This window comes from Neodiprion fabricii, chromosome 1, assembly GCF_021155785.1.
Source record: "Neodiprion fabricii isolate iyNeoFabr1 chromosome 1, iyNeoFabr1.1, whole genome shotgun sequence".
Classification (NCBI taxonomy): domain Eukaryota; kingdom Metazoa; phylum Arthropoda; class Insecta; order Hymenoptera; family Diprionidae; genus Neodiprion; species Neodiprion fabricii.
Genome location: NC_060239.1, coordinates 4393457 through 4674234, shown reverse-complemented (window position 1 = coordinate 4674234; position 280778 = coordinate 4393457). Strand labels below are relative to the sequence as shown.

The window sequence follows — 280778 nt, the reverse complement described above, 5'->3', positions numbered from 1 at the left end:
AAAAGGTCAAGGTCAACAGAAGACGCGTAGTAGGTATATATGTGTTTGTATAACTTTTTCACGCTGGTATAGTCAGAGAAAAGGAATTATTACCACCGATAAAAAGGCTTTGGCTGTATCCTCGACGCCCGGCCATTACAGCCCAATACTGTATTGCAACTGAATTCCGATCACGATTCTGAACCTTGTCTGCCGTATATTTCTTCGTATTTCCATTTCTCACGCTTTCGAGAGAACAATCTCGAGCTTTCCAAACGGTAGTTGTAAATATTTGCGGTTCAAGCTTTGCCTGGCTAACATAATGCGCGTGATGCACGTTAAGAATGAGCAAGAAAAATTGTGCCAAACTTTTTCCTCGAAAATTACGTCAATATCATTCATCATTCGTTACCATTTTTTTCACTCCACAAAATACGAGAACTGTACGTATGTAAATAAGAAACAGCATAAGTCAATATTTCACATACCTTATAATATGTATGAAAATGAATGAATCCATTAAAGAAGTGACCCTCCAGCAAGAATGCACGTGAGAAGATAATAATTATATGTGTACCTAAACTGTGATTTACAACGGTCGTAAAAATGATGACGAGAATTTGATAACTTCAACGAATCTCTATAACACACCGTACACTTGATTATGCGATGTAATTACTCACGATCGCTTATAAAATTTCACTCATTATTCAATCCATATCACTTAAAATTTTTTCATCACACGTGCCTGTAAAGGTATATAATCCTGTACTGCAGTAGATTACGAAGTAAAACGGCTATTCGAAACAATAAATCAATAAAAACAAAAAAAAATCGATATGCAACAAACGGTATATCCCTACAAATACATCAACATGGTACGTATAACACAAGCGATGAAACGAGTTATAAAAGATGGAAGAAGAAAAATAAAAGAAGAAGAATCAAAATAATAATAAAGAATGAGGGGAAAAAAGGAAGAGCCTATCAACGGAGCGTGTTTCGAGTTATAACCGTAACGGTGGCGAGGGTCGCGATTCGACGCCCGAAAGCTCAAGACGCAGCTATAGATATGTATCATACCCGCGGTACCTACCTATTCATACAGAGTAGGTATAGAGCAGCAGACCGTGCCGTCACGTGTATATTGGCAAACGATGACGACGACGATGATGGTGGTGTGTCGGTGATATACGATTGCATACGTACGCACGTACATAGCCGAGTGTGGGGGCGGGTGGGGGTCAAAGTTTGGTCACTGGTCGAGAGAACATAGGTTAGGCTAGTAACGGTATATATCTATACATGACGGGATATGCATTGCTATCGAGGGCACTATGTCGCGGCGTCGGTGGCGTAGAGGGTGTCGAAGTGGTGGTGGCGGTGGTGGGGGTTGAAAAACGGAGAGCACAGAGGGTACGGCAGATATCTACCTAGGCTGCGGAGGAGAACGTCTTGTCGGGGAGTCGCTGATCAATACGCTGCGTGGTTCCCTCCGGTAAACCGACGGCGGGAGAGGCGGCGCGTCCTCTGGAGAGCGACACCACCCCTTCTCCCTTCCATTTCCTCCCCCCTTCGCCCCTCGCGCCACCCTCAACCCCTCACTCGACGCGTCCATGTGCCCGGGAGTTTGTGTCTGCGGTATTATAGCGGGGTTGAAGAGGATGTGGCGCGTGGGGGGGATAGGGGGAGAAGGTGCTCGCGCACACCATTAGATACGGACGATGATAGGAACTCGCGGCCAACGTCCAGCACCCTTTCATCAAGCGTTTACAGGTATTTGTGAGCGTATTGTTATAATATATATATATATATATATATATATATATATATATATATATATATATATATATATATATATATTGTGACAAAGTGTGTGTTTCGTTTGCGGATGTGCGCATGCACGTATCGCTTGCGTATGTGTAATGTATTTAAAATACAGGTGGGTGAAAAACTACAGGCGTGTATTGACCCTGCGATGCAATTTGCACGAGACCCTTTCGAGTATACATATAAAGTTAATTAAAATTTCTCAACAACTGCGGCAGCTCTTCATCGTCGGAGTCAATTATTATCACACATAGATAATGGATTTAAGGGTAACATGATAAGTGTATGCACTACGTGTACGTGAGTTGTTATATATACACACATTATATGTATATACGTATACATATATGCGGAATTGGTCCCGTTCAGACTACTGCAACAATGCATTAGGATTTTATTATTTATCACCTCATCGCCTCGTGCAGTCCTGATCATTTATAGAACCTGTGCAGTACACCTAATTTTTTTTTTTTTTTCTTTTACTCGTTCTCTGATTCCTGTTGCACGATACAGTTATATATACGTATACGGTATAACGGTAGGTTGAAAATGATCGTTTTCATCGAGTGGCCGTCAGACCGCCGATCATTGCAAAAGGTGCAATAAGCCACCTCACCTAGATAGATCCTCGTCGTCAGATCGAAAAGTTTCAGCGCGAGAACCAGATTGCGAGAAGCCTTTCTCGGAGAGAGCGAAATTCTCGCGATGGGGGGAGGAAAAGGGAAGAGAGGAGGAGATCGGGGGAGGCGGAGGGAGAGATCGAATCAAGATAAAGAGAGAGTAAGAGGGAAGAGTGGATTGTGATTAGTCAACAGCTACTATATCGCCGATCGACTCACCTCGATAAAACCGACCGACATAAAATCATCTCAAATGTCCGCGTGTCACAGTTATTAATACACGTATATACATATACATATATTATATATATATATATACACGCGTGTAGGTATATAGGAATGGTATGACAATATTAATACATTTATACCCTGATTGCGTACGAAGCGCAATTTCTTTTTTACATAGGTATACCATAGGTACACGTGCGCGTGCATACAATATACCGTATTTACACACGAGTATGTATTTTTTACGGATCTCGATAAAAGACCTTGCGTCTTATGATCGGAAATTCTACGATACAAAGTATCGTACAGATGGGGTTATATATTGTATGATAACAGGGTATAATAATTGATACTACAATCAACAGTCGTAAATTCCGAATGATCAATGAACCGGAGTAAGTATACATGTACAACTGTTGTGCGTAAAGCCTGTAAAAATATTGCTAACATTACCGATTTTATAATAATACGTATACAATCTGTTGAATTTCTCGAACAATTAACACGCGAGTGAAATATCGCAGCAGAGTAATTACGGTGCCCTACGTCCGTAATTGAACTATTAGAAAAAAAAGCGTTGCGTTATATCCGATAACACAATCGACTGCACCTTTAATTTCTACCAAAAATGTGCCAAACGAAAAAGAGACAAACGTTGTCAAAAAACGATTCGTACTCTGTAAGCGCACCCCACGAGATATCCATATATAGGTGTATATATATAGGTATGTACAGACTGTGCAGTATCCATAGTCGACTTTCATCGCGACTGAATTTATTAAAGATATTATATAAAACAGCTGACGTATGCGGCGATACGAAGGAAGACCGGTGCGCAGGATAATAATTTCGTTTAAATATGTCTCGAATAACAAGAATAAAGAATATCGTACCGCGGACGTGCACGGAGTGGAGTGAAGTGGAGTGGAGTGGAGTGGAGACGGGACATGCACGGGGTGAGGAAAGAGGAGGAAAGAGGAGGAAAGAGGGAGGTAGAGGTGGGTAGGGGAGAAGAGATAAAGAATTTGGAAACAGGTGTACACGCGTACCTGAACGCCGGAGGGCTTCTCGCCCGTTCATCCTCCGGTTCTTCTCCTAGTAAAGGTGAACTCCGATCGCGCATAACGAAGTGCGCACGCTCCCCGGCTTCTTTGACTCCTTAGCTCGTGGCTCGCTCGCGCCACCGCGACAGGTGCAGCAGCTGAATCGGCGCGCATAGGAAGAGAGAGTACAACCGGAGGACGGAGTTTGCCGAAACTCGGCGAAACTCGGCGAAACTCGACGAAAGTTACCGAGGCTCCTCACGAGTCGCGTGGCTCGGATTGTTTTTACGAATAGTACAAGGTAGCGAGCCACGGCTGCTTTTCTCGACAGGAGTACAGGACGCGCGAAGAGCGACGCTCGGGCGAAACAGGTGGCCCCTAAAAATCACCATGTCACGCCACGCGACTCCGGCCATTCGAGCGCGGGTGCGTAAGGGTTATTTTACGATCTCAAAAACATATCTAAACGAGGCTGGGATGGGCGGACTCGACTCCGCGAATACGCCCTCCTCCCTTAACTCGGATCCTCTTACAACCCCTTGCCGCTGCTGCAGACTTGACGAGGGTCCGCGGAGCGCCCTGCACAAGACGAGGGCGAGGCTTACGATCGATTTACTCCGGGTGAACACGGGGTTTGAGAAAAAGTGAATTATCGTTGTCGCGAGAAGTATCGAGTGACGACGAGAAATCTTGCTGGGAGAATATCTTTCAACGTCCCCGCGTATCGGGGAGACCGACTGATTGTCATTTTTTTTTTACAATCATTCGCAACAGGAGTTATTCTTGACCGAAAGAAGAAAAAATAACGACCTCTTAACAATACGCCGAAAAAGATGAGCTGTATTGTTCGAAACTCAGCGGCACGTGATTGCAGATGTTATTAATTGTAAAAGTAAACTTATACCGCGAAATAGGCTAGCTTTACATGCAATATCTTACGTTTTATACAACAAGGCCACCGCTCGGCGGCACACGCGTCTCAAAGTAAACGAATGAGGTAAGCGATGACGCAAATTGGTGTTTAGATAAAACACGTACTCGGAGGAATCGGTCCACTGTTTAGAGATCTTTGATCTCTAGATGGCGCGGATATTACAACGCGGCATAATACAAGCCGATATACGTATCCGTACTTGGTTTGAAGGAAAAAACGTAAAGAAAACAAGGAACCAGAATACACGCACCCGGTAAAAAAATGATTTAAAAAAAGAAAAAAAAAACAGAGAACAAGTAAAAAACCGTATTATGTACCAGTCGAGTAAGTTTACCCGATCCTTCTGCCTGACTCTGTTATACATGTTTATGCACGACACAGACGCGCTTGTGACACTGACACAAACACCTGTAAGATACGTCTAACTATAAACGGTGATACAAGCTACTCGCGTACGCATTTATATACACCCATGTATATACATGTTGGCTATATGTCGCGGCGTCTGTAATGCAAACTAAAAACTTGCGCACGTTGAGGCGCGTTCATCCGACGTTAATGTGTGAATAGCGTACTTGTGTAACAACCTGATCGACCGACCGACCGACCATTGGCCAAGGACGAGAAATGTCGCGCACCTTCAATACCGATACGTACACCATGTATACATGTTTGCATACCTGTATTACTTTTATTTGTACTTTTATACTCTATATCACGTGTGTACAGAGTGATGACACATGGAAATATTATACATTACGTATGCGATAAATTTCGAACCTGCTGGAGTGGCATTATTCAAAATCAAAATGCCGAGGAAGCGAAACTAAGAAGACAAATAACGGAAAAAACCTGTCTTTTGAAATCCTCTTTTTTCCAAAACATGATTCCATCATCGGGTGGACATTTTTTTCCATCTACACTCAGGCTACAACATTCTCTGAATTTGAAAAATAGGAAACCGGGAGCTCGACAAATTTTCTTTTAGAATATTATTTAGAATAAATGATCAAACCGACGAATTCCTTCAAGTCCAAGACACGTGCTATTCCCCAAGATATCATCTACTGTAATTTTTAGGAAAATAATAAAGCGAAGCAAGTTTCGGCACTAGAAATTTTTAATTAAATACCGTCAAGTTACAGGAGTCGAATAGATTTCCTCCTTTTTTTTTCTTTCTTTTCTATTCAACCGTAAGATATTCCGATCGAAATCGCCGATCGCCACCGTGCCGACACCTTTCCGCATCGTAATTAATTTGGAGACACCTTGTAAGTGTGCGCCGCTACGCACCTTGTATACACCTCGAAGACAGTTACACCTGTCCGTCTGTCCGGCTGTCTGTCTCTCAGCCACTCGTTATTTCGTTCGTTACCAATGTGTGAGTAAATATAGTCGAGTAGACAAGCCGTGTGTTAAACGTAGATGGTTCGGAGGTGGGCTCGTCGTGCCGGCTGTTAAATGACGAAATAATCGTTCGCCGTCTCGTCGTCAAGCCGCAGCGAAACGACAGGAGGAGAGAAGACAAGGCGATCTATAATCGGCCATGGCAATCCGCGATATACGATACTATACTATACTATACTATAGAATTATTATTACCAATTTATTTTAATATTAGAATTAACAATTACCAAACGTACCTCGTTTTTCGTAATTCCAGCAATATTCGAACAGTTTTTTTAACGACACCTGTTTTACCCAATTTTTCTAGTTACCGTAATGAACAAATGAAATTTTTCTCAGTGTACCACGTCCGGAATTATAATTTATGCGGAATTCGGCGTTTGGTATACACATACAGATATTCGTGTTATATACGTACGAACACGCGTATAAATTGCAAGGACATTATTCTAGGATAGAAAATAAGAACTGAGCAAATGAAGTGGAAAAAAGAATAAAAATAAATGAAATAAAAAAATAAAAAAGAAATCGATAAAGAAATGGAATCAAGGATTTTTACCTCTACTCCTCCCCTTCCTTCGCTTAGCTCGTCCGCACATCGCGCCGTCACAGATCTCGTTACGTCAGTCGGCTTATACGAGACAAAATGTACCGTCTATATATGCAAAGCAAAGAATTTGTCGGATCTACAGCCGCGACGGTAATTTATATTACATTATAGGTATACGGACATCATGTTTTTCGCATTAAAATTTATACGTCAAATTTTGCTATTTGACAATTTGAAATTAGAATATATATCATTCGCGAATGTAACTTCCGACAATATACAGTGAAGAGAGTAATTCTCACCGTAATCACTGTCATTTTGACTGTAAAAAAAAAATGCAATTCATGTAGGTACACAATTAACACCGTCGCGTATGTAAATCCAAGATATTATTTTTCTTCCGGGTGTACGATAATTAAACGATAGAGGTTAGATTATAGCCAAAGCGGCATACACGCAACATTTTTAGTCCGATCTGTATATCATGAGCTATTAGGTGAAGAATTTTTTGTTTTTCCTTAGATTAAAGAAATAAAAATACAAGCGCAAAACCAAGATAGTAACTGTATAATCGTCGAAATTACGGGAGTAAGGAAGTTTTGAGATAAAAACCACCGTATAATATAAAAAAATGTGCGACACGCGTATATCGCGTGCGATTGTTACATCGATATTCGTAAACTGCTGATGAATTTAGTCGACAGTACATTTATACATACGGATTGAACCTTAACGTATAATTACAAGAATGAAAATGAGAATCATCCGCTTCTTGCATGTCTCAGAGTTTCCTGCATTATCGCACAAGTATATGTGTGCACAGGTAGGCTATCATCACACCGTGACGTCACTGTGCGCACGTACCTTGTATGTACCGACAATACATATACGTATACCTGCCCACAGATACACATCGGCATGTTTCGCGCATGGCAAACGTCGCGATGTCTTCGTTGTTTTTCCGCCCGTTCGTTCGTAAAGGAGGGAATCCGAGGGGTTTCGCGGGAAAAGTGGAGGAAACAGTTTTCATCAATCCGCAGAAATCCGCACACAAGCTACCCTTTTTCAATTTTGAAACAAAGCGAGCCATCTTACATACAAACATAAAGACCGTATAACCGAAATTAAGGAAACTAAAATTTCTGCAAAACGTCTCAAATAACTTTTACACTTGCCTTGTCTTATTTTATACGTACTGTTGAGGGTTGGATAATAAAATTTAGAAATTTGAAAAATTATTCGAACATTAACGTTGCGCGTTACATACGCAGAAAGCACACGTTTGACGAGAAAAAGAGAAAAGCGGCCAGGCGTACGTATGCATGTATGTATGGCCTAGATATTCGAAGATATACAACCCTTGCAACTCTACCCATGCAAGGTGTACGGAAAAGATCTCGGTAGCTCACCGCATAATCTCCTCCTCCTCCTCCTCCTCCGTCCCCCACCGTCCCCCTTTTTCGCGGCTTTATCGGTAAAATCCTGCGAAATGTCTGGAACACAAAACCTCGGCATCCAGCCACCTTTGTCCTCCGGCTCTACCGACGCCGGGGGTTGGTTCGCAAGTTGGTGCCATGGCAGGCAGGCAGGCAAGAGGAGAAGTAAGGGAGGATCTCTATCGATCCTTCAAGCTTTCCAGTCAGTCTTTCCACCGTCGACGCCGCGGAGAAGTTGCTCGCTCTAGCCTGTGCATCTATATGACTATACACGTATCGTAGGTAGATGTATACGGACGGCATGTACAGGTACATAAGCCTGTGTCCAACTGTGCCGCACTGCATGTGTATACCTACAGACCATATATGTGCACATAGGTACATTCGTCTGCGGAGGTATACACACCACCCGATGTAAAGAGGAGAAACTTCGGGCCCGCGTTACGCCGTATGCGCAAAATCCCGTTGCTCCATGCGCCAAAGGTATCTAAGAAGGTTGGTTGGTTCGTGGACGGATAGGTAGGTGGGTAGGTACGTACATACGCGTTTCCGTCCCTTGCCCTCTTCCCTATACTCGGGGCGCATCATTAATGCATTTCGCATTGCCAGCCAGGGTGCTATTCGGTTGTAATTTACGCAAGAACCCTGGAAAGACGTATTCTGCATAGAGTATACACGGATACATCACGTATGTCTGTGTTCTGGGACAAACTTGGGACTGCAATGTAATTATTGCTTGCACATACGCGGCACAATTCTAACGTGCGTCCGGAAACTATAGCGAGTGGATTTTATCGTCTTTGAATGTAGATGAAGGGGGCGGTGTTGAAGTTCCGAATTTGAAAAGTTTCGAAAGCGGTTAATTCCGAATTATTTGGTGGGGAAACTCGAAGTAAAACATCAAAGTTTCGAATGATCGGAAACACGACGGCTCAAAGTTCCGAAAATTCAAGTTACGATAGGGCAAAGTTCCGAAAAGTAAAGTTCCGAGAGAGCGGAATACCGAAAAATAAACTTTCGATAGAGTAAAATTTCGAAAGCTAAAATATACTCACTCAGCGAACTTTACTCGACGAGGGGGTGTAAAAAATCAGAATTACCAAGAATCGGAACGGAAAAATATCGAAGATCCAAAACTGAGAAGGATCGAAGTGGTGAAATTTCAGCAAGCGAGAAATTCACAGAAATGAAAATCTTCGATCACTTGGAATTTCGATGTTTCAGAGTTTTAAATTTTCTCATTATCGTACTTTCAGAACTTATAATTTTGTTCTTTCGGAACTTTGCACTTTCGAAACATTGAGCGTCGGGTTTCGGACCATTCGAAACTTTGATGTTTCGTCAAAATTTGATTTCTTTACTTCAAGTTTCGCCACCAAAAAAGTCGAACTTTTTAAATTCGTAATTTTAACCCCGCCCCAAACAAAGCTACGTATTCGGGAATCATTGCACGCAATTTTTATTACTTCTACAAAAAATATCGAAGGGCAGTTTTAGCATTGTTTCATTGCACCCGTTAATGTACAACGGAATCACTTGGGATTTATTTTCACCGAAATGAAAACACTACCATTCGCGATCATATCATAACCGACAGTCAAAGCGAATGAATAAACTCCGGGAACTCGAGGAAATCCTGAACCACCCTCCTTCGCTCGATACGGTATAACTGACTAATTTCACCGTCATTTAAATAAATGAGGCTAATTCATCGGACGACGATTATGGCATTATTATTTATTGCTTGATTGAATCCAACCAGCCGCGCTCTTTCCCACGTATCCGTAAAAATTGACCAACAACGTGATTCTCCTTAAAACGAGCGAAACATCCCCCCCTCAGCAGTGTTGAACGGTGTCGGTGGCTTTTATTAGCCACGCTTCGTCAGTGGGAGACGGTTCTGTGCAGCACGGGCGGCGTGTGCGGCTAACTGGCATAAAACTAGGACAACACTGGCCCAGATAACGACGTTTAAACCCGTCTGCAGCGGTTCGCACGTTAAAACGGTGCAGTCGCTGTCCGTCGTCATCGTCGTCAGAATCGCGATGATCGTCGAACTGACGGCGCAGCTCGGTCCGATCCGTGACACCGTGAAGGAAACCACGGGTATTACATCCGCATGCGGTAAAATAATACATATATGTATACCCTGCAACGCGTCGCTCTTCGGCGACCATGGCACAGATTTGTTTATGTTATTGCGTTGTGCTTAGACACTGTGCAGGAATATTTTGCATAGGTAATTGAGTAAGTAAGAAAGTGCGTTACAAGCTAACAGCTTAAATCTCTTGGCCGTGATACTCTTATGCATCGCATGCCGATTTCACAAGTCTTCGATGTCCCGACAATTTTTCTCTCACTCTCTCTGCGTCTATTTTTTCTTCGTCCCTTCCTCATCTTCCGTTATTTTTTTCTTCCTATGGATCCGCGATCGGGGATGACAAGGCGCTAATACCAGCCGCGCTCCAGTTTACAGAGATTGGAATCGCATCGCATGCACGCGCCGTGAACGTTGAAGAGTGAACCTGTCGGGTTGCGCCTGGAGGCTTGGCAACCCAACAGACATCCGTGCGGCGAGAAAGGAAGTTTGAAGGAAGGAATAAACGGGGCGAGACGCTAATGGGGAACGCTGAGGAGCAGGAGGGGAGGGCTCAGCCGTAGAAGAGACTTGGAATAACCAACTCGGGGCTGTTTGTCCTTAGGCTATAAACGGCTTGAGTAAAAACTAGCAAGCTTCGTAGGGTGGGATACATAACCCGGGGGTTGGCGATGCCGGCGTCCCGTTAACGAGGAGAGAGTCTGAAATCTGGAGCTTTTTCACCGCTCCAGGAGTGACTGGGAGGAGGAGAAGGAAGAAGAAGAAGAAGAAGAAAAATAAGAAGAAGAAAATAAAGCTGTGAGAAAAAACAGAGTTGAAACAATCGAGGGAAAACCCTTCAGCGGGCAATAAATTATATCCTGCAGAATTCACCAAAATGGCGCATTTAAAGCCGAGTCATTTTTTCAGCTTTTGTCCGCGAAAATATAACATTTCATCCTACGCAAATCTCTTATTTTTACTACCAGCTGTTATCTGTGCGATAAATATTGCAAATTCGATGATAATTTTACGCAACACGCTGAAGCAATAAACGCTTGACGATTACTTGCTGTAGATATTTTTTACACAATATTGTGGATTTGTAATTGTACCTTTTAGCCTCTGTGATTCACGTCCAGAGAATTTTTTTTTTTGTATCGCCGCTAGGGTGAAAAATTGTTAGGTATTTTCGATTGAACTGCCAGAAACTTGATCGATTCTCCTGCATTGAAAATCGTTTTAATTTATTCGCGAATTAACGGTACATCGCGTGTTTGCACATATTTGTATATTACTCACGTATTAAACGGTATGGTATGCTGTAAATGATTACGAAAAAATTTTTGCAATGCGGCACAAGCGATGGTTAAATTATCAGGATGTTAATAAGATAATCAGTAATCTCTACGCAATCTATACCTATACAACACGTTTTCACACAAGTATGAATCTGATGAGGGATGAAAATAATGGGTGGAAGATATCATGCCACTACGGAAAAACCCAGATAGATAAGGTTACACTTGTAATTTCGAGTTATCGATTATTTCAAACTAGTTTCCAAAGATTAAAATGCAGCTATGGAAAATCCCTTGCAGTGATTGAAAAACGATTCGTAAAAAATCGAGAACAACGAATGACATCGTCAATAAAAACTACCATTAAAAAAAATCGTTTATGCAATTGCAGCAGACTGCTGAAGCGGCGATCGAATCGAGCGGAATGAATTCAATTTGGCGAGCAAGCAAGCAACGAGCTGCAGCGCTGTGAGCATCTAAATATAGTCATTTTTTGGGAATTTATTTTAAGAAGGTCTGGGTGTGTTTCCCATTTGAAGGGTGTCCTAAATTATCTAGTCTTAACGGCCACGGACCAAAATTAGCAATCCTGTTATAGTCTTGGCTCATTTTTTTTCACTTTCTCCTCTCTTTCTTTCTTCCACCCCGGCGCTTCTAACAAACGCTTATAGGTATACATTCAAGAAGACAAGACCGCAGTCACCAAACCTTCTGTCTGTACGGAACATCCCCAAACGTTTCAAACAAAATTTCGGTATTTTTCGATAATTTTTTCCTATTTGTTAATGTGTATAATAATAACTTCCGGATGTTTATACATGATCATATAACGCAGGTCAAAAAAAAATTTGTTTCTTTTCAGGTTTATATTTAAATGAATAAATTTTGAGTCTATACATCGAATAATAACCCAAAACTTCATTTACTACTTATAAAGTTTTCTTTTATCTGTTTTAGGTTGCTTGAAGTTTTCGGTGAATATAAGTATAAGCAGCAGCTAGCAACACGTTGAAACTAAAAAATAAACTAAATCTAATAAAACGATTTTTTCTTTCATTGCAGTAACGTGTAAGAAATAAAAATTTGACATCTAGAACCCAGATTCAAAAATTCGCGTTGACCGGTGTAACAATTAAATCCTTGAATCGGTAAGCATTTTACTTTTTCCACTTCCTCGTTATTCTTGTTCAATACTAAATCGAACTTTTTCTACATTGCGGCAATGTTGCGTATGTATTGGTATAATTGTATTAATTTCCTAACCTACCCAAAAACACAAAAAAGGGGGAGGGGAGAAAGGAAAAGCATAATAATGTGGTAAAAAAATTTGAGTCAAAGCGTAATTTAACCGACTAAATAATCGGTTCCGCATGTCGGTTTCGATCTCCCCGAGCGAAGAAGCGTGTTTTATTTTCTCCCCCATACAGTTTCCGCGTGGGTAAAAGGACGACGAGCCTAGCGCCGCACGATTCCAATTCAAGAAACAATTGAAGTTTGCGTATGTATGGTATGTATGTATATAAAATATGTACATAAGCGTATGTAAATAGGTATGTGTGTGTATGTGTGTGTGTGTAAAAGCTGGCGGTTATAACGTGTTTCGTGCGAACGCGCGGGATCGAGAAGGCACGCTTGTCACGGCAGAACAAACACGTTATCCTGTAAGAGGCCATTGACTGTATCGTTTCGAGACTGTATAGCGTATACAATACTACAAAAGTACCTGCGTGATAATACAAGTATGAACACCGAAGGCGTACCTACCTAACCACCAAGCCACCTTACTTACAGCTTCAAAAGTTGAATAATTCGTCTGGCTTCCGGACGCGGTTGATTCTTTTTATTATCACTGCTTGATTTTTCAATGCGGTTAAATATGCATAAATATATATTCGGCCGAGACATCGTCACGATGCGTAATCGATCATCGTCGCAGCTTCGTTAGCATTATTATTATTATGATTTTGTTTTTCTCCTCATTCTACTTCTTCTTCTTCTTCTTCTTTGCTCGTTTCCTCTTCAATCGAAAATGGCAATCGCGGACGATGAGTTGGAAGAATATCCGTGAAAGTGAGCATTTATAATAATACACGAGGGCAACAGGTGCTCGAATCGGGCACCTGAAGGCACATGGATAAGCGACACCATGATTTTAGACAAAAGCTAGGAAGCTATGTTATTCCGACCTTGATTCTCACAAGAAAGGGAGGATCTTTATACCTACTTTCGGCAAAGTGGATCTACTCCTACTTTCCCCCCTCAGCCCTTATTACGGTGTATTTAACCGAGGACCGTCGAGGTTTCGGAACGACACCGACACCCTGGCCATTGTCGAGTGACTCTAAGTCGCTAAAAGTCCTCCGGAAAAAGTCGGTAAAATCTGACGACGAAATACAGGAAAATGAAGAGGCGAGAGAGAGCGAGAGAGAAAGAGAGAAAGAGAGAGAGAAAAGCTCGTCCTACCATTCCACTCCACTCCGCTCCGCTCCGTGCACTCGTACCCATCCGGGCATCTGGTCATCGCACTCGTCTCAGTTATTCGCAGTCGTTTGTTCTCCACACCAGCTACCCTAAGAGGAATAGGTTCGAACCTCCGCCTTACACGAGCAAGAAATCTGAGAGTACAAGGAGACGAAATGATTTGTCTAAATAATCGTTGTTTCTATGCTCGAACTGGTGCAGAGAACTTTGGAGAATGAATGGTAGTTATCTGTTTTTCGGAAGCGTGTGAGTTGACTTTTTTTTTTTAGTGAACAACTAATTCATTGCAATTTCGTTAATTTTGTGGCTTTTGAAGTTAACGATCAAGGCTACAGAAATAGCGATAACGGGATTTTGGTAAGACCGCGACTCGCTGATTTCAAGAGATGTTTTATTGTTTGGTACGAAGTCAGCTTCCAGCCGTCGCTACTGTCTGCTGACACTAACGCGGTCTATACATCGAAATCGAATATGGATGCCCATTATGCCCTCGAGCGAATCAATATCACTCCGCACGCACAAAGACCCCGGCGACCTGACGCAACGCCAAGAATCGATGCAAAACTTATTGCGTACACAGAGTGTGCGTATACCTATATAATACGAAAGTATTATACTTATGTTCCATGATATACGTAATGTGTATGATAAATGCGATAACAGGTAGACCAAAGTTGAATCCATACTGTGTTACACCGTGATATAGTTTGACGCTTAGCCACAATTCAGAAAAAAAAACGACAACCGATAATTGGCAAAAGAAAAAAATCAAGTTTGCTTTTTCAGATATTGGATGAAAAAAAAATTATACATACATGTTCAACTGGCGTCAAATCGTGATCTTCAACGGGATTTTTCTTGATCATCTGCGGCACCCTCTGCAAGAATGAAATTAAAAAAGAAATGTATTAGGTATATACACGAGGTTATATCTATATAATCGCACAGTTTAAACATTGAGTGTTACACACGATTCGTATAATAATCCTGCGGGACGTGATTTTTAAAACATGTCGTATTTTACACACACAAAGGCCGTGCGCAATCTAATCGGTAACCTAGAGCCATGGTACGTGAGATAACAGGGAAGAAAGATAATCGTGCGATAGGCCCGCGACTATTGCCCTGCACACGTAATTGGTCCTAATAATTTGTCGGGTTGAAAAAAGACTCTCCCGCTTCTCACGCCAGGTCTGCGATACGTACAGTATTCACTTACACACGCTCCATTGAATTGAAACAAGATCCGGGAGTACATCCCGTCCATTGGATTGTCGTCTAATAACGTCGGTATAAAATTGGCTTACACATACTATAGCCGACCGAGGGGAATCTTATAGAATGCTATTTTTCTTCTTTGCCAAAAGTGAGGTGATTTTTCAAGGAAACATCGCTGTTATACGTGTATATCAGAATCTACGGATAATGGTAGACGTGTGTATCTATGTGCATACATACGTAATGTATCGAAAATAAAAAGAAGAAGATGAAGCAGTTTCGGCCGTCCGACCTATCGATAATCAAACTAACCAACGCCCGTACGGAGTGACAAGATTACTCCCCGCATTCACACAACAGGTATAAGAGAGTGGCAATTCGACGGCGAGCTCGTTTACACGGTTATTCGGAGGCGAAGCGGAGTCTTTGTGAAGCTATTAGCACGGGTGTAGATCACGGGCTGTCGACGCACCGTCGTCGAAACTTTATTCATACATGCATACGTGCTTGCATTCACAGGTATAATATTTCGCCAACTGGATACAGACGACGCATTGATATTTGTGGTACACAGGTTGCAATGCGGAAATTCTATTGTAGGTACCCCACCGTACTGCACGTCGCAACCTCAAACCGATCCTGGTATACACGCACCATTGCAATTACGGATGAACAAGCGTAGGACGCAAGACTATAGATCGATAGACGATAGATGGGAATAATCTAATTTGCAGTTCACGCAAGGATCACGTTTCGTTATACGCAGACAGGTGCCTCTCTCTTTGGCATCCGCGTTAAACATATCGTAAGACGTGAAAATTCCTCGCCAAAATCGCATGAACTACACAAATTCGTGCATATATGTAGGTATACGTATATTTATAAGCACAAATATGTATACCATACAGACAGACATCGAGGATATTTAATCCACACGATTTACATGTACAAATATACGGTAATATTTACGTGGGTGGTTATACTATGTATATACGTGCCTGCCCCAACGAACGATGTCATTTACTATAGATTCGCGGGGGAAGAATCCTACACGTTATATGCATATATCTACGTACATGTACACTGTGTATGTGTTGAATATTAAACCAATAAACAGGAGGACGAGTTATCAGTTACAGATGGTCATCGAAGCCGAGAGGGAGGGAGAGAGCGAGTGACAGAGAGAGAGAGAGAGAGAGAGAGAGAGAGAGAAGAAGAGGGGGAGACAGAGAGAACTTGGCAACGCCGCGGCAGCCAGCCTTGCACTCTGATCGATGGGGGATAAAGGGGGAAGAGGGGGGAAGGAGAGGCAGAAAGGGGAGGGGGGGGAGGGCACACGACAGACATACGCGTACGAGAGAGAGAGAGAGAGAGAGAACGGTGTATGTATGTGTTCACGTATATTCATGGGGTGTCCCGAAGGTCCGCGTCCAGCACTCGAGGAGCTGTTGTGTAGTACCGCGCTACTGGCGGAGACGACGAGGACGAGGACGAGAACGAGGACGAGGACGAGGACGGGGAGGACGAGATGGGATGGGATCGCCGGGATCGATATAGAGTACCGTGGCGTTAAGGCGCGGGGGCGTCGCGACGCCACCCCGTCACTCCGACCAGAGGGAGGAGGAAGCTCGCATGTGGACTTGAACCGAGGCGAAGAGGACGAGGACGAGGAGGAGGAGGAGGAGGAGGAAATAAAAGGGGGGCACGGTGGAATCGACGCGGGCGATTAATCGGCGTCGTCCTTCCTCGGGACGCCGCCACCCCGTGTGTGTGCAGGAGTAAGTAGACGGAGAAACCGGAGGTTGAACTTGCTGCTCCCGCTTCTGCGGACATGGCTGCGGGTTCGAGGGCCAGTCGAGACTGTACGCCGTGCGAGACGCGGAGTCGAAGGAGTAGCAGAAGAAGAAGAAGAAGAAGAAGAAGAAGAAGGCGAAGGGGAGGTCGAAGAGGACGAAGACTACGCCTGACGAGACGCGCTGCGAATTCGCGCCGAGGTGGGAAGGACGAGGAGAGGAGAGGAGAGGGCGTCGGGTGGAGGAGGATCCGGAGGAGTGGGGTTAAGGAGTTGAAACCGAAGCAGCACCAGCAGCTATGTCGATGCGAAGGTCACGCACCACACAGTCGCTCGCTCGCGCCACGCTATTTAAATAATGTATTATTTCTATTTCGCGCGATATTCACATACCTACACCTATACCTACATCACCTATGTATAAACGATACGCCGCGAATAATCTATACACTCGCAACTCCGCGTGCGGAGAGCTATCGTTAATAACGATCGGGAATTCGCCCATTGAAGTGGGAGTCGAAAAGTAGAATACGACTGTACGATTGAAGGGTCATCAGACGTTATTGAATTTTTTCAAAAGCGCGATTTTATAAAACTAATTGGAATGGAATGTCAAAGTGTGAAACGTCAAAATATAGTACCGTCGAAACTTTGACAAAATTGATATCATACGACTCTTAACATTTTGTAGCCATCGTATGGCAAAATTTTATACTAATTTAAAAAAAAACACCATTTTATTACCATCGTGTTACAGAGTTCGAATGATTGCAGTGGGTGAATGCAGTTTGTTTTTTTATTTTTTTATCGAACAATGTGTACCTGCGTTTCAATTACATATTACATGTTGAAATACTCTCTCCTTCGTACTTGACAAATTTGTCATATATACCTTTATTATATTATATCTGTTGAAACATTCGCTTCAAATGACCGTGTGAAAAATTCCTCGAAACGGGTTTTGTGAATCCTATACATATATTAAGACCTGATTTGAGGCGAATGATGCATTGTTTCGTGGAGTCTGTTTTCGGCACGGGTGTAATTTGTTTGATCCGCGACATCGAACAGTCTGTAATTAAGCCTCGGCAAAACAACTTGTAATTTTTTCTTCAAGGTTCTTCTCGGTTGTTTCAATTTTGCAATTTTTTTTAAGTATATTTCTCGTCGCTCTTCCGAACGATCAAAGTTTCTTTGGTTTGTACGGTAGCGTTTTACAACGTTATGGGAACCACTTAATACACCTATCTGAAACAACAAACCAAATTTTGTACGAACGCAATCAAGATAAACGGCCGTACAACGAATCCCACCAAAAAACACACATATACCTATATTGCAGTTATCGCGAGGTTCAGATTTTGATAAACACCGTTTTACCTTACTCTTCGCCCAGAAATTCATTCCAACGGGATCCGAGTGAAAAGTATTACAAAGATAAAAATTCTCTCATCCTTTTCACCATTTCCCATTGACGATTACCTAATTTGTGCAACAAGGACAAAACGCCCCAATATCATACCGGTAAATGTACGGTGGGTGAAAATTGGATAGAAAAATTTGCGAAATAAATTCGGAGATAAAACGAGAAGATTCATGTGTCGAAATATGTAAATGTATATAACGCGTATGCGAAATCGATCGCAACCGCGTAATTTTCCGACCGTTTGAAATTACAGCTAGATACATTGCGACACGGTTTTAGACAGGCGGTAAATAGCTAAATCTAGGCGGACATCGAGCTCTCAAGACTCATTACACAACACGGATGTACGAGCATACCTATACCCGGGTGTATCGAGTCTCGCGTATACGCGCGTGAATACCCTGAGATCACAGACACACCGATATAGATATAGGTGTGTAGAGGAGCGCAAGAAAGAGTCGCGGGAGTTGCGCGTGGCCAGAGTCACGGTTCGCCGGAGGTCGCAGTCGATTTACGAACGAGTTCGACGAGCGAGTGAGCGACTAGCGAAGAGGCGAGTGAGCGTGCGCGAGCGCGCGCGCGAATCCGTTATCCCTGTAGATACGAGGCGACTCAGCCGTCCGTCCGTCCGTCCATCCGTAGGAGAGAATCTTCTGAATTCCGTTCCGGACAACGCCGCCGAGCTCGGAGGCGTAAAGCGGAGAGACAAGAGGATCGGAGAAGCTGAAACGGAGCCAGGATCACGTGGCTATCGTTGCACGACGCCTTATTATCGTGTGTTTGCTCGACGGAGTGAAAACACCGATGCGCATGGCCATAAGTGGGACGGGGAAGCCGCTGTATTTCCTCGTCTTTATTTCTCCATTAAGGGGTGTGGTACGCAGCTCGATAAAGAAAATAGAAAGACAATTGGAGCGATCTGAGTTTTAGAGCTTTGTTAATTATGGTTTCGAGAACGTTTTATAACAAAATGGCCGCATGACGCGTATAAGTGGCGAACGACTCGTACAGATGGACAAAATTTTTCGAATTAAAAAGACCTTTACGGGTTCTAGCTTGTAGCACAAATGATAAAAAAAAAAAAATTTCGATTATATAGGATAACAGAAAAAAAGTTGTAAATAAATTTTGGAAATGAAGTTGAAAAATCTAAACTCGATCTCGAATCGATAGACAAGTCTTAAAGCCTGTGACAAAATTTCAAATCAATCGGATAAAAGTTAACTGAGGAATCTGCGCCACCGGATTGAAACGTGGTCGTAGGCGACTTATATATGCCATGCCGCCATTTTGTTATTAATTTCAATAGAAAAATTCTAAAATGTTCTTGAAAGTATGAATAATAAAGCCCTGAAACTCAAATTGCCGTGGCATTTTCTTAAAAAAAAAAAGAACTCTTAAAATTAGGTATGATTTTAGACCGCCTAATTGTAAGGTGTATCCCCCCTTAAGAGAGGGCTGAAAACACCCTCCATTATCGAATATATACACATCTGAATTTCAAAATATTGTAGCAGAAAATGCACTGTTTTCACAATAAAGGCAAATCTTTCGATCATGGCGTTTACTCTTTATGGAATTATGTATTTTCGAATTTCTTATCGATCTGAGATTGGATCATGCCGGTAAAAGATGTTTACGAAAAACCTCCGAACTGATGTAAATTTCGCTGCAGCGCTCGTCGTGCGTAAAGAACAAAAGTTGCCACGCAGGTTGTGCAGGTCTGGGCATCGACTTCTTTATTAGTATCGCTTGTTTTCAATCAACGGATTTTTAATCCACCACTAAAGATAAAGAGCATTTAAACGTTAATTGCATACGAGTAATCCTGCTAATAAAAGAGAGCCTCTAATTGCCGGATAACAGTTTGTTTTGGAACTTTTGTTTACTGGTTTATTCCTACCATTGAGAAATGGAAACATCGAAACTTACGGAAACAACTCGATTTCCATAAAAACGACGATCGTTATTCGTACATATCTCAAGTACTCTTCGTCAAATGAACAAAAAGTCTTTTATTAGTCATACAGACTTTGCAGTGTCCGACGTGTTCCCTGTGAAGCTGATACGTGGGACGAAAAAGGGAACTAAAGAGTTTTTCTTCCCCCTCTACACAGTGTCGCCTCTTGATAATGGTCTCCTCCGAAATAGGAACGCGTTTCGCCGTACGGCAGCAGCAGACTCTGGATTATTCTTTGTTTCAAATAACCCACCGCGGTACCAGCACGGCGGGACCGGTTGCGACGTTTGGCCTCCTTCGTCACGGTTAAACACCCACGCTCAAAGTGTTATTCATCATAACATGCGTACGCGAGCCGCGGCCCTTGATCGTAGCCGCGAATCAAGATTAGATTAGATTATGGCGCCTCGGTGCAGGTACGGTGTGCGTATACCTATCTTACAGTATACATGCCCCGAAACATTTCGTAACCCGATAAGCGTGCGAGCAACTCGTTGCAGCGACTCCCTGTAACATCCTGCGCAAGCGGACCCGCGAGCAATAATCCGGTCTTGCCTACTCTTGTCAACCAACAAAGGTGACAAAGACATTCGCAGGCAAATATTTTCACGATAATGCGTATATACATGTGTGCAGTTATCTGTCCTCGTACGCTCTTGTAGATTAGACCATTTCCTCTGTTTAATACCTATTATCTGTACAGATAAGCCTACATTGTACGCGCGATGTATGTGTATTATAATCCGATCAGTTGCCACGATCTTCCCGATCATATTATCGTAGCGTCACGATGAGTTTTATAAGTCCGTGGAGAAAAATATGTAGCTATTATACGTATAGGTATCAGGTACCATTGTACGAACGAAACTTCGTGATTTTTAATTGTTTCCTCTTTGCTTAGCTATGACTCCGAGGAGTAGAAATAAAATTTACCTACGAGACCGCAGCAGCGCAAAAAATCGATACGCAGATTCGAATTCAGTTCCAGAATAGAACTGCGATCAATGATTGATCATCGACGACCAATGATAATGAGGTTGCAAATTCCGTTCAAGTGATCTCATTATTTTTTATAATCACCGTCTGCACAAAAGTGCACCGAATCAACTTCAAAGTGTCGCGGCAGCAGGTCACTCCGATCAATTTTAACTTGTAAATCTCACCATACATATACTTTCTTACGATCCTGATAGCAAAGCGTGCTTCGATCGATTCAATCAGTGCTTTTGAGACCCCATAAAATGGGGCAACATCGCGAAAGGGTTGAAAGATAAAGCAATTTAACTAGAAAGGTTAGACCCCATCAATTTTCGTGAATGACCGTCTGAGGCGCTGCGAACGTGACGTCATACACCACGAGCGAATCGCAGCGACGTGATCGGGAGCGCGGGAAATACGAAAAAAAAATATAAAAAATTCAAATACCTACTACAGGATACTGCAGGCGGAAGTTTCCTGTCCAAATTTCGGCCCTGAACTGTGAGAAGACTGTTGAAGAAAAATAAATAAGAAGAGAAATCCAGTTCGTATGTGTGTGTCATATTCGATATTTTGTAAAAAAAAAAGAAAAAAGAAAAACGCGCCACACAACGCGGGGCCAAAACGATCATCGTCGGCCCCGATGTCAACCGCCCGAGGACTCGTCTCGACCCGGACGGCCGAGTATAATGACGTAGTGAAGGTGTGCGCGCGGCGTAAACGTGTTCACCTGTAACGCACACAGACCGAGAATTAATCCGCGGAAATGACGGCTGCCGCATTGAACGGTGAACTTTTGGTCGAAGTGACCTGCTCCGGGCGATCGGCCCAATTTCACAAATACGTTGGTAGACACGTAGGTGCGGCATAATTAGTACAATAAGACGATGCCGCGGTTGCGACGTTGACTTTGTCGACTTTGAGTATTGCAGGGCTTGAAGCGACTCGGAAACGGGCAATTTTCGCCTCTGTTTCGTCGCGATAATTTCCGGGCACCGGGTACATTGTGGATTATTATTTACCAGGGCGGGTGAGATTGCTGCCGTTCATTTCAGAGGCCCAGCCATGCTCGAATCTCGCCGGGCCATAAGGGCGCCATCCGCGGCGTAGCCGTATATTTTCCCGAGGGTCAACGGCGTCCTCCCCGTAGGCTAACCCTTGACACACGCGGCGACGGCCGCGGCGGCGGCGGTGGTGAGAGGGATGCCAACAACGAACAATAAAATTACTTGAGCGAATATCGCTCCTCGTATTGATCCGGGCTTACGCCCGACAACAATGGGCACTCCGCTAGTTACCGTCCAGGTTACGCTAATGAACACTTCACCTCCTGTTACACGTACGAAATTAGACAAGCATCCACGCACAACAGAGAATCGTCGCTTTTCGCCAGAGGTTAAAAAAAAAAAACCTCCAACAACAATATTATTATAGATTAAAATGTTTGAGACCGAAATTCGGGAACTTATACATCTTCGTCGTGTAGCTTGTACGCTTTGAGTTCGTTTTTTTTCTCTGCGATACAGTAATGTTTCGGCCGCCCCGGTACCGTATGTCGTCGCACGTAATGTATGTATACAGTACATGCTATTCTTTCATTTTTATTTTATCATTGCATATATATGTGTATATGTTTTTTATATTTTTTTTATTCCTTTGTCTTTCCAACGTCATACGAGAAGTACCGTTTGGTACTGTCCTATGTATACGTATATTTGCATTACCGTATTTTTCAAACGCGAGTCATCCGCGGTGTCCCTCTGCCTGGAGTATATCCATCTCCCGTTAAAGGCGAATGAACGGCGGAGTCGGAGACGCACGGGCGAACAAAGTCACGATCGCGTCTTATGCCAGTGAGAAGGAAAGATGATACAGACGAGCAGAGAGATGCAGAAACGAGAGAAGAGAAAAAAAATTGTTCTGCGTTTGTCGATATAATGCGATTCGGACTCCGATAGATCAAGAATACGATACATTCGCAACGTCACTGTTCCGAAAAACAACAAACAGATTGGTAATCATCGAATAGCAATTCTGACAGTCCCTGACTGAAGAAATAAAAAGAGATACGCAAGACTGGTGAAATAGCTCTAATTCCAGCAAGTTGACGTATAGAAAGTTTTGAGCCTATCGCGATAAGAAAGTATAAAAAGAAAAGAGGACCGTGCGTCCGTACACCAGACGGTGTGTGGAATCTATCCCGTTCTAATATTATCAAACTGTCATCGTTGTTTCCGTGAAAATGATGTTACGTTGGGAACTGGAACGAGAAGAGGAAACGTCATTATACGTAATATAGAGTTGGCTGGTAAACGGTGAGATGGAGAGATTGATGCACAGTTTGGTTCCTCGGTGTGTACCACATCCACGTACAACGAGTACACGAGGTACGGATAGGATCATACGGCAGCAGGCGCGGTGAGAACCCGGTCGAAAGCAAGGAGCGACAAAGAGCAACGTAATATCCAAATTAGCACGCGACCTCTTGCCCCTACCAATTCAAATACCCTGCAGAGTGTGGCCGGTGAGCCCGCTGCCTCTCGCGGTAACTGGATTCCAACGGACCTTTCTATTACCAGTACCTTATACCAGCCAGCCAGGCATTCAGGCATTCAGGCATTCAGGCACACGGGCGAACGAACCGCCGATACACATCCGCGGGTGTCCTGCCTCCGCGATCACAGTCTCTAAGTGTGACGACAGCGGTCTTCGAGTTGGCTTGGCTTGGCTTGACTTGACTTGGCCCCCGCCTATGAGCTCTGTGCAAGATGTAACGCGGCGTCGACCCGCCGCCATCCGGCACATATAACATTATTCGGTACCTACTACCAACCATTCGATGGAATAGAAAGTGGACCATTGCCTCGACTGCAATCATGGCTGTACGAATACGCTCTGTACACACCGTCTTTTGTTGCCTGTATACGTACGTAGGTATAATATAACACGGACACCGATCGTAGCTGCAAGTAGGTACGTACGTACATCCATACGTGTGTATATGCCCAGTTTACATACCCTCGGTCACAGTATTGTGTGCTTGTTCCGATTTTAAACGCCGTTATACTGCGCGCCATTATCTCGCCCGCAGATATAATGCGATAAGTCAGTGTGACTAAAAACAAGGATCACTTTTCTACCGGATACATACGTATATCTATGTAGGTACGAAGAAGCTGGGACCATAGTCCGAAATCGTTCCCATTTTCTCGCGAATGGGTATCCAGGACGTTATTCGTATAATACGGACGCATTGCAGACGCGCAGATCTTATGACGACTCGTCAAGATTGTTCGGATAGTTTGCAGCGTGCGTTACATGCGCGAGTTTGAGTCGTAAATTTACTACTGCGGTAGTATCGACCAGAGAGCTTATCGTATCAGCTAGCATTTGACGTCCGAGAACTGGTTCAACTTGACCTGACGAGATTGTTTCAATTTCCGAAGACTCTTCGTACGTTTATCGAGGACCAAAAACACGAAGGACTTGGTCCTTGAAAAACTAGAAACATCTCGTGCGTCTAACCAAAACACTCAAGTATTTGGTTGTCCTTTATTTCCGTCGCGAACGTGTCGCGTGAAAAATTCATTCGCTTACCAGCGTCTGCAGCTGTCGTTAAAATATATTTATCCGAAGCTAGTCGAAACAGCATAAAGGTGGACATAAAGTTGACACTTGTTGGTTTTTCAGTACAATGTGTCCACCTACGCGTTTCCATCTTCACAACTGGGCGCAAGCTAAAGGGTGTTCCAGCCTGCCCATGCAAACTCAAGTCACTTTATGAGGATAATGTTCGTCTTACGGTCAGGATCAATTTCGACGATAAATCGTGTCTCCCAAAATCCCCGTGCCAATGACTTACTTGTCGATGTTGTAATTGCAAACACCCATCTCGTATAAAGCCTTGAATAGAGTGGAAAAGGGCCTCGCATAAAATTAGTTTAATATGTAGAATTGTTGGTCAAAAGAACCGTTATGGTAAAACGAACACGCTTGAATACCGGTAATAATAATCTCTGCATACTTCTAATTTTTACCAGCAACACGTGTAAAACGAAACCAGGAGAGGGGAAACTACAGCAGATATAACGTGTCACAGGGTAGACGTATGTGGATATACGTATGTACGTATACATTATACACCAAGTTACAAAGTATCGCTTCAATTTTTATTCCCTCGCAGTATAATAATCTGTACGCGATAATTATCACCCGCGTCAATCACGACGACGTTTGACGTCGGCTTCGATACGAGATTCTTAAATGGTAGCGGTGAGAAATTAGCATAAAACCGATTAATACCGGTTATTCGGAGTTATTAAATCGTTCGCGGCGCAGGTTTTCAGCGGGGCAGGACTTCGCCCTGAGTCGAAAATAATCATGTTACAGGCTAGCACACCGGACTTCCCGCTCGATCTCTATGGCACGCGGACGACGTAAATTGGTGAAAAGCATCAAAACGTCGGTTCGCAATCAAGCTAATTATTCAATTAACACACCCGACCGCACGAAGCTTATCGCTTTCGTTCTATAATATCATACACGCCGCTAGCCATCAACTGGCCATGGCCATTTCTTGAACCGCCGTAAAATTTTTACGAGCTTAGGCTTACGTTGCAAGCGTCGAATGAAAATTGTTTGAAAAAAAGGAAAAAAAAAAAGGTAACGCTGTGTACAGTTTCTCAAGGCATGTGATATTCCACATTCGATTACAGCTACGTCACTAGGTAGATGCTGTGAGCGAACTAACCTAACTTAAACAAAGATCCCGTTCTTTCAGGCAACAAACTCTGTGCGTGGATGACCCTGCCGCACTCGACAGATGTAACTCGTCGTCAGTCATTCGGATGGCGATCGATCCTCCTTTTTTCGCGTCTCCTAAAAGAGCCGCGTACCGTAAAACCGAACCGTCTGACTGAAGGATCCTCTACCGGAGTCAACAGGCAACACAATCGAAATAGAAGCCGTTTAGAATATGTATTGTACTTCCCCTCAAGTTCAAGGATGGAAAATGTTACCCGAGAATAGGTATATCATGGAGTTTGTAAGCCCCTCAGCAAATAGAAATACATGCCACACTTTACTTTTTTTACCCTCATTTTTAGACGAGATCTTTTAAAGAAATTGTGGTTTTTGAGTTCAATTGATTCCGATAGAAGAAAATTATTTTGCCTCTAACTCGCCACTTCCAAAATTTGATAACTTTTCTAGGAAGTAAGTCTTACAGTCAGTTACACTTACAAAATAGTTTCTGATTCGAGGATCTTTGGCTCAATGTCAGAAAAAAAAACTCTCAGATTCCCTTCCATTGCAAGTTTAAAATATTTCTCTCAAAATTCGACTCAATTTTGATGAAGTGCAGTTGACTTCCATCGAATTCTTATGATACCGTAAAATTCCTGACCTGCTACTTAATATAATACCATGACTAAAAATGTTGCCACTACGTTCAGTTCCAACGTGTAACTAAAAGATGCGATTCTGGGATAAGAGCGAATTACTCAAGATCTAACCGCAAAGCCATTGGGTATGTGGAAGACTGTAACATCTTCGGTATTCCGAATGCGACGATGATCGTGGATGACCTTGAAGTTGAAAAGTGGTAAATCCTAGGTCAAAACGGTTGGCGCGACCGTGGCGCATAAAACGACTGCGGTCAGCGCAGAAGCCGGTATTGTGTGTATATACGATAGTTTGGGCGGCATGAAGAAACGGAGAAAAAAAAAGGCCGTTGAGCGGCAGGTGGTGGGTTCTAACCTCTGGCCGCAGAGGCGCATTGGGAACTCCGCGGAACACCGCCACACACCGGCACACCACACGGTGTGTAAGACATCGCGGCAGGCCACGTAAAGACGGGCCGCCGACCACGGGGAACGGCCACGGGGCAAAAGGAGGCCTGAGAACGTCAGGACCTGCCGTGGTGCAAAAAGAAGGAGAGAAACGGAGAAACATAGGAAGATGTACGGAGAGGGAAGAAGGGAGAAGAAGCTGGAGAGAGAGAAAGAGAGAGAGCAGCGAGATCCTGCGTCTCGCGTCTCATTCCCGACTACCTCTCCTCCTCCTCCTCGTCTTCTTCTTCTTCTTCTTCTTCTTCCCGCGCATCTCGATCCCTCGAGAACGGGAAATTCTCGCCGATGATGAGACAGAGCGTCGATGAGTTTTCGGTTGAATCTTCGGCATCGTCGCATTGCGGCTGCAGAGCTGAAGGATCGTGGGTAGAAAACCTTGCCCGATGCCTCAAGCCTCGTGTGTATAAGGTCATACTGTACATTGTACATTGCACACATATCATACCTGCGCATTGTTGGGTGGACATAGAAATGACGAATTGTACATGGAGAAGAAGTCGGTCCAGCCGTACTGGCTCGACTGCGATCACGGAGTTGGAATATTAATAAAGAAAGCGTTGGCTGGACAATTTTTTTTCTTCGTCGTAATTTCTTCATCGTCATTTCTTCATTACGCAAGTAACACTATACCTATATGTATACAAAAGTTTGAGGCTGTAGATGTACACATTATGAGACTGAAAGCTTGCGCAAATGCGGCGAATTAGTCGGACGGACGACTCGATGAGGCTCGTACTAGATTCTATTCGAATGATTGTGGTGTGAGAGAGAGGGAGAGACACGGACCCGCGGTTGCATCAGGTGTGGATAGAACTGATATACCTTATACCTACCAACAAACCAGCCAACCATCAACCCACAACGCAACAACGATATCCGACGACTATTTCTATCTTTCATTCTTTGCTTCGAGCCAGTCACGATATGATTTCTCTCTAGGTGCCGTGGATCATCTCGACATGCCTGAGCACGTTGAGATGAGACATGACAGCGCGGCGAATAGTGTATAGAGGCACGCGTCCTCCATGTGTATACGTGGGACCAAAGGCTACTCAACAGTCCGATACACCGAGCATCGACACGTGGTCGTCGTATTGTGTGCGAAGAAGGATGAAGGTCCCAAAGGAGATGGGAGTCTGGTCCTCGACGAGGAGGAGGCAGATATTTGAAGGGAGAAGGATTTGTGGCGGGAGGATCTCGTCGGGGGTTGAGGACGCGACGATGAAGACAGTGAAAATGAAGATCGACAAAAATTATAATAACATTCGTGGCAAACGAGTACAACACGATGCAGCGCAGAGGCGTATATGGATAGGGTACCTGATAGTCGGTCCTGCAAACGGTCATGACTAATCCTGGCTTAACCGCGTGTCCCACGGGCTTAACAAAGCCGAACCGAGTCTGCATAGGGAGAGCAAAGGGGCGGCGGTAGCGGTGGCGGCGATGCCGACGTCGGGGAACCGGGATAGGACGAGGACGAGGGAGAGGGAGAGGAGCAGAGCGAGTTAACAGTGGGCGACCCTGCTGCCGACTGCCGACTGCCGACAGCATTCCTACAACAACGGTGGTGCGCCGTGCGCCGTACCTACCATCGCAGTCGGTTGCCACGCCACGCCACGCCACACGACGCAAGAAGATGGGAACGTGGCGCGGAACAACGCCGACGCCGACGACCCCGGTGGACCAACCGTGTCGACCCGACCCGAAATCAGGAGAACGAGGAGGACCGTTTTCGAATCAGGCGGAAGGAAGACGGTGCCCCACGTACACGCCGGGGTTAAGAGGATCGTTCCAGTTGCCATGGCAACTCCCGTTCCACGCTAGCCTCGTTTCCGGTTGAACCACCGGAAACACCGGGAAGTCTTGAAGGAGGCGAAGAGGAGGACGCGGCAGCATCGTGCGACCGACGACCGTCGCGCAAACTCGAGTAACCGAATTGACGCGTACTTACAACAGAGGGGAACGATGTTGTACGAGGCTACACATGCGTTATTATAGGTATACGGTATACAGATTCGCAAACAATGAACGTACGTATGTACGTACCTACGTACCGCGTGTATTTGGTATTATGCAGAGAAAGAGAAGAGGGGAACGACGATGAGGGGAGAGGGAGCAAGTCGATATGCACATGTCCGTGTAGGCAGTACACATGCCTGTAAACCTACCTATGCCTGTGTACCTTCGCTGCACATGCCCAGAGCTGCAGCAGATTCTCGTGAACTTCGCCTGGCCGTGCGGCAAACTTTTATGCTGGGTAGCTGGGCATGCATACACGGACAGGCACACAAAGACGGTTCTACACGGGGTATATAAGGTTATAGGCGCGGCGACAAACGACGATTGTCCGCAAAGGCGCAGCAGCCCCTCCAGCGAACCAAGGAGTTAAGGGTCGAAATCACATTGTCCCAAAAGGAACTACCGCACTGGAGCAGCTGCTAATCAAATCGGTCCGAAAAAGGTAACGGACGACGTGGTCTGAGGAACAAGGATCCCTGCGTAACAACGTCCCGGGTTCGAGCCGAACGCAAAGGAACCCCAAGTTCCTTTGCTGCCGAGGATGTCGTCGCTCAAAACCTCGATGAAACCTCGATGACCAGCCGACTTCTCGATCGTCGAGGTGCTGTTCGAGTGGACGAGGAACCATCAGGTAATTACTGGTTCACATTTACGGTGTACTGTTATCCGCGTGCGGTTTAACCTGCAGCAACGTTGGTGTTTGATTTATTCTGCATTCTTCTTAGGCGACCAAAGCAACGGCGGCGACGACGACGACTATCGAGTTACCACCGTCTTCGTACGTGTGTGTGAGGAATATAAGTTGGTGTACATGCACGTATAACAGAGCTAGACGTACACTCTGTGAACGGTTCCGTTCCACCTCGGTACGGCGCTCCGCTTTTATCGCGATAAATGGAGCTTGTAGAGCTAACCGTACACACTAACGACGACGACGACGCAGTCGTATGTACTTTCTATATACGGACGCAATTGGGTGGAGATTCAACAACGTGTATATAAGCAGTGGACGATTAAACGTAGGACGGAATTCACTTCCGCGAAGGTATTACAATATCATACATTGGTACGTATATAATACACAAACACCGCGAGTGGCCACCCGGATTTCGCGGTAGTTGGTTTGAACCACTGCTATCTTCACGTACGTGCAGTACTTGGATGTACATACCTATAATGCTTAATGCCGATAAGACAGCGACCAAGAATTTCAATCAAGTGTCCTGCAGCGAGGGTCGTCGACACGAAACCAATGCCAGCTAACTGGAACGAGAGTCTCGATCGAAGCGACGATGGAAATTCCCATAACGAACCTCCAACAGACTTGCGTACGAACGTAAATGATCGAAAACTAAAAAAAAAAGAAAAAAAAATAAACGAACCAAGGATGCAACACCTCCAGCAACCGGAGGAAGAAAATATTCACTCGGTCAATTGGACGTTACGCAAGCTTCGAAATAATTCTTTCTCTTTTGCCTTCCGACGATTTTAGCTGCGGTTAGGAAAACAAATGTATAATGTACGAAATAATTTATGTAATATATAATAACAATAATCATTGATTGTTTAATTCTTTCTTTACGATAGAGAATGTTACGAAAAAGTTCGGTATACGTTATAAATATTCATGATCTGTTTCTGAACTTATTTATCCGTAAACTGTAATGTGAAATTCATCAATTACTTATGTAATATATAATAACATCTGTTTCTACAGTGTTTCTGTTTCACTGACTTTTGAACTGAAAACTTTTTCATCTTTCCCGCGCATTTCCAAGAACCACAAGCAAGTAACTTGGCGTTGGTAAAGTCGCATTGTCAGCGCCACTGACGGGTAGCCGATGTATTAAGAGAAAATAAATGAGCGATTCCAGAGTGTTCATTTTAAGCTAGATTATACGCCAGATATTTTCCATCTATTCTGTAAAATTTTGTCTCTCGAAATTACGATCAATCCATTCCCTCCCCAAAAGATAAAACAAACTGGATGATATTCCATCTCAATTTACAGCGTCTAGCCACAGAGTCACCGGAATATCGTTTTTTCCCGAAATCACATCTCCCTACGCTGTATTGAAACTTGTCGTTGCTTTTTTAATCAAGAGACTCTTATCGTGTCAAGAGCGATAATTCATGGCCCTGATGAATTCTGTGTCTACACGGTACATATCTTTCATTCTATGATAAATAAGGAATTGTCGTAGCAATGAAAGAAAAATAACGACGAAGGATACCGCAGCCATCGCGAATCGTTTCACGTCCGCAACCGTGTTCAGCATCATTCACCGGACACGGTATAATACCTGCATGGCTGAGAGTGCAGGGTGCAGCAGCATCACGGATCTAATATGCATCTAGGTGGTGCGATGCATCAAGAGCGGAGAAGCAGAAGCAGGAGCAGGAGCGACGACTGCGACATTCCCACAGTGTCTCCAGAACGACCCTGAGCTTCGAATGCTCGGTTGAAAGATAAGAACCGAGTCGCCGTCCAAGAGGGAAGCGAGCCTGCCCAGCCTGCAAACTCTCGCCGAGAGAGGAAACTGTTGTTGTTAAGCCTCTGGCCTCCGTTGGTGCCGCTGCCGGTGGTTCTCCTACAGCACCACCATCACCCGATCCAAATGTCTTCCTTTTGCCGCCCATCTTCCAACTCCTTCGCTCCTTCTCAGCTCGTTCGTGAGTTCAGCTGATGCTGCAGCCGCGGCAGTGCAGCGGCCCCGATGATGGCGTCTTCTCGGTACCCGAGACTGCTGCTGGTGCTGGTGCCGGTGGTGCCGCAGCGTTCGAGGAGTATTAAAACACTCCGAAGGTACAGTAACGAAGACCAAGACCAAGACCAAGACCAAGACCGAGGCCGAGACACCGAGAGTCCACAAACGCTTTTGTAGACACAGACAGCCGCGTCCGCGCCCACACAAACCGGGATGTGCGAGCCCGTGTGTTGGCCGTGCCGCACGTACATGCGGAGTACCCGGCCCTCGACTCTCTGGTTCTTCGAGTCGTCCTCGCTCACCCTCGCCGGTAAGGTCTGGTCGCACCACGGCGCTGGATAGCGTCGGCTTAAATGCCTGGCATACCTAACAGCGGCGGCGAACACGAACACGAACGCGAGGGTGACGCGGGCGTCTGTGTGCACCTTAAGGAAAGGCCGAGGAGGAAGGAGGAAGGAGGAAGATGAAGACGAGGAGGAGGAGAGGGCAAGGCAGCGCCGAGTGGCGTTGTATCCACTGTTACTGCACAGTACGAGCTGGCTGTCTTTTCCTCGAGGATTGTGACTTGCTACCGCATATATAGTGAAATCAAAGAGAACGTATAGTCCGTAACGACAAAATATGTAGGTAGACGAGGTGGGGAGAGAGGCGCGAGGAAGCATCGTGGGATACTTTTTCAACGAGCAATATCCATGACTCTCGAAGAGCAAATAGCCCATCGTCTCAACGATCCTCCAGCAATTACACACGACCGCTGCTCCAGCGATTCGATAAACGCGCTGCGCGCACCGTAAGCACCTGGCCGATTCTGCTGCGCCACCCTCGCAAACGATCATCGAGGCTGACCGAAGACTCTGTTGCATCACTTGAAACTCCCGCGGACAGCGAGGATCGATTGCGATGACGATCGTGTTGCGCAATTATTAGAAATTTATAACGATACTCGAGTAAGGGGGGACAGGAGAAAAATAAAATATTTCAAATCGAGACGCGTGTCGCTTGATTAATCGATGCGTTATAAACCGCTACGCCGGACGGATCAAGGCTCACTCGTACAACGTATAATACGAAAAGGACGACGTAATAGGCGAATTGTCCGTGAATAATAATTTCCGGAGAATCTCGTTACCGAACGAGATTGCGTAATCGGGTATGATACGTGAAAAAAGGCCTAGACAAAAATCAAGCAAATCGAGAGCGGGAGACAGAGAGAGAGAGATAGGAAATGAAAATATAAAATTTGAAACAAGTCGTTGCAGTCTACGCCTGTAGAACATGCGGCATGCAGGAATGATAGCCTATTTGTTCCTGGAATAGAAAATATTTACTTACGCGATACGTTATTTGTTTATTTTTTTACCATATCTTATACCGACAAACCTGCTACGGTCAGACACGGGGGGTGGCCAAGCCGAGTAAACCGGCTTGTTCCTTTACGGTCGGGTCGTTTACGTCGGGTCTCCTAGCGTTCCATTTGTCGTGGAACGATCAAATCTCCCACCGTCCTACTTTCGAGATTACTCCACTACATTATTTACCGCGGGCACGCATCCATCCTTCTCTCTTTCACTTGCTTTTTATAACCAACATCGCGGTTACAGTGACTGCAAATCTCTGTACATTCGACTATAGCTTTGTGTCGTATACGTCACAGGCCTCGATCACTAGAAAGTCCAAAGAGAAAAAAAAAGAATCAAGACTGCAAAAGAACGAGACCTACACTGACAACCATTACTATACAGAGCCGGGTATAACAAGTAGAAGAGACAAACATTCGAGAATAGGACCATTCTGCGGGAAGTAAGAAAAAAGACGAAATCACTCCGCGGGAGAAGAACGTGTGGTATTGGGAACAAGGTAGGTATGTTACACACCATCGCATTCGTAGTCCAATGCTCTTGGCGCATGGACCCTCCACGGAACAGTCGACGCTTCACGACTATGGAACAGATAGTTTCTCGCGTAGGGCGCCACCCTCGCTGCACGGCTCTACGTTCGACGGTCACCGATCACCGGACGCGGTTCGGACCTCTCTTTCCTAGGAGGCGTCGCAAGGGGGATAACCTGAAGGGATAAGAACCCGGGACCATCTCTCTAAGCGTGTAAGAGAGAAGGGACTCCCCGTGGGGAGCTGCTGCACCGGCGTCTCTGTGAAGGAACCAGAGAGCAGAGAGCAGAGAGCAGAGAGCAGAGAGCAGAGAGCACGCAGAGCGGCGTCACCGACTCCTCTCGCCTTCGCCCCGACGGACAGCCACCTACACTTCGCTCTCCTTCTCTCCTCGTCTCTCTCCTACCAACGCAGGCGCGCGTGTGCGAGACGTACCACCACCCACACCAGATCGGCCAGCGCCGTTCGGGTCGGGCCGGGCAGCACCATTTAAATCCATACTCCGAGCCCTGGACTACTCTCCGCGAGAGGAGATCCAAGATCCAACGTATTATTACCATCTATAGAAATCGTTCGCGAGCCGTGGGAGGGTATCGTCGATTTACGAGCTTAAAATCTTCTCGCGAGAGAGCGCGCCTACCTACCGCGCCTCGGCCTTTCTGTATGCGTGCATGCGCCACGTATAGACGGTGAAGTACCCTGTGCTTGGGTTGCTTCCCATGCCCGGCATACCTCTGTCGGTGCACCACCGTCAACGACCGATCGAGCTACCATACCTCATCGGTTAGCTGAGAACCGTATTGAACCCCACGTTATTTCATCACGCGGGCGTTCATCAGGGTTCCTTGCTAGTGAATACTCCCGACTACGTACGGTGTGGCGACGAGGATGAAGAAAAATATAATCTACAAAAAAGTCAGACCAAGTCAATTTGTATTCTTGACGGAAAAAAGTAAACTCGTTCCTGCAAAAAATCATTTCTGAATTCCCATGATAGAAAACTGATATTTTCAGGTTTTTTTCGAGACCAAAAAAATCCCCTGACAAGTCCAGAACTTGCAGGGTTTTAGGGTGTGTGGCCACCCTGGACAAACAAATCCGCATGATACAGTAACGATAACTCGTAACGTAACATAACGTTACGTGTCGGTACGAAACTTTGATATCGTCATACTTTAAAATTCTGTAATTCGATAATCCAGCTATATTCTAAGATATATTATCCGTAACATTCCAAAAACGGATACGTCGGACTTGGTATGTGACCCTAGCAAGGTCAGTCCGTGCCGCGTTGTCCGGCTGCTGGAACCAGGTAGACGACTGGCAAGAAAATATATTCACTCGGGACTTTCCAACTAAACAATAAGTACACTTTTCGACAACGAATCAGTACCGAACAATTTCGTACCTGATTCCCAAGGCGAGTTTTTTTCGTTTTACAAAATTCGACTGGTCGGCAGACGTGGACGGTGACGAGACCGGACAGCGTAACCGCGGAAGGGTCGCGTGTTGTTCATCTTTTAAAATTTATTTAAAACTTTTTCCACTTTCTTGCAACGAACAACATTCACTCAATCAATCAGGTAAGATCATTTATGCCACACTTTTCCCCCTTCCATCAATCTCAGGCATTTCCAACATTCTTACCAATCAGAAATAGCACGGTCATGTATTTTACTCAGTTCCATCTCCTACCACTGTACCATGTGCTTTTCTATTTCCTAACATCTTTAAAAACTACCACGTTAGCGTAAACCAATCAGTCGTCATCGAACATTCAACAACCAATATAGTTTACGTCAGTCCTTCAAACAGTCAAGAACTATCTAACTAGCCAACATTTCTGAATCATATAATCGTCAACTGCCTAGTAATCTTATACCAGATAACAAATCTACTCAAATCTCTGTCAACAGACAGTTCAATAAACAACATTATATATTTTACAAACTAAGTTTCTAATCTAATCGATTAAATTAAATCTCTAATTATACCTTATACTTTTGCAAACTCGACAAATTAACTAATTTCAAGAAGAAATCACCTTCGCTACATCTCAAGTGTAGTGGAGGACGTTACACACACGCGTATAACGCTTTCAATCCTCATTCCGTATCGATTGGCATGAAAAATAAATTCATCTATCAATATAGAATAAAAGAATAACGAATAGAGCGAAGACAGAAAAAATATACATACACCCAAAAGTTCCACAGCGTTGAAATAATCTTCATTGACTATTTTTCTCTGATCGTGAGTTGTCGAACGAATACAAATAACCGATGGGACGACAGAATAATTTGTTCTCACATTTTTCATCACCTGCGCTTTCTTCGGGCTCGGGTGAAAATTAGTTTCGGGGTACGACAGTGTTATAAATAAAGTCGAAAATTCTTGACTCGATAAAGTATTTAACCTGCGCACGGTATGAGACAGTGTGAAGGATCTTTCACGGTTCACCACAGCAGGCGTACAACTATTAGCCGTGTATGCAGTCCGGTTGAAAACACTTACGCACACTCAGGCATCCGCGTGCTTTGTACCAATGTTTACACACGTACACCTTATACTATATTTGTGTATAGTGCAGGAATACGGCACAGTATATGTATATATACATATATATACAAATGCACATGCACGAGCGACTCGAGCGGGGTGAAGTGAAGTGAACCTGGCGTCACTTCGCCGCGACCCTTCAAACGACTCGAAACCAGTCGAAAATCATAAATCATTGGGTGAGACCCTCGAGGTATACCTTGCGCCGTGTATAAACGTGCCTCCATCGTGTACACGCATACCTATTCGCGGTCCAGGTATACAGACGCGTCCATACAGACATCGTCCTCTTGTACGACGAGGAGGTACGATTCACACAAACGTGCAAGCAAGCATCCGCAGACAGGGCGATGTAATCCACACTGTGCAGCGGAGACTACGAGTCGTGGTGGAGGCCACCGAGGCGTAAGAAACCCGGGAAATAAAGGCCCCTGGAAACGGCCACGGAGTATTAAGGATCGCGAGTGAAGAAGCTCATTCGCCGAAGTGCCCGGGTCACTGTACCTACCTACTATTATTTGGGTGCCCGCAGGTAATGGGCCCATGAGTCAGGACACCACCGAAGGGCGGAAAATTTTAAACTCTATTAGGGGCAAACAGATGTGATCCGTGTTTTCGGTCTATGGAAGTCCCGAAGGACGGACCGATGCGAGAATTGAGGTACGGGATAGTGTAAATACCTACCCATAGAAAATAAAGGCAGGTACACGTGGTTCACGGCAGCTACGCGCATAGAAGGAAGGAAAATAAGGGGGCAGGCGGCTGTCTGACTACCTGTGAAATTCCTATGAATGAACCGTACGCAGCGAGGGCTTATACTAGACGTATACATTATAAGTGTATAGGTGTATATTCAGGGTTTTCTATCCGCAGAGGCGGTGTGGTTCTTTCGGAACTCACAGGTATTTAAGCGTTATTGCAGTGTAACTTCTTCCATTCCATTCTGCGTACCCACTCTCGTTATACATATATATATATACACACACACAGACGCACACAGATACGCATGCGTTGTACGTGTTTTCGTATAACGCGCGTAGTGTATATCATCACTTGGCTATTTGTCATTCGGGAATGGTGCTATTTGTTCGCTTCGAGGAGAGTAAAGAATAATTGAAAATGAGAGAAAAACAGATTTTTTACAAATGACCCCTGCCTGTTATGCACACAATCTCCTTTCCGTCCCTCTCCGTGTGTTTTGTAAAGTACGGAGGATAGTATCGAGGCACAGATTATACGGTTAATTAATTGGAATCGACGGTCAAAATTCCCCGTCTCTAATTTGTTTATTATTACAATACGCATGTATATCCTAGAGAGAAAACAACGACTGACGTGACAACGCCGACACACGGATGCTAATTTGAATTTCAAATAAATGATTAGACTTGACCTGAACGTACGTTCAATCCGTTATTACACGTACTTTTATATGCTCAACATTTACTAGCTTGCATGATCCAACAGATTTCGAATCTAGCATTGAGAGTCACGATGAACACCGTGAAAAATGCATCATTTCAAAAAAGTTACGACCGAGAAGTAGGAAAACAGGAAATCGGAGAAATGAGAAAGGAGGAAGGAGCAGGACTACGTGGTTATGTTACAGGTATAGACGAGTCGCTTTGTCGTGAAATTAACAATAAGTGGCATTTGACGGTCTCTGGAGGAGAGACAGATTAATTCCGGTAAGGGGTATACACGTACATATACATATACAGAGCGCTCTTATTGGATGTAGAAAGTAAGTTTAAACGGGGAAAGTTTTTAGACATTTAGACACAGGCCTCAATCTCTCTCTCGCTCTCCGTACAGGCAAGATAGGTAGACAGGTAAGTATTGTGCATTAGGAATTTCGGAAGAGAGCTGAAGCTGACGTTCACGTATTACAATATCCGGGGTATGTATAGTCAGCGCAGCGATTGGTTGGTCGGTTGCCTGCCTTCGTGCAGAGTTCTACAACCTAGGCGTGTAAGTATTAATAAGCCGAGAGAAAAGATTAGATCGCTTAATCAATTTCACCCGACACTGTTATAATATGTACACGTACGCACGCCTGATATAACGATACGGCGAACGCGGCGTTAAGAAATCGCGCGATCTTCCTAATACCAACACCTATTTCCATTACAGGTGCGCCTGCGAGTCGGTAATTTCTGTACGTATACGTGTATAAATTTTATTCATCGCATGTATAACCCGTACGAGTGAGCGAGTCCACGTTGTGAACGTTGTTTGTCATCGGAGCTACTTTTCGATCACCTTTCGTAGAGCGATAAATTTAAGCCAAGTTCCGTACATCTGAAATAAATAATTTTACTCCTCTCGGCCCTTCGAGACACCGGAGTCTTCGCTTCTCTTACGGCCATCGGACGTTTCCCGGTCGAAATAGAAGACTGAAGACAGTTACGTTAAGGTAACGAAACGTCGTGGAAAAAAACGGTTGTTGTACAATCTCAGAACGACTTTCAAATAGTTGACTTTACATGATTTGATTACGTTTACTTTGTTTTTTTTCCTTTCTTATTATTTACGAACTGAATTTTCGAAAATCCTAACGATCCAAGTAACGATGGTTTTTGAACATGCATCGTTAAAGTATAACAACGTTACCAACTTCGACCTCATGCCAAGATAACGATAAATTGCGCCGCGAGCAGAATGAATAAACATACAAGCCCCTCCCTGACGATGCATGAATCGAGATCACTTTTACTAGTTACCCATAACCGAACAATTTTCATAACTTTATAATACAACGGAAAATCGCAAGGCAGTGACTTCGCTTGTTCTACCTGCGACAAGTATGCAAATATGATATGCATACACAGCTCGTCTATTTGCTTGCGTATATGAGCACAAAACGTGGTTCCCACAGCAGTTGAACGGACGGAACGGCGGCACAGGGAAATATTTCCGGTACGGTACGACGACGCGAGTGGCGCGGCGAAGAAATGATAATAGTAATAAGAAAAATCGAAACAAACAAGCAGCTGTCTCTCGGCAATACTGCCTCTTGTTACATGTTTAGCGTTTTGAGAAATCGATCCGGGCGTGTCGGTAATAAATTTGCTTGATAAATTGTTTATAAAACCCCGTAGTTTTTACGGCCTTCGACGTTCAATTGACCGTGAATTAATTATGCGCTGATAATTTTCAATTGAAAAATTGACGAAAATGTGTCGAAATCGAAATATCTGATATCGTTGTGACATTTTTTTTCACTTATAATTTTCCTAATAAGAGTGAGGGCTGCAGCTATTCTTGGACCTAAGTTTTTATGGGTATGCTAAAATACCATTTTTTACCAATCAATTTACGGTAAGAAAAAAACGAAAGGGAACCGGCAGCACGTGTTGAATATCAATGGATGAAATTTATGGCCTCGTATAAAGAATCGCAAATTAATTGTAACAAATAAATAATTTCAAATTGACTCGCGATTAGCGTTGAGGTAGGTTGTAACAGGCTATTAATATTTATCTCTCACAGTGTTTCATGCCGCTGCAGATCCCAGATTGATGAATGGAGGAATCACGATAAATATTAACTATCGATTTGACGATATGCTTCATATACGTCTTTGTATTTTTTTTCTTTTCTTTTCTTTTCTTTTTTGTCTATATTTCTCTTCACATTTACACTATCAATTCGAAAAGCTTGAATGAACTAATGACAAATAAATAATGCCCAACTAGAGGTGATAAATATTATTACTTGTAACATATATACTGCTGTATAACGCATATATTACGCGTTACATAAATCAGACAAAGTTTATAAATTTAAACGACCAATAAAATTCACCGTAAACACACAGAATATTCCGCGTGAACAATATATGTATTAGCTTACACTCCCGTTGAGTATACATTGTTGATTACAAAATTTTTTCCTGCCACACTTGTGCCTGGCAGGATATAGAACGATTCTGATGAAAACTGGGGCTAATCACACGTGTTGCGAAAATGTGTATAAAATTTATTTCTTCTTAATTTTCCCAAGCAATTTATTTTTGTATTTATAAAAAATAGAAAGAACGAAACTTGTTGGTTTTTCGAATACTTATACAGTAGCTCAGAGTCTCGAATCAAGATACAATATAATTTGCGATTCCGAAACAGAGGGCAAAAAAAAATAAAAAAGAACCGCAGAAACGAATGAAGAACAAATTTACAACATCTCATGATAATAACTATTCCGGAGTATCTCTAACACCTAGTCACGCGAAGGGTAGAAAAAAAAATGTAGGGCGAAGACGGGGGTTAGATTAATTGATTAAAACTGCGGATCGTGAACCGAGGCTGCAGGAGTGCAGGTTTACACTTGCAGAGAGAGAAGAAAATGTATATGTATATCCTTTGGTACAAGGTAGGTATAAGAAGATTTACCGGCAAGCGGAGCAACGCGATCGTTGACTCGGCCTGGCCAGATCTCAAGAGAATGGTGGCTGCAGGGTAGAGCGTCGTCTCTCCTCTCTCCTCTTCATTCCTCCCCTCTCTCCACTCCTCTCCTCTCCGCGCGTCGCATCGTTCTGCCGTAGCACGCGGTCGATTAGCTCAAAGTTGAATTCCCTCCCACAAACAAAGGAATCTCAGGAACTCTCTCGCCTATAGTTTAGACTTTGGACTACCAAGTTGGCGAGTCGAGCAGAGTATAGCTGTACAGTCGAGACGCGCAGCGCAGCGCAGCTCAAGCTCGGCTCAGCTCAGCTCTCAGCTCTCAGCTCTCGCCGCTTCGCTTCTTCCTTCTTCCCCCGGTTCTTAGTCGACGACTCGTACACGCCGAGGGCACCGAAGCGCGTGCCACGGGACAGCGAAACCCACCGCGCCTCCGACGATCCGGGCCCACAAGGCCCCACGTGACGGGCGACAGAAGAAGAACCGTAGACGCCGCTCGGCGTTATTCACGATTATTACGATCGCCCCGCGGCACGGAGGCCCAAAAATCGAGTCAGCTATGTCGCGCGTTTCACCGACGATTAACGATAATCCGGACCCAATTTGTACCATTCATTTTACTCCGAAATTCCGCGTTTCGTTAGAAAATGAAATAGCACGGCCTTAGATGTCAATACTTGCATTGTCATGTCGATCGAACGCCGAATAATGAGGTTTTAACAAATGCGATGCAAACGTAACATCATGCAGTAGCGGACCATGTACTTGATTATCATGAGGACAAATTAACGTCACTTCCGTGAACCAAACGCAAACTACTCAATGTACACATTTAAGGTGTGTATGTAAAGACGTAAATATTGTTTCAATGCTGCATTGAATGCAGGCATTTGAACGTCAAGCTGTACGCCGTGTGTTGGTACACCGATGCTCAAAGTTATTCTGATTATAGTTATACGCCAGGACGAATAAATCGTGGATATAAATAATTAGCTGTCCCATTCATTTCGTCTATATCTGTCGTAGAGAATGTACTTCAAACAACCCTTAAATTTTATTCGTTTATATAAAATATAGAGGAGCCAGAGACACAACGAATCAATTATACATTTCGAAAATCAAAAGGCAATTCAACGGATGTTATTAAGCGACCACGAACAAGAAAAAAACGCGAGGATATTCCAAGATAACGAATGTCCTGTATATCGTCCTGTTTTACCATCGACAATATCGATCGGTAACGCGTCGATAATAATCGGTATAAAAATCATGCTTTCTCGAATTGTACAGTTTATCCCAAAACCTGTGACGTTTCGATCGAAATTCTATACATCTATAAATTTGTGAGTAAAAAAGAAAAAACAAATCTGCGCATAACGAGCGATAGATTTCGCGTTATTTTCTTGCGTCAAGATCGGTAAAACAGAGGATCGATCATTGAACGGAGAAGAACACCCTGTAGGTAGTCGGTAACGTGTGACACGCATATATACGCATCTCGTCCTCATGTGCATTTCGTGTGTAATACCTGCAAACGCATTTTGCGCATGGTGGATGACCTTCTTTTACCCCATTCTCGCCCCCCCCCTCCCCCTTCTTCCACCGTCCAGTTTCTTCTTTTCTCCACTCTGATTCCGCTCTCTTTCTCTCTTCCTCTCTCCGTTTCCCCATCAACGTTAGTTCGTCCCTCCTCGCCGTATCATCGGGCTGCTCTTCTACTCGCGATGCGGTAGAACGGTGCTACGGCGAGAAAGATCGACGGAACAATATCCGATGGAGGACCTTTACTTCGGCGTTAGTTCAGTTCAGTTCACATTACTTTACTTACTATACGGGGTCAATGCCACCGCGTCCCCACCGCCCCTCCGACTTCACTTGGCTTCACTTAGGCGGTTCCGTCCGACTACTCGCCCCCACCACCCTCGCCTCATCGCCTTCGTCCTCGTCCGCTTTCCGCCGCCGCCGCCGCCTCCGTCTCTCTCTACCAAGGCGTTCGCGTCTTCTTTTCCTTTCCTCTTCTCATTTTTTCTTCCACTCCTCCTCTCCCGCCGACTTGTTCCTTCGTTCGTTCATTCGTTCATTCGTTCGTTCGTTTGCCCCCTTTTCCCCCTCCCGAAGCCCCCCCCCCCCCCCACCCGCCGTCGCTCTCCCGCTCCTCCCGCCCCCGCCGTACCGACTTTATAAAGTATTCCAAAAATTCATACTGTTGTTATTATCACTTATCCATTCCCAGACCCGGCCACAATGCACGACTTTGTTCGAGGATGACGGTGGTTGGCCTGCCCCGCGACCCTGCCCCCTTTGCCCCCCCTGCCCCTTCACCTCGTGCCTCCGCACGTTCCCATCCCGATCCCGTGATGCTGATGCGGCCGAGCAGCAGCTACTTGCTGCAACTCGGTTATACACACGTAGGTATATCGTACAAAATCCGGCCTCTCCCTATACTCAAACATGGACGAAACAAATAACCCGCACCCCTGTGCTTCTCTTCTTTAACCCCGCGACGCTTTGAAAGCAATCCGAGATCAACTTCTACGCGTCGTGCGACAAATTGAATCGCGATGCAAGGAACGAACCGCAAAAGGGAAAAAAAACCTACCGCACGATTGCGGAATTTCCGAATTGATAAATGAACGAAATATCGAATGCACGACCACTGTCTACTCCACTAAATTTTGTTCTCAAAACGTAGTTGTAACTACGTTGATATAATTTTGCGGAAGCGTAAAGTGAAAGATCGTTCTGGTCTCGATTGAGTGATCGAGCGTTGTGACCGGGAGTATACCTATCTATAGATGTAGAGACAGACAGGTACTAGGCAAACCTCTCAGAGCACGTCGACGAGCGCGTGACACACCGCGACACTTTCGCGCAGGTAGGTGTTGTCGGGTAGGAAGGTAAGCAGACAGACAGGGTTAAGAGAAGGAAGAGGAAAACAAGGACGAGGAGAAGGAGGTGGAGGAGGAGATGGAGATGGAGACGGAGGCTGCGGTGTGCGGCTTACGAAGGTACAAGAGCGGAGGCGATTCTCGATGTGAAATCGGTGAAATGTACTTCCAGGAAGTGGCTGGCACACGGGATCATCGGCCTTTACGGTTATTTCAGTTATTTTGCAGCATGCAGCTATTTTCAATATATGTACGGTATGGTGGCTTGTTACATATAGTATACATGTATAAATACACACATAACGCGAGTACGTTCAAGTTCCATACGGAACACTCCGCTCGCTCTTGTGTGGTACATGCACGTGTGTGTGTGCGCGCGTGTGTGTGTGTGCATAAACGTACGTATACATATATATATATACACGCATATCCGTCTGTATACAAGTATTTATATTGTGGGGTAAATACGAGAGACCGGGAGAGATGCCGGAGTGCGTATATAGAGGAGAAAATGGGGTTGATATTTATAGCGCTGCGCCCTGTCGACAGCGGCGAACAAGCTGTAGGTAACCAGCGGCAGCTACAGCAGCTACAGCAGCTACAGCAGCAGCAGCAGCAGCAACAGCAGCAGCAGCGAGCCTTTCGACTCCTGGTGAAATTCTGGGGGAGAGGGATGGATGGATGGATGGATGGATGGATGGATGGATGGACGGATGGATGCTGCGGCAACAGCAGAAGCAGCGCAGTGCAGTGCCGCAGCAACGCCCAGCATCGGCATCAGCGGCTGCAGAAGCCTCCTTTTCTTCGCCCCTCTCTGTTAAAGGAATTTCCTATGATTAGAATGAGTATTTCTATACGTCGGGTCGATCTCTGCACCAATACCATCTCACAAGCCAAGAATAATCTACCAAGTCTGGTCTGGTCTGGTCTGGACGAACGCACGCACGGCGTCCTCGTCCTCCCTCCCCCGCCTTCTCATCTTCCGCTCCTCTTTCTATCCTCATTTTGTATTTGTTTTTTAATTTAAAAAATATTTTTTTTTGGTTTTCATTTTTTACCGGAGATAACTCCGTTTGAACCGCGGACGGTGATCTTTTGCCGTTTTAGAGACAAGCGGGTGAAAAATTTCTAACAGTATCTACTATCACGCGTTTGCGATTCGCTTACAAATAATTAACCACGATCGTTTTGCACGGCTGTTACTCTACGCAACTCTGCACAAAATCGGTTGTATACCAACACTAGGATGGTTCATTGTATAACTGTTTCTTTTTTTTTTTTTTTTTTTTTTAAGGTACTTCTCGAAAAGTTTGTGATAAATGCTGAAAAAAAAAGTTGTAAGACGTGGAGGAGGTAGGAAAGTATTTAGAGGAAGCTACCAATTACTGTAATATTCTTTACTTATTTTCATGTTTACACCTTACCGACTTGTATATACATTAATTTATTTTTTTCGTATCGTGCTCCAATTAATCGTTCACCATCAACGGCAAACTACGCCTAACAATTCCGCATTTGGCTGTTCTCGACTTTTACCCGAAAGATCAATCGTCTCGAAGAAATCTGGATAACAGTTTTTGCTACCGAAAGAGGACTAGCGCATCACCTTAATGTCCCTATTTCATTTTCAGTGCTGATTTTGATGAACAATGAGCAATTTCACCGCGATACGAAAAACATAAACTAATATTATATACATGTAAATCCGTAAGATGTACACATAAAAATAAATAAAAAATATTACAATAATTGGTAGCGACATCTGAATATTTTCCTCTACTTCCTCCAGGTTTTACAACAATTTTTTTTTCAGAATTTGTCCCAAATTTTACTAGTGGTAAGTTGAAAAGAAAACAATTATAAAACGAACGACCCTAACCAACACATTATTGCATACCTACTTATGTACAATACAGCAAAGGCTCAGGGTCGACGACACGAGTGACTCTTCGATTCTGTCGTAATCGATCGATGACAAGAGTCGCGGTTTCGGTGCCCTTTTCGTTTTCAGCCGATCGATCGCTATCTTCTTTTTTATATCGCTAGTTATATATCGCGTTGGGTGAGTTTCGATCAACTACGGTAGTATTCCGTCATCATTATCAGTGTCATTGTAGCTCATACTGCGATAAACAATGTTGTTTATCGTTTTCTCTTTCTCCTTATACCTGCTGCTGCAGTTTTCATGCAGTTATAACGTACGTGTGTAGGTACATCGATACGCTTGTTTACGGTGTAATCGGTTCAACGCGCTGGACAGTCGTTACAGTGCATACGAACAATTTCACCTGTCTTATTATTCACCGCGAGAAGAATGCCTTTCTCATACGAAGAGGGGGAGAAAAGCTGCTGTATAGAAGAATCGACGTTACGCTAAAAAAAAAAAAAAAAATTCTATAGACAGTAAATTAACGACAGAACGGGCAAACTTGACCTATACCTCTGTTAAACTACTTTGAAAGAACCGCAAAATCGTTCGAGCATTGTATTAAAGTATAAGTTATAGGAGGAAATTACACCGATTCCGCAGCGTCGATGGTATTGAATGAAATTTTTCAGTCTACCCGCCGAACCGAGAACGTGTGGTTCCAGTCGTTGAAAGTGCTGCTATTTCATTGCAGTATCGTTAACGGTATGCAACTACGTGACCGCCAACCATTGGAACAATGCGAATAGTTCAATCATCGGAGGAGATTCGCAATTCCCTGGCAGCAGGCGTATCGTCGCGTCGGCGGCCTCGAAGCTTCGTTCTGTCCTCCTCGATAATAATCCCTTTGTCGCCGATCCGAAACCGGTGCAAGCAAAGTCTGGCGAGGTGCAGTGCAGTGTTTCTCCTTTCTCCGCGCGTATTCTCGTATAAATTATTTTCGTATAATATCTGCACGTGTCCTCGTTTAGGTATGCATATAAAAGCGCGATGCAATGCGCGGGTATTTGACACGGATGCTGTGGATGACTTAGCTCCTTGGAAATGCAGTCTAGTTGACGTCATTAAAGTGCAGAAGGAGAGAAAGAAAAAAAAAGAAAAAAAACGAAAATAACAAACAGCGAGAACGCAAAATCGTTGCATTTTTCTTTTCTTTCTCTCTTTTGTTGCTTGTTTGGCCGTTTGAAGCCGGCCGGTTTTATGGGTCAAGGCAACGCTTCCTATGTACGAGGAATAAATTTACCTGAAAAATTTTTAATCCGGGAATTGAAGAATCTACGTCGCGGACCGATCTCTTTATCATTAAAACCCGCTGCTGCTTCTGCTGTGTCACTCGAGATGTTGACCACGAATTGTGTCTGGCCTATAACCAGTTTCTGAAATATCAAAACACGAGAATCAGATTCCACGACAAGCGTTTATCCAAATTTCGGTATAAATAAATGCATCGTTAAACGCTTTTATATAGATATCTTACGCCGCGAACCAGTAACGATCACCAACTTACGGTAGAACCTGTATAATTTTCACCGTCCATGGCGTCGAGTATGGCTCGATTCGAAAGACATAGCGGCGCCGCTGTGGGTAAAGAAGCTGTCGGGTATCGGGGATATAAAATTACCCGCAATTCACCGGGAGCATGAAAAGAAACCAAGTAAGTATAGAGGTCGCGAACTTCCGGGGTGGTTGAAAGGACTCAGGTTCTACTGTAAGTAATTCGTTATCCCATAACTATTATTATTATCGTTATTATTATTACTGTTATTTTGCAGCTTCTTTTATTAAATCCATAAAATATTTAACAAACATTGGATTAATTTCGATATGATCGAGAGATACGATCATCAACCTGTAATCCGGCCGCGTATTATACGGGAGAACAGCTGTATACGTATACATGTGCAAGCACGTATAATGCGGCGGTGGTTCTCTTTGACGGGGAATTCCCCCGATTGAGAATGGGAATTTAGAACCATAATAATACGTGTAACACACAGAGCATGGAGTTGGTATAGAATGTCTCAGTTCCCAAGGCTCAACACTTTGTGTCTGCAGAGACGAGTTAGCGGTTAAGTATATATGGGTGGCTTTCAAAAGAACTTAAAGTCCCGGGACAGAGATCGTTCCCACCGCCAGCGACCACGTCGATGGTGCCTTGGTGGCATCGCCTTTTCTTATCCACCATTTTCTCCCTTTCGTTGTGAGCGACTGACGTAACGTAACGTAACGTAACGTAACGTAACGTAACGTAACGTGAGACGAAGTCGATAGTCGGTGCCTGTGCAAACTGACAGACAGACAGACAGATTTTACGATTACGTTAAACCTCTTCGCTCGACGTAGATTCGTTAAACGTCACATCAATTAACGCCTCGTAGAGAGAACAATGCAAAGATTTTGCAAACGTGCAAAATCGATCGTCACATCCAATGATAGAAGCTGCGCGCGTGGATCAAGTTTAGAAAAAATGTGTAGTACGAGAGGATGGAAGATTTTGTATTGGTTTGTTGGTACGATATCGATGGGAGTCTCACAGTCCAGTTTGGGGCTCGAAGGTTCTTCTTTTTCTTTTTCTCTTTTCTTCTATTCTCCATTTATCCTTTTTCTTTTTTTTTTTCTTTTTCCCATTCCTCTTCCAAGGCGCGGGCTAAATTCCATCTGTTTTCCATCCCTGGAGGTTCTCCGGGCAATGGGTTTCGGTTGAGAAACTGTCGTGGGTATAGAGCGTGGAGGTAGGTGCACGGATCTATAAGGCAGTCTGTGCAGGATCGGTGTGTACCTTCAACGTAGTGTACATTATACGTACACAGAGATATACAGGTAGTCAACGTGGAATGTGAAACAGAACGGCCACAGGCGCTGTGCAGGTAGGTAGGTAGGTACACGCGTTTGTACTGGAGAATATAACCGTGTACCTACTTTTCGTCAAACACGTTTCAGGCGCCTGTCACTGGTCAAAGTGAGAGCGAGTTAGGGAGGGGGAAGGTAGAAAGAGCGAGAAAGAGAAAGAGAGAGAGAGAGAGAGAGAGAGAGAGAGAGAGAAAGGTAAACAGAGACGAGGGAAGGGGGAAAAAAAATTAAGAAGAGATAAAGAGAGAGGGACAAAGAGATAGCCAGAGACAAAACCATCGTTTCCCTTGGTGAGGTGCAGGTCGAAGGACGCACCTACATTACAAAGAGTTTAACGCGCCTCGAGCTATCGACGGTATTTTAATAATACCGTATATTTGTCCCCTGTACAAATTCCCACAACCAAGTTTTTCAGTCGATACATATATTCAATTCTAAAATTAAAATTCTACGCGACGAATACAGAGAATTCGGTTTTCATTTCGTGCACGATTTGGATCATCTTTGATGGCCGTTGCGGGTTTAGGAAGTAAGAAGTGATATACATAGACCCATATCCGTACAAGGAATCGAGCTGGCCTGCGAGGCAGGGCGAGTGTAGAATATTCCCAGGAAATCGCGGAGGGAAATCGAAAAGAGAAATAAAGGAAAAATAAAAAAACTTCCAACTTGCTTGCACCCCGGAACGCCATTCACGACGGGGGAAAAAGGCAGGGAAAAAATAGAGGGCGGCTGGCTCACGAGAAAGCGAGAGTGAAAGGGGGGAGTTTGGTGGTGGAGGAGAGGGGGATGAAAAATCAAAAGAATGCCGCAGAAGATACCTAAAGAGAAGGAGAGAGAAACCGAATCGCAAGAACTATTGGCAACCCTGCGCGCGCCCCTATCCGCAACCTCCGACCTTTCCGCCCCTTGCGGATCACTCCGCAATCCTAACCCCAATCCAAACCCGAAAACCCCGCCAGCAGCGCTGCGCCGAATGAAAGAAGAAGAAGAAGCAGAAGCAGAAGCAGAAGCAGAAGCTGGTGTTGGTGAAGAAGGCACACGAACGAGTCGATGAACTGCGCGAGAAGAGTAGGTGGAGCTCCTCGTCCGCTGCCACGCTCTAACAACTTGCCACTTTGCTCCCCGGCTGCACTGACACACCCTTATCCACTCACTTCCCTTCGTTCCGCAACCTTATCGTTGCAGGGCTTCTTCTTTTTCTTTTTCTTCTCCCTCTTCCTCCTTTGCGCCACTTTTCTCCGTCTCGTCGACCGTTCGTTATCCTGCAGGTATAGCTAGGACGACGACTATTGTCTACCAGGATCTGCTGGCATGGAATGTTCAGCTTGAGATAATTTTATTGGTTTAATTGATTTAGATCTTGATGAGATGTGGTTTGAACTTGATTTCGAATAGCCATATCGTCAGGATTGACTAATTGTCGGCAATTTTCATTTATCAATGTACGACGAAGATTTACAATGAATCGGATCCGCTTGACGGTTAGTTTTAAAACTATCATTTTTTTTTTACTAACTACGTACGACAGTGATCATCGATTGTAGACGATTAACGAACCGCAATGAGCTTGCGATAAATCCTGAACTTTCGTTGAAATAGTCGATCGTTCCCCATGCTCGTCAATCCAATGAACTTTAACGTTCCGACGCCGCGAAAGCAAACCAAAACGCATGAAAAAAAAAGAAAATCTCAACGTAACCGAATCTCTATTATTCCCCCAAAACATGTCTCAGATTTCGTCCGAAATTCCCCTCAAAGAAGAAGAGAAAAAAGAAACGACCTGCTGGAACGTACAAGTGAATCGAGCTTATCCCTGCTCAACCGGCAATTCAATGTCCGCGGATTACACATCCTTACCGACCGAGAGGTACCAATATAGGCACGATGAAGTCGGTGAAGTCGACGGAATAAAAGTGCAAGCCTATGCTTATACGTGCATTCGCTACATTCGTAACGCACGCGTGTTTATGTATATACTAATTTTTTCAATCCGCCATCATCTTTAACTCGATGCCACGTGCCTACGAAATACACGTGTAAATATATACATGACATCGTATACGTACTCTACCTGTCGCTCTCGAGGATCGTTCGAGTGCGCAGTTTCATTATACATGTACGACGTATGGAAGTTTGATTACGTATACCGTATATACGAGTATGCATACGTATCGGCAGGCGATGCGATACGATACGTTGACGATGGGCGAGTCTATTACTGGCTAATCTAATCGTCAGCCTAAAACGGACCTGTGCTTCGCGCGTTTATACGAGTCGTATGTGCGCCTCGTACGTGGAGTATCACGAATCAAATGATGAGTTTTGATTTCTTGCAAAGTAGATTTCGTTTCTCGCGCGGAGAGTACGAATTTAAAAAAAAAAACGTTCTGCAAGGATGTTTGTATTCTTCGTTTTATCGCCTTGCCAACTTTTTCCTCTTTCTCACTTTGGAAGCTGCAATCGCGCTTTGTTTTCAGCATGTCGTTACATCGGTGCCCTTCCCCCACTCTGACGCATTATATGACTCAGAAATATATGTGCGCACAATCTCGAACCGTCTCGATAAAATAATCGCTCCAGGAAAAATTTCATTTAACACGTACGATTGGACGACCTTACATCAGTTTTCTCCTTTTTTCTTCATTTCTGGATTCGTAACCAACGAAAATTATACCTTACAGGCTACGAAGGGAGCTTGAAGTTGAGAATATTTGACGACAGTGAATCGCAATCATTTTCTCCCGAAAAATTATCGTCAATCGATTTTAGCGATTTTTAAAATCAGTCGAAACTGTGACAAAAAATAAACAGCCGTTTTGGAGGCCGTAAACATTTTTCCGTAAAATCAATTCTCCAAAATCTTTTCCCGCTAATTTGAGCACCAATACGTCAAAAAACGAAACTATTGCGTTTATCTCCGGTAGGTATTCGCCTAACTAATATCAAATAATTTCGCATCAATTCTTCAGATCAATGTTAAAAAATAACTCTATACAAAGCAAATCGCATTAACGAATCGTAAAAACATTTCACTTCTTGTCTTTACGACGTTGGTCCGAAATCGTGTTACAGACTAGGTTATACAATATACGCATATACGTATAATACAGTTGCACGAAGCGAATTACAGCCTGCGGAAGCAAATCCTAATCCCAATCACGTATCCACGTGGTTCTCCCCTTCTCTGTCTACCCCCCACTCAGATGATGCAAGAGTGAATTCAAACTGCACTCGAAGGCGATAACACTTGCCGCACAAGTTACTTCGACAAGCGTCTAAGGGGTGTCGGATTAAAAATCATCTGATAAACGTTTACAACGCGTTTTCAATTACGGGAATAATAACGAAATCCGAGAGTACGCGAAACCGATTTCTAACGATAAGACGCTTCTCTAATTTCGCTTCGAGTCTCGGTGAAAAATATTCGTCTTTCATCTACGGATTCTTAAGAGGTTATACCCAGTCGTGATTTTTCAAAAATGATTTTGCTACGAAAATGAATTCGCTGTTTTCGGCCTCCTGACTAGGTATAACTCCTTGATTCGGTTGAAAGATTTCTTGCCAACAATATTACGACAAATTGGCTCTTATTACCGCCTCTATCCTATTTGAATGTAATGCTTATTAGCTCGGTTTAGTGACCGGTGAGAAAACCGGATGCCTCTTAAACGCCGTTTCTGATACACCTGCAGAGTATGCACGAGTGCAAGAACGAGCGTTAGTCGGTGGAGATTGGGAATTAATTGATAGATCCTTGAGCGAAACTGAATCAAGGCAGGTTGGTGAAATGTCCAAACCTGCACAAGTGGTAACGCCGCTTGAAGGATCTTAAACGTTAGAGCGAAGCAAATGCAAGGAGTTCTCAAGTATAATTCTAACCGAAGCACCTGTGCTAGAATCAAATCGTAAATCAATAATCATTCAAGAGTTGCCATTTTCCAAATCCCTTCAGCTACGATTTAGAAAAAAAACACCCTGTTATTTTACGCTATAATTTTAACCGCGCAGCCTGTATTAGCAAGTACTCGGTTATCAAATCCGACGACCTTGAAGATTATACCGACCTCTTATTTACGACGAGATGCGAAATATAGACGACGGAGGTTATCGATTATAATGTGTTCAAATTCACTATCTCTGTATCGTGATTGCACGAAATCTCGACGACTTTCCACGTATGCGGGATTATTGAAATTTGGATTTTCTCGTGAAGAAAAAAAGCTTCGCTCTACGGATGTTCGAGTCATAAGTAAGCCGGGTAGAGAGAAACACTGGGATATGTAATAAATTAAAATTGTACGAAGATAAGAAATTCTTTCGATTTAGGTAGCAAGTACATCTTGATAAGTCGATATAAAGATGTGTCATATACATGTGTATACATATAGATACATACATATGTATTGTTACATATACTCTTCGACGTCACAATCTATTTCCTAGTATAGATAACATATGTATAATATAAAATTATAATAAACAAGAGGAAAATTTCTGCCGCTTAATTCGTGAACGCATTTTAAAATCTTTTACATATTTTATCTGAAACAAGGGGAAAAAAAACCAACATTCTCCACTTATCTGCGATACAAGAATTCAATTTTGTTCCCCCTCGACTCGAATATCATTTGAGCTAAAAATAGGTTGACAAATCGTGAAATATGTATGTTTCAACTGTTTTGTACAAGCTCAACCGTGAATACATCATCCGTGAATAAACAAACAACACTAATTGTATGAGAAAAAATTTTCACCGATCCGAGACAAATTCCCAACATTTTAGACGTAATTGCAATATTTTTCTCCTCAACCGTATTTTCAGTTTTTCCAAAATATTTCCCGCGCACGCGTTTATGACATTACTGTAGTAGGGCCTGGATTAATACGTAAATAAATATTGTTTATTCAAATCATTTTCATTCCTTATTTGGTTTTCTACGTAAAGTGTGATGTTTGGAGGCAGAAAATCCAGTTTCCATTTTCCACCTTCTTTTCCGTACTTTAATTCTTCAAGTCTATATTATATGTACATATTTCGTAATTTTTAATCCATATTTATCCGGGCCCTAGACATTAGCTACCCTTGGTACTTATCAACAGACAGAATCGTATAGAAGATGTAATGTAAAAATTAATGACCATTGCCAAAGACCTGGAGCACGTGGACACATCGCATGACAAAAATTTTCTTATCCTTTTGAAAATAGCGAAGATCAGAAAGGATTTTCACTTAATACTTCATAAATTCCATGCTATTATGCACAGCGAATCGAAGGCCTGTCGGTGCTACGACGATGCTGCTGCTGCTGCCGCTGCTGTTACAGTACCAAGTCACATGGTACATGCATGTACCACGTATACCCACACATAGAGACATGGTATTTTATATGGGCCAACTGTGCGTAAGGCTGTAATAGCAATATAAAAGTATCCGAGTGGTACTGCGCGTAGAAGAAACGATCTAGAATGGTGATCTAGAATGGTCATTATTGCGGATAAATTCGAAAGCTGTGATGCAGTTATGCACCCGCATGCAGCGTTATGTGCATTAGCTGTATCTCGTACCTACGTCGACACTGCATGTGCGATGCACGTGACAAGCTACGCAAGGAGGTGGCGAAGAAGAAGAAGAAGAAGGTGGAGGAGGAGGAGGAAGAGGAGGTGCGTCAGCGGGTGACGTACCGAACGTCAACTGGTCGAGCTATAATAAACGACGACTGTATCAAACAGCCAACCTTTTATATCAACCTCGGTGCATGCCTGCCTGCACGGTAAATACATGAAGCATGGCTGCTGCGTGTTCGAGTTCCGCAAACGAAAAGTACCTTGCTAATTGTAAACCAATTTTCAATCGTAATCCATGGGTCCAAATTGAGCTATCAATTATTAAGCGAGGCTGAAGTTGGTGACGTTATCGTTAGGAAACATTGGTGCAAGATCATTATTTTCTTAATTTTACAATTATTTTTAAGGAACTAAGATTTCGAAATACGTGAGCGTGTTTTTTTTTTTTGTTTTATTACAGTTTACTGAATTTCAGATATAATTATACCCTGATTGTTGTTATTATTATACATACGGATTATTCAATATAATAACGTTCACGGTGGCGACAATTTTGCTCGAATAAAATTCGCCGACTTTTCCCTCACTTTTCCCGTGACAAAATTCAGAATTCCCAAACATTTTCCCACGAAACTTAGGCAATGTTGGACAGCTTTTATAACCAAGAGCTGCAGAAGTTGTGCATCTTGAATATACAAATTTGCAAGTAAAAAAACACCATTTCCGAAAGTTAACTTAACCGAATATACGAAGCATAGCTGAAATTTCGAAACGATTTGTATAAAAATTACGTTTTTCATCGTAATTCCCACAATTTTCCCGATAGACAAAATTCCTTGACCATTCCCGATTTTCCCAGTAGATTCTAGAAAAATGCTAATTATCGAGCGTAACACACACCGATGCACGTTTGAAAATCCTGCATCGAGAAGCTACAACGAAAATTAGTCGTGCCTGAGGAACCCGAGTGACTGCTGCTGTCTGGGTATACAAAGTCAACGTAAGCCCGTGACGAAATAACGAAAATATGTTATCGATACAACAAAAAGGAACGAAACGAAGAAACGGTGTGTGGGTATACAGTGGTTACAGGTACATAGGTACGTACAATGTACATACATACTGCAGGAGGCACAATACAACGTACAGCCGAGGAGTTGTCCGTTGACATGGGCCTGCGGTACGACTAATATAACGGTAAGTCGAATATTGCCTTTTTTCTACCTGCCGTGTCCATCCATTCCTGCAAAGTGCAGAGAGAAAAGGTCGAACGAATTGACGGAAGAACGAGCCTGTGACGCCCAGGCAAATAGCTTTATCTGGGGAACGTTGAAGCTTTCGACACTTCCGATAAAGACACGTTTCGAGTCTAGAAACGTTGGGTAAAACGCAAGGCGGGCCTTGTTTTCGGATCATTCCAAAATTTACAACCTAGGAATTCCAAACGGGAGTAAAATAAGATGCAAATACAAAATTGTGTTGCTCTGTTCGCGTGAAAATTGAAGGAATTCGTATCTTTTCAGTTTTCGCAACCATTCGATTCTGGACAATTGGGAAGAATCTGCAACTCGCAAAGATGTTAGAAACGTCGAGATTTGTAAAGTGAATGTGTAATACATCGTATCGTATTACATGAACGGATTTCACCGTCTCTGTTTTAAACTTACTCAAATGTATATACTGCGGTTTCCTGGTGGGCGGAGAAGGAAGGAAAAAAATGAAGAAGGAGGAAAAAAAAAATTAGTTCAAGCATTATTATACCATTGTTTTAATCAACATCTGGCACAACGCGAGCGCGATTGTGCAGAAAGTTTTTTTACCGGTACATTCGTGTTGTTATATAATTTATACTCGAAGATTTTTAACGGTACGACATAAATATTTTCTTACAAGCTACGGATCGAATTTATGGAGTCCGATTTATTTCTTCTTCTACTTTTCTCCAAGCTTTTGAATAAGAAATACGCCCGTCAATCGCGTACCACGTACGTTGCCCTCAAAAATACGTTCCCAATCCAAATCGTTGCCGATACAGATATACGGTATAAGCATATTATAACAGTGTTTAGACGAGCTAGCAGGTAGCGCGCAGACTTCTTATCTCTCCTTATCCTTGCCGCATGCGCGCGACGTTGCTGATGTACGTTATTACGTAGGGACGTATGCCATATACGTATGAATTGTAATCAATGAATTCGGCAACAGTGGAGGAAAGCCAACGAGAACGAAATGAACGTCGAACTACACAGTGAGAGCGATAAGCCTCCGCAAACCCGTCGTCATACATATATGTATATATAAGGCTATACCTTATACGTGTATTTACACAACAACCATGGATAGTTAGCTGCAGGGACGGCTGAAACTTTAACGATCCCCTTGCCGGTGGAAAAAATCACGAGGAAATTCTCGTTTTCCTTGAATAATAAAAGCGTTAACATCGTTTTTATGCCTCGTATACTCTGAAAATGAGTATGAGAACGACCTTGTAAACAGTTTCGCAGCTTATTATAATATGTCTGAAATATATATATATATGTATATGTATATCTTTGCGATTTTCTTTTTTCATGGCTCGATTTAATACACCGCACAGCCTCTCGTTTTCAAACTATAAAAATCATAGTATTATAGAAAATAGGGGGGTTAATTCAAGGAACTGATAACAACTAAAAATTGCGAGAACACCGAAGAGTGTTTTTGACATTTTTTATCTACCATGGCCCTACACTACAATCAATCGTCATGTAAAAATACTCCGGTTGGTATACACACTTGTCTTGTACGTACATACCTCAGTATCGGGACTTCGATTTACTATCTGCAGAAAATAATCATTAGTAATGTAAATTCTCTTTTATTTCTCAATCGACACGTTACACGCGTACTTGATCACGTTCATTCAGTGTTGCGAAATTGGATTCTCGTATTATTTCTTTTTCCCCCCAATGCCCGCAAGATGACATTGTAACTCACCGGTAAGAAGCGTGACCGTTATTTTCACAAGTCGAGATATGAACGTTGAAATTAAAACGTAGATCTTTAAATGCTGCTATGTACACATACGTCAATTAATTGGAAATATATCTGATTATACCCAAATCCTCGACGTTCTCACAATTTATAGAGACATTGAGCAAAGTTTCTTGTACATACGCATAGGTGTAACAGTACGGTCTACTGATCGAGCAATTTGCCGAAAAGTGGTTCAGTTTCCGTTACATCAGATAAGGTAAAAATATGGCAAAAACACGTTTTGTTCCAGTAAATTCCAGACGGAATTACTGCGAGATACACTGGGGGACATATAAGGTGAAAGACCGGTAAAATAAAATGAGAGGAATAAATAAAAAGAAATAAAAAAAAAAAAAACAATTAACGTTGAAGAAGTGTACGAAACGATTTCGGACCACCCCTAATGCAGATGGATTCTGATTGTGTAGAGCACACAAGTAAATACAGTGCTGTATAATAGGTGTATATTATATGTATACATAAAGGAACAAATACACATGTATATTCAGATTCCAGTTAGGATCGACCGACACCCAGTATAACCTCGTAACGGAGGGGAATTAGGGGCGGGGGAGGGGAGGGGGCGGAAAGACGGGGCAGGGGGGAGGTTATGGGGGAGTCGGAGGTTGATAGGGTGGGGTGTCGCCTCGTCCGGGAATTCTCTGTGCGTTCGTATCGCGTAGACCACCTCGAAACTCGAATCGAGTAAAAGTGGGCAGATCATGAGACGGCATGCTGCACCAGCGCCGGCAGGAGTGATAGAAAGCTAAAGAGCTGTTCCGCCGAGAGAGAGCGAGAGAGAGAGAGAGAGCGAGAGAGAGCGAGAGAGAGAGAGAGAGAGAGAGAGAAAGAGAGAGAGGATTTCGCTTAACGAATCGGTAGTTCGCGCTCGAGAATGAAAGAAGGCCGTAGCGCGACGCGGGTCAAGAACGCTGCCGCCGTTGAGACGATAGGTGTGTAGGTAGGCAGGCAGGCGGACCGTAGGTATAATAATAAGTACGTCGTACATGCGAGGAGGGGGAGGGAAGTAGAGGGAGAGGGTGGTGGGTGGACGGGTGAATCGAGGGGAAGAGGGCGAGAGGTAATACGCGGCACAAGCCGAAGAGGAGCGAGAAGGCCGCGCGGTTCAACGCGAAAGCAGAAGAAACAAAACGATGAAAAATAAAACAATAAAAGAGGAATAATAAGAATAAGAAAGAAGGAAAGAAAGAAGGAAGAAAGAAAGAAAGAAAGAAGTAGGAAAAGAAGGCATTCCGAATAATAAGCAGAGCTGCTGCTGCTGCTGCTGCTGCTGCTGTTGGTGGTGGTGGTGATGGTGGTGGTGCTCGCATGACGTGAAAAATAAATAAAAGGACGTGGCAACCGTGGTCGATGCTCGGTGATTCGTCGCGTCGCGCAAGCCACAACCGTGGATATAGGTATACGTAGGCGCACGATACCGATATATATATATATACAATACATGTATGTCTTATACTTGCAGAGAGAGAGAGAGAGAGATTGGTGTTGTGCGATGGTATAGCGTATCGTAGTACTGTAGTACCGTCGTGCCCAAGTTATCGGTAGTGGTGGTCGAACTAACAAGTAAGCTGCTCGCGCAATCTTGGGGATATGTACTACCACTACACCTACCTATCCACCGTCAAGCCGTACAGGCGGTAGCGTTCCGCACCACTCGGGTGCCGAAGTTGGGCTGAAACGAATGAGCGGAAGAAAGACGGGACGAGGTCGAATGCGCGCGCGACGCTGCGCGTCTTCGTCGCTGGCCTCGTGTGTGAAGCTAAAGCTCTGTCGGGCGAAGAGAGAGAGAGTCGGTAAAAGAGCGTAGATAGAGAGGGTTGGATGAAGAGGGTGTTGGAAGAAGGAGAGAGAGAGACGGAGAAAAATGAAGAGTGGAGAAAATCGCGTCGGCGTCCCTGTCTAGCCGCCCGGCGGCTAGCGTCGGCAACGGTGAAGAAGAGCGTCTCGCCGAGCGGCGGGTGTCGGGGGAGTACGAAGGGCGCGGCGAGGGTGAACGAGGGGAGAATAAGGTGCGGGGGTTGGCGCTCCACCACACCGGTCGACGAGGACAGGGCTTCGTCTCTCCGGTGGTTGTTGTCGCTGAAAGGACGAAAGAGAGGGAGGAAGGGAGAGGTAGAGAGTAAGCGAGAGACACTCTCGAGACCGAGAACCCTTTCCTCAGTCGGGAGGCTCCACCCACACGACGGAGAGACTACTACGAGGGCTAGACGGACGGGGCTGCGAGCCCCCGAGAGTCGGTCCGACGTCCGTCCGGCGTCGCCGCCCGGTTTCGTCGGTGGAACGAGAAGGGGATGGAGGAAAGGGAACGGAAGGGAAGAGAAGGGAAAGGAAGGGAAGGTGCGGGCGCTGAGCGCGCGCACAACGGGCGCAATCTGGCAACAGTGGGATCGCTATAACCGATATTGTGGCCGTGGATTGAATGGAGGGGAACTAGAACTCGGGTCAAACTCCCCACCCCCGAGGACCGACGACCCCTCAAACCCTCCGCGTCGACGTCCCCCGCCCTGCGCTGCTGGCTGGCAGCTTGCGTCGTCGCGTCGTCCCTCCTCCCTTGCTCCGCTCGATCCTCCATCATTCTGTTTCTCGCTCTCTCGCTCTCTCTCTCTCTCTCTCTCTCTCTCTCTCTCTCTCTCTCTCTCTCTCTCTCTCTCTCTCTCTCTCTCTCTCTCTCTCTCTCTCTCTTTCATTCTCTCGCTCGCCTCCTCCAGTCGCCGCGTGTACGTGCGAGAGCGGAGTGAAGTGAAGTAGAGTGGAGTGTGGAACGGAGTGGAGCGTGCGTGCGAGAGAGCGCCAAGTTGGTATGCACGTACATACGTACGTATATGTAGAACCCAGCCGTGGGCCGACGCTCCTGTCGAAACTCCCACCACGGCGCACAATCGCACCTATACCAATGCGCCTGGAGGAGCGCAGCTGCGTGTGAGAAGTAGCGACGACAACGACGCCGACACGACGCGACGCGACGACGATGACGACGACGATGAGAGACTAGAGGAGTTGTGTGGGTTGGGAGAGGAGACGTGTAGCCAGGGAACGGAGGTGTACCACCACCACTACCGCCACCATCGCCATCACCATCACCACGCGACGCTACGAGAGGACGACCACCACCACCACACGGGCACTACCACCACCACCCCGCCAGCACCACCACATCACCACCACCACCACCACCACCACGAAACGACCAGGACGCACAACGTAGTAGTCACCGGGCGCACACAGCGTCGTTGTTGGCTTCAACAACCTCTCACTAGACAGTATTACTTTCAACCGTTTAGCGTTCGGCCAATGCTACCCGGAGCGGAGGACGGTACCAGTACCTATTCGTAAACACAAGAGGCAAATGTCGTGGTCGTCGTCTTCTTCGCCGTTTTCTTCGTCCTCATCGTCGGTAGTACGCGTGCTTCTCGGTTCGAACCATGACAAACTCGGCGACGAATGTCCCGAGTCAGCGATCCACCAGATATAAATAAATGAGTTTTTTACGTTCGTTACAGTTCTGACATTTCTGTGACATCTGGTGTATCTCGTGGTGCGGTTTGATTCTTGCACGTTATTCACCTTCTTATACTTCGTACCTCCTCCGTTTCCAACGTTCTTCGTCCTCGTCGTCCAAGTTCCCCTCTTGTGTTCCTCTTATTATTGTTGTTGTTTTCGACCGTGTCGTCGTTGTTCAACCCTACGCAACTCGTGGTGTTTTTCCCCCCATAAAGTAAAATAAACTCGAGGACGAATCGACGATCGAATTCGTCAAGATAACAGAGAAGAGAAGGTTGTTCGAATCTTATATGATAAGGGAACTTTTCACAGTGCACGGATTACAGTTCCAGTTCTTTTGACATATATTCATTCCGTTCGTTGGTTGGTCGTTCGTTCGTACGTTCGATCGGATGCATCGTAGCATCTACGTTAAGAGTTACAATAGTGTATATTCTAACATTGTTCGAATCGTTAATTTATAGCGTTATATATACTCGGCTGACGGGCAAGCATCCGATGTTGATAAAAATGACAAGGTGATGCGTAAACGCAACGGAGGCAAGTGGAAAATTGATCGTTTTTACTATCGTGATGGATGATGACAATTGACACATTTATATGAAAGTTGTGTTGTGCTGTGTGACAAGTGTTTGTTCTACCCAATTTGGATTATAACGATACTTGTGGCTGCGTACCGGTCGCCCTAAACTCGGTGTGGAGGATAATGTTCTACTTGCAGATCGTGATCGGCCATTAGGTAAGTTTTGACAAGCGGCGATCGGTTTTTGACTCAACAACGACCGATATAATATCTCCCGGCCACTGTGACGTTTCGAAAAACAACTAAATCCCTTCTTATATTATCAACAGATTTAATCGTAGGGGAGAAAAATAAACGAATGAGAGGAAGTGAAAGAGAGGAGGCGGCCAGAAGTGAACCAGACGTAATACGCGCGTTTCCTTGAAACTTCCGTAACCTAAAAAAGGGAAGGGAATCGCGGTCGCGCCAAACTGCCATCTTGAAACAAAAACATTATCTGCACAGACTCCTTGGCCTGGCATAAGTAATGTACGTATACATACATGTATAGTCAAAGATTATCCTCGTGTATTATAACCAGGGTTAGATTGGTAGTGAATGTCCGATATAATATTACGAGTCCCGTCTAATATTATTGTACGCGAGATAAAGCCTTTATCAATTGAATTGGATAATCGACGAACAAGCGCGTACGCGGTCAACGCGTTGATTACTCTAATCGATTCGGCTCAGGTACGAATTCAAACGAGTGAGTGAAGATTTTGAGTGGAATTTGTCGGTCGACGTCAGCTGCGAACAAGAAACCGCGTCTCGCGTCCCGACTCATTCAATTTCATTTGTTTAATCACGCCGCGTTTGACGAAACACGGAATGTGCGTAACGCGAGTTCGCAATCAAACGACGACGACGACAGCGTCAGAAACTGTTTCTTCTTCCCCTTCTTATTCTTATTCTTCTTCTTCATCTTCTTCTTATTCTCTTTCATCTTCGAGAAGGAGAGACAGAGAGAGAGAGAGAGAGATGGAGAAAGAGGGAGCGAGACTCGGAGAACGCAAATATTCCTCTCGGGCAAGTTATTTCGGAGCTAAATATATTTCGTCACGATCTCAGGCTCGATCCTTTTACGTTTAAATAAAGCGGGGAGGGGAAAATCAAGTATACCCGAAGAATTTAATTTTAAACTCGAACAACAAACAGCGTGTAAGTATAAAAAGTTCGGCGGAACTTTTTAACCTGCATCGCTGGGATATTCCCCTGCTCGGTTTATTCATTCTCGACACGCGATAGAAATCCACTTCCTTTAAGGATATATCGATAACTAATCGCAGGCCGAGGTACATACAACAGTTTTCTAGTTCTGGTTGCGAGCAGCAGAAAAGCCTCACAACAGTTGTCCGTACCTATAGTCGGAATTATACCTATAAGTAGATATGCACCTTAGAATGGGCCGGATTGCCTGTCGAGCGAACGTCAAGCTTTCACTTAGCACTCTAAAAAGATAGATAGATAGCCACTGTTACGATCGCTTTTATTACAAGGCGCACCGGGCATACGCAAGCATAATACCCGATACTTCACCGGGCCTAAAATCATTATTCCGCATTATCAATGTATTCCTCTTCTCCGCCTCATTTTCCCGTCAGCGTTATCGAAGCAATTCCAGTCTTCGGTATATTAACGGTCGGTTGGTTAGCCACTAGTTTTTCAGCAATCGTAGGTATAGTTGCCTAGGGTAGGTGGTTAGGTACGTATGTGTGTATGTATACATGGGCAGCAAAGCTAGGTAGACTCGGTTATACGGACAAGGATTAGGGTAACGCTGGGTAAGCCGAGTCAGTCAGGCAGCGTAGGATAGGATACACATGCCTCGGATCAGAGAGTGTGTTTCTTAAACGTTTGTAATCTTAATATAAGCTGCTGGGTGGCGCAATATCAGAAATAGGTTTGTTAAAATAAGCTTGTGTAACGGACTGGCTCTGCTCGCTAGACCGCAGCTAGAAGAGCCCAGAGAAGGAAGGAACGCTGCCGCAATCTCTCGCATACCACCGCATAATATCGTCCACTTTTCCGAAATTCAAATCATCGTAAAACCGACCACCCTGTACAGCTCGTCCTTCGTCCTTTCCACCCGACCTTTAGGGGCTCTGAGCTTTCTCCGGCTAAGAATTCCAGTCTCTGTCCATAGATCGGCCGACCCTCGTTGATTTTATTTCGCCGTTATACTTAACGATATAAATATTACCCAACTGTAGGTCCAACGTCGCCAACTTTTGACTCCCGAATAACCCCTTGTACCTAAATGGTTTTACAATACGTCGAATAAACTAACAGTGAAAACGATCTTTGGTACGTAATGTACGTAATATTCGTTATTATCCGACGAAAATTCTCCTCCAACTTTTACACTCTCAAATTGCGTATAATATGTGGAAAATCGAATCCGTATCGTCCAGCGCGTAGCAAACAGATCAAAATCGTCACGCACTCTTGAATTATAACAAATGATTCAGAAATTGCGTAATTAAAGCTGCTGACGCTGCACCAATGCGAATTAAATCGAATCCAAAGTTATGAAACTGTTTTGCAGCAGCGCGACGAGCGACAATCAGACGCGTATTAACGTGCATACACGCAAGCAAGCACGCACGCACGCACGCACGCACGCACGCACGAGCAAACGGACAAATGCATGGATGGACTAATAGTTCCTAAGTAAATACACCGTGTATATATTATCGGATATACACACGCCCGACGAACAATCGTCGCATGTATTGGAAGAGTTGAATGTGTGCATTATAACGTACAAATGCACGCACACACAACCAATACGCTGACAATGGTACGACCTTCGTATATTATTCTCGTACTTTGCTCAAGGTGAAGCGCAATTAAATTTTCATAATTAATTGTTACACAATAGTATAAGAGCTAGGCGCGCGAGAGTTACCGACTATACCCAAGATGGCACATACTTATCAGTAATCCAAACTGTAATAATGCTAGGCGAGTCTAGTCGAGTTGAGTACTTGTAACATAGTTTGCACACGGTATAACATAAGGTATAAGGTAGGCAGGTATGGAAAACCCGTCCCCGTTTATTGCGATCGTTGGTCGACTTGGCAACGCTGCACTCGGTGATCCTTCTCAAAAACCAAACTAACCGTCGTATGACAGATGTCATTTATGCCATGACTAGGTATGCGGACACGCCAGCGCTGCACCGATGTGTATATACACATACACACACTGTATGTATACGTATAAATATACATAGCAAAAGTCTGACCGCGCCACTTTGTGAGAAACACCTGACCCAAGTGTTACACGCTGACATACCCAATTCTGCCCGTTAATATCCAGACCCTTACATCTATATTTCCGAGTTCCGTTGCATTGTTTATTTGCCGATATTACCAGGCGATCTTCGATGAGATTGAAACATCGTCAACGTTGGAAATTACTTAAGGTGAAAATGTCCGCCCCCGATTTATCGAGACTTATTCGCGAAGAATAAGAACCCGGGTAATTGTACAATATAAAGCTAGAAACCAACAGCCGGTGACATTTGATGCGAAGTATGCATGTAGGTACCTAACCAGAGATACTCGAGCGAGCAAAGAGACTTGCGCAGGCAAAAGGAGGCTCTCGGTGTTTGTAATAATCATTCCATAAATGGAAATCTAAGGCAGGTATCCATCCCCCCGTCAATCTTTGCGTCATGATTTCGCGTCGTTGCAATAAGGCGTATGTGTATATACGTATATACGCGGTGTACACACCTACACGCACACATACCGAGTGCTCAACGCTCGCTTGAACGTTTCGTAATTTCGCTGGTCGCAGCAACGTTGCACAATTCGCAAGTGGCATTATAGGTACATACACTCCTTACAGCGCGAATGAGAAGTTTCAGAATAAGAAGGAGCGGCGGGGGAGGGACGAGGACACCAAGGCGACGCGACGCGACGCGACGCAACGTTCGAAATTTACATCGTCAAACGAAAAATATCATCACTGTATTATTATAAACATAAAAATCGCACGCGGACCGCGAACCTGTCATTGGAAGAAAAGCGAACAGGAGGGTAAGGAAGAAACAGCTAGGGCAAAACTTGTGTTGGGAGTCGTGGAAGCATCCACGGAAATGTAGAACAACTCGCTCTCGGTCGCATGCGAGAAGACAGGTAAATCCGGAAATAATAATTATACGAGTTTGCAGATTGACGTTGACTATTAGTAGACTGTGACCCTTGTATAATAAAAATATCACGTGATCAGGTTTGTTGTATAATCTGTTTACGATTCCATTCCACATTGGTTTAAAAATATGACGGCACTGCAGGTTTTATTGCTGCAGCAGCAGCAACAGCCAACGCTTTTGTAGAGAGGAGAGTGACTGACGACAAGGTGGCGGCTGTTCGACAGCAGCGAATAACCACTCGTCGTGAAACGGCATAATTATCGATCGATCACTATACATGTCATTGTCTAGCTTTCAGCGTAAAAAATATTTTCGAAAATTCACATTCTCGCCTAACACAACCGCGGACCGGCAACGATTTCTTTCAAATAACTCCTGCGACGTAAGGCTAGGATCATTGGATGAACCCGATAAAGCGGCGTGTAATAAAAATCATGAAATAATAATAGTAGTGATTATTCAAATATGTTCAAGTATAATGACTTTGATACGCACGATGCGTTCAGGCTCGCTCGAGCATGCTTTTAATAATGTGTATACGTGTATATACCTGTACATGTATAATACGCACAGCATATGTATGGGCACGTAGGTATATACGTATAAATATGTCCATTGTACGCGAACGCCGATCGGTTATAGAGGCAAGAACGTAAGAACGATTCATTTTATTTCCTTTGCATTTTCTTTTTTTCTTCTTATTCCACTTATTTTTCTTCCCTCATGCAGTTGTAATGAAAGGCGTAACGGTATTACGACTATATTGTACGCATATTTCGCGTATGGCCGTGTATGTGTGTGTAGTATAACGCGTACGCAAACAAATATATCGTACGTCTATCCCCACGTGCAGAGATACATACACGTGCACGAATCGCTATAACCAATACCACACGTCTTTGCCCCCGTCCGCCTTTGTTCCGCTCGCATCATCGACAATGATTTTTAAACGCAAGCTGTGTAAGAGGGTCTTTGTTACGAGCCCCGTTTCGTAGGCACTAGTTGACGAAATATTGACATACGAGAATAGAAATCCAAGAGGGGATAGAATAATGGGAGGGGGGAGAGGGAGCGAGCGAGGTGGAGAGAAAGAGGGATGCGAAATGGGGGGAGGAGAAATCCAACCGGGGTGAGAAAGAGGTTGGGTTAGTGTATCGGCAACGTGTAGTGGTGATACTATTCGAGCCGGTAGCAGCAGCGGCAGTATAGTAGTAGTATAGGTTGTGTTTAGGGTGGTGGTGGTGGTAAAACCATGAGAATTGAGCCGAGTTCGAATTTGCCGAAGGGTGAGGCGGTAGCTGTGTGGCAGGAGACGGGGATGATGACGTCATCTGGGAATATTCTCTCCGCCATCGCGGTATCGAAATTATTGTTTCGTGGAATCGATCGAAGCTTATGTAATTTCTCTGCATAGGCTACTACCAGAGTTTTGTATTATGTATAAACGTACATTGTATCCTTCTTATCGAACATATACAACGTATCGATGATTCGTTGATGGGAAGACTTGAGCGTCGATGCCAAATCCTGAATAAACTCCAGGTTTTACTTCGAAGCACAATTAGATTCATTCTTTCTGCTCAGCGCGAAATTGCATCGTCGAACAAGAACTCCTTGGATCTTGGGATCCTTACGTTTATCCTCATCCCTCGGCGAAGAAAGAAGAAAGAAATAAAAATTAGGCCGCTATGTTCAACGTACTCCCTAAAAGTCTCTCCGCAGTATAGCAACAATGCTTTTCAGTAGTTTTGAACTGCAGCAGCTATTCTCCAACAGGCATTATGTGTAGAATGATGTTTGTGAGAAAAGGGCTTTCCGAGCAGAGCTGCATGCATCGGTGAGAAAGAAGAAAACAAAAAAATAAAAAAGAAATAAACGAAAGATTCTCTCACTCTCCAGAAGCTCCTACCTACCTACCTACCTTCCTTATTTCCTTCCATCCTTCCCTCCCTCTTCGTTGCACATTCGATGGATAGCACAGTGCCGTGCCGTCGCTGCAACAGGGAATCATCCTCTGAAGCAACGACAAGCACCAAACAGCATATTACGTGGCGTGGTATGGAATCGGTGGTGTAGTAGTATTACTAATAGCAGTAGTAGCCCCATAGTTGTGGTGGTGATGGTGGTGGTAGAGGAGAGAAGTACGGTCGGTTGGTCGCTCTGTGTGAATAGGGAACACGTGCATTTCCCACAGAAAAGCGACAGCGGCAGCGAATAGCGAGCGACAGGGGCTTCTCGCAAGTGAGAAGGAAGGAAGGCAGGCAGGCAGGCAGGCAGGCAGCGTGCAGGGCAGCCAGCTGGGCTGTTCGTAGTTTTGTTGCGAAGGGGATGCCCCGAAGTCGTTGGAACCTGGGCGAGGGTTGCTTGCGTCTGGGCTCCGATACTTGGTCGACGTTCAAAATCGTTTCTGACAAGTTCAAAGGACTTCCGGCCCCGATGTTTCCTTCTCTTTATCTTTACATTTTTCCTCTTCGTGTTCCATTCCTTAAGGAAGGAAGGAACAAAAAATTCTCCCACCCTTGGTCATTTCCGCGAATCGTCCTGATTTTACTCCAACCTTCGATAATGCTGTAACGCTGCTGTAATGTATATGGATGCAGCAGGATGATCGATGCGCGCACGTGCTCTTCGGGCGTGACGCGCCAAGTGTCAAACGCGATTTCATCGTTGAACGTCATCTTTACGATCCCCCGTGACTTTGCATCTTCTTACGCACACCTTCTTCGAGATGCACCGAGCCTTGAACTATTGAACGTGTTGAGAAGTACCTTGTACGTTCGTGAGCAGACGCGACAGTCGCGATACTGGTTGGAAATATTTTCTTTGCTTTGTTATTATTATTATTGTTGTTGATGTTGGTACTGTTTTGTATTTTTTCCGTCCCCGTATACGACTCTCCGCAGTACAAAGTTCTGCAGGATTGTATTATGCGTTACGTGATGTACTCGTGTTATTGAAGCGCACTTATTTACACAAAACCTTCGCGAACGCGTTGAATTAGTTATTTTATCACGTAGCGCAGTGTGTAGAACCTTGGCTCAAGGCAACACGTGATTTCATAACTTTATTCTTCCGGTTTCGTTGACGAAGTCAGTAATATTATTACCACTGCAATTTGATAGGCAAAAACTATAGCCGCGAATAACGATAACGATTTAGTGTCGTCAAGGTTGTTGGAGGATTATCAATTGTCGATTCGTTGAATAAAATTGCCCGATATAATTATTGAATCCAACCTTCGCTGATCAACTAAATAAATAAAAAAAAATCGTTTCAAACCGATGACACAATAATTTTTTGTTTGTTACGCATACTTGTGACGTGGAAATAAAAAAATTACTCGCAGTTTATGTAATTGTTACTAGTCTAACTAGTCTGCCAGTATAATGAGTATTACTTCACGAGCACTGTACAGACTACCAATTGTGTATACATCTCGCTAATTATTTCTTTAGAATTACAAATCCTTCGAATAATTAAAATTTTCTCTTCAACGCGATCGATCTTCACCTTCATCAGTATCGATAGTACAATATTTTTTCTAGACAGAGTTACGTACCTACGCCATTTCTAATAAACATCGTCAAATGACACAACAAATGCTTATCAACCGCGTAGCGCAACTGTAATTTATAACCGTTAGTTGATAATACAAACTATGAAAGTCGAAGACTTGTGACTACTAGCTGTGGACTTTAAAACTCAATTGATTTCAGTAACAATTCAACCAATGCTTCCTGGTTGCTCGGTAACCCAGTCGGAAGATTGTTTTTCTATTGTTAATTACCCTCGCGTTCGCAGTGTGTGTTGTGTACACTCATGCGTTAGAAGTAGGGATAGAACATCAAGGATGTGTGAATTAAGTCACGGAAATATGTAAGATGGACGTTGAACTTTTCGACCAGTATTATTCCGGTATCAATTTTCAATAGAGCGATTAACCACCGTTTGTATTAACTTAATACGACGATTCTGAAGTTTTATCAAAACTTATCACTAGAGACTAGTTACACGCTACATTCGTTCATAGGTACGTCGATCTAAACGTAACTCCGCGAATAATCAATACTTACAATACGCGAAGGGAAACATCCTCGAGCTAATCGCTCAAGCGGTTCATTCGCAATATAAAACAGTCTACAGGCTACAAGCTAGGCTGATTCTCCGGCTCGGCCGGAAGTCACGTCTGACGATAGAGTTCTCGTAATTACGCGTCTGTTCGTTCATCATTTACTGTACGTAGGTACTAGAGTAAGGATTTATTACAGTAATATTGTGGTATATTTTATTCAGATCCGTATAATTCATTTTCAAGTATATAACGCAGGTTTAACATGGTGTCCAGTGGTCCTGGAAACTATACTTGAATTTTTCCTACCTCCCGGAAGTATTCTATTTTTAAGGTTAGCTGCGAATGATATACAGTTTATCAGTGCTCACTGAGTAACTGTTTTTAAAAAAGTGGATTCCCGCCTCGAATCGCGTTTTTTGTTTTCCCCTACTAGCAGATTGTGGTAGAAATAACGTATATCTCGTACATCGAGCCGATTCTGTACAGCACCCTCTGCATTCGTGTATTTTTATATTTCCTAAATGTCCTTGAATAGCCTGAAAATATCCTTGAATATGTTACGGATTTATTACCGAACGCCATCTTTAACATTGCCGATAAATCACCCTACACGAATCAATGTACGTACGTACCAACGTACAATTTTACGGTATACGCACAACTATAATCTGGTTTTGTTTTTATATTGATTTTAGGGCGGCCCACGTTGAGGGGAACTTGGTCTCATTTTACACGGTATTCTCTTAACGTTAAAAACGGCGGCGATCGGGGTGGGAGTGCAGTCCGTGTTATCATCTGGCTATCATAACACGGCGCCATCCCACAACGGGGGTGGTGGTTCGACGCTAAGCGCCGCGGCGATGGTGGCAGCGGCTACCGCCACGGCCACCGCCACTGCCAGCGTGGTGGCCATGCAGGACCGCCAAGACATCCCCGCACAGTATAACCAGGTAGGGAATCGGCAAAGTAATTCTTGCGACATCGCAGCATCGAAGCGCAACTGCAGTAGTTTAACAAACCAAAGCCCGAATGCAATATTATTGTATGAATTTCAATAACGTGAATCGTGTAACAGATGCAGAGCCAACATGGAATGGCTCACCAGGCGTACAATACGGGGTACGCGCAGAGAGGAGCGATGGCTGGACTCGGACCGGTCGGTATGAATAACTTCAACAGCATGGGTTCCATGGGACCGATGCATACGATGAATTCTATGAATTCGATGAACGCGATGAGTGGTATGAATACGATGAACCCGATGACTATGGGGGGCATGAACGGGATGAACGGGATGAACGGAATGAACGGAATAAGTCCGATGAACTCGATAGCGAACATGGGCAACATGGGGATGAACAACATGATGGGACCCAACAATATGCAGATGAACAAGATGAACATGCAGGTGAGTTCGTAATTGACGCAAAGAGGATTGGTAACCAGTCCGATGTGTGCATGATTATTGAACGATCGAGCGTCGAACGTTTTCCAAAATACACTCTGTACCTAACGTTCGAAAACTCGACAGGCGCAGACTCAACAAGCTTACCCGAGGAGGTTAGCGCCGTATCCTAATCCAGCAATGCACATGGCGCAAAAGAGGCAGCAAAATCCTTACCCGGGACCGAATCCAGGGGCAATGCAGCCGGGCTTCAACGGGATGCCCAATAATCAGTATGCGAACGCGTACGCCGGTAGTCGGCCAAGCTTTCAATCTCAGTATCAACCGATGCAGGGAATGAATCCTGGCAACGCTGGCTTCGGACCGAATTCCATGATGCGAGGCACCACGATGAGACAAGCTAACCCGTCTTACAACCCGGCGGCACAAGCCAATCAGTATTACGCGAATAGCGGAGTCCCGACTAACATGGGACCCACCTCGGTGAACAACCAATTTGTCGGCCACCAGCAGACACCTGGTTATGCTGGTACGTCGCCGTACGCAGCTACCAGCCAGTATCAACAGGATGTCGCGACAATGAGGACGAACGGTGCCGGAAACATGAGCTACCAGCATAGTCCTATACCTGGGAACCCGACTCCTCCTTTAACTCCTGCTACCAGTATGACACCTTATATCAGCCCCAATCCTGATATAAAGCCGAATTTTAACGAGATCAAGTCACCGGTTAATATTCAGAGTAAGTGTATCGTGCATGTACGGAATATTACTTCGGGGATAAAGGGAACTTGCCACTCGGAAGCGGAGTGTTGAGTTCCATTCGTCCCGGGTTATCGGTTATTTTTTTCTTCCAAGTACCAACCCTTCAAGTTTCTTTTTGTTTTTACAGAGGACGACGAGCTGAGATTAACATTCCCTGTGAGGGATGGTATCATACTTCCACCCTTCCGGCTAGAACATAATTTGGCCGTCAGTAACCACGTATTCCAGTTGAAAACCACCGTTCATCAGACGCTAATGTGGCGATCCGATCTTGAGCTACAGTTAAAATGCTTTCATCATGAAGACAGGCAGATGAATACCAATTGGCCGGCGAGCGTTCAAGTATCAGTCAATGCGACCCCGCTGGTTATCGATAGAGGGGAAAACAAAACATCCCACAAACCACTTTACCTTAAAGATGTGTGTCAGCCGGGGCGAAACACAATACAAATCACGGTTTCTGCATGCTGCTGTGTGAGTAAAAATATTATTGCAGATCTTGAGACTGTTGGTCAACACCGCGAACAAGAGTTGCTTAATTGGCTTATAATTAGACAATCCTGGAAATTAAAACCACTTCTTTTTTTTTTTATCCATAGTCACATCTATTCGTCCTACAATTAGTTCATCGGCCAAGCGTACGGAGCGTTCTGCAAGGGCTTTTACACAAGAGGTTACAAGCTGCGGAAATCTGCATAGCTAAGATAAAGCGAAACTTCAACAACACGTTATCGAATAACGGTATGCAATCTGAGAGAGAGCGAGACGTTGTGGAGCAAACAGCACTGAAGGTAAGAAACGGATGAATCCACATCGGTTTGGATCGTAATATGAAATGTATGTGTACGACGAATAAAAATATGTTTCAATTTTTTATTTTTTTTATTCTCTAGGTATCATTGAAATGTCCTATTACTTTCAAACGGATTACACTACCTGCACGGGGCAATGATTGTAAACATATACAATGCTTCGATTTGGAATCCTATCTACAACTGAACTGCGAAAGAGGATCGTGGCGATGTCCTGTTTGCAAGTGAGTTTGTTTAGAATTTGACGACTGACCTGGTTTCTTTGCCAACATATACATGTCGATATGGGAAAGTTCTCCGCATTATTTAAGATAATGTATAATTTGTCACTTGTAGCAAACCTGCACAACTCGAAGGATTGGAAGTAGATCAGTACATGTGGGGAATTTTAAATACTACTCTAAATACGTCAGAGGTTGAAGAGGTAACGATAGATTCGGCAGCAAGCTGGAAACCTGCTAAGAGTGTGACAGGTATAAAATCTGAGGAGGACAACGACTGCAAGAGAATGAGCAAAGCTATGTCGCCCGGTAGTATGAATATGCCAACAATGAACAACTGGGACATGAATCAGGCAATGAGTCCCTACATCGCACCCGACATGAACAGCATTGCCAGCGGGTCTATGATGAATAATACTCCCCCTGCGTATACCAACAATAATATGAATCATAGGAATTCGTCCAGAGGATCTTACGACATGAATCCAGGAACGAATAACAGTAGTAATAACGATTACTCCAGTGGCGCAGGTCCGCTGTCGCATCTAAGTGACTCCGTCAATTCTCTTGATCCTCTGAACGCAATGGAGAAGACTCTTAACGATCAGGTAAGAGAATAAAATTCTTACAAACAATTTTTCTAATGCTCTCTACAAGTATCTTGGTAGTATACTCGAAAGATATCAATGCTAATTTGGTACCATGGTACCGTGAACAATTTCCAACTTTGTAATTGAATTTGTCTGATGGTTAATCGATTCGTTTCAGATGCCGCACACACCTCACACGCCACACACACCCCACACACCTCATACGCCTGGCGGTGGAAACAGCGGACCACCGAGCGTACCTCCATCATCTCAAGAGTCGACTGGAAACCACAATCCTTCCGGAAATACAAGTACAAATATCAACAACGACTCGGCAGACATACCTTCGGACCTCAACTTTGACCCTGCAGCTGTTATAGATGGAGAGGGAACTGGGCAAGAGGCATTGAATGTGAGTAAAACAAAAATTGATGTGAAAATAATTGCAAGGCAACGAGGCAAGAAAGACGAGACCTTTGCACCTGGTTTTACTGCTCGACGGTGTGTGGAAATAAGAGAAAAACGTCACGCTGCAAACTGTAAATGACTTTTTATCAATTCGTCATTATCCTTTCAGCTATTGCCTGACAACGTCGTAGACCCAATGGAATTACTCTCATACTTGGATCCGCCCGATCTTAATACACCACCGAGTAGCGGAGCAAGCAGTGGAAATCCTTCGTCTAGCGACGATATACTTGCACTGTTTGAATAAGATGCCAGTGTAATGAATTAATCACACATTACGAGAGGGAATAATCAAATTAAAGCCCAAAAATTTTGGGGAAAGTGACCACCGAGTCCGTATCTTACTGCAGTATGTTCTTACTGTACGTGGCAAGAATTTATGTAGTGAGAATACAAATAAATGGGGTCACTGTGGGTGCTTTCACCTAAACAATGGTACAAACAATCTTAGCTCTAATTGTAATATTCCTATTGATGAAGTTAGGGCATATTAGACGTAGGATATTGGACCTCTATCGATGGTACCACGCAACATTAGCGCTCGTGTGTCCGAAGAGCACGGTACATGGATTAGAATTGACGCAATGATCAAGTTTCTTCAGGCTGCAAGGAGAACGAGTGTACAATATTCTTTCACGTGCAAAAGATTGAAAATTCGCGCAAATTAACCCCTGTACTATGTTCTTCAAACGAAACGGTCTACTCGCGATCAAAGGCTATGACGGACCTATATCAGAAATTAAAGATATAAAAGTGAAACAAGAAAAAAAAAAAAAAACTACTGTACAGTATCTTTTGTATATAGGTTTCAATTCAAATTAAATAAGATAAGAGATATGCATCTGTTGTAAAACCACCTTGCTTATTGATGGATATAGCGCATATAGTGTTCCTTTCCTTTAGATGATAATAGTAACATGTGGAGACAAGTAATCTAGGGGCTGACGAGCTGTACACTGTCAACTCTTTCAAGTATCAGTAAAACAAATTATCACGATGTATCTTTAGAGATGTAATGTTGGAAGTCGAATGACATATAATAATTCTTATTGTCGGTTATAAACAGTTTTTAAAAGACTTGCAGTTTTTGTCTGCTTCAAATATAAATTCTAACAATGATCGCATATTTTCAGGGTGTCAAGCGACAATGATTCAACAAATTTTCTGACAATCCCCAATTTGACAGACGAAAATAGACATTTTTCTTTTTATGATACGCCATTCTTTCCAAACATGCAGAAAGAAACATCAATCTCAGACTATGAACGGTTTATAGTAGTTTTTCATATTTTTCATTAATTTCAAGTAAAAAAATTATATTTTTCTTCACTAATACCCTTTTTACACTAAACTCAATTGTCTTACGAAGAGTAAAGAGAAAAACCAGCAAGGAAGGAAATCCAAAAATTCCAGGACACATGCCCAAATCACTCAACATTTTCCAACCTTAACGGATGCATGCAAATTCTCTGACAGCTTGATACCCTGATTTTTATCATCAATCATAGACGTAATTTATTCTCGTTTCAGAATAGTCTGTCACACTTACGTAATTAGTTTGTGAAGTAATTGAAAATCAAACAAGATCGTTCGGAACTACCTTTCAGGTACAATTTATCTTTCTGATCCCAATCAGACTTGAAAAATTTGCGATAAATAGAGGCAGTTGCTCAAGCAAATAAACGACCAGTATTACGGTTTTCTACTCGATGTCTTTTTCGCTAGATAAACCGAGGTAATCTGATTTTATCATCACCCTCGAGCTATCAACTAAAATCTCCAAGGATACATCGGAAATAAGAGATTATATTTGGGTACGACAAAATTATTTTCACAAGCTTGCATCACTGAAAAAAATACTGTAATGTCTCGAAACGATTCTTGCATGTATTGTATCATCTAATTGTTGGCACTTTTTCAGTACAGAGATTATACAGTTTAAACTATACGAACGATTTTGAGTTAAATGAATATGATGGTTACAGAAAAAATGAATCTAATTAGTTGAGTTTGATCAGCTTGTGAAAATAAAGGCTTTGAAAGTTGTAATTACTATTCGCACAAACATTAATGATAATTCGATTTGAATTTGAAAGTGAAAAATTGGTCATATCCCAAAGCTATGCCTAAATATAAAATATTGTCAGAGAGTGGCTCGCAATCCCCTGCTTGCATAGTAATTATTATATTTATATTTTTTTGTGATTAAAGAGAGGAGATATACTTAAAGTGATTCATGTAGATTATACAAATTTTATAAAAAAAAAAAAAAAAATAATAAGAAATGTATTTATATTATTACGCGTAACATGGACGCCCCGATAAAGAATTAGATGCGGTCAAGTTTCTATTCATATAATAATAACTATACATATATATAATAATAACATTATGGAGGTTAGTTTTTAATATTACTTGTATTAAGTGCGACTATTGTATATTATTTGTATATATGACAAATAGATTAATAATATAAGCAAAGTGGCAGATACTTATTGGCCAGTTATAACAGTAAAAAATGGTTATCTTAATTATTTCTCAGAACCAAAACATACGAGAAACAACGTATGGTATTACCTACCTACAACATACCCCTAGAAATGAAAGGAAAAGGAGAAAACAAGTAAAAGTAAATGAACATGAAAAAAAGTAATGTGTACAAGACTACAAATTTTAATAAGTACAGTTTTAAAAACTGTACACACCTATTATTACTGATAGTAATAACGGTACTATTACCTACCCAATAAAGATCTATCTACCTTAATTAAAGAAAACAGTTTATTCAAACCGTATTAATTAGCTCTACATTAGCTGAATATATCATTGCCAACTTCAGTAGGTTGTCAAAATTTTGTGGCCAGTACCGTAGCAAAGAGTTAGCTAATACCTCCGAAGTTACTCTATTCAATAAAATACAAAATTTCAGCTAGTTGATCATACAAGCTGCTCGGCCTTCTTGTTAGCTGGAGTAATGATCACCCAATGAAAGCTTCCCGTAGCAATTATCCATGCGTAATTATATATTATACGAATAGAAACACGCGTTATGTAATGCGAATTAATTACCGATCAGTTTTATAGATAAAACTTTGCATAATGCAGGAGAATTTGAAGCTATTAATACTGATTTTTATTAGTCCGATCGTTTCGATTTGTTGCAGTTTTTTTTTTTTTTTTTTTTGTATCTGTCATAAAAAAAAAATTTGATATCCATGTTACTCCAGATTTCGATGATGGGTCAATGCAGCGTTATCTATAATTATATGGATGAATGGCCTATGATTTGATCCTGTTGTGTATTAGGTGATAATTGATACTTTGAGACAACAGAATATGGAGTGAAATGACACATGCATCCTTAGGAAGCTACTGCATCGACACCATAATCAATAATGATAATATATTTATTATTCCAATTGTCTTCGAAACAACTCGCAATTTTCTCCTAACTGACTAACAAGTGAATCTCGGAGAAACGATAATATAACATATTAAACGATATGTCATATTACTGGTGGAGCATGTTCGAGTGACGATATAAACTTTTAATACACGGAGATCAGTTCATTACAATATAAATATATATATAAAAAATATATACGTATATTTATGGTAGACATGCAATGTTTCCTCCTGATAACAATTAGAAACGCATTAAATAAAAAAACATCTCACACATATAATTTGCCTACATTTTTCGTATATGTACCTCATTTCGCAAGCACTTGTCAAGCCGCAACATGTTGCTGCAATAATTAACGCCACAGCACGTGTCGATCATCGCGAGATTCCTGTTAATTAAAATCGAGTACTTATACCTACGAAAAACGTGACTCACCCTCGTCGCTCATGGAACTTGGAAGCAACCACATGCTGTTGGCGTTGTGGCGTTGGTTGGCGTTGTTGACTTACGACTTTCGATGCTTCTGGTCCATTTCGCCACAAAACAATACCATCGGCGTCAATTCGCTTTTAAACGTACATCTACACGCGCCACGTACACTTTGCAACGGATTCCAGTAACGGCAAATACGGATAATACAATCGGCATTATCGTCGAACAAATTCAAGTACTGAACATTCGAGATTCCAACGAACATTTCAAACGAACGTGACAAAACACAATCGCACCCGTGACAAAATGCGATCGTAACTGTAACAAAACACGATCGCAGCCGCGACGCCGCGGCGTATCAAAATATTAAAACGCGTAGTAAACCTGACCCGGTTATGTTTACCAACAAACAACCACCCCAATCGTTCGATTGATAGAAAATATAGAAACTTATTCTCACAAATGAACACGACTTTATCCATGACTTAAAACGTCGGCCCATTCGATTCTGCACGATGCATTTTACTAACAAATAATTAAAGCACGACGTACGTACGTATGTCGCATAACTGCCGATCAATCTACACACCTCGGAGCGTCGCGTCCGATCGCCGATTGTTTTCAATACTCAGCGTACTTCACTTCGTCGCCTGTTATATTATGACGAATCAAAGACACGACAGGGCATGGCCAATTAGTTTTTTCCACCTCATTATGTTGTCGAAAATGTATGCTGACAAACTTTATAGAAATTATCAGAGGCATTCAGTAAACCGCGTACGCACTATTCTTGAGACGTCGCGTGTTTGATTGCCTCTTATTTTTGTCGTACTGCAGAAAAATAATAAACGCACGAGTGTTTGGGCATAAATAAATAAATAGTTCTGAAGTCACATTTTTACCGGCAAATATATCATTGATGATAGTCAAACTATTATTTTGTTTCACTTGTCATAGCCGAACCAACGAACGGATTTCCCGTCGATTGAAATTATACGGCCAGATGCGCGCAGCGTACGTACAGCTACACCGGCCAATTCTGTCGGTCAAATTTTGGCTTAGGATAATAAATAACTCCTAAAAATGTAGTCTGTACATCGATATTCCATTCCAACTTTCTACTTTCAGTTATTTGCATTTCGAAAAAAACTGGCAAGTCGTTATACCTACTTACGAAATACGTGTGCGACAGTTTCATATGATATTGTTTTGTTCCTTGTCGATTTACTCGCTCATTATGCTATCCTGCCATCTAGTGCTGTAAGAAAAAAACTGTTTCGCGCTATCCATAAACAATGAACGTAGTTCGCTTACGCCATCTCTTTAAGATTTAGACAAACTAAATCAGCAAATCAGCTGTTTCGTGAAAAACAGAAATAACCAAGAGGTTGTAATTGTTCTGTTTTGATTATTACGTTTCTAAAACAAGTTTTAGAAAATTTGCAATGTTTTAAAACCATATATTGCACATCTGCTTATAAATAAAAATAATAATAAGAAAAATTTCAAAACAATTCGCATTGCCCCACAAATCTATCGCACAAATCGTTTGCGATGGATATTTTGAAGGCAGAAATAATGAAAAAAAGGAAACAGCTGGAGGAGAGTAATATTTTGGTAGGTGAGAAGTAAGTCCTTAGATTTGCAGTCATTATATGAACCGTATTCTTCGTATCTTCTGTAAATCGATTACATGCAGTTTTCAGGTGAATGTAGAATAACCTAAAATTTTAACGATTGTCATATGATCCCGATACAGCATAACAATAAGAAATACTTTCGCCGCGGAGAACTAGCAGCAAAGGAACAAGAAGAATACTTGGAAAAGTATGGACACAAAAAGGACACGGTCAAATCCGACGTCAGCGATCACTCAGCGGATTCTGTAGCGAACAATGGTCAGGAGCATTTAGCCTTGTCAAGGCCTGAAGTCATACGACGATTACGTGAACGGGGAGAACCGGTATTATTATTTGGTGAATCGGAGCTAGAAGCATTCAGAAGACTAAGAAAACGGGAAATACTTGAACCAGAAGTGAACAAGGTATGAGAAAGTTAATCGTTAAAAGTAAAAATCAACGATACAGTTAAAATTGCCATGTAAATGATTCGGGGGTTGATGTAAAATTCTCTGAGGGAATGCTTGATGTTGGTTTTTCTATTGTTGTTTTAACACTGCTCTTCGTTTGTCTCCCAGGGATTCCGTAATGATTTCCAAGAAGCTATGGAACAGGTTGACCAGGCATACCTTGATGAAATATTTGAATCGTCGAAACCGCAAGACGGAGAAGGTAAAGGCGATGTACACGTACCTGACGAAGGTGTGACCTATGACGATATACAGAAGATGTCTGCCAAGCTGAATTGTGGGGACAGGGAATACGACATGAATGTTATCACTCAGTTTTTACAATTCCTTGTAAAAATGTGGGGCAATCAGTTGAACAGTAGAGCTGCTATGGAAAAGAATAGCACTAGAGGAAAAATGGCTAGTGCTACATATGCTCAAACCCGAGAATACCTCAAACCCCTACTCAGAAAGTTGAAAAACAAGTCTCTACCTGAAGATATTACTGACAGTTTAACTGAAATAGTTAAACACCTTCTTGAGCGCAATTACATACTGGTAAATATGTCATGCTAGTTTAGAAAAGTGAATTAATGACGTATATTTTTCCTAATTTATCATCGAATCAACTTGACTCTCCATGATTAATGATAATGTGAATATAGCTGAAAATATGGATAATTTCAAATTGTGTCTATTCATTTCAGGCAAGCGATGCATATCTTCAAATGGCTATCGGAAACTCTCCTTGGCCAATTGGTGTGACCATGGTTGGTATTCATGCTCGTACCGGTCGTGAAAAAATTTTCTCCAAAAATGTTGCTCATGTGATGAACGACGAGACGCAGCGTAAGTATATACAGGCACTCAAGAGATTAATGACTAAATGCCAGGAATATTATCCTACGGATCCATCTCGATGCGTAGAATATGCAAAAACAAACTGAACTGTGTATGTACGTATGAAAATATATCTCAACTTTTGTATTACCTTGTATGTCATTGTAAATATATTTAATTTCAATAGATTAATAAATATTATATTACTTTAACTGTAAAGGATCTGGACTTGACTTCATGTGAATCAAATACACCTATAAATCGACGTAGTTTGGCATGTTTAGAAAAGTATATTGCAGATCAATCTGTGTACTAGATTGGTCCTTATTTTGGACTTTTTCGAATCTTCACCAAACTACCCCCAAATTCGTTCCCAATAAATAAACGAATAAATAAAATTCTCTTTAAAAGGTTTCAGTTTGCGAGACTAAATATTTGCCAAAAACTCTATAAATGTGAGAAATTTCTAATTTGGGGTGAAAAATCGAAAAAGTATAAAATAAGGAGGATCCTAATATGTATGTATAAACAGATTTGATCTGGTCCATAAATTATTACTTCCCGGTTAGCTTTGTCAATAAAGAAGTCAAGACAAAACGTGATACACGAAATCTTATAAATCATCTTTGAATTTCGATCAATTTATTTTCTACACATCTATCATTTATATTATTTTTCTTGTTATTCGGCAAAAGGATTTGATATAAATTATTGCATAGAAAGTTTATAACTTCCCATAACGAATCATATATCTATTTTTTGTCTAATTCCGATGATCGTTGTACAGCTGCTACAACAGCATTCATCAGTGCTGCTCTATAATAGACAAAAAAGCAAATATACGGTATATTTGAACTGAAGTTGAATGAAATTTTAATTTCTCCATTTCTCCAGTTAAACTTACCTAACACCGCCGTTTTCAATAGCATGTACTCCACAAATTGTTATACCACCTGGTGAACAGACTTCATCCTTGAGTTGTCCAGGATGTTTTTTAGTTTGCAGTAGCATTTTAGAAGCACCATAAAAACTTTGCCCAGCAAATTTTATGGCCAAATTTCTTGGGACTCCCATTCTAACAGCTCCGTCAGCTAACGCCTCAATCATTACATATACCTGCGAATAAATAAAACAAGTTTATTCATAATATGATATGAGCTGATGCATTTCAAAATCACTTCTAAAGTATCGACTTACGTAAGCTGGGCCAGCACCAGAGAGTCCTGTTATAGGATTTATTAGGTCTTCCGGTACTTGCTCACAGATTCCAATACTTGACATTATTGTTGTGACAAGATCTGCATCTTGCTTTGTTGCTCCATGACCACAAGCGAACACTAAAAAAGGAACTTTATGATTAACTGTCCATTGACCCGTATCAACTACAGAATAGTTATTTACTTTATTTTACAGTTTCTATGAAAATCAATCAGATTGGGCAGATAGAGTTTAAATGCTCTGAAATTGAAATATAACTATAAGGTCTCGAGGGATGGCGACACCTATCCCCTCGAATATTGTACTTGCCCAAAAAAAAATGTAAGAATTATTGTTCAACCTGCAGTGTATGTGTATGTCCATCAGCACTGCCTAACTTGGGTAGCTGGCGAGTTTAGGTAGCAAATTAAGTATACAAAAGTTCTACACTCTTGTTAGTAAAGGTATTTACCTGGGCGTGGTGTGGGTCTTTTTTTCCTGTGTCTAATTTGTCTGACCTTTTGTGTTTATGCTACATTAGTGGGTAACCAGCAGAGAGTAGTTGATAAGTCGAGTGTCATACCAAAAGTTCACTGCAACGTTTAGGTAAAGGTCAAATACTGAGTTGATTTTCAGTTTCTTATTTTTCCTCTGTATAATCTATGCTTTGATTTTTATTTTACAGTGGATTATATTCAGTCGAGGTGCATGTCGACAGTTCAATAGCGTCGCATAGTTGAAAGTAAAATACTGGGAATTGATTTTCAAGTTCTGTTTTTTTCCTCTGTATAATTGATCTGTGCTTTCGTTTTTATTCAACAATGTTTGATCAGTCAAGTTGGAAGGAAAGTATAGAAAAAATTTTGCTCGAAGGGATAGTATCGAAAGAAAAAAGCATGGCCAGAATAACGAAAATATTGAGCACCAACACTCCTAATAACAGAATCCAATCTGAGATTAATCAAGATACGTTGGAGCTGGAAGTATTGGAGGTGGAGGTAAGATACTGATTGAACAACATGACTTCGTGGTGTAGTGAAATGTATGCCAGGTGCATAATAAGTAACAACTCGATCTCTCAGCTACCACTAAAATGCCCTCTCAGTTTGACTCGGATCACGGTACCTGCACGGGGCTGTAATTGTGAACATATACAATGCTTCGATTTGCAATCTTATGTAATGCTGAACTACAAAGTTAAGTCATGGAAGTGTCCTATATGCAAGTAAGTTTATTCAGAATTTGGAAACGGTTTTACCTATTCGTAGAATTGTTTTACAAACAGCTACTTATTACAGTAAGAAAATTTTGTTTTTCGTTAGTGTTTGAAATCGTGTATTTCCCGTTTTTAGTAAAAATGTTGGACTTAAAGACTTGAGCGTGGACGAGTACATATTTGAAATTTTGAAGATTACTACGAGCATGTCGGATGTTGAAAGGGTAGTAATAGATTTAACAGCTCGCTGGAAAATAAAGATTTCAAAACCGAATGTTATAGATTTAACATCTGAGGGAGACAAGGACTGCCAAATTATACACTCAATAGTCAATTTAAGTTTAGAATGAAATGCTTTCAACGGCTTCGAAACAATTTCCAATCGAAACGGTGTAATATGTAAATGTTGGCATATTTCGATTAGAACGATTTTTGTGGCATTATGTATGTACCTGCCCAATCTAAAATTGATTTCATTTCTTTACCAGTAGCACCGGCTCCAACCATTAATGCCATATTTGGCATAGTTCTGATTATTTTTGCCTTTGGTATAATCGGTAAGATTACCTAGAAAAAAATTTATAATAAATAATATGTTTTACAAATTATACAAGTATATAAGATGAAACAAATGTATGATAAAACCACATAGTGTAATATTGGTTTTATAAATTATGTATTCAATAAAACATGCTTGAAATTGCACGTACCTCCTCAAGTTTTGCCAACGATACTCCAGCTAACACCGAAACAAATAATTTTTCACCAATATTTAAAGATCCCAAATTTTGTTTAAGAGATTCCATTGCCTCTTTCAAAGATCCAGGTTTCACAAGGAGAAATATGGTGTCTGTTTTTTGCACTACCTCAGCATTATTGGCGGATATATTTACACCCATTTCACGCCAATTTTCTTGCAACAATGTAACTGGCTCTGATACATGAAGTTTCGAAGCTTCCACTAAGCCTAGTAATCATATGAAATTGATTATTGAATTAAATCTACAGTCAGTGACTTGAGAAGTAATCTCACCATTGTTAATGATGCCATGGCCAATAGCTCTCGCAATGTTACCGCCTCCAATGAAGCCAATATCCTTCTTTAGAGTGGCTACACAGAATAAAACTATACTGTATATATCACAGTAGAATATAAGTAACACAAATACCATTATAGTTATTATAAAAAGACTGAACAGTTTACCAGAAATGCATTCGACGGTAGATTCCATGACACAATCTAGTTTTGTGGTACAACTGTGAGGACAGAAAACTTTGAAACGACTGTGACCGTTTGATGTGGGAATAGTTAGCAATGACCATGACAGCTATTCGCAACCAAACTGTCCATTTGCCAAGATGTTCAGCCAAAAGAAAACAAGCTTAATATAGACTTACATTATTTTGCATAAGCTAGAAAATTTTACCTATCACTATGTTCTAAATTATTCTCACTTTCCTCAGTAGTAAATGGTAATGTATGAACTCATACGTGAACACTCAATATGGAATTGTGCTTTTTATTAATAAACATTTAAAAAAGCAGGTACAAACATTTTTTAGTTAAGCGCATCCAATTTATATAAGAACAGAGCTATTACAAGGTGTCTTACATTAATACGTAGAAAAATGAGTTGGCAGAGTACGTAGAAAAATATTTTGCCAATAAAACTCTGACCAAATGGGTAAAGAGAAAAATACTACCCCTAGTTCATTTTTTTTCAATAGAGTTAATTTTAGTTGAACACGCACTTACTCTGCCCTTTTGCATTATCTTGTGACTCACGCAGCATTAAGATGATAACCCATTCGCATTTCACACAAAATTCACATACTTTATCAGGTCACATATTATGCACAAATTAAACAAATTTCTCAGTACATGACTCACAAATAGGTTCATCTTGATATGTACATCCTTACTTTCCAGGAGTACTTTATTTATTAGTAATTTCTTCCGACCTCTTAACTGCTTCTTCAATTGCATCCATAAGCGCGGCTCTGAAAATTGAAAATAATCGTTATAAAACGGCATTGAATAAAATGCAAAAAATCAAAAAAGTTAGGCTCACCTAACGCCTGACTTTTCCATGGCATGCAGGCCACGAATAGATGTACCACCAGGAGAACAGACTTGATCTTTTAATTCACCTGGATGCTTCCCAGTTTCAAGTACCATTTTTGCAGATCCGTACATAGTCTGTGCGGCAAATTTAATCGCTAAATCTCGTGGCACACCCATTTTTACTGCACCATCAGCTAATGCCTCGATCATAATGTACATCTGAGAAATGGGAGAATACTTTTATTAAGTAGTCATGGTAATAAATCTGGACACAATTTCAATTTGTTATTTTCCGAATTGAAAGCACAATGTGAAAATAAGCGTATATTTAGATAAGATACTAACATAGGCAGGACCGCATCCCACGAGGCCGCTAGCTGCATTGAGCTGCAATTCAGGTATGAAGTTACACATTCCAAGCCCGGACATTATGGTCTTTACAGAGGCTATATCTTCCTCCGTCACGCTACTGTCTCCACTGAATACTGTAAACAAGAAATGAAAATTATTTTCTCAATTCTTAGGTAAGTACAAAAATACATTTGCTTTCTTGCTCAACAGAATTTGTTCCGTTAACAATATGAAGCTGTTACTTACCTGCGCAACCCTCTCCAATTAACAAAGGCATATTCAAAGTCGACCGTATTATTCTGGCCTCAGGTACGACAGGCAGGATCACCTGAAATTAACAAATATTTTTTAGAATGATTGTTCTCATGTATATATCATTACAAAACGCACTTTACCTTTTTTAAAACTGACAAAGGTATCCCAGCCAGAACGGAAATGAATAATTTGTCTCGCACTGGTACTGACAAAGTATTCTTTATGCCAGTGGCTGCTGCATTTAAAGCGGTTGTTTTTACGGACAGAAATATGATATCACAATTTTCCACAACTTTTCCATTTTCGTTAGTTACTTTTGTCCCCAAATCCAGCCATGGTTTTTGCATCGGTTCGTAAGGTTCTGCTACATATATGCTGGGTGGTTCGACAAGCTCTATTTTCAGAAAATAAAGTCTATGATCAATAAAGTTCTTAGAGCAAATGACATAATATTAATTAGTATAATTTATTTGTATACTTACTACTTTTTAATATCCCATTGCCGATAGCTCTAGCAATATTTCCCCCGCCTATAAATCCGATACACCCTACTGTGCTCTTTGATGAGAATTTGCGCGATAGATTAATGAAATTTGCTAAAAAAAAAAAAAAAAAATAAATGTTAATGATAATTCAACAAATTAGCAAGTACTGAACTTAAACATAGATGCAAATTTTTCGTTAAATAGGCCAAGTTTACGAGTGAATGTATGCTGATGACACAGGCATACGAAATTGCATGCGAAATAGAATAATCCCATAAGTATATAATGTCGTAATTTACCGTTTTCATATCTCAGGGCATAACTGCAACAAGAACAACACACCTTCCTCAAAATTAAACTTGATGACATCATGTCGAAATAGCGTTTGACAAATTCAACCAATCAAAAATACAAAACTATATCCTATATATCAAACAAGAAAGGCAACAGTTTAATTGATGCAGAGCGAAATATATTCGGTACAAAATCGCGTTCCTATTCTGAAATCATACTCGGCCGTGTGCCATTAATTACGTAATAAATAAAAGACTATTACGACTGCACAGTGCTCCGTATTTATACCGGCCGCGTTTACAAATTAGACGCACGTGGCTGCTCTACTTGTCAGTTCAACGTAACTGGAAGGACTAAGTTTATGAAATCGAATTCTGTGCTGCGCAATGGGTCTTTATTATCTTCCGAATATGTTTGTTGACTCGAAAAGCTTAGGAATTTCGCCGGCAATGAATCAGCTGACGCGATGATGCATCGATGCGCCGATGCGCAAATAGCAACGTGAGTTCGGCCAACAATGTATGTCATGTACAATGTATGCACATGACACATACATAAATACCTCCGCTGAATTTGAATTCGTTACAATTTCCAACTAGACCTTCCGCGGACTTTGTCACCAAATTTTACAGTGCTAAATAGACTATTTACATTATATTTAACAGGAATCTCACAATTTATGCATACTCATGCCTAGTCATACATAATCTGCAGCTGGTAATAATATTTGACTTATGGGAAGTAAAAACACTTTTACACGCAACACAAATTTAGTACTGGTTTGAAAATGTAAGGAATCCTGTGAATTAAGTGATGTCTACATCAAATACATCTCAACTTCCGATTCAATCTCAACATTTTTTTCAACCATCGGAAGTTTGATAATGTTCATAGTCTACGATACTTACATGTAATTATATCATATGACATCAAGTTATAATAATCAACATGAAATTATGCACTAGAAATTTGCTAGCGATTTTCATTTATTCTCTTCCCAACAATGTACATTCTACAAAGTCGTTACTTAGGCACGGAAGACAACTCATCTGATCTAGTTACTGCTGCTTCAATCGCGTTCATTAACGATCCCCTTAAATGACAGAACGAAATATGCAAGGCTGAATTACATTTTACATCATTGTTATGTAATTTATAAATGGTGTTGAAGGAAATTTAAACCAGTATGAAATAGGAAGAAAATGATACATTCTTCAAAGCGAGACAGTCAGACAAATAGTCAAAAAAGATTTAGTGTTCATACCTGATGCCACCTTGTTCTAGAGCATGAATTCCTCTAATTGTTGTGCCAGCTGGAGAGCAAACTTCATCTTTCAACTGGCCTGGATGCCGTCCTGTTTCTAATATCATTTTACCGGCTCCTACTAAAACTTGAGCAGCAAATTTTGTGGCCATCGGACGTGGGACACCCATTCTTACAGCGCCATCGGAAAGAGCTTCGGTTATCAAATACGCCTTTATGGAAAGATAGCCAAGAGTTATATTAGAACTACAATCTAGTCTAAGATAAATTTGTCAACTTATATTGAAAAACATGTTTTCCCAGTTATAAAATAGTCATATGATAAGTCTGATGTAAGTTTCTAGTACAAAAAAATAATAAACACTGTTACATTACATACATAGGCAGGACCAGAACCTGACAGTCCACCAACAGCATTCATTAGAGTTTCTGGTATGCTCTCGCTGATTCCCACATGTGAAAATAATGCATTTACCAAAATTTCGTCGTTAGCAGTTGTTCCTTTAGAACAGTAGACTGAAAATAAAATGAATGACATTGTGGTAATGAACATTTCAATACTACAATCCTAGACCAAATTTCGTATCAAAACACAATAACAAAAATTTGTTAACATGATTCATAATTGTTGTAACAATGATACATGGGGGTGTAGCAAGCTAGATGATGGCTATTTTATTCAAATTCAACTGGGTAATACATACCAGTGATACCCTCGCCGACCATCATAGGTGTATTCGGCATTGATCTAATAACTCTCGGTTGCTGCACAATGCGTTCTAATTTCTGGAATACATACCTGATTATGTTAATAGTAAATAAAAATAAAATCAACATAAAAACTAAACATAGACATTGGTTCATAGGTTTAAAGAAAAAGTTCAAAGTCTCAACTGCTTGTAAAACTGATAAATTTGACGATTGCTGTTATTTGTTTTAAAGTGAAAATCTATTTCACTAAGATTTTACTATTTCACAGTCTTACTTTTCCTACTTACTGTCTGAAGAACCTCAAGAGTCACGCCAACAAGTACGGACACATACAATTTGCTTGGAGGGCATTTAGTTATAGTTTTAGCAATACCAGCTAAAGCATCATCCAGCATTTGTGGTTTCATTGCAAGAAATATGACATCAGTATTTTCCACAACCTCTCCATTTTTCAGTGTTGCATGAGCCCCTAGATCGCTCCAGAAACCAAGCGTTCTGGTCGTTCTCCCAGATACCCAGACGTTATCAGCTTTCAATACGCCTATGCATGTGGGTATCAAAATATTTGACTCAAGACTTGTACTATTGTACGCTTGCCTAATATTTATGAATACTACACAATCAACATTGATGTTTATTGGTACTAAAGCGTAATCATGTATGAACACCATTGTCTATTTGCTGCATAATCTGATGGCTGTGTGAAACGGTAAACTGGTATAGAATTATTCATTTTTAATTCAAAACTTGTACTGTACCTCTTCTTATGAGACCAGCACCAATGGCACTAGCCATATTTCCACCACCGATAAACCCAACTCTAAGGGACGTCAAATCTTGAGATACTTCTGCCATGATGCTTGTAAATCAGTTTATGAATAGTTCAGTGACGGGCTGAAATAATTTCAAATCAAATTGAGACATAGTAGGTTTTCCAATAAGTGTCAATGAACCACATAACCCTAATGTAAACTGACTCAGGAAAATAAAATCCTGGGCTGGTGTTAGCTCCTATTACTTCACTGCAACAATTCAACGAATCAAATGAGCAAGTAGGTATTCTCCTTTGTTACAAAAGACGAATTTCCGTTGCCGAAAAATCGCGATTAAATGTACTCGCTAACAACAGTGGTGCTTCAAAGTGCTTATGCCCTAGCATTGACAAAAACTAAACGAGCTACAATTTTTTGTTCTCTTTTTTCTGTTATTATTCTAATCCTCCCTCGCTTCAAAACTTTTAGCATATTCGATAAACGTGATGAGCTACATATGAATCGTTGATATGGAATTCGCAAAGAATAATCTCGGCGTCACGTCACATCGCAATGCTTTCGAGAAGTCGTTACCACTGCTAGTCTGTGCAATGGTGATATTCCTAGGATCGAAGCGAAAACTGTCCGTAACATAACCTAAAATGTTGTGTAGACGACTAATATTTTCAGTGTTAGAAAAAAGGTATTTATACTCGGGGGTGCAGGCGACCTATGTAACTTTTCGATATACAGATAAATGTTGTAATTTAAAACAATCAATCATTTGCAATGACATTGCCAGCCGAGAACGTAACCTAAAAATTATAAAAAGATTCAAACACGCAGGAAAAAAATCGAATGCAAAGGTACAGTCGATTTCTATAACATCTGCTATACTACTGAATTAATTAACTCGGTAATTATACTGTGCATTTGTGACGGCAATTATTGTAATTGTCAAAGCTGCGATCTCTTACAAAATTGAAATATGTTCCATTTTCTAATGTAGAATAAAATGCTTTCTTGTATGTATTCACGTGGATATAGCAATCTGAAGAAGACGACGATGAAGATGATGATGATGTTGCTACGCAGCAAGATAAAACTTTACCTACAATATCTGTGCGCGTAACATCTCTTCGTGCAGATCTTCTACTCAAAGCTGGATTAAATATTGCTAGGAAGTAAGCAGTAATTGGAGTTTGTTCTTTGCTTATGCTCAGTGACAAATTTATATACAGCGATTCAATACAGCTTGCACTTCCTATGGAAATAATTTTTTAACAGTGTATAAATTTCATTCAGTTACTGATCTTATTACAAAGTTTGCTAATGTTTTTCAACAGTAAAGTGGAAACGGCATTCTACGAAAGCAAGATACGAGTTAATGGGAAGAAACTATTGAAGAAAAGCAGTCAGGTTGGACCAATTTTATTCTCCAAGTGTGATATCGTTCCTAAATATTAATAATTTGCTCGTTTCTTTTACACTATTGTAGGTGTACATTGGGGATGAAATCGATTTGATACGTGGCCCTAGTCCTACGAACCCAAATTTTTTATTGGTTTCACGAGTTCAGTTGTTAGATGCGAAAGGAGATAATGAAAATGAAAATATACGTGTTAAGTTAACGAGACATAAATCTTTAGTTATTGAAAATTACGATGAACCTTGGAAACCAACAGCATCTACCGACAGCTAAGCTGACTTCACCAATAATTTGAACCTTAAATTTCTCAATTAAATATCTTATAGAGTAATAGATCCAATATTCAGAAAAAAAATTATGATTCATCTTTAGGTAGCATCTAGGAATTAGTCTAATTGTACTAATTCTAATAATGTTTATGGAATAAAATTTCATCTACCGGAAATTGCACGATAATAAAATCTACTACTACAATCTACACTACTATCTACATATTCGTAACTCTCCAAAATTATTATTAGGTATTTTCAACTTTTTTTATGTACAATTTATTCAAGTTACATAAAAAAATATAATTATAATTTTCTGATCTATGTCACATTACATTCATATTCACATGTTATTAACATTGTATGTTCACTCATTTTTCGTCACGTCTGATTGTACCAATTTTTCCAATATACGCACCGACTGGAAATCCCGAACATTAAAATTAAAAAAGTCTATACGCTAGATTCAAAATTTTAATCCTTCAGAAATATACTTTAGTCTCATAACTAAATGATATATTTCAGGGACAAATAAAAAGATTTATCGTTACAAAATAATTTTATGTTAGAGGTAGGGTCACTTACATGTGAAACCGTGAGAATTCCCTTTTCTAGAAGAGCACGGAGGTTGTCTATAACTTTAAACACATCATAGGATGAGCTTATTGTCTGAAAAGTGAAATATGACAGTTAGCCATAACAATTTCACAATCAAACTGCACCTTTCAGAGTAAAATTAAAATAACATAATGGTGGTTATTTTACAAGAATACAGCTTAGTAAATATGCACCGGAATATTAAGAATTTTTACCAAATTTTCCCTGCAATTCATATACTTATCATATTTCATATACTAATATCAAATTCTAACAATTGAATATGAAGCCATTCAACAAATACGTTCGCTATTTGGGGGGGGGGGGGGGGGGGGGGGGGCTGAAAAGTGTGTCGTTTGGTTTTTGTCTATAGAATTCGTGTTTTGGCACCAGAGATCCCTAGAGAAAGAAATCAAGGGGTGCCTATCTTTTCACTGCCAAGCAACAAAATCCTTTCCATGATTCAAAATTTACATTTTTAATATCTCGAATACGTTTTATTATAAACAATCTTACCAACAGATCGAATTATGAATCAATAGACCCAAAAGACAGAGGGGAGTCGAGATCTGTGACTTATTTTCGGGGCTATTGTTACATGAGAGGGAAGGATCTAAAATCGTTTAGAAAATAACGAAAATATTTGTTGAATGGCCCCTACTGTCATTCTCTTACCTTTACAACGAAATCCACATCATTCTTATTCAGAAATGGTAAAATTGCAGCAGCAAGTTCAGGATGATTTGTCTCAAAACAGACTTTTATGATCGGCTCAAGATTTAATTTGTTTGCTACAGGACACGAGTGCAAGAGACAAATTGATGTCACACATTCGTCGAACTGCTTTGAAGAAAGAACAGTATCTGTTTTCCTGAATGGTTCCCAAATTATTACTTCCCAAGCCTTAGTATAGCCCTTACAGCCTATCGTGTAGCTTACAGTTGATAGTTTTGGCAAAATTTTTTCTAGTTCTCTGATCTGCAAAGAAAAATACGATAATTTAGCAGATTTGTAGATGAAATTTAACAGAGTTGCGAAGAAGTAATTTGCATGAGGAAACAAACAGATGATAACGAGTAGGTATAATTAGATGAATATGTTATACATACCATACACATTTTTGCCATAGCACTTAATGCCCCATCCCACAAAGTATAATCTTTTATTCCAAAATCCAAGCACATTTGCAAAATGAGAACGAGTGCCTCTGGCAAATGTGCATGACTTCTAAACAACATTTGCACCAGTTCCAGTTTTGGAGAACTTTCAAATCCATGCATACTGAATGTAAGTCCTAGTCTTTCCAATTTACTTATATATTGCAGTGATTTCATGTACAGTCTGAAAATTAGTACAAATATTGTGTGATCAGCATGTATAATGGAATGGATTTGTGACAATGTATATTTAGAAAGGCAACACTGATATATTAGATATATTAAATAATTGAATTACTTGATACTTTGCAAGTCTCGTTTAGTGAGGTCTTGTACTGTTGCCGAATCAGTAATGGACAAGAGTACACTTAGAGCTCGGAATTGAATTCCGGGTCTAAAGGAAGCATCGTTTGTCATATCAAACCCAATGTTGATCAAGTAATTTGCAGACATCACTTTATCTCCCCATTCAAGCAGATAGCATGCCCTGTGCAACAAATATTATGTCAGCAAAAATCAAGAGTATCCAATAATTTTTCAATTTTTTTAAAAACACTTTCATTTTTGTTTGACTACAATGTACCTCAGCAGATTATCGTCATTGACGATATTGTCTTCGGTTTGAGACGTTATAGCAGCAATGTTATAAGTGATGCTGTCATCCAATTTCGAACCACTGTCGCTAGGTTGTAACCATTCCTCAAGTAATTCTAATCGAAGTTGTATGATGTTGAGGGAAAAAAGTTTTCCAAGTGCATTCACAGCAGAATTAACATCAGGTCTGTTCTCAGTAGCTCCCCGACATCTTAGTACTATACTTTGATCCATGTATAGCCTACGAACAAGTCGCTCTGGAGAAAGGACCAGTTGCAGATAATCGCTACTACCTAATCCATGTGTATATAAAATGTGTTTAGCGGTAAGTTGTAGATATTTAAATTTGATTTTCTGTGGAAAAAAATGGTTTTTGTGTACTATTAATATCAAAAAATTGGTCACTGTTAAAATATTCAGATAAATTTAGCTCTGCTCACCTCTATCATTGCTTTGTCGGACTGTGCTGATGCTTGAGCCCACTTCTGAGCATGAGCATAACACTCTTGGGCAGCTGCTGCTTGATCTGCCCCTGGTGGGGTATGATTAACGACATAGTAAAGAGCAGCCATGCCATAATAAAGAGCATGCTGATCTTCCATATGTCGAATACACTTTTTAATATCTTCGAGCAGGGCAGGATTCTTTAAATGGACCACCCATTCACTCGAATTTCTTGTTTTTGACTCATCTTTCAAGCCCCAGACTTGTGATACACTTCCTTTTATAGCCACTGAACAAATTACATAAACTTGCAAGTTCAATACTGTAGCTACTTCTAGCCATTTTTTGTAAGTCGATAAATTCAATTCTGGTGCTGAAATTTCAATAATTTGGGTAATTAATTTTCACTCAGTATAGCATATACTTGGATAGGGTGAATTTAATCTTGCAATTGTCGAAATTACTTATTAATTTCCACTGGTCAATTTTTGGCAGGAAAGGAAATCTCCATTTTGCTATTGTTGGTAGAGAATTATTCTCTGAGCACAGCTGGGCCCATTCTTCACATTCTATCTGTGTTGGGAGGCTGGAATATAAATATTAAGGAAATACGTTGATTTCCGCGATTATTATATTCATTCTATTATGTACGATATATTCTTTTTTTGTAAAAAACATAACTCACCCATATCGAAAATAGTTTTGTAAGAAACAAAGGTGATTTAATAGCTGCTCGTTATTGTCCCCAAGTAATTCCATGATTAAAAGAAACACTTCATAGTGATAAAAATTAATCTGCAATAAAACGTTAATGAATTTTTAATGGTTTATTTTTCATTTTGGAATTATTTGAAAGTTAATTTATACATAAATAGCAAATAACGATTCTTTAAACAAACCTTCGGCCATAAAGTTGCAAGATGATTCTTCATGGCCAATTTGTCTTCTATCATAGCAGCAACTTGCTTGCAGTTCTTTTGAAGCGTAGTAATGTCATCCTCGTTGATTCTTAATTCTAAAGTATTATATATTATATACTAAATAATGAACATATATTCTGCAGTAAAAAATATTAAAGTATAAATCGACAATTTCAATGGGGAAGTTTCATGGAAAAAGTTTTTGCTTTTCATACATGCATAAAGTGAAGCAGTTTGCAGTTGAAGGATTGCACGGCAAAATAGTGTAAGTGCCGTCATTATATTTTTCAGGAGAGTAAAAAAAACTGTCCCAAAATTTGATTGATCAATTTATAACTGGAATCAAAAAGTACTTTTCAGTCTTGCAATCTCTTTCTTTTTATAATTTCGCGAATAAATTTTTGTCAGCCATATCGTTTTGCAAGGACGTGTATATGGATTTTAAACAATTTTTCAAGGAAAAAACACGTATATTTCATATTTTAGCACTTACACCGTTTTGCTGTGCCACCCTTCAGTTGTAGATACAATTTAGCATAAGTGACCTCATGCTAAGACACAGTACCTTTTTCGACCAGCCGATTATTTTCTTTGACTTTGTTTCAAACGAAAAAAGAAAACAAATGACGGAATTATCATTTCCCAAACTACTAAAATCTGAAATTAAAAAGAAAAATTCATGCAACTTCCCAACGGAGGGACTTTTGCTCACCGTTTTCGCCGTTCGATTCTACCACTTTTACTTTAGGATTCCAGTGCTTCAACAACACATCAAGATACAAGATGTAGCATTCATCAAAGTCGAATTCAAAATCAGCGCAGAACTCCTTGAGTAAATTGACAAATCCCGGTATCTCAGAGCGCATAAGTCGTTCTAAAATATATTGCTTGCCCTTTGTATCACTGGTAAATATTTCTGTACGCAAAAATTATCCTTCTAAATTTAACCGGATCAAATTAAATAATGAAAGTACATTATCAAGAGACAAGACATTTTTACCTTTATGATGAATACCATAATCATGTAGTTTTCGTTCCCAATAATGACGCACTCGAAAGTGTGTGAAGTAATTTATATGCACGTCATTTTTTGACAAGCGACAATATTCATAACCAAGATCTGCTACTGCACGTAGTCGTGAATAATCTGTTTGGTATCTGGTAAGTATGAGAACAAGTTTTAATGATACTAAAATTGACTGCTGTTCAGTGCTCAAACAAGCATTCCCAAAACGATTCACTTACGTTTGGCAAGCTGATGTTAGCCATTTGAGAGACTCTTGCTCGGAAAACATGTAAAGACAAGACAAACCCGACTGCAGATCCAATGTACGAGCACTGATTATTCTGTGCAGTAATGTTCGCAAGCAGTTGTCTCGAACTGGTTTAACAGCAACGACAATTTCTTCTTTTACAGTGGTTATGGAAGAGCAATGGGATATTAAAGTATTTAAAATCTGAAGTAAAAAGAGGTTGTAACGTTCCTTTGGGATAGCTTTTACTTTGTTTACTAGACTAATGAGTCTATCTGAGCAACCTGTCTGAAATATTAAAATTCATTATTCGTAATTTTTGTCTCAATGAATCGTGTTGTTTAACCTAGTGAAAGCATATCTAATGTTGAGTAAATTTTTATTTTTTTCTTGACTGTTGCAATATACCTCAGATACACACCTCAACCATAACAATGGGGCCTGTATACTGCCATTTATCTGAAAATAGACGTTTCCTTCTTATATCAATGTAAAGTTGAAGTGTCAGATGATATAATAATCATATTCAAGATACACAGTTTGCGTGAATAGTATTAATGTAAAAAATTTTGACAATCCTCCGTCAGTCGGAAATGTGTTCTTACACAACTCGAAATGATCAATGAAATATGATTAAATATTGGGTAGTATAATATTTTGAACTATACATACAGGATGAATAAAGTTGAAACGCTTCCACGAAGAACGGTAAAATCATTTCGTTAGAACACATTGCAGAGTCTGTATAGATTTTGTATAATCTCCACTTCAGTTTATCAGCTACTTCATTTCTCATTTCTGTTCCATCAATGTATAGATTGCTAGTTAAGTTGGAACTCATATTACTCCAGACCGTTGATAGTAAAATCCCTGACAGTTCTCCTGAAGTACAATAAAATAGTTGGAATGTGAAAAGTCAGAGACTGTTAGAAAGTAACAGACAAGCAAATAACTATATACAAACCAATTGTACAATTGTCTAAAGCGGATGTGGACATGTGTTTCAGATGGTGTATTATTCCCAACTCTTCGATTTTCAAATCAAATATAAAAATTTGGCATAATTTCTTCACGTAATGACATTCGTTTGCTGGGAAGGAACCAACCTCTTTCACTGCTCTGATAAACAACATTAATGTTTTCAAGAAAATTTTTTTGACACGTTTTACAAATATATTAGTAACATGATACTTTGCACTATTGCAACTATTCTGCTTACTCGATATAAAACTTGAGTACTTCTATATTGCGGCTAATCTCAAGTAACAAACATATCGCTGAAATTCGTGGCAACCGTAAAAGATCCGCTATCCTCACAGCTCTCTTATACATGGTCCATCCAGATAATGTTTTATTATCTAATTATGGGAGCACAAAATTAATTACTGAACATGCACAAGGATGTATACCTAGATCAAGTCAAAATGCTTACCATTGCACAACTGTTCGAGATAGTTTTTTAGAATAATTTCACGATCAGTCTGATATTCTGTTAAGGTTACAACCAATCCAAATTCTTTACGCAGAAGACATATAGATTTTAATTCAGATGCAGTGATCAAGATATCCTCACGCATGAATCTATCAAAATTTAGTGTGGATATTGGAATATTTCTCAACTTGTCTTGGACTGAGGATATTACTTCTGCATAATAATCGGCACTATTGTTCATTTCCTAAAAAAAATTGGCAAAGATTTGAAAGTTATAATATTTTAATTACTAAAGCTGAAATCATTACAGACAAATAGATAAATAATGTTGCCCATAATTTGGGGACTCCTTATGGAATTCGCGTACAAAGAAAAACAATCGTAGTGAGATTATACGAAATTGTTAAAACAAATTACCTGGAATCTTAGACAAATGCTTATGTAATTTATAACTTGGTTGCAACAATATGCTGCATCATCACAAGGCAGATTATTCAGTACATACATCATTTGCATCAGATCACTAAAATTTTTTAACAAAATAAGTAAAAAATTACTTAAATCATTTTCAAGAAACCAATGTTCGAATTATGAGCATACAAAGTTTCAAGCATACCCTTTGTTCAGAAAGAAATTGACGCAGAAGGAAAAAGCTCTAGTCTTGAACGAATGATTATTTTTTGTCACTTCATACAAATCTTCAAGCCATCCATCACGGTTTTGTTTTACCATATATTGGGGCAATATCTGAAATTGGGAACAAATTCCAAGTCGTATAATAACCAGAATTCCAGTTCGATGAAACAAGACAGAAAGATTTTATACTTACATCTGTGACACCTATGTGTTGATAGCCATATTTCTTTAATATCACTTTTAACGCAACTGAATTTCGTTCATTTCTTATAGTAGAAACCAAGGAATGCTTAATGGAGCTGCTAGCATCAACTAACGCCAATATTGTAGGACTCCATGGTACAGACGCTTTCTTCAATATATCCACAACTTGTTGCAATCGGGTCTATAAAAGTACAATAATTTCTTATCTATATGTATATAGATTTAGTTCTATCAGAATTACTAACAGTTTTATAAATAATTTACCTCTACATTGTGTATACAAGCAACAACACTAGCTATCTTTTGTTCCCATGGGGCTTCTTGCCAATACCACCATTCCTTTGTGGATTTCAGTGTTTTCTACATTATAAATTGAAATATGATAAGATATGATAAGATGTAATAATATAATAATCACACGTCCTATTTTCACGTGCAAAATACAACACACACCTGAATATAGAGTATCAATACATAATCATTCTTTAACGAATGATTAAGCATGTATTGATGTAGAAAGCTTTCGACAAAATGACCAACTTCTTGGGGATATACCTTGCTTAACAGCAAATGTGCTACTTCTATGGGCTCTCCCATATATGCTTTGATTTCTACAATCAATCTAAAATGAATGCATCAAACAATTATTGTTTTAGTGGTTTCAAATTATGCTGCTGATATAAAGATCATTAGTGGTACAACTACAAAATAATATTAATAACATTGTATTATGCATATATATGAACCTGTGATTCTTTTTGAGTTCCATCAAATCGGTCAAGGCTTGAATAATATCAGCTAGATGTTGTAATGGTGAATGTTCAGTCGTGTATTGTTGATGTAAAAGTGAAAATGATTGAGATTCATCAAGATTAAGCAGCTTTATAAAGCTTTTGCAGAAATTGAGTCCATTCCTTGGCCAGTTATTTGGATCATATTTTTCAAATAATTTCGCCCGTTTGTATCCCCATGTAACTATTTCTGACAAACCATCGGGAAAAACGGATAGAACGGAAGGCACAAAGTGAAGCAGCCATGGCCATAAGTCATGCTGGACCAGTCCATCTGGAATAATCTCCAACATGTCTCTAACGACTTCTGTGGTCATAAATTCCGCTAAAGTGGAGCAATGTCGTACCCATATCAGAGCTGCAACTTTCAATTCACTCTGGAAAAAGTTAATATTTTATTGTATTTTTAATCTCATTGAAGTTATTAAGCTAAACACGTAGTGTAAAAGCACATGAAGTGATGAATGAAGGTATTTTTTGTAAAAACTTACATTCATGAGATAACTTTTACACATATTAAATAAATCTGCTTTAAAAAACTGGGCCCAACTGCCAATATCCTCGTTATACGTCATAGTATTTTCCCTAGTTTGATGAATCATTTCATAAGTTTCAATTCTGAGTAAGGTACTGTTCAGGATAAACAGGTATGTGGCTATCAGAACATCACTTTTTTTCTAAAAAATAATCCATTCGTACAATGGTTCAAAACAATCTGCCATAAAACAAATGTAATTCCTTCATACATATGAGTATGCATTACCTCTGCTGCATTTTTCATCAAACGATGTTGTGCATACGAGACCAGCTGCTTGGCATGTTCAATGTCAGAAGTGATGGTGTTATGACAATATTTAAAAATATCTTCAACGTTTTCAATTTTATCAAGAGTATTGAACAATGCATTCAATACGTTTGTCGTCTCACTGTAGTCTGTGACAGAATATAACTGCTGTGAAAGTACAGTGGCCCTGGCACAGTGAATCGCATTCAAACTCAGGTGAAACCTCTTGGCAAAACTTTCAGCCTCATGATATTGGCCACGTTTCAATAATCTCTGCATTCGAAATTCCGGCAATTTATCTTCCACTACTTTTACTTTAATGGTGTCGATAACTGATGAAGTCTTGCTGGCTCCTTCTAAAAATACTATTTCATCCATAGAACTGGTATCCAAGCTGACCAAATAGGTCATTGTTGGAACTTCGAGATTGAATTTAACTTCAAAACCTGAAGGTATTTTAAATAGAGTACAATTTTAGACTAACGATAAATTTAATATCTCATAATAAAATATTTTCATGCAGTACGTACCAGGAAACGAAACAAGCTGCATAAATGTAGTTGCACTACCTGATTCTGCCACTAAGAGAATAAGAATTCGAATCGGGCAATCGGGCTGGTCTTCCATAATTTCTATGTCTGAAGCACGTCCATCCCAAACTTTTTTTGCAAGAAGCGTTGAAGAACAAACAACATTTATAGCTCCGTCTGTACGTAGACATAGTAATAATCTGAAGTTAAAAAAGAAAAAGATGAAAAATTTCGATTTTTGAACCGAACTGAAAATCGGAGAATATTTTACAAAAACCGTAGATCTTGTGTATCCATACTTATGAGGTAGTTTTAAAAATTTCATCTCACCTAGTATGTTTAAAACATTGTACTTTGACATATTTGTAGGGTAAAGCATTCAATGAACAAGAACGCCCGCTTGGCCAAATGGATAACAGATTGTTACGAATCATAACTATAGATTGTTTTTCATCCAAAGCACCAATTTTGCTAAATATGACCTGAAATTTAAAATAAATTTAACTATCAATAGTGACATTTTGCATTCGAAAAAATTAACTACCCAAATCTAACAACACATTGCATTACTTCTTGAGGATTGTTTTCTCTGAACAATGGAGAACACTGAACGGTCAGTGTAAGTTCTTCAAGCTGTGTAACATCATCCACATCAAGCACGGAATCCATAACTTCCTCAGTGAATCCTGATAATCTGGAAATAAATATGTGTATACTAGATAATTATTATACCAAGCAAATCACTCTCTCTTCAGAAAAGTTTGTATGAAAATATGAAGATCACTAACAACTATAAGATAAATTAGCGGACATAATGTATTAATTAATACCTGTAAATGCGTCCTTTTGAAGTAACGAGTAATAAATCTGGGACATCGTTGAAACTGTCTTCCAAGAAAATGTTCAATATAACTTCATCTGGCTTGTGGTGATCCTGAATAACATGCCTGACGAAATTAATGAGCTTATTAAATTTGATGCTGTGTATAGTTTAAAATAATGCATACACGTGCTTAAAAAAACTCTGTGGATGTACGCACGTCCTCATATCTTTTGATGTCTCTCCGTGAATAGCTATGGTAATAAAAAAAAACAAAGAGGATGGCGTTCAATAATTCTTGAAACTAACATATGTACCTGAAGAAAACCAATCGCCCATCAGCTTCCAGATTCAAACAATACAGAGTTCCGTCAGTTGAAGTGACGAACAAAAAGGACAAGTCCTTCGAGAGACAAAAAGATGTTATTATAGTATCAAACCCGATACACACTCTCATTCCTTGGCTTGTAGTACTATTAAATACAGTAATCGACTTATCTACCACTACGCATAGTGTAGAGTTCTGTATAGATGCAATAACCTTTGGGTTCTCGAGGACCTGAACAAATAGAATAATTGTTACATAAAAGTTTGCAAAGAAAATTCATGTTTTATTAAACGCATGTATAGATAAATAATGAATCGAGAACCTCGCTGTCTGCTTCGATAGTGGCAAGGGTAGTTGTTTCGTAAACAGAATCAAAACTCTCTGCCACGGTTCGGCTGACTCCAAAATTGACAGTTTCATCTTCAGTATCAAATCCTGAGGATATCTTGTTCCACAGAGCCATAGTTTTATTCAGTAACCCTGACAGGGTTTCTACGAAAACATATCTTTTCACATTCACTAAATTGGCCACTTCAGTAAATATTATCAATGAAATCACTGAAAGTAAACTTTTAAAAACTTTTGCCAAGCAGACCGTTGGTTGAAGTTTGAATTTCGACAAGATAGTATTATAGTCCATTCCAAATATATCAAGTGGATCAGTGTTCTATGCTTCGTTTTACAAATCTTCATTCTTTATTGGACAAAGCGCGCAGATTATATTTCGTCTAACTGTAATTGAAATACGTAGTCATATTGCTAAAGCATCTTGGGGTTATGAAATGTGAGCCTATTTTAGCTGCAAATCGTTAATCGTGGTGCTGCTGTTAATTTAAACGTAAGTTGTCAATTTGACCATAGTTTGAGATAACTCGTGGTGCTCCCGACAACGGCGGCAACAGCGATTGCAGGTTCTCCTTTTAACTGCGTAATTAACACATTTAAATTTCAACATGCAACTTTGTATCAATGAACGTCACGTCGGTTATTTTATGTAACCTTATTTCCACCCACGATATGACCACATGTTGAACACGCTGTCCCATACGCTCCATACTTGATTACACAAGTGAGGATTAGAAACCACTTCTTGATATAGAAAATAAAAAAATATCGGAAATGGGTTATAATACAGGGATGAAATTATATGTATAGTGTACTTATAGGTATGTAACTTATGTACATACTTGCAAGATACATAACTAAATTTTCATCAACAAAAAGGGGGCTGATGCAGAAAATCAATATTTTCATGCTTCAATTTAGGTTAAATTTTTGAGGCTTATATAAAGCTAGTTCATTTTTATCAGCAAACAGACTTTTTCGTATAAAAATAATATTTGTCATTTATTTGTTTGAAATTAGAAAATATACAATTGTTATGAATACTTGAGTACATGTTGCAACAACACCCAATAAACTTTGTGTGAACACTGTCACAAAAGTAATAGAAAATGAAATTTCAAAATAATCTAGATATTTTTTTTACTTTTACAGCTCTGCACACATACCTCACTACCACACATGGGATACTGAAAATTTCTGTAGATTTAGTTTTAGACTGTTCCTAATAGCGTATTCAGATATCTGATCGACTTCACGAAATATTTTTGTTAACCCTTAACGCAATAACATCGTGGAAGCCAAGCTTTTCATTCATACTGATCTTAACTCATATGTTAATCTCTGTGACGAAACAATTTCTATTTTATAAAATAAATGTTCTTTTCCCATTCAGGTATAAGCGATTATGTTTTACACTGTTGGTGAAATTGAATTCCCTAAGTTCAGATGTGAACCATCTAGAATTGGAGAAATATTGAAATTTGTTAACCAACACGGAAGAGTAACTAGAGCCATATGTAACTTGTAAAAAATATTCCTGAGATTTAAAAATATTTCAAAAGTATGACCATTATCCTTGAAACACCACATAGGTAACCAATCATGTTATGAAACTTTTGAGACAACACAATCAGATTCTATGAATCTTGGAGATTTTAGCCACAAACCACGTCAATATGCAGTCATAAAAATATGTTAATAATCCAAAGCTCTGAAATAGATATGTACATTACATTATTATAAGTTTGAGATAGTTACTTTATGTTGAAAATATCCATAAATCCGAGTGAATTACCATGACTTCTACGTTATGATTTTTCATTACCAAGCATTCAATTTACGAACACATGTGAGAAATAAATTAGTGTTTATTTCCTTTCTCCAATTATTAGAGAGTTTATTATTTCCCCATCCGTTCCAATTCATTGTATTTGTGCATATTTCATCATACCATAAAATTTATGCCCGCTAAGTCGCATTAAACAAAATAAAAAATCATAGAGATTTCTTTGCATGAAACAGAAAATTACCACCTGTAATTCTCATATTGACATCAGCTACCTTTACTTGATTACTGAGTTTCTTTTTTGTCCTTTGACGGTAGCGTCAGTTTAAGCACACGTATGTCATGACTAGAGTAGGTGGGGTGTTGTTCTGACAACATTACTGGAGTAATTTTAAACGTCTTCTTAATCGCTTCAACAAATTGGCTCCAAACTGGTTTCTGATTTGGTGTGTCTCTCTCTTCCTGTGAGAGTAATGCGTACGTGTCATTTCTAGCTCCACATAGTCTCTCTAGCGTATCAAGAAGTGGTTCTATTGACTGAAATATTGAAAACATATCAACACAATTCAACAAAATCATACAATGATAAGGTACACCACAAACAGTACGGTGTGTAGAATTTGAACACTCAATCTCAGGGCAATGATACAATGCGAGCATTGAATTTATAGGTATCCATTGTCGTTTTGAAAACAAACATACGTTATTTTCAGCTGTCTTTACCTCTGTGTAATACACGCAATCTGCCAGTAAGATGATTTCAGGCTTAAAATCTATTTCAGCATGTTTACTCCAATCAAGTTCTTCAGCTCGAGCAGATCCACCAGACTGTTTCCACAGATCTTTGTTCATTTCAATATTCTTATTCAGCGCTGGCAGTACATTGGCAAGGTCTGTGAGAACAACTTCAGCCCTGGAATCATTATAACTAATATATCACAAAACAAAGCAGCAAAGTCTTGTTTTTAATCATCAGATCATAATACACGAATGTAACTAACAATGTCATACCCAAGACATGCAGCGGTCATTCCAACGCAGCCAAGACCTGCGCCTAATTCAAGTACTTTCTTACCAACAAGCCAATTTTTTCCTAGTCTGTTTTCACTGCATAATACGTCAAGATATTTTGCCAAAACTAACGAAGCATCCCACACGACACAACTAACGTCGCCAACTTCTTTTTGATACAATGTCAACGTAACGTTTCGACTTTCCAGTTCAAACTCGCGTGTAAAAACGTCGTCCTCTTTGTCCATTGCAGAATTTCAATCACGTATACCTTTTGAAAAAATCAGCTTTGTTGAAAATCATATAATGTCAATCAGAATCCGCCCATGATTACAAATGTGGTTAACAATGACCCGCGATTTAAGAAAAAACTTATACAATGTGAATAACATTTTTACAGCGAAAAGTCTACAATAGGAAAAATAACGAACAAAATTGATTAGTAAGCAATACGGAAAATAATGAGATTGAGTGAAAGCAGGAGCATGCTTAACCTGCAACTACATTTCGTCAAAGACGGTAATTACTTCTGCGAGTAAATTTGTTTTATAATTCATCTATAAAATGGAGAAAGAAAATCAGTGAACAATGTGCGGTTAATAATGAAATAAATAATTGATAAAGCGTCATTTTAAATTGTATTATGTCAACAAACCGAAAACAAAAAAGCAACGAAATCGCCGTACACGCTGGTAGATGTGTACCGGATTCGAAATATACAGAAGACTCTACTTCTATAGAGCCTTCTAAGAAAAGGAAAATCTACTCTTTCGAAGAAACAAAGATGATAATTGGCGAGTCAAAACATTTAACATCGCAAAAAATCGGGGAAAAGTATGATTTACATCCTTCTACTTTGCGAACATAATTCGGATGCTCGACCACTGCCTGCATCTCAGTAACGCGCTTTTATGAACCAGATACAATCTACTAATGCCATCTTACAGGTACTACATATATTACGTACGCATTATCTGGTTCATGTATCTCGTACGTATGTATGTGCATACATACATGCCGTTGAGTAAGGATGCAGAAGGGTTTGAGGGCATTAGCCTGTAGGATACTAAATGAAAAGTTGAGAAAATCCCATTCAAGAAATATCCTTAAGTGGTCGGAGAATTCATACTTCTCCTGACGTCGCAGGTTACGGCAATGCTATAAACATTTGATCGCGTTGCGCGTAGCTTACGTGGTGTTTTCACCCGGCCGTGAGACCATAGAAATAATATATAAAATAGAGCATGAGCAACGGTTTAAGCGTCCCGTGAACGGATTCGAAACGGTTCTCTAAAGGACAGAAGATAATAATTCTCCCGCTCTCTCTGTTGCTCTACCCATCGAGTTGGGGCCACGAGAGGGGAAGATTACCTAGGCAGGCGCGTGCAGCTACTCCCACTCCATGGGAAGAGCGATGAGGGGCGGGGGATTATCATCTTGCGTCTTTCAGAAAACAGACTTAAATCTCTTCCGAGCGTCGTGCGGCGTCAGTCGTTTACGAGCAACCGAAGTGGAATCACGTGTTCTCAGCATCAGTTCAACATTCAGACCGCGTTGTGCAGGTTGTGTCACGTTGTTCGATCAGAGTATTTCCACCATACTCATACCTATATGAATATTACACGAGAAGCAGCGTGTAGCCTGAAGGAAAACTGAGTTACTGAAATAAAAAGATCCTGCGAAAGTTGAAGGTGAATTTCGTGTCCCGAGTTTTCATTGTTTTGTGTAACTTCCGATTTCAGTGATGTCTATTTTTGTCTCTGTGCGTCGAGTGTCAATATTATTTTTTTTTTTTGCTGATTTTCGGCAAATGCGCAGTTGCATTGTTAGCAAGTTTATTCAGTCGGTTTAAACAGACAGCCACAGCACAAAACGTGAGTGTAGAATCGAGTGTTATTGCGGTGCGGATTTTTGGATTAAAAGAGATTAGTGAAGATATGAATTATGTGAAAAGTGCGTCGCGTCGCCAATCAACCTGAGATGCTACAAGAACTACTACATGTAGAAGTGTGGAGCAGCCCAGAGTCGAGGTAACTATACTTATTTTAATTATTGATTGATAATTCAAGGTGGTACATATAAAGCCGAACTTTTATTCTTGCATAACGTGCAATGGATATGAAACTAGACAACAGTAATAATTAATTTGCAAACTGAAAAGCCAATTTGTTAAATTAATTCAAGTGCTCTGTTTTGTTTTTTACAGATTTAAGCAGAGACTTCCGAGTAATTTTTCCATTTCTCGGCAACGTTGGTGAGTTTGCATGTGTTAGGTTATGGGTATTTCCCTGGAATTCCTCTGTCACGTGGCGTGGCGGTAACAATTGTTATACAAATCTTCGATTTCTTAGCTGCATGGGTATAGGCTCATTCACGATCGCAACGTGCTTGACTTTCAGTAGAATAATTTTTTTTTCGCAACTGAATCTACCGTAGCTTACTCAAAGTTAGAAATTTTACACGTTGCTAAAAGTGGAATGAGCATCGCGACAGGTAACCATCGCTTACTCGGCACTCGCGAGATCGAATTGTGTATCGTAACTGATGTAATAATCTACGTTTGAATTTACCGATGATGTCGTTTAAGTGGTGGGATCACCTGAGGTTTGAGTGTATTCAATTATCACATTATTGTTAAATTGATAAAATTTCAAAGTCTGGCATAACGTAACGTAATAACATTGCATATTGTCTTATATATCATTTTCAATCTCTTAACAGCCAACAAGTATTGATCAACTGCAGGCTTAGCTCGCTTAGAAAAATGCTAATTGGCATACAGGATGTTTTTTAATCAATTTTACAAAAGGCTAATGTACCGATAGTCTGCCAACATTTACTAAAATAATACATACAACACTAGAGTTGGCGGGAACAACCGCCATACCTTATTCTGAGTAGGCAGATTATGATACAATAACATTTTGCTCCCAACAGGTAACCAACGAAAATGTAAGTCAGTGACCACGGCGCAAATGATGAAGAGTGATGTGTGTTGGAAAAAATGGAGAATCGTATAGATCGAATATAGGTAACCGGGTAGGTAGGTGGTAGGCGTTTTGGGATCCGTCGCAGCGTTTATGGATGAGTGTGTCTTTTTTCCGTTGGGTGGTTCCGTTGGGAAACTGGCAAGGGTAGGAAGGTCGCGATGTACCGTGATGTTAATAACTTTTGTAATTCACAGCGTCAAACGATCATAGAAATTTTTTTACCAAAAGACTCCGTATTCAAGTCTCTCGTCCATTTTTGAGGATTTGAATATTAACGAGATTCAATTTCCTATTTCTTGTCACTTTGCAAACATTTTTCAATAGTTATTCAATTCAATTATTTAGTCACTACCGATCATTATTCCATTCAATTCATCTCTGTGATCGTCTGAATGGGCAACACGCATCTCTGGACCATCTATCGCGTTCCGTGGTACGCTAGATGGGGAGAGATGCTGAGCTCGAAGACTTCGCGTCGAAGAGGACCACCGACCGTCACGCCACACAATAATGCATGCCCTCCAACCTCCCTCCCAATTTCGATTCGATTTGTAATCTGAGAACAACAATCCGCATAGCAATGTATCCAATTCAAAAAGATGCAGATGCGGATTGGGTTTCTACAGAATTTTTGGGACAAGTCCCAGATAATACAAATTTTTTGGCAGTTTAATCTGTCGCGCCTTATTGCGCGTAGATTAATCGCGAAAATTGAACGCAGCTGTTTGCGCGTAAATTAATAACGGGAATCGGACACGCTTTTTTGCGCGTCGATTTTGCGAACAGTATATAAAAGAGCTACGCACTCTCGATGTGCTGATCTTTCAGCTCTTCGGTCAATTTTTTAACGGATAATAAAGTTTGCAAGTTCCACGCCGCCTTATGCGCGTGGACTTGATATCTTTCAGTTATGAGAGAAAGCGCGGCATTTGAAAACCGGCGCTCAACGCGCAGGAACAAAAATGTCTGTAGTGTATAGTGGTAGTGGAAAATTTTAGCGTTGGCGTAAGTATTTATGAAATATATCTGGAATATACAGAAATACTCGTTTAAATGATCGTATTATTTTCTGTTTCAGGGCAACAAAATCAATTTTTTTACAAATGCACTAAGAACTATGGAATGTTCAGTCAAAAAAGATATTCACTTTAATAACTAAAAGCAGAAAGAGTTTTCGATTCAAAAAATTGATGACATTTTTTATTCATCAATACAATTAATAATCGAAGCAACGAATATTAAGGCGAATATCATATTGAACTCGACCCATTTTTTGTCAGTGTACGAACTTATGTGATTGTGTTAACCATGCCTTCGTCTGTTTCAGCTAATTAATCTTTTGTCTGTTTCAGCTAATTAATCTTGTGTCTCTTTCAGCTAATAACATTTTCGTCTGTTTCATCTAATCAAACATTTTATTTGTTTCAGCTAATCAAACTTTCTGTCTGTTTCAGGTAATAAAATTTTCTGGCTCTTTCAGCCAATCAAGTTTTTTATCTACTGAAGTTAATGAAAGCTTTTGTCTGTTTCAGCTAATCAAACCTTTTATCTATTTCAGCTAATCAAACTTTTTGTCCGTTTCAGCTAATCAAACTTTTTGTCCGTTTCAGCTAATCAAACCTTTTGTCTGTTTCTGCTAATCGAATCTTTTGTCTGTTTGAGCTAACCAAACTTTTTGTCTGTTTCAGATAATCAAACCTTTTGTCTGTTTCAGCTAATCAAATTTTCTGTCTCTTTCAGCTAATCAAACTTTTTGACTGTTTCAGATAATCAAGTCTCTTGTCTCTTTTTTGTTAGTAATATTTTTTACTCATCTAAGCTAAGCATATTTCTGTCTGTATCGACATATGTCACTAACTATATTTTCATCTGTTCCAGGTAACTGAATTTTATTGGCCTGTAAGATAAAAACAATCACCCTTCATCCATAATTAAAACAACCATTTTTCATCTGTAATCAAAACGGTCATCTCTCATCGATAATAAGTAGTCGGCGGGTTATATGAACTCAAAAATTTCGAACAAACTGCGAATATACTCGAGCAAGAATTGATTGGGCAAACGAATGTACCATAATTAACATGTGCAAAAAAATTAGTTGCAATTTTTAGAGAAACGTAAGATCGATCTTGCTACTATTCTCCGTGGAGTAGGCCTACTGGGGATACCACGTAAAAAAAAACGCGCCGGGTGCTCTACCGCTTGCGGTGGCGTGGAAACGAGCATACGTGAACTTATTTTCACGCGTCAAAAACTAACATATTGTAGTTTTTCAAATGATAATTTTATTCTTACGTAAATTTAATTCATTTCAATAAAACCCACGCTTCGATGATGTGTAACGCATGTGGAATCATAATACCCTTGGATTTCTCTAGTTGATTCAGAGTGAATTCCATATAAATATATTTTTTTCTTTTGATAGATTTCGTTTCTTAATCAAAGTCAACAAGGTGCACATACCTTTGGCAATTTAGAGTTTGGCAGTCGCAATTTAGCCAGATAATATGAATAGAAGTTGAAAAAAAACCTTGACCATCTTTAAATTTTTTTTATTTTTGTGATAATGATTGTCTAAGGTTCATCGGGGTTTGTTACAGCATAGACTCAAACATTAGTAAGAATCGAGTCTTACCTGATGTCCGAAAAATATTTACGAGTAGTACTTTTGTGTAGGAAAGTCTGAGTTTTCTGCTGCAAATAAATTGCATTTTTAAAAAATCACGGAAATCTAACGTCAGTTAAGAAATTATTTTTATATCTCAGCTGCATCTTCATTCGGAATGAAGATATAAGCATTGACTGAAGATAACTATTATTATCTTTAGTTAACGGTACGAGTTAAGTATAAACATATGTACAGAAATTACATAAGATATATATAGGAACAATTGTATATTTCCATCCTTTGATTAACTTCCTCGACTATGTCTCCCATCCTTCGCATCAAGAAAAGGTTTCTAACTCTGTTAACAGTAAACGAAGTGCATGTTTATTGTGCATCTGTTTAGATAACATTATTTTTGTCTACCCGATAGAGTTAGATTGACATTACCGAACTTGGTTCAAATGAATTTGTGTAGTTGAAAAGTATACGGTGTCCATACCGAGCTATATGAAAAGTTTAGTCTGTTCCCGTTCGTCATTCTATAGGCATAATAATATTCGACTCTGCATTATCTGGGTATAGGTGGTGAGCGAAGGTAACATCAGTTCGTGTTGCCTCTACTTACCGACCGCTTACCGGATTGAGTTGCGCGTGTAGGGGAGGACACAGAGGGCGCTGCTTGTCAATGAATTTATGTCCGCCATTTTCGATTACGAAAAGCCCCATAAAGCTAGCAGTCTTTATATACCTTCAGCCAACGTTTGTACCGTTTGTACATCTGCGGCATTTTCTCCAGAATCTCCAGGACAATGTATCTAGAAATCAATACACCTTGTGCAGGCGCAGGCGCGATGCTGAATGCGAGCAACGCATGTCACACACAACGATGGAATTGTCAGTGTATTTTGTAATTATTGACAGAAAGTATCCCTGTTAATTGTTAAACTGACTTACCTTCAGTTTATAGTCTTCCAGAGGAATTATTTTATATCTTAAAAATGGCTCGCGATATACACGGGAAAGTTTATCTGGGATATGAGGATGAATGTGTTACAGAAAAGTATCGCTGTCTTGTGAATTTTACTACAAATAAAATCGGCGGTAAACCGGTGAGCATTTCCCAAATTATTAACAATTATACACACTGGCAATATATGTTCTTCCAAAGTCATTTATAAACAAATGAGAACATTAATTTAGTGCCTGATTATTTTTGCCTGCATGAATAGAGTATATACTTCCACTCCCACGCTTAATGTCTTTCACGTAAATCTAACGAATTTTCATCACAATCTGCAGGATTGGCACTACAGCAAAACATCCGATTCAACACCTCGATGCAGTCTCTGTGGCCTGCAACAATTATTAGCCTTGCAAGTTTATGCACCTTTAGAAAACTCCAAGTACCACCGTACGCTGTACATATTTACGTGCATTAATCCAAATTGTTGGAACCAAAATGAAAGCTGGACTTGTATTCGAGTACAATCAATCGAAGATACGACGAGCACAAATGCTTCAGCCAGTAGTAGCGTTCGAACAGATTCAGCGACAAACTGGTTGTCTGATGCAGATGATTGGGGGAATGATTCCAATGATAATATGGCAGAGCAGAATGGAAATAACGTAGCATTTAATCAAAAGCAATTCAATCTTTCCTCATGGAACAAGAGCTTGGAACAAGATTTTAGTAATAATTTTTCAAAACTGTATGTCGACGACCCTAATGCCAACAGGTTTGTCTCAAAATTAATGGAATACATTTAGATGTATATATGAGTAGCTCATTTCATTTCACCGGTACGATAATCTCAAGTAAAAATCTTTTAATTGTAGCCCTACAGGTATAGAAAGTCCCACAATCGGTGGAGGAGGAGCAGTAGGAAGACTGGATTCACCTCATGCTTCTGCTGAAATAGAAGGTGAAGAAAATGAAGTAATCTGCATTGATACGCCGACAAAGCCGCAACACGATCTGATCAGTCTACTGCACGAAGTTACACCTCTGCCCGTGCAGCATGTAGAATCAAAGGATGAGGTTTGCCTAACATTCTCGGAAATATTTGTCTTTGTTGAAGAAGAAGATTATAACTCTCACGTGCCGCAGCATGTTCGTGATTTACTTCTTGAATATCAACAATCTAATCCTGACTCCATTCCTAATTCTCCCGTTGAATCTGGAGCTGGCAAGGCGACTGATACTGCTCTAGAAAAATATGAGAAAGGAATTCCAGTTCATGGAGATGAGATGTTCCATGATTTCATGTCTAGACTACAGATGAATCCTGGACAGATTCTCAGGTATTGTTTATGCAAACAATGGTAATTAGTACGTGTACGTCAACATTTCAGCAAATTTCCTTAGAAAAAAACTTTTATCTGCAAATTTTTCTTAGTAAGAAATCGTATCCCCTTTTAAGGTATCGATTCATTAAACTTTCTTTATATGATGGCCGAACTTTTTTTTATACTAAATACAATTCAGTCTGATAAATTATGTAACATATTCGTAAAGATATACGTATTTATCACTGCTTCAGGTACTCGCGAGATAATAATGCTGTGTTGCTACCATACCCGATGGCAGGAAGTGTTGGTAGATGCAAGCATTGTGGAGAAGAGATGACATTTGAATTACAAATATTATCAACTGTGATACCAAAGTTAAAATTGGCCACTCAACAGGAGCAAGATTTCCAGATTGAGTTTGGGACAGTTTTAATATACACCTGTTTGCGTAGCTGTTGGTCCTCGACAGATACATACAGAGATGAGACAATTATTGTGCTACCAGAAAAATTATGCTAATTTTCGATAGAGGTCTGACTGAGAACAATATTTTGGAAACGTACACTAAGTAAAATATTCAGTCAACTTTCTAGGAGATACCGTCCAATAATCGGTATATACCTAATAGAACTGCTACCGAATAGCAAGGGTAATTTAAGTCAAGGGGTATCTGTGGTCTGATTATATACCCTACCTCTAGCCATAAATGTTCCTGAAACAAAATTCAGTATCTGTTGCTTGTTAGAATGTTATTCTTCAAACAAGGATCTACTATGTACTATTCAGATGACATATATACGCAAATATAAATCAGAACAGTTACATGTAATTTGTTTAATTCTAATAGTAGCTAAGAGACTTTTCATTGACTATGAAGTTACCAATGGATTTTTTAAAACTTGCCAATGAAAGTTATTTGTAATTGACGGATCTGTTAAAGTCATTTGTAGGTATGCACCAGCGTGGTTTTGACAAGCAATAGTTAGTAAATTCTGCAGTGTTGCTAACTGATGAATATTTCGTAGAAAATATACAAGACGAGTCCACAACGAGAAGAGTAAAAAAATATTTTAAATTACTCAAGTAACTTTAGGATAAGATCTAGTCAGTCTAATGAGAATCAAATCTAATTTATCTTCCATCTCTCAAAGTTCTAAATTGAGAGGACGAAAGCTATATGAAATATACACAGTATATAAGGTTGAGTTCAAATGTGTGGACATAGACATACAGTGAATATATCTGTTGATTTGTTTATTTGTTGAAGTACAACATGATCTTGGTAACGTGATATTCTATAACCTGTACCAAGTGTTCATTATTAAAAATACCTCTAATAAAACAATTACTTCTTTATTTCGCATCTACCATTCTAGGTAAAATATAAATATTCTACAATAATCACCTTTGATATCAAATTTACTGTTTGTAATTTAACATGGATCGCTTTGAGACAACTCTGATAAAAGTTAATACGAAAGATGTGCAAAAGTTTCATGTGAACTAATATTTATTAAATCAAATGAAGCTTGTGAAGTAAATATAAAATAAATATGTAAATGGATAATGTACAATATAGAACATTTCAAGTAGTCACATTACTTGCCGTAAGTGATAGAAGGTGATTAGCTGAGCACTTATGCACTTATTCTGTCCCTCTAATATAAGTTCGTAAATCATACATACAATGATTCATTTTCAAACTTTTAAACCGTCTTCAGAAATTCTTTTTAAGAGGATGTTCAGGGAAGTATCCATGCTGTTCAAAAATCTTTTTAGCAATTATTCTGTACACATCATCGCAGTTTCCTTCGTCTCCTAATTTGATTTCCTCATGATTTTTCTTCACTCTCCTGTGAGCATTCCAGCAAATACTATGTGCCATAACAATATCCTTTTCTGAGAGTCTGAGGCCAATGCAATAGGAGCGAGATGCTCTGCCTAGAGCTGCAGTCATCATGTAAATGTCAATTGCCATGTCGGCTAGCCTTCGTAATTCCATATGAGCTTCAGTAACTTTTGTGCCATGTGTAATCAGCATTTGTTCCGCCGCATCGTGCAACCAGTGAACAGCAGCCTGGAGCAATTTTGCAGAGACTTGGAGAGACGGGTGCAGATATTCATCCAAAGCGAGGTCTGGCCCATTGCTTGAGAGAAATACTTCTTTCAACAGGAATGAAGGAAACATGAATGGGTTCCTGTACTTTTGAATAGTCTCAGAATTAATAGACCCTGAGTGATGAAGACCCATTACAGCTATATACGTATGCAAATCTATACTCGACTCATTGTATAACGCTAATCCTAAAGCATCCAGATAGATTCGTTCATACGGACTATCCTTAAGGTAAGTTTTTCTACCAAGTAATTTCAGTCCCTGTAAAATTTGATCTACACATTTGTTCATCGAGTAAGCTGCAACAATGGCACTTTCGACACTGCAGTTTTGGTCTTTGTATTCGTCAATCAATCCAGTCGTCATATAGGTCATACTTTCAATTGCATATAAGTCAGTGCTCATTTTAGCAATAATTTCTTTTGCAAAATCATAGGTCATTATTTGTTTATCATAGTGTTTTCTTTCAATTGCGTGTTTTGTTAAGATGTTGATGAAATCTTTCAATATAGCTATCACCTGCGATCCGATACATTCTTTACCTAAGGTGATTAAGTCTAACGCAATTTTTGGAGCACCTCCAATTAAGCCTAGTAGATTTTCTCTTGGCACAAGGGTGTCTGTAAAGTTAACTTTGTACACTTCTAATCCTCGTTGGCCAATGTTTTCAACTTTCTTTGAACTGTCGATTCCGCTATTTTCGCGTTCAATGATAAATATAGTGGGTATATCTGGCCTATGTAGCGGGTCGTTAGTTTCTGTACAATTAGCAAGAACAATAAAACAGTTAGCTTGATTTCCATTCAAGACATGAATCTTTTCAGCATTGAGCTTGTAGTATCGTTTGCACTCCGTTCCAACTGCTGTAGCATTAAGCGGAATAGCATCAATGTCTGTATTGTCTTCGGCCAATGCAAGAGTTGGGATAAGTTCGCCACTTGCGATCCTTGGGAGAAATTTTTGTTTCTGTTGTTCGGTACCGTATTTTAGGATCAATTCCGTTGGCTCGGTGCGGCTAATCACATAAGAAGCTAAAGAGGGGTGTTTACCAACTACTTCAATTAATCTGGCATATTCTGTACTGTTTAATCCAATGCCCTTATATTCCTCTGTGATGGTAGCGCGAAAAACACCAAAATCCTTGAGCTGCTCCACCAGTTCGTTGGATATCACATTTATATTTGACTCCTTGACTTCGAGGTTGCGATTAATGCAGTCTTCAATTGGCGCGAGCCATGCGTTGAACTGATTTTGCCTCTCGTTTGGTTGAACTTCGGGGTAGGCAAGCAGGTCGTTATCGAATCGTCCGATAAATAAATTCTTGACGAATGGTTCTCTCTGCGGTTTTTTCTGCGGCAACGGCGCCAATTTATATTCTTGACTCGTTATTATGTCCTCTGATTCTTCCGCAGCCTGGGTGAAACGTCGGGCAGAAGCGTAGCTATACTTTAAGTACGACGTATGCCGCCTCAGCAACATTCTAGTCGTTAACATTTCATCAGCTGATTTATTACTTCGGTTTTGCGAACGAATCTTTCACTTTATCCGTACGAAACTGATTATAACCTCACAGTTTCGATTTGTCGTAATTCGTCGTCTGCCGAGTGCCGGTTATAACCTATGTTTCGGTATGACGTTAGATTGACTACCATAGCATTTTTTACCTGTGTTCTTTTACCAACCTACTTTTTTTAGTTCCAACAATAGACCTCAGAGTACCCTACATAGGTCTTAGAGCATATATACATAGATATATCACTACGATGAAACTGATGAAACTCAACCGAGTGCTGAGGTTTTGTTGTGTTTCGGAACGCCCGGTAATGCAGCGGAATTACAGAACATCCGGATAGTGAAGACGCGGTCGAGGGTTACGTTTACATGTGTCAACAGTTTGCGTCAACAAAACCGAAGTAAAAAGTGGGATTAAGAAAATCATGATATTGGGGAGTACACTGGGGTTAAACTGAACCGTTAGTGTAAGATAAACCGCCTTATAATTGCAATGAAAACATTCTTTCAACACTGTTTACGGTGACCGCCAAAATTGGGACGCCATCTTGAGCACTCTTGTTGACAGTTTATCAAACTATGAATGAAATATTTGTATTCAAAAGTTTTGTGTAAATACTTTACGGAATATTTTTTTCTATATACACTATTTTATCTTTAAACGTATCATTCGTTCCGAAGTATTATGTGATTTGTTTTCCAATGATGGGTTAACCGCAATACGAATAACACAAGCTGGCAAACAATCTTCTTATGAAGATAATATAATGCCTGGTGGATAGTTTTGGGTGCGTTGTATTACATCGTTGAAAAAGTGAATTCGCTCTCTGCGTGCTAAGTTGGACTGAGAGAAGTCTGAACGAAGTTCCAAAAACTAACCTAAACTTTTTGTAGGAAACACATAGCAAGGAGCGCCAATCATGTTTTATGCACATTTTGTGTTGGCCAAAAAGGGGCCGCTAGCCCGTATCTGGCTGGCTGCTCATTGGGACAAAAAACTTACCAAGGCACACGTCTTTGAAACAAATATAGAGAAATCTGTAGACGGCATTCTGCAACCCAAGGTAATAATGAATCTTTGATACGAAGCATCTGTATCTATGGACCCATATTAGTAGCTTATAATCACGTGTCGTTGCATGTTACTCCTTACATTTTTATCATACACATGTTGCGGTTGCAACTACATTGATAATTTCATATTCGTATCTTAATAGGTAAAGATGGCCTTAAGAACATCAGGACATCTTCTCTTGGGAGTGGTGCGTATTTATTCTAGGAAAGCCAAATATCTTCTGGCAGATTGTAATGAGGCTTTCGTCAAAATAAAAATGGCGTTTCGACCAGGAATGGTTGATCTGCCGGAAGAGCATAGGGAGGCTGCAGTCAACGCAATCACTCTGCCTGAAGTGTTTCATGACTTTGACACAGCTATGCCTGAGTTGAAGTGAGTGCTAAGATATTGACGTCAGAATGTTTTTCAGTTGAATCAAATTTTTCACACATATGTTGTCTCTAAATAAAAATGCATTTTCCTAAGCAAAGATATGAAATGGGACATGGGTTAAACTACTTATGATGTAATAACTGTATCTATCGCTAAAATTCTAGAACAATATTATTTTTATTGAAATGATGCACTTTTCAATATTTTAGAGATGTAGATATCGAGGCCCAATTCAGTCTGAACCAATCTCGCGCCGAAGAAATTACTATGCGAGAAGACTATGGCAGCTTATCTCTTGTCACACACGATCAGGGATTCGGAGATATGAGTTTTGATGCAGAACCACCTGAGTTATTGAGACATGCTACTACAATGGAGCCTTCCCTCGATCAGGTATGAGTTGCTAAGGTTGCTAATCGAAAGGTTTACTGGATACTTTGAGACAGGATGAATCTTTTTGCTTCATCGTCTTTATCTTTATCTGTAATCCTATCTTGTTACCCAAACATGTAGTCAGTGATCCGATAATAATAAAGTATGTGATTTTCAGAGTCACATGCTCTTCAGCGATGGACCAGGGATGGAAACTGCACTAGAGCCGAAGGATAAAGAACCTGTCGCTGGTACTTCAGCTGCAGCACAAGCTATGGATATCGATACTCCAATTAGAGATGATGGGTTTGGTGGTCACCTCGGTCAAGATATAATTTGTAAGTTAATTACTGTGTAGTTTTATTTCACAAAAAGAGTCTCCGTAGAGCTCAATCTTTTTTCTCAATCAATTACAAGGTTTATAGTAATAACACTGATTTATAGCTGGAGGCCTATTCGAAGGAGGTCTCTTTGACGAAGCACCTATGGGAGAAGTTGCAGTACCTGAGGTTAGTGCGATGGGCGATCAACAAGATGTAGCAGCAGCAGTGGGTCCACCTCCACCGACTAACGAGGACTCGGATGAGGATATGGGTGATCACTTTGGTGGGCCTCCATCTCCTATGGGTGGTGGTATGAGCAGCACAGATGGCTCTAGACCAGCCACACCTGTTGCAATTGGTGATGATGCAGGCGGGAGAGTGAGCGTAGCTAGCCGTCGCTTCACTCCAGCACCTCCAACTGTCCTTGAAGAACATCCAGTAGATGCCATTGAGGAGGCTCAACCCCAGCAGGAACAAACTACTCTCCTTCATGATGAGGAAGAAAGTTTTGCTCTAGCGCCAGTCGATGCATCTGCCCTGAAAGGTGAATTAGATTTTGTTTTTTTTTAATTCATCACCAGGTATACAATATTCAGCCAAATTGAAGAGTGGTATAAGTTAGCTAAATATATATAATGAGCCGACATATTAGATGAGTTGATAGTATCAATAGACAGAAAAGAAAGGCTACAGACTACGAATTAAAAGATTAGAAGGCACGGCTTTCCTATTATTGGTTAATAAATCTACCCTTATGTCCAATTTCGAAATATGTTGAAAGGTACTTTTTCGACTTTCAGGATTCACTAAGGCTAAACGTAAGCGTAAATTAATTGTCGATGAAGTGAAAAACATCTCAGGAGAAGAAATGAAAGCTCAATTATCAGACACTAGCGATATTATCACAACTTTGGACTTGGCTCCTCCCACAAAACGCTTAATGCATTGGAAAGAAACTGGTGGTGTTGAAAAACTATTCGCTCTACCAGGCAGACCTATACCCGCACGTGTCTTATTTAAGGTAGAACTTTTTTTGGTACTTCATTTAACATTAAAATTTATCAGCAAATATCATGAATACCATGTGTTAATATTGTATTACTACTATCTGAGAAAATTTCTCCAATAAGTTGAAATCTATTCTTAGTTGTTGTAATTTGGCAGTTTAAATTTTATCCGGTAAAAGTAACATGTTCCAAAAAATTTGGATACGCAAAAATTAGTCCCAACCCTATTATTTCAGAAAAATTGGATATGTATAATAGTTGCGATATAATTTTAAATTCTACAGAATTACCAACGGCATTTAACCAGCAAATCATATGACCATGAAGATTTTGCTAGAATCGGGGTGGATGAAGATGGTATGCAGTTAGAACAAGTAAGAGATGCTGCAGACATGGATGTAACAAACTTCGAACAGAGTATGCTTGGTAAACGTATGAGTCGAAAGCGAAAGGCACCATCGGATGAGGAGGTCAGTATAAAAAAGTGATTGTGATCGATACTTGCATTTGACTTTCTTGATTTGCCATTAACAATAATGCTTTTACAGCTCAAACAGCCTTCCACTCAGCAACAAACAGAGTCAGAAGTTTCCCAGACGTCTGTTGCTAGCGAAATGATGGAAATCCCAAGCATAGTACCACCGACTCCTCTCCCTCCTCCAAGGTCACCGATACCTCCAGAAGTATCTTTACCACCTGAAACATCAGTTGCTGACATTAGTGCCATCCTTCCATCAGTGGAATCTATTGAGTCAATGTCTCTACCTCCTGAAACCCCATCTCTCAATAATGTCGAGATGCCTCAGATTCCTCCAGCCGAAGTCAGCTCGTTATTAGGTACAGATGAGCAGCAGCAACCACAAGTGCTACCAGTTCAGCCTGAAGATGTAAGTCTACAGCCTTCAGAGCTTCCTCAAATGGAGAATATGGGGTATGACCAGGTGAGTTATGGCTGATTTTACAATTAATTGTCGAATTGTTATTAGATTGTCAAGTTATGGTTAACTGGCAGCTACAAATGTGTAACAAATTCCATTTCTATTTTTTTTTCCTTACATCATTAATGAATTCTTTCTTTCTCTGGTCATCCGCGAATGTTGTTTTCTTTCCTCCAGGCTCAGACGCAAGTACCGTTTTTGGGGTATGACGACCACCAACCACTGGCTCACACGCCTGGCGCGATATCAGAAAGAGGTCCAGCTACTCCTTGGAATCATGAAGATTATGAATTTCCCCCATCTGTTGGTCCAGTATGTGAAATAGTCATATTCTTCGACATTCTCTTATTCCTTAGTTTATGTCAACTGAAGACGTCATCTTTTTATGACTGTCTTGTGATTGCCTTGTTGTTAATTGATGTTGTTGTTATAATACAGCTAGAGGAGCAGCAAGTTGATGAGACTTATGAACAGTTCGAAGAACGAGTATTGAACAAGAGAGCTGGTCACATGTACCACGTAATTAAGAGCAAACTAGAGACCAAAGACAGTCTGACACTTTCTGAGATGGCATATAGAAACAATCGTAAACAGGTATGGATTAAGACATTAATTGTTATTTATTTTATAAATCATCACACAATGTTGATGATTTCAGAACGTGGAATTGAAGCCTCGTTGTTTTTGAATATAATATTGTAACCGGGTTTAGATGACTACTTGATTGTCTGCAAATAACTTGGGTTCCACTTATTCTATGACTATTGATCACTGATCTAGTACTGTAATATATATGTGTGTATATATATATATATATATATATATATATATATTTGAAATTCGTCGCGTCGTGTAATATATATATATTATACATGTGTATATATAATAATAAATCTTTACTGTTTATACATACGTATATATATAGTATGTATAAACGGTAAAAATTCATTAGTGTCTTTGCTTTACTCAAATTTTGTAATTGTGTCGCTAATTTGTCTCTTTCTTTAAATTTTTGTTTTTCTTTACAGGCTGCTCAGAAATTCTACACATTACTAGTTCTAAAAAAATTTCAAGTGCTGGAACTAAACCAGGAATCATCGTATGCTGATATTCTGGTAACCAAAGGGCCCAAATTTGAAAATCCTGCACTATAAGTGTACCTTCTGTTATCCAACCATAAATGAGGAAAACGTATCGCCTGAGTTGTTTTTCGCAACTTGACTGTAACGAACGTTACAATTGTTATTTGCAGAGTTCGACGAGTTAAAAATGGAAACTATAGATATATTTTATAAATCGCATAATTTCTGTTAATCTTGTCAGTATAAATGGTCGGTCTTGGAATATTTATTTAACAATATTCTTTTATTTTTGACAATAGATAGGATTAGCTAAAGTAACGTTTCTACATTGCTTTCATTTTCCTTTTGAAATCACGTCGAATGACTATTGAGTCATTTAAATTGTAGTACAATTATAATTTTCATTAATGTTTTACGGTTTTCATGTTATTATTTAGATTTTTTTTTTTTTTTTTAATTGGAAAAATACTGTTTTTTCAACCAAATAAAAATTGCGAGTGCATATCACTTCATTAGTTTTAATTTCTATTTAAAACAAAAAAAAAAAATTGGTCTTCAACTTTATTTTTATGCCGACCGGGCAGCATGTCGGAAACTAAGAAAAAACGGTGATTTTAAATACACGTAGCAATTCTAATCAAATAGTTCGTCTCTTCAGTGTAAATACCATAAGTTTTTCTCGCAATCGTACTCCTTGGGAAAGGAATGAATTTTTGCTATTCGCGGATATTTCATTGCTGGAAATGAAAAATGTAGTGAGTACTTTTCATGTTCACCATGAGTTTTAGTTGTACGTATCATAAAACACAAACCTGAACATATCGACAACCTTTGTCGAATGAACTTATAAAGTGGAAAATGTCTATGGTTTTGGATCTGGTTGGGTATTTCTGGTAAAATGACGAAACATTTCACATTTACAAACTGATTTTTTTTTAATCAAGTTATTTTCAAATTCATATATTTTTATTAATTTTCAAGCAGTAGGGAAATTTCGATAAACCTGACTTATCCGATTGAAGATACGAAGAATAACAGTAAGCAATGTACATAATAAACTGGCGCTGATGTAAAAGGTATACAAAAAGTGTTAACGAAAACAGTTTTGCTGAAAGCACTGACTTCCAAAGCTAATGAACTAGGGTCTACTGTCTTCGATTTATAGTATATTACAGTATCAATCAGCTTGTCACGTTGCCGCCATAATTTTATACCACATTTTTGACTAATTTTTAGCGAGCGTTAAAAAATATTCTCTAAGTGTTAAGCACTAGCCGAATTCGAATTTGTCAAAGGTATGTACCCTTGTATACTTATCCTTACTCTCGCCCTGTTATTTAGACAGATCCAGAGGTAAGTTTACAAGGGTCCAAAAAGGGTGCACACTGCAACGAATTTGAACGCGGCTAGCATGGTTCCAGTGTACCTGGGGTACGTAAATCCAGCCTGTACCTGATGCTTGCGAAAAAATGTCTTTACCTGTGGTGAGCCAAATGGTGAAATATACTATACAATCTGTCATTAATTTAATTTCATAATTGATAGAAGTGATCAGATCCGTACCTCAGTGCTTGGTGATTTACATTTTAATCAAAGCTTCACTATTGTAAAACTTCATTTCTCATTCTATATCATACCCAACTTGATCTTCGTGAAGTGAACATTGGTTATATTTGATTCATTTTTGTTAAATTCAATAATGTAATGTACTCATCTAATATAGATTTAAGATATGAGATCATTAAATGTAATATATTATTATATAAAAATTGTATTGATTAAAGGGATTCTGGAAATTGTAGTTTATTATCTGCAGTCATGCATATTCTATGAATCATTAATTATATTAAAGAGTATATGTTGAATCTAAGGGAAAAAACCGTATTGCAACAGTTTCCACAGTTTCTTAAATAAAATATGTTTACTCAAATCACACAGGTATGTCTTTAGGTATATCAAAACTCCTTGAAATTTGTTTTATAAAGCTTTATTTATCAACTTTATCGTTGTTGTTAGCAAATCGGTTATTTTTTATTAACTTAAAAAATGAATGTGTGACAATGTACGTCTCCGGTACAACGTTACCCTAATTAATTACGTGATAGTTACGTTAATTAAATTATGCGTGTCCATGTGACGTTAAGAAGTCCTGCTCAATAATTCAATGAGAAGTTGAAATGAAAACAAGAAAGCTTAAATAACATTCACTCTTATCCGTCTAGATCACCGGCAGCCATTGCGTCCTGGTAGGATCTATCATTGCTTCGCTCCGGGTCTAATTTGATCATGTCGTCAATTCGCAGAATAGTAATTGCTGCTTCAGTCGCAAACTTCAAAGATTTTATCTTAGATACTGCTGGCTCCAGTACGCCTGCTTTTTTGTTGTCCTTGACAACACCTTCAATCAGATCAAGGCCAACCCTGGAAAAAAATTATTCATCAATTATAAATCATTTTCCCTCTAAAAGTTAAGAAATGAGAATTATCATTGATTCAATTTGAACAGAATCTTACCATTTAAGATGGGCGTTATCAGCCTTGGTCTGGCTAGAATTATGATATGCTCTCAATTTAGCAACAAGGTCTGTTGCATCTTGTGCAGCATTGACGGCTAATGTTTTTGGTATAACCAGGAGAGATCGAGCAAATTCTGCAATGGCCAGCTGTTCTCTGGAACTCTATAACATAATTGTTTTATTTAATTAATTTATAATCCAACTTTATCTATAGCCTTAATAGAGATGTAATATATAATGTTAGGGACCAACCAAAGATGTTGCAAAGTTTTCAAGATAGATTGACAAGGCAGCTTCAACGCAACCACCACCAGCCACTACCGATTTGCTTTCGAGTACTCTCTTCACGACACATAGTGCATCATGCACAGATCGTTCCATTTCATCACAATAGAAGTCGTTCGGACCACGCAAAATCAGGGAAGCTGCTGTACGGGCTTTTGGGCTGTTGAATTTAATTAGAAAATGTAAATTACTTGATTCTTTATAGCTATTGAACAAATTGTTTAAAATTGTATTGATTTAAATATAATTCGAGATTTTGGAAGTTGAACATGACACAAAAAATCATACTCAATGTATTGTCTTTATGTTTAGAAAGTAATCCGTGTGATGAAGTCTCAAACTCCAATGTCCACTAACACTTAGGAGTAACTGACATTTGGAACAATACAGTTAATTTTATATTCAGATATTATGATAGATAATTTAGTTGTCTGAATTTTTATGTTAAATTTGAATTGATACTTAAGTTAAATATTTTTATATAATTGTGCTTCAACAAAAAAATGGAGATTTGTCCAGAGCAAAAAGGAAAAAGTACGTGGGGATAAAATATTATACCCTTTAATAAGGATCAGCTCATCGTCACAAACATTTTCTTGAACAACTTCTGCAGCCTCGCCTAAGAAGTTGGCATCAAAGCTTTCCTCTCCTTCCATATTCGTCAAAGACGTAAGGAAGTGAGCACCAGTTGCTTTGGCGATTCGTTTCAAATCAGCTTTTTTACACCTACGAACTGCCAATGCACCAGCTTCGACAAAATACTAAAACAATCAAGAAAAATAAATCATGTGAGCAAAGCCAGGAATATCGGTAATAACACCATTATAATGAAACTTCAGAATTAATAATATTCTATACTTTCAATAGAAAATTTGGAAGTACCTTAAGACAGAGGTCGTCGATGCCGCCACTAACGAGGACAACGTTAGTGCCAACAGAAAGGATTTTTTGGATACGTTCCTTGGTGATATCAGATTCACGTTGACGAACGCCCTCCAATTTTTCAGGATCAGTGATCAGTACTTCAACTCCCAACTTCATTTTGGCTTTCTGAAGCGAAAAGTCTAGGCATGCAATTTTTGCATTAACTATCTTCTTGGGCATCGCTTGTGATGCCACTGTACAATTTAAAGCATAACCGGGCACAAGGATAGACTCGCGTGCACTCTTTCCATGAGCTTTTAACACATTAACAGCTTTCACTGGATACAAGGCTACTCCTCTGTTATCATGGATTTTCACAGCATTCGCTGCATCCACGACCATATTAGCAAAAAAGTCCGCATCACTATATAATTTGTTAAGAAACATACCAGATTTCTTTCTTTTTTTCACTTTGTTCGATTTCTCAAGATGACTTAACTCTCCAACTTTGAATTTGAAGATGTTTTATGTCCAAATATATTTAAGTAATAGTGATTTACCATTTAATATATAAAACTAATTTACTCAAATTTATAACTGGTGCCATGCTAAAAGTTTACCAAACAGTAGTAGTAATATTTATTAAAAAAATTAATCATTTTTTTGTGATAGGTAGAAAAAGGATACGCCCCGATAATCTTACTTGACATTGACGTCTTGGCTACATTGACCAGACAGTCTCTGCCGAGCTCATCAACTCCGATAGTCAAGTGTTCTTGAATATACTTACACGCTTCTCTGCAAAGAATAAGATGACAGACACCAGGAAGGTGAGTAAATGTTATAAGTTGTTCCTAAGTGAAACAAAATAAAAATATGAAATTACTTACTTGCATGCAAGACGATATCCGCTAATCACAGAAGTCGGATGAATCTTTTGCTTAACTAGTTCATCGGCATTCTTCAATAGTTCTGCAGCAATAATTACCTGACAAAAGTACGTACAGTAAATTAACACAGATTTGTTGACGAATCAATTACATCATCTATCAACCGTACATATGCTTACAACAGATGTTGTTCCATCACCAACTTCGTCATCTTGAAGTTGTGCCAGTTCCACCAATACGCGAGCGGCTGGATGTTCGACTTCAAGGAGACGCAATATAGTAGCTCCATCGTTGGTAACAGTTACATCCTGTGAAATGAGGATGGATTTTTGGAGGTATTTCAGTAGTATCAGATTGTCGAAAATTGATGAAGGTATGTGAAGAAAAACTTACACCGATATCATCGACGAGCATTTTGTCTAAGCCAACAGGTCCCAAGGAACTCTTTACGATGTTAGCGATGGCACATGCTGCCATAACTGTGAAAATTGAACTGCATTTAAGGATGTGCGGAATACGCGTAGAATAGTTTTAATCATTATTAGTGGAAAAAGACAAGCTAAAATGGTGACAAAATAATTTTAGTAAATGATTTAGAATAGGTTAGCGTATTACCATTTTGCGTGCGAACTGGAGCACCAGATTGTCTTGTGCCGCCAACGGAAAGAGGACTTGCTAACGTAGACATTTTCACGGTTTAACACACGGACTAATGAGTTGTTGCTTTACTTCGATAGAAAAAGAGCTGCCGAACGTGGGTGAGGTCGGTCAAAATCGCGTGTGTGACTCCATGGAATAATGATAATAATCATGCCGTTCGTCTGTCTTGGCTGGTGGACAAACGCATCGTTATTTTTGATTGGTCGATGGTATTAAAATCCAGTTTCTCATTGGTCCAGAGATTTTAAAGACGCCCGATCTCTGATGGCGGTCCTCAACCGCGTGGGTACTGAGGTTCTTTCGTACTTTCTAGAATAAAATTGGAAACGCACATTTTTCAGCTTAATAACTTCGAAAAATAACTGAAGTACATCATTTCAGCTGTCTTAGGAGGTTTTAATAATACAACACTATCAGCAGTATTTTTTCTCTTTTTGCGTTAATTGAACGAGTTCTCAGGTTTTGGATGTCCATATTTGGTCACGGAATTCTCTTGGCTTCGTTGTCATGATTCGATGATTCGCAATATATGCTATCCGCGGCACTGCTCATGTATAGAACTTTTTCCAATTTAGAAATATAAAAAATAAAACTATAAAAGAGCTAAAATGATGTCCCGAAATTTTTGTATGTATTAGTCAAGTTTTTTACAATCTTATTTTCCATTGCAATATTAACTACTTTTAATGTAACATCAAATTTGTACTTAGACTACACCAAAATTTTAATGAAAAAGCTCTGTTCGAACGCGTGATCCGACATGACGATTACAAATTTTATTATTTTTCAAGCATTAAGAATTAAAGAACGCATAGTATTTAAATGACCCATAAGATATATTTCAACAAAATTCGTCAATGTCTCATAATTAACATTACGGATTAACGTACATTATGGATGGTCGCTGAATAATAAAATAAAATTCAGATACGTAAATGAATCAGAATTAATATAGAATAATTTATCGTTGTACAATAGATATCAGTAAACTAAAGTATATGCTAGAAATACATACATTTTTATTTAGAAGTCGTTTTTTCGATAAATCAGACTCAATGATTCATATGCCTGCATATAGTCATACTAAGAATACGAATACAACCAGTAATAGAATAATGAGAGCAGCATCACTTCCTAAAACACACACGGTTCAACTTTTCGTTATAATTGTAGTAATTTTATTGAATTTGGAACAAATTTTGTCTCGAGCAATACTTACAAGATAGACTGAAACTATAACTAATTATAGCTAATCTTGAAGCAATTAAAATGATTAATCGTGGTAGAACCAGTTCCGCGCAATGTATATGAATAAAGGACTTTGCTAGTGCCTAACGTGTTGCTTACATGGCTACAAACTAGTTTTCAGAAACCTTTTTGTATACCAATCTAGGAATAATACTTAGTGTTATAAAAACTAATTGACCATGTGACAATAGTAGAAGAAAAGACTAGCATTGATGACAAAAAATATTTGGCTTAAAATAACACAGTTATAAGCACGACTTATAGAATTTACACTCAAACCGCTTTTTTTTTCACTTTTTTAAAAATGAAATTTAGGTAATTCGATGATATTGGTATCAGACCTTTAATAAGAACCTGATGTTTGATTACTTCATAATGAAACGCAAGATTCAAGTTTTCTGTTTATCTCATTGAGTAATTCCAATCGTATTTACCATGCCATTTTCTATCATTTTAAAGCAGTGCACCAGGTCAACAAGTGATCAACAAGCTCATCTGCATAAATCTTAGTTTATAATTAGATATTATCAATATTAGTCACAATTTAGACGGTAAGTAGGTAGTTATAAATAAAATAATAACACAACAATAAAAACTTTCAGACATAATAAATATAAAAATAAATAGAAGTATCTATCCACCAATCTATACCATAATTAAGAAGTTGTTACAAATATTTCCTCTTTGTATCATGATTAAAAAATATTTACGCAAAGGATGCCATTCGGTCTTATAATCAGTGTAAGAAGTACTTATCTGAACAAAAAGTTTACACTGTTAGTACTTCGATATATAAAATTCTTTGTATCTATTAAACTTTTTCTATATATATGCCCATCAATAGAGATTTTCATCTAACTATATATTAATTTACAACAATTATAACTTTATTCATATTGGTTCTGGGTTGTTAGGAATGAAATCAAGGGGGTATGTCGTATTGGCTTGCGAAGGATGAAAAACACGAACTATGACAAAAAACGAATTTTTGTTAAGTGAAATACCCCCTGAATTAGGAATTAGATAAATTTTTTCAATATAAATATTGATTGAATATGTCAGTGTACGTGTATATGTACTTATTATGAACACATTGACGCCTACCATTCAAGGTTAAACTTTCATTAAACGCTATATTAGTGTTATAGTATTCACTTATGTGCTCAATAATTGAGAGACAACTGGAACGCGAGGTGTGCCGTTAATTTAATATACAATAAGTTGAAACATTCTAATAAACATTTATGTAATAACTACTTTAATAACGACTTGACTCTAGGCTGATGAATATGAAGTATTTTCTGCTATTCCTCAACCTTCAATATAGATATATACTCTACTATGAATTTAAAGGTCATATAGTGAAATCCTTATGTAAAAGTTTATGCGAAGGAAACCTCTATGCACCCTAAGTAGAAAAACCAAATGGGCCAGGGAAATAAAATTTTCGTCAGCTTTAAATTGAAGCAACTTGATTACTGATTTCACTGCATTTATAACTGAAATAGCTCGGACAGATCAATATCGTTGACTACGGTACTAGAAGACTGTTGAAACCAACTCTAAATTGGGAAAAAGTTATTTAGACTATTCATGTCTAATAATGAAATGACATACATTTGAACAGATATAACAATATCGTGTTTTACACAATACTGACTAAGAATTACTAGAAGTTATTAAATGCATTTAAATTTACTTATACTATATTTAAAAGTGGCACATTGGTTTGTGCGTTTGAATCGATAGCTTATTACGCAATAATTTTTCTGTTATAACGTCAAATCGTAAATAATACAAAAATATGTAGATATTATAAAATGTTAATCAAACATTTATCCATGTAATATTTTGTAATACTATTCTCACTTTTGTATTATGCATTGTTAGCAAATTATAAAGTCTTGCTACAAAATAAACGCTATCAAATGGAAAAAATTTTAGAGCTTTAAAATCGTAAGCTTGAGTTCAGCATATATCGAAGTACTGATACTTCGACTATTTTTAGCATTTTAAACATTGGTTGGTGGATCCATTGCACATATTACAGCTTTAACTACGCTGGCTGCTGCCAGTGATGCATATGGCTGCCATTCCTTGGCTCTAGAACCATCTTTGTAATCTGAAATACCTCTTACAACCGCAAAGCTTTCGCGACAGTTACCCAAAACACTCTCTACCACCGCATCCATTTCTGCATCAAATGCGAGCACTCCAAACTTGGTAGCAAACTTTTGTCTGAGTTGATCGTCTCGGGCAATTTGACGTCCAGAGGCTACTGGAGCAAGATGTATTCGCGGGCAGCCATCCAGTCTGTATAATTATTACGGTTATAATATGTTAAACTGTATGAACTAAAATGGTTTTATTATTCATTATTACAGGATTACCTTTTATTTTTTACTCCCTGCGGAGCAACAGGGTGAGCTACTTCAATAACATCCCTTTCACCAATAGCCATGTACAGTTTATCTGATTCCGGTGCGGGTGGTTGAAAGGCATGTTCAGACTGTGTGCTCAATGCATCTATACCTTCTTTTAAATAAGTTTGCCAAGGTGGTATTGTCCCATTGTCTGCCTGTGTGCGGTGTGAAATAACAATTTGTATCCAACTATTTAATTCCACAATTGCAATATAAACTTTTCGACAGCAGAAATAATTCAGGATTGAATGTTTTCTATGCGGGTTGAATAAATCTTGACTAGCAGATTAAACTCACCTGTGATTTCAGGTTCGCGGCGATTTCCTGTAGTCCTAAATTTTGCGGGCAATATTCTTTGGTTTCAAACAAATAACTTCCGTTTTCATGCATCTTGGCACTTTCGCAATAAACGTAAACGTATTTTTTGTTGAACGGAGTTAAATCTGAGACAACCACGTCACCCAATCTAACATGTTTGTTGTAATCGGTATAATGAGGAACACCTCCACCAACCCCAACGAGAAATACAAAGTCCACTTTTTGGAATGTTCCTGAAAAGATGAGTTGACAAAATTTCATGAACAGTCGTGTCAAAACTATTGTATTATACGACAATAACAACAATTATTAATCAGTATAGAAAGTTAATATAGTAAGTACAACCAGAAGGCAGAAATAGAAAACACCTACCAAGTAATCTAGTAGTTGTATTTCCAGCTGCAGTCATTGCTTCCCTGGTATGGCCAACAGTAGGCAACTTTGTGCATACAATTCTGTGAGCACCAATATTACCCAGTGTGTAAACGTTAGATTCTCCTGTAATGAATGAACAATTAGTTCTATCATGTATACAGATGGATTTTCATCCGAATTTACCCAGTGTATTTAGAAATATATACAATGGTGCTGAGTGCTGCTATTGTGAACTTACATAAAAACAATATTACCAGTGATGAATCGGTGTAGAATAGTATAAAAATACATGACAAAGTTGAGAATATTTTTATTTTATTTTAGGTCTATTTGCTATCACCTACTGATGAAATCAAAAACTGGCAATCAAGATGTATAGAAACTATCCTGTGAAAAACTTTCTTGTATAAATAGCTTTTCGCATTGTCTTTTTTTTTTTGCTGACTGTGAAACAGTCCTTTTCATATTTTGAGAATTTCAGTCAACAAATGTCTGAGTCATAGTTCTTAACACAAATTTCAAACATAAACATGAACCCATCACCCCTGCATTACTTATGTTTGCAGACACTTGTACGAAATTTAATGACGCCACAGGGAATCTACAATAACAACCTGTAGAATACAAGAAAAAAATTTTGATTTCTGTACCATAACTTTTTCTTGGTCTAATTAACAAATGATGAGAAAATACGTAAGAATCGAAAAATCTAGAATTGCTACTTAGAATGCGAATTTACCGTCTCAGTTATGGAAAATAGATAGTATATAATAACTAATAACTTAAAAAATACAGACAACGAACGAAAGCAAACATCAATATAAATTATTTCGAATAACACACATTTAGTTTTAGTGAAGTTATTTATAAACGGATACGCACGTCAGAAACAGTTTACAAATAATCAAGAGTGGAAAAAATTGCTCAATATTCTTGTTTTAGATTGATGAGTGATTAAGTTTACAGTAGACGAAGAGCTGAGGTGAATTTTTGGTTTCCAATCAGTTCATTACCACATTTCTGAAAGGTGGTCGAAATTTTCTTTTGGGTTGAAGTAAAATATCAATATTATGGACAATACACATGATTACTCCCAAAACGTTTAGCTCAACACGAACAAACGTGGCACCAACGTCGATGTTTTGTGGACACAAGCGGTTCGCAAGCTATGAATTCATTCTACGTAGCGTTAATTCAATTATATTACAAACTACGTTACCAAACCGACACGTGACTCTTCGTACTCCATCAGTACCATCTGGAGAGCTTGCTGTACCTAAAGTATCATGCAAATTCGTAAAGTGTAACGCAAAAATTAAACGGACTGATCTTGTTCGGACAGAAAATGTTTACAACAATATTTATCAACATTCAAACGTAACTCGACCCTCTAATTCTTCTTTCGCAATACAACTATATTACAAAATACGGCATGTGTAACAACTGTACGATTCAAAATCCGAATCATAAAGACTTACCGACGGTTGTGTAGCGAACGTAAGTTTCCTTATTTTCAATCATTGAATCAACAGCCAGTTTCTCGCAGTACTGAGCAGTAATAATAGCTATTGTTGGCTGTTTAGAGCTAACCATTGTGGGCATTTGCTTAACGACCTGAAAATATTGAATGCATGTTAAACAATGATATAATAATTATTTTACCACATACTTTTCAATTTCCACAGTTTTACCTGGATTTGAGTGTCTTGATGTACAATTCGGGTAAATGCTCCATGCTCCATTGCTTTAACAAGACCCTTTGCTTGTAGTTCTTTCAATATAGCTTCAACTGCAGATTTTTCCCAGCCATATTCCCTATGCGTTTTATTTTTGAACGATAAGTAATGATCGCGTATGCATTGAATGTATTAAGATCTGCATAAATCTAGAGCAATTGAAAGTATTGTAAATTTAAAGAGTAGAGACGGACTTACTGAGCCATATCTACTATGGTAACTGGATTCGGATATGCGGACTCAATCAGTTCAAGCATTTTGAACAAGGTCAGCTCAACGTGTTGTCCGATAGCCGTGTCATCTGCCGATGCTATAAAAAAAATTAATGATCATATTAGCCAATCGTTCAGAATCATGTTATTCAATACATAATAATGTTGATCACAAAAATTTAGCCAATTAATATTATCAGGCATTACAATCACTGACAATCTTCTTACTGTGTACTGATGCATCTAGACCAATTAGTCATAGAAAGTTGTTTATAAGCCCTACAAATGGATTTCTTTCCTTCAATCAATTCAACTATTGCTATTGATCTCCGCCATCGAATCTTTGATAGCTTGAGATAGCATGTTTACAACCAATGACTGTTTAAATGTTCATTATATTTTTTATATTATAGGCATCTTTTCTATTAATACAAATGACCATAACAATTCTAATTCAGTGTAAACGTTAAACTGTGTTCTTTAACTAATGGTAACAGGAAACAGCTGATACTCTATTCTCAGAATTCTATATCTGTTTGGTGTACCAGTTTCTTGAAAATTGCATGTCATGTGCTGCGCAAATGCTGCTACATTTTCAGTAATTCGTCAGAATTTCTAAACGAAACTAAAATAATCATCGGCTATTTTTCATATAAATATTAAATTGGTACAAGTTGAGTGCATTAAAAGAATATTAATATAATGGATTCCGGTTCATGTAAAATATAGAAGCATATTGAAATTCACTTTCATAGAGTACGTTTTTAAAAATTTATATTATAAACTCATGAAAATGTGACGAAGATTTAGTTTATAAACTGCTATTTGCCAGATTATCTTGGTACTTTCATGGTAATGAGTGAGAAATTGCCATATATTGCATTAAAAAAAAAAAAGTAGAAAATTGTTGTAACTGCTTTATTGATATTTTGTTATATCAAAATTTTGACGAAATAATAAATGCTCAACGAGATAAGTACATACTGTGAGTCTTGTCTAAGAAACACTGTGCATGTTAACCATTTATATCTAAGTTATTGATTATCGAATAAAATAATGTTATGTAAACCACAAAGAAAATACTTGTTAAATCAATAATGTTATGATTACCAGCATCAACGTTCAATAAAGTCAGATTGCAACAATTGCGTGGTCACTACATTTACTGGTCAATTGAAAAAATGAATAATGAAAAAAAAAAAAATGTACTATGAATGATTACAATTAGCATTGCATGAGGGATGAACGATAAAAATATGTGAATACTGAAATGATGTTAGAGAATCACAATGCATGTCTGCAGAATTTTCAAACCTTTTTTAAATTTACCATGGAAACTAGTTGCTCATTTATTGACCAATAAAGTTTGCTGTGTTACGTGAAGCTGCAGATGAGGATTACCTCTATGTAGTAAATCTGCATTGAAATAGTCAGCTTGTGATCGCAAAAAAAAAACAGTGATTACAGAACACAATAAACGAAAGCCTATCAATTCTATCTAATCGAACCTGGTCGCTGAACATTTTTCTGAGACCAAGGAAGTGTCAATAGTAAATGGCCAAGTTGAGCTGTGAATAACAATGAATATTATAAAGCGTTGCCATGATATCACCAGTTGTAACGATAAGAAAAATTAGACAATTAATATAATCCGCTATACCAACTGAATTTTCTTTGAACTTAATTGAAGAATTGACGACCTCTGTGTAGATATCTCAAATTCATTAATACTATGAAACAAAATGAATAAAAACAGATGTACTCACATGGTCTAGCCGGAAGCTCAACTGGCTCCTGTAATTGCTTTAGTTCAATCTCGAGCTTCTTGATCGTAGTGTACTTGTGTTGCATTAATTTCATTATTTTCTTTATAAAACCCACATAATCTGAAAAACGAAATTGTGTGTCATGTTTCCTTCACATATGGTCTTTTTGTTGTTGGCACCATAATTAAGTAAGTACATTCAGGATTTAAATTCAATTATCTAGGAAGATTGAGATGTAACAAAGATTCTCATTCCGCTACTCATTAGTGGGGAAAATTTCCAGAACCTCTTTTCTGCCACTCAAAGATGTAGCATCAGCTAGCTATTTTAAGCTTGCGACATCAATAAATCAATCATTCCACGAATACAAGGTTTAAATCTCAGAGAAGAATTGTAAATACCTCATACGGTTATACAAGGTCGCCAAACTTTTTGTTGAAATCTCGAATATAACTTGGCAAGGCATTTTTTAAACGTATAATATATGCATTGCCAATACAATTGCATGATTTTACTGCGTCACTGTAAATCTAAAGTCTGAAATATACCTCTGGGAAACTCTTGTGGGCTGACCAATTCACGGAAAAATTCCTGAGCAATGCTCGGCTGGTCCATGCTGGAAAGCGATTCTGCGAACCAAAATTGCAAAGTCCTTGATTCTTGTGTGTGTTTTCCTGTTTGTGCACTCACAAGAAACACCCTGAATTCCAGACATAATTGAGCAGGTTCGGATGCTCCATTTGATACTGAAAATGATGTGCCATTCAAACTACGTATTGATTTACGTTTAATTTAGGATTTCTAGTTTTACCAGCCACTTTTAAGTTAGCTGCTAGTAAATTACATCTTTCATTATTTGACATGCTTAAGATTAGAATAAGACTCTTCTTATACAGTAAAAGAACATAATAATCGTACCAACACTAGCTTGTTTGTTAATGACGATTCCTTTGTGATCTCCGCCAGCAATGTGAACTTTGCTTTCATTTTCATTAATTTGAGGTGGATCGATCGCCTGGCGTTCGATTATTAACGTTGTAGAATTGGCAGTTTTGCACTTGGGTGTCATTACAATGTGTTCTGTCAAAAGATGTGTTTCATCAAGATGATGATGGTAGTTGTTTACAATGTTCATAAATGCAAAATTAGAGGGAAAATTCTTAGAGGTAAAACAAGATGAATAAAATTTAAAAGTAGAGATTCAGAAAATTCATTAAGAAATAAAGAATGACGATAGAAAATATTAAGTGGTGATTTACCTGAATTAACCTGATCAATTATGCTAGTTGATGACTGAGGAAAATTTTTATACAAAAAATTTTATTGTCAAATTATGTTTTGAGACAGGGAAGCATGCAAATGATTACACCGTAGAGAATATTGTTAACAATCCTGAACGTTGCTGATCTTGCAAAATTACGAACTCCGTTAATTCAAGATTGATTTGAACTAGTTTCGGATGGTTGGAACGAGAGAAAGCGTAATTTTTTGTGTAGTTACTCGTAGAAGTGACACTCACCAGTCTTGTTATCCTCCATATTAATTTTTGCGAGGGATTATGCACTTTGAATTTTGGTTAGTAGCGCGAATTGATAGCTCAAAAATAAATTACCGCACTGTTCTGTTGGGAAGAACAATCTGAAATTAGAATTATCGTATTTTAGAGCCGTAGAAACACAACGTAGACTACACGACAAACGTCGGCACTCAACTGTATTACTTACTGTACCAAATAACGTGATCGCATTGACTGTCACTGACAGAGCCAATGAATCGTGATCCAGATTTGGCGCGTGTATGCATGCATGCATGTACTCACCACTACTACTTGACAGTGACTGTACCGTCAAGTGCAACCACCACTAGCGTGCATATGCTATCTTTTGCTACGTATGTAATATGTATGTACACGGCTTATCGCAATAAATTAATAATATACCTATGTATCAGAGGTTGAATGAGATAAGGTGTTCTTTCAAGTGTAATGTAAAGGTTAACTGACTGAACGAGAGACGTCAGATGTGACTTTAGAGGTGCCAGGACGTGACCATGACGTTTAGCGGTGACACATGCGTGTCTCATAATCAGTATGATGTCAGCACAGTGTTGCATTCTGTAGTGATTCTATAAGGCTTGTTCGTTCCGTCATTCAATTTATGCATGATTACACCCTGGGGCAAGTTTTTAACAAATAGCAGTAATGTACGATGGAAAATACTCCGATCGTATAATTGACTGATTGACACAACGGACAGACTGTATGATGTGGTTCGATAATATATCCTTAGTCAACGTATCACTGATGGTGGTTTGGCGTCAGATTAATATTTATTTTAATAACGACATAAGCAGTGTATTTTAGTTTTCTAGGACTGTCAGGCGATAATCTAGTCTACAAAAATGTTTGCGATCTCCACGTCAAAAAGTAATTTTACATTAGCGAGTAGGTCATTGTGAAAAAAAAAAAAAACGGGTGCGTGTATGTATAAAAAATTCATGTATAATTGCTAATAACCAAAGCATAGAAACTTAGATTTTGGTTGTGAAAGATTCTGCCGAACATAAAAATACCTTTAATGCAAACGAATAGAATTTGAATACCATCATCAAAATCTGATAATCAGATCCGTTCGAGCATGGCCTCAAAAATCCTCTAAATTCTCTCATTCAAATTTTGCCGCCGATTTATGGTAAGAACTGAACTCATAAAAATACTCAGGTGTCTGTCTTATCGACTGTGCGTATACACGAATTGCTCAACGTGTGGCGCTGGCAACGCTCGGGTTTCTACGTTAAGGTTCATTCAGCACAGTAGTGAATTTTATATGACACTAGTCATAGTTTGTGGATGATTACAATTTCCCCGTAGCTCAAGATATGTCAGTCTGCCCAAGGCATATGAGAGAGATAGAGGAAAATAAAATTTCTTTTTATGAATACACCAGAAAAATAATACAATATTCATTTGATATACCTGTCGCCGAGTGTTCATTTCATAATCTACTAGTGCTGAACTGACAGGAACTGTGGTTTCCCAAGTTCCGTGTCACTTGGAACCCGATTAACTGCATTGAAGTTTTCTGTGTACTGTACTTTAGCAGCATATGCATCGCGCAATGTCAACAATGTAAGGTAAACAATACACCAAGTAATTATGAGGTGGCAAGTATTTCAAAATCTTCAATAGACAATGAAACTTCGTTCCTTGTCATTTTCTCATGTGTCACTTCAAGATAACCTCTTATTGATGAAGAATATGCGGATGACAGTTACTTAACAAAATTCAGTCTTTTGTTGCTCTTCTTCAATTTAGTCTCAGAGTTTTGGCTACACATTTGCCACGTAACTAGTGTAGAACCTTCATTATTACAAAATAATAATAGAATGTACGTAATTACATGAATATACGCATTGCCCCGAAATATTTTATCTGCAATTTCAAACTGCAAAGCGTGGAAATGATTTTTCCCATTAAATCGAGCCTTTGGATTCACTTACAGTATATATTTCACTGTGCGACTAAATTGTAAATAAACATAGGTGTATTCAATACTGTATAAACAAATCGATTGTTTAAAATTAGTTTAGCATATTTGTCACACCACGTTTTTCGTTACCATGTACAAAGTTCCGTTTCAAATCAGTTGATGCTGCAACGGCACTTGTATTGTGCACAAAAATAAGTCAGTGTGTTGCATAGTAGATTATGACTGTGACAAAGGTAATTAGCATTATTATGCAGCCAACAAATTTTCATTTAGTCTTCAGTCCTGAATAACAGACGCATAACGAATTGATAATGCAAGCTAATACGGACGGTATTCAGAGTTTTTATAGGAAACAATTTACCATCACATAATAATTTTGTTTCAGTCAGTCACAAATCAATGTGATTCTATTTGGTCTGGTTTTCTTGTTATCTGTGCATGATGGATAACAAGATAAGAAATAGAACAGTATAGAATGAGACCTCCGGGCTAGATATTCGTTTCATAAATTTTATAAATTATGTAATCTAAACAAATAGTGTGGTCTATTTAATCTCCGAACCACTCTACTAAGACAACAAAGGCCTGAAGATGGGTTCAATAGCTTTGGAAGAGTACGATCTCATGAAAGACTCAAAATATCGAGTGTAAGTATTAATCACATTTTTTGCACCCTTAAAATATATATTACGATATGTGTATTGAATTACATAAACATACAGCAAAACACACTTACCAAACAGTCAGTGTGAGTTAAATGTCAAATTCCGTCTGGTACTTGTTATACTTGTAACAATTGTAATCAACACTTCTATCCGACGTATGACTCATTCTTGGTCTGGATCTCATTTATCACACATGATTATTATGCATACATTGTCTGTATGCAATATTATATTTATATATTTATAGATCGATGGTTTTCTCAAATTCTATATCTTTTTTTTCACAATTCACCGCAAGTTAGTAGTATCAGTTTAGTGATAAAATGCGTGATAACATTATATACGCATTCTCAGAACCCGATTAGATTTTATCTATCCTCGTAGTACACAGTGGACGAGATTAAGACCTGTGAAAAATGCATCATCCGCTTATCTATACTTAGTCTGTAAGCTTTTCAATGTGGGTCCTTTGTTATCTGTGTCAAATAAATGAATTTCCATTATTATTTCATTCTTCATTTTTCAGCTATGTTTCAGCAGTGGATAAAGCCCTTAAAAATTTCGAATACACAAGCGAATGGGCAGACCTTATTTCCGCTCTTGGAAAGCTGAATAAGGTCCTTTTGAGTCATATGAAGTTTCCTGTCATACCGAGAAGGATAAAAATATCCAAAAGGCTAGCACAATGTATGCATCCTGCACTTCCCTCAGGTGTTCATCTCAAAGCGCTGGAAACGTACGACATTATTTTCAAATGCATGGGAACAAACAGACTCAGTCACGAACTTTTCATATACAGCGCTGGTAAGTTGGTCCACTTGTATTCAATTGCAGCTAGTTGGTTGGCTACATACATGTACATTAGATGTGGATTGTAATCATGCATGAAAGTGTTTGTTCATTTAGGAATGTCAACATTAATAGCAATAAAAATGCAATTTATTGCAGATATGAAAAGACGAAGTATATTTGCACGGAAATATCACAACTACATGTAAATAATATCTACAAAAATGCAGTTATACATTACATTGGCATAAATTTATGTCACTTTCAAACCAAATAAAAACAATTTATGAAAACAATATTTCGAAAATTTTGCCACAGTCACGTAGTCGGCAATCAAATATCTTGAGAAGCGTACCTGATTCACATTCTCGTAATCGTTTATCCTGAAACCTTTGAACTTGATCTCTCATTTAACAACGATAAAAATAATCTCTGCTCTTTAGCAATTGTTTCTGACACATGAGTGCATCCAACTCCGATAGTATAGTATAATCATCCCGTTCGCAGTAACCATTTGAAATATGTAATGTCACAATATGATGATTTCTCACACGGTTATTGTGACCTTTTTTTTCACAGGACTCTTTCCATTACTGGGTCATGCAGCAATGAATGTTCGCCCATCATTATTGACAGTTTACGAGACACATTTTGTGCCTCTTGGAGAGAGACTTCGTCCTGGATTGAGTGGGTTTCTTAGCGGTGTTTTACCGGGCCTTGAGGAAGGATCTGACCACTTCGATAGGTAAATTCACTTCAAAACACTGTAGTTTTCTGTAGTTCTTAAGACAGTCAGAACCTGGTTTCGTCTATATAATTTATCTCAGACTACTGGACCACTTACCAACGATATTTCTTTTATTGTCTTTAGAACAAATTCTCTTCTGGAAAAAGTTTGCGATGGGGTTTCACCGGAACACTTCTATGCGTGTTTGTGGGATTGTTTGGCGTCAAATTCTGGGATTCGTTTACCAGCGATATCTTTTGTGCTGGCTCATTTCAATAGGAAATTATCCATGGAAGATCAGCTGTATATCATGGGTACAAACATCGACATTATGGTAAGAAATTTCAGTGCTTTAAGAGATTAGTTCCGAGTATTATTGTCAATTCAATTTTCGAGTCCTGTAGTTCTAGTATATTTTCTGATCCTACTAATATTGAAATCTGCACAAATTTAATAAAACAGTATAGATTATCATTCCATATATTTACCGTGTGCTCTGAATGTTTTAACTAAAGTAAATATTTTAGTACGTGATTGTACCGAATTTGGCAGTATTATGACAATTTCCTTCTTTCCTTTTCTATGATAGGTTGCTGCTTTATGTGCTGGAGTTCAGGATAGTTCTGTTTTAGTACAACGAAGTGCGCTTGATTTGTTATTGGTAGGCTTTCCAGTTCATAATAGCCAATTAATACGAGAGGATATGGTATTATTACTAACAGCTGCCCTAGTCACTATATTGCGAAGAGATATGAGCCTGAACAGGTATTGATTGGAAATAGTTTGTTTCTCCGAAATTCACGCAAAAAAAAGTGTTTTCTTAGTCAATTATGTGGTGCAAAAATAATCTTTGTATTCCAGACGACTTTTTGCTTGGCTTTTGGGAACGGAAGTTAACATGTCCATTTTGAAAAAAAGAATTGATCCAGCAGTAGCTGAAGCATCCGCAACATACTTTGATATCTTCTCCAAAGATATGTTAATTCAAGCGATAAAATCTACGCTTAGGACTGTGTATAAGGAGAACCCACAGGACTTAAAACCATACAGAATTCTAGTTTCATTATTAGATAAACCAGACATTGGTCCGGTAATTCTAGACGACATCCTCTACGAAGTATTCAGGTGAGTTATAGTATTTTTGAATGACAACAACTTGTTATTTGCTTGAAGATGAACCAGTATGACATAATACATTGGTTCTTTTCACTATAGTGAAATTACTCTGAAACATGTGTAATATACTTTCAGAACACTTTATAATGCATGTAAAAAATCGGATAAACCGGTAAAATCGAACGAGGTAGTGAAATCTGCGAATCTTCTATTTACAACGTTGGAGCCATCTTATGTTTGGGTGCATTGTGGATATTTGTTTGAGAAAGCTTGCTCAGCGAGAGTAAAAAGCCTGGAGGAGATTGAAGAGAATAGAGTAAATCTGGTCGGTAGTGGAATGCCTAATCTAATAGAGGTTTGCATTTTAACTGAGTTTCTGCTAGACACAGTGTCTTTGGATGCCTCTTTAGATACACCATCCGAGCATCTACCAGGCCTATTCTACCAAGTAATTAACAAGCTTTCCTGCCACACCGATGTCTTATCACCTAATGAAATTGCCAAAAGTCTTGGCTTGTGTGCTAAAATTTTATCCAGAGTACAACCAACCATAGCTACTTCTCATGTGGACAAAATAGAGCCTGAAACAAAGCTAGAAGTAATGCTTAATCCGGGTTCACCTAACACAGCTCTTGCAGACAGTTCATTGACTCCTATACCGCTGGAAAAGAGTCAGTCGGATAGTAAGTTAAATAAAACAGATATGCTCAATAATTTGGCAGTGGACAAAAGTCCGAGTCCGAGGAGACGGGCAAACTCTGGTGGCAGTGGTAAAAAAAGTGATAAAAAATCTAAGAAAAAAAGCAGTAAAAGTACGTCGAAGCTAAGCGACAGTTATACCATTCAAGCAGATGGCAGTAACATATCTGTAGTGGTGAGTGAAGATGTTAAACTGATTGCCCGCAATAAAAGTATGGACAATCTAAAAATTGATTACTCTGAGACAAACTTGAATAGTTCAGCACCTCAGAGTGAAAACTTGACTCCTAAAAGTTTATCGAGGAAAAGTTTGACCGGATCAAATGGATCGTTGAACAGAGGTCCGTCACCTGCTTTGCAAGCGCAAAATTCAATGTTGGAGAAATGCCTAAGACAATATGAATTGTTTTATGTCAAATTGGTGAGTAACAGAATACTGACTAAAGATAAAACGGTTTCCGACATGTTTGAAGATTTAGTAATTGTCTCTCCGAGAGAAAGTTTCCAAGAACGAAGTATACGCCTGGAATCTTTATTGACTTCAAGACTCAGTTTAGAAGATTCCGGATTTTTTTGTCAAGATACACCTTTGCACACTGAAATGACATGCTTGAATTTCTTGCAACTAAAAAATGGATCAATCAAACGATCGGAATGGGAAGATGCGATGAAAATTGCGTCAAGCTTGTTGGTTGAATTATCAACATTTCCAACCTATTGTCTCCCGGGAGATGGCATTTTGCTAGAAGAAGAACCTAAAGGGCAAGTTGTACTGCCAAACTGGTTAAAAGTCTTAGTGGTTTGCGCCTGTTGGTTGGGGAGAGAGCCGTCACTCCAATTAACGAGTATGGCAACCTTATTAGATTTAATTGCTTTATTGAAAGCACAACGAGATGTGAAGCCTCATCCTCAGAGTGGAGAGGGAGTAACAACAGTTGTGATGGTTCCCTTGTTGAAAGAATGGCACATCAATATTTTAGAACAACATACAAACGTGTTTCAAGTAAGTTGAGCTCAGCTCGAACCTTGAACTTGTTAAGTGAATTGCTGGTTAAGTAGGTTGAACTAAAAAAGGAGATTTAATTTTCAAGGTACTCGCTCATTCTTTATGGCATCATCTTGGGGAACTGCCTGCTCACGAATACAGAATGCGTTGTGTTGAACTGTTACACGAATTGCATCATGCACTTCATAATTCCTGCGATGCTGTTGAGGATATAATAGGTACAACTCTGACGTGTGACAATCTGGAAAAAAGAGTAGAAGCATTCAGCAGATTTGCAACACTATGGCATCTAGGTCGAGATGTTGAAACTAATCCTAGATTAAGAGGATGCTTGAGGACGTTTGATAAGTATGTTCACAGTATTGAACATTTAAATAATTTTTTCAAAATGTAAAAATCTTATAAAAATAGAAATAGTATAGTTATTATTTTGTTCTGACAGCTTTTATTCTCTTGTAATTACAGATCTTTGTTGAAAATGTTAGATAATCTTCAACTAGCATATAATTCGCCACTGAAACTTCAAGCGCAATCCTGGTTGCTGCATTCCTTATTGCGTGGTGATATTTCACGTATTGTTGATCCTGTGCTGACAATGTTACTGGACCCTTCCACTTGTAGAATGAGCGTACTTCACGTTAGCATTCAACATAGCAATACAGTACTCACTAAAAATGACGTGGTTGAAGAAAAGTCAGAGCCACATGACGATTTTGAAGGTGCTGCAAAGATTTACGCTATCAGTTCTGTCGATGGTAATGTTATATATCACGTTAGCGATTCTACAGATGATGCTAAGTGGAAGAAGGGTAAAAAGAAAGTCAAATTGATAAATCCTGTTAAGGCAAAGAGAATATTCGCTGTGACAACCTTGGCAAATGGTGATAAAGGTAGTCATTTTATAACGGAGAAGAATCAGTTCATGAAAGAATTGGAGGTACCACCAAGTATTTCGGGTAATAATAACATATCCGTCTTTGTTAATCCGTTGTCAGTGAACTGTAGTGCAAATTCTAATGACTCCTTGACTGAAGACGAGTCTTTGCAAAGTGTTAAAAAATCTAGTTTGACAACAGAACTTTTAAAAAATGCTACTAGGTTCAAAAAGAAAGACTTTGATAAAGGATCGACTGCAAGTTTGGATGAAAGTTTGTTCGATTCTGCAAATTCTAGCTTAAAAATTAAGGATAAAAACGAAATGAAGAAAGCGAATGGCGATGTTGGATCGTCATTAGACTCTATTACGAATAGTTTTGATTCCAGTAGTCCTGAAAGAACAAACAAAGTACAAAAACCGAAAAAAGGAATGTTAATTCCTGGTAGCTCCAAAGAAGTTGCCGGCACAATAATGACTGGTAGATACCAGAGTACAAATGAATTTTCAACAAGCTATGAAACACATGATGTTCCGGGAAGCTTTGAAGCAACAGCTGAAGTTCCTAGCTGGACAATGGGAGATGAAGAGTGTGAGTTGGAACTAAGTACTACTGCTGAAGAGTATTTCAGCAATTCCAGTGGTGTCAGTATTGTTGAAGATATTCTTAACGAAGTTATTGACAAAGTATTGCTACAGTGTGATGTTATGGAGCCAGTTAAGCCTGTGAGTATAGATTATCAAAATTAAGTTCTTACCTGTGAAGTACAGAGCAATGGACAGTATAAAACCCGAGAATTTCATATTATCAAAGTTTTAAATATTTATGTATTATTACAGTCAGATGCATCGGTACAACTTGATACAAACTCTAGACGCACTTCTGGTGTCGGCGTTCACAATCTTCACTCTCATATGCTGCTTTACTGCGGAGTTTATGACTCAACGAGAACGCTTTATGCATTGCGTACTCTAAGAAACGAACTTTTAACAAATACAAGAATGTTCTTGTGCTCGGCAGCGACAACCGGTATTGCAAATACTACAAAATGTACAGCACTACTAAATTTATTAGCAAGACATAGGAAAAGTGTATTTGGTCGAAACTTTCATGGAGACATAGCGAACAGCGAGTTTGTAGCAGCGTATAGAAGTAGCATGTACTTGGAGGTTTTGATTAGTGTTTGCTTATACTTTGCCAGAAGTTATTATCCCAATTTAGGACAAATGAGACTGACCCAGGAGGAGATTGCTGGAAATAGACAGGTAAATTTTTGTATACGATTCATTACTGTGACTTGCTTTTTACAATACCTTAATACACTACCTTCAAATAGAATCAAGATAAACTAATTGTTATGATTATTTTTCTATCAAATATAGGTTCAGTTAGCAAGCGCAGAGCTTTTAATGCTTATATTCTCTGAACTTATTGCCATTGTTCGAGATTCTGGAAAAGGATTTAGTTGTTACATAGTTGACTTATTGGCGAAATGTAAGGTTCAAAAGGTCGCTCTTCATTGCTTGGTATCAAGCGTCCTAAATATGAAAAATGCCCAGAAAGAAAATGAAGATATTTTTACTTTCACTGAAGAAATAGTATTGTTTAATGACCCTGTGACTGACACTTACGTAAACAAATGTAAATACAGAGCTAGTGATCATACCGAAGCCTTTCAAATACAATTACTAAGGTTGGTGGCAGTATCCTATGATACACGAAATAAAAAAATGTTGACCTGTAATATTTAAATTTGTATATTTTCAGGCTTTTGTTAGCTCTAATTATGCTTGAGCATCAATGTGGTGTGCAGAAAGGGGAAGAGGTTACTCCAACTCAGCCAACTCCTTCTACACCAACTCGAAATGCACCAAATTTGACTGGCAGTGCACTTAAATATATACCTGGAGCACCATTACCTCAGCAGCCAATGTTCTTAGCCAGTATATTGAGCGCCTTGCAATTGGTTAGCATTCCTCATTTCTCAATTATATAAGTTTGTTTCCGAATTGTAGTCATTGCCACTCTCTTGCTCTGTTAAGTAAATATTTTACACGAGTTCTCGTTCTGATTATTTCTCTGTAGGATCACATGAGGCATTTACATCAGCATTGGACAACGCTGGTCACATCTAGCCTTCCATTTATGGGATCATCTCTCACGCAAATTGTGACATCTGTAATTCACCAGCTTTGTTATAATATAGAACATCTAGCATCTTATTACGTCAGTGAAGAGGCGGCACTAACTTTAAAATTGAAAGATATAACTACTGTCGAATGCTGCTTACCGGCAGATTACACTGTTACTCATTTGGAAGCGTTGACTTTTCTACTTCATTACTGCTTACTTGATAACTCGCAGCAACTTGGGTATTCGTTCAATCAACCGCTGAGTGGAACTGTTCAAACCGGAATTCCTGGAGCAAATCCTGGGCAAATATTCAATAATCTTATCCATGTGTTCATGCCCAGCCCACTTTCACCTGTGAGTAGTAAATCTAATATAATGATTTGAATTCATCCTTTGCATTACATAAAGTAGAATAGTACCATAACTTTGTTGAGCAAGTTATATTGATGTACAGAGATTCAAAATTTCAATATTGCATAATGAATATACAACCGGCCTTTTTGTTTTTCAGGAAATAGCCAGTGGAAAGGATAAGGCTGGATTGAGTGAACAACACTTACATGCAAGAAGAACAGCTTTGAGTCATTTACCAAGAATAATAGCTTCTCTTTCGGCTTTGTGGCAAGCAGTACTTGTCACTAAGGATAAGTAAGTTTTCTGCTAAACTTAAATCGAGTTTACAAGACATATAGATGAAAAAGAACAACATGACAATCGAACAAATTATTAAATCAAATGTATATTGACAGCGAACAGGCAAGTTGTGTCGTGGGTAGCCCCAGGGTTGTTAAACATCAGCTACTGGAACTCTTATCTCCTATTTCGTTTCATCATGGTGTTAATTTCCTGGCTGCAGTTGCAGTTGCGTGGCATGAAAGAAGACAACCGTCGGCTGCGTCAAAAAAGGTTCACTTTTCAAACAATAGGTCCAAATTTCAATGAAAATTTGAAAATATTTGCAGTCCTTTTAATGTAATACGTTTTATCAAAGTATTGGCGATTGATTTGTGTAGGTCTTACCTGAAGCCTGTCCAAACCAACAAGTGATGGTCCATCTAGTCAGCGCTATTCGTGTTATGCCTATTGATACACTTGTACGCACTGTGCACCAATTAGTCAAATCTCCACCACCGATTCACGGCGTAAAACAAGATTTCTCTCTGGAAGTATCGGTCTTGGAATTGTTGTACGTTTACATGCAGAGTAATACATCACAATCTCTTGTTGAATCGTGGGCATCTTTACTTGGACTACTCAAAGATAGTCTTGCATTAACTGCACCTGCGCAGTTCCTGTTACTCGCGATATTAAATGAGTATATACAAAAATGTCCGCCTATGCAAGAGAAAAAAGATATTCGTGATCTACAAGATATCACAGCTAAGGTACGTTTAAGTTAAATTCGTTACGCATTATCCAAGTGAATCTCTTCCGAGACTTAAAAAGATGTCAGGAAAACTTTGTTCCTTCTTATCGCGTTTCATTGTGTATTTTTATTTTTTACAGCTGGTGGAATCATGCTCTCAAATAGCCGGAGCATGTCTAGAGCAAACAACATGGCTAAGACGAAATTTAGCTGTGCGAGAAGATGTTTTAGAAGTTGCGGAAGGAGTGTCTGAAGGTGATTGATCAAGAATAATTATCCCTGAAATATTTTTTGCCCAAGACAAGGTCGCTCCTTTACTGGTTTCTTTTTTTTTTTCATGTGATTACATTTCAGTTACCCCTGGTACACCGCCTAATACTGCCTACAGCGTTCAGGCTCAGGCTGTCTTAGCTGAAATTTTGGCACCCCTTTTGGATGTTAGTTATGGATCCCAAGAGAAAGAGCGAGTAGTTACGCTGTTAACCAATCTCATGTACAATATTACACCATATCTGAAAAATCATACGTGAGTTTATATTTTGATTATCATGTACGTTGAAATTTCTGATGAATTTGCTGCAATGAACAGACGATTTTTATTACGGAGACGAAGTCTTTACCGTCACTCCTTGGTGATACTTATGAATTTGTAACTAGAGCAAGGCAAGGTTCAATTGTGATAACTGTTACAGAATGAGAAATATTGCATCATTCACTGCCTGTTCACAACTACTGAGCTCACTTTCCGGCTACCAGTATACTAGAAAAGCATGGCGTAAAGATGTTCTTGATTTACTACTCGATCCTGCGCTATTTCAAATGACGCCAGCGTGTTTACCCTATTGGAGAACTATAATTGACAATTTAATGACACATGACAACACCACATTCAGGGATCTAATGAGTACGTATACTTCTATATTGATCTACTCGCTGTACAAATCCACGAATACATACGATAATTTATATCACTGTTGGCTATTCAATATTGGAAAATACGAAGTTAAGTATCGTGTATTTATCTTTGCAGACAGAGTATCAATGGCACAAAGTAGTGGAATTAGCATATTTTCTTCTAAGGAACAAGAATATGAGCAAAGAGCCCAACTTCTAAAACGTTTGGCATTTGCTATTCTTTGCAGTGAAATGGATCAATATCATAAATACATGCCCGAAATTCAAGGTAACGCATATTGTATAGATTATCAAAAGTAATTAAAAGTAATAAATGTAAATGTTCCATTGCGAAGCAATTACGTACTACCTGTAACACTATTAACAATTCACCAACTTTTTTCACTATGCAGAACGTCTAGCCGACAGTTTGAGGCTTCCTCAGGTGATCCCATCCATTCAGGCTCAAGTTTTCCTGTGCTTTAGAGTATTGTTACTGCGAATTTCACCTCATCATGCTACGTCCTTATGGCCTGTTATTGTCAGTGAACTGGTTCAAGTATTTTTACACATTGAACAAGAGTTGAATACTGATACTGAAGAATTCACGTAAGTTGTACCTGCTAATACTTTCTCATGTAATAATTGTCACAGTACAATCTATGAGTCAATCACGTGCCAATGTCTTTATCATATATTCATTTCACGATAAAATCTGTGTGCGCCATGAAATTTTTGTTCGTCTACTAACAAACGTATAAATTCAATTAGAATTATCTTGAAGTCTGAGAAACTTGATATGTGCTTCATCCAATTTGCACATCCTTGATTGTGGATGAGATCATCTTCAATAGATCTCAAGATTATAGTACTCTAAATGATGTACAAGTATTACAACCTAAATTCATTTATATTTTCGTCTCATCCAGAACAGATCAGGAACTAATCGCTTAATTTGTCATTAGACAGACTAATAATACGTGTGGATGTAATTAACTTAGTTCTGCTTATGTGATTGCTGGGAATTTATTTACGTTTCAAATGACAGAGCCTTTAGGCTTTTCTAATTTGGTGTTGGTAATATTTAACTTGTGCTACAGTAGTGAATTCTTATGCAGCAATATACTTATATATATTGCTACTATACTTTTCACCAATGGTTGGTTCGTAATTTTACAATTGTAATCTTATTGTACAACCATAATGCAAACTATCCTTAAATTACTTGCTGCTGAATAAGTTTAAATGTTTCTTAATAGCTCTAATCTACAGAACATTGCCATATTTTTTTTTTAATAAATTTTTTTTACAAATATAACGAAAGTTATACCTTGTCAAGCTAAATTTGCAAGTGGTGATATATTAACTGTTAATATTTAGATACACTGACATACTCCACACACTAACAAAAATGATTCCTAATAACGTGATGTTTTTGGCTCTGTTTTGGCATCCGTGATATGGTTGGATTTGTGGTGCGACAATGATTTTGGTGGTTGGTGTTGGGCAACAGTCGACACAACAGGTAATTAGACCCAGGTACAAATAAACTGTAACATTGATAAATTTAGAATTGCTTAGCATACTCAAGGCATGAATAGGAAAGCAGTATTCTATTAGGAGTGAAATTCATTTGCAGTTATGAATGTGGTACTTGAATTTTGAATCTTCTGATTTTACAAATTTCTTCGATGCTATGTTCCGTATCGTACAAGTCGGTTGGTTTTTTTTTTACATTTGATTTTACACATGTCTTTATTTTTGGCTAAAACTTATTATAATCTGAGATTGATACACGAATGACTTGTAACAAATATTCACTAAAGTTTGTGTAACATGTTCGTCTTATTCTAATTTCCGGTGCTATATTTGGACAACATTGATATGTGGGTTTCATGAAGCATTACCGTTATAATGTAATTGCTATAATAATAATGTTGCATACATATCTTTCAGGAATAATACGAATTTCAATTGTACTTTGTGTTGTCCTTGTATGATTTTGGCTGGCTTTTTACCATATAACATGCATTCATACGAACCAAATTTCATGTACCGTTGGCTACTTTTAGTGATTTTTGAATATCAACCAAGTTAAAAAATTGCAATTGTTTTTAATTTTGTTCATGTAGCTCTCACATTAAACTTTTATCCGCATTGGATTCCTCATGGGCAGTAAATGCCAGTAATGGTCTTCAAGCTCACGGACACCCACACTGGCTACAACTACAATTAGCTACTGCTAAACTCTTGGACCTCGCATTGCTCTTACCTGCGCACAGACTTCCGCAGTTTCAAATGTTCGTATAACAAAAAAAATTTAACGGCTTATTGTTATTGTATAATATATACATACATATATATGCATATACATATATATATATATATATATACTTCAATAGTATTTTGCTTCTTTAAGTACCTATTTATACTCTTATTCATTAATATATTTGATATACTTAGGTATCGATGGGCATTTGTGGGTGATGCAGCATCAGACAGTATACAGAACGGCGAGCGTCAAACAGATTTTGTGCCTCACATTACCAGAATTGCAAGGCTTATGGACACTAAGGTATGTATTCATCATTCTAACATGTGAGCATTTATTAAAGAGTACTGTGAAAACCTAGTTGAGGTCATAAACAGTATTTTATGAATTGCGTTGCCTCACATTTGTTTGATGATTTTTCACTCTATGCGAATGACATGAAAGGGAATGTTTGGAACAGAATAATAACTCATCAACAAAATAGGTTATATTATTCTCAATGTTATAAATTTTTGACTTAGCAGTTTTATTTTTCATAAATGTTTATATTTTCTTGCTATTGACACATTTCTAGTGGTACACATAGTTGTGAGTTTTCGTCAAATACATATGCTTCTTTACACTCGCATCCACTTATACATGGCATGTAACAATCAACTTCATTCGGGTTAGAGCATGTGAATTGACAAACGCAGTGAGACCAAACAGATCTCGCATCACACTTATTTAGTTTTTTATGTCCCATGAAATCTAACTCATGATAATCGTAACCAGGTATTCTATGTTTTGTGTACTGATACACTCTTTCTGGTGATTGTAACCATTTGAGATGTTGATAAGGCGGTTTAATCACTTGTATGGATCCTTCGTCTTTCTCTAGATCCAAAGCTATTTCCTCGTTCGCAGCATGTATATAATTTTTATTTACATCATTTTTAGATATTGCCTCCGCATAATCATTTATTATGTAAAAATCATCTTGGGTAGTATCTACTTGTTTTTTAGGTTGTTGCATAGGTCTGATATCATTCGATAAAAATTCATCGTAAACACCATAGTCCTCGTAATCTGAATCATCTACGTATTCTGCAAACAAAAGTCACTTTTAGATTAGGTACTATCGCATACTTCAGTACCTGACCGAAGTATTATTACCTAAGTAAAGTATTAGGTATTCAAATAGTTGGAAAGATTTTTCTTTGGTACACTTGAGACCCACTACTAGTAAATATCCATTAATTAGATAACAGCATTTTATCTAGCCTATCTATCGCTTGACGAAATCTTAACGCTTGTTATTACTTGACAGATTTAAGTGATGTTATCGTTGTATAATTATTTATTATTACATCTTCATTCACAATATTCGTTTTATTCTCATCAATTAATATCAACTAGACTCAATTAAGCCTAGTTAAGCAATTATGGCCCTGTTTATTAACTACGCCATTACACCCGTTGCTACAGGTTTCATTTTTACTGAATAATCATACAATATTTTAGAGGTACACAAAAAAATATCAAACCGTTCTACATTAGTTACGCAAATGCCCTTTGCTACATCTTCATTTTTCACAAACAGTTTTTTATCCATACATTCAGAAAGTTTCAAATAAAGTGTGACAGAGTTTTTGAATATTACAATAACAGTAGCGAGTAAAGTTCTGCTAATGCACTTCCGAATCGGGTTCAAAACTGCAAAAATGTTGTGGCAAAATATCTTCAGCATACTGACTAGTAAAGATTACAGCGCACAACTTAAATTCAAGGTCATTCTCTCGTGAAGTATTAGTTATAATGCACTAATAATTTATTTGCTTTCTGCATTACTGCAAAATCACTAGTCATAACAATGAAAATTATAAATAGTGCTTATTGGCATTGTTCCTTTAAATATACATACATTATATTTGCATTCAACAAGAAAACTCTGTACGCCAGGTATTCAACTGAGTAAAAAAGAAAGATGATTGTTTCAAAAATCGAGAATCTTTCATTAGCATAAAATTAATCTTTTCTAACAGACTTACGAGAAATAGTTGTCGACACGTTTATGCTCAAAATCAGCATACACACGTGTTTGAGTCCGTTCATTCTGCCGGTTAATTCTGCACTGACTCGTTGACTCTGTTCATCATTCACTGTCATCTGATGTGTATGCAAGTCTAGTGCCTTTATTATTCATTATTAGTTTAGCCACATAGGTATATGGATTGCTTTATACAGTACTGGTGAAATCCAGTTTTTCTGAAAAAAATTCTCTAATATTTGAGACTCCGTTACGTGAAACTAGGGATTGAATAATTCGTAATCCGCGTTATGTTTTTCGGCAATTTTATAGGTAGAGTAATCAAATTATAATTACTCTTTATGTTACGGAGTAAAATCCTGTTGTAGAAGTGTTTGACAATATCAAACTGAGAAAGCTGCATATTATTTGTTATTCTTTATAGTCCGCTCAAATTGTCAGCACACTGTAAAGTATACCAATATTCTTAAAGATTCCAAATCTAGTGAAATGAAACAAAAAAATTCATTGAATGTGATGTTAACATTTTCTTATTATCGCTTCTCTAGGATTTAGCCGATATAGAGAGAGATTAACACAGCTTTGGTTGATACCTTGTGAAAAACTAAATTTATATAAAATGTGACTCGTGGTGCACTTAAATATTGGATTTGACATTTAATGAGTCGGCATTCACATTGAAATATTTTAACCACAAAGTAATTAATCCCGTCTCTGATTATGCGATTGTTATTTTCATTCAAGTTTTCATTTATGAACAGAATTATACGAACTTACCCCTGCATGACCTAGTATTGCATATAAATACGATTATCAAGATCAACTCTCAAAATTAGACTAATATTAATATTCAACACGTGTCTCCAGTCTTTACTCAAATTGCAAATGGCTGCAAGACTAGTACAATCTTTTAATTTAAAGCCTGCTGTTCTGACATTTCGAACTCACCTTCTCTTATCCCATGGTTTAAAAATAAAGTTTCCTTAGACTACATCTGGAACCGGTCCAATGTATACAGGTCGAATAAAATAGGTGCTCTGTGCTTATCTTCAAACGGTTGCATGTTTGTTTTAAATTTTATTAAAAGCGTTAGATTTATGCTTTATTGCTTTCGTATATTCTGGGCTATTCATCTATGTTTAAAATGAAATGTAGTTATAAGTGTGTATTTTATTAGTCATAAACCTTCAGATCGAGTACGAAAGAGATTCCTATGCTACACATACTACAATTGAATATTTATTGCATACGATAAAAAGTTACACTTTGAACAAAATAATGAATTTTCCAGTGCCTTTAATTCCATCGTATTAAATTACAGTATGGTGGAGAGGTTGCTCCGTTGACATCGTCACCTGGCGAACTTCTACTGGCATCGAACAACATTCGCTCGTTACAAGATCTGCACCCGTTCTTTACAGCACTAAGTCGTAGATCGACTGATTCACATGAAACATTGAATATCAATCAATTAGAAGCAGTGATCGAACAAGACTTTCTCGAAAAGATGCCATCCGGTCTTTCGAGATAGTAGAACATATCCATTTTCAATAATTAAGGTTTTTCTTTATGAACTCGATTTGGAAACTAGCAACGATGGTGTTAAGTATAAAATCACCAGAGCGCCAAACTTTCAGCATTTTTTTTTATCGAAGTCGCTCTAGGAACGGGTCGTTTAGAAAAATACATTATAATATTAAAAATCAATATTTATTCAGTTGTTAATAATTCTAAATGGGATGTCAAGTTTTATATGTCACGATATATTTGTCGATTCTCAATAACTGCAAACCCTTATCTTTGAAACTATGTCATATTCCTGCATACTAGAAACTGCAACTTGAACCAAAATTATAGATTCAACCTGCTAGTTGTCTTGTGTGTGTTAATTTATGACATCAATCCTGCGAGTATATTTAACATTTACATTTTATTCAGGAAATAAATTGTATAGTTAACGATATGCCACTGTTAGTAACTCTGATGTGAATTATATTTATCTTGCATGTATCTGTGCTCTCTTTACTGACAGTTGGCCCGATTGCATCCGTATTGTTATTCTTATGCTTTTATCATCATTAATATACAGTTTGTGTAATGACTCTGAATAATCAGTACAGGTTACAGGAAATTAATTGAGGTACGGAATATTCTCGTGAAATATTTAGTCATGAAACTATTTTCTCGTATCAGTAATTTTACATGTTCTCATATTCTTCCGAATAGTTGTTTCATTGTAAACAGAAAGTCGAAAGTTTTACATCAATTCTTATTCTGATTTATATTTAAAAACACTACAATTTCATGTGAAATTGTTTACTTATAGGGGTTATGTTGAAATAAGGAGTACTTGAATAATAGTACAATCAGCAGTAGCAATAATTAATTAATTCATTCATTCAATAGTAGGTGCGTGATGTTTAATCAGCAGTAGCAATAATTCATTTGTATGATCTATTGTCAGTAAAGGTTGTTATCATGCATTGCTGTGGTCTTACATTTTTGTTAACATTGCTATTGCCGATTGTGCTTATTATTTTAATACGATATGTGTATAATAACGGGAAACAGCAAATAATATGTTTGGTGATTCACAATTAGTAAGGTAGTCGAGGATCTAGTTCATTAAAGTGTAGTTTATTTCTCACTATCGATTATTGATTTCGATTATCAAAGCTTAGGCTTGCCTCCTCGTTCGGTTGTGAGTAGTTATGGAAATACTTGGTGTTTCATAGTGGCTTTAGTCGACATTTTTATGAAATGTTTGATTGCAATGCTTTTGAAACACTTGGTGCAGTTAAATAGGATCAAACAATATAATGAAAATTTATCTATCTCGATACAATTTTATATTCATGAATGGATATCGTGTGATTTCTTTCTTTTCTTGTTTCCAATACTTGCTAATGACTGGTAGAATCTTTAAAATACCAAGTATTAAACGAAGAGACATTAAGCTTGTGCCGAAGTTTTAATTATATACGTAGTGCACATAATTTCACAAAAACACGTTTAAATAATTAGACAGTTCTATTGTTAAATTTAAAGTAATATAATATTTCAGAGAACTTAAGTTTGATGTACAATAAGTTGTAACGTGCAGGTACATCTCAGTGATAGACATTATGACTGTTGTATTTTTATTTCCTTACGATTTGAAAATTATTTTGGCCATTTAAATAAGTATTCGTAACTTTAGGCATTGAAATTGTTTAAAGATATTTGTATTAGGACTTTGCTAAAAACGAGCTAGGAATTGTATGAAGGATAAAGTATGTACTAGATAACTCAGGCTGTATCATCGATGTTGTTAATCAAGATGACGAAAATATTTTTGTACTTTAAAGCAGGCGAACGTATAAAAGAGTAGAAGTTGCTCATAGACATGTAACTGTACATAGGGTGTTGATCTGAAAAGTTGATGTCTTAGCATTCTGAATATTTTTATTACTTTATTCAATCGATGACCGAAGCTAGCGAAACATTTTACTTGTTTATTATTAGGTGATATCCCAAAATTTTCTCAAGATCAAGTCGAATGAAAAAGCATGTCATTCGATACAATTACGCTTGGGAATATATCTGGGTTACAATATGTTCCTATACATTTAAATCTTCAAGAGATCGTGAATAATTCTTTGAATTATTTCTCAGTCGATTTAAAACTTTTTGTCTCGTTATCCTCCTTACACGTTGAGATTTTATTGAAGTTGGTAACATTAAATAGTGAAAGTATATAGTCTGAATTTTCATTCCGTCACATTATTTACATGATGTTTTATGCATTTTGTTTATACTGTTCATTCATCTTACGTCCAGTTTGTTGACAATAATAGATCATCAGAGCGTCATATGATTTTAAAATTGAAGGCTAAAAAACATTGTCAATTACAATTTTTTTTCATGCAGTTGTAGTACAATTCTGTAAAGACAATTATTTCTATTCACTGTGCCCCATGCATCGAGTGAGATTGAATGTATTTTAACAAAATGAAAATTAATTGTCACCCACTTTTCAAGCACCTCTTTGAACAATCTTGATCATCGAAGTAGTTTATAAATGTACTCTACTTCACAAGCTCATCGAATAGCATCTTGTAAATATTAATCCCATGAAGAGATAAGACAAAAATTGAAATACCCTAATTATTGTTGACTATGCGCTAAAAATTATAATCAATTATTGTATAGTAATGGCAAGGAAAATTTTATGACCTTCCAAGTAATCATACGTCAATATTATTATACACATTAGGATCAATATATTTTATCTTAGTGAATGTATACGCTATTTATCGATATTAAAATTTAGAATGCTGTTTAATTATATTTAGCACTGTCCGTTCTTCACCTTTGTCCAATTACCATATTTATTTCAACAAAATTGCATTATTCTCAAACGATCGAGTCATTGCATATTCAATTTCACTCATTTCTCAGAAGACAGAGCTATCTAATCACTGTGCCTGATAACAACAAATGTTTTATGTAATATTTTTTTATTATATTCGAAAAACATGATTATTCTTGAACAGATAATTAATGAAAGTACATTATAGAACTTGTATACATTATATAATACATGAATGACTTGAAGGCTAAGATCGTGTTACTCGTACACCGTGTTCTTACTTATCGTTAACTCAAGTCACTCAAGCTACTCTTTTTCATACAACTTTTGACTAGGAGCAGCTGTAAAAGTAAATCGTGTTTTATTAAATAGTATATTGAAAATTTGAAACGAAGTCAAGTTCTTTTACATGGTAAGCCAGTATGTCATATGTCACTTAGGCAGTTAGTTCAGTATTTTCTGAGGTATCAGAACGAATATGGATTTCTAGTTAATATTGTTTTATTACGTAAAATAGTTGCATTCGTGTATGAGAGAGAAATGAGGATTGTTTATTTGGAATATAATTTTTTTCATTATTGAATTCTATGATGTTGGAAGGCAGGAGGTAATCAATTCATTACTATAAATCATATTGCAATTATTTAACACATACTTTATAGTTTTAAATAATATAAATTACGTATAACACCTACATATTATTTTATAAATTAGCTATATATTTCTTACTTATGCATGTTAATTTAGAATCTCTAAAGAGGCCACTTTTTGTATGCTCAAAATCTCGTAAACTACTGAAGATAAATTTTTTAACTATTCATAAAGGAATATGAAATAGTACGATAACGATACAATTCTTGTGGCGTAAATAGTTCTCCTTTTGTTTTTATATGCATACGTCAAGGTTACAAACTGGCAACAGTTATTTCGAAAATTTATTTATTCACAATTTCAGTATTCTGTTTAAAACAAATGTAATTCTTTTAATCTGGCATGTAGTAGTTGTCGATTTTCTATTTCACTTACTACTAAATTATTACAGCCACATGTCAATCTCACGACCAGCGTCTGATTGAATCATAATTTCCTCTAAAGATTAATGGCGGGACCCAGCCTACCATGAGGTAGTGGATTGAAAGGGGTTACATTGCGCACTTCTTTTTCAAGAGGTGCAGAGTAGATATCTGTGGTCAATTCACTCATAGGGATTTCTTTGTCTGTCTTAGCAATCTTCACCGCATCATCAACTTCTTTTCTGACCTCAGCCTCAAGTTTCTTTAAACACAGTGAAAGGTTCAGATTAATTTGTATTTAAATAATATCACTTTGCTTTAGCTATTAGTCAATGATAGATCATGTGTTTGAATGTTTACCTTGAGTTCATCAGCTGCAACTAAGTTCGAGTTGAGAATCCTTTCTTTAAAGCTGGTAATAGGGTCACGAGTCTGACGAACCTCTTGAATTTCTTCCCTAGTACGATAGCTTGTGCCTGGATCTGACATACTGTGACCGCTGTAACGATAAGTAGCTGTTTCGAGGACAATTGGTCCTTTTCCACTGGTGCAGTGATCAATGGCATAACGAGTAGCCTCTCGCACGGCTAAAACGTCCATTCCATCGACCTGTTCAAGTAATTCATATTTGTATGAAATTATATTGTCAAGACAAAATTGAATTATCAACTATTCGAAAAGTCTGGTGAATATTAATGAGTGTAAAATAATTCACCAAGTATTATATATAAATTTTTGACTTGTATGATATTGAATTATCTTTGCTTTACCCAGATTCCGGGAACATAATCTCCTCTTGTGTAATAGTCCGTACTGGCAGCTGCTCGGTCTGCGCTGGTTCCCATACCATAACCATTATTTTCGCAAACAAAAATGCAGGGAATATCCCACAGCTTGGCAATATTGTAAGCCTCGAATATCTGACCTTGATTTGCAGCGCCATCACCATACAAAGCTAAACATACTCCACCGGTGTTTTGATATTTGGCAGCAAAGGCTACGCCTACACCCAGCGGCACCTAGTGAGTAGAATTTTAAGAATTCTCAGTTATCCAAAAATTCATAATGTTATATAGCTACTCATTTCATTAACGTAGCCCAGTCATCTTTGGCTTACCTGGGCACCAACAATACCATTGCCTCCGTAAAAATTCTTGGCATACATGTGCATGGAACCACCTTTACCGCGTGCATTCCCGCTTTGACGCCCTGTAAGTTCAGCTAGTACACCTAACGGGGAAACACCCATAAGATAAGTCCATCCGTGAACACGATAAGCTGTTATTACGGAATCCTGAGGACGTAGGACGGCAGTCATCCCAACTGCACATGCTTCCTAGGAACAGCAAAATCAAGAGTAAGTTAAAGCTTTTTGTGATACACATTTCATGTGAAATTTTTAAATTCAAGGATGAAATTACTTGGAGATCGAAAATATGGTTATTTTTAAATTGTACAAAATTGTGCAAGTTTGGATCGATTATTTATTAACAAATTTTACACAAAGTTAGCTGGGAGTTTGTCATACCTGTCCGGAGTAAAGATGACAAAAACCCCTTATAATTTTTTCTTTGTAAAGGTTGCCAGCCGCTGTTTCAATACGACGGATGGTGTGCAATTGCTTGTAGTACTTGAGAGCATCCTCTTTTGTTACTGACACCTGCGTGGATGGGCCTGATTCTAATTTATGTAAACGGAATGGCTTTGTTTCGAAGGATGCCTCCGTCGCGTAATTATTCTTGTTTAATAAAAAAGACACAGCCTGCAACAAAAAAAAAAGATTCAATTATAGCAAACTGTTTATTATACATACCGTCAGGTATTTCATTTAATATCAATTTTTGTGTTACGCTGAAGAAAACGAAGGTAGTCAAATGGATCTCCAGGACAATGTTTCGATAACTGTGATTATTATGTAGCACATTATATTTGAAACTGAATAATTTCGTTGTAGATAGAATTTTGCATGTGCAGAGGAAATATTTTTTGCTGCGCAATCAAAGTTGTTGAAATGGCTAAGCTTTAGTTCCTGTGTACATGTATTATAATTTGCTAAATTTAACGAGATGAGTGATTGAATTATTCAAGGAGCAAAGTGCAATTAAGGTGTTTTGAGCGTGGTGCCACGTGACCAATTTTTGAATTGATTTGGAATTTCTCGTACGTAATATTATGGTGCTATTGTCGGTAAATACTCTGGGGTCAGCTGGTGCTGAATAACTTTTGTACAGATGTTTCATCTATTTATATCACCGCAAAACATGCTTTGAGGTTATATTTTGCAGATTATTCGATTAATTATTAATACGATAATTTATCTGTGCTAACTGACCAGAGCGCATTTCCCAGCATGAACAAGGTCATATCATAAAAATATTCCAAATCGAATCAATGTTTTACGAAAGAACAAGATTGATTTTCGTACAAACTCTTACAATTAAATCGATCACGTGATACCACGCTCAAAAAACCTTACAATTAACATTTTGGAATATTAGCTGAAGCATAGACAACGAAAACTAAATTTGTTACTGGGATATTTACCTTGCTCCAGCTTCCATACTTGCCCATGAATGAGATATAAAAATGAAGGATTATTCAAGGCATTAATCGAAAAATTACAGGAAAGGCAAAACAGCGAGTGAAAATAATTGAAATTCTATACTTTTCAAATCATAGGAAAAAGTAAGGGATTTTTTCTAAGGTCATTCACATGTTCAGCAACAGTTCGAATTTTTTTCAGAATAACTCACATTTCTTTTCGACGTTTGACTGCCAATGCTCCTAATGCAGTTGGGAATCATTTTAGAGGTAGAATGCCGTGTCAGGTAATTGAAATTTTTTTAAAATTACGTTTAATTATATTTCCCAGCTGGCAAATGAGAGGAACACGGATATTACAAGCTACGCGACAGCGGACATTTAGAGGAGAACGACCGTGCGCCGTGGACCAACGATTGGCAGCCCGATATGTTAGCTGAAATTTTACACGATTGGTATGACTGGAGTTCGATTCTCGAACCGTGCGAATGCATAATAATCTCCCAAACGATTGAAAATCGCTGTATGAACTGGTACGAATCGCGTCCGCGTCGCTTGAGAAATCTCAAATTTCGTCGAATTTGAACATTAGTTTTTAGCCTATCGCCAATTGAGTAACACCAATTTGTAAATACGGGAGTTGTGATCACACGCTTTTATTTATCAAGTGTTACATTGCGTATAGACGTAATTATTGCTTTATCAATCCATGTGTAGATCGTGCCTTGTTTTTCGACGAGAAAACAAGTGATTTTCGTGATTCGAAAAAATCGTTGTACTGGTTTTTATCGTCTTCGAATAAACTCTGAATATCAGTGCCTCAGTGCGGTTTGATCTAATTGGAACGGTCTACGATGTGAGTTTGCCGATGTATGGTTGTAAAAAATAGCTTATCAGTGTCGAAGAAATTATTACAATGTGCATAACAGGAGTGTATAGTGAAACAAATACTGATATGTGTTCAACCGTGGATCCACACAATGGGTACAGGTCAATGCAGCTACGAATTCGACAAAAGGTAAGTCTTGCATGCGATTTGTATTTTTCGTAATGTTTCCCCAGGTTGTATACTGACTAGAATTTTAAGCTTAATTATAATCAGCCTGCTAGTGCTAGTTTCTGTCACTACAATAGCGAAAATTATTATCGTGGAAAAAAATCTCCGGTACATTTTATTTATAGTCTAGAATTATCTTTCAAATTATACGTTCCAATTCTGAACGCGCTATTTGCGATTGACCTTGAAACATACTTCGCGGCGTTACAAACAAGCTAGACAATATGACTCTACATACCTATGTACGCCTTCTCGAAACTTCATATACTTCGTGGTAATAATAATAACAACGTGTAAGGCTCACGACGTCGGCGTCACATTGGAATCAGGGTGAAATAAAGTGAAAATGACCGACAAGAACGATAAATCGAAAGTTGATTTGGGACTTCTTGAGGAAGACGATGAATTCGAAGAATTTCCTGCCGAAGGTAAGTTTCCTTTATTTTATCTTATCCCAATATTCTTTGCTTCTCTTCACCCTCTAACCTCAAATTTGCTGAATCACGGAAGATTGGACTGCCAAAGATGAAGACAATGCCGATATTAGCGTGTGGGAGGATAACTGGGATGACGATGACGTCGAAGATGATTTTAGCCAACAATTAAGGTAAGACTTTGACTCTTATTTGTCTAATATAAAATGTTAAAGAATTGCCTCGGACTCTTCGTAGTTTTCATGTCTCAAGTCTATCTGTGTTATTTGAAAAGTTTTATGTACTGTCTTTGCTAACTTCATTATTAGTGGTATCAAACTACTCTCTCCGAGATCTTAATTCGCTTCAACCAAGAAAACGACCTTAATTAATTTACCATATCGTTATTCCAGAGCTCAATTGGAAAAGCAGAAAGTACAGGGTGACCCTTCGGGAAAGGAAAATTGAGTTCAAAACGAAGTGTGGATGTATATTAATTGTTAAGTAATAAACTGCTATATGTATTTCATACGTATCATTTTAATTTCTTAAGAGATAAGTTCCAATTACAGCACATGTAACGAATGCAAAAAGTTCTACTCATAGTTTCTCTCATGTATGAATATTTGTTTAAAAATTTTCACAGTCACTGAGATAAAATCTAATAAATATCATTGTTTGATAGACAATTTTTTTTTTATACATACTTTTCATTCAATTGAAAAATCTGTACAATTGATAACAAAACTTCACTGGGATTTGGCTAAACATCCTTAGCTAGTACACCAGTGTAAATACAAATAGAATCTATTTTTGTCACATTTTACCCGTTTTTTTTTCCATTTTAGAAGCAAATGTTAATACATGCAGGTGTGGGTATTAGATTTAAAATAATTGCAGCAGAGAATGTTTACTTTGTCTTGAAAATAAATTTAGGACAACTTTTTAGTTCACTTTCAGTACGCTGTTACACCTTGATTGGTCGATCTGGACGTAGCTAATAATTGTGAAGCTAAAACGTCCAATAATTGTAAACACAAATCTCGATTAATTTTCTTATTATCCAAAGACCTCATGAGAAATTTAAATGCTTCGCTTGTTTCATTGTCCCCTAAGAATATCTTTATGTGAGGTGGGATTGCTGACATTAATTGTTGTAGTAATTCATCCTGCAGTATATCTAATCCTTTAGTGTTTTCGTTACCAGAGCTGGCAAATATGTCCAGATTATCCAAGTGTTTAAAAGATTTGAGAATCGAATTCTGGAACAAAAGTAGACGGCTTTTACAGTCAAATCTGATGCCACTTAGCGTACATGTTAATTAACAATCTGATTTACCAATAACATTACTTTTAACGTGGTCTCAGCAATATTTCCAAAGAACAATTTGACAGTTCTAACAACAGCTTCTTGTTCTATAACGTTGTCACATCCGGATCCACCTAAAACTTCAGAAGCCAAGTCGACAACTAGTTGCGTTAAAGTTATCTTACTGTCCAGCTCATCAAGTTCTTCTGCAAAAATTAAAATATTATTATTGAAGTTATAGCTGTATTCAATTTAGAACTTCTCAAGGTAGTTACTGCTAATTGATGGAAGTTAGATCTGTTCATCGCGTACAATGTTAGAGGTAGGATTACTGACCGTCGTATGGTGTGTTAAAAATTTCCCACCAATGAGCCAGCAGCTCTGAGTCACCGCTACCCTCGACCGATTCGACTGCTTCGTAAGCCGTGTCCACAGAACAGTAGTCCATTCTTTCCGCGACCAATTGCTGCAATTCTCGAGCTAAATTCTGCTGATTTTATAATAAAAGTTATTGGCAGTAGTGGAAATATATTATTGGATAGAACTTTGGAAGACACTTGAAACTCACAGATTTTAAGTCCTCAACAAACCGCCACGGAACATCAGCCAGTGACATTAATGTCGGCATCGGCATTACTTCTATTTCTGTATCCATTTCAAAACCAGGCACAACAGTTTTCAAAGTATTGAATACTCCGCTTACGGTTTTAGCCAAAAATCTATCTAGGCGTGGTGCCACTGTGTCCGCTTTTTTATTACTGCTGCTGCTTGGCCTCAAAAAGTGACGTAATTGCGGTGGATAATCGGCAGCTAAACGAGAGCAAACTAGTTTTAAATAATTTTCCATCTCCACACGTCCGCCTTCTGGTAAAGTTATGTTTGATATTGCAACCGCCAATGATGGAACCTGAAGTTAGATATTTGAATGCTTTTTATGTCTGTGTTTCAGCGATTATTAAGCATGGTTGTATGTCAGTTGATAATTACTTCTGCTAGACTAGCGTGAAGTTGTACAAAATCTGAGTACTGCCTCTTAACGGTGGCTGTAGTAGTTTCAAATAAGTGTGATCCATGCTGTTCTATGTCGTCAAACTGTATGCAGTACAGGAGCTGCTGAGAGCCATCGGGTGCCGTATGAAACTCTGTCCAAGGAATAGTTAAGTGGCTGCCTTCGTAAACTGTGCAAGACTTTTCCTCCAATTGTCTGCAATTAAATTTAGTAGAAGCTTCGGGATTATTTTTTTATTAGCTTCCAAATTAAGATTTTGCATGAACCTGGAGAAGCGGCCAGGCCTGAATTAAACTGGTTGAAAAAAATACACATTTACAATGGTGTTGAGGCGTTGGATTTTTGGTGCAAAAGACTTCGCAGTCTGGCGATAGTCGTTGCAAAATCAGTTGGTTCTTCATAAACCGGAGACAATCTGTCTTCCTCTGGTTCAGAATCAGGTTCAGATATTTCAACATTGGCCCACAATCCTCTGTGGCTTATTTCTAAACCCTCCAAACTCAGAGCAGCTTTCCTTTCCATTGTGCTTTGTGCATTCTGATTGTTATCTTTGAAATCTGGTGAAATATCAGCACCTTGACCAGCTTTAGGTAAGGGACGCGATATCGCTGCAGCTGTTGTGGAACGTATGGCATCACTGAGTGCCGTAGACACAACACTCTGAAAAGATTTGACTTTGATGAGTATGATTTCGATTAAAGGAGATCCCCAAATAAATAGAAAGAAGGTATTATCACCTCGCTAGTCGAAGCACATTTCTCATTTTTTACTGGTTCTGAGCTAATCGCTCTTACAATTTCTTCTAAAATCCACTCTGGTGAACTTATGCTTTCTATTCCTGTGAGCAATTTTTTAGCCAGTATTGAAAATAAGAGTTTACAAGGTAACGAACTAGTCAATTCCCATTGTAAAAATTCTCTTGCCAATACAGTGACCACTCGATGAAGACTGTGCTCTAACGCCGCTAGGCTTCGCGAACCCGGATGAACATAGCGATACGCTTCTTCGATGTCTAGTGCAGTTCCCTTCTCAACACGACGCAGCGCTCTGATAAAAGGAATAACAACATTGCAGTAAATCGTTAGTTTCCTAAGTGAGACTGTAATGAAAACCAAGCTAGGTGAATCGGTAATTGCAGTGCATAATTATACAATGTTTAACACGTGGATCATTACCTACGATATTCCTTCAAATGCAACAAGAATATATTGCCAATTTTTCTAGCCAATTCAATTCGATCAATTCGTATCAATTGATGATTGAATTTAAGAATCAGATTTTCGAGCAACTGTTTGGACTCGTTAGGAAAAGCATCGTCATTGCTCACATTTCTGTACCAAATTTTAACAAAGTTCGCATCAATATCATTTATAACTTTTTCCACATTTATTTTTTCCACAAAAGTTACAGGCAGGTCCTGTTCTAAAACAGATCCATCGTCTAAATTTCCATCAGCCCTCAGGTCTCTGAGAAGATTATTTATCTCTGTGTTTTGTCTGTCTATCTGATTTTCGTCCTTCGTTTCTTCATCGTTATCGACACGTTTAACTACCGGTTTTTGTGGCTGACGACCACTACCTGTTTGATCATTTTTCATCCATCCCTGAGCCCATTTGTTGAAAGGTTCAGTGGTCAAAGGTGCGTTGACTTTGAGCATTAATCTCAATACGAAACAGCTTAGCCATATCGATATAGTGATCACAAAAATTGCCCAAGATATTAAAAAATGAAGCGGTACAGTAAGATGAGCGACGTGTGTTTGAATCGTCATGCAAATTGAAACAGAGAAAAGACTGATCAATAAAATACGATTTGACCAGCTTATCGAGAATACTTTCTCCATATTTATTTTCGTTAGTTAACCACTTTCTGCTTCAATTGTTTCTACAGATAAGTATCATTTTTGGTGTTGCGTATTGCACCTCGTGTTACTTTGAAGTCTTTGATATATTTCACAATCTTTTTCTCTAAATATAAAAAAATGTCGTCCAACTTTCGTTCAGGTCGTTGCAACAACGATGAATATTCTTCTCTGTCATTCCTGCCATAACGTCTATATTTTCACGCGTATAATGACACATGATTAATGAACCTCATCGATGAGTACTGATCTTATCTCTTGTGCTCGCGCTGACAGTAGTTGACAGTTGTGTGACAGGAGCCGACGGATCTCGCAATTTTTTTACAACAGTGTGTTCCGGAATACATTGAAAAAAAGCGGCAATCACTCGTCGTGGCGACCTCTGGTGGATATTCAGTGAACCTTTTATCGCTACCGTAGTGACACTAAAGTTCAATTCCGCAAATCCCGCCACCGTTACGCATCAGCTAATTTTCTTCAATTTTTTCCACACGATAATCGAATAAATAGAATTCAAAGTGGAGTAATTTTTTTTTGAAAAAACAATATGAAGATAGCAAAACAAGCTGCAGATCAATCGGATCAATCGACACTCAGCAAAGCCGTTAAAAATGTGAAGCAAAAACTTTTAACGGTATGTTTCGAATGTATCCAAACACGTGTTTAACATAACCTATAAATCTGTTGCGCATTCGGCAACTTATCCAGTTCAATCAAGTCTGCTATTTCGGTCAGCCGATAGTTGAAACTGACACTCGACGATTTGTCATTTCAGAAACCTAAAAAACCCGAAGCTAAAATTCCTATCGAGAACAGCGATGTTCCATCGTCAACTGAATCAGTTTCGCTTAATAGAGGGATTGTTTATCTTGGACACATTCCTCATGGGTTCTTCGAAGAACAAATGATTAGCTATTTCAAGCAATTTGGGAAGGTTACCAGAGCTAGAGTGGTTAGATCTGTAAAGGTAGATATCTGGGAGCCTCGTTTTCAACGATCTTATTCTTTCAGTATATAACCAAACAACATTGAAGTTGCAAACACGTATTTTCTTTCATTTCCATCTTGTAGACCGGTAGAAGCTGTGGTTATGGGTACATAGAATTCATGCACAGCGAAGTGGCAAAAATTGCTGCACAGTCTATGAACAACTACCTGATGTCTGGAAGACTGCTAAAAGGTAGATTAGTTTTGATAGGAAAATTCAAGTTCATTTTATAAGCAGTAAAGTATCGACGTTTTCTTAACTGTTGTTATTCCGTAAAATGTTTTCAGCGACGTACATTCCGCCTGAGAAACAGCATGGGCGTTATTTCGCAGGGCGTCCATGGAGTAAGCAACAATTTCCTCGATCAGTGAAAAGAAAGGAACAGAATATGCGAAAAAACCAAAATGTGGATAATAGTGTTGACAGTATGCTGGCTCAGCGGAAAATGAAAAAAATTTCTGTTATGGAGAAAAAACTTGAGCAGGCAGGAATTTTCTATAAGATTAAACCCGTTGAAGTACCCGAAGACACGCAAGTTAAAAAGAGAAAAAGCTCTGCCTCTCGACCAGCTTCAACAGGAACGAAAAAGATAAAAACTTCCAATGGTACGGTAGCGAGTGAAATTGACGCCGAAGATGGTTCTTTACAAAAAGTGGAGAAAAAAGCAGTTGTCAAGGAACCTGTGATTAACAAGACGAAGAAAAAGAACAAGTTAGAATTGAAACCGGCTGACGAGGTTGCTGAAGCTATCAAGGCTAGTATTTTAGCAGTTCCAAAACCGAAGAAGAAAATTTCTACATGCACAGTTCAAGTACCCGAAATAAGCTTGCCAAAAAAATCTAAGAAGAAAATGGCAGCTGATTCCGTTCCTATTAAGAAGAAGAAAGAAGCAGTGTCAACTGAATTACTTGTAGGTAAAAAATTGAAGGGAAAAATTGAGTCGATTGATCATCCGCCTACTGCTAAGAAGCTGAAACAGCAAGTGGAAGTGATTGATCATCCACCAACTGTTAAAAAGACGAAACAGAAAGTACAAAAGAATATCCCTGCTGCAGTGCCGCTCATTGAAAAGTCGGGACAAAAGAAAATTTCTTTCCTAGTACCAACGGTTAAAAAATCCAAAAAACAAATAGCAGCTCAAGTATCGCTGAGCAAGAAAGGGAAAAAGAAAGGTGCAGCGGCATAAATGATGATGCATCGAACTAAGCTGGATTCAATTGTAATTGAGTTTTTCAGCAATTGTGACGGATCGAGTTTTGGTTTACTTTATGTTTCGTGAAAATGATCGATTAGATCAATGGAACTTTTACCTCATATACGATTTTAGAAATCGTAAATAATTTTCCCTACGATCCTTGGAATAGATTGTACATACAGCTCATGTATTTCATCACAGCGTTTAATAAACGAAGTATGCGTAATCTGTGATTTTGCGAAAGAATTATTTTATACAAACGTTCTGCACAGAACGTTGAATAAATCTTAGTTAAAGATAACAAATAGGGCCTGGATTAATATGTAAATATATATTTTTTTTATTTAAATCAATTTTATTCCTTACTTATTTTTTTACGTAAAGTATGGAGTTTGGTACGAAAAAATGCAGTTTATATGTTCCACATTTTAGTTTGTCAAGTATATTATATAATTATATTTTGTAATTTTTAATACATATTTATCACGGCCCTGATAATAAATCTTTTAGAAATATTTCAAGAATTCATTTTATGCTCTGGAAATCGATAAGCCTTTGATATTGTCGATAAATTTATTCGCTTTACTGTAAACTAGCGAATAATATTTACAATTTAGTTATTTCTTCTAATTAAAAACAAATTTTATATAAATACGTAATGTATTGTATATTTTATTATATATCCACTCCGCTGGTCAGAATTAATCACAATTTTTTTCCGCGGTTCTGAGATAAGGGGCACCCTTTCGTTCGTTTCCATTTCATACGTCTGTTTTGAAACCAAACTTTGACCTGAAAAAAATTGATGAGAGTTGAATACCCTATCATTCAATGTCGCGTGAACAGTTACTAACTGCACCTTGTTTAATAATTTTTGTGAATTATTCAAACATGGCTCGAGGTTTTATTCAATCATTCATTCGAAGTGATTTACATAAATCGTATGAATTAGTTGAATAATCATGAAAATAAACGTTAACAAAGAATTACCTGCCGCTCCGTTAAATCTAAAGCCACGGCAATTTCGTATCTCCGAAGTCGGGTGAGATAATTCATGTGCGCGAATTCGTACTCCAAGTGACGAACTTGTTGTTTAGTAAATGCTGTTCTTTCCTTGCGTGGTTTTTCCGTCGCGGTTCCGCTCAGCCTTTTACTTGCCTCTGAAATAATTGAAAGAGTTTATTCATCTTCATCGAATAAAATATACGGATTATGCTCTGGATATTTGTCACGAAGTAAATTTGTTGAAGCTGGTGTTAAGTTCGATACACTCGAAAGAAAAAGACGAAGATAAATGGGAATTTGATTGTTTATATACCCACTTAAATTACGTCGATCACGGGATAGAGTTCAAATTTCGAAATTAAAAAGTGTCGAAAGCGTGTAATTCCGAATTTTTTTCTTGCGAAATATGTAGTCAAGAAATCAAACTTTGTACGAAACATCAAGGTTTCGAATGCTCTGAAACCTGACGCTCAAAGTTCCGAAAGGATAAAATGCTGGAAGGGCGTAACTATCGCAAGTTTACTTTTCGGAACTTTGTTCTATCGTAACATGAATTTTCGGAATCTTGCATACTTCGAAACTTTGTTGTTTCTCCAAAGTTTGATTACTTCACTCCTGTTATCGCCACCAAATAATTCGGAATTAACGCCTTTCCAAACTTTTCAAATTCGGTATTAACTGCGTAATTTCGTCCTGTCCAAACCGCGAAAATGAAGTAATCCTGCAATAATCCGATGGCCTAATTAACACGTCTCGTCGTACGGAATGAAAGGACGATGCACGTATAACGCGGAGGGCGTCGCAAAACCGTGAATTTTTGCCCGTCGGCAATCTTTTTGCCGTCGGAGATGAAAATAACTGCATCTACGATGCGTCATATACGATGACGTTCTCCTTGCGGCGCCGCGACGAGAGAAAGAAAGAGAGAGCGAGAGAGGGAGACGGACATGTATACATACCTATATAAATATACATATATAAGGGGCGATTCGCACCACTTGAAATGTGGGTTGGCTAGAATCGCGGATCTCCTGCCGAACGTTGCATCATCTCCCGAGTGCATACACGCATCTGCAATGTGCACACATATGCATTGGCGGTATACGCGATGCGTTCGCTTGTGATGCGCGGCTTCCGTGCCGCTATCTCGTCACCCTTTCGGCGATTTGCTCGATGACGTCAGCATGCGTACAATAAATACAGGCGCGCGATTTGATACGTTGGAATCGTGATTTTATTCTATCAACATGTAGTGTATATATGGTATACATATACAGGTGTGTACGTACGCGTGTGATTATACGCATCGATTAAAGAAAAGCTAAACTTTAACCCTTCTTATATCGAATATTATGTATCACTGTTTAAAATGATTGTGAATTTACAACGCGTTTACTGTACAAAAGAGTTGCAAACTTACAAATTCGATGCATCGATGCAAAACTATTGTGTATTTTTTTTTCTTTATGTCTGAAATTTACGATGAAAATTTTTGTTCTTACTAAAATTTGTAGAAAAAATAGAAAAATTGGTAATTTGAATTTACTAAAATGTGTAGTAAAGTTATTGTATTTGTAAATCGAATGAGAAGTAAATGCATGGTATTCGAATAAAACTTCCGATACAGCTTGGGATGTTTTATACAGAAAATTTTAACAGTTTAATGCTATGAAACTCCTGCAGGGATTCGTACTGTTCGAGATTATAATACGATTGTATGCATTCATTTTCTCTTTCGGATTGTCATACTTATAAAGAAAAGAAGCGCAGAGCGCGATGAGGAGGTGTAAAAAAACGAATTAAAACAGCGTAAAACTGGCGCAACTAGACCGGCTCCAGTTTCTCTTATAACCCTGTACCATAATATCACATTTTAGAGATCGTGGTGTAGCGTTCAATCGTTTTTCATTTAGAATGCTAAGTTTACGATGTTTTCACTCGCTTCGGTTTCATTGAGAGAGAGTTTTTCGGCGGGTATGTCACAGATGGTCAAAGGCTTGGACTTGACACGTGTTCTTCGCTCTAAATTGATGTACTATTATACGCGTTACGTATCTAACTCACACTCGGCGTTATTATATGTCACATATGCGTATTTATGTATATTTAGTTGAATACGTGGTCGTTTTTAATGCCCGAAATTATTCGACGTATGTAATAATTTATGTGGTTTTTCTATAAGATGCGAGTGAAGAATCTCGAAATATCATACTGCAAAATTTTATAGCGAGAGGAGGAAACCAGCAGTGGTACCGATTAATCGTTGTTCTTTATAATACATGTAGGAAAATGTGTGATATTGTTTGACAGCGAGATTAACATGCAGTTGCGTTGTAACGTTCTTGAAGAACATTTTATAATGTACGCACGTACGGGAAATTACAATGGTCGGGGGATTAGGTAAATATTTAGGCTGAACTGAGACTGGCGTTAGCCGCATTGGCGACGTTAAAGACATAAACGCGTCCGTTATAAATTAATTATCAACAAACAGTGCCAAGTTTACTATACATATAACTCAATGCAACGTAGTACACTGCAATAAGGTAAATAGTACATAAAACAACGGACTTTCTTCCCTGTCAGTATTTTTTCGTTACGAGAAAAGAATCCCGAGAAACCAATACGTGCGAGGCGATCCTTCAACTTCCGGTAATCGAAATTCCGCGGGAAACGGTTTCGAAAATTCGTGGGAGGAAATTTGTATAAAAAAAAAAGAAGCTTTTGAAAAATTCCACCTACCGCAATCCAACTCTGACGAAGTTGTCGGGGAAGAAGCCTCCTCGTCGCTGGTTGTGGTCAAATTTTGGTAAACTTCGTGGGTCGTATTTCCCGCAGGAAAATCGTGGGCTGCGCCCGCCTGCAAATCGGGAACCTCCCAGGCTCTGAAAACCGTTTGGTGCGCCTGGATGTTGTACTTGGCGCAAGACACTTCCTCCGAGGAATCACCTGCTCCTGTCAGAGAACAAAGCCCCAATTCTTCCCTGCTCAGTGAACACTGAGACGAGGCGGACAAGGTGCCGCACGTTATAACCTGGTTCGAGTAATGCTGCACCTCCCATCTGTCGGCAAATTAATTTCAGGAGAGGAGTGGTTCAAGTTCCGAATTTGATGAGTTTAGAAAGCGTCCGATTCCGGATTATTCGGTGGCGTAACGTGGAGGGAAGAAGTCAAACTTTGTCGAAACAACAAAGTTTCGAACTGTCGGAAACCCGACGGCGCAAAGTTTCGAAATGCAAGATTCTGTAAATTCATGTCAGAATAGAGCAAAGTTTATGAAAAAGTAAAGTTCCGATTGAGTGAAATTCGGAAAATTAAAATATGCTCAACGAGTGGGTGTAAAGAATCGGAAAAACCGAAAATCGGAATGACCAAGATTCTGAAAGTAAAAGTATCGAGAATCCGATACAAAGAAAGATCAAAGTGGTGAAATTTCACCAAGCCAGAAATTCAGGGAACTGAAAATCTTCGATCATTCGCAATTTCGATGTTTTAAGATTGTTTAACTTTCTCATATTTGCACTTTTGGAACTTTGACTTGTCAGTGTTATGCTCTGTCAGCATTTTGTCCCTTCGGATCTTTGAGCGTCGGGTTTTGGATCATTCCAATTTCAATCAGGCACTTTCGGAACTTTTCGAATTCGGAATTTCAACCCCGCCCCAGAATGACCACGTCATCATGTCGAACTTTCAAAGACACGGAAAAGCAAATTCACAGAATTTTGAAGCGACGAGGAAAGTCAGAAACAATTACAATAAAGGTGAAAATATGCGAAAAGGAAAACGTAAGAGTGATCAGAATCTCCATACTTCATCGTGCATGTATGTACACATATATTCCGTACAATGACTTTCGGCATTTAAAAATTTCAGAAAAATCAGACTTTAGTCCGTCTATGCCCACATCCTACTGTTTTACCACCACGTAGCTCGAGTAATAAAATCCGTTGAATGTCTTTAGCAAAAATTCAATTGATCCTTTCGCAGCTTGTCATTCAAAACCAAGTGCAATCGGGGTCGTAATCGCAAGGTCCGAATCGCTTCGAAGTCGCGAATTACAAAACTTGAAAAATACTCGGCGATAATCACGAGTAAGCAAATCTTCGATCCGTTCTACTCACCTGTTCATCGGGTAGTTTTGGCTGTTCTCGATTGTCTCTCGAGCCGGACTCAATCCTCCCTGATGGTTGCAGACCAGAGAGCATCCCGATTCCATCGCCTCCGAAATATCTCCAGGATCCGTCGAGACGTCCCAAGGCCATTTGTAGAGCCAGGACGCTTCGCAGCTACTTTGCAAACGGCTTCCTTGGACGTCCGGGTGAAGCGACGGCGGCGTCGGCGGCGTCGGAGGCAACGCGAACACGTCTTCGCCGATCCGGAGTCTCGACGAAACGTTGCCATCTGACCAAGAATCCATCCCGAACTGCCGGAGATGATATTTCTATTTCAATTTTTTTGTTTTCTTTTTTTTTTTTTTTTTTTTTTTATTCGCGAGTAACGAAATTCTTTATACGATTTTCTGCAGAATCTTTAAATTTTTTGAATGCGATTTTTTCCCAGTTTTTTTTTTTTTTTTTTTTTTGTTTTTTTTTCGTACGAGAGATTCTTTGGATAACGGAAGTTGAATTACTTTCAATAAAAGTTGGCCAGAAATCGCCAAATATATCTCTAAATATTTCTTCAGCGGTTTTTATCTTCTCTTTGCGGAATCTTGACTTCATTTCGTGGGAAATTATCGAAAATTATTTTGCTAATTGCCACGGTGTACAATTGGTAAATGTTGGACAATTGATGTGAGAAATAATTTATACATATAGGTAGATATCTTCAAAGTTGCGTTATTGTAGGATTTCATTTGAATTCATGCTTGGATTTTTCTGTTAACCTTTAACCAGGCAGGAGGAAATCATTTTCGAAAATCGTCAGTAATTCACTACTCTTTTCCGTACAATTATACTTTTTAACCTCTTTCCGTCAAATCCTGTTTACAGATCGTGAATTACTTAAAGGTGTTGAAAAGTTGGTAAAGATTATGTAAATCCATGTTTCTATCCAAGTCAGTGATACCGTATTATATCGTATTTTCTACCATTTACAAACAATGGGGGGGAAAAAAAATCACTATTATACCGGTCTTAAATTTCACCGTCGATCTACATACATCGAGTTAGGATAGCATAAAAATTAAACGCTGATCACAAACTAAAAGTACTGCAAAAAAAAAACCGGTATTCGTATTCGTTCAATTGTTATTTTTGTAAGTGAGAAAATTGTTGCGCAGCATCAGGAAAATACATACAAGCTGAATTGAATGTTTAGTGATTATAGATGATTCCGGACGGTGCGACGGAGCAATTAAAAGTCAATCGTTATTTTCACTCGAATTACAAAATATTGATAAATACCTGCTTCGGATAGTTTTGACGAAGAGAATCGAACGGTAAAGATTGCGAAGAAATCTATGAAGACAAAAATTCGATACGGTATAAAAATCGAAGGATAGAACTGCCGCAGGTTGTTACAATGCAATTCCGTCGAGTCACAATTATTTATTGTAATTTATTTACTGTAAGAACGATCCCAGAGTATATGTGTAAAAAGAATGTCAGCAACAGGTTCGATTTAACTCAATCACCGCGCGATCACAGTATTATACTACTGTTACTAGACGTCATAAAAGAAAACTAGCCTCGTGTGAATTGTCTCGGCACTAAGTTCGAAATGTCAGAGTAGCACATGTGTTCCCTTGTAAGACACACCGAGCACATCTCACTGATGCCCATGGGCTACGGCCAACGGGGACAGCGACAGTCCGGTAGCCAATCGTAACGAGGCATGCCCACGAATAACCGACTAATTGTCACCAATTATGACCAACTTGCACTGATCCAGGAGCACGGTAGGCGGTATCTTCATTTTTTTTTTTTATTTCCTCTTCCCTAAGCGCTTTATTTATTCGCCTCTCTTTTTACTCGACATCGCGTAATCGGTATGGCGGCAGAAAAATTCATCTAGCGACGAGTATTTCCCCCATATTGATTGTACTTTAATATTGTAATATCGAGTAATTATACGAACGATTATCGAGAAATATTTTCTGTATTTTCTCATTTATGGTTACATGTGTACACATATAGTTACAATTAAGGATTCTTGATTAGCGTTATAATACAATTTTATTATTAACCGAGATTATTAATACAAAATGTGTTCGGTAAAAACGTTCGTTGGACGAATTTTTTTTTTCTTTTTTCTTTTTTTTTTTTGTTCACTTTTTTTCAACCAGTCGGCGTGATAGACAGTTCAAAGTACAGCAGACTCGGTTGAAAGAAAAGTTGAGGAAAAAAAAAAAAAAGAAAAAACGTTTATACATTGCCAGATCCCTGCAGACCGCGTTTCTTTACCTTCTTCTTATTCGAGAATTGTACACAGAGTTAACGATGAAAAATACCGATACGCCTGCAGAGCAGGTGTGTTCTTCTTCGGAAAAAGTTTGTGAAAAATAAATGGAAGAAGAAACGCCGCATCAAGCTCGTAGAAACAAACGATAATAATTTTGCAAAATTATTATCAAAATCCAATAATCCGAGCTAAATCTCGTTATTTTCTTATCAATCACGATTTTTTTTAAACAACAGTTTACAACCGAATGAAATTACGAGGATGAATTTTATTTACAATCGTATCGAAGAAATGCCGAAACTGGATGATATATTTTTTGAACGTCGCTACGACGCGTCAACTATTTCGAGACCAATTACGGAAAGGCCGCGTGCACCGAATGCACTTTGCGTAAAATAGCCGGAGGCGTTTCGTGTCGGTAATTTACTGTTTACTTAGTAGCCGAAAAATCCCGAGTCAACGGAGACGTCGGGAAGTCGGCTATCGGGACGAGATGGAAACGGAGCGATTGCCCGCCGTGCGTTCCGCAAGCCGCTAATGAGATCCCGCAGCATCCCGCGGACACGGCATACACGTCTTATCTTCGTACGGAACCGATCCCCCAGCTGTGATACATCCGCAGCCGCAATGCGCCTTCCGTATCGCCGACTTTCAGCTTTTCACTTTCCGAAAAACATTTATTTAACACTAATTTAAGACCCGTATTCCGTTATTCTCATTATTATTATACCTCGGGCTTCACTCGGGTTTCGACCCCTGTTTCTGTTGTACGGATAGCGTGCTTTTGCACCGGGGTACTACGTAATGTGTAGTTGTTTTTTTAATATATATATGTAAGTTTGTGGCCTGGTCCTCCAAACTTATCCGCGGAAACAATAAATACGCCGAACGGGTTACGGAAAGGGGAACTAATAGTGAACACCGCGGATCCCTCGCCTCGGGAGAGAAAGGATTTTTTTTTTATCAATTAGTAAGCATTGAAGTACCTGGGAGCATAAAAATTAAGAAACAACCCTGTTAGGAACCACCTTATTGTATACCATCAATGGAAGAAGAAGAAGTTTGGAAATAAACGACAACAAATTTTATTATTCGGTGCAAATTTCTCTTGAATTCCTCATGAAAAGGTGAAACACACGATTAAATTTTACACCCTCTCAAGGGATTATCTTTCCGTTATACTTAATTTCGGCAATTTAATTCAAATACAAACGAAATTTCCATTACCTAGGCGAGTTTTCAGATCTCTAGACAAAACTCCGAATGTTTTCTGTAAAACGAGAAGGACTTCCGACCGTGTAAGTCTGTCACGGTCCATTAAGGACCGGAGATCCCGCTGAGCCGGAATCCGCACGAAGACCTCCGCCGTCGTGTTCAACTTGTATCTTTAAACCGCAGCAAATAAGGTTGATCGGTATACGTGTACCTATAAATGCAAAATCAATATCTAAACGGGGCTGGGTCTACGATAATGATAAAAGAGAATTTTCATTTTCTCATGAAGTAGTTGGCTGATTATTCATACTAACCGTGAAAAATAGTATGCAAGGAAGGCAAATAGAAAGAGAAATTTTCAGTTCCGGTTACCGCTCAGTCCTTAACTATTTTCATTTTTTACCGTAATCGAAAAATATAGTTCTAGGTAGAAAATGAAAATTAGTTTTCTAGCTGTTGGCGCAAAATGGTTAGGCGTTTTTTTCAACGACACCTGTTTTACTGAATTTCTCTAGTTACCGTAACAAATGAAACTTTTCTCAGTTGATTGGGGATGAGGCCTCATTGCAGGTACGTACCCGATGCAACTTCATTCATTGGCCGAGTAGCTGCCGCGTGCAACGTAACGCGTAGGAACTGATCTCGTTAGATTTCATTGAACGGTAGCCATTACTACGTCAACCAGAACATAAGTTAATCCAAGGCGAGAGGAGGGCCCACCTAAGAAAACAGGCCTCGGTTACTATTCGGCTTGCCCTTTCGACGCGCACCCCTATTAATCATTCGCCCTGTTTGGCTTGAGGAAACCAACCCAAAACCTTCGAGTCACATAGCACGCGTGCGAACTAACGTATTTCTCCTTCTGTCGTGTGTGTGTGTGTGTGTGTGTGTACCGACAGGAAACGCGCCGCACTGGCGATTGTGTCGTCAAAGCATCGAGAAATTTGAAACCTTTTTGGTGCCAAGCTGTCTGACGAACGAAAAAAAGGCGAACCCGTAAAATACTTTGGGAAAAATTGCACCGATTGTCGGTTCGAGCGTCGGTCGTAAGTTTTGAACTTGAGGCGAGAGACCGGAAACGGCTTTTGGAGGCGATGCTTTTTATACGGATGTTCCTTTTCCTTCGATTATTTAGGAGGGGGGTACAGCTTGAACGGTCTAAAATCATACCTATTTTTAAGAGTTTTATTTTATTTTTGTTTTTTTTTTGAAAGAAAACGAAAACACTTGGACCAGTTTGAGTTTGAGGGCTGTATTTGTACAGTTTTGAGAATATTTTGGAATTGCCTTCGTTAAAATTAAGGACAAAATGGCGGCGTGACGCATATAAGCAGCGAAGGACTCCGAACTCGGGAGCATTTGCGGTGGCGGATCTCCCGACATCACTCACTGTCCAACTTGTAACACACGAATAAAGTTTTTTTTTAATTAAGATTACCTTCTCGGGTTTGAGCACGTAGCCAAAAATTTTTGAACTGCAATTCGAAAATGTAACCGCGAGCTTGAATCGATAAACAAGTTTTACGAATCGTGTCGAAATTTCAAGCGGATCGGGTGAAAATTGACCGAGGAATCTGCGCCGCCGGATAGAAAACGAGGTCATTCGCTACTTGTGTGCGCCATACCGCTATTTTCTTACTAGTTTCAACGAGAAAATTCTGCAGTGTTCTTGAAACTATAAATAATAAAGCCCTTAAACTCAAATTGCTCCAAGTATTTACATTTTCTTAAAAAAAAAAAATAAAAATAAGAAACTCCTGAAAATAGATATGATTTTAGACCGGCCAAGCTGTAATCCCCCCCCCCCCATAAAAACCCGCAATGAAAATGAGGCAGAAATTAATAAGCGATCCGCAGGCGATTCAAGACACGTTGTCGTACAGAATCCTACCGCACGAATGATCGAAATACCACCGTTCATCTCAAGTTTGAATTAGGTTTATAGAAGCAGAAGTTAGGCGTTAAAGATTTTCATCCGTGTACCTGCACTACGATGGCAAAAAAAAAAAAAAAGCTCGCGTAAAGAAATCCAAGCGTGGGTGTTAATGAATGCGTAATGTCCCCGTGCGGTGGTTATGACGGAGTGTAATGTGGTCGAGAAGTTGGTGACTTTTTAAGTGAGAAGGACCCTGGATGCGTGAGAATTTCTCGGTGTGATGAGAAAGCCAGGCATCCAGTATTAGGCAGGCGACGCCTTCGAACAGGGGCACACGGTTTATATCAGACCTGCAGTCTCCGACAACCCCAACTTTGTTGTGGGAATAATACGGATTCGACTATTATGCTCGTACGGCGACTCAGGATGAAGACACGATTAATTGAACATGTATAATCCAGCTGCTGACTCGGCTGGTATTTGAAGAACGATCGGTTACTGCAATATTTTACGAGGCTGAAGCTAGGCAGCCAGAGTTGGCAGCCGAATAAGTTAGTCAAGTCCGAGAATGAAAATTTTTTTAAATATCTCCAACTGAAATGCCTTTTTCTATTTCCAAAACGTTTGAAAGATTTGTTCGCTAACTTTAGCTGCTAGCTTCAGCTTCATACTATTTTAACGACTATACCCTCGTGGCTGTTAAACAGTAGCATTTTGCTTTCAGGGAACGGAAGTTCCAAGACCTAATTGAGATCGCATAAGTTCAAGTATTGCCCGCTATAATATTAATGTATCGAGGCGGGGGCCAACTAAATGGAAAATCTTTACTTCTCCCGGGACCAAAATATATAAATTTTGTTATAGATGATTCGTTTTGAGGTTGCGGATAGGCGGGGGTGATGTTGTATTGCGGTAAAAATACACAAAACCACCAAAGTCAATTGATATAACGGTTTTCCTTATAGTAATTAATTTCTGTAGACGTTGTAATCGCCACGTTTACATTTTTGGATTTCCAATGCATATCGACTGTGTAAAATGCGATATCGTAATTCGTCCGTGACGTCATTATCGATGCGACGTAATAAAATTTCGCAGACGTGAAATCGTAGAAACTGATTGCGGTACGTTTAACACGTGCGTAACATTATTCAACCGTTAATTACGCGGAGAGAAAATTCTGCTTATAACCGCAGGATGCAGATGTTCTTATCGATACTTTTTCGCTTCTATATTTTGCGTGAAAATTTTGCTATCACTTGCCTTCCAGATTCATTTGACCCGAATTATACGAATCTAAGACACCACTTGTCGTTTAATTGATTAATTGACAAATATCGATATCCAATATTTAACGGGATAAGTATAAGGGGAATGAGGTTAACAGCGGTTGAAGTATTGCCTATAACGAAACCGTCCGAGCCAGAATGATCAGTAAAATGTATATATGTATATCCCTGGATCCGAGTGTATAAGAACAATAACGACTTCATTGAAGCGGTGCGGATATATGGGTCTGCTTTTTCGTTTACACACTCTTACAAGCTCGAAAGCTTTTAAACACGTCACGCTTCACAACGGATATTGAATATCAAACTGCAAAGACCACTCAAGAAATATGTATATAGCTTTAAACCTACAAGAGGGTGGATATTTTTGGTTATCGCTTTTCGGAATGCTGCCAGACCAGATTGGTCCACCACCTATGTCTGCTCGACAAAGTCAGTTGCTCTTAGTCCGCGATGAGGATCGATTTGCTCTAATATTTACTAATTAAAAAGTGTTTAGAAAAAATGGAACCTCGCCCCAGGCGAACCCCAGGTACGTTGGAACATGCGCCCGTTTTCATTCGGTTAAAGACGATCCGTACAAGCTTTGTTTCCTGCAACGTCGTATTTCGGTTCTCTTCCCCTCGCATTGTTTCATTTTAATGACAAATTGTTCGATCTCCAACTCAATATGCAAGTGAATTAGGTACGACGGTTTTTTTCTTTCTTTCACTTTTTTTTTTTTTTTATCGAGATCGAGGTTTGATTTCTAGAAATTTTCGCTTCATCTATACATTAATCAAGTGAATTGTTCCAAGGATTGACAGAATTCAGTCGAAGAGTCAATCGATTTGTAACAGGTTCTTCGTTTCTTTGCAAGTCATATCTGAACAGCTGTTTGATATAGATATATGTATACAATTTTCCGATCATTAGTACCAAACCATTATCGGTCTAAGTATAATAAAGCGGTTGGTCAACCGTAACAATAACGTCGGATTAGGGTATGGAGTTTCTCAGACATACCAGTAATTAATCTCAGGGTCAGCGTATTCGCTGCGACTCACAATGACTGAAATTCGATTGGTCATTATGAGCTGGTAGCTTGAACAAGTATATCGTCATCGTAGTTTTCATTCAAATCTTGCACGGAGAATAAAATCCTTGGTTCGGAATACCGTAATGAATGTAACTTCTACCAAAGTCACTGGTGCGTGTATGAAAAAAATACCTGTGCGGTAATTCCTACTTTATTTGTCTGATAAAGCTCGAAACTCAAGTTCTGCTTCTCAAAGGCAATCCCGGGCGTCATAATTACGAAAACAGGCCGCTTATTTACTAGTCAATGCTGTAAATGTTGCGACGTAACAACGGTAAATTTGCTGGAGCATGTAGTTGAAATTACTGTCACAATGTGGTTCGTTGAGCCAGCCGCTTCGTTGGAATAACTAACTAAACTGTGCGGTACGCTTAATCAAGTTGAGGGAATAATCAATGGACTAGCTACCGGTGTCTATAGTACCATAAAATGTTTACCTGTACGGTACGGTAATACAAACAGGGGGATTTTTCTCCGTTCGGTAACGGTACAGTTATAACAAGTATTGATGACGTGAAGACGAATACACGAAAATGCATTGACCGATAACCGGTTGCGGAACGGTCGAAACTAGAAAGGTGAGTTTTTTTGTTCGTCTTATTTTTAGGCATCGCCGAGGTGACGTTCCTCGCTTACGATCGCCACGAAGGCGTCGAGGAGGATCAGACGTCTAAGGGCTGCGGTTTGAACGCTAAAGGAATGACTGCGATTGTTGCTACGTGTGTGGCGATCGGCCTGATCGCCTACATGCTGACAACATCTTCCGGAAATCCGGACGCGAGCGCGGAATCAACCCCAAATAATCAGGGTGACAAAGTTGAGGAAAGGTTGCCAAAGTCCGTTTCGCCAGTTGAGTACAGGTAGGGATGAAATGGTTGAATCATGCGGTGACAGCGGTTTTTAATTCGTTGTATTATACGTTGTGTCTTTTCTCGATCGCGATCCCGACGCCCAGATTGAAGATAATCCCGCATTTGGAGGATGGAAATTTCACCAGCAGTGGGGAACTTTGGATAACAATGGAATTCAAGGAGACTACGAACAAGATAGTTCTCAATGCTCGGGAAATTACGTTTCACCAGGTGGAAATCGTATCTTTGGCAAAGGATATTGCGGTCACTAATGTCACGGTGAAAAATGATTCCGAGCTTGTTATCATCCGGGTGAATAAGCTATTGAGAAAGGGCGAAAGTCATAAGCTGTACATTCGGTTCAGCGGGATATTGAACGACGTTCTGCAAGGATTTTACAGAAGCAGCTATGTCGATTCGGCAACTAATGAAACCAGGTACATAACACGGATCAGCAAAAAAATATATTATATGATTTTTAGAATCAATAATAATAGGATAACACATTTCGAGTCAAACGGGAGTTTCACTTTAAATGAAACTAAAAAGACAAGTTCAAGAAAAAACCTGACGTGATGGAATTTTTTTAGTATTAGTATTTCCCCGGTCACATCCAGTGAAAATCAATAAGAGATGGTATAAAAAACCTGTGCAATCATCGCGACACCCGAGTTTTACTTTATGTTATCACTTCCAGTTGGGCTGACCTAGTTTTTCTCTCTTTTTTTCTTTGGCGCACCTTGTTTATTGTTCACGCGAAACTCGTCTTGCAGATGGACAGCTACTACTCAGTTCTCGCCAACGTACGCTCGACGTGCCTTTCCGTGCTTTGATGAGCCTTCGTTCAAAGCTCGATTCAGGATATCTCTTGGTAGGCGAGAGAACATGACGTCGATTTCAAACATGCCGCTCAAATCGACCCAAGATATGTGAGACTTGTGCGAATTCCACCTTTTTCAACGAAATTTCATAATCATTCGAGCTAGTTGTCCTCGTTTATTTACAGGCCTAACATGCCGCATTTTGTCTGGGACCATTATCAACCGAGTTTACCGATGTCCACGTACCTCGTGGCCTTCATTGTAACAGACTTTGATAACGTCCAAGTAAAAGATTCGTCCCAGCCCGTTTTTCGGCTCTGGTCAAGGCATGACGTGATCGATCAGACCGAGTACATGTCGAAGATTGGTCCGAGTATGTTGCGATTCTTGGAAGGCTACTTCAACATCCCATTTCCGCTTGATAAGCAGGACATAGTGGCTTTGCCGGACTTCGGTTACAACGCCATGGAAAATTGGGGTCTCATCACATTTCGGTATCGTCTCCGCTACGCGTCTACCCATTTCTCAATTATGCGATATAATTGGCTACAATTGATGACAAAAAACACTTTCGATCCTTAACCAGGGAATCTGCTATGCTCGTAAACGAGAAGGAGGCAGTTGCCGAAGCCAGGCAAAACGTTGCGAGTGTTGCCGGACACGAGCTGGCCCATCAATGGTTCGGAAATTTAGTCACTCCCGCTTGGTGGTCTGATCTATGGTTGAAAGAAGGGTTTGCAACATTCTTCGGCAACATGGCAGTTAATCATGCAAGTATCGAGTCTCACTGTTCAGTTGCTGCAACGGACGGAGAAACGCGCGGAGCTGTTAATCTTGGAAGTTTGGTTTAAAGGTGGAACCTACGTGGAGAATGACCGATAGCTTGATCCAGGATCTTCACGATGTACTCGTGGGCGACGCGCTGGAAAGCTCTCACCCAATTTCCGTCGGGCTGAATCACACCGACCAGATTACCCAGATATTCGATTCTATTTCGTACATCAAAGGCTGCTCGATCATTCGCATGATGCACCATTTCCTCGGAGCCGAAGTATTTCGGATGGGAATACAGAGGTACTTGAGAACTTACTCGTATCGCAATGCCGAGCAGGATGTTCTCTGGGAGGCTCTGACTTACGAGGCCCGTTTGAGCGAAAATCCGGTCACTTACATCACTGTCAAAAATGTCATGGACACTTGGACCTTGCAAACGGGTTACCCTGTTTTACAAGTACAGAGGAATTACAAGACTGGAACAGTCACCGTGTTTCAAGTAAGCCCAGTTTTCTCAGAGTTAAGAGACAAAAAAATTAAGCATTTGCATAATATTTTTCTGGTCTCAAAAGTATTGTTCAATTTCGAACACACGAATATTTTACTTACCCGATGCAGGAGCGATTCTGCTGGGCAATTGCCGGCTGTCAGGATAGCACGGAATCCTGGTGGATTCCCTTGACTTGGACCACCCAATCGAATCCAAGATACAACGATACGATGCCCAAAGCGTGGCTTTGGAATCCTACTTTGGAATTAAACGACACGGTACCTGACGATCAGTGGATTTTGTTCAATCTTGGTCAAACGGGTAACGCGGCATTAAGTTGAAACCATTCTATTCCTCCTTGTTTTTTGATTAATAACCACCAGGGGGAAACCAATTCGCAGGTTACTATCGCGTCAATTACGACGATAGAAACTGGAAGCAGCTTGCACAGTCCTTTGAAACGCTGCCGCCGGTAATTAGATCACAACTGATCGACGATTCGCTCGCGGCTTCTCGAGCGGGTAATTTGCGGTACAAAATAGCGATTGATCTTATCAGTAGATTGGAAAATGAGACAGATTTTTTGGTCTGGAATGCTGCGCTGAACCAACTGGAATACATACATGACAAGATGCACGACGACGCGGACTATAATGTAAGATTTGGATCACACATGTTTTTCAGCCTGTAATGTGAGTTCGGCTGATAGATTTATTTCACAATTTTCGTTGATGTTACAAAACAAGAAATTTATGCTGCGACTTGGGAGAAAAATCTTTGAGACAATCGGTACGGTGGAAAAGCAGAACGACGGACATCGCGAGAGACGATGGCGAGGAAAAATAATGAAATGGGCTTGCATAGTCGGTCACGAAGAATGCCGACAACGTGCGCATCAATTTTTGAAAAATTGGATTGAAATGCCACCGGCGAAAGAAAATCCGTAAATACACCGAGATTAATTATTCTTTGACTAATGCTGACAAGTATTTCATCTGTTAAAGAAATTTTATAGGAATTTTGATTGTATAGTTACGTATCTTCGATGTGGTTCTTATAGAGTTCCGGCTAATTTGAGAAGCTGGGTATATTGTACGGGATTAAAACACGGGGGTAAGAGTGAATGGAATTTTTTGTGGAATCAATATCTCAAAACGACTTCCGGATCGGAAAAGACAGCGTTACTGGAAGCCCTGGGATGCATAACTGATGATGCTATCCTCCTCAGGTGATATATGATTCAGAGGAAAATGAAGTATAAGTCACTTTCAAACGTTTGCCATTTTTGCACTCAGAGCTGCGGGCACAAAAAATTTTTATCAATCATTATAATTTTGTATGATTTTGTTTTCTTCGCTGTGGACAAAAATTAGCTATTTGGAAAAATCAATTTCAAAAAATTCTGGTGTACGGAAACAAGACGGTTGGTGGGTTTTTCGTTCTGTCGCTGGAAATCCGATTGGCAAAGACATCGCTTTTCGTTTTCTTAGAGAAAACTGGGTTGCCCTTAACGAGTAGTAAGTACAAGATGCTGAAATGTTACTGCGAGAATATACACTTGGCATGGGAAATGTTACCGGAGCCGTGTAAAAAAACTTAATCATGAGTATTGACATAATTAGGCAGTCTTTAGGTGAGCCTGTATCAACATTTAGCAGCTTATTTTTATTTTTAGCTACGGCTCCGGTTTCTCAGCAGTAGCAAAAATGGTGACGGCACTACCAAGATACATGAATTCCGAAATTGACCTGAAGGAGGTATGCCGCTTAAATTTTTTATACCACTATTCACAGGCATAAATATTTTCATCCAAGCAAATAAATTCTTCATTATTATAGTTGGAGACTTTTAAAGATTCCGTAAAGTTGGGCGTTACCAGCACTGCTTTCGAACAAGCGATTGAGCAGGTAAAGATTAACGAGGCTTGGACTACAAACTACAAGAAACAGATCCAAGATATTTTGAAAGAAATCTGAGAAATAAAATGTACGACTCTATTTCCAATCTTCATTTGAGTATACACATTATTATATATTTATTATAGTATAAAAAACGAAACTGGTCTCAAACATCATATCAGCCTATATGTGACTGAATTGTTTATAAAATCTGTGCGTATTTATACTATAGAATAAAACATCGTTAGCATAAGTCTTAATGGCTGGAACAAACTATGAAAAATTGTACTTAAACCTATCAACCATAACGAATAATGATGCGCAACAATTTTCATCAGAACCGCTTAATCGAATTAATCTAAATTGTTTATTTATATAAAAATAGAAAGGCACAACATTATAGAAATATAATTCGGATGTTCGTGAAACTTGAATTCGTATTATGAATATATACAACCTATTAGAGTCACCAGCTGCCAACAGAAACAAATGTGTTCAGATCATTAGCAGAATTATTTAAGAAAGTGAGATTTGTATTCAATGACTCTCTACAACATCGTCTCATCGTTTTCTGTGCAGCTGATGTACGTGAAATAATTTAGGATTAGTGCAATTCATCTGTATTTTCACACTGCAATCAATTTGATGCTACGGCATTCCCATCGTTTTCGGTTTCTGTCGCCAAGTCATATTTGGAGTAAATTCAACTTCCAAAAGATCGTCAGTGACATCAGATGGAATTAGGCTGGTATCCACAACAGAGTCCGATTCTGACCTGTAATCAGAACCAAATACTAAGCATAATTTCTTTTTACCGAGATCACAACATTTCTAAATGCAGTTTGAAACTCTTTTGTAATACGCAATATTAAAGTCAAATGCTGTATGATCTTATTACATGCTGAACTGAATTATTGTAAAATGTTAATAATTAAACATACTGCTCGACACTCTCGTCTTGCGGATTTTCATATCCATACTCTGATAAGACGGTCTCCATATCGTTGCATGACTGCACGATATCTTCATAAACATGTTGCGACTCTTCTAAAAATGTTTCCATCTCAGACATGTAACTTTTTCTCGATTCGGCATCGTTGTTAATGTTCTTCTGAAAGATTTTTTTTTATCAGGTATAGGTATATGGGAAAAAAATTATTGTAACGACGGATTGATGACTGTGACATTGGATTCTTTTCAAAGTTTACCGTTACTTTGTAAAATTTTTTTAACCCAATTACTTTAATCAATAGAAAATATTATTCTACATACCTGAAACTGCGACAGATCATCTTTTAAAGTCTTCAAAGAAGCTTCTGCCGCTTTCGAGTCTGCGCCATAACCTCCCAATATTCCTTGAGGATATCGCCACGTCTCGGTCAGTTTTTTCACACCTTCGTCAAATTTTTGCCCGTGTTTTAGTAACTTGGTGAAACAGTTTTCGGTCATTGCTAATATTTATGATTTCTTTGTCGTGTATAACCTCGAGGATCTTTAGATTTTGCCGAACGATCCGTTAGAATTTAATTTCAAATTATGGAGGGTAGAGGTATTTCAAATGCATCACAGGAATTCCTGGCTATTCCATTGGATTATGTGGGAAACCACGTGAATTTCATAATTGACGCTGAAGTTACAGAAGTAATTGGTTTATGAACGCGTCAAGGTTTCGCGCGCAATTCTAGGCTTGTTGTATGCTTACAGAATATTCTGGTTGCGAAAACTAGTAAGAAAAAAATAGATAAAATTATAAAATGTTTTTACTATCCCGCTATGGATCCATGCGGAATGAAAATTTCTATCATAGTATCTTTTACAGAAACGTTTATTAAAAATCTTTAAAATAACCACATGAATTAATATATTATACATTCCTGACTCTTTCTTATTTGTTAAATTACGTATTAAATGGCATATACGTACACGTCGATAATACTGTCAAGTAAAAAATATTTACCTAAAATCAATATATTCTATTTCATACTTAAGTCAAATCTATTCGAAGATACACATGTAAAAATGGTAACTAAAATCTTGAGGTACAGTTATAAAAAATATTAATAGTCTACGATTTTACATTCACATGAGAGTAACAATTACTGAACAATAATTAATTTAGATTATATACATTCAAGTAAGTGAGAATAATTTTCTGAGAAGGAAATTCAACGACTAAATTCTGGGTTAAGTACAAATTAGATGGAAATGTTGTTCAATTAAGTAGGTTGTATTCTCTGTCTTGACGAACCCTGTGTATGAACTATTCGTCTTTGATCCTCCGGGTGAATAAGCTCGTCCGTGTGCTTCCAACGCCATTTTTTCTCTGCTTCCTTTATCCGACGTCTGTCTACGTAACTGACAACGCAGCTCGCTGGTATCCAAACTATTGCTGTACAAATTATCACAGCACCAACTATGTTGTCCTTCAAAAACCGCATCACTTTGTTGATGTTTATGTCCTCAATAATATCCCAGAAACGTTCAACAACGTCTTGGATCGTCTTCTCACATATTCCCTGTAACAATTATTGGGCAATTACTAAAATGTAACAGTTACATCCCGGAATGTAGAAAAAAAGATCTAGTTGATTTAAAATACTATTCATTGCCATACGATGAACGATCATATTAATATTTTTTACAGTTCTACAAACCTTATTACAAAATCCTTGAATACAAGGTGTGCCATCTGGCAAAATATCTTGGGGATCAACAGGGAAACAAGTTTCATTGAGGCTCATTCTGCAACATCGTTTGCACGCGTCTAGAACTGGAAAAATCACAGATACTTCTGAGTTAGTACCTCTCGGACCTCAAATAATAACGATGAATATCTCTGCTTTTCAACTCGGTCATTTTAGAAAGAAAATTAGTTTTTATAAAGGCTAACTTACTTGTATCACACATGCAACTCTGAAGTCCTTGAGTTTCACAGTACGGAATGCACTTTCCGTGACGACATTGACCTCGCTCCAAGCATCCAGTACCGTCATTCATTGGAGGTGATCGAGGACATTCACTCGATGCCCCAGTGCATCTTGATTCCTGTTCACATGTAGCGTACTGAGCATCGCGGCACTTTATTGCAACTGGCATGAATGCACAGTTTTGGCAGCACGGAGAGTTCTTATCGCTGTTGAATTAGAAAAACAAAACGATGTTAGATGTATTGAATCTCGCAGTATGTCTTATCGTTTTTAAGCAAGTTATGTGTTTTTGTAGGATCGAAGTCCCATCTCACCTGCAGACGGCGCCTTCGTTACGACGTAGTTTACAGTTCTTATCGCAACAAGAATCATTGTCTTCTGTACCCAAAAGACCTGCGTCACACTCCTCATCGCCCTCTACTCTCAAATTTCCACAGAACGATTCTTCTGGTTCAGAGAAGCATCGGCCGGACTTTGCTTGCAGTACTTTTCTGATTGAGCGTAAACTGCATGGAGAAAAGCGCTGTGCAAAATGTAAGTATTATTTCTCTTGGCCATTTGTTAATTTTAGTTAGAAATATTACCTTATTATTGACGTCATATCCACTAACGCTGTATGTATACATCAAATAAGAACCTCCTTGACTGGCACTAGGGCTACATTCCTGTGTAAAGATTCACAATTTATAAGTGTCGGCCTATGTTAGGAACAAATTTATAAATAAACGATTTTGACTTGCCGTTATATCAGGATCATGTTCTGATCCCCAGTTATGTCCAAATTCATGTGCAGTAACGAGATCAGCTTCGCGTGTGATTACTCTTTGACCATAGTGATTCCGGCTTGAGCTCAGTCCAGAATTTAAGTACAATGTGTAACCGTTTTTAAAGTATTCTGGCAATAAAATAAATAGCAAGGTAAAATCATTATGCGAGTAAAATATACGAATGCATTGATGAATCTTTCTCAAAGTACTCGTATTTTCTTACCCGGAGTGCATATTCCTCCAACGGAATTTCTACGTGGAGAACCAACGTATGCCAAGCCTAGTATTCCTCCCTCGAATTTAAGATCGGTGAATAAGTGCGCCAAACAAAAATCCTTGTGACTATATTCCCGGCTAAATACCTGAAAATTGTTTCAAAGTTATTGGGAGCAAAATTTCTTTTTCCTTCGGTAACGTGCATTACGCTTCGAGAACAAAATAGTTTTTTTACCTCAAGTAGAGTCCGAACGTCCCACTTTTCGCGAACCATGTTGTAATGGATCTCGCCCCCTCGCATGCGGGTTGGCTCGCTATGTACAACAATTTTTTTAATTACAAAACCCATTCCCTTGAATCCATCCTGCTCTTGACGCTCCTGCCACAAAGTATCGTTGTATATTTTGTGCACTCTATCGATGAGGCTGATCTGTAAGGGACACTGGATTAGCTAACAGCTCAAATTAGTAAAATTATAAATTAAAAAATAGCTTGTTTGTTTACCAAGTAATTGATGGTTGTTTTCGTATTGCTGGCTCCCATTTCTTGATAAAATCTGTAGTCTGCAACCAGCAGCAGAGGACAGCGAGTTTTAGTGGGTGTATATTCATAAGTATCCGTTTGTCTTTTCGTTCTATTGTAAGCGTGCACCACTTGAGTGCTGATTTCGTTTTCTAGCTCTTTATCGTCTTCTTCATCTGTACCATCAGCACCTGGAATTACAAATCTCTATTATGTCTCCTCCACATCTATAGAAATCCAGTTTCAACCTGCATCTTCCTTAACATATCCGCAGGTCTTTGGAACCCCATGAGTGTGTCCTTCACCACCCTCGTAATGTTCCCAGCTCAGCTTCACATTTGATCCTTTATAGACGATCATAGAACGATTATCTGCGTGGGGTAAATGTCTCCAGGAAGGCTGAAACAGGGAGATCATTTTTGATATTTAGTAGACGAGTACCAGTGCACAGAATATTTTTTTAATACAACTGTATAGTTGGTGTTATTACTTCGATGTGATAAGTGTCATCATCTGGTACTGTTATTGTCGCTGTCAGCATTCCATCATCAACGTGTACATGAGCATATGAATCCACTTCTCCAAAGACGCGTCCATGATAAAAGTTTTCATGGTCTATACAACAGATCATAAAAGACGGTGGATTAATTAAATTTATAAATAATTTAACAGTCTTTATGCCTTACCAACGTGAACTGTGGTTTCTTCACCATCTTCGTTCACCTCATATGCCTTGAAATTAGAATGTATGACCTCTCGCCTCGGGGTGAGGAATAGGCGAAAATTCCTACAAAACAGTTGAAACACGTTTTTGCATTGTGCAAAAATATTGGGACCAGAGAAGTTGTCATTCATTGGAAATGAATGACTTATCAATTGTCAACTCACCTGCCATGAGTGTAGAATTCTACTTCGTTTATTTTGTTGAACGGATGATAGCTGTGCTGAGCACCTCTTTTCACAATTTTGTGTTGAAAATGAGATGCGTGTAACGTTTCGTAATATTTTAAATTGTCGTGAAGACTGCCTGTAAAGAAAAATAGCCTGTAAAAAAATACCGATCGATCCTTTAGCTAGATTTGACAGGTTGTCAATTTTAATTAAATCATCACTAACAAGTGTTGCAGATATTGTGCAGTATCAACAAAATTGTCAATAATAAATCGCGCGGCTTCATGTTATCGAGCCAAAACCACTCGGGTGAATAACCACCGCGTTTTTAATTGTTATTCAATTCAACCCCAACTTTGATTCCATTCGAAAGTCACAAATGACAGTCACATGTGTCATCTGATCTGGATTCTGGTTTCTGATGCACAGATAATAAAAGTCCTACGCCCATGACGAATTGTTTACGCCATTTTTTAGCAGATTTGGTTAAAAATATCAAGGCAGCTGCCTTTCTTACTGAATTATGCATGCGTGTACCATACGATACGCTTTTAGGCTTTTCTGCTCGCACGTAAGAATGCGTTGGTGTTGGTAAATCGTATGTGTGTATACGCTTGCTTGCTGACAGCTACACATTTACAGGCTATAGAATCCAACGGAATTGTATAGAATTTGCTGGAAAGCGCGTACAAGATAAAATCGGCCCTCGGGTGGCATTGTATCAACAGATTTGGGTACAACATTTGCCCAGTGACACTAATAGGCAAATAAATTGGAATCATAGTGATGTCGGAATCAGAAGCTATGTTGCACTGTTATAATCGTGGTTGTGGTAAAAAATACGATCCTGAAAATAACAAGGAAGGTAAGTATTTAAGGTTATCTTCTTTATTAAAATTTAAGAAATTTTATCTTGTTCTATTATGTATGTACACGATCTCGACACAATAGCAAAAAAGTTTACAAGTTTATTATTTATCCATGACTAGGTGATTGCATTCATCATCCTGGACTGCCTGTTTTTCACGACGCTTATAAGGGCTGGTCGTGCTGTAATAAAAAATGTACAGACTTTACGGAATTTCTGAACATAAAAGGCTGCACCAAGTCCTTTCATACGAACGTCAAACCAGCTGACCCGGAAAAACCTGCCGTTGACAAATCTAGAATGAATGAAGTCATTGAAGTGAAACCTCTGGTGAAAAACGTTAACCTAAGCTTGCCTAGACCTCCTTACGACAGCCCTCAAGTTACTTTGATACCTGTTGTATCACCTGCCTTACTGCAGCAAATTGAGGGCCTTGCTGTACAGGTCACAACGTCCACAGAGACTCAAATTCCGATTGGTGAAATGTGCAAGCGGAAGGGATGCAAAGCCTCGTATACGAAGACTCTGGCTGATCAAGAACCGTGCACTCATCATCCAGGTGTACCTATTTTTCACGAGGGGCTCAAATATTGGTCATGTTGTCAGAAAAAGACAACAGATTTCAGCGTTTTTTTGGAACAACCTGGCTGTTCTCAGGGAACCCATCTCTGGCTGAACGAGGTAATTGCGTTATGACGATGTGCCTGAAATCAAAGTTTAGCTAATATATTATACATCTCTTGTGATCTATTTTTTCTATGCACGAAAGTCAGCTTTATCTCTTTTCCTTAGGCTAAGAGCAAAACCATCAAGTGCCGAATGGATTGGCATCAAACCGGAGGGTTTGTTGTTGTTTCCATATTTTGTAAGAAGTATCAGCCTAGCCGGTCGAATGTTAGATTAAATCCAGTACGATTGACTGTGGATCTGTACTTCCAAGAGGAAGATTCCAGATATGAGCTGGATGTTGAACTCAGAGGGGTAAAGTTTCACAATTAATAACAATTCAATGTCGAATTATTTCATTTCAGTGTAAATAATTTTGACAACAAACAAATAGCTAAATTTTGATTGGACAACTATATTTCAAGGATTATTTTTGCACTATTTTAGGTAGTCAATGTGGAAGAAAGTAGCGTAAACATGTTGCCGACTAAAGTAGAAATAAAATTGAAAAAAGCTGAACCAGGGACTTGGGCTAAGCTTGAAACCGCAAATCCAACCAAAACGATAGAAACACCTCCTGTCCTACAGTCAGAGTCTGAGAAAGAGGAGAGCATAACCGCACAAGTAGATGCTGTAGACCTCAGTGATCTTTGAAAATGTAGACTGTTTATTACTTAAAGTTATTTAAGACCAGAAATATCAGCACAAATACATTCGTGAATGATTATCATGTATAAATTATGCAGTCATTTATTAATCTTTTATCATAAGTTGCTAATTTTGGAACGAGGTGAACAATTCCTCATTTAATATTTACTTTTTTTTCTTCAGTATTTCATCTAACCTCTCTTACGTTAACGTTATTGCACTTGTAACTGCTGCAACTGATCTTGAAGCTCAGCAAATTTATTTTGCAAGATACGTTCTCTTTCAGTTTGCCTATTGACGTCTTCCATGAGTGCATTCAGTCGCCTTGGTACTGCAGCTTCCTCTTGTGCTTGGAGAAATTTGAAAGTTGATAGTTCGAGGTGAGCCTGTTCGATTTGTTCCCATAAGTCATGTATTTGTTTTGATAATCCTTGTGCACGTGTCTGTGAAAAGATGTTAGCAGAAATTCATAAAGAGGAGCATATTGATAATTTGAATTTTGTTAAATTCAGAATCGTTCAATCATGACATCACGATACAATTCCACAGATATTACTTTACCTGATAGCCTCCAGTCAATATTTTGAGCTTCTTCTCCATTTTCGCTGCACGTTTTGCTTCCCCAGTCATATGAACACGGTTTTCTTCTAATTTTCTTTCACATGCTTCGACCCTATCTTTCTTTGAAGCTAAAGTAGCTCTTGTGTATCGCTTCTGATTCTCCAGATATAGAATCTATAATAAATAATCGATTTAATTTTTTAATCGCGTTCATATAATTCTTTACGTGATGAACTGTAACAAAAGACAACAAAAACAAACCTGTGACAGACATTCTTCCCAGACAGTAGAATAGGCATCTAAACTTAGTTCTCCATGTGCCATTCCTTCCCGCACAACTGCCATTTCTTGCTCCAAAAGTTTACGAGCCTGTGAAAAGGTTATACTTCAGTTAAAATTGGAGCATAGCATAAAAAAGTCGATACCAAAATCAACTTTATTTTTTGTAGGGCAGAACGTAGTATTTGTCAGATAGTAACTTCACTTACTTGCGCAAGTTCTTCTGGATCGTAGTCTATGTAGGGATGCTGTTCCAGAAATGCGGTAGCTTGTACAATTGAAGAACTTGATCCTCGTTTGGTAACTGTAGTCACTGGGTTTTCCAGCGAGTCGTACTGAAGCATTGTGATCATTTCTCTCTTTATTAATTCTTCGGCCTGAAATGAATATTTAATATTTTGAATTTTAATAATCAACATTTACTGCTACATTTGATTATTGGATTATTTTCTGTTTCAATACCCTCTGCAAGTCCGTTAGTGGACTATCCATAAGCGGTCGCAAGATGTTCATATTGATGTCTACGGGTCTGGGCATATCTCGTTGGATCACTTGTGATCTTTGAGCAAGATCCCTTTTTTCTGAACAATAATCAATCAAATTTTCATGACTTTTGGATGAAATATAATTTTGAGCAAATTGATAGTTACTTCTGGATTACGAAACTTACGCTGCTCAATTATTTCCTGTTGACGTCTAGCATCAATGTCAGCTTGATCTTCTATTATATTGTCTGAAGACTCGTTTCCTTTTTCATCATCTCCTTCACCTTCAGGAACAACTATTTCATAATCATTCCGAGGTGTGGGTAAAGTACTTAATCCAGCACGTAGCTGTTCTTTCACCTAATAAAAAAAAATGAAAACTGTAATTCTACTATGGAATCAGCTGATGTGCGGAGGAATTGCTGATCTTTTCGGGTACAGCTCACTATTCTCATAATTTGAGAATACCTGCTTGTGAAGAGCAGGGGTCTCTGAACCTTCCAGTCCTTCTTCTGGATTGATACTCAGTTTATCGCGAACAGGTGTCGGTACCAGAGCTCCAGCTTGACTTCGTATAGATGTTGGCGTATTGAACGAATTTGTAGGTGTACCGTCAGTGCGTTGTGAGCGGAATGGCGTTGCCAATACAGTGTTGGGTGTAGCCACAACGTTATTAGCAGGTAAAATACTGCTGAAATCCGAACTGTGTAGCGGTGTATTCAAACCACCTGCAAAGTTGATTTACAAAACATGTGGTAACAGTTTTTAATAACGTTATTGCAAGATTTGTAATCTAAAGACGTAATTTCATGAAAACGAAGTTCACCTTTTAGAGGTGTGTCAACATGGGTCAAAGCCATCACATTTTGAGCCTCCTGGAGAATTCTGTCCGTAGCAGCTGGTGTGCGAGGAGTTGCTGCTGCACTTGGAGTCAGAGAATAGTCCGCCAATAAGCTGTCGGATAGTGTCACTCCACTTTCTGTTGCAACTTCTCGAGCCACCTAATAAAAAGTATACTACATCATTTGTATGTGCTTATGTTGACTGAAAACAGGAATAAAATTGTGGATGGATTGAATACTCAATAAAACATATGCAACACTTGATACCTCAGAAGCTCTACCAAGCTTGACAACTTGTTGTAATTCTTGATCAGATATCTGTGGCTCTGGCAAGACCAGTTTACTCCTCTTTTTAACTGGTTCTTGATTGTTTAGCATTCCCATTGGAATATCATTTTCTTTTCTTTGCTTGAGCTTTTGCTTGTCCTTGCGTCGCTCCATCTACGATTATTATACAATTATTTGGACCAAATAGAATGAGAAAAGTTGTTCTTAACACTTATTGGTTGACTTCATTCAAAATAGAATTCCACATATTGTACCTCCTCCTTTTCTTGCCTCAGGTCTCCATCTAAATGTTGTTGACGCATTCTAGAAAAGTCAGCTGCTAGAGGATCAACATGTTCTATTGATGTATCATAAAAACCAAGTGCTGGCCGTTTTTCAAATGGTATTTCAGTGTTGTAGTTTACGCCACGTTTGCGTTTGTGTTTCTGAGACACTGTAATTCCAGCAGCTCGTAATTCTCTTCGTTTCTGAAGCGCCGCCAACCGTCTGGCTTCTTCTAACTGCTTCTCCCTGGCCTTACGCTTAGCCTTTTTACCTTGAGTATTTGCTAATCTAGCTCGGGCCTCCGACAGCATTTCAAGTTCTGGATAAAATTAGAGATTATTATCAAGTATTTTCTGAATCAATGAACTTAATGAATTTATTAGTTATAATCGTAATACATGTCAACAGTTACCATCTTCGTCCATATCCTTTGGATCAGGGCGAGCAGGTTTTGTCTCTGGATTGGGATCAATTTCGCCTGGTTTTAATTTGCGAGGATCATCAGCTGCATCTTCTCCTTCTTCTTTTTTTTGAGCTTGATCTCTGAAAATTAAATAGTATTCAATGGAGGATAAGATTAGCGCTAATTCTCTATTACTGCTGACTTTTAAGACATGACTCAATCGTACTTACAGCAAATATTCGTAGCGTTCTAAACATTGAGCAGCGGTACGTCCGATAATTGGAGCTATGGTACGCCATTGTGTTGGCATTAACTTTGCCAAATGCAAAAGCTTCTCGTCTTCCTCTCGACTCCATTCTGTTTTCTTTATACTTGGATCCAACCATTCGAACCATCGTGCTTTACATTGTTTAGCAGACTTTCTGTGAAGCAGTGAGGCTATACGTGACCATTGGTTTTTTCCATATTTCATAACCGCTGCTTTGAGAATTTCATCCTAGAAAATATATATAAATTGCTACGTGTGTATAATTATGTCGGACGAAAAGTTTTCAACTCAACTATTATACAGGTATGAGGTAAAATGAAATGAAGTAAGATATAAAGTACAGTGAATTTTGATGCAATGATCTGTTCAGAAATCAAGCATTATTATTTTTGAATTATAACCGAAGAATTTAGAGTGCTGATTTTGAGTATTATCAGCGGCTTTTATCTCGCAAGGTTCGGCGCATTTGAAATTTATAATCGAGGTTAGAAAATTGTTACTTACTTCGGTGTTGCGCCAAACACCACCTTTTATCATTATACGTGGCATTTTGTTTGTAATTTAATTAACTACAAACGAAATAAAGTAAGAAGCCACGAAAATTCTCTCTAGCATGAATTTTCGCTACAAATTGATTAAAGGTGTAATTCGCTCTCAATGAAGTTGATGGCGTCAAGGTGGCGTCAAGAGCCAATGTTACCAACAGTCAGAGTTGCAATTTCTTAAATGATCGACCTCTATCGTGACTTTTAGGAACTAATTGTCTCTACAGAGTTGAAACTCCCACATGCACCGACTTTCTTCATTGTTCTCTGAACCACAGACTACGTTGGAGCGTTTCGCGCGAAATTCTTCGTGCAGTACAAAATCAGGTTATGTGTAGAAAATAATAATCACCGATTGAAGTTTGGATTTAATTTTAATAAAAATCGGGATAGACGAAACACGGCGCAGTTAAAATTATCGTTTTCTCATACATGTTCTTCTAATTGAACATAATGAAGTGTACGATTCCTGAAATATCCTGGCATAATCGCGATCCTGTACTGAGTATTGACCTAAAACCCGGTGTAAATAAGACTTCGGACGGTAAAATATTTTGGCGTTTGGCTACTGGTGGTGCGGATTCTCATGTTCTGGTAAGTAAAGAGTTTCAATTTTTACCATCGTGAATTCTGGGTAATTGACATGAATGAAAAGCCTAAATTAGTTTTAAAAGATATTCGATTTTTTCAACCTGAATATTGTGACCAAATAAATATTATTCAATTAATTTGCAATATTTAATCTAGATTTGGCATCTCACAGTAAATGAAGTGGGAACAACGGTTGTGGAGTTTGTTGGGGACTTGAGTCGCCATCAGAAGGCAGTTAATGTTGTAAGATTTTCTCCTTCGGGTGAAATTCTTGCATCTGGTGATGACGGTGAGCAAGGAAAATGGAGTAATACAGTTTTTAACTCTGAATTATTTAATCCCTAATTTTTTTAATTCATTCTTTCAGAGTCTGCGATAATGTTATGGAAAGAAAGGGGCGAATTTGAACCACCGCCACTTGCAGGGGATGATACAAATCAGAATAAAGAACAATGGAATTTATGGAAGATCCTTCGAGGCCATGTCGAGGATGTTTACGATTTGAGCTGGTCCCCTGATTCCAATTTTTTAGTCTCCGGCTCGGTTGATAATACTGCCATTCTGTGGGATGTTGAAAAAGGGCGAAGCATGGGTATATTATCAGATCATAAAGGATTTGTTCAAGGAGTTTCATGGGATCCGTCAAATCAATACGTGTGCACATTAAGTACAGACAGGTAGTAGAGCATATAGTTTTCGACAAAAAATGTTATTTCTCCCGTGCAAATTGGGCTCACAAATTTCTTTGTCCACAGGCAATGCCGGTTATTTGATATAAACACAAAAAAAACTGTTCAGCGCGTCAGTAAGGCCAAGATCCCCACGCCGGCCAATCACCCACTGAAAGACAAAACTGTACGCTTGTTTTATGATGACACTTTTCAATCCTTCTTCAGAAGACTTACGTTTTCACCCGATGGCTTATTGATTATTGCGCCATCTGGCATTATTGAACCTCAAGAATCTTCTGAAAAGTTGTCTAATGCAACAATTATCTTCTCCAGGCATAATATTAAGGAGTATGTACGATTGCATTACATTTATTATCGGATTTTTGTATGCAGAATTTGGAAACATCGCTTTTCTACTAACAGACATGTCTAAACGCGATATCTTTTAATTTTTCAGGCCTATAGTAGTGTTGCCGTCTTTGGAACAATTTACAGTAGCTGTACGTTGTTGTCCTATTTACTTTAAGTTGAGAGAAGATGGCCCGGTATCGATGATAGGAATTCCTTATAGAATAGTATTTGCAGTTGCTACAAAAAGTTCCGTCCTCATATATGACACTCAACAAGTTTCTCCAATTGCAATAATTTCGAACATTCATTATACCAGATTGACAGACATTGCGTGGTGAGTTAAATGAAATGCTGCGTTTCACAATGCACAGCAATACGACATTATTGCATTTAAACTCTATTTGTGTGTATTTCAGGTCGTCCGACGGACGTCTTTTAGTCGTTTCGTCAACAGACGGTTATTGTTCAATAATTCATTTCCAAGACGGAGAATTGGGAAATGTGTATGAATCTAGTTTGGTAAACATAAATGACACGACAGAAACGAAATCTGTGCATTCAAATTCATCCAAATCAAAGCGTAAGACTAATAATGCCGAGAAGACTGAATTCATTATTGATATGTGCAGTGACGCAATGGATATTGACATTACGAAACCTGTGAAAGCATCTGACTTTAGCGAAGAGGCGAATGATGGTAATAAAGATGATAAACTTGTGAAAAACGTTCAAAATACAAAGTCGACGGATGTTGATGACGTAGTTCTTGAAGAGACGGAAGATATAAAACTTGTTTACACAGAAGAAAGTAACACAGAAAATATAAGTGACATTGTTAAAAAAACACCTCCAAAACCAATAGTTCCTAATGTGATAGCAGCTAAAACTCCGCGTAGGGTACAGCTTATCACACTCTCCAGTCCGAGAAGTGGGAAGAAAAATTGACCGTTAAACTTAGGTAATATATACACACGTATCTTTCAAGAACAACATCCAATCAACGACAGTGTCGTGAATCTTCAGTACGTCATTAAAAAACAATCCAAATAGTTTATTATGCTAATTTTGAGCAAGTAAAAGATTTCGTTGTTACAAATGTAGTTAATAAAGGGTAGATTTTTTTATTTCTTGAAATTATGAAAAAATATGCAATATAATCAGCATGATAATTAATCAGTTGAGATTTTTCGCAAAGAATTTCTTCTTATCCACCGGATTCGGAATGATCTGAAATACAAAAATCATGTTCGTTAATAAGAGTCGTTACTTACGTCCGTAAAAATTAACAAATACAGTACTGCAGGTACCAAATTGCCTCAATATTCTGATACTTACCGTGTCTTGTCCTGGTTTCCAGCCAGCCGGGCAAACCTCACCGTGTTCATCTGTATATTGGAATGCTTGTACAAGCCTCAAAGTTTCATCGACTGATCGTCCAACAGGGAGATCATTCATTGTAATTTGGCGCAGTACTCCTTTACCGTCGATGATGAAAAGAGCTCTGTAAATAGAATGAAAAAATATTTGGCGATACGTCATTTGCATTTTTATATGAAACATAAAAACAAACATGAAAAAAAAATAAATAAATAAGTCAAACTACCTTTACAGGTTGCGAAGTAAAGCCTCAAATGTGTGATCACGTTACCTCAAAGTATGTCCAAGATCTTCCAAGTAAACTCCATAATCCTTTGATATCTTATGAGTGAGATCGGAGAGCAAGGGAATTTTAATATTTTCAAGACCTCCTTCCTTTCTAGGCGTGTTTATCCAGGCGAGGTGAGTGAACTGTGAGTCAACAGATGCAGCAATGACCTCAGTGTTCAATTTCTTAAATTCATTCAATCGATCCGAAAAAGCAAGAATTTCCGTGGGGCAAACAAAGGTGCTGAAAATTCAGAAAATCTAAATAAATGTCGGTAAATTAAAAAAAAAAAAATTTCATTCCCATTCCAGAGACTGTGAACTTACAAATCCAATGGATAAAAAAAAAATACTAAATATTTTCCCTTGTAATCCGTGAGCTTAATTTCTTTAAATTCGCCTCCAAGAACAGCCGTACCTTCCCAGAACGGTGCTTGTTTTCCAACTGAAACAAACGGTACGCATGGTTAATTTAGATTTTTTTTTTACAAGAAACAGGTCAATATGTATTGGAATCAGTGCTAATCCTTCCACCTAATCAGAGATTAGATAAGATGATGATACGAATTTAATACACCTGCTGTTAATATTGTCAATAAGGTGTAATAAATTACAATTTCAAATGGTTGGTATTCAAAAGTCCCATATTGAGATGAATTGAGGAAAACGAGATTGAATTCTCGTAAAGAAGATAACTGTGCTTTTTTGCTGATATCAATAACTATCAAGTATTCAATCTCGTGACATTTCCTTGATTTCTCATCGCATTATTCTCGCCAGTTTTAGGAAAGACATGAAGATAAATTCGCTAATGAATTTTCGGTCCCAACAAATAAAAATATTTCGCTCAACTCACTGACTGCTTGAGTTGTCTGCAACTGGTGACCCGCGTGTTTGGTACCGGTTGGATATACGGTGCCACCAGCGAACGAGTAACACGCTTCATCCTCACCGAATAAGCCCTCACTTTTCGTAACAAAGCACGAAAATGCGATTGTAACGAGAATAATCAGTAGCCGCATCTTCGAACGATTCTCCACGTACGCACTTGTTACAACGCTCCACTTTATTCTCTCGTTCTAATCTATACGCCCACTTTTTTAATCTTGCTTGTTTCTTAAAACCCGCTTCGAAAAAAAACAGCGCCCCGGCGTCGCCGTCCGCCGCTTCGCGCTTGACCTACGAATCAACAAAAAAGGAATACGCGAATCCAAAGTCGTAAGCCCGCTTTCCATGTGACGAATTGAAGATTGGAAGCATGCATCCTACGCACGACGAAGGGAGAAACCCGATTGGTGCTCACTGAATAATGACAACAGTTCAGTATCGATAATACCCGTTACTCCCAAGTTATCTAACATTACTGTAACAAATTGATCTATCCAATTCTGTGTAATTCAAACTGCGGCTTTCAGCGTCACAAGAATGTTCGTTATTAGATTTTGAAATACTTCCTATATTTGAATTTGGTACGCGATTATACTGAAATCGCGCGCATGCATTTCTCTTATGTGGATTCACGATACAACATGATTAGGGTGCGTTCCTGACACGAGTAATGCTCTTGCTCAGGCATCTCTAAGAACCAATCGCGTGCCTGGAACATAAGGCCGTCTTGGATCGTCAACTAATTACGTTCGAGATTGTTTAGGGTTCATTTTGAGGTGTGGAAATCCATGAAAATCTTCACAATTAGTTTTCCCCTCATTACTCATGTCTTTGTTATTAAAAATACAGTGCATGTATATATTCTTGTCTCGTGGTTCCTATTTCAGGCTGTCGAGCAAGCTCTGCAGAATATCAAAAATCAATGTGTTCCAATCGAAACATCGTTATATTTACTTGCATTGTCATTGAGGACGATCCCTGCGGACGCCGTGAGCGCGGCAGTATGCGGAGCGTACAAAGCATTTCCGAATAAACTGGGATCTGAATAATAAACGTGGTAGTACATGTTCAATACGACGATTCCGACGCAGAATAATATTGTCCAAGTCTCCTGCAAAACGCCACTCATTATAACGCGGTTAGGTTATTGCTGGTTTTTTGATCCGCTGCATTAACGACTGGTAGAAAAAAATCGTTTGTGATTAATCGTCGCCTCCATTGGGTCATAAGTAACTTCTAACGTATTATGCGATTCATTCCAGAGCTCAAAGTGTCGTGCGTATTTTCAATATAACAATCGTTATTCGTTTATGATCTCACATTTGACGCGAAAATATAATAGCTCGAATATCGAGTCCAGCTGATCGATCTGGGTTGTTTTGTTCGTGTCGAGTATCGAATATCGGAATCACGAAGTAATACTTGCGACTAGAAACATGGCGTCCGGCCTGGTAAATCGTGTTCAGATTGCGTTACAGAGATTTGACAACATAATTGTGAATATTCTGAGTCGGAGATTTCCTCCAGGTACGGAAGTTACTATTATCCTTTTTCTCAAAGTTAGGAGGGTCGTGTCGAGGCCTAACAATGGAAATAACGATATTCCAACCTCACTTTTTGCCCGTCTTAACCTGGAAGCTCTATTTCACGTGAAACTATATCGGAGCGTTCAGCCGGTGACAAAATCTCGGACAAAATATCCGAATGAATGAATGCCTGTAAATAAATAAGCTGTTAGTGACGAGCGTTTGTTGGCTACATGTCCGAGATTATTGTCATGGGTTTCACTCCATGAAAAGTATAATCAGTCAATTTGTAAATAACAGATTATGTATGATTTTGGTGTGCATGGAGGTCTGACTATCATAATTCAAAATAGCTCGGAGTCGATTGTATTGTCTGTACCAATAGATCATGAATAATTTCAGAAGCGTTATGTGTCGTCGAATTGAATGAGGGGCAAAATTGGCCGCAGCCGATCCCTCGAAGAAGTCCATTTTCCATAGAGAATATTATTGATAATGGTTTTCTGTGGGGTGTTCCCACACATAAGCGAACAATTGAAAAAAGATGGAAACGACGCTTTGGAAACCCTAAGTATATTTCGAAATTGTTGTCACCGAAAACAAACATTTTGACTTGTCACACTTGTGGACACGATCACGAAGCTGGTATTCTTTGCAGTGAGTAAGATGATATATTCCCTCAAGAAATCTGTTTTATTTTCTAACATAGCAGCTTGTATTATTGTGCTGAATCAGAGTAACGAACCAGGTGAACGAAGAGTTTCACTGAATTGTTACGGATTTTATTGTCCTATCTATGTCTATTATTTTTCAGGACACTGTTATGACAAAGTAATGGGTGAAACAAAAGAGATGCAAACTGCTATTGTGAATGATTTAGGTTTGAATCCAGTCGAGAAGGATGTCATTGTTTTATATGACGGTGAAAAGAGTGAGGAAATGGTAGATTATTGGAAGGTACGATGAAATGCTTTCACTGATGTTACGGTTCATGCCAACTTTGAAAGGTTGTTTATTTGACTGTCTTATGTTATTTTCGTTTCACTTTCTGCTTTTCTTGCAACGTAAACAGAACAAGAAAATCGTGGAGGTACCTAGAAAGAGGCCGAACTGGTTCCAGAAAAATCTACTTCAACGAACAACGGAGGTACCTTCCGACAGTAAAGAAGTTGAGCCCACTCATCTGGCGTAGATACATTTTTTTGTGGAAAACCTTCAGTTCTCTGGAGATACTTCAAGTAAAGTCGAATAAAAGTAATAATAATAGTAATAATAATAACTTGATAGAAATTTCTCGAATAAACGAGGAGTTCCTAATACGGTAATTATTATACATGTCACTAATCGATCCCTTCTATCCGTATTAAACAATGTCAATGAAAGAAGGGAGAATATAAATATGTAGTTAGCTGATTTATGAAAGAAACCTTGATAGTTGAATCGGTTGAACCCCCCTTAAAAAATTTTATAGATTTAAAATGCAGATTTCAAGTTATAGCAGTCGATTACAATTGAAAATCTGCATGATTTTAGAAAGAAATATCCAAAATAGGCTTATGGCCTTTCCTCTTCGCCTCGAGGTTTACGACCGACGATCGAGGGTTCGGTTTACGAGTTTTGGGTTATGGATTAGGGCTGCGCGGTTGGTGGTTTGCAGTTTTGGGCTCGCGATTCGTGGTTTATGGCTCTCCTAGATCCGCGGAAGCGTTGAGAGCTTGAGGTCGATACGTGACTATTGCCCAGCTTCAAATTTTCCCCTACAAAAACCCCTTTGGCGATGAAATCGTCATTAAAAAGGGTATAAAACTCGCTTCGCACCGGGCGAAAATCACTCAAATATGTGAAATTGCGCCTTGTTACGTAAAACTTCGCAAACTCCCTGCAATGCCGTTAATGTTTATCGGATGGTGGCGCCGCTAGGGAAAATTGTGCGAATTAATTTTACCGCGGATAGTAAGGCGGGTGTAATTACAAATTTCCTCCAAGCATGCATCGAGAAACTCGTCGTTTATTGCCGTAAAACATGACAACTGCGTTTCATCTGCAATTAAATAAGGACAATTAACGTGCCGGTCAAACCCGCCGCTCCAGATTTCATCTGCACGTCTGATATTACTTTAGACTGATAATTACTGATAATTACGTTTGCTGTAATTGGGATCGTCAATGTAATGAATTGTCTGAGAACGCAGTACACGTAGAGAAACTTCGAAGGGAATAAAAATCGCTGGCAGCGTTCCAAATACTTCTATCTTCTTCTACCGAGACTCGCTGAAGATATAGTAGATCTATTGTATATATTTGTGCGGTTTTTACAGGTACATTCATACATTTGGCCTGGAAATAAATTGTTCCAGGTCTAAAAACGGAAACGGTAAATTTGTCTGGAGATTTCTCGCGACAAATTATACCGTTTCATCTTTCTCCTCTTCTTTCGCATCTTCGCGACTGCGCATCACGACATCGGATACTTTTTTTCCCCAATTATTCATGACAATCGTATAGGTATATAAATATATGTAATACGTCGATGCCCCGAATTCGCACGACGATATTTTTCCTTGTGATGACCGCACGCTTTGTGTTACAGCAACAGGTTTTTCGCTCTGGCGAAACGATAAAATTCGCATCAACAGCCTCGCTGTAATTTGTGTCACGCAAGAAATCGCGAATTTCGTTACCAATGAAGGAACCGAACGTCGATTTTCCGCCGATGTCTAGCGCTTCTTCAAATCCCGCCCTTTTCGTTTGAGTTAGGACCGGAACTATGCGGATGTTACAGTTACTGCCGTATTCGACTGTACGCCACATTAAATTACATCGTCCACTGATTAATCAACTGGTGTATATTTCGATCCCCTTGGCTTTGGGATAAATGGGTTACAGCGAACGCTACTCGTTTCTTTATACACCGGATGGTGCAGAAAGCGGTAATGTTATAATTGCGCGGGGCTTTCCTTTGATCTCGATTTTGGACTGACCGCTGGTCCAAGTATTTCTTCGCACTCCGGGCAGGTTTGGATTACTTATTTGACTTGGATTATTTTTTGTCGATTCGCCCTATGCGAGAAACTCACGTTTTCTCACGACTTATACGGCTGATCCCTACCTACGGATTCCTTTGATGTTCCCAGGCTTGCTTAGAATTTGGGTAACTAAAAAAACCTCGCAATACAATGTTTATGAATTCTCACGCGAGTCCCTCTCGACCCAGGATAATATAATACCTTGTTCGTACCGACTTTTCTCGCATATACCCTTTTCCGTGCTGTTTTCAACGTCTGAATACATTTCCGGTTGAAATACATTCCGCTACGTGAAACACATTATTCAGACTTTCATGGGATTGCGGGAAACACACGACATATCTGTTTCAGAGGCAGGCTCGACACGACCACCGATGTACGGGTATAATTGTCTCAGAGTTATTCCCCTTGTTTTCTAGACTTCAGCAAATTGTAATTCTATTCATTATTTTACTATTGATACATCATTCGAGGTAGAGTTTTAAATGGGAGTAAATAACTTGTTTATTTCATACATCATGTAATCGGTTTCCACATAATTCTTCAAAACCTTATATCAGAGGGGAAATTTTCTGCTCGGTGTAATTTTGAACTTGACATTAAACTGGTCGTATAAAATTGAATAAAATTTGTACCAGGAAATGATACGAAAAAACGGTCTTTCTTGTTTTAGAATTTCAACAGTTCCTATCGATAGAGAAAAAAATGTGTGTCCGTTACTTGGAATTTTCTTTTTACGTTAATCAGTAATTTTCAATGATAATTGGATAGCACAGAAGAATCGATGATGGCTTAATTTCTAAAGTGCCGCGGTATGTCTATTTATTATAGCTTGTAAAATATTTATTTCAGTAGATCTAGTTATCTGGTTGCGTTATATATATAGAGTTTTTTTTATTTTCAAACATTTTCCTGGAAGCGAATGTGAATCTATTTCCCATTACGTACAAGTTAATTGCTCTATTGTCAATCATCTCTAAGCTGTTGGACGTATTACGCCCCTTCGTAAGCGAGTAATCCACTGCATCGCGAGACTTTGAGCTGGTGAAATCTCTCTTATGATACTTTCATGCGGTTGGCTCACGGGACTTGGATAAAATCTCATTTCTACGATTGGATATCAAACCGGAAAACGGAAGGCCTCAAATCCTTGTCTCGTTCTCCTCAAAGGCTACGAGTGTATAAAACTTTAATATCGAAGGTAAACGTATTGTTTGCCTTTCGTTTTTTATTCTCCTAAAGAACGCTTATTCCTGCAATGCTGAAGATACAATATTTCACCCGAGGCAACTGCCATTTATCGAATTTTATATAAGCTCCAGAATTTATAACAGACATTTCATGGTTGAAAGAAAAAATCAGTTTTAGGCATATACGTATATATACAATGATTTACAGTAAAATTCTGACTATTGAACTTTGAGTTTTTTTTCCTCAATCTGCGGTTAAAAAAATTCAGTCGCGGAAGAGTTTCCGAACCCATATAATCGATGGCGACTCAAAGTTACCGAAGCCCGGAAGAGTTTCTGATTTTAAGCAGCCTCAAGCAAAAAAGTTACGACACCATATGATTGAATCGAGATTCAAAACTCGTGACTTTGATTTCTGATCCCCTCTTCTCAAATAACTTTAGTGAAAATTGAGGGAAACATGGTTACGTTGAAAAGATCTGTTAGGGTGCTATTTTTACTGCTGAGCCTAGTTTTTGTTCAATTCGTATTTCTTTATTCTTAGCTTGGTATTTTTTCGCATCTACTATTTATTCGATACAAAAAAAAAAAAACTTATAACACCCACGCGAGTTCAACATACCGCATAACATATACTCGTGTATATGATTATCGATCGGAAGTAAAGTTATGTTCGTGATAATGACAAAAACGCCGATAAGTGTCCGAAAGTTGTTGAGACATTAGAATAAAGTTTCGTCAAGCGTAAATTATTCGACCGAGGCTTCGAGTCATTCCAAGCAATCGCAACCACAGTCAGACATTAATTTCCGGCAAAGAGTTGAGAGCTTATAATTTAGGCAAAAGTCCGAGCAGGGTGCGTATTTGAAATAAAATCTAATGAAACGAAAGTGAAAGGTGAGGTAAGGAAAGTTTAAGGGAAAAGGTCAAAGGTCTGGGTAATGGCAATTTATGTAGAAAAATGTAACGAATTTCAGGGAATTCAGGGATAGTCGTCCAGAGCTTTGGCCTTTTTACCGTCGAGCATAGTGAAAATTCTCGCGAGAATAATTTTTAACCCGCGTCGCGTACACCTACGCAATTCTTTGGCGAAAGGAGGATGCGAAATAAAAATAAAAAGAATAACGGAAAATCTACCGGCAAGCTCTTCAAGCTCCGAGTTGAAAATAAACTCTAATGAAGCCTTAAGTGAGGTCAGGACGAAGTCATAGGTCGTGGTTGTGGCAGTTCGCATTTCTAACCCTTTCGTAATTTCCCGAGTTCATTTCGCAGTCGGATATAAACAGTCAGCGGACGCTCATTGTTAGTCTCCCCGGTAGAATTTCCCGCCCCGTATAAATGCTGGAACAATTCTCTGCGGCTGGAATCGTATCAGCGGCCATGATATCGTTCCAACGTGTCTACCATTATTTCCCGTCTCCAGCGAGTGCTAACTCTTGCCTATATCCCGCAGGTATAACGAAACATCGCGGGGAAGAGAATTTAAACTCCGCGGATGGGCTTGATTAAATTTCGCTGTTTATAGCGATACGGAGAAACTGCGCCAAGTTAATTCCTTCACTTGATTTAACGCGAAATCGCAGCTGCACTCTGGAATCTAATGTCGCGACGGCCACTAATTGTAAGCTAAGAATAATCGATGCGTCTAATTAATTGGGTCGAAAAACATAATCAGACACGACTCGTTCGAATCGGTGAAAATTAATCGATTCATCGATTATTTCGTATTTTCTTTTTTTTCAAACGGTGCGTACGAAACCAAAATTATGTCATCTTTAGTACGCAGTCTTAAGAACGGAAAAGTTTTTTGACAATTTATGATTTCGTTCAAAATATTCTTCAATATCAGGTAAAAATATTCATTTATCTTTCACTTATTGTATAAAATATATACTCAGTAATTAAGACAACGGTAATAATTGATACTATAATCGCATAAATTGATATTGTATTGCGTCGTTCACGCGAGTAAAAAACAATAACTGATTACGAGGAAAAATAATCGATTTAATCAAAAATCGACTTTTTTTTTTTGGTCATTCTTAGAATTCAGGCGACTGATCGTCCTTTTGACTTGTGTTTTGGAAATTCTCACGAAAAAAACGTAGATGGAATATAATTACAAGAAAGTTGATTATCCTCTTCTTGGACTTTCGGAGTAATAAGACGAATCCTCCTTTCTTTTGACAGCGTTTCAACGCTTTTACTCCTCAAACGAATCCTTGTCGTTCAGTTACTTTTACTTTTCCTCGGATTCCCTCGGCTTAATGTTATAATCCCGCACGCATTATTCGGGAAACGATAATTTATCGTACTAAATAGTGCTTTGGGTTGGTTAATCGATCCTCCGAGAATTTTCGTCTTTGATATACCAATATCACAAATTCGTGTTATTTCATAACCGCAAAAATGAGTATTTTTTCAGTCAATTATCCGCGCGTAACATTATTTTTTCTTAACTCTGCATCGTTGATCTGATCGTTTACCGTTTTTCCGTTTACACGTCGACGTTATCTTGGTATAAAACCGAAACAATTCATGATTAGTCTTTAATTTTTTAATTTCACAAAGTTTTCTTTTACACCATTTTTTTTCTCCCTTCCTAACCGTCTAATAAGAATTTTTCCTCAAAGCAACCGTTCGTTTCAATTTAGCGCGTTTAAGGGGGAGAAAAAAAAGCACAGTATCACTGCAATTCGCACCTGTAACATTATACTCATTGTCAGCTTGATTCTTCTTGTTTACTTACTTTTCTGCTTCAAAGAATACGCAAATCGCTGGTCAGTATAATACCCGCGGTGTTTCCATTGCCATAATTATAATCAAGCACACTAACGCCTGTAAGATCCGATGAAAGATGTTCTTCTTCTACACGATACACGATACTTGAGAATAAATATAAATCATCAATGGTAAGGGTCAGACGCAAGTAGTTTTGCGGTAGAACGCCTCGTATAATAATATTAGTCGAAGGTGGGTATAAATAACACGTCGTAGACGTGATATCAGCCGTACCGTCAATAATACATCAGTTAAACCTGAATTATATACCACGCACGTCCATCACCTTTCACGTCATCGAGATATTACAACACACCGGCTGAAGCTCTAACAGCTGATAACGATCCGCGAACTACATGTGAAAAATAGATGTTGAATAACACGAGGGGTCAGTCATCGCGTCAGATTGGATGAGAGAAAAAAAAAAAGAAACAGAAAACCGGGAGGAGCGAAATGTGCGTACCTATGTTGTGGAATTACAATTGTTTTTTAAATTTAATTTATTCGAACAAAAATTATAGTACAAAGACCTAGACGGAATGAAACTTGCAAAAAAATGTTGAGACATTTCTCCGCGTTTTCCTCAATCTATTTCATTATACTATCTACCATATACCGATGATGACAAAAATAAATGTTTTTTTTTTTTTTAATGTAGTGTCTCGTTCATTTACTTGCGAAATTTTAATATACATCGTTTCTGTTTACGTACGGATTTGGCCAGCTGTTTCTACCATTTAAAACTAATACTGCAAATTGATAAAGCTAATGGTTCCCGTTTCATCGCCGGTTCGATGAATAATCCACGGCGCAAGAAACTGGCATAACAAAAACATCGCATTATCGAGCACCACTTTATTTATTCCGAGGCTTCGGTTAATCGAGCAAGCATCGCGATGCGTCGAGGCGTCGCGGCGTCGTCCTGCTGGCCGGGAGTTCCAGTTAGCAGCGCAAGTGTCGTTTCATTCATGGATATTTGAGTGTAATTGGCAAGTAGTACGAGTCGTCGGGATGACGAGCCGCATGTTTGCGTTGCGCACGCAACTCCGAGGGAACTTGATAGCGGCTGAGACTCGGTCAGTGTCTTCGAAGCTGGTCTGGCGCACGGTGCTTTCGGATCTGGCGAGAGAAATTTGCCTGTAAAGTTTCACCTAGTCGGCTGCCCTTGGCACTTCGAGGGAATAAACGAATGAAAACGGGCTTCACGGATGCTGAATAAAGTAACGTGTCAGAGGTTATTGATATCAGGGACAAACTTTGTTGAGTTTTAGTTTTCGCCCTGACGGTTAAAGCGAAAATAAGAACTCTCAGTCCCAGTGTGTCGATGATCGATTTATCCCGTAAAACGAGTTTGTTTTCTTTAGTCAGAAAGTAAACATCTCTTCTCACTCTTCGTTCTTCCTCCGAAGCAATCGTGCTTTAATTTTGTTCTCATCGTCTTCTTGTACGTTTTTCAAGTCACACGGTTCAACGATGAGATCGGGCGACTCGGAGCTCGACCATCGGTGATTGATTAATTACTGCACAGCTAAAGCCGCCGGTCAGGAAATCATGAAGAATGTGGATACCGAACGGTTGTACAATTGCAGTGCTGTTGTGCTTCGGCAGGATTTGTCAACGGTGCGTGAACTGAACAGAAGTGATCTTTTGAACGCTCTTGAGGAGGCGCTTTCCGGTTCCATCGCGAGGGAACAACTTCGCGACAAGTTGTCCGTCTGTCTGTTTCCTGGTCAGCCGAAACCCTACGATTTACCATGGTGGGAAAAGCTCTCCTGGGCTCTGGTATTCACGGCTATGCTGCTGGTAGCTATAGGCGGAAATGCGATAGTCATGTGGATCGTTCTTGGTGAGTAAATGACCGCAATGTGTACATGCCCGAAAGATATTTATTAAAGTGCCACTCTATTTGTTCGCGTTTTAATCGACCGAGTTTCCTGTAATTCAATTATCCCAGCTCCAGGGTTCAAACCTCTCCGCAAGGTTAATTGCTTCAACACCGCGTTGTTTCCTAAAACCGATAAACGCTTTGTGGTTGTGCCTACCCTTAATACTCTCCGCGATTTATACGCGCGTAACTGATCGCAACTATTTGCAGAGTTTATAATCCAATGGTATGTAGGCATCAACTTTTCTCATTACTTTTACCTCTGCGGAATTTCTAATTTGATTATGTATAAATATGATATCCAAAAATGGATCAGATTTTTATTCTACCACGAAACATTTGGGAAAAGGTTTCTTAATACATTCGAAAATTATTGGAAGATATTGAATTTTCGTAGTATCGATTTTTGGCAAATCGTTATTATACGTGTCGAAAAAAATAAAAATTCCTTGTATGAATTACCGATAAAAAATCAGTTCACCTTTTCAGTATTACCGTTGAAATATAACAGGCAGGTAATTAATTCTGTGATCTTACATTGCATTGCAATTCGTTTTAAATACAATTCAACCTCGACTTTGTCCTTGGCTGTGGAAACGACGCTTTTGTCCTATGCGGAATAACTTGCATAATTCAAAATTTCAATTAAAATTTATTTCAACCCGACCTAGGTGTATGTAGAAGGAATCAATTGTTCCTTCACGCTTGATTGCTTTATACAGGCTTGACACTGCAGGCGGGAATTTTTCCGTGTAAAAAATCTGGTTTTAATTTAAACGAACCGATTGTTCGTAGCTCGCTAGCTGTGATACAATTTGTACTTTTGACGAGGTAGAATTGCGAATTCTTTGGCCTCGATGCATTTTTTGAAACGTAGATGTAACAAGTAGAGGGTGTAACGTAACAAACTGCGTACGTTAATTCATGCGTGTTTTATTTTATTTTCCAATTTCTGTGTAGGTATTTTTCGAAAAAGGTTAAATTGCTACTTTATATTCGAGTCAAGGGTTTCTTGTGGCAAACAAACTTGGGCCTTTATTTTTTTTAACCCTATACGCTTTCGAATATTTCAACTCATTTTTCGGCCCCGTAAACAGAGACTCGACCCAGCCGCGATAGACGTTAAAAAATTCTACGTTTGAAGCTGATTTTTCCGATCACCGCAGCTTCTCTGCCGCGTAAGCTCTTCGAATATTCATCAAAAAGAGAACAATAATAACGCGTACGAATCAACCTTACGCAGGGAAGAAATCGTATACTTTTTTTTTCCATCGACGTCTCCCAAGGGAAGTATTAAAAGAACAAAGACTTAATTGGATTTGTGGCCGCGGTGCATTTCATTAATTCAATGAATTTCTCCTTTCCTTTTCCTTCTCCGATTACACGGACCCATGAGATTCGCCGCTTTCCACTCGGCCGAAATCGTATAATCATTTTCCCGTTCGGGTAATTTTAATTTTCATTCTCTCTAATTTTTCATCCGTTTTTTCATATCTCGCAAAATGTCTTTCAAATTATTTCGCGTCAATATGTTTGACAACGTTATTTAACAACCCTTATCGATTCGCACGACGTCTTGTTCTCCGCACTTAACGTTTTTCCATTTTCTCAAACTAGTATAATATTCGCTTTTCCCGAATCGTATAATACCGAGTATATCGTTGTATATACCAAGGTCGAATCTCCGAGCTCAAATCACACTCAACAATTTTTTAACAAATCCTCGTCCGTTTCAACCGCGACGAAGCTTCGCGTTCCAACGTGACCGTAAACAGCGAATGTATTTTGGGCGTATACACGATAGTGTGCGTTCGCATCCTAACCGAGAGGTGCGTCGTAGGGTGGAGTCATTAGCGGAAGGCACAATGCAGGGTGTAATTATAAACAAGCCTTGAAAGCACGGCCACAACTTGCGGTAAATAAAATAATTAAAGGGGTAAGAATGGCGCAGCAAATTCTCCTTGGAAAATATTATTATTATACGTGTATCGGCCATTCCGCCAAATTCTATACGCGCAACGTAAAATAGAAGTCATTCCGTGGATCGAACTCCCGCAAAAATTTCACTCGTTGTAGGTTGCAGGTATTTTGTTCCCGGATGTTGTAACTCTGAACTTAGCACGTCTGCTGGCCGAAAAATGTTTCCTCGACTTCTCGTTTCGTGGTAGAAGATTCGGTGTCGGCGCGATGTTATAACAACGCGTACAAGCTTCGAGCACATCGGAAATTATACGCACAACCAAATGCGTCGGATCAGACGACGATCCGTCGAGTATGAAAACTGATTTCTGAATATTCCATGGGAATTGGTGGGAGGAAATTTGATCATATCGCTGGTGGGTCTAACTCCTAGCAAAATATAGTATAGCTATGAAACAGTCGCGTCGAACATTCAGCCGGATATTTGAATAAAAATGCTGATCGTATTCGACAGCGACGAGATTTTGTATATCGTTTTCGGAACCACGAGATAAATAAAATTGACGCTACAGATTCTGTTTGAGACATTATGTAAGTATTACATCGACAAACGCTGAATCATTACTCAGTTTCGAATGAGAGTGCCGAAATTTTACATCCGAGAATATTATTATTATTAATCACACTGTATCCGCGTGAATTTTCTTCCATTTTCGTTCATTCTTTTTTCTTTTTTTTTTTCTTCTTCGCCCCGAGTAGAAAAAAGGAATCACCACCATTTTTCTCACCTGATATATTTTTCACACGCCCATCGTCCCTGCGAGACAGACAATAACTATGAAATTTGCGAGTGGGCGGTTTATATATGCATGTATACATATATGATATAATATAGAGCTAAAAAACCGCGGAGAATTTATTTCGCGGAAAAGTTTGAACGCGTGAAATAGTTTCGACTTTTTCTCTTTTGTTGTACGTATAAATTGCGAATCGCTTTGTATTAAACGTACAAATATTATGTGGAGTTTTTCTCTCGAGTTTTTATAAAATTCAAGCGTGCAGTAGAATAAATTATTAAATACTTTTAGTCGTCGTTTTATACACGTTTCGGGAAAAAACCGGCAATTAGAATAATCACAGTCGGTGTTTCAAGTCGAACTATATATGTATACGTATAACACGTACTTGGATGTTATATTTTACACGCACGTTACCAGGGCAATACACAAGTTATTCACCCCTTTCGTTATTATTATTACTGGCACATTAGGAGGTAAATTTGCGGTGCACACGAGGCGGTTTATAATACAGAAGGTAAACTTATAAACTTAATTTTCTCGAGGCTTGCCTTGTTTGCTACGAAACTATGTAGGTATGTGCCTACTCGGGCTTTCTGATTACCAAATAATTGGCCGGAAGTGAATTTCAAGGTGAAATCCCGGCAAAACCGCTGACGCGAACTACGCTTGTACAACAATGACCTTGCACAAGAATAGTCCCGATAAATAATTCCGCGATGAAAAACTGTACGAAATATTATTGCGCGGGTAGATTATACGTGTAATCTAAGCTGTAGAAGTAATTGTTCGGGATATTTAATCCGTAGTTTTGTAATTTCGAAAAAAAATTCAGCAGGAAAGCTGAATTAATTGTAAATAAATCCAATATCGAATTGGCTATTGATTGGAATTCCTCGTTTCGAATCCAGTCTGCCGTATGCTAGAAGAAAAAGAGAAAGAAAGTACAACGAACGTTTCGCGAAAAGAGCGAAAAGTGAGTTTTTTGGCGGATGGCTGAACCAATATTTCTATATTAGCTTCTTGTTTTTCTTTCCCTAACGCCAGGTATAATTTTATATTAGACCCGGTTGCAAACCAGCCTCGTATATCGGTTGCTTCTGTAGCCAGCTCGTGAGCTTATCGGGAATTTTAATGCGAACTGCTGAAACTACCGACCCCGAAGCTCGTAAGAGGGTCTCGAGATAGTCGGAAAATCGCTGGGACATATCCGACCGAGATATTCGACAATTAGCATCGCGAATCTGATTCTAAGTCGTGGACGAAACTCGATTTTATACTTCTTCCCCATCTTGTCGAGTTTTCTTAAAGCTTCGTCGTTGTTTCGTTGGGGTGGTAATGAGGAAAATAAGTTTTGTCTGTAACGGTTCTTTTTTTTTTTTTTTTTTTGCTAAGAAAATTAAACTGAGTACCGGACATTTTCAATTTCATCACTTTCAAGATGTTTTTAATATCGTGTATAGATTGGTTGCACACTTGAAAAAACTGGAATTTTTAGGGGATTTTTAATTTTGTCATGGTAAAAACTGATAATATCAGTTTTCTATCATGGGAATTAGAAATGATTTTTTTGAGCTAACAGGTTTACTTTTTTTTCGTCAAGGAAAGAAATTGGATTGAACTGACTTTTTTTTTGTATATTATATTCTTCTTCAATTCGAATTGAATTTTAACCGAATATAGAGTTAATAAGCTGAACGATTTATTATGATTAATTAAAAAAAGTAATTATTCGAATTTCGACACGTCTTTGTTAGCCTGAAAATCATCCCCTCGTTCATTTCCTTTATCTCTTAAATTTTTCCCACGTCGCAGAGCACAAAGCCGATGTTAATTTTCAAGGAGAGTTGACTCGTCAGTTTTATTGAACAGAAAAAACTTAGATCCCTCTACGTTTCTACGGAACATTTCACCGTCTTTTGAACTAGTAAAATTAATCACTGACAAACGATCAAAGCTTTAGATTTTTCTTAATTTAATCCGTTTCTTTTACTCATATCTTCAGTCCAATTATTCGTTTGCAGTAAAGTTTCCAGCCGGCCGTAATTAGTCAGTTTTACATTTTAGGAAAATCTTCAACTTCTTGTAAAGTAAACAACAGCTGATTCTCTGTTAAAGAAATGTTATTCTATTAGAGTCGTTTTTAAAAAAAAAACCTTTTTCTTCACAATGTTCTCAAATTTCTCGCATGAAGAATTTTCTATCAAAAGTTTTCGTGCTCGTATTACGATAAATCAGAATTCTTTTCTGTAGAGTCAGAGAAGCTGAAAATTAAAATTGCACGACTTCCTTACCCGCTTGTTACTTGAAACTGTCTCCCTTTTTTTCCCCCCCTTCTCATTCATATCGTGTAAGCCTGGATCGATCTTCGTCGTAAAAAAGTAATTGAAATATTGATGAAATCTGTGTTCTTCCAATTTTCCAAAAGTCGATATATATATATCGCATACACGTCATAATATCATCAGCCCTCTTTGATCCACGATGTAAATATAATATAACGGGATAAAATTTTTCTTTGGGATACGATACTTTTCTGAAAATTCCACCCCTTCGACAGAAATCTAACGACTTGGTAAATAACTTCCCCGTATCCAATATCAGCCGAATTTGTTTACCTGTACGGTTTTGCAAATACGTACGTACGTACATTGCTACCGCGAATTTATTCGCCGTTTGTAACGTACCTGCCTCAAGTTGTGTTCTTTTTTTTTTGTTGTTTTTTTTTTTTTTTTCTGTTTGTCTTTCGTTTCCCTACCGCGGAGCTCTTTTTCTCCCTCGTGTTCCGCATGTAATTACACTACAAGGTAGGTTCATTCGCAGGGAATTATACTTATACAACCCTCGTCATTCCCCTGAGAGGTCATTACACAATTTAATAGAGAAACGTGTTGAAAGATCGTTTCGACCGATATAAAATCGCTGCCGAGGTTCTTCTCAGCGATTCCCGCATTCTTCGCATTTCGCATCTCGAACGAGAACGCTCGACCATTCAGCCTTAATTCGCCTTGTTTTCTGCCAGGCTAGACTCTGGAATTTAATTGAAAGATTATCTCCTCCCTTATATTTCTAATCCCGCGGTCGTCCTTTTCCCCCTTTCTTACATCCCGTACAAGATAGCTTCTGAGACTGCAAATTCTTCGTTGTTTCTAGATTTTTCCTTCGTTGTTGTTGTTGTTGTTATTATTCTCATTGTCTTTTCCTTTTCGTACGTCAGATTTATACGTAAACTCGGTGTCAACGCTATTTCCGTTTCACCCTTTTTCGTCCACCCCTCTCTATATACACAGATCTTCGCGCCTTGCGTGATTGATTGTATATATTTTGGCGCCAATGTGATTTTACCGATTCGTCGACGTTTTATATCGACGGGATTTTGCCGAAAATTGAGAATGCTTCGTACACGTCGATCGCCCCATTATCCTCACGACACTCCCCTCCCCCATTCGCCATTTTCTCGACGACTTGCCAATTTCCCGATCTCAGTGCTTCGCTTAGTTCTCCACCTGCTCCGCCCTAAGGAAGTATATTTTTTCCATCCCGGCACTCGTCGGGATTATAAGAACGCGCGGCTTTTTCTCACTTCGCACATCTTCTCCACCAATGACGTATACCTATGTGAAAGAAAACGCACGTACACGTGTATAGTGTGTATACCCTATCGGAATGATTTGCCGGCGTTATCTGCAGCCTCGAATCTTCATCCGGATTCCTTCACCTCCCATCAGCCTCGAATCACGTCATTGTTTAAGGCTCAAGTTTTCATCCGCACTCTCAGCCGGGCTCGAATGGGGTTGGCAAGTAAAACGCGCAGTTTGTTAGCGTCTTTTTTTAGAGAGGAGGCGAAAAATTTTGAACAAATCGCAACTTTACTCCGATTACGCGAAAATAGTGCGGGACGGATTTCACTGCGATTTCTTGGTCCAAGATTTATGATATAGCGAGACGATGACGAGGAAATTATATGTTGAAGTGTATTCGCGATCTTTGCGAAAGAATTCTTTTCTACGCATTACGAGATTATTTGTCTTTCGATCGAATAGAATAGAACATACCAGTGCCAGTGTCAATTTCCCGCGAGATATTTGATGGATATATGGAGATAAGTTTATGGAGAAGTACAAAAAAGGAGAGAAGTGTTAGGCGCGTGTTCAGGGTGATCATTTTTTTTTCGGCTTTTCGACTATCGCGAACTTGTTATACGTAGGAAATTGAATTTCCGTGCGAAACGGATACTGCGAAGGAAAATGAAGGAAGAAGCAAGCGGAAAACGTATATGTATACTGTAGATCGAAACATTGCATCCGTGACTAATTTGAATCTAACGAAACGTCGGTCTTTCACTTTGGTCTGTAAATCCGACGGATTGAAACGTGTTACTAATTTCAACGGGCACGCGATTCGCTAGTCGGAACGAATCGAAAATTCGCATTTATAAAACGCTGATCCAATCGCTGGTATCTTTTCGCGAATTAGATGTTGCAACGAAGGGAGTTGAAGTTTGTAAATAAACGCATGATTCTCGCATATCAAATCAACCTGCAATTATAGTTTTGGAGCAAACGAGATTTTCGCATGCAGAGATTAAAATCTGTCTCGCTAAACGATTAGCATTTAATTATTAGCACAAATAAAAGTTTAATTGGATTCTCTTATAATTGCGTGTTTCGATGACTCGCAAAATTTGTTGCGTTTTCGGCGTTTATTACGTGTAACAAAGAAAGAAAAAAAAATTGCGAGCCGATAGGATGAGAAACGATTTACTCGATTTCGGTTTGAGGAGCTGCAGCTAGAAGCGAAAGATACGACGTTGAAAAACTTTTACCCTCTGACAATGAAAAATGAATAGAAAATCAATAGATCGCTGCGAGACGACTACGACTCAAATTGCAAACATTTTTTCAAACTTTTCTCTTAAGGTTAGTTCAAAGGGTCAAAGGGATAGAAAATGGCGACGCTTGTCGTCGATGGGTGACAAAAAGCAATTCGAAATTAGTTGAAACTCTTTCGCAGCCACTTGAGAATGCCGGACGCGTTCTCTGGAAACTTTATAAATTATCCGTCTGCTCCTATTCTCTCGTTCTTCAGAGTGGATTAAGCTCGAGTTCCCAGATATGATAACCGGAAGATATCGGATGAATCGTCTGTGAATAATTCGATGGGATTAAATATTCGCTCTGAGATATATAACGCAAAATTTTTGCAAGATTAAATCAAGGGGCGTTCAACGGGAGCAAATATTGACACGATGATTACTCATACATTTTACAGAGTGATCGCAACGATTTCATAAAATTTCTTGCGATTACAAAGAGACTTCTCTGTGATCCTGAATGATTTCCCGTAACTACCAATCATTCCAAATGCAGAATTTTATCTTAATATTACTGATTTCAGTGTGATTTCGAGGATTACCAAACCATTTTGAATCAGGTTAACCTTAACCCTGGTGAAAATGTGTTCTACGATTTTCTACGAATTTTTATGGAAATTGGGACATTTCGTATAATTTTTTTTTATCGTAAATATGCACGTATGAAAATCAATATTTTATCAGTAATACAAATGTAGAACAAACTACAATTTTTAACGAAAATTAATAATTCTTCACGAAGAACTGTACATATTTACAACGTCGTGCGAAATAGTAAAAAACGTTCCAGTAGTAGTAGAAATTTTCACCAGGGGATAATTGCTCGAGTGAAATGACCGCTTGGATGAAATTATCCTGTAGGATATGCGGTGCCCTCTTATTTTTCACTCCAAAGTCATATCGTTTGTCCGACTTGACGTTGACAGAGATCCTTGTAAACTCGAGTGATAGTTGAGTACCGGAGAGTATATAAGGGGTCCATATAATATATCATATACGGAAGGTATCAACTTTATCTCCTCTATCGCTTATTACACACCCCTGGCTTTCAGCATTTTTCAAATCGCAGGCGCGAGTGTCTCCTCGGCGATAGCCGCACGTCGTTTTGCGATGATCCGCGACCCTGTCGGCCGTAATTCGTAAATGTGCCCGAGGAAGAGGTTCACGGTTATCGCCGGACGCTGAGAGCCGGCAAAGTGCCCGCCGAGTCACGACGTATTTACAAAAGTCGAGTCAACTTGCGTCTTTCTTTACACACACACACGCCCAAGATCTCTCGGGGGGGTTGGAAAATTTTCATCGCTCTATGTATCAGGCTTGTTGAATCTGCAGGGGGATTAAATATTGGCTCTGTGAAACAAGTCGTACGGTGAAGAGGGCAAAGCATTTGCGGGTCCTCCGTAGCTTCGGATTACGTGTAAGAATATATGGGGTATTCCATGCCAACTCAACGTATGTACTTTGAAAATTGACACTTTTCGTTTGGCGATCTTTTTCCATTCCGTTAAAAAAGGTTTTTGGATGTTTTTTCCAATTTTTTTTTTTTTTTTTGTCAAACCGTTGATGAGATATGAATTTTTTTAGTCTTTAAAAGACCTTAAAAAAAAAAAAAAAAAAATGATATTCAACATTGAAAGTAATTTCAAGTTGAAATGAAAATGTTTGTTTTTAATTTCATTTGTCATTTTTTAATTTCATATCTCAGATTGATTTATTTGCGTTTTATTGTTCAAGTAATACACTATTTTCGGCGTAACGAGAGTGTGACGTATATACTGAGAATTGTGCAAAATCTACGAGGTGGAAAATCTCAAGATGCGTTCTCGATCAACCGAAAACCAATGTTAACCGAATCGAAAATAATCCTTCTGGCTCAATGGAAAAAAGAATCGTCGGTTCGACGAAATATTTCTTTCGTGGGATAGGTAGAAAAATATTTTACTGCCGCGAATAATTTGTCGCGAAAGCGACCAAAGATTTGATGGAATTGACTAGACGGCGTAGATGTTTTTGAAACGATTAAAGATTTCGCGAAATGAAGTAAAAATTTAGATCGTGTAAGAAAATATTTGTTTGGCTCGAACAATTATTTTTTCATCGCTTGATTCTGGCATTGTAGATACACGATACGAAAGCAAATGTTGGGATAAGAGAGAGGCGATTAAGGCTTGAGAGACAAAAAATTCATCGCGTAAATTTATTCAGAGAAGAACTTGTATTTATGGTGATGAGGAAAATTTGAATATTCTCATAAGTGTTTTTCGATTGATTAGTTCAAATCGCGTTTTTCTTAAAAACTCACAGCGAACTCTTGTCTAGACCGCAGTTTTTTTTTTTTCTGTCAAACCATTATTTTTTCCTCTCTTGATTGATAGCCTCATTTGGTCGGTGTATAAAAAGTGAAAAAAGCTGATCTATATTGGGCGTTGAACGTGAAAACGAGTGCAAACTAACCGCCGGGAGATTGCAATAGCGATAACCCTAAAAACCGATCGAATCACCCCGGCCTAATAAAACTACGTACAGTATGTATAATTTTTTTCTTCATTACTGATTTATTGTCAAGGGAAAGCCTTGGATTCCTTACAAGCAACTTCCTCATCTACAGGTAGAAGTAAGACGTAGCCGAGTATTTAACGACTTGCCTTTAATTACATCTCCTAGAACAACGTGCGATACGTGTAACGACTGTGTGGCTGAAGAACGTTGGGAAAATTACCGTGAAATAAACTTTCTATAATATATAGATGTAATACGGTGCGGAGAATTGTCTCTTTAACTTTTACGTCGCCGAGTAAACTCTCCTAGACTCACTTCAGCTATGTTGAGTAAACTGCCGGTGGAAAGGTGTAAGAATCTACTATTTTTCAACTTTGACGGAACTTGACGATCGAATCTCTGTTCGAGTTATGAAAACTTAACCCCCCCCCCCCAGGCATGATTTTTCGGTTGAATATGCGGAGGTGATATTTACGTATGCATCTACGTACTTTAGGAGTGTTCGATTTCTCTCAAAATATGCGGTTGGCCGCGAGGAGACGATGATAAACGATCCGGAAGCCTCGTCGGAAAGTTTCCAATTTCTCACAATGAATCCCCGAGGTGAACCTTATCGCACGTCGTACTTGATACATCGGCGCGTGCATTACGTGGGCTAATATCTCGTGTGAGAAAAAACGAAATAAAAAAGCATACAAGCATACGTGTTTAAACTCTTTTTTTTTTTTTGTACGAATCGTTACTCATTTCGTCAAGATTGGAAGGTGCATTTTACTTGTTTATTCATTCACTTTTAAAAAATGTTTCCATGCTCCGTGCAGGTTTAGGGTAAATTCGAACGTCGATTTTGTGAAATTGAACATGTGATAATGTAATGTATGTATGTATACGTTGAAGAATGGTGAAAGAGTTTTATATAAATGTGCTACGCCGTTAATATGCATAAAAGATGACACCCTCCAATGTCGTTACCTCAAAGCTTTTTTGGCGGGGGATCAAGCGACGTCTGTCACTACTGTCCCCGTAAAATGACCGGTGATATGACGGAATGGATTTGGCGGGTCCGTGCTAAGGGAACCCTTGAAATGTCACCCGGTCAACCCGACATCGCCAAAGTGTTGGAAAAATAAAATATCGCAGATGTTACGTTTTTCTTAGACATTTCTTTTCATCGTTTTTGTCTTCTTGTTCTTCAGCTTGTTAATCATTACTGTTATTACTATTATTGTTATTGTCGTTATCGTTGCAATACTTCGAGGAAACTGCTCCATGCAGAAAAATGTCATACAAGGGACAATTTTGAGGGTGACACTTTGACGGTATAAAAATAAACTCGTGAATAAGTGGAGAAATATTTGGAGCCATTTTGTTTGTTGTTAACGTATGTACACATACCGTAGAGATCTGTAAAAAATCTGTACACCGAAATTTGGTGCAGAGGAGGGGGGGGGATATTTCTCTGGAAATTTTCAACGTCGTTTGAATTCCCGCGGTTTTGGTACCTCTGTTATCCCTGTGCAATTTTGAACCAGCTGACTTGGAAAATAGGCTTGGAAAATTCAACCTGGCACTGTAATAAGTATATTATCTCACCCGGTGCCAGTGCTAAATTTCAACTTTTCACTTTCCACTTTCCAAGAAACGTTTCATTGACGTGTATTAAAATTCAGGGAGCAAAATTTTCACAGGTCAAAAGTTATAATATAACAGGGATATAACAGGGGCCCTGGTTTAAGCTTCATTGATCGGCAGATAAGTTACAGCTGTGGATACGAAGCTTTTATATTGAAAAGCACTCGGTGAACGGTTTTCTACGGTAGCTAATTCCCGAAGGGGCACGGTAATGCAGTCGTGATGAAAAAAATTGGCTTCTTTGGAGTGGTTTTCGGCATTTATGATTGGAGAAAGGCGCGAGATAATTTTTTCCCGCCGAAATCAGCCGGCATCTATTTATGTGCCATACTTGCATTATACTTCAAAGGAACCCCGAAGTCAATCCCTGGAATGGGAACGTGCCGTTAGTAATTTTCTGCGAAGCACCAGCCTTAGTTCCTTGAAATTTGAAAATTTTGCGCCGCGTGTTATCATAATTCTTGCCTGAGGAAAATCCGAGCGTTTGAAAATCAGAGGTTGGACATTTTTCGAGCTGGAGAATTTTTTACTTTGATAAACACGGGGGATAAACAATTGGCAAACCTTGTATCGGGTGATAGAATACGGGAGAACTATTAATTCATTTAACTCTTTATACGAAAACCGTTTGAAAGAGAAGTTTTATTTACTGCAAGAGGTGGAAAAAGTTTCGAGTGTAAAGCAACAATAAAATTATTTGTTTCTTGCAGTTTTCGGGCACACACAAGACCATTCAAGTAAAATTACAGGGATAGGATATAAAAAAAATTTACGTTACACCCGTGTCTAATTTGAATATATTTATTTGTAAAGAGGGAGGTATTTTTTCATTGGCTGAAATGTTCGCACCAACCTAATCCTTGGTTAATTTGCGGAATAGCGATGCGGTTGTTTTCTCCAAAAAAGCACAAGGCGTCTGGCTCAATTCGAATTGCCCTTTAATCCATCCTCCCGGCTTTCAGATACGATATTCGGCTTCCGGAGGGAGGCCAAGAATCTCCTAGCGACGGGATTTCGATTCGCTGGTAATTGTCCCGAACCTTTTTCCCGGATTCCTGCGGTAGTCGTCGATTTTTCCCCCGGTTTCCAAATCCTTGTATGTAAACATCTGGCGAAAATGCGGTGCGAACCGCAATCCTGCTTGAACTCTTTATTTCTCTGCACGATGTGGATCCAGATCAAGGATCCGATGTTTACTCTTCCACCATTATACGTGTTACATGTATAAACCGCTCTCGAAATTGAATCCAGGACCAAGGAGTGTTGGATTTTTTTTTAAATTGCCCTGTCGCTTGGAATTTAGTTTCAGATAGCGTCGAATTCTTCGCTGCGTGCGTCGAACGGTGGGACGGAATCCAGAAACAGGGGAGTAAACCTCAAACGAACTACGATTCGAACAAAGTCTTGTTCGCAGGGGTTTTCAAAGTCGCTTATTACGAATCCGAAGTCGAATATACTGTAAAAAAAAAAATGGTGAATCCAATATGGCGGACACTTTTGATAGAATGACGTCGCATTTCGAAGATAATAAGTACAGGAGGGTTTTCGAGGTCGCTGAATGCGAATCCGAAGTCGAAAATACTGTTAAAAAAATGGTTTAATTCTTCGCTGCGTGTGTCGCGTCGTTGCCCGCATTTGGTGAACACGTTGGACGTCTGGAGGGTTTTCTTTTCATCCCCGGCAGCACGCGTTGTCTCGTAATTTTAATTGCTGCACTCCTACCACGTCCCTACGCGAGGCGACTCTTCAATTGAAACTACGCATCTACGTATACCTGTATATATATATTAAGTACGGTTGTGACTCACGTGCGCAGATTTAGCATTCGCAGCGTGAATTTCAAATCGCAAAAGCTCGAGAGTTGGTTTTGCTTTCTTTTTTTTTTTTGGATTATCTTTCTTTCGTTGCGGGAGGATTCTGTATTTTAGATCATATCTCGTTTTCGACGAAAGAAACGAAATATTTCCGTTTCTTAAAGTTTAAGGCTATCGATTGGTTATTATAATAGTAACTAAGGGGCGGCTTGTACCTGATACCCAGATATCTATCTACGCGTAGGCTTGAATTTTCTACGATTTAATTACCGCTCTCTGTTTATACGCTGTTCATTCGCTGTTCGAATTTTATCCTCTAATTGCTACAAGTCGTCATCGTCATTTTTTACCGGTGTACAATTTCAGCTTACATTTCGCTGATATCGGCTATTCGCGCTACCGGCGTGGTATAATAACAGAAATTCACGTTACAGATTAGAGATGCGTTAAACTTCCGATGGATTTGTAGACTTTATCACTGAATTAGTATAACCCTTGCGTCATATATCGCGGTTTTTTCTAGCTCCGATATATCGATGTATGCTTAATCGTGTGAGAAAATTGAGCAAGTTTTTTTTCTACTTGTATATGCCTTTAAATTTATGACCTTTGGTGACTCGACGATATTCCGATTATATATATATATATATATATACACACACATATATGTATACCTAATTTATGAGCTCTGCGACCGAAAAAAGACGGTACGGCGGCATCGTAATATATATTTATAAGAGTAATTTTAGATTGACTGAAATTTTTTCAGAGGTGAATCGCGATAATGGGGTGGTGATAAGTACACGGGAGTGAAATTGCTCAACGAAACACATACATCAGCGGCGTTTCACGGGGAATGAATTTTCAAACCGCAGTCAAGTGCCGTGAAAACGTCTCTACGTCAAATTTATTCACCTAATTTGTTACGCTTGTATACTTGTTGACTAATTTTTGTCTTTTTTTTTTTTTGATTTTTCTCGCCTCCTCAATACGGTGGATGTGAATTCTTACAGTAGATCAGCCTTTACTCCGTCGCATATGTGTTTTCGGAAAACCGGGGTGATTTTTTGTCCACGTGCCTAAGTTTTTCTTCCCTAATCGTTACTCGTTACTCATTTACGATCGGTGAGCCGAACCTCTATATTTAAACTTTGCGATACCGTCGTTTCGAGGGTTATAGATACGCGCATATCGCGTAACGATCCTATTATACAAATTGAGAAGAGTAATTAACAATAATCAACTTCAGCTTGATAGGCTCAGTGAGTACGTAGGAACATACGTGCAATAACTAAGCCGAGCTTGAGCCAATTTATTCAACGAGTGGATAGCACGAGTTATAATTGACAAGACGAATTTCACAATCACACAAAAGTTTGAAAATAATGAGATAATAATACGTAAAATAAAAAGATTTTTGCTTCTACCTCGTTTTTACTTTCTCTAATCCGGCGAGTGCGTTTTACCGATACTCAAATAAAAATTGACGAGTATGTGTCGCACGCGATTCGTGAATCGACGAAGAGGGTAACGAACGCGAAAATGTATCGAAAAAAAAAAAAAACGGTAACAAATGTAGTAACAAGTGTAATCAATTTTGACAGAGTGACCTTAGCTCGGCAATTCGTGAGTAATGTAGAATAATTTTGGGCTATTCGATTCTGTCCAACCTCCACTTACAAGGTGGAATTCAAACACCTTGTAAATGAGGCGCCATTGTGTTTTATTGTGCATTGAGGACGGACGAAAGGTGGGTATAGTATATTCGAGTTTCTGGCTCATTTAACAAACGCGAAGATTATTTTAATTAGGAGTCAAATTACACGAAAAACGAACAGAGCGTAACGGAAGGGAAAAGCGAGGTAGGTGACGAGGTAAATTGTAACAAGACTCAAAGAGAATATTCCACTCACATTGTACGCAGAAGACCTTCTATTCTTTTTATAAAATTACTTTTAGATTTATGTTCCGAAACTTTAAAAGGCATTATCACGGAGCACTGCAAGGAGCTGAGTCGAGTTGAAAAGTTTTTTCTCCGGTATTATTTATCACTTTTTTCACTTTTTACCTTATTCTTTGTTACTTTTATCTTATAACGCGATCTCTGAATGTTTCTACCCCGCGACTCGCGAATATCGTACAATCGTAGATACCTAAGAAAAATGCGATAATTCCGATACTCTTTTCGCAATTTCCGGTAGACCTCGTCTACCCCTTGTTTACTCCTTTCTGTATAACCGCACTAATATACAGGCACTTTACTCGATTAACCGCAAGAATGTTACGCATTAGGATTCGTCCGAGGAGAAAATAACTTTGAACGAAACTTGAGATTTCGAGGTGTTTTGTAAAATTAGCGCTCGGATTAGCGGTAAAAATAAATAAAATAACGAAACGAATCTTTCTTCACGTGAACAGGAAACGATTATAACGTCAGATTTTTTTTTTCTTACAACGCTACTTTCCTCGTCTGTATAGGCAGTCGTGAAAAAGATCCTTGGGAATTTTCCTGGTTTATATTGTTGACGTAACGCTTATTTACGTCAAACCGTACGAGAATCCTTGTGATATTTTATGGGCTGTTTTTTTTCTTTTTTTTTTTATGCAGGATATACTCTTGTAGCGACCCCTTTATTCTTCTTCTTCTTCTTCTTTGTCTTCTTCTTCTCACACATACACCTATTTATATCACCCCGAATAGGGGTAAACAAAGGAAACTGGGTCGAAGTGATGAAACGTCTGGATGTTATCCAAAATTATTTGCAACAAGGGGTTAAACGCTGCGTGCCAAAAGCGCTGGGGTTCAAATTATCGCCGAATTGTTCACCCGTGCGATTTACACTGCGCGAAAAAAATCAAAACAGGGGTGAAAAAATAATTAATCAATTTCGCCGTTTACGTCACTCCGGTTTTATGCGAAAGGTTTGAAAAATATTAACAGAAAATTAGTGATTGAAGAAGTTTTCGCCCTAATTGTATAGCTTGATTAAAAATTGTACGATCATCGAGGGTGGATTTTCCGTCTTGCAATTCGTACATTTTATTTTTTCCCCGGTCACACGGGATTCGAAGTTAAGTATACTGCTCGGTTCCTTTGCATATAAATTCCTTCTAACGAACTTACGTAAAAATTGCACGAATATTTTAAGCTAATGGAATACCTACAACATGAGAATTTGTCTTTCGCATTATTCAGCAACTTCTTCCATTGCTCCTCTCTTTCTTTTCTTCATTACGATCCCTGAGCACCAGGTATTTGAATTATTTTTCTCGTCTCTGTTAGTCCGTAAGTCCCGAAGGGTGGCTAATTCGGAACACCATTAAGGAAAGGTTCGCGATTCTCGTTTTACGGTTCGGTCGACGAACTTCTCACCCCTGCAATCTGCCGTTCGGGTTATTTATTTTACGTTCAACGACGAAAGTGGCATTCATCCCTTGTCAGTTGCGAAATCGCATCCACTTGTGTAATAAGACTGCAGATATAGTCTCGGTCGAATCAAAAGGGTCTTTAATTGCTCAATCTTCTATATCGGGTTTTTTATTTTTTTTTTTAATCCAACTACGTCCTGCCTTGCAGATGAGGAAACTTATTCTTGGAATGTTGGCGTCCACCCCATATATCTGATTTCTATTTATTTTCACTGAGAGAATGTTCACGGGAAGGTGAAAATTAGCAACGGCAACGCGACGAAGCGTTGGCTGGGAGTAAAATCGCCGTAAAATCACCGTGATAACGAATTTGAAGGATATTAGTGATCGAGTCTGCGAACTGATCCTTATCAATCCGGATAAAATTATATCCTTATCAAATTTCGGTCATTCTATTTTCTTACTCAATCTTCTCGATCCAACCTGTGTGCAGGTTAATATACAAAGCTGGATAATTTTATTGGCAGAGACAGTACAAGGGTATTCGTATAACGATGATCAAACGATGAAATTTGACACGTGTATATATCTGTACAATATCCTTCGTGAAATATGCGTGCGTCTAAAGTTATTGGGTTGTGAATTATTATGGGGTACGGAATGTATTTGTAAAATTGAATTAACCACACCGCGTGAAATGAAAGACGAATTTGCTCCGCGTTTCGAATAACAGAAAATTTTTTCTTTCTCCTCGCATGACGTCATCCTCGGTGAAATGAATCCGGTTCGGATGGTAAACAGTACGCAAACGAAGTTTGAAATATTTATAATCACGATCGAATTATTCCGATTCCCGGAGGGAAGAAACTCGATGAAAACGCGGAAAGCGAGAATAAAAATTATTTCCGATCAGTCGTAATATCGATAGTGGATAAATCGCATTTCCCAGAGGCAACGAAAAGGCGCGCGTTATTTTCTGCGGTTATTTACCTCGTCGCTCGTCACACTTACGGTAAATAAATTACGTATGACGGAGAAGGCGAGAATTACGTGTCGGCTTGAAAAACGGTGACTCGAATTCGTGCCCGAACAATTCAGGACACCCGAAACGGAGCCAGGACTCTAACGGATTTACAACCTTCGTAATATCCTTGTTTAAGCTCGACGGACTTCGCCAATTGCGTCGCGGAATTCCCGCCCGCGTTGTCGCAAGTTTTTCTCCTTCTTATTCTCCGCGGGTTTAAACCTACGGGATACGTAAAATTCCCGCAGGGTGTTTTTTTAACCACCTCGGACGTACGGCGTTGATCTACGATTAGCTTCTCTGCATCCCGTTCCTTCGGCCGTCCAGAATTTCCCGTCCCCGACACGTTTTCAGTTTCTTGTTGTACAACGCAGATCCTTTCTTGCGATTTACAAATAACATTCCTCGGATTCTTCGAGTCGTTGAGCAGAATTTTATCATGTACAAAAACGGTTCGACTGGTTTTGCCTGTCCAGTGAACTGTTCATCTATAAGTGGCAAGCGCGTTGATCGCACGTGAAATATTTTCACCCTCATATTATCAATTTGCGTTATGAATATTCATCTGTTTACACGGGACGATCCGAGATTACAGTTTAATGTAATAATCCTGCAGGTTGAATACAATCATTCTCCAATTATAACACGATCAATCCGTGTAATATACTCTTCGCTCAATCTATCGTCGTGAATAATTATTTTACCAGACTCGTATAATCAGCGTTCAGTCGTCACGTATCCTGAAAATTATAATCCCTGCGCGTTAAAACGACGCGGTAACCACGTATATTATTTGTTGCACAAAATCAAGGGAAATAAAACGTTGGCGTCGATAAAGGGGAGCCTTCCTTGTTTTCCCCAAGTTTCCCCCGTATTACATATGTGATGTATACATGCATATATATATATATATCGGTTGGGCTAATCTCCGGGGCTCCATTAGCGTGTTTACGTTGAATGCAGAGTAAGCTATCCGTAATTGCAGACTCTGTTTAGAAATCCCCGATTATTCGCTATCCGTCTACGCTATGTATTATATCCTGTCTTCTCTTATCGTCATTCGTCGTTTCAAAGGGGCTGAAGAGCGGCGTTTTGGCAGTTTCATAAACTTGGATTAGTCGGGTGTAATTCAGAATTCGTAACATCGACGATCGTCTCATCGAGCAAAACCCTTTGTCAGTTATTACACCGAGTAATAAAAAGGAAATAAAAAAAAAAAAAAAAAAAAAAAACAGAAAAGAGGAGAAAGAACGGGGGAATTTTTTGCCGATCTACCCGCTCCTCGAGTTTTATTTCGCTTTTCGCTTTACGTACTTTTTACAAATGTTTTTTCCACTCGAACGAAACTGACTAAGCTGATATTTCTTCCATTAACTTGAGATAATTATGCGCGACAGCTGTCAGTGATTTGCCTTGCGTAGACAGCAATTCACATCCGAGCGAGTCTCTCGCATTTCGGCTTCGAATTAAATCGCGCGGATCTGAGTAAAGGGATTCTCTTTCTCATACTCCACGGTTTTATCCCTCCTTCATCTCCTCCTCCTGTCGTCTCCGAGTGAATCAGGCTTATTTAAAATCCACAACAACCCAACGTCGCATTTGGCTCGTAGGTTCCTAATATCTGCACGCTTTTCTTTCATTCTTCTGCCTTGGGCAGCACTTTTTTTCACCATCCTCCTTCGCGTCTTTGCCATTTGCAAAGTCGCGAGTTGGCGCAACCTTTTCTCTTTCTAGCTATAACGTAGTAATCTACGCCCACTTAAACTCGTCTCACAGCCGGCAGTTTCTTGCTACGATCGTTTTGTTCGGCAACGGCGGGTTAATCGCCGGTCTGATCCTTGCGGCGGACCTGCATTCGGACAGATTTACCGCTGCAACCAATCTCCTTTCATCGCTCCGTTTCACCCTCTACGTTCAACGTTGTAGAACCGGTATTTTTCTTTCGTAGAAATATTCCCGGGAGAAACGAGCCGCGAGGATCGAAAACGTGGAATCGATTCGAACAGTCGACAAAAATAGAACGTTCAACTCCACGGACGAATGAATTATTACACAATTTTCTCTTAGTCCATTTGTCCGTACTTCGAACGGCTTTCCTTCGGGTTTATAAGGCTCGAGCTTCCTGAACTGTCAAACTTCCCGCTTCCGGGCCGAAATATTGCAGGACACCTTCCGTTACTCGAGACGTTACTCACGGAGTTACTCTTCCTTACGTGGGGCATTCGCCCGGAGCGCCGACAAATTGGTGTGATTTCACTCAACTCAAGGTTCGGCTTGAACTAGACAGCCTTCGGATTTTCGCTTCCTTGTTAGCGTCGGCTTGTCGTGAAAATTGAACTTGCCGATGCAAGCAATCCACGTCCCGCGTGTCAAGCGACTGATTAAATTATCGCTATTCCCCTCTAGCTGGTTTCTGGTATCGAGGAATCACCGGTATACTCCAAATTCCTCATAGACATTGCGGGATCGTCTTCAGCCGCAGAGTAATTTGATCCATTTCGATCCATGTGCGAGGCAAGATCCGTTCCCTGCATCGGACATGCGGGATACGTATTCTAAGTCGGGACAAACTTCTAGGGTGTACAGAGACTGTCGAGACAAGCATTTTGAGGCAAGACAACCGTGGTCGGAAAATCATCCTGACGGCTCCGGAGGGTTTTCGAGGATTTGGTAACCTGCGCTTGTTCGCGGTGTAACGAATCGGACCTCATCGCTTTCTACTCGAAATTTTATTCAGGCGTAGACAACGTTGCACTGTTTTTGTACGAAGTCAACGAAACGATAAACTTTGCGACAAAAAACAAAAAAGTATTCCATTCGCTGACACGCGCACATCTGGGCTTTTGGCTGTCCATCACTTTTTTCAAATTCATCGTTTCATTGATTTCACACAAGAACAGTGTAATTTTTTCTACGTCTGAATAAAATGTATGGTCGAATGCGATGACGTCTTATTCGGCGTGGGTGTCTTGCCTGAAATTGCTTGTCTTGGAAGGCTCTACAAACAAATGTCGATCGGTATTCAACGCGCAGGATAATTTTGCCTGCATTTATGCAATCTTGGGTAAATTTTTCCCAAAAACGCCTGAATATCGGCATCTTAGGGTACGTTTAATCTTGAGACTGGACAAATGCCAATCGGAAAATGTAATCTCAGTTGCCGATATTCAGGCGGACTCAGGAAACAAACACCCACGATTGCATAAATTTAGGCGTATTCATCCTACACGTCGAATTGAAAGGTATGAAACATTTCCGCGATATAAATCGGTTATTACAATGCCTGACGTGAAGGGAAGGTGATATTCATACGCGCTTATCAACTTCCGGGTGTACGCAGTGCGTCATTAATCATTTTTCCTGGGGTTGTAAATTCGACTGTGAAGCCAAGATCACTGTGCACCGATCGAACACAAGCGACTTGGCATTCGAATTGATGACTGTAATAACGTGTCGTTCGTGTAATATATGGCTCTCCATCAATTCGAGTCTTCACTTTCCTCCGCTCGACAGTGATTCAGAGAAACCGATTGATGCATGCATATGCGTATACACACGACTTGGATCAGTTTTTTTCCTCCGATTTTTGAAACACAATTTTTTCCTTGCACGCTTACGAATAAAGCCTTTCGTATATACATACTCGCGGTAAGAAAAATGATTTGCAATATTTCTGGGTTCCTGTATGTAACCGAGACGTGCGTAGGTACTTGTCCCTTAATCGACTTTTCGCAATTCTTGCGAAAGCACTCTATACCTGTAAGAAGCGGGAAAACTTGCAAGCAAAATTTTAACCGCTTATGTCGTTTCGCCTATCCCAAATGCTGCGGATAAAATTCTCGAATATTCGATCGAGTTTTTTTTTTTTTTTCTCTATTTTTTTCACAAAAATCAAGTCCGTTCAGCCGTTACCCACGTATCGCATAATTCGCTGGTGGTTTTCCGAATTAATGCGTACATTATTGAAACCGCCCTACGTCTTCTTTGCATATTCCAACATTTTTCACTCTCCTCTTCCCCCTCTAGCTCTATCGACTCGGATTCGTATCGTAGCACGAAGCAAGAGATACCCGCTCATTAACGAGTATAAAAAAGAATAAAAAAAAAAAAACAATATTCAACGATTCGAATCGCGACCTGTAATTAAGGTTCTCGGGGATATTTTTTACCTCTCAAACGCTCGGTGCTACGGTCGAAGGTATTCATTAATCAGGGACGCGGTCCTCCGGGCGTCGGAATGGTTAGGAAATTTCAATCTTTGATAGCTGTACAAGGGTCGAGCGGTGTACCCCAATAAACTATTAGGAATGCAAATATCGACCTCAGCCAAACATCTGCCACCTGTGCAAGAAATACCCGAGCACTACCTGCTGCAGCGGACCCTTCATCCTTGCCCTTCAGGGTCTTTAAATTTATGCATTCCGCGTATGGAGTTACAGGCGAAATGAACGAAGGATCAGCAAGCACCCGGAACCTTATTTATTATTATTATTATTAATATTATCATCATCTCATCATTGGTTTAATTTGTGCCGAAACTCGGTTAAACTGAAGTTTTTTTCTTTCGGCGAACACTCGGCTGACAATTGTATTTGCACTTCGGCGGGCTGTAGTGGTGGGCCTCGAGGCTGATATCATGCAGGAGAAGACATTCCACGCCGCCTTACTTATCTTTCTTGTTCACCGTTAATCACGAATTCAATTTACCAAAATTTCTCAGCTCTTACTCAACCGCGTCCTTACTTCGGCCTTCAACTTTGAATCCTCGTCACGCGAATACGTCACTTGAGTTTTTGGCGCGACGCTTTGCTCAGCGAAACGCATCTGACGCATCGTGGCCTTAACAAAGATTGGCTGAAGTCAAGCCTAATTTCTGTCTTGTCTGCAGAATTTTGCAGACTTGAAACTTTTTGCTTCCGTAGTGACTTTCGAAGACGATAATATAATCTTTGCCGAGAGGTTTATACGTGTATCACAGAAGTATCGAAAATTTAATACCAATTTCCGAGATGAAATCTCCCTGGGAATGAAAATTACACGCGGTATGAACGTGAAGTACAGCTACCTCATACAGCTATCTTTAACGGTTGAGTTTTGAAATTTCCCGCAATTAATTTGCCTATCTCCTCGTATTATACGATTTGGCTTGCAATTAACCAACGTCGAATAAATTTTTCTAAAATAGCATTCCTTAGCGACGATGTATGCATATTTATAATTTGCAAGGTATAAATCTAACGCTTTTCGCGCGAATTCTGAACTTGTTATTACATTTTTCCCGTTCTTTGTCTCACGCTCTTGTCCGACGTCCATAAAAGTATATCATCGGCACAACGTGACTAGGTGAGGCTGTGTCAAGTCCCCAAGGATATCCTTCTTTTTTGTCCGTTTATTCGGCTGTTGACTGTGATGGCGCAAAGAGATAGAGAGAGAGAGAAACTCGTGGCTGGCATGGCTGAACAAGTAAAAGAAAATAAAAATACAAGAGATAGAGGAAGAGAGAGAGGAAAAGAATTCGGGCAGGGAATGCTAGGCAGTCCTTAAAACATGAAGAAAGTTGTGCGGCACTTGACTAACAACCGGATTATAAATATCACCGATTTACGATCGGAAGACTTTCGACGTTGAATCATCATGTAGGTATTTATTTACGTACAAGTAAAACGGTCAGAAATGAACGTCAGCGAAATTTTTCACGCTGTAGGTGTAAAAAGCCGAAATCATTGGCTCAGAACTGATTCACCCCATGATATCAGGTTCATTGTCGGTAACTTGGAAAAGTAAACAACATAATATAATTTTCTCGTTACAACCGTTTAAATCGTATCTCCGATGAAAATCTGAGAAAATGTGTAACGTGAGGAACAAAAAAAAAAGAAAAGAAAAGAAAAGAAAAGTACCCGGAATGCGAAACTTTGAAACTCGGCAATTGTCTCAGTGTATAGGTATAATTATTCATCCCGTCACCGTTTGGGGGAAATAGAAAATATTTCTTTTCTCGGAAGAAATTCCTACGGTAATTGCGCGGTGTCGGAAAAACCGGGCAATGAAGTTCACGCTGCTGGAGAAGAAGAGGAAAAAGAAGGGGGAGAATTAGGAGAAGGAATTGCTCGCATTCTGAAGTAGGTATTGCAAATTTGTCGCTTCGTTTTACTTGTTTCGCGTAGAAGAGACCCCCGCACGTTTTCTACCGTATTTCATTACATAATAACTTGTAAATTATCCATCCAATTGCACGTCAAGTATTCCGAGAGTCACCGAGGCGAAGAATTGATTGAAATTTCATCAAACACTTTCCTGCAACCTGTAGCAGGTGTCGACTATCTTTGCAATTATCGCGAACATCTTCAATGAAATTCTTGATCATTGCAGCAGCTTCGCTGCTTTCGAATACAAATAAAACTTCACATTTTTATCGTACTTTTATCGTTAAATGATTTGAAAAATCTGCATATGTAATCATTCAGCGTATAAGATTGGTTTTTCTTCTTTAAGTTATATTTCTTACTTCTCTTTCTGCCGATTCGTTTCTTTTATTTTGTTCTTTTTTTTTTTTTTTTTTTTTTTTTTTATCTTTCCATCACTTTCGACGATTCGACTTCTGCCTTGATTTGGGAGGGACAACCAGTTCGAAGATATTGGAACCTCAACGTCCGAAAGCCTCTGTCTGCCGATAATTTATCCTGCGTCAAGTGTCCGTATATTTTGCTGTTTTTCCCTCATCCGTTCGTCTATTTTCCCTTGGCACAAGACTTGAATTTATCCTCCATTTCACGCCCTTTTCAACTCCCACGATACATCTTCAAAGACCTTTCGTGTTTTTCCCCGACTTATAGGTACATACGTACGTACGGAATTTTTGCAAAAACTGATCGACACGCTGTTATTCTGGTAATTTTTTCAAGCTGTCCAAAATTGAAAAATTGTCGTTGAAAACTTGAGCTGAAAATATTGCGAAAAGAGACGCCTGACATAGGTTGGTATTTTTTTGTTTATCAGGAATCCCTTCGTGTGCGTATAAATTATCCATACTTTTTGTTTTTCCATTCAAATAACAACATGTACCTCCCATTAACTTATCGCGGTAGAATCGTATGGAAATTTTTAATTACCTTCCCGAATCGCGTGCGTGAATATGACACGATAACGGTGTATGTTTAGCAAAAAGAAAACAGGCAATTATCTAAAACAGGAGGATTCATTTTTTTCGATGTAAATATTTCTACACGTGTGTATCGAAATGCGTTCACGGTACGTTGTTTAACTACGAATATGCGTACATCGTACACGACACGCGTTTCACGACAAATTATGTGGGCGATAGGCGTGAGTAAAAATAACATCCCTCCTACAGGTGTAATGATAAAAGCACAAATCCTCGGCCGGGTTTTATTGCAGTAGAAAATCGAACTCCGTTCGCGGACTCGCTTGGTTCGTTGTCACGTGTCGGAAGTTTGAGCCCTCTGCTTTTTTTTTTTCAAATCTATCAATCTCAATACGTGTGTTTACCCTCGTCATGTCCGCGCTTCAAGCCGCACGTATCCATTATTAATTATTATCGTTTTCCCGCACAAGCGCTTTTCGCTCGGCAAGTACGTGCGAAAACTTTCTACCTATAGATTCGTTTTCATATTTTATACACACCTACTTCTCGTTTTCTCTTCATTTTTTTTGCCCATCCTTGTTCGCTCGCTTCGTTTTTGATCAATAAAATCTGACACTTATTACGCGCAATGTTTCGCATCTCATCCCAACCGCGTGCATGCCCGACGGGAAATGTCCGCTTGACAGCCTCACGTATATTTACAATTTATCAAAGTCATACCTACTGTATTTATCGTGTGAATCACCGACCCAGAAAACTGGGAGACGAATTCTGTTCGGGTTTGATATTTTCTTCAATCGAAAGAGATTTTTTTTTCATTCAAACCATATTCTTGCATATCTTCAAGCCTCCATTTCTTGCTAGAATAAGTTTCGTACTTTTGGTTAATCAGCCAAATGAAATTATACGATACGACTAGTATAATTTTTGCGTATATTCTGGAAAAACAAAAAAAAAAAAAAAAAAACAAGTCTAGTATTGCGCCTGACCGCGGATTTAGATAGTTAATTATTCCTCGGTCACCTCGGTTCGTGATAAATCATCAGCGACTCCGCGAACGAGCTGCAATTGTTTTTCAACTCGAAAACGGAAATAATCTTCTAGGAGGGAATTAAAGCGCCGTCTGTGTGCGGATATGATGAAGCAATCGACTAGCTTCCGTACCGTCGTATTATAGGTTCCATATAATATACGACAAAAACTTTTGACGTTTCTAATTACCTTTGCGCAAGAACTCTCCGTGCGTCACATCTGTATACCTATACGTACATTTATTTTATATATACATATATATATATATATACACACACACACACACACATATATACAATACAGTACTTGTTTGTAATTACAGCTGCCAGATGTTTTTGCTAATTCCACCGTACTTCCGAAAAGCCGGTCGAAGATGTTGCGCGCGATTATTATTATTATTATTATTATTATTATTGTTCACCGCAAGATTTTACCAACACCCGTTAGGCATTGGTGATAATTTTGGCGCAACGGTCGTTTTTATTGCTGCGTATCATTTTTCTTCCACTTTCATTATCAGCCGAAATTGGCGTGAAAAAAGCGTTTCAAAGATCGTTAGAAAAGCCAATTGTCATACCGAGAAATCTACCTTTGTTATTGCCTTGTGTAGAGACGCTCGTTTTTGGCGACGGTAATATTGCCTGAGGTATACGTATCCGTATGCATGAATGTATGTGTGTATGTATGGATACGTACAGTGTAATGCGGAATTGTGCGAAAGCTTGCCGGATAAAAGTTTGCCCTTCTTTTTTTCAGTTTCTTTTACTTTTGGTAAATCAAAACGACTGGGAAGCACCGGTATTATTACTTCACCCGCCGTTTCCTTTATACTACAAGCTGTAGCGATATAATGCCTGCAGCTTACAATGTCGTTAAAGATTCGATGCCGAGGCCCAGTCAAGTCGATGGCTTAGCAGGGTTTCATCGCCAATTCCTCAGGATGATCGTCGAGTTGTTGTTTTTTTCGTCTTTTTTTTTTTTTCCTCTTTATACGACGACAATTTCGGGCATCGATTAGCCGTTTCGAGTCCTTCGTCGATTTCAGAAATTGATACGATGGATAGGAGATGGAAAAACACGTCAGGGACTTGCTGGCGTATAATGTGTATCTAGGAATATGAAAATGTCTTTGCGAAGAAAGTAAATTTTAACAATGAATTTCGCCTGTCAAAACTTTGAAGAGACGAAATACTTTTACATTATATTACAGTATTGTAGAATGGTTGGTGAATTTTTGTTTTATAATAATATTATACGACGTGAAGTACAAACAGCGCGAGAAACGTGTAAATTATTGAAACAAAATTTATACAATGATCAGTCGCTTTGACAATTATAATTACCAACTCCGTGTGCGTATAATAGTATAATTATATATTTATGTAGAGAATACAACGTTCGTAAATCTTTTCTACGTTTATATGACGGTTGCGATAAGTATAACGTATTTGATCCGGTATGCATCACGTAATCAGCTTCGCGCTGTTGAATTTAATCTCGAAATTTCACCCCCAATTAGTCAAACAGCTTGACTAAGCTTAATGTGACTCTCCCTGATTATATACTATTAGCGTTATTCTGCAGATGCACAGGAAGAAAAAGGGGTGAAAAAAGTACTTTAAGAGATGAAACTCGAGTGAAGGAGATCGAGCTTGCAGAATTAAGCTGATTTAAGATCAGCTTTTCTCACCCCGTTCATCGTCGGACGAATTTTGAATGTCTGGATTAATAAACGATGCGTGCCTTATCGCAAGCTCCCGGCATACGATCACACGCTCCGATAGTTACCAACGATAAAATAAAGATGAAAATAGTTTATAACACTTTTTTCTCCATCACATATTACATTTTATGTTAATACGGCTGACATGCTGGCTGCTTTCTATTTTGGTAAAAAGATGTGCAAATCTCAGCACCGTCGTCGCCGTTTCGACGTCGAATAATCGAATATGTTTCTCTGTGTTTTTGGCCCACAATATGCGCCTGCATATGTATACACATAAATTTTACATATACCTATAATGCGTAGTGAACGTTACGTCCGCCTACCGTTTCTATATACGCGAATAAGTTTAGGGATGCGAGACGAGAATTCATAAATAATAATTGATTATTCGTAAATAACGATGGAACTTTTCCCCTCTACCTTCCAGTAATGTCTTACGGCCTGCACGGATGAACGATTCGATTTTTTCAAAAGTTACGACAGGCAGCATGTTACCAATCTGCCAATTCGATTTTTGTTTTTCACTCCCTTTCTTTCCTCCGTCAATTCACTTTTTTCTTCTTCAAGCCCTCGTCGTTCGCAGGGTCGAAGTTGGCCCATTCGTAACACCCCCGTTTCCCTACTAAGCCGCGGTATTTCCCTTCAATTTCATCCTTTCATCTTCGCAGTTATAAAAAAAGAAAAACAAAAAAAAAAAAAAAAGAAAAAAAGAAAAAAAATAACAAAAATATAGGATACAACGAAGATGCGCAACGAAAGGAAAAAATAATGGAGAAACATGTTGGGGAAAAGTTATTCTCACCGAATATATCCTGAATTATACAACAGTACGCGTGAATGTTATCCGCGAAAGTGAAGATATGTTGCACATTATACCAATGTATACAATGTATGTTTCGTTTTTGTCTATTATTTTTATATTTTTTTCCCTACTGATGTTTACCTATCAGCGAGTTGAACGATCGCAGGTGAAATTCATACCATTGAGAATAAGAATAAATGAAGATATTGCATATGAGAAGAAATTTGCTTACATCCGAATTGAACGAAGTCGATAATTTCGTACCGTATTTTTTTGCGGCTGTAATCCAAAGTACAAATATCTTCTTTTTTTCTTCTTGCTTATTGTTTTCATACAACGTGGAGCTTCAGAGTAAAACTTTTTATTTACATTTCACGTCGTTCACCGATAGGTTTGAATTTGAAGAAAGCTTTGGCGAGAAAGGTGTTCAAGAGAAAAATCGCTCGGTTGAGAAAAGCGAGATGTTTGCAAGGCTGAAATTTTACGAGTATTGGAAATAATGCAAACCCAGAGAAATACAGAAGAAATAAAGCTTTTTGGGTTTGAAAATGGAAAGGAAATAAGCAAATAAATACGGTGCGTGGGTTTCCGAAATCCGTCAATCGCAGATTCAACGCTCGTATATACGGTGAATGGATTATTTCGCATCGTCGAGCATCGGAGATATCTTACGCATACTCTCGGAATTATTCCTATTGCGCAAAATTCGCACGGTTGTACAACGATGTCGCTGGGAAGGATAAGCCGTGTAAGCTGTCCTGGAGTGAGTAGATAAATTCTAAACTCAAGAGAAAATTTATCGAGCAACGGGCGGTAATTCTCTACGTTTGTATGGGTGTAAGACTGACTGCCAAGTCGAGGCGTTCCATTGCGTAACATTTACGTGCCATTTCCTTTGCCATTATCCATACACGAATGAGACACCATAGACTGCATTTTGTGGCTGATTATGCGAGGGTGTAACAAGTCGACGCGTACGCGGGTATATGAAATGATTCGACCAAAAATAATCGATCTTTTTCCCCGATTAATCGACTATAATGAATTATTTTTAAAACTCGATCAATCGATCGACTCGATTATATTTCCTCACGTTTGGTTTTTATTTTTTACTCCCATTAACGACGGAATACGATATCAATTTATGTGATCAAAGTATCAATTATTATATCACTGTCTTACTTACCGAGTATCTATTTGATATAACAAGTGAAAGTAAAATGAATATTTTCACATGATATTGAAGAATATTTTGAATGAAACTATAAATTGTCAAAAAACTTTATGGCCATTAGGACTATATACTGAAATTTTGGTTTGACGTGCAGCGTTGAAAAAAAAAAAAAAAAAAATAATTGATTAATCAATTATTTTTTACCACTTGATCGATCGATCCATCGATTGTTTTTAGCTTAGTGAGCGACGCTAAATTTCGAGACGTCGAAATGCAAAGTGTGACGTTTGCTAATTTATTCAATTCCGCGTGATGATGCCGGGGTGCTTTTGCAGATTCTGCCAAAAACATCTTTCGCGAATTCTGGAAACGTTATTATTCTTATTATTATTGTTCTCGTTATTATCGCCATCTCCGACAAAGGAGACGAGTGGAAACAAAAAGAAGAAAATGCCGAGCCCTTAATTGAACTCTGCATGTCGCTATAATTACGCTTGTTAGCTTTTTTTTCCTTCCTAGAAACAGAGAGCAGAATAAAGTAGATTGAGATAAAAATTACACGGAAGAAAGGGCACAAAGAGCTCATGCTTCAAGTCACACTAAGATGAAAGCACTTCTTTTCCTCTTTTCCCGAAGGAGGCGGCGTCCAACGTCAACTTGTTTCTTACAGATACTCAGTTCCTTTCACTCGGGAACTGTCGGATCATTGATTCTTTTTCCCGAAACCGATAAGGGATCCCGGCCACCTCAACTTTCTTATTAAATTCTTTTCTTGGGATCTATGTGAAATCCGTGTAATGTGTTACAGACAAAAAGGTCGAGAGCAAACATCTCTTCTCTAATACCCTTGAATCTCCTTCCTGAATTCTCTTTTTCAGGCAACGATCGATTCTTATATACAGTACTTAGTTGACGAAGAGAATTAAAAAATGCTCCTAGGGTACATTTTTTTTCTCAAAAGGAAATAAACATTTTTAAAAATCCACAAACGAATTTAAACGTAAATAACCATGCAGAAGAGAAAAAACAGTCTTACCCTTTTTTTTCGTCAATGGAATTTGCGCTTACAGCCGTTTACCGTCTTCTTTAATTCTTCTCCGCAATTATGTACGCGTTTCTCATAGTGTCCGGTATAAATCGTAATTGAAAAAGTTTTTACGAAGCTGTGGTAAATCGGCCGTTAATCTTGATAAAGAAATTCGGGGGATTATCTTGGCCCATTATTCACACGAGCGATTATATTAACGCTAATTTCATCCGGACCTCCGACACACTTCCGGATTTCATAAAATTTAACATCCGTGCCAACGACTGTTTCCGCCCGATATCAAAAACCTTGGCAGATTACTCATGTTGTCGGCTTTTGTAGCAGTTTATTTACCGCAACAGGCGTCCGGGTCTTTGGTTTCATTTTTTGAATCAGAGCTCTTATGTGCTAGGACTTATCGAATCGATATACGCGGAGTGTTGAGTTCAGTCTTTATCAATTTTCAGCTGATTGGGAGCCTGAGGGGAATTTTTTTTATATCAAGCTGCAAATGTAGATTCGTAATTTCAAGCCTCTTCGAATGTTCCTTAGCAGTTTGTCACGGTTTTCAGATCCTCCGAGCCGTTCGATGTTTTCTTTAAAACTCCTTCGACATCGTTTTCCACGCGTATGAAATAAGTAAGTTCAAAACATTCGCAGTCCCGTCGGAATATCCAAATCGATGTTAAATTTGATATTCTACTTACGAGAGAAAAACTTTTCCCTCTACGCCGACAATCGGCACAAATCGAGGATTCAAAATTTTTTTTTTACCTCATTATGCGAAAATCGTGGCAAAATTATCATACCTACCGGACAAACATCGTTCAGGCTCGTCAACTTTGCAGGATAAATCGTAAAGCTGAAAATTACGTATGCAACTCTTGATTCGATATATTTCCGATCGCCCCTTTATATTCAAATCACGCGAAGACCGCGCAGTCGCGAAAAAAAACCTGGATTATCTTATTCCTACCCATGGCGAAATTCCACTGACACACAAAATTTTTTTAACTCGACGATAAAGTTGCGGGAAAACTTTCAGCCTTATACGTGGTATATATTGTATAATATGTACCTACAGTTTATCGTAACGATAATAAAATCTAACAGGAGCTAATCGAGTTTTCGTTGTTGGTGATAAACCTTGCGGTTTATACTTGAGTCGATAAAAACTGACCAATAAACACGAGTGCAGGTATTCATAGTATCAATTTTTACTCGCTCGAGTGTGCGTCTCGTTTTTATAGTTGGACGTAGAATTTACAAACTTACCTGAAAAATAGAAAAAGGTGAAGAAGAAAAAAAAAAAACAAAAAGAAAAACGTTGCAAAGATCCGGTCGTTTCGTTTCGGGGTAACCAAATTCTCCGGCAACATTTTTTAGTCCTCGTTTTCTCAACGACTTGCGTTTGAAAATCGCCAGCTTTTCGCTTTGAATTGTTTTTTTTATTTATTTTTTTTTCCTCACGGTATTCGAGTACAACGGACAGGTATCGAGTTCATCTCCGGGCTTCGCACAAACATTACGTGTTTTATCAGACCGCAAGACGACGCGTTGGCGGTGGAAAAACACTTGGCTGTAATCCAGAAATTGTACGTAAAGATAGGTACCTGATATCACACTGATTCTGACAGGGTGGCGACGGACAGGAAAAACCGGGAATACTGGGAATAGTCAAGGAATTTCGTCTATCGGGAAAAAGTCGGGGAGTTATGAAGGATAGTTATATAAATTGGTGAAACTTACTTTTTTTATAAATAGTTTTCAAACTTTGGATATGCTTCGGTAATTCAGTTTAGCTAGCTTTCGGAAATAGCAGATATTGTTCAATTTCCAATTGTCAGTGTGAAACGAAGCAATACTATTTGTGTTTTTGAGATGAAAATTAATATATTCAAGGTGCACGATTTATAGGGCTTTTCGTCATAAAAGCCGCCCAACGTTATCTGAGTTTCGTGGGAAAACGTAGGGAATTCTAAATCTTTTGACGGGCAAATGTGAGGGAATTTTTATTTCACCAAAATTGTCGCCACCCCGTCTGATGTTGAAAGCAGTGATACCTTCATCACCGGGGAACCGAGCTTCGGTTTGCAGGTAACGTTGACAAAGTGAAAGAGCGCTGTACAGGTTGAACCAAATTGGAGGTGTCTTATTTTTTTTTTTTTTTCGAAGAGAGTCTCTTATCACCTCTTTCGGCGAATAATTAAGTCAACGCTAATAACTTCGCGACGACCGTTCGTTTTTTTTTTTTCTCATTTTATCTTTTTATTAGAAATGATAATTAATAACGACGTTGAGTAACGTGTACTCTCTTGTCGAATTCGAGCTACGAAATAGATGAGTTTCAGAAAGTTTACATCGACGCTGACGAAGCTCGGTTTACTCTGGTGGAAAATTTTCAAACTCACCAAGAACTCGTGGACTGTGTACACACGTATAATTATCAAAGATGTTATACGGATTTCTTAACTATTCAACAACTTTCGCAGCATCGCTACTGTGATAGTATAGTAGCGATATCCGTTTACGGAAAGAAGCAAAAAGATCAGATTTTTTGTAAAAAAAAAAAATACCCATGTCAATTATGTTTTTTACTATAAATTTAGGAGATTTTAATCTGCGGACATGGGTTTTCACTGTTTTTAGAGTGAACTCTAATTTTTTCCAACGTATTCCTTATTGCCTGCAATTTCGAGCGAAATCTGCTCTTTTATTCTCTCCGTGTTGTTCAGGAATATCGCGTAACAAACGAGGCGAGTTGTTCATAATATTGTTTAGTTTGTTCCCGTTACGGGCTGTAGAATCGATCAATTAGCGGTCGGTGAGTTTTGAAGGGTTGAAAAATTGCTTGAACCAGCTGCGAGGTGGGTTGTTGAAATTTCAATTTCAAACTTTTCATTTCATATTATTATTATTACCTATCCCATAAGTCTGAAATTTAGGCCAACTCCGCAGTGATTTGAACTTAAAATATTGACCAACGAGCGGCTATCGCGACGTGCGAAACATAGAACGAGACGCTATTGCGCTGGTGTACATTTATGCAGGCAAGTAGAAGCGCAAGTGGAAAGAAAAAAAGTATAGTACAAATTACGTAGAAATGGAAAACCAGGAATAATAATGCGAGCGACCTGCAAGGGAAGAGAAAAAGAAAAAGAAAAAAAAGAGGGTCAAAAGTTTTGCATATTAATTTTGTATAATTGTGCATAAATCAACCGCATATTATACTTCCGGTTGGAAAACAAGAGGACATAAATTTCATTCCAACAGGTTGAAATATCGATTGTGAGACAAGGTTAGGTGTTGCAACGTGTACGTATATATACATATATATATATATATACAACAAATTCACCCTCCCAGATTACAGGTATTAATCTTACCCTCATTAATTCGCAGTTACCGCCGCTTAACTTTTATCGAAGAAATTAACTTTAAACCTTGTGAAATTCCTCTTCTTCTCCGTCACTTTCGCGCCTCGAATGCTGCTCTAGCATTAACATTGTTATTATTATAATAATATATCATATTATATTGTGCGAGCATTCTTGTGACTTTCAACAGGTAGAAGGCAAACGTAATTTTGCCACAAAGTGAAAAGGGCGGGTGAAAATTGCCTGCGGGGGACGGAAAGGAATGTATACGAGGGTTTCGGATGTGATATCACGTGTACATATATTTCTTTTGGGGGAGTTAATTATCATACAAATCAGACTTAATTACCGTCTCGTTTACGGTCAGCACTGTCCTGCAGACGTGGTTTAAAACAGTAACAACGAGAACAAGAACAACAAACTCGGAGCTTTAGTTTAATCAGCGGTTCGAAATCATTTCTTTCGCTGCCTCGCACCGATGAAATTCACCCTGACGGTACTAAAAATGAAAACTTGGCAATATCCACCGTGAACATTGTAAGTATATTTATACCTATATGCTTATGTGTAGAGTGTTATCACGTATGCACGAGTCGTGTCTGCAGGGACGGACGTGTCGCAATCTGGCTTTTCAGCTCGACTGAATACCAGCTTATTCTCCTCGGGTTTCGGTCTAGCACGTTTGAAACTAGCATGTGAAATGTAACTCCGACCATGAATCACGTCGTGATAAACCTTGTTCAGATCTAGTTGACGTAGGTACATAATTTGAAGTTGTAGGTACGTCGAGGTACGTATGCGTGTAGTTTTGCACGCGACGATTCGCGTTTCATTTCGTCCCTGCAGCGACCTCCAGGTTCGCATTTTACGCGACCCAACATCGCTCTTGTCAATTTTTTTTCATTTTTTTTTTCAGTCACAGCAACGAGTTTAATAATTGACAAAAACGAATTAATTCTCGCGGGAAATAAAAGGTCAGTCTGAATCTATCCGTCGACTTCTCGCGGCGAGGCGGTTCTTCGACAATATAAATGTTGCAAAAGCTGACGGTTGCGAAGATCTTGGAGGTTGAATAAAACGGCCTTATCTTAAAACCGGCCGCCTCGAAGGGCATCGACATTCTTCCTTTATGTTGTCGGATGGGACGAATTCACATTTTTATCTGTACACGCACATTTCTATTCACCCAGTGACATCCGACCGTAATACTTATGATCCAGGTTATCTACGGAGTCACGGCGATGGGTTGATTTTTATATCGTGCGCAATATTTCTTCAGGATACGAAACAGCTCCGATTTTGCAACAAACACGGTTCGAGTAACGGCAGCGAAAAATCTCCTGTGAAAACCGTATCGATCGATGGAGATACGCAATGGTGGACTCTGCATTCGGGCGAACAAGGCAATGAATTAAAGCACTTTGGCGATTGAGGTGAACGGCTGAAACGACGTTTTCAGCAAAGTACTTGGACCCAATTCCTTCTCTCGCTCTCTCTTTCTTTCTCTACTTTGGTGGGTAAATTTTGCGTGCAGGATGGGTGACAATAAGTGACACGCGACGCGCGATAAACCGATACGGTCATCGAACTTCGTCCCTTTATCCTTGACTGAGCTTTCGGTAAACCCCGCGCTCCGTATACAGGGGACTCCATTTTCAATCCCGGATTGAATATCAACTAAAGCTGCTGTGACGCCGTTGCGACGCGTCTGCCGATGCGAATACCAAAGCGATTCAGATTTTTTACTCCAGTATCGGCGAGTGAAAAACCTCCAGGCGATGAACAGTCGGGCATTATTAGTCCTTCCAAAATCTGTCTCGGCAAGTTCGAATGGGAAAATTGATTCCCTGTAAAACGTGGCAACCCGATCGTTTATCACGATGAGCTCGTTTCCAGATCTCGTATTCGGGGAAGAAAGTTACGTACGATTCGTTGTCGGAATACCTATGCGGAAGGCGGTAAAAAAGGATATTCGAGTCTGTCATAAAAGACTCCCCCTCATCCCTCTAACCGTGTCCGTATGTATAGTCGTACGATAAAAATAATTGCCTCGATTATTCCGTGTCCTTCGGTTTTACTCGTCGACGTTCAAACTACTCACCTTTCGACTTTGCTTGACGGAAGATTTCGTGGGTTGGCTTTGCGATGTTTGTGTGTCGGGTCGCACGAATGACGCTTAATTACCCTTAATTGGAACCGCGTGTTCTCTTGCCAAAGGCTGGGTGATGTACTATCGCGTGTCTTATTAATTCATCAGCTCGCGTATTATCGTTACCGGCGCCAAGTTTTCTCGCTTTTTTCTTACATACCGACTGCATGAACTTCCCTGCGAGATGTACGTATAATAATATTACAGCTGCGGAGAGTGGTAGCGGGATATCACCCTTAAGTTGAAGGAGAATCCTCCCCCGGTAAGTTTTAAACAATGAATCATAAAACACCGCGCTTGACGATGAACGATGCAACAAGTTTTCGTTTAATTAAAACCGGCAGATTCACTTCCGGTAATTTTACTTCGTAAATGGGTTTATGTATAACGGTGGTATGTTATGTATAGATAGGTGGGAAGTTTCGGAGAGACTCGAGTTACGCTTCTTGGTTGCCTGATCGCTGTGATAACGGGAATCCACCGATTCGTTTCTTTGACTTTGAAATTGTGTGCGAAGCACGGGTTTGGAATTCCGAATTTGACAAGTTCCGAAAGCGTGAAATTCCGAATTTTTTTTCGCGGTGAAACTTAAAGTAAAGAAATTTAACTTTGACGAAACGCCAAAGTTGCGAAAGTGCGAAAATGATAAAATTTAAAAATCCAAAACATTGAAATTCCGAGTGATCGAAGATGTTTAAGTTCTGTGAATTTCTGGCTTGGTGAAATTTCACCACTTTGATCCTTCTTTGTTTTGGATCTTCGATATTTTTACGTTCAGAATCCTGGTCATTCTGATTTTTGGTTTTTCTTATTTTTTACACTCACTCGTTGAGTAAACTACACTGTTTTAGTATATCGTTATTTTCGGAATTTTACTCTATCAAAACTTTACTTTTCGGAACTTTGCTCTACCGTAACTTGAATTTTCGTAACCTCGAGCCGCCGGGTTTCCGATCATTCGAAACTTTGCCGTTTCGTAATAGTTTGATTTCTTCGCCTCAAGTTTGTCCACCAAATAATTCGGAATTACTCGCTTTCGGAACTTTAACCCCGCCCCGTGTGGGGAACGAGAGGATAAAAAAATGAAGCCAACAACAGCAATGGAAAAAAATGACAACGCATCGCAGAAGAAATCCATTATATATGTATCGTGGCAAGAATATGTATAAATTCGAAATAACGATTCAAATACGTTTTTCACGTCCTTTCGCTTTTTCTCATTTCATCCGTCAGATCCCGACCCTATTTCCGGTTTGCCTAGCATAGTAAAATATAAGTAGGGAGACCCATCGTCGGCAAAACTTTCGAACGAATGAAACTTATTTTCTTTACGGATCAGGATCACAGAAGCGTTTCGAGAGGAATGTGGGATAAGAAACAGGGAAGTTCCGTCATTCGGCAAGGCTTATCCCGAAAATATACGGTTGAAATTGGTCGGATGTGTTTTCGAGGGTCTCGGAAGCGGCATTGCAGAAAGCCGCGCATCTGGATTATGGTGAATACTCTGGATATTGAATACTCTATTTTTCTTCGATGATCACCTACGAGGTTGCGAGGAAAAAAATAAGCATCCCAACAACGCGACTCCTCGCAAGGACTTGCGAGGAGTTTCGCGATAACAAATGTTGCACGCGCATGTGTTGGGTCGCTCCGAGTTACTCTTATCCTCAAACCTTATCGCTCGGGCTGCAATCGCGGGATTAGTGAGGTGGGCGTAGAGAGTCTGTAGGTGAATTTGCGTAGATATTGGCAGGGGAAAATTACCGAATCCCCGTTTATTCGGAGGGTCGCGTCGTAACGCGCAGAGCCGCGCGTTTCTTCGCTCCGCAAAGTTCGTCGCGAGCTCTCAAGAAGGAGATGCTGCGAATTATCATCGGACCATTGTCATATCTCGCCTGGGTTGGAACAGTTAAACTTATTGTTGAACCTCGGTTCATTCCCGCAATCGTTTCGGAGTGAGGAAGTAAACCCCTTCCCCAAATTACATCCACTTTAAACCCCGTTTTCGCAATCCCTGTCCCACATGCCAAAAGTCACAAAGAACGCTTTGTTCCTTCGTCCGTTTATCATCAAAGTCTTGAGAAATCACACAAGGACTTCATTGTCAGAGTTTAATGTCAAGTCTCGCGAAAGTTAACACCCGTTGACGATGTCGTTTGAAATTTGGAATTTCGAATTTCGAAACGTACTCCAACAAATTTCTTCTACAACGATGTCGTCACGCTATCGATCCGTGCACAAATGGTACGTACAGTTAGTTTGTTTATTCACGTTATACGAGGTGTGGTTTAGCGTTCAATTTGAACCGATTTGTATGTTACGTTGAACCGAGCCTCACCCACCCCTGCAGTGTGACCCGAAATTACAGGGAAAGGTATGAATGAGCTAAAATATGCGTGACTATAAATTTCCTCCCCCCCCCCTCTCTCTCTCTCTCTCTCTGTATCTAGCTTTAATTTTGTCCAACATTTGTTAAATAAATCCCATTTATATTTCTCGCTCTGTGTAAATACTATTTCATTCTGTTCTATACTCTCTCTCTGTGTTTTCGAAACACGTCGTTGTTACCTGTAAAATGTAAAATGTAATTCGAAAGCGAGCTGATGTAAGTAATTGATATCAAAGGATCTTCTCTGCTTGATGCCAAAAGCTGTGTCCGGTAATTGAGAGACGTAACGTATTCAACGGGAAGATAAGATTCGTCAAGCTTATATATATCTGGCTGACAAAACAAATGAACAAAAAACAAATAGTGACAATAATAATCTACATGTGTAGCATGGCTTAGTACACCTGCCGGAAATGCGAAACATTACCGTGATAATAAACCAGACTGAAAGTACACGAGGAGAGATTGGCATCTATAACAGTCCTTGTTGGGAATGGTAAACACGCCAGGAATGCGTCGTATGTAGGGCACATTCGCACGAAAAATAAGCGTTTAGCATAACACGTGATTATACAGAAACACATGCACACTTCACGTGCTTTTGTCGACATAGAGCGAAATTTTTTGACAATTGAGTAAAGTGTTACTGCATTGTTAGCGGTTTCTCGCAGAAGTTGTGTATGCGACGCTTTATCGTTCATAGAGTTTCAAATTCGTTTAACAATGATACACGTGTCAAAGCTTTGCAAGGTTTAAGTATGTGGAATGGTTTTTTTTTTTTCATAAATTCTTGCAGTATGTTATTATGTTGGAATTATCAAACCGTTTTAAAATAAGCGGACGCTGCTGTGCATGCGTTGCACCGTAAAATACTAAGCTGGGAATATTTACAAGCGTCGCGGTTGCAGCGTTTGAGGAAAATTTAATATTTATACAGTCTCAAAGCTTGTCGCACTAAAAGCTCTCTCGCGCTTACGGACAAGGCTCGTTTTTGTCTCGATAAGTGTTACCGATCCGATATCCCTTCCCTCGTATTATAACGCAGGTATAACGAAATGTAGAAGAGAAAATTTTGCACCGATTTAGATCTTTCCGTTCTTTTAAGATCGAACATTACACAAGCATTGGCTTTTTTGTTTCATTCGCGTTTATTTCATACTCGTACCGAAGCGAGCGCCTCATCAGCTAATTAAATTCGCATCTACTTCGTTTAGGTAAATTTGCATTCAATATCGACCGATCGTCAGACGAGGGAAAAAATAATGAGGCTGTAAATATATGATAAACGACGTTATAATGCGAACCATATAAACCGCGACGCGATAATCTCGGTGGCGGTTTTGCGCGTCAGCAGAATTTCATGCGAAATACAATACAAGTACACTTACTGAACACACCAATATCACCTTCGACAATTCACAACATCCTGTCAAACACGTTCACCGAGTTTGTTAGTCTGGCCAATATTTACCCCGAGATTGATCGTTATTTGACTGATACAAATGATTTCTTTCTTTCCACTTACTTTTCTCCCGTTCTGAAAATTGGCTTTTACGCGCGCATATTGATGACCGGCATGGGTTGAATGAAGGATGGACTCGCATTAGAAACGAGTCGTGAAATAATGGGATTTACGCTGTCAGTGTCGGGGTCAGAACTCGGTCGGGAGTCACGAAACCCTTTCCGTCTTATCTGATAAAATTTTACTCCCATAATTTATCATTTTTTTTTCATCCCCCTCTTCCCTCGAAGTTTTTTTTTTTCCTCAGAGCCGAAAAGAACCGGAAGTGTTTTGCCGCGCTTGAACGATCGTCTGAACTTGGATCATCGTTGAATTTTTTTTCGTTTTTTTTTTTCATCCCTCCCACATCTTTCCGCACTTCTTAAGGCTTGATTTTCGCGCGAGAAAGATTAGCGTTGTCACCGTGAGCGATAGTCGCGATCGTAACGACGATGGTAATTAAATCCGATGCTGAGATTGGATTAATCTTTCTTTCACCTTTATCTCGCCTTTCCCGAATCTTGTTGTATCGGCAGTTGTAAATTTTATACATTTCAACGCGAACTACAGTCGTCTGGGTAAAGATTCAAAATTGTAATTACGCTCTTTGTCTCAGTTTTCATTGTCAAATATCGTTGATTACAATTCCTAATTAATTACGTGCAAACATCCACACGATAAGTTTTGTCTGATCTGCCTCTCTTAGAATTTTGTCAACGTTTGGGACGATCTGAATTTCCACTCGGCAGAGTCCCGGGTAAATTTATCAAAACATCTTGGGAGAATTTAGAACCAAAGGTAAAGTTTCGTTTTCGAGGGATATCCAGGGTGAACTCCGAGTGCTATTCGCCCCCTTGAGAAAATATCGAATTCACGCGGCGCGGCTCAGGAGGGATTTACTGCCATCCGTACACGCATACGGACTCGGGTTCATTTTTCAACCGAGGAATTTCGGCAGCCGTGTCGTCGCTGTCCATACAAAATGATAAATAGCTAATATCGTTATCCTCGCATCTAACGTGTAAAATACACTCGATTCTTAAGGGTCAATTTAACTGTCTCTTTAACGACGAATAGCTACGCTTACGATCTCATTCCCAATGACACACGATCGAGTTTAACCCCGTTTGTTCACCCCGAGAATTTACCTCCCCTTAAACCGGCTCTATTCTCATCGTTTTAACGGTTTGCATAATGGGACGATAAATTGAGGCGATGCATTAGCATACGTATCGTTCTTAATCGTCGTGTATAGTAAATCGGCGAAAAGGGTGATTGAACGACTATACAATATGTCCGATAAACATCATCTTCCGGCACGAGGAGAAGTCGACAAAAAAGAAGTGTATGTAAGGGTTTGTTTTCAAGTGGCTTCAAATTTATTCCTTGTTTTCTTTTATCTTCTGCCCGATCGAATTGGCGAATTGAATTTTTCTTTACTCCTGTGTCGTTTCCGCACATGAGACAAAATAAAGGGTTTTTGTATGAAATTTCACGCAAAACGTTGAACAGAATGATCTGTGTGAAAAATTGAATTTTAAACAGATTCCAGGTTTTCTATTAAATTATCGTTATTGCAAACGGAAAGAAACTAAAAAAACTAACTACCAATACCTCGAAAATATTCGACTGTGTCGAGGCAGGTAATTCGCTGTAACGTTGTCAGAAAAAAAAACTGTAAAAAAAAATAGCCGCAAAACGATTATTTGTACCATCGTTTGCCTGGACAAAGGAAATTGCTATATGATCACGAAGTGAAAATACATTAGTCGTTTCCTTTCACATGTTTAGCCCACAGACGAATGAGGACAGTGACGAACTACTTCCTGGTCAACCTCTCAGTTTCCGACCTGATGATGTCGCTGCTGAACTGCGTCTTCAACTTTATCTTCATGCTGAATTCGGACTGGCCATTCGGCGCTGTTTACTGCACCGTAAATAATTTCGTGGCGAACGTGACGGTTGCCTCGAGCGTCTTCACTCTGGTCGCCATCTCGTTCGATCGGTAAGCAAAAAAATGTCAATTTTACTTTTCCACCCCTTTTTCTACCTATCAGGTTCCAGTTTCCGGCAGTCATAAAATCGGCTCGCGTCGTACGAAAAGTTTCACGCAAAGATCGCCGTCCCGTCATCGATCCATTTCCGTCTCCACGTACGTCATTTCACCTGACATACGAGAAGACCTTCGCTCTCTGTGGCATTTCTGCAGAATCGTTGCTGCTGAGCTCAGCGGATCCTGTTATTAGCGTCAGTAAACGGTGATGCCCGGTCTCCCCGGCTCTTCTTTCATGATAATATAACGAAGGCGAGCGGGGAAACTGCTTTATTGAATGCAGGGTGAAGAGCCGGAATTTATACGATGTCGAACCGAACGCTCTCTTCCTCTTCCCCCGTAAGGGAATGCAAACGTGATTCCGATGCAGCCCGCGGACCCGTAACGTTCAATCGAGTCACAGTCCGTGTACGCCCGATTTCACGGCCAGGATCGAGGCCTTCTTTCTTCTCAAGATTTCCTCCTGCCGCCTACGCAATTCGAAGGCTGGATCAATCTCCCCAAATATCAATTCCCGGTATTTCCGACCTTTTCACGGTCCTCGTTCAAAGTACGTCAAACGTTATCTCGCGTCGTTGAGTCTCGAGTCCAAAAGTCAAGTCATCCGATGTTGTTGTTGCGATTGTTTTTGACAGTCGAATGCCGGATATCGTCTCGAATTTCAATCGTGATCGATTCATTCGACGTGCAATATACGTGTACAAATATCACAAAATCGTTGCTAATTCCCGGCTAAATAATAAACTTTGGTTGTTAACAAGACGGCTAATCCTAAGGATCTTTGATGTATACAATTTGTCGAGGACCAATGCTGGGTCAACGATGCTCGCGGTTGTTCCGCGGTTTCGGAGAGCTTCTTAATTAATTTCTGCAATCTTCGTTCCTCCGGAAACTCGCGTTAATTGTACAGCTCGGTCCGAATTGCGGGCGGTTAGCCACTTTCTGCAGGGAATGCGATGCAACAGGATGAGAAGGCGAAGCGTCTCTTCGGCACGTACGATACACCGAAAGCGTAATCAAGAAAACCAATTCCGGTGATGTTTTGCCATGCGCACATCGGGCGTTCGTATAATACATAATTTCATTTCATTTCATTTTCATTTCCAAGAGGCACTCTGGGTTACGCGAAATTTGCAATAATCTTGATTCACCCGCGAAATTGTAGGAAATGAATTCGGTGATCCCGGCGAGTACTCGTCATCAGAGACATCGTCATTTCCGTCGGGAGAGAAAATCATCACGGCAACTACTTCAAACTTCCGATGAATTCAGAATGCACACTCAGATTTCGAAAATTGATTCCGTAGAGAGTCAAATTTACTTTTACAAACTGGCGAAATTATTTTCTAAGTACAATGATACAATTTTTATCGCAGTATAAATAAAATTACTTTCCTAACGTAGGATGTGTGTACGTATAATTGAAGAGAAGCAATAATCATTGCGAAACTCGAAGAGGCCCACGGGCTTTAAAAACAAAAAGGGCCAGCTGGTAATATTTTTTCATTACACGTTTATACATATTTATATAGAAGGCTGTGCACGTAAATTGGATAATATCATGCTCCGAAATTGTTCTCTGTTAACGTGAAGGAAATTGTTAATACAATTTTATTAACTGTTACATTTTTTACGCGAATACGTATATTTACTGTAGTACTATAATTTTCCAGAAGCACCGGAATTGAAGTTATCGAAAATTCAACCTCCCGGAATAATGTGTATTACATATATGTATATATATATCGATATTTTTCCAACATCCTAAATAAACCTGCGATCGGTATAGATCATTTGCAAAGGAAAAATAAAGAGACGGTATAAAATAAAAAATTGTTTTTTCTTGTCTTAGTAATTGTTTCACGAGTATAATTAAAGTTAACGAATACCTAGAGCTGTTTTCGATTTCCACTCGCGTAACAACGTTTACGCGTATTTGTCATCATTTCCATCTGCGTATTTGCTCGTGATATCATTGTTTCGATATAATTGGCCCATTATAAGCTCTTGTCAATGTCCGCAACAACCGCAGAGCCTTCTGTTATGGAAATTTCCGGTAATTCCGAATTTCAGAATGTATGTATTGAAACAATGTGGAAGGGAAACACTTATCCGATCGCTTGAAATGAAATCTTTACGCCCGTTTGCCAATCTCGGCAATCCAATACGGTTCGTTGATTATTCCGCGGAAAAAGATGCGGAAAAAGATGCGAAAAATCTGGGCGACAAAACCTCTTGACAACTGATAGATGCTCTGTCGCGGCTCTGCAGACGATGAACATAATTGAGGAAATTCTGTCTTGGAGCACGCGAGGTTCCTAATTGATTTTAAGAGGACCTCGTTCTTTGGTAGACCCAATTTTTTCGCGACTTTTTGCCGTATATATTCGTAAGGAGCTTATTCAGTTATTCACCAACATCAGCCAAAATTTTTATACGCGTAATTTTTGTACGTGGTCAAATTAAATAACATCCTCCGTGATTGTTTTTGATAATGTTTTTTTATTTATTTTTTTCCTCCCGTTCTACCAATTATTGCTTATCAAACTACCGCCTTCTAACTTTAATAAACCGAATATCTTATTCACTTTTGCACACACATCGACTGACGTATTATACAAAACCAGAGGCCTTCAGCTACCGGATGAACGCGGGAAAAAAATTTGCATACGTATTCCCAGATTTGCATCGCGTGGCACAATATCGCGATTTCGTAGCGGAAATTTGCGGAATAACCTAGAGGGAATAATTCGGGCCAGGGAAATCAGTTTCTTTCTCAGCGTGCTGCACTGCGTCGAATGAAGAAAGACAATAAGAAGGAAGAAGGAGAACGAGAGAGAGAGAGAGAAAAAAACAGAAAAAAAAAATGAATACAGCAACGAAATTTTCATTATAACTCGGTAGTGAAATTCTGCTCCTAAGAACTGGAGAGGAAAATGTAAAAAACAAAGGAAAGAAAGAGGATGAGGCCGGGCTGTAAGAAGATGCTAATCCAAGTCTCCTCGTCGTTAACCAACCACGGAAAAAATTTCCTGCGAAAGATTGGACGATTGATATTCTCGCGATTATACTATATATATAGGCATATACCGAGTAGTAAAACCCGGCGAAGTGTCCCATTATCTTATGTCTATAATGTAGAAACGTAAATAGAGGTGTTCCAGCGTCCCTTTCAGCTTCGCCGCGGGATAAAATGAGCTTTTTTTCATTCCGACAATCGCTCTGCATCTCCGGAATTAAGCCTCCCCCCCCCCCTCCCCCCCCCTCCGCCTGTAAACAAACCCTCGTAATCAAAATCCTCGTGCAACGGAATGACTGAAAATATTGTGAAAAAGTTCGCATCAATAATGTCGTGAATTTAATTCACGTTCCGCAAGAAATCAGGACCGCAAAGTGGAAGTTGTTTCGTTAACGAGTTTTGCAAATCTGACGAAACGAATTGCAGATGAAGGAGCAATCGTTGCCGGGCGTAATTTTCGATATTTTTTTTCTTTGCAGATCGACGGTTTTTCACTATTATTGGTCCTGTTTTTTTTTTTTTTTTTTTTTTGATATCTTGCATTTTGCAACCTATACATCGCTCGAATATGCGAAGTTAACAATCGACATCTGCGTGTCATATACCGCGTAGGAGATATGAATAAACTTTTCTAATCATGTCAGATGCTATCACTCGTAAATTGTATATTCACTCGTAAAAACAGGCAAATGAGTCGGTAAAGTTTCTCGTTCGTGGGTCGAAGTTTTTTTCATTATTTATTTTTACTGCATCTCACTAATCCGTACACTCTTTTCAATATCTTTTGAATGGCGGAAAATGATGAAAACCTCAAATTGATCACATCCTGATCGCAAAATGTTAGCCACAGGCTTCGTTGGTATTTTTTTCTCTTTTTTTTTTCTTTTTTCTCCTTTGGCAAAGAGTTGATTCACGAATGCGACGTGCCGATTATCGTATACCCGAAGCTTTTCCGTACACATGCATATATATGCATAAGTTAACGTCAAACCTTCGTTATAACAATGGGTAAAAGAATTGTTCGAATCAAGCTTGTGCAAAACAAATGTATAATGTCAGTTGTCAGTTTGCGGGAAAGTTGTTGAGGCAAAAAATAAAACCGAAATATTTGATTCATTTTTCAAGATGGTTTGGCCGAAGGAACGAACGAATGCTGAAAATTTGAGATCGCGGATTACGTTATATAATTTAGGCGGAAGCGACTTCCATTATCACGATGTTTCTTCATTATTGGAAAATACCGACTGCTCCCATTGAAATTTCTCTCGCACCAAAAGCAGGGGTTCCCTCTTTTATGAAATCTGTGTTCGATCTCACGCTCGGTTGTCTATGAACATTTCCCACCTTGGCTAACACCGTCAGCGGGAAATCTGTATTCATTTTTAGGATACCATCATCAAGAAGGTGAATATTACATGGCATATATATATATATATATATATATATACATATATAATATACAAAGTCATTTTATTCCACCGAGACGGATCTACAGAATTTCATCTTCGGAACATTTATGCGATATAATTTTCACCATAATAAAAAATATTGCTGTCTCTCTAGATCAGAATATGTGGCTAATGTGTTTTTCCATCAGCTTTAAATACATTTAATCCGACTTCCATTATACTCCGTTAAATTTTCTTGCCTTTTATGTGTTTTGTTTATTCCTGTTTCGCTCCCGACTCCATTAACGATGTACGTAATGGTCTGTAAGTGATCGTTCCAATATCGTTTATATCACGTTGTACATCTCGTTTGAAATCAGATATGCGTAATCCGATGGATAAACGTCACGCTACATAAAATCGTAGAAGTGAAATAATCAACATCAAGCTTTTTTCTCTTTGTCACGTTGCAGAAATAGGGCGTCGAGTTCAGAGGAATAGATGCCGAGAGCTATTTTGGACCGCATTTATTTAATCAACGTCGTTGTTTTTCAATTCGAAGTATCGAGAGAGGCGAAGAAGCAACAAAGCTATTTTGCAAAAAAATTGCACGTCGAGTAACGCGATCTGTTTTCCTGCACAGCATGTCTTTCCTACGTGACTTCTATTTCCGACCTCTATTTGTTGAGACCTGCGGGAACAGCTTCTGTGTATTCGAGACGTCAAAAAAATGTTGTGCACTTTTAGCGTCATGTGAGACGATCGGATCTTTTGCTGCATTATGTAAAATTGAGGCAAAAAATATGGAGCATCGTTCGTCTTGTTACCTCACGTCGCAAAATAGGATCTCTTAACGACTAGATTGTTATTTTTCGCCTTTGCCGCCGTTGCGGAATGTGGATAAGATATTTAAGAGGCTTGAGATATACACCCACGTGGGCATTTTTCACTTTCGCAAGTTTGCGGCTACCGTGCACGAATTCCTGGGATTAGTGGAAAAAGCAAGTGAAACAAAAAGGAAGAAAAAATACCAACCCACGACCAAAACTGAATCAAAGCGAATCTCGCTACGGGATTTGAAAAATAACGTCAATTACCTGACTATTTTTACATTAGATTAGAAGAAAAAACTGTAACCCAAATCGAGAAATAAATGTAAATGCGTAAACGAATGTTAATATAGAATTGTTTGCATTGGTTCGTTGTACGAGTAACTTGGTAGAACGACTGAGGCTCTGCGAAATTCCATGAATCTTATCATCGAGATCTCTGAATGGATTCGAGAAAGGGAGACAGAGAGGGGATATTTGACTTTTGCGCTCGTCAGCTACCCGCAACGTCGGAGAAAGTTCGATGAAAGGAAACAAATTGAACGAACAAACGAAGGAACGAATGAACCGAAGAGCGAGAGGAACGTGGCGCCATAAAATCAAGACTCCGGAGCAGAAAGTGACGACACGAGCTTTCACCTTCGCAAAGAAGGACATGTCCCAGGACATTCGTCCTAATTTACTCCGTATACCCGCCAACCGGATGTCCGGAAGTGGGTATCGAAGGTTCCGAAAATTTGCGATCAGCTTTCACCTTCGAACTCTTCTGCTTTCGAAGGCACCTTGCGTTCTTCTCGATCCAGTCGTTGTTGAAATTATCCTCGAAATGATTGCACGTTTCAAATCAACACGCGAACCGTACACGACGGATTGAATTTGACGCAAAATTTACTTAGCGTCTAATGCGTGGTACGCTGCGAAGGTAATTGACCCCTGATTGGAATTGGAGTTTCAATATAACGACGGATTTCGCAATACGAAATTACCGCTGCGGAAGCAATCATCTTTCAAAATGGTGCGTGGGATTTGTCGATTGTAATTCGCACGTCAACGTTTGCTCGAGATATAAATTGAACAATTACGACGCACCTACACTCGCGCGTTTTCTGATTATGTATCAGACTCCCGAATTGATGTTATTACACGTATTGTTTAGTAATTGCGTTTTGAAATCGAATTGGGAGACTCTCGGTTCGTTTCTATTGATCTGCCGATTCGTTAAATTTCGGATTCTCGCCGGAATAGCCGGACAGATAACCCCTATGAGCAACCGCAGCTTGCAAACGACAAGTTATAGTCCTCCTACTCCTAGCGCAGTGGCTGTTTGATCATCGCAAGTTGTTAGACTCCTTATCTACCGCTGGGATAAACTTCCCGAGATCCTTGGCTCGATACGAAATTTTCCAACAGATATTTATCGCCGCTCTACTTGCTTCCGAGAGTTACATTAGAACTGACCGTGTGACTGAGTAACAAAGTTGATCAGTTGTTTTTTGATCTCGATGATAATCCCGAGTCACGGTTATCGTCGAAGGATTTATCCCAATCTTCATTTCCCGTGATTAAGGCGAAATTGAAATTCTTGTCCCATTTTAATTTCAAATTATTTGCGTACCTGACAATCAAATAAAAAACTGCGTCATGAATTACGGACTGAAGGGAAAATGAGGGGGCCCAATTTGATTATCGTTGAAATCGCCGTGCAGAACGATCAGCATAAACTGGTTGACACGCGAAAACCGGGTCATTATATATTGAAAAGTTATGATTTTTTCACACCGCGGGAATTTTTATTCGTACTCTTTATCCCCCCCATCCTGAAAATTCTGCCGTGAATCTAACCTTTCGTTCGAAAGATTTCTTTTTCGTATAGGCGTGGCGCAATTTCACAAATTCGTTAGTCCTAATGCGGGGAGGTTCCTTAATAACTGAAATACGTTTAAAACCAGGAGTTATTCGTTCGGTTATTAAACGCAGCAAGTCAGAGTTTTTTGTTTTTCAATTTCCATGTCACGCATTTACCTTTCCCCAAGGAAATGCAAAAAAAAAAAAATTAGCACAACTTTGCAGCTTCGAACGTCGTTATTATTGTTACCGTTATTACCGTTCAACGAGGCTTCTGACTGTACAGGCCAGAATTGCGATTCTGAAAAAATGACGACGCTGCATCGTTCCTCCCCACTTTGAAATTGATTTCGAAACTTCTGGGTCTGCAATATGCATTGACGAGGGCCTATACACGTCTCGTTATCGTTCGATTCTGCAGGCACACAGCAGGCTCGTCATTTCCAATTTTCTTACGGACTAATAAAATCACTGCAAGCTGACCAGGCAAAATTATCCACATCTGGTCACAACTGGAACTCCTAGAAAAATTCTCCCGAAGGAAATAAAGGAGAATAGGAAAAAAAAACTTTTCGTCCGTGTGTTGTTGTTTGACACTTTGGGGCTAGTTTGGGAAATCATTTTATTCCTTGCACGTAAGGTTGTAGTTCACCAGAAGTAAAAGAGCACTTCGTCTCTATGGACCAACTTCGAAGCTCTTTTTACCACGTAAGGTAATAATTTGACAAGACCCTCGTGCAGCCGGATACTCCAGAACAAAACGAAGTGAAAACCCTTGAATAAGACATCGTATTCGGTGTAACCGAAGCTCCGTTTTTGGGACATTGGAAAACGTGGATTACTTGTCCCTAAAGGCGCAAGTCCTGCATTCGACTCGATTCGAATCAATTATGCACACCCGCCTAATGAACTGTTTGGTCAATTCTCGAACCTCTGTTATTGTACCTCAAACACCTGATTCGCAGCATTGTACAAATATACAAATTATACAAATGTATGTTTTATACTTGCGTATGTGCGTGGTCAAAGCACGAGTGTAAGGTAGGACCTTCGAAACCGCTTGTTAGCTGGAACCCAATTAACGGACGAATCGGTTGTGGCCTTCTCGGGAATCCAGCTGAATGTGAAGATGTTTTACACGCCGGTCCAGCCTCGTTGTACCTACGTATTCGCGTTGAACTTTGTTATTGCCCTGATAAACTTGCATTTCAATGTCAAAGCTCCACCCTCGTGCCTAGTTAGAATCGATAACGTCACTGTGAATCCATTCTCTTCAGCTTTATTGTAATTTCTTGAAAATACGCGTCGAGGAGTTTTTCAGGTATAAAGGGGGTCGAGTCGAGTGTCGTACTTTTTGCTCGATACAAAACCAAGCCCCAAATTCACCCTGCGATAAAATTCCCCGTATTCGCGCAATATCCATATAAAGGCCGGTGAAAACAGAGCTGTTGGTCCAATATCCGAGCGGAAAGGGTCCGAGTCGATTTACTCCCAATTTTCTCCCAGAGCGAGCCTTGAATCGACGGTAAAATTTAATGTTACAGATACATGGCGATCGTCCGGCCTCTTCAGCACCGCATGTCTCGGAGACGAGCGCTTCTTGCTGTTGCGATGATTTGGTTCGCTTCCGCCCTACTCGGACTCCCCTGTCTTCTCTACTCCACGACCATGACCAGAAGGTGGGTGCAATTTGCAGTTGAGAAAACAAGGACGGCTTGTATGATGTTGAGATTTAATTAAAATAGCAGGCGCACCAGCTGATACACTTAGTTGATTAAAATGCTCGACGCCGCCTTCTTCTATTCACTGTCACGAGAGAACTTCGATTGCTATTTCCACCATCCGCCATTTATGCGATTGGTTATTTTTCAAAGCTCGACTTGCACGGAGGATCCGCTATAAACAGCAGCCCGCAGTCTCGGGTGACTCGATTTTTTTCTCTCTTAGATCGGACCTGAAGAAATACGGTTATACATGTACAATACGTACATATCAATTTCACGAAAGTCCCTGGAAGTGTGAGTTCTTTGAGTAATCGATCCGACGTGTTAGCTGTTATTCACAGATTATACGTCACACGCCAGGGTCAAAAGTTGAAACGCTCCAAATATTTTTTTTCGTTATCTGAGTGGTGTCTGGTAAGTTTGAAGAACGTGTACCACGATCATCGTGCTTATCGTCTGATTCTTACTTTTCTTCGTCTTGGTCAGAGTTTATTTCTTCTTCTATTTCTTTACTTCTTTTCTTCGTTATATTATCACAGCATGTACAGCAACGGCAGCAGGAGCTTGCATAACTTTTTACCATCATCTCTGTACAGAATCATCCTACGGTAGATATTCACGTTCGACGAAGAAATAGTCATAAATTGAACACGATTTCTTTTTCACAGTGTTGTACAGCGATTTTTATTTTCTAATCGCGAGATCATCAGGGATTCTTAGACGAACACCCGCACAAATTTTTTATACAACAATCCGACATTTTCGTTACAGTTATTCGAACGGACAAGTCAGGATCGTCTGCTACATGATGTGGCCGGATGGTCGGTATCCGCACAGCATGACCGAGTACATGTGAGTATCTGTCTCCAAATAATGTTTACACAGTTACGGACGAGTAAAAAAATAATTATTCAAAAACTATGCACGAATGAATATAAATCGGTGCGAGGAGTCATTTATAGTCTATCTCACCACCAATTTCAATTTTGAGTCTCGTCCAAGCTGAGCTCAGTTCTTGGGTCTCCAGCATGAAGCAAAAACTTGTTTGACAGTATCTTGCTAGTTGTAATCTGTTTAAAAAATTTTTAAATTTATTTCCGCGTTGAAACTTGCCACACTTGATTTTTTTCAGGGATCATAATAATTCAGGGTTGTAGCAGTAGAGATTATATTCTGTTTCATGACTCGTTTTAGGCGTCTCATAGAGTACTGCGTTCGTATAAACTGTTCGCTACAGCCTGTACAGTACCTAAAACGTATGATACAGTAATTTCACTGTCTTACGATCCTACATAATGGGAAAGACGAAAAAGTTTCCGGACAGCAGCGAGGTGCGGTTTTCTTTCACAAAAAAGTATTATTTCTTTCTGTCTGTTTACCAGCAGCACGGTTACTATAATTGAAGAAGACTGAATGAATGAAATGCTTTTTCCTCTTTATTCGTTGTCGAGCTGTAACGTACAAGAATTAAAGTCGTAATCGACAGACTAAATTATTCGCGTACGATCACGAAGTAGGAAAAGAATGATTAGTCCAATGAAAATATATCTTGAGACATTTAACGGCACACGATGTGTCATACAGCAAATTTCTTCGGTGCGATTTCAGCAGACTAATATATAGCTACACAATGATGCTGAAAGGATACGGAAACACAGTCGAACTCGATTGTTCCTTCCACTTTAGGTGTACCCGTCAAGTGAACACATACCTCCGTATAACTATATAAGCTATAACATAAACTTTAGCACCACTTTGTCGGAGAAAAGCCGCTTCCGTTGATTATTATTCACCTTTAAGGCCTCTAAGCTTTGTTCTCCAGTAGATACAAAGACTCTCGGAAAGTTCTATGCCTAATTCATGCCACTGCAGCACTGTGTCGTGTCTACTCTTGAATACGTATATTTGTGATAAAATCCCTCGTATAAGTTGTTGAGTATGGCCTGAGTCGCAATGTATAGCATGCATGTATAGATGTTATAACGAACGAATATAAATTTTCATTGAACGAGAACGTACACAAAAATAAAAAAAAGAATAAAATAAATAAAAAGAATTTCGTCGTAAGCGTGGGAAGAAAAGAAAAATGAGGATAATTATATTTTTTTTTCATCCCCCTCGAAAAGAGAAGTATAATAATTAAAAATTTCATTTACATACAAATAGAAGTGAATATTCTACAAGCAGTTGCACCGTGATGAATATTAGGTACCTTGTGATTCAAAATAAAAAAAAAAAAAGATTTACTTTCAGCCCTCTTGTTTGTTGCTTGTTTGTTAATTTATTTATTTTCATTTTTTTGTTTTTACGGCACCCACATTTGACGTCGGGAAATTTATGCATGCAAATTTTAGCACAGTGGAAGTTGAGACAAACGACTGATGTAGATTACACAGCGTGTGCAGTTCGCTTCGGCGACCAGCTAAAACGTTCTGCCTCGTAATCGCTCGGCATTTACGTATATCAGGTTTAATTGAATCAGGCATCGATGCAGCCCTGCCGGTCCTTTATTCTATCTATAAATCGTACACGGTATTGAAATTGAATGCATGTTCGGTACGAGCATCGATTTGCCGAACAGGAACTCGAATTAGTTTACAGCTACCCATTGCTCAAATAATTTTTACCTGGCGGAGAATTATTTATATCTGTACATTTCGTGTATTTTTCTTCTTCTTTTTTTCCTTCTTTGAAATTACTCCCTTTCAGGAAGAACCGCACCGCGTCACTCAGTCTCCGGAAGTAATTGGCTGGTTAATTACAACCCCTCCTCAGAGAGTGTTGTCGAAATTGGATTGTGCAGTATATTATAGGTATGTCTTACACTCGGCTCGGCTACCGCGAAGAAAGATGTCTCGCCCTTTTTTTTCCCCCGCGGGTGGGAACCTAAATTGGGTTTTAAGGAGTACACCTTGCGTCTTGAATAGTAATTGAACCTACCACGAAAGGTGGGGATTTTTCTCCTTGGAAAAATACGCTTATTCGAAGTTTTTTTACGGCGTATACCATTACTTATCGCCGATGATGTATACGTTCAAAATGTTACTCCGTATTCAGATATGCATGGTGGGAAAACAAATATTCTCGCACCGTTGCGCCTCCTCATCGGAATAACGATGCAATTATAACCGAAGCTTACAGGATGCCGTGAACGAGTTGATACGCTATTTTTTTTTTATTTTTTTTTACCACTTAGTTTCTCCGATGGAACGATATTATTTTCTAATGGCATCTTTTATTTCCGTTTTTTGCAATCATGCCATTCCCCTATTCATATCACGTTATTATACGTACGAACGAGCTTCCGTTACCAACTAGGAAACGTCTTACCTTCAAACCTTCGCATATATTTCCTCTTATAATTGAATTCGCCGAGAGAAAATGATAGCTGAGAAAATGTGAATCATTATGTTGTGAATTGATCCGTGCAGTTGTAACTTTTCTTGGCGTGTTGCTGTATAATATCGGTATCTTCGACGTGGTACTTTGTTCACCATAACTTGAGGGGGGTTGTTTGAAAGGACTGACGTTATAACGTCGCGTAAATTTCTTCAATAACACGATTCACCCTGTAGGGACATCGATTTCAGAGGCTCGATTTGTAACCTAATTGTATTAAATTGTGCCGAAAATTGATAAGTATATTAAATTGCCGAATCACTTTAATTGAAAAAAAATTCCGCAGTTTAATACCTACGCATAAAATGGCTTCCCATAATTTCATTTCACGCAAAAGCAATTATCCTGCTGGTATAAAATCGGCGATGGTTGCGTACGTGAAAGGAAAGACATACAAAAAGAAAAAAAAAAACTAAAGATGATGTCGGTGCGTGGATACATAAGGCGAGAATTTAATTAGCAACAACATGGCTTACATCCTTTGAAGGGCTGCAAAAGCTAACGAACCGCTTGAGAATGTCTCGAGCCTGTTGCTTCTGGGAAAGAATCTTTAGGCTTCTTAACTTTTTCGAAATAATTCAGCGGTCTTTGATCAGAACTTGTTAGAATATATATTCAATTTTGTATAATCTTCGTTCTGATGTTACTTTGAAAGGAATCGTTGTCGATGCAAGGCACGAAAAAAAGATAAGAATAAGAAGAATAAAAAAGGAAAATTCAATTTTTTAAAGTACGCATTACGCGGGTACTTGACTCCGACGCTGATGCACCCTACCAAGTTGTCAACTTGGTCGTGTCGGTGTTGATGACAAAAGTCTCCGAGGAACGGCTACGGAGGAATAATGGCTTTTATCTGTCCACTTCGTCTCCTCCCGTCTCTCACTCTTGACTAACTCTGTGGGTGCTTTTTTTTTCACACCAATTTCTTCTTTTTTTTTTTCTCTTGTATTTCCAGACTGGCAATTACCCCCTCCAAGGAATCATCTCTGCGGCGATGTATAACACGGCGGTGCAATGGACGGTGTATAGATCTCGCCGGAAGTTTATTTTCTTCCTTTCAGCGAGAGTGAGGAAAATAAAAATGGAAGAGGAAGCTGAATATCGCGTTCTCTTTGCCGTCTCGCCTTTCTTTGCACCGTGATATCTAGATTTTCATTTCTATTTGCAATATTTCAATTCTTTTACAGCGAAAAAAATGTAAAAAGAACACAATACCAGGTCATCTTTTCATTGCCTCGTCTCGGCGCTACGGTGAAGGATTATAATTATAAGGGATGAAAATAGAGTTTGGAGAAAAAACACGGGTTAAGACGAAAACAGGATGCGATATTCGCCGAGCGGCAAGGTTAAGGAACGTTCTTTACACTTCGCGTCGGGATCATTCGAGCTTGCGGTTGGTCCTACGATCAGGGGATTATTTCGAAGAGTAATTACCGGTTAGTCGTCGGGTGACAAGCGTTAGCCTGATTAATCATTTTGGGGACAAAGGTGTACTGATTATACAACAGCCGATGGTACTCATTCGTTAATGTACCTCCAGACGATCGATTCAGCGATTTAAACCCGACCGAAGTCACGATATTGTTACCAAACGATTCATGCCATTGTTGAGTATTTTCCTCTCTACATCCCACCCATACAATTGGTGCTTTCTTATTCTGCATTCGCTCGCATCTCGGCGAATTAATGCATTCAGAAACGAGCGTAGAATTTTTCTCGACGCAATATATTCCCGACATCAGCCGGGTATCAGACATTTATTGTTATTCAAATGGCGCAGAAAAGCATTCGGTACCTACCGACAGTCTGATTGTGAGGCTTGCGCTTCGACGACCATTCTGTTACTTTTGTTTTACACGTACAGCGATCTTCCAGCGCTTTTTAACCATTATGACAATTGTATCGGTATTATATAGGCACAGGAATAATCGTACAATCGATGTGTACGTTATGCATGTATGTTCAATGAAAAAATAGATGTTTTTGTGCAAGTGTTAAGCAATACGCGTGCTGCTCGCTAGATTATCAGAACCGTGCAATTGCTCGGCATTACAGAGAACAGCGTAGAATACGAACCGTCTAGTCGATAGCGAGAGGTGAACGTTTGCACGGGAATTTAGCAAATCCAATCCTCCCCAGTACCTACGTAATGTCGGGACTTGGAATTAACAGGAGTATTCAAGGTCTAGCCGGCTGCGATACTGATCGTCTCCACACAATAGTTGAATGCTGGGTCCCATAGCTTGAGATTACATTCTCTGAATTAAGTCAATTAAGAAAGAGAAGTTGTTTAGGTGTAACGGAGGTAGAGCGTGAGGTTCGTGAAGCCTGCGACAACATATGAACAACGTCTTTGAAACCGTTATTTTCACAAGGTTGTACACCAAGGTCGTTTGCTGGAGAGAAAACACGACTCTGAGATTCCAGACAGGTACCTAATTGAATATTTAAGTCGCCCCAGATTGAGCCAACGCTTGTACGAGTTGGTATTTATTGGGTACGCGTCGTCAGTTGGATGCACATGACGGATAGTGTATAATTGTTGATTTCTTATCGATATTTCCAATGGACGCAAAGTCGCGAGAATCGAGAGACTTTTGAATTCTGACAATGTCTTGACCGGTTTCGAAGAACGTTGGAAAAAGTTATATCGACAACATTCGTGCATGAGTGCAATTGCGCATAATTCATTACAGGAGGAGGAGGAGATGGAGGAGTAACTTAATATTTTCTCAGCCATTGGCCCGACGATCTCGTGAATATCTTTTTTCGATTCAGGAAGGTCTCATAAGAGTAAAACAAGGGTTCTGGACATCAATTCTGAGAAGCATGAATGATCACTCACGGAATTGAAGAGAAAGTGAAGCTGACCTTTTTTCATTCTTTTCGCCAAATTACACCTGATTTTAAAAGAGGCTGTAGTTACAATGTTTGGATCCTGTATCGACATAATTTTACGAGAAGAATTCGTTGCACACAGTCTCGACTCGCTACGAACAACGGATCGACGGTTACGGTCTAGAAACATGAGATTTCTTAGTATTTACTTGGTATTTTCTTAGCTGTTTGCTCTCCGATGATCTGAATGCCTGTTTTGCAATCCTTGGGATCGAACTAGTTTAGGAAAGGGTCGTTTGAATCGATTCGCTTCAAGTGGGCAGGGTTGATAAACCGCAAGCACGATTCGGAGGCGCGAGTCAGATGTATGCTTAGTAAATTCGGTACTACATCGAGGTTTTCACCCTTGTTTTTTTGTATTTTCTAGTTACAACCTGGTGTTCCTCGGAGTGACCTACCTCGTTCCAGTCACGGTTATGGCCGTGTGTTATACCTTGATGGGCCTGGAGCTGTGGGGATCAAAATCCATCGGCGAACATACCCAGCGTCAAAAGGAGTCGACGAAATCGAAGCGGAAGGTACTTAAGGTCACATACTTCAGGGATAGTTTCAGGTCAACTTAACGTCACTAAAGGGGTATGAAAGCGCATTTCTGACGTAGACACGACGGCCAGTTTTTCGGCGGTATGTACTTGAAATACCTGCTAATCACAGGTGGCACAGCTTGTCGAAATGCAAAAGAAACACTTACTATTTGAACTTGGGTCATAGAACTGAAGAAAAAGTCGCAGACAGAGTATTTCGGTATCGTATCGTATATCGACTATTCTGCACGGGGATCAAAAGACATAAAAAAAAGGTCTTATTAATGCTTCTTTTTAGAAAGAATGAAAAAACACCGCTCCATATCGCAACAATGTTTGTACGTCTGACAAAACCGCAATGGATACCCCGTTAGTGGATTTTCTAGTACACGAGGACGTCGAATGTTCGAATGTTAATAAAAACGAACTAATTGAAGAAAATGCTTTCATTTCCGCAGGTAGTAAGGATGTTCATAATCGTGGTTACGATATTTGCTGTCTGTTGGCTACCTTATCACGGCTTCTTCATATTTGCTTATCATCATCGATCGTTCACCAATAGCAACTACGTCCAGCACGTCTATTTGGCATTCTACTGGCTAGCGATGTCCAACGCTATGGTCAACCCGATTATCTACTACTGGATGAACAACAGGTGATCATGTCATTAATTACGATTCACATACCACCTAGGTAGGCCCTAGGGTAGGCCCACCTCACATTCTACATTCAGTATTCACCGATAAATATCTATCCCTCGTCTTGAATCACAGGTGTGAGCATCGTGGCAAGGACCCACTAAAACTTGATCAATGGTCAAAGCATTCTTTGCTTCCATTATAACGGATGGAGAGGAAAATAGAGGAAAGACGTCTCCTTGCTGCTGAAACTCGTGCATGATATTGTTACGTATGTGAATCTGTGGTCAGAGTAGTTTTTTGCGTACACCTTCTACAACTTAAAAGGAACATCCGAGTCTAAACTGAGTTGTATACTTGTATACTTTGGAATATAAGCGAGATAATTTTACAGGAGGACAAAGATAAAATGTGGAAACAATATAATGAATGAATTTATGATGAATTCTGCAAACAAGTGAAAACAGTTCTCATTATACTTATTATTTTCAACCAAACGCCCGGGTAGAGCAAAGGCGTTTAGGGTATAACGAACTTTTATCGCATTAGGCATTCATTCCAAGATATTTATGCGTCCCAGAATTGGGCCAACGACTAATTAAGTTTTCAGTACGGCGGTTTTAAGCGGGGTGACAGGAGTTGAAAGTTGAAATTTAAAAGCGGAGAAGTTCTCTTGAGAAACCGTATTTATCCCGAGTTCTATAGGTATACATCCAACCCGCAAGTGAAATGTGAGCGGGACCAAATTGTATTTTTTTTTTTCAATATCTACGAACCGGCTGTAGAAATCACATTTCGATGATACAACTTTAGGACACATTGCAGAAAAATGCCTCAACCTCGGTCAAGCGGAAAAGTTTCGACCTTTCGTGACACACGCGCACACACATATCTATCGAAACATCTGTGAACGAAAGCAAAGTTCTTCTGAGCTTTTGTTAGATATTTCAAGCGTAAATTCATCTTCCACGATCCAATTCTCACGTAGCTCATATGCGTTTTATGCTGCAACGCGTTGTCCGTACGGAGACGGTACGAGTAGTAAATCCTTTGTGCTCGCGTCACTTTGTTCAAAAGAAAGGATATCACTACGGAATTTTCTAATGCCGTCGATTTTGTACGAGAAGAAAAAGTATATCGTCCTGGTAAGATTTATCGTACACGTTTATATCGTGTGCTGAAATTTTATGTCTTGATCATCCACGAAACAAGTTCGGAGTTATTTACAATAAAGAAACGTGTCACGCATTTTCATGGCTCATGTTGTTGCTTTTACGTTCAGCTACAAACGTCTGGGATTCGATCGGTATACTTTAATTCTGATTCACTTTGGACATAAGCCCGTAAATAAATTTCACAACACTGTGGCCTTAGCGGCAATGTGCACGTAGTAAATGTCTATGCGTTTACAGCAAACACCTCACTAATATCCCTCACGGTGTACGGAAACTATAGTGAACGTGTGCAGTTTGCTGCGCGTTCGATACTTCCAGTTTAAAGGGAAAGTGCCCGAATCCTCCAAGGGAGGAACGAATAACGTTTGGCTAATTTCCTAAATTAAATATAAATTTAACCATTTGTTTCAGGTTTCGCGTTTACATTCAGAAGATTATTTGCTGCTGTTTCCTTACAAGGTCTCAGTCCCAGAGTCGACAACTCGATCTTCTAGCCGAACTTCCCCATTCGGATTTAGCGCGCTCCAGATCCGGTAAGGCTGATAGGTAACGATAAACTATTTCAAACGCGATATTTGTCCCAAGTGAGTTTCGAGTAAAACCTCATCCTCGTCTTACCGGCAGGAAATAATAAATTTTGGAAAAGTATTTCGCTTTTTCACTTTAAAGTCCGAAATCACCAAAGAGTAAACCTCTACTCGCTCGGTTAGAACGACAAAAAATTAATGCTAATGAAAAGTCATTGACGAACAGTCACAAGTTTAAATTCTGACATGACGGTTATGAATTCGTGATACAGCGTAGGTGTAATTTGAAAACGAGTTTATGGTTGGATTAAAAAATGGTTTCGTTTGGCGTAGACCTAGACTGCGTACTGAGCCGATGCTTATCCTTTAACGAAAAAATGGTATTCTATTCGCGTTTACAGAACGATTGAAGTATACGTCAATTCAGTGGCGACAGAGTACGACGGAGAGTCGAGTAAGGATGCCAAAAGTAACCAGCCAATTAATCTGCGACGAAATACATAAGAACGGAAGTAGCGCCAGGGTTTCTTCGAAGATTAAACCGCATACCTGAAAGCGGTCCAATACCTGCAGGATCGAAATAGTTTGACGAGTTTTCTTCAAATTACACTCCACGTTTCATTATGAAAAACAATGGTTCGATTGTGTATTATTAATTAGTTTAATATATACTATATATACATATTGTAATAAGTGTAAATATATTCGAATATATAATTATTTTGAAATTAAATTGCACAGAATTGAAAGCCTAATAGTACTGACAACCCTGGAGACCATGGAAAACAGTCGATGTGATTGTTTCTGTTTTTACTTCTTTAATACTCGGCAAGGCTATCAACGAAAAACATTTCATTCTTCTTTATATACGAATTCCCATTATCCTCTCGACAAGCTGTGAAGCGTGGAAAAAATTATTATGCGAAGTTATCGAGAACCATTAAAAATTCGGGGAAAACAACTTCGAACCATTGCGTGAAAAGTTTCTTGTACTTGCTGCTATTGATCGATATACCTACCAGAACCATACAAAGCCTTAGTTCCATCTCGTTAACGGAACATTCCGAAAAACGAGGAAGGGGATTACGAATGAGTGTATTGCTGGATCTTTGTGAATGCAATCCAAGAAATCCATTATATTCGCAGAAGACGCTTCTGCAGGTCTGATGCAAGGCTGGCTGCCGCGAAACGTTCTGTCCATTTCTTTACCAATTCACCGAAATATTTATTGGAACGAGAAAATTTTTAAAATATTTAAGGCTAAAAATAAGAACTGTGATAAGAATACGAGTAGAAATAGTGGAATTTCAGTATTTGGAAACTTCAGGGTGGTCAGACACTTTGATAATAATGATGATGATACTAATGATAAAAATAATTACACAACAACGATGATGACGGTGAAGATGATAATAAAAACAATTTACTATGTGAAATTAAAGTGTCCTATCATATATTATAGCGCCGATTTGCACTTTGGGTCAATAAGATTGTTTGTCGCAAAAAAATTTTCTTTACGATTGATATTCGTCGATTATCTACACGAATTTTTCGTCAAATTGACGGTAAGAAATATTTTCTTGATTCGATAATCTTTTTTCTCAATGCAGGTATATGTAATTTTTCATAATAAATGTAAAAAAAAAAAAAATACGAACGAGCAAATTTACGGCATAATGTGATTCCTGTATAGACGATGTTTCAATATACGAGCCCAATGCAAATAGTGAGTACAAGGTATAATACAAATAATATTGCATTAATTAATGAAAAGTTATAAAATAACCGTAATATTATAATTGAATTCTTGAAATTAAATTAAGTTGATTTACCAGCGGTGGTTAAATATTTGACGGTAATTCGAATGCGAAAAACTGGATTAAAATTTTGTTCATTAGAATTTATAATACTTCTTTGAGCAAATATAAATTACATAATGGAAAGCGTTTCAGTTTTGTTCAGTAATAATCAGGTATACATCCGCTAATGATTTTATCTTGTAATTCGTCATGGGCACGATGCGTCTTGTTGTCATATAATATGCCGTCGACGAAGAATACAATTTACCATAAATTAAGAGAGACGTCAAATCATTCACTTTACACACTCACCGCGTGTATCCATTACGACCATATTGCTGATCCATCACTTTGTAAAAAATGCCGCCTTACTTATCTCGGTTTTACCATCGCGCCATTATACCAGCGGCTTAGAAGATGATCATTTCCAGTTTGAATATCCTCTTACACCCCTCGCGAGAAGAAATATTTGAAAAAGTTTCAGGATGACCGTTTTTGCTCATTGCACTTTTTATTCCACGCCGTAGAAGAACCCAGTATTAAGGTAATTTTTTTCGTGAATTATATTTCCATTATTGTTACCCTGGACGGTATTTTCCCTGTCAAGCCTTCGACACTGTTGATATATTACGCAGCTCATTTATTCAAGTATGTACATAGATAATGCTTTTTTCATTGAAATTATTTCTGCGACTCATATGTATAATTTATTACAGCCTTTATTAATTCCCCATCAGGCAGTCCCCTACACAAAGTAAAGATATTTCGGACTCTCGTTACGATCTTTCTTATCGTCACGGATTACAAAAAAAAAAAATATATTAATGATAACACATATTTATAAATAAAATAGACGAACATTTAAGTATTCTCGCAGATTCAAGAAATATTTTCTTATTGTCTAGACTTTTTAACGATGTGTAACATAAATTCTTGTTGCGCTTAATTATTTGCAACGAGATACAGACAATATTTGTACACGTGTCCTACCTACTGGTCCGTTTCTGTTAGGTATAACAACCGTGTTTGAACACTTTGGGTAGCAAGTTTGACCAACTCGGATTCATGCTTCAGTGAGCCGGCTTCAGTTCCGACGAGAGAGGAAAAACCGATGTACAAAACAAGTGATATGACCGAGAAACAGAAAATAATTGCTCCGATTAGTTTATTCAAACTCGAATTTAATGTATTAATTGTCGGGGTAAAGGATATATTATATATAAACCAAAGATCGAATTTTTGATCCAGTAATACATCTAGTATCTATTAACAATAAAGTATACTGTAGACCTATGTACCTATAATGTAATGTAAATTAAGTGTGAAAATCTGACGAAAATATGCGTGTATTTATTATATAACGTGACGTCGTTGTCAACATAAATACTGAACCTTACAAATTTGTACAATGTGAAAAATTGTTGTAAATTTTATTTTAATGTAACATATCGATAGGTGATTCTCGCCTATTTATTATACATTATATGAGCTATCAAATTTTCCTGTACATATAATATGCGAATGAATAAAATTGAGCTGTAATATATTCATAGTCGATATGATAATATAGATACTTTATTTCTTTTCTTTTGGCTTTGCATAATGAAAAGCGAGATGTAACAGTACGTGTAAATACAAAGGATCAAAGGAGCCGACGCGAATATTATTATACTTTTTTTTCTACCTACTCGACTGCGAAATCGTTCGAGGTATAAAATTGAATCGCGGCTTCGAGTGCAGGTTCACAAGTCTCCGTCGGAGTATGAAAAAAAAAATTGAGAGATTTTCTTCGTCAAGCGGCTTTTTCATTCGTCGGCATTGCTATTATTGCCAACTAGAAATTAAGATGAAAAAAATTGAAGTAATCGTTGCCGCGATGCAACGAAACTTTCGACACATTTTTCCACGTGGTGATTGATCTGGCTTTACCAGAGTTACTCAACTAGATATCAATGCACTCGATTTTTCAAAAGTGCTTTTAACGTTTCTGTATTGGTTTTCTATCTCTCTGAAAATACCTCCGATTTTCTATTCCTCCATTTTCTTTTACCCTCGTCTCGCCTGTCGCCATTCCTGCAGGTTTATGTAGTCGTCATAGAGGTTTTCAAAGGATTTTTATGGAAGCAGAGATTACCTCGACGTCGGAGCGGGAATCGAGACGAGAAAGAGCTTCAGTTACCTTGGCATCAGTTATACTATCGTGACTTTTCCAACTCAGCAATCCGCAGGAGATCCTATGACTATTAAAAAACGGATCAAGGAGTTACTGGAATTAAGGAGAGGAAGTTCAGGGACTTGCGTTGGAATTGACTGATACGGAGCTGGCGTAAATTACCTTGAGCGGGTGAGTTGGGGAAAAATTGTTTTATTTATTTATTTATTTATTTATTTTCATTCATGAAACGGGTGAATCCTCTATACGCGTGAATAAATGACTTGTAGAGAATACAAGTTGGGCGTAAAACACAAAGGTATAGGCATAAAAGTGAAACGCCTCAGAGTAGTACCTTCTCTCTTATTCTCAAAGAGATTCACATTTCAAACGATGCGTGTCTAGTAGTTAGGTTATTATTCAGCTCTTTGGGGAATTCGATTCCTCTAACGATACGCATTCACCTTTGGTGGGCCGGTGGATTTTGTAACAAGCAGCGTCGTTATACGGATCGGATCCCGCCTACGGTTTTAGCCGAACAATCGGATTTCGCGCAAGTGTCAGGAGTTTGCACGAAAAATTCGAACCAGACTTTTTCCAAGAAATAATTTTGAAAAACACGGAGCATAAATCTACGCTTTTTCATTCTGAATCCTACCGCTGGAAAATCCGAGGTTAAATTATTTAAATTCTCAGTACGATGGTATGAAAAAAAAATTCATTTTACATTTTCAGGATTAATGTACCCACGTATAAAAGCAGAGCTTTTCGCCGTCTGGCCCAGCGCGCCTTCATTTCGTACAGAAACTTGTGTTGATCAGACGATGAAAATGCACGTGAACACACAGTGGGATTATAATGTCCGACGTAAAGCTTCGCCGGAGTAAACTCGTAATTGAATGGACGTCGACCACGGAATCGCAATACCGACATGTAGATGAACGTGCCTACCTGCAAATGGTCTCGTTCAATAATTTCTCATTTGCAGCTTGAATATAATCGCAATAGTTCATGACCACCGAACTTCACTATCTCCATAAGCTGACTATGGGATTCAGTTATGCCTTGTCGTAAATTTAAGCTGTCTCGCCAGGTTCACCACCTGTGATTATAATTTGCCTCGTATTCAGTGCGGGATGACGATCTCGTTCCGCAGGAGTACAGAAATTGAGGAATGCTGGAAAGGGCAATTCTCGCCGAGTCTGCTTCAGGTATAACGTATACGGTATAAACGTGACTACGTCGCGACGGAGGGAAAATCATCCGAGAAGAGAAAACATTGTTTCGAGATTTTTAAAAATTGTCACTTTTATACGGAAGTAAACGTCTTCATTTTGCCTAATTCAATAAACCCAGCCAGTGTATTAGATCTTTGCGAAAGAAAGAAAAGCTTCGTCGTCCGATTTGAGGAAGGTCAAAGTACGCTTAATGACGTGAACGATAAAATACGGCCGAAATTCAAGCTCGAGTATTTGGTTTCCAAACTCGAGGGAACCGAAATTGTGTTCGTCGGACGAACCCCTTCACTCTCACTACGCCAACACGCGTGTCTATTTTACGCTAAGGGCAAAGCCGCCCTTGGGGTTTCGTATCTCACGTTACGATCCGCATCGTCAAGGACTGGACGAAGATGAAAGAGAATTAGCGGAGAATGGATTGGAAATTTGGGTGTGGCGGAAATTAACGTCAAGCATCGAGAAGCGCAAGTGTTCATAGAAGTTGTGCATATGAAGATTTACAGCCAGGTTGAGATCAGATAACCATGCTCAAGCTCTGCATGTGATTGGATGGTAGATTCCCCGGCTTTGATACCGATACAATTCGTCTGACAAACGGTAGAATTCGTTTGGCAGAGGCGTAAATTAAATCCGAGTCTTGGATTTCTCGGCTTAAATCAAGTTCCGGTAATTGTGTTCGTTTTTTTATTTTCTGCTTTTCACATGGAAAATCAATGACGGAGAAGTGTCGGATAGAGCATCCTGCATTCTTATACTGTTGCGTGAAATTGTTTTTTTTTTTTTTTCATTTCAAATAATGAGCAATGATTTACATCGTGTGAAAATGTAATTAAATGAGAAAGGTGCGGTTTGCATAATTTAATTTGACCAACGGGTCTGCGAAATGCCGCACATCGCGTGAGAATGACTAGTAAAACTAAAACCTATCAGGTAAAACATATCTTACATAAGTATCAGCATTGATATTTCTTTACTTTGTTTTCCGAAAACGACTCGGTATAATATCAGCCACAGAATTCGAGGAATATTTTCTCTTCCGAATTTCACGCTCGACTGTATATTGTGATTCGAGTGAAATTCTTCAACCAGACGTCGGACGGTTTAAAAGCACTCAGTGTGAATGAATTTAATGAATTGTATACACGTGTGTAGGGTACCAAAAGTAGAAACAATGGCTACTCGACACCACGATACAAAGTCCATAATTAATCGTATTTTATACCTGTACTTATATACCTTATACTGTAATTTCGTACCACGGTAGGAGTTGTTGATAATTTGATGAGTGCTGTCGACATGGAATGTTAGGTAGGTGTTTTGAACATTCCTCGTTATTTACTGCTAATGAGTTTCGCTGGTAATATTCTTCGAAGTCATTATTATCGCGAGCTGTCAAGCGGACTGTCGAGAAATTTGACACGGCCAGAGGATGCCAGAGAATTGATGTTCTGCCAACTTTAATTTAGAGACTGCTAGTGAATATTATTATCTAACAATACCATCTACAGAAATGTCAGATGCAACGTTTCAGCGTGAAATTTATTTTTTTTACGATGCTGTAGTGTGAATTCCAGCTTCGTTACATTCAGGACATCGGTAACTATATATATTAGTATTTGCCATTTTTTTTTTACGAAAATTACACTAAGCAATTGATACGAGTTGTTGCTTCATTGAAAATAAGTAACAACCTTTTTTCAATGACGTATATCTGTCAAGCTATACCTCGTGAACGGTAGATCCAATATCCGGACGACTTCCTGACTGCTTCTTACGGCACCGGAAAAATTCTTTATGAGTTTCGTAAACGCGATAAGTCGATACTATCGAGAAAAAATTGGCCATTGGATTTTTAGCTGAAATTTTTGATATTTTAAACGAGGCTGGAATCCATTCCTTCAAGCAATATATCGACATGATTTCATCACAGAAATCGATTGCTTGCAATCTGATCACGTTGCGAGCAACGGATCTGAAGTTACAACCAACTAACAACGTAATTTCTTGGTCTGTTTTCAGCTGTTGGTCCTTTGCTGGTCTACGTGTCTATTTCGCACTGACAAGGGTCCGAATGGCCTACAAAAATCGCAAAAACAGCAAGATTCATCCTACGAACAACGGATCACAAGTAACCACCAAGGTGCACACGATTCGTGGAAGGTTTATGAAGAGGCGGGAAAAGAAAATTAAAAAGTTCATAAATTGGTGTATCAATTTATTCAATATTCCTTAATTCTAGTACAAGTGGTTGTGTGCGAGTGAGTAGTGAATCAGCAAGATGACAAATGAAGCTAAAGTCAAAGACGTAGTGAGATCGAAAACAAAGATCAAACATTACAAGAGGAATCTAGATATTATGTAATAGAATAGGTGTGCAGTTTGATTGTCTTAGACAGAGAGTGAAACATACTACACTTAGACGAATAAGAGTTATGATTTAGAGTACAAATTGGGTTTTGGTCTGCATCAAGGTGCTACGCACCTATGTAGGTGAAGATGTATGATGTGTGATATTGTAGTATTCCCATTTCCTGGACACTGCATTATAATAAATGTTAAAAATCAAATTTATCTGTATTTCGTTTGTATTCTCTGAATTGTTAATCTTCTGCTGTTCTGGGTTTCTTTTCCGCACGCCTAAGGATCCAATTATTCAGATAAGATTCGTAAGAGAAGATTCTGGAACGAACGTTTTTCACTCAGAATAAAGCAGGGTTGACCCTTTTGCATTTGAAGTTGAATTTTTCTCGGTTTTGAAAAGTGCCGGAATGAATTATTTCATGCACAATTCCGACGTAATTTTGCGAGAAAAATCGATTGGGCGTAGTTCCAGAACGCTGCAATCAACGCATCGAAAGTTACAGCCAAAAAACGAAAACCTGAATTTTCGACATTTTTCAGCAGGTGCTTTTTTCCTCGTATCTTCTCTCCCGTTGATCCCACGCTCCTTTTGCTGCGTTTTCTGAGTTCCTTGGGGTCCAATTGGTCGGGAGAGAGTCATACGAATCAATTCTGAGACGAAAAATTTTTTGGTCAAAAAAAAAGGAAGGTTAACCCCTTTGTATTTTTGGCGAAAATTTTCGTGATTTTCAAAAGTGCTGGAATAAATTAATTGTGGCACTATTCCGGCGTAATTTTGCGAGAGAAATCGATTGGGCGTAGTCCCAATACGCTGCGATCAACGCATCGAAAGTTACAGCCAAAAAACGAAAACCTGAATTTTCGACATTTTTCAGCAGGTGCTTTTTTCCTCGTATCTTCTCTCTCGTTGATCCCACGCTCCTTTTGCTGCGTTTTCTGAGTTCCTTGGGGTCCAATTGGTCGGGAGAGAGTCATACGAATCAATTCTGAGACGAAAAATTTTTTGGTCAAAAAAAAAGGAAGGTTAACCCCTTTGTATTTTTGGCGAAAATTTTCGCGATTTTCAAAAGTGCTGGAATAAATTAATTGTGGCACTATTCCGGCGTAATTTTGCGAGAGAAATCGATTGGGCGTAGTCCCAATACGCTGCGATCAACGCATCGAAAGTTACAGCCAAAAAACGAAAACCTGAATTTTCGACATTTTTCAGCAGGTGCTTTTTTCCTCGTATCTTCTCTCTCGTTGATCCCACGCTCCTTTTGCTGCGTTTTCTGAGTTCCTTGGGGTCCAATTGGTCGGGAGAGAGTCATACGAATCAATTCTGAGACGAAAAATTTTTTGGTCAAAAAAAAAG

At 39.2% G+C, this 280778-nt stretch overlaps 30 protein-coding genes and 1 long non-coding RNA gene across 46 annotated transcripts; 15 read left to right on the top strand and 16 right to left on the bottom strand.

Moving 5' to 3' along the window:
* Window positions 1-28356: 28356 nt before the first annotated feature.
* Window positions 28357-30581, top strand: LOC124187745. The gene is made up of 2 exons (XR_006872184.1): window positions 28357-29759; window positions 29854-30581. It is a non-coding gene; the product is annotated as an uncharacterized LOC124187745 (long non-coding RNA).
* Window positions 30582-60159: 29578 nt separating this feature from the next.
* Window positions 60160-76280, top strand: LOC124187715 (zinc finger MIZ domain-containing protein 1). 2 transcript variants are annotated; one of them, XM_046579774.1, is made up of 11 exons: window positions 60160-61192; window positions 61306-61504; window positions 69948-70202; window positions 70328-70660; window positions 70784-71399; window positions 71550-71896; window positions 72022-72213; window positions 72316-72458; window positions 72571-73063; window positions 73224-73457; window positions 73623-76280. In XM_046579774.1, exons 3-11 carry the CDS (start codon window positions 70113-70115, stop codon window positions 73758-73760), a joined length of 2586 nt encoding a protein of 861 aa, XP_046435730.1. In that variant the 5' UTR covers window positions 60160-61192; window positions 61306-61504; window positions 69948-70112; the 3' UTR covers window positions 73761-76280. The 2 variants fall into 2 exon arrangements, with proteins under 2 accessions (XP_046435730.1, XP_046435731.1); XM_046579775.1 differs by lacking the exon at window positions 61306-61504.
* Window positions 76281-78504: 2224 nt separating this feature from the next.
* Window positions 78505-80736, top strand: LOC124187731 (pre-mRNA-splicing factor 18). The gene is made up of 4 exons (XM_046579799.1): window positions 78505-78968; window positions 79111-79395; window positions 79549-79977; window positions 80127-80736. Exons 1-4 carry the CDS (start codon window positions 78906-78908, stop codon window positions 80364-80366), a joined length of 1017 nt encoding a protein of 338 aa, XP_046435755.1. The 5' UTR covers window positions 78505-78905; the 3' UTR covers window positions 80367-80736.
* A 117-nt stretch (window positions 80737-80853) lies between these two features.
* LOC124187732 (pyrroline-5-carboxylate reductase 1, mitochondrial-like) lies at window positions 80854-84019 on the bottom strand. Of its 2 annotated transcripts, none has more exons than XM_046579801.1 (7): window positions 83877-84019; window positions 83706-83783; window positions 83383-83639; window positions 83158-83239; window positions 81457-81596; window positions 81164-81375; window positions 80854-81075 (listed from the first exon to the last, which is right to left on the bottom strand). In XM_046579801.1, the coding sequence occupies exons 1-7, from the start codon at window positions 83902-83904 to the stop codon at window positions 81012-81014; spliced, it is 861 nt and encodes a 286-aa protein (XP_046435757.1). In that variant the 5' UTR covers window positions 83905-84019; the 3' UTR covers window positions 80854-81011. The 2 variants fall into 2 exon arrangements, with proteins under 2 accessions (XP_046435757.1, XP_046435756.1); XM_046579800.1 differs by having other exon boundaries at window positions 83706-83798; window positions 83877-83981.
* LOC124187740 (zinc finger MIZ domain-containing protein 2-like) lies at window positions 81913-83160 on the top strand. Of its 2 annotated transcripts, XM_046579815.1 has the most exons (5): window positions 81913-82062; window positions 82142-82198; window positions 82279-82454; window positions 82539-82681; window positions 82809-83160. In XM_046579815.1, coding segments are annotated over exons 2-5 (534 nt in total). In that variant the 5' UTR covers window positions 81913-82062; window positions 82142-82197; the 3' UTR covers window positions 83023-83160. The 2 variants fall into 2 exon arrangements, with proteins under 2 accessions (XP_046435771.1, XP_046435770.1); XM_046579814.1 differs by having other exon boundaries at window positions 81914-82062; window positions 82142-82454.
* Window positions 84020-84178: 159 nt separating the features above from the next.
* LOC124180808 lies at window positions 84179-88991 on the bottom strand. Its single transcript, XM_046566619.1, has 13 exons — window positions 88856-88991; window positions 88385-88638; window positions 88091-88172; window positions 87766-87902; window positions 87387-87598; window positions 87149-87215; window positions 86128-86221; window positions 85826-85939; window positions 85484-85737; window positions 85335-85416; window positions 85083-85222; window positions 84745-84956; window positions 84179-84673 (listed from the first exon to the last, which is right to left on the bottom strand). The coding sequence occupies exons 1-13, from the start codon at window positions 88950-88952 to the stop codon at window positions 84610-84612; spliced, it is 1809 nt and encodes a 602-aa protein (XP_046422575.1). The 5' UTR covers window positions 88953-88991; the 3' UTR covers window positions 84179-84609.
* A 518-nt stretch (window positions 88992-89509) lies between these two features.
* Window positions 89510-90756, top strand: LOC124187738 (mitochondrial transcription rescue factor 1). The gene is made up of 4 exons (XM_046579812.1): window positions 89510-89715; window positions 89897-90033; window positions 90196-90268; window positions 90348-90756. Exons 1-4 carry the CDS (start codon window positions 89512-89514, stop codon window positions 90549-90551), a joined length of 618 nt encoding a protein of 205 aa, XP_046435768.1. The 5' UTR covers window positions 89510-89511; the 3' UTR covers window positions 90552-90756.
* A 46-nt stretch (window positions 90757-90802) lies between these two features.
* LOC124187725 (kinetochore-associated protein 1-like) lies at window positions 90803-93654 on the bottom strand. Its single transcript, XM_046579788.1, has 7 exons — window positions 93336-93654; window positions 92885-93249; window positions 92600-92788; window positions 92254-92485; window positions 91820-92122; window positions 91133-91216; window positions 90803-90968 (listed from the first exon to the last, which is right to left on the bottom strand). The coding sequence occupies exons 1-7, from the start codon at window positions 93495-93497 to the stop codon at window positions 90915-90917; spliced, it is 1389 nt and encodes a 462-aa protein (XP_046435744.1). The 5' UTR covers window positions 93498-93654; the 3' UTR covers window positions 90803-90914.
* On the bottom strand, window positions 93590-102174 carry LOC124180796 (kinetochore-associated protein 1-like). The gene is made up of 27 exons (XM_046566591.1): window positions 101360-102174; window positions 101027-101268; window positions 100720-100836; window positions 100460-100583; window positions 100220-100371; window positions 99890-100089; window positions 99339-99805; window positions 99067-99252; window positions 98531-98952; window positions 98238-98406; window positions 98049-98144; window positions 97774-97965; window positions 97561-97691; window positions 97362-97467; window positions 96945-97188; window positions 96732-96870; window positions 96477-96631; window positions 96185-96394; window positions 95934-95971; window positions 95505-95800; window positions 95260-95417; window positions 94972-95175; window positions 94239-94354; window positions 94025-94134; window positions 93804-93925; window positions 93663-93712; window positions 93590-93616 (listed from the first exon to the last, which is right to left on the bottom strand). The coding sequence occupies exons 1-27, from the start codon at window positions 101675-101677 to the stop codon at window positions 93590-93592; spliced, it is 4791 nt and encodes a 1596-aa protein (XP_046422547.1). The 5' UTR covers window positions 101678-102174.
* Window positions 102175-102767: 593 nt separating this feature from the next.
* On the bottom strand, window positions 102768-105385 carry LOC124187735 (protein N-lysine methyltransferase METTL21D-like). 4 transcript variants are annotated; one of them, XM_046579805.1, is made up of 4 exons: window positions 105147-105385; window positions 104180-104450; window positions 103892-104081; window positions 102768-103705 (listed from the first exon to the last, which is right to left on the bottom strand). In XM_046579805.1, exons 2-4 carry the CDS (start codon window positions 104425-104427, stop codon window positions 103454-103456), a joined length of 690 nt encoding a protein of 229 aa, XP_046435761.1. In that variant the 5' UTR covers window positions 104428-104450; window positions 105147-105385; the 3' UTR covers window positions 102768-103453. The 4 variants fall into 4 exon arrangements, with proteins under 4 accessions (XP_046435761.1, XP_046435762.1, XP_046435760.1 ...); XM_046579806.1 differs by lacking the exon at window positions 105147-105385 and adding an exon at window positions 104866-105089; XM_046579804.1 differs by lacking the exon at window positions 105147-105385 and adding an exon at window positions 104835-105088.
* A 4847-nt stretch (window positions 105386-110232) lies between these two features.
* Window positions 110233-112888, top strand: LOC124187728 (programmed cell death protein 2-like). Its single transcript, XM_046579794.1, has 4 exons — window positions 110233-110886; window positions 111077-111513; window positions 111614-112078; window positions 112318-112888. The coding sequence occupies exons 1-4, from the start codon at window positions 110776-110778 to the stop codon at window positions 112583-112585; spliced, it is 1281 nt and encodes a 426-aa protein (XP_046435750.1). The 5' UTR covers window positions 110233-110775; the 3' UTR covers window positions 112586-112888.
* Window positions 112889-113403: 515 nt separating this feature from the next.
* LOC124187720 (complex I assembly factor ACAD9, mitochondrial-like) lies at window positions 113404-115852 on the bottom strand. Its single transcript, XM_046579783.1, has one exon. It carries the CDS (start codon window positions 115674-115676, stop codon window positions 113784-113786), a length of 1893 nt encoding a protein of 630 aa, XP_046435739.1. The 5' UTR covers window positions 115677-115852; the 3' UTR covers window positions 113404-113783.
* Window positions 115853-116016: 164 nt separating this feature from the next.
* On the top strand, window positions 116017-122660 carry LOC124187717 (double-strand-break repair protein rad21 homolog). 2 transcript variants are annotated; one of them, XM_046579780.1, is made up of 12 exons: window positions 116017-116161; window positions 116589-116758; window positions 116912-117141; window positions 117351-117534; window positions 117692-117851; window positions 117958-118380; window positions 118637-118857; window positions 119128-119313; window positions 119392-119784; window positions 119959-120093; window positions 120220-120375; window positions 120810-122660. In XM_046579780.1, exons 2-12 carry the CDS (start codon window positions 116615-116617, stop codon window positions 120933-120935), a joined length of 2358 nt encoding a protein of 785 aa, XP_046435736.1. In that variant the 5' UTR covers window positions 116017-116161; window positions 116589-116614; the 3' UTR covers window positions 120936-122660. The 2 variants fall into 2 exon arrangements, with proteins under 2 accessions (XP_046435736.1, XP_046435735.1); XM_046579779.1 differs by having other exon boundaries at window positions 116017-116482.
* Window positions 122661-122834: 174 nt separating this feature from the next.
* Window positions 122835-126225, bottom strand: LOC124187722 (T-complex protein 1 subunit alpha). The gene is made up of 10 exons (XM_046579786.1): window positions 126034-126225; window positions 125812-125897; window positions 125598-125726; window positions 125419-125516; window positions 125216-125326; window positions 124547-124952; window positions 124223-124425; window positions 123632-123824; window positions 123378-123541; window positions 122835-123284 (listed from the first exon to the last, which is right to left on the bottom strand). Exons 1-10 carry the CDS (start codon window positions 126104-126106, stop codon window positions 123074-123076), a joined length of 1674 nt encoding a protein of 557 aa, XP_046435742.1. The 5' UTR covers window positions 126107-126225; the 3' UTR covers window positions 122835-123073.
* Window positions 126226-126895: 670 nt separating this feature from the next.
* On the bottom strand, window positions 126896-136073 carry LOC124187721. 2 transcript variants are annotated; one of them, XM_046579784.1, is made up of 13 exons: window positions 135881-136073; window positions 135676-135794; window positions 135075-135236; window positions 134705-134902; window positions 134157-134276; window positions 132377-132488; window positions 132134-132257; window positions 131921-132056; window positions 131662-131718; window positions 130440-130565; window positions 130047-130300; window positions 129717-129904; window positions 126896-129639 (listed from the first exon to the last, which is right to left on the bottom strand). In XM_046579784.1, exons 2-13 carry the CDS (start codon window positions 135692-135694, stop codon window positions 129339-129341), a joined length of 1797 nt encoding a protein of 598 aa, XP_046435740.1. In that variant the 5' UTR covers window positions 135695-135794; window positions 135881-136073; the 3' UTR covers window positions 126896-129338. The 2 variants fall into 2 exon arrangements, with proteins under 2 accessions (XP_046435740.1, XP_046435741.1); XM_046579785.1 differs by lacking the exon at window positions 131662-131718 and having other exon boundaries at window positions 135881-136071.
* A 539-nt stretch (window positions 136074-136612) lies between these two features.
* On the top strand, window positions 136613-156717 carry LOC124187711 (protein dopey-1 homolog). Its single transcript, XM_046579770.1, has 26 exons — window positions 136613-137288; window positions 138030-138291; window positions 138836-139113; window positions 139678-139843; window positions 139970-140159; window positions 140415-140590; window positions 140687-140950; window positions 141077-142643; window positions 142732-142994; window positions 143112-144246; window positions 144361-144786; window positions 144904-145214; window positions 145289-145487; window positions 145607-146008; window positions 146166-146302; window positions 146404-146560; window positions 146668-147039; window positions 147161-147275; window positions 147375-147546; window positions 147713-147924; window positions 148051-148203; window positions 148328-148523; window positions 149428-149439; window positions 150047-150214; window positions 150378-150489; window positions 153537-156717. The coding sequence occupies exons 2-26, from the start codon at window positions 138236-138238 to the stop codon at window positions 153744-153746; spliced, it is 7449 nt and encodes a 2482-aa protein (XP_046435726.1). The 5' UTR covers window positions 136613-137288; window positions 138030-138235; the 3' UTR covers window positions 153747-156717.
* LOC124187737 lies at window positions 150696-153147 on the bottom strand. Of its 3 annotated transcripts, none has more exons than XM_046579808.1 (4): window positions 152993-153147; window positions 152552-152696; window positions 152217-152433; window positions 150696-151272 (listed from the first exon to the last, which is right to left on the bottom strand). In XM_046579808.1, the coding sequence occupies exons 3-4, from the start codon at window positions 152332-152334 to the stop codon at window positions 150743-150745; spliced, it is 648 nt and encodes a 215-aa protein (XP_046435764.1). In that variant the 5' UTR covers window positions 152335-152433; window positions 152552-152696; window positions 152993-153147; the 3' UTR covers window positions 150696-150742. The 3 variants fall into 3 exon arrangements, with proteins under 3 accessions (XP_046435764.1, XP_046435765.1, XP_046435766.1); XM_046579809.1 differs by having other exon boundaries at window positions 152552-152660; window positions 152993-153142; XM_046579810.1 differs by lacking the exon at window positions 152552-152696 and having other exon boundaries at window positions 152993-153126.
* Window positions 156718-157488: 771 nt separating the features above from the next.
* On the bottom strand, window positions 157489-160539 carry LOC124187729 (probable pyruvate dehydrogenase E1 component subunit alpha, mitochondrial). Of its 2 annotated transcripts, XM_046579795.1 has the most exons (7): window positions 160333-160539; window positions 160124-160141; window positions 159108-159341; window positions 158697-158915; window positions 158350-158598; window positions 157940-158188; window positions 157489-157841 (listed from the first exon to the last, which is right to left on the bottom strand). In XM_046579795.1, the coding sequence occupies exons 1-7, from the start codon at window positions 160381-160383 to the stop codon at window positions 157656-157658; spliced, it is 1206 nt and encodes a 401-aa protein (XP_046435751.1). In that variant the 5' UTR covers window positions 160384-160539; the 3' UTR covers window positions 157489-157655. The 2 variants fall into 2 exon arrangements, with proteins under 2 accessions (XP_046435751.1, XP_046435752.1); XM_046579796.1 differs by lacking the exon at window positions 160124-160141.
* Window positions 160540-161098: 559 nt separating this feature from the next.
* On the top strand, window positions 161099-189084 carry LOC124187713 (thyrotropin-releasing hormone-degrading ectoenzyme-like). Its single transcript, XM_046579772.1, has 15 exons — window positions 161099-161138; window positions 181425-181677; window positions 181773-182105; window positions 182442-182597; window positions 182675-182983; window positions 183076-183259; window positions 183343-183762; window positions 183882-184074; window positions 184155-184408; window positions 184500-184696; window positions 184814-184981; window positions 185127-185270; window positions 185429-185510; window positions 185592-185739; window positions 188874-189084. Exons 2-14 carry the CDS (start codon window positions 181517-181519, stop codon window positions 185727-185729), a joined length of 2739 nt encoding a protein of 912 aa, XP_046435728.1. The 5' UTR covers window positions 161099-161138; window positions 181425-181516; the 3' UTR covers window positions 185730-185739; window positions 188874-189084.
* On the top strand, window positions 161445-162119 carry LOC124187743 (26S proteasome complex subunit SEM1). The gene is made up of 3 exons (XM_046579819.1): window positions 161445-161605; window positions 161688-161784; window positions 162004-162119. The coding sequence occupies exons 1-3, from the start codon at window positions 161524-161526 to the stop codon at window positions 162056-162058; spliced, it is 234 nt and encodes a 77-aa protein (XP_046435775.1). The 5' UTR covers window positions 161445-161523; the 3' UTR covers window positions 162059-162119.
* Window positions 162002-166096, bottom strand: LOC124187716. Of its 2 annotated transcripts, none has more exons than XM_046579776.1 (8): window positions 165084-166096; window positions 164646-164955; window positions 164228-164568; window positions 163887-164103; window positions 163468-163806; window positions 163236-163389; window positions 162942-163105; window positions 162002-162852 (listed from the first exon to the last, which is right to left on the bottom strand). In XM_046579776.1, the coding sequence occupies exons 1-8, from the start codon at window positions 165749-165751 to the stop codon at window positions 162547-162549; spliced, it is 2499 nt and encodes an 832-aa protein (XP_046435732.1). In that variant the 5' UTR covers window positions 165752-166096; the 3' UTR covers window positions 162002-162546. The 2 variants fall into 2 exon arrangements, with proteins under 2 accessions (XP_046435732.1, XP_046435733.1); XM_046579777.1 differs by having other exon boundaries at window positions 163236-163386.
* On the top strand, window positions 166206-168178 carry LOC124187727 (MKI67 FHA domain-interacting nucleolar phosphoprotein-like). Its single transcript, XM_046579793.1, has 4 exons — window positions 166206-166403; window positions 166545-166736; window positions 166841-166949; window positions 167045-168178. Exons 1-4 carry the CDS (start codon window positions 166317-166319, stop codon window positions 167941-167943), a joined length of 1287 nt encoding a protein of 428 aa, XP_046435749.1. The 5' UTR covers window positions 166206-166316; the 3' UTR covers window positions 167944-168178.
* Window positions 168282-174679, bottom strand: LOC124187733 (homeobox protein Hox-B5-like). Its single transcript, XM_046579802.1, has 5 exons — window positions 174363-174679; window positions 173079-173380; window positions 171700-172019; window positions 168943-169112; window positions 168282-168744 (listed from the first exon to the last, which is right to left on the bottom strand). The coding sequence occupies exons 2-5, from the start codon at window positions 173372-173374 to the stop codon at window positions 168658-168660; spliced, it is 873 nt and encodes a 290-aa protein (XP_046435758.1). The 5' UTR covers window positions 173375-173380; window positions 174363-174679; the 3' UTR covers window positions 168282-168657.
* On the bottom strand, window positions 185752-187273 carry LOC124187741. Of its 2 annotated transcripts, none has more exons than XM_046579817.1 (3): window positions 186924-187273; window positions 186593-186759; window positions 185752-186426 (listed from the first exon to the last, which is right to left on the bottom strand). In XM_046579817.1, exons 1-3 carry the CDS (start codon window positions 187098-187100, stop codon window positions 186300-186302), a joined length of 471 nt encoding a protein of 156 aa, XP_046435773.1. In that variant the 5' UTR covers window positions 187101-187273; the 3' UTR covers window positions 185752-186299. The 2 variants fall into 2 exon arrangements, with proteins under 2 accessions (XP_046435773.1, XP_046435772.1); XM_046579816.1 differs by having other exon boundaries at window positions 186593-186762; window positions 186924-187264.
* On the bottom strand, window positions 187528-191484 carry LOC124187719 (ADAM 17-like protease). Its single transcript, XM_046579782.1, has 14 exons — window positions 191200-191484; window positions 190972-191110; window positions 190770-190870; window positions 190574-190698; window positions 190332-190482; window positions 190066-190274; window positions 189797-189991; window positions 189569-189707; window positions 189319-189473; window positions 189163-189243; window positions 188893-189101; window positions 188546-188784; window positions 188306-188421; window positions 187528-188167 (listed from the first exon to the last, which is right to left on the bottom strand). The coding sequence occupies exons 1-14, from the start codon at window positions 191258-191260 to the stop codon at window positions 187868-187870; spliced, it is 2220 nt and encodes a 739-aa protein (XP_046435738.1). The 5' UTR covers window positions 191261-191484; the 3' UTR covers window positions 187528-187867.
* Window positions 191485-191618: 134 nt separating this feature from the next.
* LOC124187730 (cysteine and histidine-rich domain-containing protein morgana) lies at window positions 191619-193921 on the top strand. The gene is made up of 5 exons (XM_046579797.1): window positions 191619-191839; window positions 191964-192523; window positions 192635-192823; window positions 192956-193166; window positions 193443-193921. The coding sequence occupies exons 1-4, from the start codon at window positions 191761-191763 to the stop codon at window positions 193160-193162; spliced, it is 1035 nt and encodes a 344-aa protein (XP_046435753.1). The 5' UTR covers window positions 191619-191760; the 3' UTR covers window positions 193163-193166; window positions 193443-193921.
* On the bottom strand, window positions 193153-197239 carry LOC124187718 (cell division cycle 5-like protein). Its single transcript, XM_046579781.1, has 13 exons — window positions 197051-197239; window positions 196509-196774; window positions 196288-196418; window positions 195866-196194; window positions 195591-195764; window positions 195308-195482; window positions 194950-195209; window positions 194667-194841; window positions 194459-194577; window positions 194206-194373; window positions 193979-194086; window positions 193718-193891; window positions 193153-193599 (listed from the first exon to the last, which is right to left on the bottom strand). The coding sequence occupies exons 1-13, from the start codon at window positions 197093-197095 to the stop codon at window positions 193369-193371; spliced, it is 2355 nt and encodes a 784-aa protein (XP_046435737.1). The 5' UTR covers window positions 197096-197239; the 3' UTR covers window positions 193153-193368.
* Window positions 197240-197243: 4 nt separating this feature from the next.
* On the top strand, window positions 197244-200546 carry LOC124187724 (chromatin assembly factor 1 subunit B). Its single transcript, XM_046579787.1, has 7 exons — window positions 197244-197685; window positions 197839-197971; window positions 198050-198359; window positions 198438-198701; window positions 198811-199038; window positions 199121-199662; window positions 200062-200546. Exons 1-6 carry the CDS (start codon window positions 197545-197547, stop codon window positions 199647-199649), a joined length of 1605 nt encoding a protein of 534 aa, XP_046435743.1. The 5' UTR covers window positions 197244-197544; the 3' UTR covers window positions 199650-199662; window positions 200062-200546.
* On the bottom strand, window positions 199743-201542 carry LOC124187734 (peroxiredoxin-2). Its single transcript, XM_046579803.1, has 5 exons — window positions 201205-201542; window positions 200676-200793; window positions 200353-200592; window positions 200040-200205; window positions 199743-199931 (listed from the first exon to the last, which is right to left on the bottom strand). Exons 1-5 carry the CDS (start codon window positions 201368-201370, stop codon window positions 199878-199880), a joined length of 744 nt encoding a protein of 247 aa, XP_046435759.1. The 5' UTR covers window positions 201371-201542; the 3' UTR covers window positions 199743-199877.
* Window positions 199987-275203, top strand: LOC124187726 (tachykinin-like peptides receptor 86C). Of its 3 annotated transcripts, none has more exons than XM_046579791.1 (9): window positions 199987-199998; window positions 210938-211605; window positions 253646-253859; window positions 262534-262668; window positions 263485-263565; window positions 269378-269528; window positions 269993-270189; window positions 271759-271880; window positions 272276-275203. In XM_046579791.1, the coding sequence occupies exons 2-9, from the start codon at window positions 211311-211313 to the stop codon at window positions 272425-272427; spliced, it is 1347 nt and encodes a 448-aa protein (XP_046435747.1). In that variant the 5' UTR covers window positions 199987-199998; window positions 210938-211310; the 3' UTR covers window positions 272428-275203. The 3 variants fall into 3 exon arrangements, with proteins under 3 accessions (XP_046435747.1, XP_046435745.1, XP_046435748.1); XM_046579789.1 differs by having other exon boundaries at window positions 269378-269537; XM_046579792.1 differs by having other exon boundaries at window positions 269378-269537; window positions 271759-271893.
* On the top strand, window positions 202614-204087 carry LOC124187739 (39S ribosomal protein L32, mitochondrial). The gene is made up of 4 exons (XM_046579813.1): window positions 202614-202763; window positions 203165-203419; window positions 203577-203719; window positions 203835-204087. Exons 1-4 carry the CDS (start codon window positions 202673-202675, stop codon window positions 203952-203954), a joined length of 609 nt encoding a protein of 202 aa, XP_046435769.1. The 5' UTR covers window positions 202614-202672; the 3' UTR covers window positions 203955-204087.
* Window positions 275204-280778: the final 5575 nt, after the last annotated feature.

Excerpts from the sequence above, each read along its gene's own strand:
- LOC124187738 (XM_046579812.1), top strand. The coding sequence starts at position 89,512 with ATGTTGTGTAGACGACTAATATTTTCAGTGTTAGAAAAAAGGTATTTA. Across the intron at positions 89,716-89,896 it reads GAAAAAAATCGAATGCAAAG|CAATCTGAAGAAGACGACGA; the intron begins GTACAGTCGATT and ends ACGTGGATATAG. Across the intron at positions 90,034-90,195 it reads GGATTAAATATTGCTAGGAA|TAAAGTGGAAACGGCATTCT; the intron begins GTAAGCAGTAAT and ends GTTTTTCAACAG.
- LOC124187733 (XM_046579802.1), bottom strand. The coding sequence starts at position 173,374 with ATGGATTCTTGGTCAGATGGCAACGTTTCGTCGAGACTCCGGATCGGC. Across the intron at positions 169,113-171,699 it reads TTCGTCAGAGTTGGATTGCG|AGGCAAGTAAAAGGCTGAGC; the intron begins GTAGGTGGAATT and ends CAATTATTTCAG. Across the intron at positions 168,745-168,942 it reads TAGATTTAACGGAGCGGCAG|GTCAAAGTTTGGTTTCAAAA; the intron begins GTAATTCTTTGT and ends AATTTTTTTCAG.
- LOC124187715 (XM_046579775.1), top strand. The coding sequence starts at position 70,113 with ATGGTGGCAGCGGCTACCGCCACGGCCACCGCCACTGCCAGCGTGGTG. Across the intron at positions 73,064-73,223 it reads AGAAGACTCTTAACGATCAG|ATGCCGCACACACCTCACAC; the intron begins GTAAGAGAATAA and ends GATTCGTTTCAG. Across the intron at positions 73,458-73,622 it reads CTGGGCAAGAGGCATTGAAT|CTATTGCCTGACAACGTCGT; the intron begins GTGAGTAAAACA and ends TTATCCTTTCAG.
- LOC124187725 (XM_046579788.1), bottom strand. The coding sequence starts at position 93,497 with ATGGAAGATCAGCATGCTCTTTATTATGGCATGGCTGCTCTTTACTAT. Across the intron at positions 93,250-93,335 it reads CCGACAAAGCAATGATAGAG|AAAATCAAATTTAAATATCT; the intron begins GTGAGCAGAGCT and ends TTTTTTCCACAG. Across the intron at positions 90,969-91,132 it reads GAATTCTCACGGTTTCACAT|TCGGTGCGTATATTGGAAAA; the intron begins GTAAGTGACCCT and ends CGGGATTTCCAG.
- LOC124187740 (XM_046579815.1), top strand. Across the intron at positions 82,455-82,538 it reads TGGAAGTATTGGAGGTGGAG|CTACCACTAAAATGCCCTCT; the intron begins GTAAGATACTGA and ends TCGATCTCTCAG. Across the intron at positions 82,682-82,808 it reads TGGAAGTGTCCTATATGCAA|TAAAAATGTTGGACTTAAAG; the intron begins GTAAGTTTATTC and ends TCCCGTTTTTAG.
- LOC124180808 (XM_046566619.1), bottom strand. The coding sequence starts at position 88,952 with ATGGCAGAAGTATCTCAAGATTTGACGTCCCTTAGAGTTGGGTTTATC. Across the intron at positions 88,173-88,384 it reads CTCTTGAGGTTCTTCAGACA|AAATTAGAACGCATTGTGCA; the intron begins GTAAGTAGGAAA and ends TATGTATTCCAG. Across the intron at positions 87,216-87,386 it reads CTAGAACAAGGTGGCATCAG|GGGATCGTTAATGAACGCGA; the intron begins GTATGAACACTA and ends CTGTCATTTAAG.
- LOC124187711 (XM_046579770.1), top strand. The coding sequence starts at position 138,236 with ATGGGTTCAATAGCTTTGGAAGAGTACGATCTCATGAAAGACTCAAAA. Across the intron at positions 142,995-143,111 it reads TGCTTGAGGACGTTTGATAA|ATCTTTGTTGAAAATGTTAG; the intron begins GTATGTTCACAG and ends TTGTAATTACAG. Across the intron at positions 144,787-144,903 it reads AGATTGCTGGAAATAGACAG|GTTCAGTTAGCAAGCGCAGA; the intron begins GTAAATTTTTGT and ends TATCAAATATAG.
- LOC124187732 (XM_046579800.1), bottom strand. The coding sequence starts at position 83,904 with ATGGAATCTACCGTCGAATGCATTTCTG. Across the intron at positions 83,240-83,382 it reads CGTTGGCAAAACTTGAGGAG|GTAATCTTACCGATTATACC; the intron begins GTACGTGCAATT and ends ATTTTTTTCTAG. Across the intron at positions 81,376-81,456 it reads CTGGTGCTGGCCCAGCTTAC|GTATATGTAATGATTGAGGC; the intron begins GTAAGTCGATAC and ends ATTTATTCGCAG.
- LOC124180796 (XM_046566591.1), bottom strand. The coding sequence starts at position 101,677 with ATGGACTATAATACTATCTTGTCGAAATTCAAACTTCAACCAACGGTC. Across the intron at positions 99,253-99,338 it reads TGATGAAAAATGCAGCAGAG|AAAAAAAGTGATGTTCTGAT; the intron begins GTAATGCATACT and ends ATTATTTTTTAG. Across the intron at positions 95,418-95,504 it reads CTAACATCAGCTTGCCAAAC|ATACCAAACAGATTATTCAC; the intron begins GTAAGTGAATCG and ends CATACTTACCAG.
- LOC124187719 (XM_046579782.1), bottom strand. The coding sequence starts at position 191,260 with ATGAAGCCGCGCGATTTATTATTGACAATTTTGTTGATACTGCACAAT. Across the intron at positions 190,871-190,971 it reads GAATTCTACACTCATGGCAG|GAATTTTCGCCTATTCCTCA; the intron begins GTGAGTTGACAA and ends ACTGTTTTGTAG. Across the intron at positions 190,483-190,573 it reads ATGACACTTATCACATCGAA|CCTTCCTGGAGACATTTACC; the intron begins GTAATAACACCA and ends TCCCTGTTTCAG.
- LOC124187728 (XM_046579794.1), top strand. The coding sequence starts at position 110,776 with ATGGCTCGCGATATACACGGGAAAGTTTATCTGGGATATGAGGATGAA. Across the intron at positions 110,887-111,076 it reads ATAAAATCGGCGGTAAACCG|GATTGGCACTACAGCAAAAC; the intron begins GTGAGCATTTCC and ends CACAATCTGCAG. Across the intron at positions 111,514-111,613 it reads GACGACCCTAATGCCAACAG|CCCTACAGGTATAGAAAGTC; the intron begins GTTTGTCTCAAA and ends TTTTAATTGTAG.
- LOC124187727 (XM_046579793.1), top strand. The coding sequence starts at position 166,317 with ATGAAGATAGCAAAACAAGCTGCAGATCAATCGGATCAATCGACACTC. Across the intron at positions 166,737-166,840 it reads GAGTGGTTAGATCTGTAAAG|ACCGGTAGAAGCTGTGGTTA; the intron begins GTAGATATCTGG and ends TCCATCTTGTAG. Across the intron at positions 166,950-167,044 it reads GTCTGGAAGACTGCTAAAAG|CGACGTACATTCCGCCTGAG; the intron begins GTAGATTAGTTT and ends AAATGTTTTCAG.
- LOC124187720 (XM_046579783.1), bottom strand. The coding sequence starts at position 115,676 with ATGTTAACGACTAGAATGTTGCTGAGGCGGCATACGTCGTACTTAAAG.
- LOC124187717 (XM_046579780.1), top strand. The coding sequence starts at position 116,615 with ATGTTTTATGCACATTTTGTGTTGGCCAAAAAGGGGCCGCTAGCCCGT. Across the intron at positions 116,759-116,911 it reads ACGGCATTCTGCAACCCAAG|GTAAAGATGGCCTTAAGAAC; the intron begins GTAATAATGAAT and ends GTATCTTAATAG. Across the intron at positions 119,785-119,958 it reads AGAATATGGGGTATGACCAG|GCTCAGACGCAAGTACCGTT; the intron begins GTGAGTTATGGC and ends TCTTTCCTCCAG.
- LOC124187721 (XM_046579784.1), bottom strand. Across the intron at positions 132,258-132,376 it reads ACCATAGTAGATATGGCTCA|GGAATATGGCTGGGAAAAAT; the intron begins GTAAGTCCGTCT and ends TAAAACGCATAG. Across the intron at positions 131,719-131,920 it reads CGTTCGCTACACAACCGTCG|GTACAGCAAGCTCTCCAGAT; the intron begins GTAAGTCTTTAT and ends ATGATACTTTAG.
- LOC124187730 (XM_046579797.1), top strand. The coding sequence starts at position 191,761 with ATGTCGGAATCAGAAGCTATGTTGCACTGTTATAATCGTGGTTGTGGT. Across the intron at positions 192,524-192,634 it reads CCCATCTCTGGCTGAACGAG|GCTAAGAGCAAAACCATCAA; the intron begins GTAATTGCGTTA and ends TCTTTTCCTTAG. Across the intron at positions 192,824-192,955 it reads TGGATGTTGAACTCAGAGGG|GTAGTCAATGTGGAAGAAAG; the intron begins GTAAAGTTTCAC and ends GCACTATTTTAG.
- LOC124187731 (XM_046579799.1), top strand. The coding sequence starts at position 78,906 with ATGGATATTTTGAAGGCAGAAATAATGAAAAAAAGGAAACAGCTGGAG. Across the intron at positions 78,969-79,110 it reads TGGAGGAGAGTAATATTTTG|CATAACAATAAGAAATACTT; the intron begins GTAGGTGAGAAG and ends ATCCCGATACAG. Across the intron at positions 79,978-80,126 it reads TTGAGCGCAATTACATACTG|GCAAGCGATGCATATCTTCA; the intron begins GTAAATATGTCA and ends TATTCATTTCAG.
- LOC124187729 (XM_046579795.1), bottom strand. The coding sequence starts at position 160,383 with ATGATTCCCAACTGCATTAGGAGCATTGGCAGTCAAACGTCGAAAAGA. Across the intron at positions 158,599-158,696 it reads ATGGTATTGTTGGTGCCCAG|GTGCCGCTGGGTGTAGGCGT; the intron begins GTAAGCCAAAGA and ends TCTACTCACTAG. Across the intron at positions 157,842-157,939 it reads TTGCAGCTGATGAACTCAAG|AAACTTGAGGCTGAGGTCAG; the intron begins GTAAACATTCAA and ends CTGTGTTTAAAG.
- LOC124187713 (XM_046579772.1), top strand. The coding sequence starts at position 181,517 with ATGACTGCGATTGTTGCTACGTGTGTGGCGATCGGCCTGATCGCCTAC. Across the intron at positions 182,984-183,075 it reads TGGGGTCTCATCACATTTCG|GGAATCTGCTATGCTCGTAA; the intron begins GTATCGTCTCCG and ends ATCCTTAACCAG. Across the intron at positions 184,982-185,126 it reads GATGATGCTATCCTCCTCAG|CTATTTGGAAAAATCAATTT; the intron begins GTGATATATGAT and ends GACAAAAATTAG.
- LOC124187741 (XM_046579816.1), bottom strand. The coding sequence starts at position 187,100 with ATGACCGAAAACTGTTTCACCAAGTTACTAAAACACGGGCAAAAATTT. Across the intron at positions 186,763-186,923 it reads ATGATCTGTCGCAGTTTCAG|AAGAACATTAACAACGATGC; the intron begins GTATGTAGAATA and ends AAAATCTTTCAG. Across the intron at positions 186,427-186,592 it reads CAAGACGAGAGTGTCGAGCA|GTCAGAATCGGACTCTGTTG; the intron begins GTATGTTTAATT and ends TTCTGATTACAG.
- LOC124187716 (XM_046579776.1), bottom strand. The coding sequence starts at position 165,751 with ATGGAGAAAGTATTCTCGATAAGCTGGTCAAATCGTATTTTATTGATC. Across the intron at positions 163,807-163,886 it reads TTCACGCTAGTCTAGCAGAA|GTTCCATCATTGGCGGTTGC; the intron begins GTAATTATCAAC and ends ATCTAACTTCAG. Across the intron at positions 163,106-163,235 it reads TTTTAACACACCATACGACG|AAGAACTTGATGAGCTGGAC; the intron begins GTCAGTAATCCT and ends TAATTTTTGCAG.
- LOC124187739 (XM_046579813.1), top strand. The coding sequence starts at position 202,673 with ATGGCGTCCGGCCTGGTAAATCGTGTTCAGATTGCGTTACAGAGATTT. Across the intron at positions 202,764-203,164 it reads GAGTCGGAGATTTCCTCCAG|AAGCGTTATGTGTCGTCGAA; the intron begins GTACGGAAGTTA and ends GAATAATTTCAG. Across the intron at positions 203,720-203,834 it reads AAATGGTAGATTATTGGAAG|AACAAGAAAATCGTGGAGGT; the intron begins GTACGATGAAAT and ends CAACGTAAACAG.
- LOC124187734 (XM_046579803.1), bottom strand. The coding sequence starts at position 201,370 with ATGCGGCTACTGATTATTCTCGTTACAATCGCATTTTCGTGCTTTGTT. Across the intron at positions 200,794-201,204 it reads GCAGACAACTCAAGCAGTCA|TTGGAAAACAAGCACCGTTC; the intron begins GTGAGTTGAGCG and ends CGTTTGTTTCAG. Across the intron at positions 200,206-200,352 it reads GATCTTGGACATACTTTGAG|AGCTCTTTTCATCATCGACG; the intron begins GTAACGTGATCA and ends TTCTATTTACAG.
- LOC124187735 (XM_046579805.1), bottom strand. The coding sequence starts at position 104,427 with ATGGACAAAGAGGACGACGTTTTTACACGCGAGTTTGAACTGGAAAGT. Across the intron at positions 104,082-104,179 it reads ATGACCGCTGCATGTCTTGG|GGCTGAAGTTGTTCTCACAG; the intron begins GTATGACATTGT and ends TAATGATTCCAG. Across the intron at positions 103,706-103,891 it reads ATTGCGTGTATTACACAGAG|TCAATAGAACCACTTCTTGA; the intron begins GTAAAGACAGCT and ends TCAATATTTCAG.
- LOC124187726 (XM_046579789.1), top strand. The coding sequence starts at position 211,311 with ATGAAGAATGTGGATACCGAACGGTTGTACAATTGCAGTGCTGTTGTG. Across the intron at positions 253,860-262,533 it reads GTCGCCATCTCGTTCGATCG|ATACATGGCGATCGTCCGGC; the intron begins GTAAGCAAAAAA and ends TTAATGTTACAG. Across the intron at positions 263,566-269,377 it reads CACAGCATGACCGAGTACAT|TTACAACCTGGTGTTCCTCG; the intron begins GTGAGTATCTGT and ends TGTATTTTCTAG.
- LOC124187722 (XM_046579786.1), bottom strand. The coding sequence starts at position 126,106 with ATGTCTACGTTAGCAAGTCCTCTTTCCGTTGGCGGCACAAGACAATCT. Across the intron at positions 125,727-125,811 it reads TGCTCGTCGATGATATCGGT|GATGTAACTGTTACCAACGA; the intron begins GTAAGTTTTTCT and ends CTCATTTCACAG. Across the intron at positions 124,953-125,215 it reads TCAAGTAAGATTATCGGGGC|TGATGCGGACTTTTTTGCTA; the intron begins GTATCCTTTTTC and ends CAAATTATATAG.
- LOC124187718 (XM_046579781.1), bottom strand. The coding sequence starts at position 197,095 with ATGCCACGTATAATGATAAAAGGTGGTGTTTGGCGCAACACCGAA. Across the intron at positions 195,483-195,590 it reads AGCTTGGTAGAGCTTCTGAG|GTGGCTCGAGAAGTTGCAAC; the intron begins GTATCAAGTGTT and ends ACTTTTTATTAG. Across the intron at positions 194,842-194,949 it reads CCCCTGCTCTTCACAAGCAG|GTGAAAGAACAGCTACGTGC; the intron begins GTATTCTCAAAT and ends TTTTTTTATTAG.
- LOC124187743 (XM_046579819.1), top strand. The coding sequence starts at position 161,524 with ATGACCGACAAGAACGATAAATCGAAAGTTGATTTGGGACTTCTTGAG. Across the intron at positions 161,606-161,687 it reads CGAAGAATTTCCTGCCGAAG|ATTGGACTGCCAAAGATGAA; the intron begins GTAAGTTTCCTT and ends GAATCACGGAAG. Across the intron at positions 161,785-162,003 it reads GATTTTAGCCAACAATTAAG|AGCTCAATTGGAAAAGCAGA; the intron begins GTAAGACTTTGA and ends TCGTTATTCCAG.
- LOC124187737 (XM_046579808.1), bottom strand. The coding sequence starts at position 152,334 with ATGACAGTGAATGATGAACAGAGTCAACGAGTCAGTGCAGAATTAACC. Across the intron at positions 151,273-152,216 it reads CGTGTCGACAACTATTTCTC|AATACGTAGATGATTCAGAT; the intron begins GTAAGTCTGTTA and ends TTTTGTTTGCAG.
- LOC124187724 (XM_046579787.1), top strand. The coding sequence starts at position 197,545 with ATGAAGTGTACGATTCCTGAAATATCCTGGCATAATCGCGATCCTGTA. Across the intron at positions 198,702-198,810 it reads TCCAGGCATAATATTAAGGA|GCCTATAGTAGTGTTGCCGT; the intron begins GTATGTACGATT and ends TTAATTTTTCAG. Across the intron at positions 199,039-199,120 it reads AGATTGACAGACATTGCGTG|GTCGTCCGACGGACGTCTTT; the intron begins GTGAGTTAAATG and ends TGTGTATTTCAG.